The following is a 288,358-nucleotide window of genomic DNA, read 5'->3' on the forward strand; positions in this document are numbered from 1 at the left end:
GGACGCTGAACGGCACTTACTGGATATGCGGCTCTCGGGCCTATCCGTGGCTTCCAATGGGGTGGTACGGTTGCTGCTCTCCAGGATATGTGGTGCCTTTGATACATCACCTCAGTCATCTAGATGAACACCCTGCTTATGTTGGTCAGTGTAATAAGAGTGCTATTATGGAGGCAAAACCATTTTAGATGATAGCCTTTCCCATGTATGGTACCACTAAGCTGTCTCGGGAAATTATACACATGATCTCTGCAATAGAAATGTTGGTTGATGAAACAGATACTGAGGAAGCATTAACCCAGATATCTGCCGAGGAGGTAGCTATTCGAATGGTCGACTTGCAAAATCAGATGGCCTTAGATTACCTGCTTGCAGAGAAGGGTGGTACTTGTGCTGTTATTAGTCAAGATTGCTGCACTTACATTCCTGACGAGTCGGGGAACACCACTCAGCTGGCTGATCACTTTAAACAGTCGGTGAACAAAATTATGAAAGTAAGGGACCAGTTCCATAATTATTTCACTCTGGGAGTATGTTAGTGGCCTTTTGGGGCACTGGAAGGTTGGTGGACTACTATAATATACTAGAGGGTAACTATTGGGCTTATAATACTGGGTATTATACTTCTGTCTTGTATCTGTAGTTTATTAGCCTGAGGGGCAGATTGTCACAGTGTCACAACCTTTGAGGGATGATTTTCCTGTCAGGTCATGGCTTATTTTAGTTGAAAACCACTACCCTTGTGCTGATTGATTCACTTAAAGTCTGCAATGCTCTTTTCCCATTATGTACCATGACGCCCATTCCCATTTCAGGCACCTGGGGGGGGGGTGATATAAAAGGTAGCACATGTGAAGGGGTCACCCTCTTCTTTCCTTCCATCTATAGGACCCACTTCCTGCTCAGAGTCATGGCCAGCACTGAAGGAGCACTGAGAGAGAGCATTGCAGACGTAGATGGGCGATTGTTTAGTTAAGTATCCATTCACAGCATGCTTACTTCTTGGGTTTTATAAATTGGGGAGTTTTAGCCAAGTATCCATTCATTTAAAGGGTAACATTGTACAGTGTAGTGGTTTTGGGTAGCTTATTTATTCAGTTAAACACTTGTTTAGCTGGGCACCCTGTTTAGTGTTTCACTGTTCATTTTTAAATAAATACCGAATGTACCCATTTTAAATCTGTGTCTCCTGTTTCACTCATTGGATCCTCGAACCTGCTCTCCCACATTACAGAAAACTCTTGCACAGATAGACTGGGTGATGGTTGTCATTTATTAACTGTAAATACATTTTGAACTATATTTAACTGAACTGTTTTATTTGTCTTTTTAGTTGTTGCTACTACATCTCCTGGTCAGTATATCCTGACCAGTCTAAATAGACCTAATGCAATACAGAAGTTCCATACAGCTTTATTGTATGTTGTTACGTACCCCGTAACTGGGTTGCCAAACCAGCAGAAATGGACCACTTAGTTGGAGTCTGGTTTACTGGAACTAAGGAAGTTTTATTAAAGAAAGAAGTAACACAGTACTCTAATAGTAAGGATATAAATGCAACAGGTTAGCAATGAATAAACACATTTGTACACGGAACTATGATAATAGGATCAATCAAGCTCTATCGCAGTCTAGGGGTAAAATGATCAGTCACAAGTGACACAGAGTTCAGTTCAGTTTCAGTTCGCAGTAATCGCCGTCGTGCCGTTGGGGAGGGAGAGAGAGAATGAATGAATATGCAAATCGGATTCCAAACAGACCTTCGATATTCCTTGCAGTTAGTTTTTGGGCGAGCCCTTTGTAATGTCTTCTGAGGTCACCGACTGTGACCCCTCCGTTCCAGATACGATCGTTCTTCTGCGGTGAACCCGGCACCCAGGCAAGGGCGGACACACACACCGGGTTCCCGCCCGACCGCACCTTTCCACTCTGTGCGTCTATGGCTGTTCCTGCAACCAGACCTCCAAAACTGTCACCAACTTGTGGGGGCACAACGCTTCCAGGGTCTTGTTACCTCGTGGTGTCGTGTGTCTGTTGTCTTAGCGAACCCGTCCCTTTTTATCCCCCTGCCTGTCCATCAAACTTCAAACAGTTCAGGGTTCAAAGCAACCGGTCTCTGACAATACTCAGAACTGTGTCTCCTTTTCGTTAATCCCTCTCATCTCTCATTAACATTTCTGAATGTTCCCCCATTGTTCTCTTATCGGCATCAATCTTCTGATAATTTGGTCTGTCGTCACAATGTGTTTTCAGATCTGCTTGATATCAATAAACTTGAAACACAGCTACAACACAGCAATGACACTGTCATAAGGCTTTTCCTCCTGGAACAATTATGATGCATTTAGATCAATAACTGGTCCTTCATTCTCTGAATCAGTCTGGCCCAGGAATTGCAACAGGTAGGCTCCCATGTGGTTCTGTTCCCCATTGACAGCCCCAAGTGGTCAACTTCAATTGACTGCTGTTTAATTAAACACTGGTCCCTACCTGTATGCAGCCATGTAGAATGTACAGTGTGTTATTGCAGGGGTATGTACTGAGATCCCTGAGGTGTGGGATGGGGGTGTGGTGGGGCAGGGGAGGAATGGATAACAGTTCAAATCCAAAAGCATTGAACTTCCAAAGAGGTCTGGTAGTTTAGGCCACTAGAGGCACCACACTCAAAACTGAGTTCACAATGAATGGAACAAATAAAGTGTTCATTTCTTTTCCGTTACAATCTGGCAAACCTCTTGGTATCAATGACATAAGGAGGAAAATGGAGGAGGCCCTGGAGAGAGAATTTAGGTAGAAAGGTGAAAAGCAGGACTTCCAACGTAGTAATCTCTGGATTGCCATCTGTGCAACATGGCAGTGAGGGCAAGGATGATTTGGCCGATTAAAATGTATCTGACAAACTGGTTACACCTGAGCATGAAGAGGTCCAATGTTAGACCATAAGACACAGGAGCAGAATAGACTATTCAGCCCACTGAGTCTGCTCTGCCATGCCATCATGGCAAATCCCAGATCGCACTCAAACCCATACATCTGCCTTCTTGTCGTATCCTTTGATGCCCTGACCGATCAGGAAACGATCAACTTCCGCTTTAAAAATACCCTCTGTCTTGACCTCCACAGCAGTCTATGGCAGTGCATTCCACAGATTTACTACTCTCTGGCTTAAAAAATTCCTCCTTATCTCTGTTCTAAAGGGTCACCCCTCAATTTTGAGGCTGTACCCTCTAGTTCTGGATACCCACACCAAAGGAAACATCCTCTCCACATCCACCCTATCTAGTCTTTTCAACATTCGGTAGGTTTCAATGAGATCCCCCCACATTCTTCTAATTTCCAGTGAGTACAGGCCCAAAGCTGCCAGTGCTCCTCATATGTTAACCCCTTCATTGTATCAAATCTCCTCTCAATCTTCAATGTTCCAAGGAATAAAATCCTAACCTATTCACGTTTTCCATATAACTCAGGTCCCCCAGACCCGGCAACATCCTTGTAAATTTTCTCTGTACTCTTTCAACCTTATTTACATCTTTCCTGTAGGTAGGTGACCAAACCTGGACAGAGTACTTCAAAGTAGGCCTCACCAGTGACTTATACAACTTCATCATAACATCCCACCTGCTGTCCTCAATACTTCGACTTATGAAGGCCGATGAGCCAAAATCTTTCTTTACGACCCTATCTATCTGAGATGCCACTTTCAATAGGTTATGGATATGTATTCCCAGATCCCTTTGTTCTACCACACTCCTCAGTTCACTACCATTCACTGTGTAAGACTTGTCTGCATGAAATTTCATCTGCCATTTTTCAGCCCATTTTTCCAGCTGATCCAGATCCCACTGCAAGCCATGATAATCTTCTTTACTGTCCACAACATGTCCAATCTTGGTGTCATCTGCAAATCTGCTGATACATATTATGATCCAAATTATTGATACATATGGCAAACAGCAATGGACCCAGCACCATTCCCTGTGGCACTCCACTTGTCACAGGCCTTCAGTCAGAGAGGCAACCATTTGCTATCACTCTCTGGCTTCTGCCACAAAGCCAATGGCCAATCCAGCTTACAACCTCATCATGAATGCTGAGCAACTGAACCTTCTTGACCAACCTCCCACACGGGACCTTGTCAAATGCTTTCCTAAAGTCCATGTAGACAATATCAACTGCCTTGCTTACATCAACACTCCTGGTATCTTCCTCAAAAAACTCTCCAAGACTGGTTAGACACAACTTACCACGCATGAAGCCATGCTGACTATCCTGAAGCAGTCTATTTATCTAGTCAATTAAAGTATCTTCCAATAACTTCCCATTACTGATCGCAGGCTCACTGGCCCATGATTTCCTGATTTATTTCTGGAGCCTTTCTTGAACAGCGAAACAACATTGGCTCCAAACCTCTTCTTCATCATCTTTTGCTAAGGATAAATAAGTTAATTATCTCTGCTAGGGCCCCTGTAATTTCTGCATTAGCCTCCCACAGGGACAGAGGGAATCATCTTGTCAGGCCGTGGGGATTTATCCACCCTAATTTGCTTCAAGGCAGCAAACATCTCCTTCTGTAAAGCATCCATGATGTTGATGTAATTTTACTTCTATGGACTCTGTGTCTATCTCCTGAGTAAATACAAATGCAAAAACTGCATTTAAGATCTCTCCCATCTCTTTTGGCTCCATGCATGGATTACCATTCTGATCATCCAGAGGACCATTTTTGTCCCTTGCAATCTTTTTGTTCTTAACATATCTGTAAAATCCCTTAGGATTCTCAAAGGTTTCAAAGGTACATTTAATGTCAGAGAACTGTATACAATATACATCCTGAAATGCTTTTTCTTCACAACCATTCACAAAAATAGAGGAGTGCCACAAAGAATGAATGACAGTTAAATGCTAGAACCCCAAAGGCCCCGCCAGATCCCCTCCCTCCTGTGCGTAAGCGGAAGAAAGCAACAATCCCCGCCTCCCCGTCACCAGCAATAAAAAGCATCGGCACCCGCCACCAAGCACTCACGCGTGAGCAAAATAACAGTAAAGACACAGACTTGCAGTTACCTCAAAGACTACATTGTTCACCCAGCATTCGACATACCACAGGCTCTCTCTCTCCCTAATAAGGGAGCAAGAAGTATCTCCATTTCACAGTGAACGAGGAGACAAAACAAACAACTTGCTGGTTTACGATGTTAGAAGTCTGTAACGTCGCTTTTTTCAAGCTCTTTTCCCAAAGATCTCGAGTCTCTGGGCACACAGCCATACGTATCCACACAGGTCTCCAGCCATGATACTGACCTTCGATTCACCTGTCTCCAGAGCTCCGAGATCCTAGGGACTCTTAAGCCGAGCCCTTGGCGTGCTGAACAACGGCCAGTTATGAAACCTCGACAGCAGGTCCCATTCCTGCAAAGAACTGTAGTCAGCATGTAGCTCCAGGTCAGGGTCTTCAAAAGAACCCTGAAGGGGAAAAATAAAGATATTAGAGATGGAAATAGAGCTGTTTCCAAAGATGCAAGCAAAGGAGTCGCCATTTAGCGCCATCATCACTTCGCTCCTACACCTTGTCTGCTAAGACAACCTCATGCCTTCTTTTATCCTTTCTGATGTATTTCTTATGTGTTTTTTTGCATTTCCTGTACTCCATTAGCAGCTCATTTGTTCCAACCTACCCACTCCTGCTATGCACCTCCTTTTTATTCTTAACCATCACCTCAATATCTCTTGAAAACCAAGGTTCCCTACACCTGTTATCTTTACCTTTTATTCTGACAGGCACGTCCAAGCTTTGCACTCTCAAAATTTCACTGTTGAATGCTCCCACTTCGTCAGAAAACAGCCTGTCCCAATCGACACTTGCCAGCTCCTTTCTGATATCATCAAAATTGGCCTTTCTCCAATTTAGAATCTCAACTTGAGGACCAGATCTATCTTTTTGCAAACTTACTTTGAAACTAATGGCATTGTGATAAATGGATGTAAAGTGTTCACCTACACAAACTTCTATCACCTGCCCAATCCCATTCCCTAACAGCAGATCAAGTATCACACACTCTCTCATTGGGACTTCTATGTACTGATTAGAATCAGAATCAGAATCAAGTTTATTATCACCGGCATGTGCCGTGAAATTTGTTAACTTAGCAGCAGTAGGTCAATGCAACACATCATATAAAAGAATGAATAAATAAATAAATAAATAAATTACAATATATGTATATTGAATAGACTAAAAATCATGCAAAACCAGAAATAAAATATATTTTAAAAGTGATCTAGTGTTCATCTAGTGTTTAATGTCCATATAGGAATTGGATGGCAGAGGGGAAGAAGCTGTTCCTGAGTCACTGAGTGTGTGCCTTCAGGCTTCTGTACCTCCTACCTGATGGTAACAATGAGAAAAGGGAATGTCCTGGGTGCTGGAGGTCCATAATAATTGACGCTGCCTTTCTGAGACACTGCTTCTTGAAGATGTCCTGCGTACTTTGTAAGCTAGTGCTAAAGATGGAGCCGTCTAAACTTATGACCCTCTGCAGCGACTTTCGGTCCTGTGTAGTAGCCACTCCCCCACCCCTACCCTCCATAACAGACAGTGACGCAGCTTGTCAGAATGCTCTCCACAGTACATTGATAGAAGTTTCTGAGTGTTTTTGTTGACATATATAGTTATATAAGTATATAGTTGCTGTCTTGCCTTCTTTATAGCTGCATCAATATGCTGGGACGAGGTTAGGTCCTCAGAGATCTTGACAATCAGGAACCTGAAGCTGCTCACTCTCTCCAGTTCTAATCCCTCAATGAGGATTGGTATATGCTCCTTCATTGTACCTTTCCTGAAGTCCACAATCAGCTCTTTAGTCTTACTGATGTTGAGTGCAAGGTTGTTGCTATGAGACCACTCCACCAGCTGGTGTATCACACTCCTATATGCCCTCTCGTCTCCATCTGAGATTCTACTGAACACTATCCAAAACTCTTCTGAACCCCATATCACATATTCTATCCCATCTAGTCCTACTACAGTATCGGAGTCCCAGTCAATATGTGGAAAGATAAAATCCCCAACAAAAGCAAACTTATGTTTCTTGCAACTGCCTGTGATACGTTTACAAATTAGTTCCCCTAAATCCCTCAGAATGTTGGATGGTCTGTATGATAGCCCTATTAACATGGTCATACCTTTCTTATTCCTCAATTTCACCCATATATCCTCACTAGCTGAGCTCTCCAGTCTGTCCTGACTGAGCAATGCAGTGACATTTTCCTTGACTAGTAATGCCACCCCTCCTCCTTTAATTCTTCCCACTCTGTCACATCTAAACCAATGAAACCCCAGAATATCGAGCTGCCAGACCTGTCCCTCCTGTAAACCAAGTCTCACTAATGGCTACAATATCATAATCCCATGTGTTGATCCATGCGCTGAGCTCATCTGCCTTTCCTACAATTCTTGTTGCATTAAAATATATGCAGCACAGGACATTACTCACACCATGCTCAAACTTTTGATTCCTGACTTTGTATGAGGTCTGAACAATATCTGTCTCCACAACCTCTCCACTCTGGCACTCTGGTTCCCATCACACCGGAACTCAAGTTTAAATCCCCCTAAGCAGCATTAGCAAACTTTCCTGCAGGGATATTAGTCCCCTTCCAGATAAAGTGAAAACAGTCTCTTCTGTACAGGTCCCTCCTTCCCTGGAAGAGAGCCCAATTATCCAAAAATTTATGTCTGCCTCCTACCCCAACTCCTTAGCCACGAGTTAAACTGTATAATCTTCCTAGTTCTGGCGCATGGCATGGGTAGCAATCCTGAGATCACAACGTTGGAGCTCCTTCCCTTTAACTTAGCACCTAACTCTCCCTGAACCCAATTTGCAGAACCCTGTCACTTTACATACCATGTCATTGGTGCCTACATGGACCTCAACCTCTGGCTATTCACCTTTCCACTTAAGAATGCTGAGGCCGCCTCAATCCAAGATGTCTTTGACCCTGGCACCAGGGAGACAACATAACATCCAGGAATCTTGTCCTCAACCACAGAACCTATTTTCTGTTCTGTTAACTAATGGATCCGCATTATCACAGCTCGCTTCTTCGCCCTTCTGAGTCACAGAGCCAGATTCAGTTCTAAATTGATATGCTGAACCAGGAGGAGTCTAGAAAAATTATGAAGAAGTTTGCATAGACTGATCCTGCATAAAACGTGGTGATCTAATTTGAGATAGATAAAGCACAACTGAAGAGATAGAGAGAATCTGTTTCCTCTGGCAGGGAAGTTCAGAATAAGGGGCAATAACAAAAAAAATAGTTAAATCCACTCTTCACATGCTTCCAGTTGGGTACAGGTATTGATTTTAACTGATGTTTTGCTGACAAACTCTGGCACCTTCATCAGGGATGACGCCCAGGCATGTCTAGTCCGGTGGTATATAGATCTCCATCGTCTGTCCCTCCTGATTGGTTAGTCCTCATCCAATCAGATTTTGGTTGTGCTACCCTTACAATTGAATTCCAGTTCTTCAGAAACTCACTCACACAAACTTATATCTCAACAACAATGGCCACCATCACTCTTCCCAACATATAGCGGTTCTTTCTACTTTAATTTCTGTGATGTGCTGAGCTATGTCCACAACACACTGCAGTTTCTTGCAGTCATAGACAGAGCATTTTCTTTACCAAAGGGTAATGCATAAGATAAGACTGTTTTATATGGTTCATTGACAAAAACTGGCAAGAGTTAATGGGGAGGGCCAAAATTCTTCAGCTTCCTGAGGAAGTAGAGGCGGTAGTGAGCTTTCTTAGCTGTGGTGCCTGTGTTTGGACCAGGACAAGCTATTAGTAATGTTCACTCCTAGGAACTAGAATTATTAACCTCAGCACCATTGACGTAAACAGCAGCATGTACACTGCTCTCCCTACTCCTCTTTTGTTTTGCTGACATTGGGGGAAAGGTTTCTAAACTCTCAACCCTTTTCCTGTACTCTCACTCATCATTATTTAAGGTAAGGCTTACTGTGATGGTGTCATCTGCAAACTTGTAAATGCAGTTAAAGCAGAATATGACCATGTAGTTATGAGTGTACAAGGAGTAGATTCGAGAGATGAGGACACAGCCACGTGAAGCATTCGTGTTGAGAATAATTTTGGCAGAGGTGTTACTGCCCATCTTGATCATGGTGTGTTGGTCAGGAAGTCAAGTCAATATTCAATATATCATAAAAAGTAGAAATCCCAATATGGAAACCTACAGAACACCAATAGTCACTGACCTCCGGTCAGTATGAAGTCTATCAACCACACCATCTGTCTGCTATGGGTAAGCTAGCTCGGAATCGAAAGGGCAAAGTCACTGTGGATCCCCTACATCTTAATCTCCTGGATGAGCTACCATGTGAAAACTAAAAATACAAATTATAACTGTGAAGTCAAAAATATTTACCTTATTATTATGCACAAGATTATTTTTCAGTCATGGTACATCATGAAGTATCTTAATACTTACTTCTAAAGCACATGATTAAATATCCAGCTCTTCCCTTTTTCCAGTCAGAGACCAAAGTCATCTTTCTAGGTGAGGTAGAAAATTACTTCTCCCATTTCAACACCTTGCATGTGGTCATGAAATGATCTCCTCTACAATGACAACTCGAATGCAATGTTAGTGTCCATTTTGAAGAATGTTTCCATTCTATTCCCTAAAAGAACAACTCAGTGTTTCCTATTGTCTGTCATTTCATTTCACTATCCCATTTTTACTCTAACCTCTGTCTTTGGCACTGTTCCAATGAAACTCAATGTAATCCTGAGGAAAAGCACTTCATTCATCTTAGCACATTGCTGCTTTGGATCTCAAAATTGAATACAGCAATTTCAGATAATCAGCCTTTGTTATTTGTGCCGGACATCCTGTTTTGATGCAAGTGTCAACATGTAACATTAACACTGCTATAGACACAGTTCTTCAGACTCCCTTAATTTGCTGGATATTTTTAGTATTCTCTTGTTTCACATTTCCACCAAATTGCTGTGTCTTACATTCTAGCAGTAGTTCTTATTCCTTTTTTTCCCCTTATTTAACTTTAATTATAACTGTCACGTACCCCGTGACGGGAATAAAGAACCAGCAGAAATGGAAAACACTTTGGAGTCCAGTATTGCTATTAGCTAATAATATTTATTAGTAACTATGCAATACAGTAATATAAATGTAGATAAATCAAACAGGTTAGCAATAATTATATATATAAGTAAGTATATCCGTAAGTGTGGAAATATATGTATGAAAAAACCAAGCTTCTTTAAGTCTAGGGGTAAAAAGGGACAGTCTTACGATGATGGGTAAAGTTCAGTTCAGTTTGTGGTATTGAGTTGAGTAGTGATGGAGAGAGAGAGAGAGAGGGAGAGATTTGAGTCTCCAGGTGAGCTGACGCCGTAGATCTTCTTGTTGTCCTTCGAAATCCTTTACAAGTCACCGACTGTGACTTTAACAAAGGTTTTCTGTGTTGGAGCTATCCCCCAGGCGAGGGTGGACACATGGACAACTCCCCACCAGTCAACTCTTTTGCATCCTTCCACTGCAAGAGCGACTGATCGATCCACCTGATCGATCCTCCAAAACCCACTTTTTCTGCGGGCACAACAATGCTCATTCAGTGTCCAAACATGTGTCTGAGGTCTGTATCATCTGACCTCCTATTTTATCTTCCCGTGCTGAGCATCAACTGTCATTCAAATAATCCCTCCTTCATTTGTCTGTGAAAGAAATGCACAAGCAGGCGAACTGTCCTTGAAAAAGTATCAACAACCTGCCTTCTGTCACCATGGCAACTTACGAGCTGCTCGGTGCTGTCTCCAACTCCAGCAGAAATTCAGTAGAAATCCAAAGTCACTTCCAGTGCCTTAAAGTGACAGTCCAACTGTTAATCTCTGTCTCTCTCTCTCTCTTTTACAAACAAGCTGTTAAATAACTCTCTCTCTCTCTTTTCAAAAGCACAGTTCATAGGGGTAATTCAGGATCCCCTCACAATAACCATATAATCATATAACCATATAACAATTACAGCACGGAAACAGGCCATCTTGGCCCTTCTAGTCCATGCCAAATGCTTACTTTCACCTAGTCCCACCAACCTGCACTCAGCCCATAACCCTCCATTCCTTTCCTGTCCATATAGCTATCCAATTTTACTTTAAATAACAATATCGAGCCTCTACCACTTCTACTGGAAGCTCATTCCACACAGCTACCATTGTCTGAGTAAAGAAGTTCCCCCTCATGCTATCCCTAAACTTTTGCCCCCTAACTCTCAACTCATGTCCCCTTGTTTGAATCTCCCCTACTCTCAACGGAAAAAGCCTATCCACGTCAACTCTATCTATTCCCCTCATAATTTTAAATACCTCTATCAAGTCCCCCCGCAACCTTCTATGCTCCAAAGAATAAAGACCCAATTTGTTCAACCTTTCCCTCTGTTCTACTGCATTCTTTAATGCCCTACCATTTACCATGTATGTCCTATTTTAATTAGTCCTACCAAAATGTAGCACCTCACACTTATCAGCATTAAACTCCATTTGCCATCTTTCAGCCCACTCTTCTAACTGGCCGAAATCTCTCTGCAAGATTTGAAAGCCTACTTCATTATGCACAAAGCCACCTATCTTAGTATCATCTGCATACTTACTAATCCAATTTACCACCCCATCATCCAGATTATTAATGTATATGACAAACAATATTGGACCCAGTACAGGTCCCTGAGGCACACCACTAGTCACAAGCCTCCAACCTGACAAACAGTTATCCACCACTACTCTCTGGCATCTTCCATCCAGCCACTGTTGAATCCATTTTACTACTTCAATATTAATACTGTTATGTAAACAGCAACAATGTTTATCAATTGAGACAGGTTATATAAAAACAACCAAACATTTATTAAACATTGATAAACGATAAGGGAAAAAACAAACGAAAACTTTAACCAGAAGTTAACAGATATGCAGCCGTTCACCAACTCGCCACTTGGCTCTGGTTCTTAAAGCATTAAATTCGAAAACAGTTCTTAAAGCGATAAAGTCAAATATAGTTCTTAAAGCAATAACTTCGAAAGTCCAACAGATTTACATGTTCAATTGGGAGAGACTTTACTGCTGGTTCTGTCCACAGGATTCACGATGCCGAAAATAAACAGTTTAAATCAACTGACCTTAAATTCCTTTAGAGAGAGAGAGAGAGAGAGAGCACCTTTTTGCATGAACTCCTTGCCCTTTTTGGCAAGAGTTATCTCGATGCAGGTTGCTACTCCAACGAAGACTCAATAAGGTCGATCCTTTATTAAACTGCCAAACGATGCCGACTCGTTTGTCAACTTCGATAAATTCTTCACTCTCATTTCTAATGTTGGAATTAGGTAAATCAACACATCTAGCAAAAATTTCCAGTCCAAATAATAATGGTATCTTGCAACAGAATGCACACTCCGTTTTAAAAATGAAACTGCGTCATAATAACAAACACGCAACAGAAACGGAGATACAACACGTTCTACCTGGAAATCTACAAACTTAAAACCCACTGCGTCACTGGGTCGACCCTTATATAGTCATGGGTCGCATGTCATCACATGATCTCACATCGGCGGGAAAATCTCATCAGGTGACCTCCAAAAGACCATTACATTATTCTCACAAAAAAAAACACATCTCCTTGAGCATGTAACAATACCTAACGATTGAACCTTCCTAACTAACCTTCCATGTGGAACCTTGTCAAGGGCCTTACTGAAGTCCATATAGACAACATCCACCGCTTTACCCTCATCAACATTCCCAGTAACCTCTTCAAAAAATTCAATAAGATTTGTCACACATGACCTTCCAAGCACAAATCCATGTTGACTGTTCCTAATCAGATCCTGTCTATCCAGATAATTATATATACCATCTCTAAGAATACTTTCCATTAATTTACCCACCACTGACATCAAAGTTACAGGCCAATAATTGCTAGGTTTACTCTTAGAACCCTTTTTAAACAATGGAACAACATGAGCAATATGCCAATCCTCTGGCACCATCCCTGTTTCTAACAATATTTAAAATATTGCTGTCAGAGCCTCTGCTATTTCTACACTAACTTCCCTCAAGGTCCTAGGGAATATCTTGTCAGGACCAAGAGACTTAACCACTTTTATATTCTTTAAAAGCACCAATACTTCCTCTTCTTTTTTAAAAAAATCTTTTTATTAATTATTATTGAAAATGAGCAACAAAAACATACACTGAAGTGATCAAGTCAACATATCAATATGTACAATAAGAGTTAAACAATATATCAATAATAATAAGAAAAAACAAAATGTTAAAGCTTTTTTTTCGAAAAAAGAAAGAAGGAAAAAGAACCCCTACTAATTAAAACAAAAACCCCCTAACAAAAAAAAAACAAAAAAAAACCATTAGGAGCACAAACCCGGAGCTATACGCCATACAAACTTCCATAGAAGAAATACATCAATCCACCAGCCAAATCCATATACCCAAAAATCAGAAGGGGGACTATCTTAATTAACCAAAATCAAATGATAGTAGTGGGCAAAAGAGCCCCACCTTTTCTCAAAGTCAAATTGAGGATCAAAAGTTCGACTTCTGATTTTCTCCAAACTAAGAGATAACATCACCTGGGAAAACCACTGTATCAAAGTGGGAGCCGAAGCATCTTTCCATTTTAATGAAATAGCCCTTCTGGCCAATAGTGTGTCAAATGCAATTACATATTGGTCTGATATAGAACGTGACGACAAACCAAGTTATCAGACAATTGATGCTAATGAGAGGTAAGGGAGACAATGAAGAAATGTTCAAAATGTTAATGAGAGAGGAGAGAGAGATAACGGAAAAGAAACACAATTCAGAATATTGACAGTCCGGTTGCCTTGAACCTGAACTGTTTGAAGGTTGATGGACAGGCGATACCCCAGCAGGATAAAAAGAACAGGTTCGCTAAGGCACAGAACACCACGAGATCACGAGATAACAAGACCCTGGAAGAGCAGTGTGCCCCCACAAGTTGGTGGAAGTTTGGAGGTCCGGTTCACGAGAACAAACCGTAGACGCACAGGAGGCAAAGGTACGATTGGTGGGAACCTGGTGTGTGTGTCCGCCCTTGCCTGGGTGCCGGGTTCACCGCGGAAGAACGGTCGTATCCGGAACAGAGAGGTCACAGTCGGTGACCACAGCGGGATAGAAGACATAAAAGGGTCCGCCCGAAACCAACTGCAAAGAACATCAAAAGTCTGCCTGAATCAAATTTGCATTTCTCTCTCTCTCTCTTTCTCTCTCTCTTTCTCTCTCTCTCTCTCTCTAACAGCACAAAAGCGATTACTGCGAACTGTACTAAGCTAAACTGAACTCTGCGTCACTTGAGACTTATCATTTTACCCCTAGACTGCGATAGGGCTTGGTTTGATTCCTATTACCCTAGTTCTGTGTACACGTGTGTATTATCATTGCTAACCTGTTGCATATATATCCTTACGATTAGAGTACTGTGTTACTTGTTTCTTTAATAAAACTTTATTAATTCCTAGTAATCCAGACTCCAACTAGTGGTCCATTTCTGCTGGTTTGGCAACCCAGTTATGGGATACGTAACAAGAAACACCATGAATATATTGAGAGATTATACCAAATTAAACTGTCAATTTATTAGGTGGTAAATTAATTTAAAAGCTTTAGAAATTGTAGAGAAAATAGATTTCCAAAACTGTTTCAATACAGAACACGACCAAAACATATGTGTCAATTTAGTTGTCTCAGTTTTACATCTATCACACTGACTATTAACATTAGGAAATATTTTAGACAGTCTCTCCTTTGTCAAATAATAACGATGTACAATTTTAAATTGAATTACAGAGTGACTGGCACAAATCGAAGAAGAGTTAACCAACTTAAAAATTCGCAACCAATCCTCTGTTGTGGTGTGAGAGAGGAGTTGGCCAACATAAATTGGAAGGAAATGCTGGCAGGGATGACAGCAGAGCAGCAATGGCATGAATTTCTGGGAAAAAATGAGGAAGGTGCAGGATAGATGTTTTCCAAAAATGAAGAAATACTCAAATGGCAAAATAGTAAAACTGCGGCTAAAAAGGGAGGTCAAAGCAAAAGAGAGGGCATACAGCAAAGCAAAAAATTATGGGAAAGATAGAGGATTGGGAAGCTTTTAAAAACCTACAGAGAGCAACTAAAAGGATCCTGAGGAGGGAAAAGATGAAATATCAAAGTGAGCTAACAAACAATATCAAAGTGGATAGATAATAAAAGCTTTTTCCAGGTATGTGAAAAAATAAATGATAGGTGAGACCGCAAGAAAATGAGGCTGGCGAAATAATAATGGGGGACAAAGAGATGGCAGATGAACTAAATAAGTATTTTGCATCAACCTTCACTGTGTGGTGCGTGGCAAAGTGGTTAGGGCGTTGGTCTAGTGATCTGAATTTGGAGCCTCAGCTGAGGCAGTATGTGTGCCCTTGAGCAAGGCACTTAACCACACAGTGTTCCAGTCTACCTAGCTGAGAATGAGTACCAGCAAAAATGCTGGGGGTTAACCTCGCGATAGACTGGCGTCCTATCTGGGGGGTGGGGGGAGTCTCGTACTCTCAATCGCTTCATGCCACAGAAACCGGCATAAGCACTGGCCTGATGGGCCACAAGGCTCGTGACAGGCTTTAATCTAATTAATTTTTAGTCAACCCTCACTGTGGTAGACACTAGATGTGTGCCAGATGTTGAAGTGTGTGAGGGAAGAGAGAGAGTGCAGTTACTATTACAGGGGAGCAGGTGCTCAAAACACTGAAAGAAATGGACCAGATGAACTGCCCCCCAAGGTTCTGAAACAGCTAGTAGTAGAGATTGTGGAGGCTTGAGATATGATCTTTCAAAAGAATCACTGGACTCTGGCATGGTGCCAGAGGACTGGAAAATTGCAAATATCACCCCACTCTCTAAAAAAGGAGAAAGGCAGCAGAAAGGAAATTATAGACCTCAGTTGTTGGGAAGATGTTGGAGTTAATTCCTAAGGATGGGGTGACACAGGAAAAGATAGGACAAAGTCAGTGTGGTTTCCTTAAGGGAAAATCCTGCCTGACGAACCTCCTGGAATTCTTTGAGGAGATTACATGTAGGATAAACAAAGGGAATGAAGTGAATGTTCTATATTTGAATTTTCAGATGGCCCTTTGCAAGGTGCCACACAACTGCTTACCAAGTTAAGAGCCCATGGTATTGCAGGAAAGTTACTAGCATGGTTAGAGCATTAGCTGATTGGTAAGAGGCAGCCAGTGGGAATAAAAGGATCCTTTTCTGGTTGGCTGCCAGTGACTAATGGTGTTCCACAGGGGTCGTTGTTGGAACCGCTTCTTTTTATGTGATATATCAATGATTTAGATGGTGGAATGGATGACTTTGTTGCCAAGTTTGCAGATGATACAAAGATTGGTGGAGGGTCAGGTATTGTTGAGGAAACAAGTAGGCTGCAGAAGGACTTAGACAGATGAGGAAAATGGGCAAGAAAGTGGTAAATGAAATACATTGTTGGAAAATGCACGGTCATGTCCTTTCCTAGTAGAAATAAATGTGCAGTTCTTTTTCTAAACAGGGAGAAAGTCCAAAAATCTGACATGCAAAGCGACTTGGGAGTCCTTGTGCAGAACACTCTAAAGGTTGACTTGCAAGTGGAGTTGCTGGTTAGAAAGGTAAATGCAATGTTAGCATTCATTTCAAGAGGTCTAGAATACAAGAGCAGGGATATGATGCTGGGGCTTTATAATGTACATGTGAGGCCTCACCTTGAGTATTGGGCTCCTCATCTAAGAAAAGATGTACTGTCATTGAGGAGGGTTCAGAGGAGGTTCACAAGGATGATTCCAGGATTGAAAGGGTTATCATACGTTTGATGGCCCTGGGTCTGTACTTGCTGGAATTTAGTAGGATGAGGGGGATCTCATTGAAACCTTCCGAATGTTGAGAGGCCTAGACAGTGTAGATGTAGAAAGAATGTTTCCCATGGTAGGAGAAGCTAGGACAAGAGGGCACAGCCCCAGGATAAAGGGGTATCCATTTAAAACAGAGCAGCAGAGAAATTTCTGTAGCCAGAGGGTGGTGGATTTGTGGAATTTGTTACTACAGGCAGCTGTGGAGTCCAGGTCGTTGGGTGTATTTAAGGCAGAGCTTGATAGGTTCTTGATTGGACATGGCATCAAAGGTTACGGGGAGAAGGCCAGGAAGTGGGGCTGGGGAGGGGAAAAAAGGATCAGCCATGACTGAATGGTGGAGGTGACTTGATGGGCCAAGTGGCCTAATTCTGCTCCTAGGTCTTACAGAAATTCTGGATGTAATTAGTACCTCAGGCAACATCTATGGAGAGTAAAACAGAGTTAATAATAAAGGAGAATGACCCTTTGTCAGAATGGGAAACAAGAAAACAAGCAGACTTTAATTTGCAGAAAAGGGAAGGGAGAAAGAGCACGTTGTACCTCTGATAGAATGGAGATCACTGGCCAGGTGACACCATGATTTCAGAGTTGTCTAGTCCAGTATGCTTTTGGAATTTCCCAGAGATTAGATGTGTTCTGTGGAAAGAGAAAGAATGAGTTAAGTTGCTCTTTTGCACAACTTTGCTGTTCAATATGGAGAAGTAGTGATTTATCATTTCAAAAACTATTTCAGGTGGTGGTCAACAGCAGTCTTCCTTGTCCATGTTTCATCAGGTTTTATATGATTCCATGTGGTCTGGAGTTGATATTGAGTAATTTTGGGGCCACTACCTCCAACTATACCAACAAAAAATGCACAATTTAATATAATTTTTAAAAGTTAAAAGTTTAAAATAACCTCAAACTCTCTCAGAATAACAATAAATAATAACACTTTAAATCTTTACGTGGCTGCCAGTTGCATCTTTACTCTTTATATTGAGTCATTCAGCACAGTAAGAAATTTATTGGTGAACCATTGCCTATTTGGTCAGGACAGAACATTTATACACAAAACTCAGTGGTACTTTGCTGGAGAAATGCAGGAAGATCCACACAGAACTTACGAAGAGTGACTTCCAGTCAAGATGGCGCCAGCGAACAACAATTCCTTGGGCAGCATATTTCAGGCAGCCAATCTCTTCATTCATGAGAATAACTACAGGGTCCTGGCCAGCTGGTGGTGCAGTGACATCAGCGCCAGACTCCGAAGGTTCAGGAGTGCGAATCCAGTCCGGCCGCTCCCGGGCATGCTTTCTATCCGTGCTGGGTTGAGTGTCGAGCTCGCATCTCGGGCTCGTAAAAAATAAACAACTGTGCTGTGAGAAGGATGTGCGGGACCACTCACAGAATCTTTCCCCCAAGACAACTACTTGAAAAGAAGTGGTCGCCGAGGCTCTGGTAGAGTATGGCGCACAAAAAAAACCAGGGTCCTGGTGGAGGCCATTAGGTTTTATGAAGAGTCAATCTATAGCTGGGGAAGTGATTACCCCATTCTGTTAGACTGCTTGAATTAACTTATTTTTTATTCTTTTTATTTCTAATATTTATATTTGTGCACTTGTAATACTACTGTGACACTGTAATTTCCTGAATGGGAGTGGGAAGCAGAGTTGAAATGAAATAGGTGAAAACTGAAGAAGATTGGGGGACCGCTTCGTCGAGCACCTCCGCTCCGTCCGCTAAAACAGATAGGATCTCCCAGTAGCCACCCACTTCAACTCTGCTTCCCACTCCTATTCAGATATGTCCATACATGGCCTCCTTTACTGTCATGATGAGGCTAAACTCAGGTTGGAGGAGCAACACCTCATATACCGTCTAGGTAGTCTCCAGCCCCTTGGTATGAACATAGAATTCTCCAACTTCCAGTAATTCCCTCCCTCTCCCTTCCCCTATCCCTATTTCACTCTGTCCCCTCCCCCAGCTGCCTACCACCTCCCTCTTGGTTCCGCCTCCTTCTACTACCCATTGTGTTTTCCCCTATTCTTTCTTCACCTTTCCTGCCTATCCCCTCCCTGCTTCCCCTCTCCCACCCCTGTATCTTTCCCCTTACTGGTTTTTCACCTGGAACCTACCAGCCTTCTCCTTCCTACCCTCCCCCCTACTTCTTTTGTGCTCTCTAGAAATTAAGGTCAGTTGTTTTAAGCCATTTATTTCCTTCATCATGAATCCTTTGGACAGAACCAGCAGGAAAGCTGCCTCTATGAAGAAATCCTTCTCCAGAGAAGTCCCTCCCAATTGAATGTATAAATCTGTTGGACTTTCGAATTTACTATTTTAAGAACTGTGTTTGACTTAACCGCTTTAAGAACTGTTTTCGAATTTATCATTTTAAGAATCAGTACCGAGTGACGATTTGTTGAACGGCCGCATAGCGGTTAACTTCCGGTTAAGGTTTTCGTTTGTTTTTATTGTTTATCCATGTTTAATAAATGTTTGGTTGCTCCGATTTTGAGTTTAAGTGCTGGTAATTGCCATTCTGATTTGGAAAAGGGAAATACCCGATTTTTTTTTTAGTTTGATTGGTGTGTGAGTGGTATTTGGCAGCAATGAATGTTGACGACTTTATTGACACGCCTAACCCGGTGTTTTTAGAGAATGCGAGAAAACCTGTTGTATTGGAGATTGCTAGGAAGTTGGATATTAAGGGAATTACGAAGAATACCACAAAGGCTTTAATACAAAGAAAAATCGCTGAGTATTATATCAGTTTGAAAACGTTTGATGATGAGGTGTTAGGTAGGTTTCCAATGAGTAATCTGGAAATGCAGTTACATCTTGAACAGATAAAGTTTGAAAGATTTAAAGTGGAAATGGCCAAAAGAGAGGTTAATAAAAGAAGGGAATTTGATGAAAGAGAGGCAAATAAATTAAACGAATTTAAAGAAAGAGAGGAAAGTAAACTAAGGGAATTTAAAGAAAGAGAAGCTGAAAACCAGAGGATATTTGAGTTAGAGATGGAGAAATTAAGGATGGGTAACCAGTCTTCTGGTTCTAAGAAACAGTTTATTGCTAGTCGTGAGGTTATTTTGGTTCCTCCATTTAATGAAGCTGAAGTGGACAAATATTTCCAGCATTTCGAAACTATTGCTCTGAGTTTAGAATGGCCGAAAGAGCAATGGCCAGTGATGTTACAAAGTGTAACTAAAGGCAAGGCACAACAGGTTTATACAGCTTTAAATGCTGAGCAAGCACTGGATTATGATATTGTTAAACAGTATGTATTAAAGGCATATGAGTTAGTTCCGGAAGCGTATAGAGAAAGATTCAGAAATTTGAAGAAATCGGTGGAAAAAACTTATGTGGAATTTGCCTATGAGAAATCTGTGTGTTTGAGTGGTTTCCTCTAAAAATGTGAATGGGGAGTATAATAAATTAAAAGAGTTGATTTTACTGGAGGAATTTAAAAGAAGCATTCCTGTTGAAGTGAGAACATACTTAAATGAAAGGGACACTGCTACATTGCAGAAGACTGCTAAATTAGCTGATGAATATGCTTTAATTCATAAGAATAAATTTTTTGCAGGTAGAACTTTTGAAAGGAAAAATAGCACAGAGAGTCAAGGTAAACCAGAAATTAAATCTGAAGTTAGTGAGAAAAGTAAGGATGAAGGGAGACATCTGAAGGAAAGACATTTTGGTATTATTTGTAATTATTGTAAGAAACCTGGACTTGTAGTAGCTAACTGCTCTTGATTGAAAAAGAAAGAGAAAAGAGCCATCCCAGATGCTTGTGTGCAGCATACTGAAACACCTGTAAATTCACGGAGTTTGATAAATACTAATAAAGATTTGTCAGATTCTGACCAAGTTGAGGAGGGATATGAAACTTTTATAACAGAAGGATTTGTATCCTTGAAAGAAGGATCCAATTCAGTACCAATAAGAATACTTAGAGATTCTGGAGCTTCTCAATCACTAATATTAGACAGTGTACTAAAGTTTAGTGATGAGTGACATTGATGAAGTAAATTATATAAGAGGAGTTGGGAGTGCCCTTATGCCAGTACATTTACATAGAGTAAATTTAAGGTCAGGATTAGTTACAGGGGTTGTTAAAGTAGGACAACAATCCAGTTTACCTGTGAATGATGTTTCTCTTTTGTTAGGGAATGACTTAGCAGGCAGACAAGTTTTTCCTGATGTACATTTGACAATAAATCCTAATTCTGAGGAACCACAGAGGGATTCTAACACAGATTCTTCCTGTGTTGTAACAAGAACTATAGCTAAAATGACTGATGTAAGGGATGAGGTTGTTGCCCATGACTGTTCAATTCAAGATTCGAATTTTGAGGATGTAGCAGAAATTTTCTTACCTACGCTATTTGATCAGGATTTTGGTAGTAAGTCTGACAAGGAAGATTTATCTTTATCTCGTAAGGAGGTGATAGCAGAGAAGTGTAGAGATCCTGAGATAGTTAAAGGAGCAAGCTCTTCCAGATAGTGAAATTGAAAAAGTGCCAATAATGCACAATGTAGGCACTGTGTCAGGCCTGGAATCCTGTGAGTGTTTAGGTTGGTAATGGTTTCTGCAGAGCATCAGGCTGCTTTGTAATGCACAAGATAAAGTCTTTTCCAGTAGCTTAAAAGAGACTTATCATTATCTGCCTCTGGAGTAGTGGAGAATTTCTTTCTCAATACTGATCTTTGCTTTGTGGATAGTGGAAAGAATATGAAAGCAACTTCAGAAATAATCTTAGTCATTGTGTGCTTGGTCCAGATCATTTCTAGCCAGTGATGATTTCAGGACATGGATGGGGGAGGTCATGGGGAATGAGCAACATTTGCCACATTTCTGTCGTGCATTTTCCTTGACAACATCTGCTCCCAACTTACTGCCTAGTGGCATCATATTAAATGTTTTCCCAAATTGTCCGCTCCTATCCCTCTCCATCGCCGTGGTAAAGGAGATCGGGGTGAGTTGTAATCACTACCTCCAAAATGCTCTCCCACTGAGAGATCTGACACCTGACCAAGTTCATTTCCAAATACCAAATCAAGTACAGCCTCTCCTCTCGTTGGCTAATCTGCACATCGCATCAGGAAATCTTCCTGAACGTACCTAACAAACTCCATTCCATCTAAACCCCTTGCTCTAAGGAGATGCCAGTCATTATTAGGAAAGTTAAAATCGCCCATCACAACAGCTGTATTATTATTGCTCCAGTCCAGAATCTGCCTCCCTATATGCTTCTCGATGTATCTGTTACTATTGGGGTGGGATCTATAAAAAAACACCTAGTAGAGTTATTGCCCCCTTCCTGTTTCTGACTTCTGCCCACAGTGACTCAGTAGATAATCCCTCCATGACTTCCTCTGTTTCTGCAGCTGTGTCACTATCTGTGATTAGCAATGCCACGCCTCCACCTCTTTTGCCTCCCTCCCTGTCCTTTTCGAAACATCTATATCCTAGCACACTCAGCAGTTATTCCTGCCTCCGAGACATCCAAGTCTCTGTAATGACCACAGGATCATAGTTCCATGTATTGATCCTCGCTCTAAGTTCATCTGCCTTGTTTACGATACTCCTCGCATGAAAATAGACACATCTCAAACCATCAGGCTGAGTGCATCTTTGTTCTATCATCTGTCTATCCTTCCTCACAAACTCCCTACAAATTGTCTTCACTTGTGCGCCAACTGCCCACCTCTTCACTTCAGTTCCCACCACCCTGCAAATCTAGTTTAAACCTTCCCCGATTGCATTAGCAAACCTCCCCACCAGGATATTGGTCCCCTGAGATTCAAGTGCAACTTGTCTGTTTTGTACAGGTCACACCAACCCCAGAAGAGGTCCCAATGGTCCAGGAATCTGAATCCCTGTCCCTTACTCCAATCCTTCAGCCACGCATTCTTCTCCCACCTCATTCTATTCCTAGACTCACTGTCACGTGGCACAGGTAGCAATCCCGAGATTATTACCCTTGAGGTCCTGCTTCATCGCTTCCTTCCTAACTCATAGGAAGTTAGAAGGTGCTTTCAGGACCTCCCCCCTTTTTCTACCTAGGCTGTTGGTATCAATATGTACCATAACCTCTGACTGCTCACCCTCATATTTCAGGATATTGTGGATGCATTCAGAAACATCTCGAACTCTGGCAGCCAGGAGGCAAATTACCATCAGTTTCCTTTTCGCGCCACAGAATCGCGTATCTATCCCATTAACTGTAGAGTCCCCTATTACTGCTGCCACCCTTTTCCACAGAAAGGTAAGGGGGTAAGTTACTTTCATATCTCTTTTTTTTTCCTCTAACTTAAGAATAGTGAGTATGAAACATCTGAGCCATGGGGCCAAACTCAGTGCCAGAGGCACAGCCACTGTTGCTTCCCTCAGGTAGGTCATCCACCACAACAGTACACAAAATGGAGTAGTTATTGTTAAGGGGGATGGCCACAGAGGTGCTCTCCACTACTTGACGCTCATCCTTCCCTCTCCTGACAATCGCCCACTTATCTGTCTCCTGTGGCCACAGTGTGATTACCTGCCTGTAGCTCCTATCGATCACCTCCTCACTTGCCCTAACAAGCCAAAGGGTCGTCGAGCTGTAGCTCCAGTTCTCTAACTCTGTCTCTAAGGAGCTGCAGCTCAATGCACCTGGCACAGATGTGGCCATCAAAAAGACTGGAAGTCTCCTGGATATCCCACATCTGACACCCAAAGCAGAAACTGGCCTTGCAATCATACTCACTATTGTTAAGTTAGAGGAAAAAAAGAGATATGAAAGTAGCTTACCCCCTTACCTTGCCTACGTACACCCATCCTCACCGAAGCCCTGATGAGCCAAAGCCCGCAAGCTACTCCGTCAACTGCTCTACTAGGCAGTGTCTCCTTTTTATCCCGCAACCTTCTCAGCAGCCTTGCGTGATAACGAGCTACTGTGTCTGCGCACTTCTTGCAAACTCACCTATAATCATCTTCTATGGTTAACTCTAAAGGTTGGGCACTGGGGAATGAAAATCCCCAGGAGTTTAAAAAGTTTGAAGTGATTTCATTGACATTTTCATGAAGGGAAATTGATAGGTATATAGATAGAAATTATGTCCTCTGATTGGAGAGTCTGGACTAGGGTTGCAGCTAAATTAGTGCTAGTTTTGAAGTGTCGCAGAAGCTTGCAACTCCTTCATAAAACTGCAAGTTAATTGAGGCTTTGGATAACCAGAAATACTAAATAAGGGATAAGGAGTACAAGCACAAATATGAAGCAAGTCTCAAATCAACCTTTATCTCACTGAGTGGCTGAATGGACTTGTGTTTCTAAATGGCTAAATACTGTCCCTGACCTTCTAGCAACCTCTCAACCTTACCTGTGTGTTTCTTTGGCCTTTTCCTTCCTCAGTTTCACCCACTTTACCAAGAAAGCAGAGTGTAACATAATTAATTTACACTCTAGTTATAATAACATTGTCAAAATGACTTCTATCAATCAGTTACCAGAAACAAATACTCCAAAGCATAATGTTTAAAGTTTGAGTGGAAGCCGGTAACATTGCCTTCAGATGAACTGTTTTCCAGTCTAATATATGCTAGTGATTCCAAGTTTAGACACTGACATGTCAAAGGACAAATTAAAAGGAAACAATTTTGATAAAAGCTATCCTCTTAACCTGTTGAAACAAGCATTCTACAAGCCCAGAAAGGTGTGGTTCAGCTGTAACACAATTGGCGCTCACTGCTTTTATGTCTTTGAATTTCTACAGGATCTGCTTTGGCATTCAATGTCCTTCCCTTTCTCAATTACTCTGCCACTCCCATCTCACAGGTCGCTGCTCCTTTCCTTTAGGCTCATAATCTGTCCTTCCCTCTGACTAATTCTTGTTCTTCTGCTCCCTATCCTCAAGGCCAATCTGATGGTATGAACATTGACTTCTCTAACTTCCACTAATGCCCCAGCTCCCCTTCGTACCCCATCCCTTATTTATTTATATACACACATTCTTTCTCTCTCTCTCCTTTTTCTCCCTCTGTCCCTCTCACTATACCCCTTGCCCATCCTCTGGGTTTTTCCCCCCTCCCCCTTTTCCTTCTCCCTGAGCCTCCTGTCCCATGATCCTCTCATATCCCTTTTGCCAATCACCTGTCCAGCTTTTGGCTCCATCCCTCCCCCTCCTGTCTTCTCCTATCATTTTGGATCTCCCTCTCCCCCTCCCACTTTCAAATCTCTCACTAACTCTTCCTTCAGTTAGTCCTGACGAAGGGTCTCGGCCCGAAACGTCAACTGTACCTCTTCCTAGAGATGCTGCCTGGCCTGCTGCGTTCACCAGCAACTTTGATGTTGCTCAGTTCAATGTAGGTCAGTTTTGTTTGTTAACTTCAGGCCACAGAACCAGTCAGCCCTGATCAAAATGGCAACAAAAAAGGAGCAGCGAGCAACACATCATAGCGTGAACTACAGAGTCCAATCTACAAACTGCATCGATGAAACTCTGCTGAGTGAGTGAGGGAGGGAGGGACGGACCCCTACCTTGTGACAGTATCATGATCTTGCGGAGCTACATAACATAAGAACATAAGAAATACAAGCAGGAGTAGGACATCCAGCCTGTCGAGCCTACCCCACCATTCAATAAGATCATGGTTGATTTGTTCGTAAACTCAGCTCCATTAACCTGCCTGTTCCCCATAACCGTTAATTCCCTTACTATGTGAAAACCTATCTAACTGTATCTTAAATATATTCAGTGAAGAAGCCTCAACTGCTTCCCTGGGCAGAGAATTCCACAGATTCACCACTCTCTGGAAAAAGCAGTTTCTTCTCATCTCTGTCCTAAATCTTCTCCCCTGAATCTTGAGGCAATATCCCCTAGTTCTAGTCTCACCTACCAATGGAAACAACTTTCCTACTTCTATCTTTTCTATCCCTTTCAAAATTTTGTATGTTTCTATAAGATCCTATGACATCCCCTCTCAGCTATGATCATAGGAGGGGGAAGAGAAGTAGTAAAGTAGCTGCAGTGAATGTAGCTGTCGCAAAGATGTGGAGAAATTGCTTTGTGTGCCAGCAACCAGAGCACCTAGCAAAGAACTGCCAGAGTAAACAGTGTAAAGGAGGTGATTTGTTATAGCTGTGGCCTCTCAGGCCAAGATTGAAGGCAGTGTCCTAAAAAGGGAGGAAGGTGTGAGGAACACCCTCCAAAACAGACAGAAACCACAGCAGCACCTATCCATCTGATCTGCTGATGACAGTTTCCAGGTCAGCCACCATTGCTAGTACTGGTCACATGCAGATGTATACAAGAGGTTTAATGGGAGCAGCAATGCAATATGTTAACTTAATGTTTAAACATTCAAAGTGCATATACCGCGTCACCAAATTCAATCCCAAAATTGGTTTTCTTGCAGATGTAACGCCCTGGGAAAGGTTTTACTGCTAATGTAATGGTTTCTCTGTAGCTGTAGTGTTTGGGTTACGACTAGAGATGACGGGGGCTTTAGAATGTGTGCTGTCCAATGAGGGGAATGTTTTTTTTGTGTGCCCAAGAGCAAGGGATTCATGGTCTTTGTTCAGCAGAAGATGGAGATAGAAGATGCTAGAACGGAGAGTCTACAGACTGCAGGAGAGAGTGGACTTGGAATGAGCTGGGAGTCAACGACACTTGGAGGAAATCGATGGAAAACTAACGGATGGGAAAACCGTGAGCTCCAACCTGCACATTAGACTGTTTCATTAAAATGGGCCCTTTTTCTTTTTGTTTTCTTTACTAACTCTATAGTCAAATTACAAGGGGTGATTGATAAGTTTGTGGCCTAAGGTAGAAGGAAATGAGTTATACATCTCTTGTTACATGTACGTGCAGTTCAACTCTGAGTGATTATGCAGAAAGTTTGAAGTAAGGCTCCTTTTCATTGACTACAGCTCTGCCTTTAATACCATCATTCCAAATAAACTGATTCCTAAGCTCCAGAACCTGGGCCTTAGCACTCAGATCTGCAGCTGGATCTTCAACTTCCTCACAGACAGGATCCAGTCTGTAAAAATAGGGGACAAGCTCTCCTCTACAATCACTCTGAGCACCGGCGCCCCACAAGGCTGTGTAGTCAGCCCCCTGCTGTACTCACTGTATATCTATGATTGTGTAGCCAAGTTTCCATCGAACTCAACATATAAGTTTGTTGATGACACCACAGTTGTAGGCCGTATCTCGGCTAATGATCAGTTTGAGTACAGAGAGGAAATTAAGAACCTGGTGGCATGGTGCGAAGAGAACAACCTATCCCTCAACGTCAGCAAGATGAAGGAATTGGTTGTTGACTTCAGAAGGAGTAGTGGACCGCACGACCCCATTTACATCGGTGGTGCGCAAGTGGAACAGGACAAAATCTTTAAGTTCCTCGGGGTCAATATCATAAATGACCTGACTTGGTCCAACCAAGCAGAATCCACTGCCAAGAAGGCTCACCAGCGCCTTTACTTCCTGAGAAAGCTAAAGAAATTTGGCCTGTCCCCTAAAACCCTCACTAATTTTTATAGATGCACTGTAGAAAGCATTCTTCTAGGGTGCATCACAACCTGGTATGGAAGTTGTCCTGTCCAAGACCAGAAGAAGCTACAGAAGATCGTGAACACGGCGCAACACATCATACAAACCAATCTTCCGTCCTTAGCCTCACTTTACACCGCACGCTATCGGAGCAGTGCTGCCAGGTTAATCAAGGACACGATCCACCCAGCCAACACACTTTTCGTCCCTCTTCCCTCCAGGAGAAGGCTCAGGAGCTTGAAGACTTGTACGGCCAGATTTGGGAACAGCATCTTTCCAACTGTGATAAGACTGCTGAATGGATCCTGACCCGGATCTGGGCCATATCCTCCAAATGTCCAGACCCGCCTCTCAGTTCTTTTGCACTACCTTACTTTCCATTTTCTATTTTCTATTTATGATTTATAATTTAAATTTTTAATACTTACTATCTATTTGTACTCCAGGGAGCGCAGAATCAAATATCGCTGTGATAATTGTATGTTCTAGTATCAATTATTTGGCAACAATAAAGTATAAAGTTAATAACTCATCTCCTTCTACCTTAGGCCACGAACTTATCAATCACCCCTACTGTGGACCACTTACTGGAGGTCCAAGACGCCGACTTCTACAAAGAAGGGATCCATATGCTCCACGACCGCTGGACTAAGTGTGTAAATGTAGGAGGAGGCTGTGTTGAAAAATAAATGTGCTAGGTTTTCTAAAATTCACTCCTTCTACCATGAACTTATCAATCACCCCTCGTAAGAATTGTAAAGCTCAGTCATTTAATTGCATATGGTGTACTGTCTGCTATTTCATGGTACTGATTTGTAACAGGGTAACACATCACGCAGTGTCCACACGAATGAGATTTCACAAGTTTGGTGAGGCCAGAGACTACCCTCCCCTAGACTAATACCGCCAGCCAAACCTGAGAATTACAACTGTGGGGGCTCGTCTGGGATTGATTTTGTTGGATGTTGTGTGATTGCCCTGAGCATTGAAGCAGTGGGTTGGGTGTTTCAGTCTGTGCTGGTATGGATGCTGCCGGGGTGGAGCGGCGACGTGCCTCCAAGGGGTTACCAGTAATGAATGCGTGCGTGTTGGGTGGGGTAGATATTCGTACTCTGGATGAATTGTTAATTTGTCTGTTAAGTATTGTTAAAGTAGTCAGCAAAGGTACGATTGGGGGCGGAGGTTTAATAAAATGGCAGGCACAGACCTCGTTTTACTGCAGATTAGCACTGATATAACGGCAGTGGAGCTGCCTGCTACTCTCGGTTCCCCAGGTGAGGTGTGTCTGTGGACTGTCCATACTTACAGGGAGGAGGAGAGTGTAACAGAGCGTGCCCAATCACAAGTCGAGTTTCCCCATAGCTGGGAGAGGAAACTTCAAAGACAGGGTTCTATTGTTCCTAAAGAGTGAGGGGAAGGAGTGGTTGGATTTGGAATGTCTAATTAGTCCCCGTCCCACAGGGAAGAGTGAGAATTCTGAATTAGTATCTGCCCTTAACTCTCTGGTGAGTAATTGGAAAAAATGCCCAGGTCCAAAGTCCCAGCTTCGGTAGGTTCTGCTTATTCTCTGGAATAATGCCCACTGCTAAAGGGGAGGAGGAGTATGAGACTTGGGCGAAGCAGACCTCTCAGTTGTTAGATGAATGGCAGTGCTCTGATGACGTAAAGTGACAAGGGGATTGGTTGAAAGTTTGAGTGGGCGGGCTGCTGACGTTATGGGAGTCATGAAGACCTGGCACCCCCCAGCCAATGCAACATGGGAGCACTAGAAAATACATTTGGCATCAACCTTTGTTTTGGGACTGACAAGGACGACCTACCACCAAGGATTCATCTGAATTATGTGCCTGATACGAGAAGGGAGCTGAAAAAGGCTTCTAAGTTAGTTGAGGTGACAGCTGCCAAGCAGAATCAAGGAAACAAGAGGAGGTATGATCAAAAAGTTAGTTTCTCCCAACTCATGCTGGGAGATTGAGTCCTCATAAGGAATTTGGGGATACCTGGGAAGCATAAGTAGGCTGACCACTGGGCAGCTATGCCCTATGTAGTGGAGAGTCAGATGCCAAATGTACCAGTTTTCCAGGTGAAACCAGGGGATAGGAATGGGCCTGTCAAGATTCTCCATCAGAACCACCATCTGCCTCTGGGACAAGAGAGCCAGACCTGAAGCCTACAGCTAGTAAGAGGACTCTGCAGTGACGCAGGATGACAGCAGGACCAACAGCAGTAGAGATTAGACTGGCCTCTGCCCCTGAGTGGGATACTGATTTGGAGGATGAGGAAATGGGGGTGTGGTATCTGTTGCCTTTTGCTAACTCCCCACTGATTGAAGAAGAGATTTCAAACCCTTCTCCCATTGAGTTAGCTGAAGTCAGGGGGGCTATCTGTGGACACCTGGGGTTTCAGCAGGACTCTGCAAGGCAGGAAGTGGGTCTTGGCCAAGGGACAGAGGGGTCCGAGTTGCAGGAGGGCATGAATGATAGACCGGGAGGGGGGGCCTTGCCAGGTAGACCAGCAGTCTCCCCAGTAGTGTCGGAACATGAAGAGGAAGATGAGGAGGAATGGAGGTCTTGGAGAATTAGGAGACCACTGGATAGGCTGGACTATGTAGCACAGGGGGAACAGAGTGTGGCCCCATTGTGGGGAGCTATGTCACTGCCTTTTGCACCTGGATTGGACCTAGTGCTTTGCAGGAAGGGTTGGCAAATTATCTCAGAAGTCATGAGGACATGACTAAATTTGGTGGAAAAAAGTGTAACCTCCTGGGAAAGGTTTCACTGCGAATGTAATGGTTTAGCTGTAGCTGCAGTGTTTGGGTTATGACTAGAGATAACGGGAGCTTTGGAATGTGCGCTATCCCATGAGGGGAGTCTTTTTCTTTCTTATGTGCCCGAGAGCGAGGGATTTGCGGTCTTCTGTTCAGCGGAAGATGGCGAGAGAAGATGCCAGAACAGAGAGGTCGTAGACTGCAGGACGGGAGTCGATGCTCAGAGGAAATCAATGGAGAACTAACAGATGGGGAAACTGTGAGCTCCAATGTGCACAGTAGATTATTGCATTAAAATGGGCCCTTTTTCTTTTTGTTTTCTTTACTAACCCTCTAGTCAAATTAGGAATTATAAAGCTCTATTGTTTAATTGCATATGGTGTACTGTCTGCTGTTTCATGGTACTGATTTGTAACAGGGTAACACATCACGCAGCATCCACACAAGTGAGATTTCACAAAGTTGGCAGGGCTAGAGACTGCCTTCCCTTAGACTAACGCCGCCAGTCAAAACTGAGGGTTACACGGATACTTGGATTAGAACTAAGAAATACAGTAAACTCAATGATGAGCTACACACAAAGACTGACAATGAATGTGCAAAAGAAGGCAGACTGTGCAGATGTTAAACAAACAAATAAAACCAAAAACATGAGTCGTAGAGTCCTTGAATGTGAGTCATAGCTTGTGGAATCAGTTCAGAGTTGGGATGAGTGAAGTTACCCATGCTGGTTCAGGAGCCTGATAATTGAAGAGTGGTAACAGTTCTTGAACTTGGTGGATGTGGGACCTAAAGCTCTGTGCCCCTTCCCAATGACAGCAGTGAGAAGAGCACATGGCCTGGATGGTAGGGGTCCTTGATAATGGATGCTGCTTTCTTGTGGTAGTGCTCCTTCTAGATGTGCTCAATAGTGAGGAGTGTTTTTCTGTGATGGACACAGGGTCATTAGTATCAATAATTGAACTCTCCTTGCCCAAGACACCATCCCAAACCCTCCTGTTGTCATAGGGAGGTGGCTGGGAATGGACCTAAGTGCAAGACACAGACACTGAAGTACTAAGGACAGGACTAGGATACAGGGCGATGGCAAGGACATGGACAGGAAAACCAGGAACCTGGAACAGGACTGGGCAAGAGAGCTAGGAGCCCTGGCTTGGACTCCGAGCCAGAGACTGGACAAGGACCAAGTACCTGGGTCTTGCCTATGGCTTGGACCCCAGAACTAGGCAAGAACGAGACTAGGCTGGCAGGCAGGACGAGGCTGGAATCTTCAGGCTTGGGGCTAGGCAGGAGGCTGGAGTCTTCAGGCTTAAGGGTAGGCAGGAGTCTGGAGTCTTCAGGCTTGGGGCTAGGCAGGAGGCTGGAGTCTTCAAGCTAGAAGCTAGAGGCTAGAGACTTGAAGCGAGGCTTAGAAACGTAGAAACATAGAAAATAGGTGCAGGAGTAGGCTATTCGGCCCTTCGAGCCTGCACCGCCATTCAGTATGATCATGGCTGATCATCCAACTCAGAACCCTGTACCAGCCTTCCCTCCATACCCCCTGATCCCTTTAGCCACAAGGGCTTGGCAGGAGGCTGGAGACTTGAGACTTGAGGCAAGGCTTGGCAGGAGGCGGGAGACTTGAGATGAGGCGAGGCTTGGTAGGAGGCTGGAGGCAGGAGACTTGAGGCAAGGTGAGGCGAGGCTGGAGGCTGGAGGCAGGAGACTGGAAGCTCGTCCTGGGCAGGGTGCAGTACTCCAGGGCAGGGTGCAGATCTCCACCTGACGGAGACAAGGGACAGGAAGGGACAGAACCAACCGCAGGTAACGGCAAGACGGCCTGGCTTACCCGACGGAGGCAAGGGACAGGAAGGGAGCTAGGTACGGGGTGGCTTCAGGACAAGAGAGCAAGACAAGGCAAGGCTTCAGGCAATGCAAGGCAAAACAGAACTTCAGGCGAGGCGAGAGTTACCGGCAAGACAAGGCAAGGCTTCAGGCGAGGAAACAGAAGGCAGAGCAAGGGATACAAGGAGTAAGGACAAGAACAACTCAGCAGCCACGCCCTGGTCTCTGAAGGTATTTATGCAGCCAGACCCAATGAGTATCAGCTGCCTCAATTAGAGCTCAACAAGAACAGAAACAGGGTAGACAGGAAAACCTGGAGCAAGGGTCAATGGACCAGACTGTGAACCGGAATATAGACTTCACAGACCAGACCATGACAACACCTGTAGATTGATCAAAGGGTTTGGGAGTCTTGTCAGATTAGACTGTCAATCTTCTATCATGACAGGGAATGTGAACCTGAAACAAAATTCTCTTTCTGGTTGTTAACCCAAATGAGTTACTACTGTATGTTTCAATGTACATGTGACAAATTAAAATTAGAATTTATTTAAATCTTACATCCATCCACAATATGGGGGAGTAAAAATCTTTGCATTATGACTCTGTTGCAATGTACAGACCTATGAATTTAAAAGTCTAATGCCTTGCAGAAGGAAGCTGTCCCATAGCTTGTTGGTCCTGCTTTCATGCTGCGGTACTGTTTGCCAGACAGAAGCAGCTAAAACAGTTTATGATTGGGATGATTGGTGTCCCTGATGATCTTCCAGGCCTTATTTCTGCTCCTTCTGCTATAAATGTCCTCAATGGAGGAAAGCTCACATCTACAGATGCGCTGGGCTGTCTGTATCACTCTCTGCAGTGACAAGTGATCAAGGTTGGTGCAGTTACCATACCAGGCGGTGATAGAACCATACACAAGGAATTCTTCAGATGCTGGAATTTCAAGCAACACACATCAAAGTTGCTGGTGAACGCAGCAGGCCAGGCAGCATCTCTAGGAAGAAGTACAGTCGACGTTTCAGGCCGAGACCCTTCGTCAGGACTAACTGAAAGAAGAGCTAGTAAGTGATTTAAAAGTGGGAGGGGGAGAGGGAGATCCAAAATGATAGGAGAAGACAGGAGGGGGAGGGATGGAGCCAAGAGCTGGACAGGTGATGTGTGTTGGGTGATACAACCAGTCAGGATATTCTCAATGGTGCCCCTGAAGAAGGTCTTAAGGATTTGGAGACCCATGCTGAACTTCATCAGTTGCCTGAGGTGGAAGAGACGCTGTTGTGCTTTTTTGCCACAAAACCAGTGTGTAGAGTCCAGGTGAGAATATCGGTGATTTGTATACCAAGGAACTTGAAACTACTCACCCTCTCAAATGCAGACCTATTGATGTTGATCGGGTCGAGCCTGTCTCCATTCCTCCTGTAATCTACAATCAGCTGTTTTGTTTTTTGGACATTGTTATATTGGCACCACTGTGTCAGGGAGTCAACCTCTCTGTAGGCCGAACTAACTCGAATCTTGGTCCTACCTGCCTACAGAGTACCTATTGAGAGCCATATCTGATAAGTTTCAGTTATTAAAAATTGAAGAGGCAAAGATAGAATGTGATGTATACCACAGTGGGGCGGCAGGGAAGGGTTGACAAGGAAAGTGTCACAAACATCAAATCCCTATTAAAGACTGGTTGAAATCAAGAGTGTTAATGTATCCAAGAGGAGAACATCATCAATTGCCTGGAACATTTTATTGCCACCTTTACTTGCCAGTTAGTGATGACTGTTAGTGTAGAAGGAATAAAGGAGTAGGCTATTTTCTAAATGTGAAGAAAATTCAGAAATCAGAGATGCAAAGAAATGGAGTCCTTGTGCAGGATTCCCTAAAAGTTAACTTGCTGCTAAAATCACTGATAAGGAAGGAAATGCAGTGTTGGCATTCATTTCAATATCATCAATAAAGCGGATGAGCTTAGCGCGTGGATCAGCACTTGGAGCTATGATGTTGTGGCCATTATAGAGACTTGGATGGTGCAGGGCCAGGACAGGGAGGGAGACAAAAGAGGTGAGGGCGTGGCACTGCTGATCAGAGATAGTGTCACGGCTGCAGAAAAGAAGCCATGGAGTGGTTGTCTATGGAGTCTCTGGGTGAAAGTTAAAAACAGGACGGGGTTGATAACTCTACTAGGTGTTTTTTATAGACCAACTAATATTAACAGGGACATCAAAGAGCAGATTGGGAGACAGATTCTGGAAAAAAGTGATAATAACAGGGTTGTTGTGGTGGGAGATTTTAATTTCCCAAATATTGATTGGCATCTCCCTGGAGCAAGGGGTTTAGATGGGGTGGAGTTTGTTAGGTGTGTTTAGAAAGGTTTCTTGACACAATATGTAGATAAGCCTACAAGAGGAGAGGCTGTACTTGATCTGGTATTGGGAAATGAACCTGGTCAGGTGTCAGGTCTCTCAGTGGGAGAGCATTTTGGAGATAGTGATCACAATTCTATCTCCTTTACCACAGCATTGGAGAGGGATAGGAACAGACAAGTTAGGGAAACGTTAAATTGGAGTAAGGGAAACTATGAGGCTATCAGGCAGGAACTTGGAAGCATAACTCGGAAACAGATGTTCTCTGGGAAACGTACGGAAGAAATGTGGCAAATGTTCAGGGGATATTTGCATGGGGTTCTGAGCAGGTACGTTCCAATGAGACATGGAAAGGATGGTAGGGTACAAGATCCATGGTGTGCAAAGGCTGTTGCAAATTTAGTCAAGAAGAAAAGAAATGCTTATGAAATGTTCAAAAAATTAAGTAATGATAGGAATCTAGAAGATTATAAGGCTAGCAAGAAGGAGTGAAATTAGGAGAGGCAGAAGGGGCCATGAGAAGGCATTGGCGGACAGGATTAAGGAAAACCCCAAGGCATCCTACAAGAATGTGAAGAGCAAGAGGATAAGGTGTGAGAGGATAGGACCAATTAAGTGTGACAGTGGAAAAGTGTGTATGGAACCAGAGAAGATAGCAGAGGTACTTAATGAATACTTTGCTCTAGTATTCACTATGGAAAAGGATCTTGGCAATGGCTTGCAGTGGACTGAAAAGCTTCAGAATGTAGATATTAAGAAAGAGGACGTGCTGGAGATTTTGGAAAGCATCAAGTTGGATAAGTCCACCGGGACTGGGTGCATTGTACCCCAGGCTACTATGGGAAGTGAGGGAGGAGATTGCTGAGCATCTGGCAATGATCTTTGCCATCATCAATGAGAATGGGAGAGGTTCCGGAGGATTGCGGATGTTGTTCCCTTATTCAAGAAAGGGAGTAAGGGATAGCCCAGGAAATTGTAGGCAGGTGAGTCTTACTTCAGTGATCGGTAAGTTGATGGAGAAGATCCTGAGAAGCAGGATTGATGAACATTTGGAGAGGCATAATATGATTAGGAATAGTCAGCATGGCTTTGTCAAAGGCAGGTCGTGCCTTACAAGCCTAATGAATTTCTTGAGGATGTGACTGAACACATTAATGAAGGTAGAGTATATGGATTTTAGCAAGGCATTTGAGAAGGTATCCCATGCAAGGCTTATTGAGAAAGTAAGAAGGCATGGGATCCAAAGGGACATTGCTTTATGGATCCAGAACTGACTTGCCCACAGAAGGCAAAGAATGGTTGTAGATGGGTCATATTCTGCATGCAAGCCGGTGACCAGTGATGTGCCTCAGGGATCTGTTCTGGAACCCCTACTCTTTGTGATTTTTTGTAAATGACCTGGTTGAGGAAGTAGAGGGATGGGATAGTAAATTTCCTGATGACACACAGGTTGGGGGTGTTGTGGTTAGTGTGGAGGGCTGTCAGAGGTTACAGTGGTACATTGATTGGATGCAAAACTGGGCTGAGAAGTGGCAGATGGAGTTCAACCCAGATAAGTGTGAAGTGGTTCATTTTTTTAGGTCAAATATGATGGTAGTGTGGAGGATCAGAGGGATCTTGAGGTCCGAGTCCATAGGATACTCAAAGCAGCTTCGCAAGTTGACTCTGTGCTTAAGAAGGCATACGGTGCATTGGCCTTAATCAGTCGTGGGATTGAATTTAAGAGCCGAGAGGTAATGTTGCAGCTATATAGGACCTTGGTCAGACCCCACATGGAGTACTGTGCTCAATTCTGGTCGCCTCACTACAGGAAGGACGTGGAAACCATGGAATTGGTGCAGAGGAGATTTACAAGGATGTTGCCTGGACTGGGGAGCATGCCTTATGAGAATAGGTTGAGTGAGCTCAGTCTTTTTTCCATGGAGCGACGGAGGATGAGAGGTGACCTGAGGTGTACAAGATAACGAGAGGCATTGATCGTGTGGATATTCAGAGGCTTTTCCCCAGGGTTGAAATGGCTAGCACGAGAGGGCATAGTTTTAAGGTGCCTGGAAGTAGGTACAGAGGAGATGTCGGGTAAGTTTTTACACAGAGACTGGTGAGTGCGGGAATGGGCTGCTGGCGGCGGTAGTGGAGGCAGAAATGATAGGATCATTTAAGAGACCCTACATGGTCTGGATGGCTACATGGGGCTTAAAAAAATAGAGGGCTATGGGTAAAGCCTAGGTAGTTCTAAGGCAGGGACATGTCAGGGACATTTTTCTGGGATAAAAGCTATATTTATAAATTCAAGTCATCTGCTTTGAAAGCAGATCCATGATTTTATTTCCCAGGTTGACCTGCCTACTTCATTTGACAAGGTTCCCTGCACTGTGAAGCTTATGAAGATTTCTAAAGGTTTCAGAAGTTACCGAACGCAGTGACTCACTAAAATTCCACGAAGCAATTACCAGTCCTTTTAATGCGATTCAAAATTCTCAAAATAACCTGGTTTTAAAGGTGTGTACAATTGAATATCTTTGTTTCTCATACTGTAATTGTATATACTTTACCTCTGTCAAATCATCCCTCAGCCTGCTTGACTCCAGGAAAAACCAACCCAGATTAACCAGTCTTTTCCCATAACTAATGCCTCTAATCCAGGCAATCTCCGGATTAATTTCCTTTGCATTCTCCACTACTGTTACATCCTTTCAGTAGTGTGTGACTAGAATTGCAATCGGCACTTCCAAAGCGACTTATTAGTGTTTTGTAAAGTTGCAATATAATGTCAAAACTCTTATTTTCTATGCCACCACCACTGAAATCAGGTGTGCCATGTTCCTTCTTTACCACCCTATCTACCTGTTTGCTACTTTAAGGATGTTTATGATGTGTTGTAAAATGCACTTCTACATATCTGTAACTTTGGAGAGCTGTAAAGTAATGGGGCAAACAGAGGGAACCCAGCAACACAGGAGAGGAGCAGCAGCATCACATTCACTGCATCAGAAGGTCACCAATTTAGTGGTGGAAAACAGCTCCCACATCCTCACTGTGGCTCTGACCCTTCAACATAAACACTGGCAGGTGCTGACAGTTTTAGATGTAACTGCCAATGGGGCATTTAAAGATCTGCTCCTGTGTGTTTTGGGGATATTTATTCATCTTTTGCACTACTTTGGTCACTTACTGTATGTTATTAATCTCTGAAGTTTAGCAAAATGATAACTATTTTAATCACTTTCTACTAAATTGAACTTTACTTTTTTGTGGTTTAAATTGTGCTTTTGCTTGTAAAAATTGTGTATAATTTATTTTTCTTGTAAAATGCTGCTTATTTGATGCTACACACCTGTGATGATGTTGCAAGTAAGTTTTCCATTGTACTTGTGCATATGACAATAAACAACATGACTTTGACTTTGGCCATTTACCCTGGACTACACTGATGTTAGGGACATACAGTAAATAGGTAGAATTTCTACCTCATTGCCTTTTTCTCCACAAAGCCTTTCTATTTGACTGCATATTCAGTATATTTCATTTACTGGCATTGCTCTTAAAAAGGACTTCTACATCATAACTTTATTTAAGTATAACTGTAACATACAAAATACAATGTAACATTATTTAAGCATAAACTTATTTCCATTGAGGGAAAGTTTAAAGGAAATATGCATTGCAAGTTTTTACACAGATTATTTAACTTCATTGTCCTTTGAGTTTATGAAGAAAATTCATATTCATTAGAAGTTTTCTAGCTTACATTCATCTCCAAAGCAACATCAAAAATCCCAACAATTTACTGCACATCATTACAAATTGACTGTCATAATCGTACAATATATTAATGTATGAGGTGTCAAAAACAGAAAATGATGGAAATACTCAAGCTGTATCTGTGGAAAGAGGAACAGAGTTAATGTTTATGGTTGAGGAACATTCATCAGAACTGGGAAGGAGACAAAAGAAGTTTGTTAAGATCTAGAGACGGTAGGAAAGAGAAGGGGGTATAACTGGAGTGACCATGGAGAAAAGGTGTAAACAAGGTTATCTGGTCAGTGAATGAATATCTTCAGAATCAAGTTTATTATCACTGGCATGTGTCATGAAATTTGTTAACTTAGCAGCAGCAGTTCAATGCAATACATGATAAATTAGAAAGAAGAATAAGTAGATAAATTTCAGTAAGTGTATACATGTATATTGAATAGATTAAAAATAGTGCAAAAACAGAAGTAATATATATATATTTTTAAAAAGGTGAGGTAGTGTTCTCGGGTTCAATGTCCATTTAGGAATTGGGTGGCAGAGGGGAAGAAGCTGATTCTGAATCACTGAGTGTGTGCCTTCAGGCTTTGTACCTCCTTCCTGACAGTGACAATGAGAAGAGGACATTTCCTGGGTGATGCGAGTCCTTAATAATGGACGTTGCTTTCCTGAGGCACTGCTCCTTGAAGTTGTCTTGGCTACTACGGAGGCTAGTACCAAAGATGGAGCTGACTAATTCTATGACTCTCAGTAGCTTATTTCTATCCTGTTCAGTAGCACCCCCCCACCACATACCAGACAGTAATGCACCCTGTTAGAATGTTCTCCACAGTACATCAATAGAACTTTTCAAGTGTTTTAGTTGACAAACCAAATCTCTTCAAACTCCTAATGAAACATAGCTGCTGTCTTGCTTTCTTTATAGCTGCATCGATATGTTGGGACCAGGTTATATCCTTAGAGATCTTATCACTCAGGAACTGAAATTCCTCACTCTCTCCACTTCTGATCCCTTTGAGGATTGGTTCATGTTCCCTCATCTTACCCTTCCTGAAGTCCACAATCCGCTCTTCCGTCTTACTGACGTTTTGTGCAAGGTTGTTGCTGCGACATCACTCATCTAGCTGGTATATCTTGCTCCTGTACACCCTTTGATCTCAATCTGAGATTCTACCAACAAATGGTTGTATCATCAGCAAATTTATAGCTGGCATTCAAGCTATAACTAGCTGTTTGAATATGGTCAAAAGAACATGGCAGCTGCAAAATATAGAACAGGAAGATGTGCCTGATAGGTGAGGCTGGTTATGCCCTCTACTCTCAGGGAAAAAAAAGAAAAAGGTGAATATAGCAAGCAACAATGAGCAGATAGAAATCAAGTTACCTGAACTGTAGGCTTCAATATTGAGTTCAGGAGGCTGCAAAGTGCCCAGGGAGAAGCCAACAGCAACTCTTTTGATTGCATCTTCAGAAACAGCTTTATTTCCATCTTTAATATCTATTTTTCCTTTTCAAGTTTCTTTTGAAGACCCAGACCTGGAGTTACACGCTGACTTCAGATCTTTGCGAGAACGGGACCCGCTCTTGGGATCTCCCAACTGGCAGCTATTTGATATGCCAAGGACGCGGCCTAGAAGACTAGTGCACCTTTAGGGTTCCGGGATTTCAATGGCTCTGGAAGTGGGCGGACTTGAGGTCGGTGCCGCTGCAGGAAACTGGCATGTCGAGACGGAAGATCTAAAGCACCAAGCTGGTTGCAGACTGTGTGTTCAGAGACCCTAGTTCTTAGGGCATAGAGCTCTAAAGCAGCAACACAACGGACTTTAACATCATAAATCAGCAAGTTGTTTGTTATGTCTCCCCACTCGCTGTGAAAAAGGGACAACTCTTTTTTCCCTTATTAGGGAGAGAGAGAGCCTGTGGTATGTTGAATTACCCAGATGAATGAGCAGTCTTTGGGGTACTGCAAGTCTGTGTCTTTATTGATGATTTGCTGCACACTTGAGTGCTCGGTGGTGGGGGGACACTAATGCTTTTTTCCTGGTGGGGGGGGGTCATTACTTTGCTGCTGCTTACGCGTGGGTGGGGGGAGCTGGGGGGACTTTGGGTTTCTAACATTTAACTGTCATTCATTCTTTGGGTCACTCTTCTGTTTTTGTGAATGTTTGCACAAAAGAGAATTTCAGGATGTATATTGTACATGTTTCTCTGACATTAAGTGTACCTTTGAAACCTTTGAGATGCTGGTTTCTCAAACTTGGTTGGACCTCACTCTAACAGTATCTTAGTCTTAAGCTGTAAAGACTCAGATGTAACTTTTTTGGCCATTCATGTTGGGAGAACCCTCTCACTTCCTTTGTGGGGATGTTTGAAAGAGATGTGCAGAGTAGTTTATTCCACAGAGAATGGTAGGTTCCTGAAATGGACTGCCAAAGGTGAAGATGTAAGCAGATACAACAGAGATGTTTAAGGGGCTGGTAGGCACATTAATATGCAAGGAATGGAGGGATATGGATCAGATTCAGGTTGGAGAGATTCAGTTTGATTTGGCACTGTGTTTGGTGCAGACATTGTGTGCCGAAGCCCTTGATCCTATGCCATATTGTCCTGTATTCTATGTTCATTCTAGGAACAAGATGGGAAAATCTGCAGATGCTAAAGGTGCTAAAGCTGTATCTAAGTAAAGAGGAAGAAAGTTTTTTGTTGAAGAACATTCATCAGAACTGGAAAGGAGATAAAAGACGTTTAATAAGATCCTGAAATGGTAGGGAAGAGAAGGAACTCTTATGGAGTAGATACAGATGAAGGGACTCACCCCAAAACATCGACTATTCACTCTTTTCCATAGATGCTGCCTGGCCTGCTGAGTTCCTCCAGCATTTTGTGTGGGTTGCCAATGTATATCATCTCTGCTGCTGCTAATACATCATCTATTAAATAAGATCACCCTGCCTGGACCTCTTGGTCAATGCATTCATAGACAGGATGAACTTTCAGTCTGGCTGACAACTTACTAAGAATACTTACATGGTCAGTATATCTACATGTGGTGCACAAGGGTAGAGTGGGCACCCAGTTCCATCAGGTGTTCACTGGTACATGAGAGGCTTGCCAAGAACTGGTGGTGGATTTCAAGAAGCTGGTGATTACACCAGTCGTGTAGAGAACAAAAAAAGGGGTGCCAGCAGGTCTACTTGGTTAGGAGCTGAAAGAGATATGGTACATTACCAATAATTATTGTAAATTTCTATACATGTACAGTGGAGAGTATTCTGACCGGTTTCATATTCAGATTTATATCATAATTATCATGTACTTACCAAATGTGGTTAGCGTAATGCATAATGCTATTACAGTGCCAGCAACACAGGTTCAATTTCCACCACTATGTAAGGAATTTGCAGTGTAGTGCCCTGATAAAGGTTGTTGTAAGGTATTTTACGTATTTCTTTTTGTAGAAGCAGTGTGTTCTGCTGGCAGTGTTTGGGTTACCGTTAACGATAAGGGATGCCAAGGAATGTGTGTCGTCCAATCAAGAGAGTGGAACCGGCAGAAGGTTCCAGAGAACGGTGGAGGTGAAGTTTTTGTGATGAACACTGAGGTAGGTCAAGGATTTTTAAGGCAGGAGATGGAGAGAGAAGGAGCTCAAGAGAACTGGCTATAAGATTCGATCCAGTGGGAACGTGTGAACCAATAGAACCCAGGAGGGGAACTTTTACCAAGAAGCGCTGAATAGGAGTTGGTGCAGTGTGTACATCAAAAGCAACAGCTTCTGGATGATTTGAGTTCCGGTGTGCACATGTGACTGTTTAAGTATAATGGGCCCTTTTGGGTTTTTTACTTTCTTTCCTTTAATAATGGTTAAGTTGACATTCTTAAATATACTTCCTTTATAATTGTATGTAGTGTACAATCTGTTATTTCTTGCTGACAGGTAATTGCCAGTGGCAGTAAATCACACTACATTCACGGAGTTTGGGTGGGGAAGACATCCCAACCTCACAGATTTGGCAGGACCAAAGTCGTATACGCCCGAGATGTATGAAGCCTGAGAAAGCTGGGTTTCTCACCGTGGAGTCCAGTGGCTGTTAGTGAGGGACTAACGAGCTGCATTTCCACAGACGCCCAGTAGAAAGAGGTTTTATATGTTTTTCCGATAACCATATGGGTTTCTTCCAGGTGGTTCAGCTTCCTCCCACTTTCTAAATATATATGGGTTAGTAGGGTAATTGGTCAGTGTAGGCTCACTGGGCCAGAAGAGCTGTTGCTGTGCTATATCTCTGAATTTAAAAAATAAATAAAATAAAAATACACATGGAAACATACAGTGAAATGCATTGTTTGTGTTAACAACCAAAGGATGTGCTGGGATGAAAAGATTGTGGCACCAACGTAGGATTCCCACAACGCTGGAGTGAACACAACAAAACAAAACTCCACAAGCAACAAAATAACAGCAGCAAAACAAGCCCCTTTCTGTCCTTCCTCACACCCACACACACAGCCAGGTCACGGCTCCAGATCTCCGGCTTCCAGTGGACTTGCAGACTCACAGACCTAGGGCTTCAGCCATTGGGCTTCAACTTCTGAACTTCCAATCGACATTCACACTTTGATCTTCATTATTGACCCCGGTACCATCCAGTGATGGAACTCTGAACCCCAGGCCTCAAACTCTAGATTTGCTACCTGACACACGTAGGGGTCACCAGGACTCATGCCTCCTACTCGCTTGGGCATCCCATCCCAGGACCCATTGATTTAGTGGGACTTGCTGATCCAACAGGCAACCAGCCCTCTTCCTCACTGGTCCTTGTCCAGCCCAACGTGTTTTTTGTCACATGCCAATATCACTGGTCTTCCAGTGCAGACCAGATGTATAGACTCTGGATATCATTTGCCACCCATCCACGTCACTGGCTTTCAAATGTGAAGCATAGAATTGAGGCCCAGACTCTGACTTGACTTCGAAGTCATAGAAACATAAAAACCTACAGCACAATACAGACCCTTCGGCCCACAAAGCTGTGCCAAACATGTCCTTACTTTAGGAATTACCTTGGGTTATCCATAGCTCTCTATTTTTCTGACCTCCATGTACCTGTCCAGGAGTCTCTTAAAAGACCCTATCATATCCGCCTCCACCACCATCACCAGCAGCCCATTCCATGCACTCACCACTCTCTGCATAAAAAACTTACCCCTGACATCTCTGTACCTACGTACAAGCACCTTAAAACTGCCCTCTCGTGCTAGCCATTTCAGCCCTGGGAAAAAGCTTCTGACTATCCACATGATGACTGCCTCTCATCATCTTATACACCTTTATCGGATCATCTCTCATTCTCTGTCGCTCCAAGAAAAAAGGGCCGAGTTCACTCAAACTATTCTCATAAGGCATGTTCCCAAATCCAAGCAAAATCCTTGTAAATTCCCTCTGTTCTCTTTCTATGGTTTCCACATCTTTCTTATAGTGAGGCAACCAGAACTGAGCACAGTACTCCAAGTGGGGTCTGACCAAGGTCCTATATAGCTGCAACATTACCTCTCTGTTCCTAAACTCAATCCCATGATTGATGAAGGCCAAAGCACCATATGCTTTCTTAACCATAGAGTCAACCTGTGCAGTAGCTTTGAGTGTCCTATGGACTCAGACCCCAATATCCCTCTTATCCTTCACACTACCAAGAGTTTTACCATTAATACTATATTCTGCCATCATATTTGACCTACCAAAATGAACTACTGCACACTTATCTGGGTTGAACTCCATCTGCCAATTTTCAGCCCAGTTTTACATCCTATCGATGTCCTGCTGTAACCTCTGACAGCCCTCCACACTATCTGCCACACCTCCAACCTTTGTGTCATCATCAAATTTACTAACCCAGCCCTCCACTTCTTCATCCAGGTTATTTATAAAAATCACGTAGAGTAGGGGTCCCAGAACAGATCCCTGAGGCACACCACTAGTGACCGACCTCCATGCAGAATATAACCCATCTACAACCATTCTTTGCCTTCTGTGGGCAAACCAGTTCTGGATCCACAAAGCAATGTCCCTTTGGATCCCATTCCTACTTACTCTGTCAACAAGCTTTTCATGGGGTACCTTGTCAAATGCCTTGCTGAAATCCATATACACTACATCTACTGCTCTACTTTCATCAATGTGTTTAGTCACATCCTTAAAAAATTCAGTCAGGCTCATAAGGCACGACCTGCCTTTAAAGCCATGCTGACTATTCCTAATCATATTATGCCTCTCCAAATGTTCATAAATCCTGCTTCTCAGGGTCTTCACCATCAACTTACCAACCACTGAAGTAAGACTCACAGGTCTATAATTCCCTGGGCTTTCTCTGCTCCCTTTCTTGAATAAGGGAACAATATCTGCAACCCTCCAATCCTCCAGAACCTCTCCCGTCCCCATTGATGATGCAAAGATCATCACCAGAGGCTCAGCAATCTCCTCCCTCGCCTCCCACAGTAGCCTGGGGTATATCTCATCTGGTCCCGGTGACTTATCCAACTTGATGCTTTCCAAAAGCTCCAGCACATCCTCTTTGTTAATATCTACATGCTCAAGCTTTTCAGTCCGCTGTAAGTCATCCCTACAATTGCCAAGATCCTTTTCTGTAGTGAATACTGAAGCAAAGTACTCATTAAGTACCTCTGCTATCTCCTCCGGTTCCATACACACTTTTCCACTGTCACACTTGATTGGTCCTATTCTCTTATTTCTTATCCTCTTGTTCTTCACATACTTGTAGAATGCTGTGGGGTTTTCCTTAATCCTATTCATCAAGGCCTTCTCATGGTCCCTTCTGGCTCTCCTAATTTCTATCTTAAGCTCCTTCCTGCTAGCCTTATAATCTTCTGGATCTCTATCCTTACCTAGTTTTTCGAACCTTTCATAAGCTCTTCTTTTCTTCTTGACTAAATTTACAACAGGCTTTGAACACCACGGTTCCTGTACCGTCCATCCTTTCCCTGTCTCATTGGAACGTACCTCTACAGAACTCCACGGGAATATCCCCTAAACATTTGCCACACTTCTTCCGTACATTTCCTTGAGAACATCTGTTCCCAATTTATGCTTCCAAGTTCCTGCCTGATAGCCTTATGTTTCCCCTTACTCCAATTAAATGCATTCCTAAACTTGTCTGTTCCTATCCCTCTCCAATGCTATGGTAAAGGAGATAGAATTGTGATCACTATCTCCAAAATTCTCTCCCACTGAGAGATCTGACACCTGACCAGGTTCATTTCCCAATACCAGATCAAGTACAGCCTCTCCTCTTGTAGATTCATCTACATATTGTGTCAAGAAACCTTTTTGAACATACATAACAAACTTTACCCCATCTAAACCCCTCACTCTGGGGACATGCCAATCAATATTTGGGAAATTAAAATCACCCACCATGACAACCCTGTTATTATTAAACCTTTCCAGAATCTGTTTCCCTATCTGCTCCTTGATGTCCCTGTTACTATTGGGTGGGCTATAAAAAAACACCCAGTAGAGTTATTGACCCCCTTCCTATTCCTAACTTCCACCCACAAAGACTCCGTAGACAATCTCTCCATGTCTTCCTCCTTTTCTGCAGCCGTGACACTATCTCCGGTCAACAGTACCACGCCTCCACCTCTTTTGCCTCCCTCCCTGTCCTTTCTGAAAGTCCTCCACATTCCTGTCCCAAAACCTCAATCTGACTTCTAACTTCCCCATATCCCTGACCCAAAGCTGAAACCTGATCGCTCACTCCCCTCCTTGTCCCTAAAGCCATCCCCATCAAGTTGAAAAACAATTGAGTCCGAATCACGTTCTCCCTGGAGATCATAGCTTGATGCCATTTTGGTTGCATCACAACCTGGTATGAAGGGTCCGAAGCAAGAGGCTGTGGAGTGTGGTAGACTCAGCTCCATTACGGACACAAACCACCCCACCACAAGAGGCAGTGCCTCAACAAAGCAGAGTCCATTATTAAGGACTTTCACCACCTGAGACGTGACCTCTTCTCATTACTGCCATCAGAAGGTAAAGAAGACTGAAGACTCTCACTTACTGATTTTGGAACAGTTTCCTCCCATCTGCCATCAGATTACTGAACTGTCCATGAGCACTAACTCATTATTCTTTTTGCACTTTTTATTTATTTTAGTTTACATATTTTAACATCTTTGCACTAAACTGCTGCTGCAAAACAATAAATTTAACCTCACATGTCAGTGATAAATTAATTCTTAGTGTGATTACAATTGCAACTGCACATTCCTGGCTACTCCCTGAAACTGTAAGGTAAAAAGCCAGTGAACACCAAGCTGGATATTCTAGATTGATTAATCATAAGAACATCAGAAAGAGGAGCAGCAACAGGCCATGTGCCCTGTTGAGCTCTCGTCACCACTCAACAACATTATGCCTGATCAGGCCATGGGACTCAGGTCCAACTCCCTGCCTTTTCCCCATAACCCGTATAATTCCTCTGTTAAGAGAAAATCATAGGAACATAGAAAACTTACAGCACAATACTGTCCCTTCGGCCCACAAAGTTTTGCCGAACATTTCCCTACCTTAGAAATTACTATGGTTACCCATAGCCCTCTATTTTTCTAAGCTCCATGTACCTATCCAAAAGTCTCTTAAAAGACCCTATTGTATCCGCCTCCACCACAGTTGTCGGCAGCCCATTCCACGCACTCACCACTCTCTGCATAAAAAACTTACCCCTATCAACTCCTCTGTAACGACTCCCCAGCACCTTAAACCTGTGTCCTCTTGTGGCAGCCATTTTAGCCCTGAGAAAAAGCCTCTGACTATCGACACGAACAATGCCTCTCATCATCTAATACACCTCTATCAGGTCACCTCTCCTCTTCCGTCGCTCCAAGAAGAAAAGGTCAAGTTCACTCAACCTGTTTTCATAAGGCATGCTCCCTAATCCAGGCAAACATCCTTGTAAATCTCCTCTGCACCCTTTCTATGGTTTTCACATCCTTCCTGTAGTGAGGCAACCAGAAATGAGCACAGTACTCCAAGTGGGGTCTGACCAGGGTCCTATATAGCTGCAACATTATGCCTCGGTTCCTAAATTCAATTGCACGACTGATGAAGGCCAATACACCGTATGCCAGGGGTCTCAAACTACCAACCAGTGGGCTGCATCCGGCCCGCGGGATGATATGGGGAAAATAAAATATATTCCCGACCATTTATTATGTATCTGTACGGCAGCCACTCACTGTCCCACCGCTGTCTGTGCTGCCTGCTGTACCGGCAGCTTGTTGTGTGTGCTTAGAAAACAATAGGCGGCAGTTAACCACCCGCTGTGCGTAAGCACTTACCACCCGTCATTGAAGACCACTAGGGCCCCACTTGCGTCGTCAGACACAGTATAAACACACAGAGTACTCAGGTAAGTAACACCTGTAGTGAGGCTGAGACTGTTTGCTGCTGTGGTTCAAAATGCTTTCCAAGAAAAGAAAAGCTGACATTGAAGGTCGGATATTCAACGATATTTGGAAAGATTGTTTTTCCTTCTGTGAGGTCAAAGGCAAACCGGTGTGTCTGATATGTTCACAACAAGTGACTGTGGCAGAAGAGTACAATATCAAACGACACTATGAGACGTCACACGGAGAAAAATATGACAAGTACGCAGGATGACTCAGAACGCAAAAGGTAAATGAGCTTGAAGCAGCTCTGAAAAAACAGCAATCAGTGTTCACCAATAGTCGAGAGACTCATGATGGAGCTGTCAGGGCCAGCTATATTATTCCCATTAAAATAGCTGCTGCGTCGAAGCCATACTCAGAGGGGGAATTCATCAAAGCACGCATGCTGACGGCGGCTGAGCTGGTGTGCCCTGAGAAGAGACAGGCTTTTGGTAATATCGGCTTGTCAAGAAATGCTGTGGCAGAGAGAATCGGGGACCTTGCAGGAGATTTGAACCGTCAACTAAAAGACAAAGTGAAGCCATTTATTGCCTTCTCTATTGTAATTGATGAGAGCACCGACGTGACTGATGTAGCTCAATTGGGAATATTTATTCATGGTGTTGATGCATCTTTGACTGTCACCCAGGAGTTTGTGGAGATGGTGCCCATGACAAAGACCACAATGGCGAACAACTTTTTCTCCAGCCTCGTCGAGTCCTTGGACAGGCTGGGGGTTGACTGGAGTCACGCTGTCAGCGTGGCAACAGATGGCGCACCGACCATAGTCGGAAAAAAGGCAGGTGTTATTGGAAAACTCAGAGAGGACATTCAGACTGATGATCCAGAGCAGGAATTCTGGAATTTTCATTGTATTATACACCAAGAGGTGTTCCGTAGCAGGAGCCTGAAAATGGACAATGTCATGGATGTAGTAATCAAAATGGTTAATTTATTAGAGCCAAGGGACTCAACCATTGGCAATTTGACACTCTTTTGTCTGAATGTAATATTGGACACGGCCTACCCTACCACACTGAAATCTGCTGGTTGAGCAGAGGGGTTGTGCTCAAACGTTTTTTTCAGTTACGTACGGAAATTGGACTATTCATGAATGAGAAAGGGAAGCCAGTGACAGAGTTGGATGACCCAGACTGGCTTCATGATCTTGCACTTTTGGTGAATATAACAGAGCACTTAAATGTGCTTAATGTTAACATGCAAGGCAGCAACAAACTTGTTACGGAATACTACGACAGCATTCGTGTCTTTCAAATTAAATTAGGCCTGTGGGAGATGCAACTGTCCTGGAGCAACCCAGCTCATTTCCCCTCTTTGCAGTCTGTGTGTGTTGCTCATGGGAATAATGACAACTTGGACAGGTGCAAGGTCAAAATATCACAGCTGAAAAGTGAGTTTCAGAATCATTTTCACTCAGCTCAAGAAGGAATTCTCACTATTTTGCTCACTGGTTGCTGTCAACACAGCATCAGACGAGCCGGAGGAATTCCAAATGGAACTAATTGAAATTCAGTGTAACTCAGCTTTGAAATATAAACTTGAGACTGTGGGTCTGGACTCATTCTATCAATACCTGGACCGTTGTGCCCCAAGATGACAGACTTTGCCTCAAAGATCCTTTGCATGTTCGAGACAACAAATCTCTGTGAGCGGGCATTCTCCATAATGAACATTAATGAATCCAAACTGCACTCGCAGATGACACACGGACATCTAAATGACAGTATGAAAATCACAACTGCCCAGAAACTGGTCCCTGATGTTGACAGGCTGGTTAAAGCCAAGAGATGTCAGGTGTCTGGAAGCAGCAAGTGAAAAATGAGTGACACTGTTCAATGCACTGCGACATGTAAGCAAAATGCATTATGAAATATTAAGTATCATTCATTTTCTGACTATTCTATTATTGTAAATATGATCACTTCAATAAAAATTAGAGATTAACTGTGTTCATTGTCTGAGTTTGATTGCTGGAAGCAGGCTAATAAAAGTTAGGTGCAGTTGTGTAGCCTACATTTACAATTTGTTTCGTTAGGTCTACATTTGTGTCTGCTAATGTTCGATTTCAAATGGTTTATTAATGGAAAGGGTGTGGCTCCCAAAACACTTAGCCAAAATAGCATTGTTTTTTCTCTCTCTCATCACAACTTTCTTGTAGTCTACGACTGTAAGTTAATACCAATCATAAGAATAATGCTTGCTAGGCGATCTTCTTCATAAGAAACTAAACTCATAATGTGAAACACTTCGTAGTTATAGCAGAGACTGAGACACATAAGAACAGGTTGAAAAACCAAAGGCAACAAAAGCTGTGGGAGCACGCGCACGTGCACAACTGATCCAGCCCGCATGAAGTCGCATTTTACCCAATCTGGCCTGTGACCTAAAATGAGTTTGACATCCCTGCCATATGCCTTCTTAACCACAGAGTCAACCTGCGCAGCTGCTTTGAGTGTCCTATGGACTCGGACCCCAAGATCCCTCTGATCCTCCACATTGCCAAGAGTCTTACCATTAATACTATATTTTACCATCATATTTGACCTACCAAAATGAACCACTTCACAGTTACCTAGGTTGAACTCCATCTGCCACTTCTCAGCCCAGTTTTGCATCCTATCAATGTCCTGCTGTAACCCCTGACAGCCCTCCGCACTATCCACAACAACCCCAACCTTTGTGTCATCAGCAAACTTACTAACCTATCCCGCCACTTCCTCATCCAGGTCATTTATAAAAATCACGAAGAGTAGGGCTCCCGGAACAGATTCCTGAAGCACACCATTGGTGACCGACCTCCATGTAGAATATGACCCGTCTACAACCACTTTTTGTCTTGTGTGAGCAAGCCAGTTCTGGATTCACAAAGCAATGTCCCCTTGGATCCCAAGCCTCCTTACTTTCTCAATAAGCCTTGCATGGGGTACCTTATCAAATGCCTATCTAACTTTCTCCGCATAGCTTCAAAGCCAGTATATTTTTCAAGTAAGGACATCAGAGCTGGACACAGTATTCCAGGCGTGACCTTACTAGTACCCTGTATAATTGCAATCTTCAATCCCTCTTGTAATGAAGGCCAGTATTCCATTTGCATTCTTGATAACCTGTTGCTCCTTCAAACTGACATTCTGTGACTCATACACAAAAGTAGATACGCTACACTTGTCCCCTCTTCCAAATCGTTAATTTATTTTGTTTTTGACACAGCGCGGAGTAGGCCCTTCCGGCCATCCAAGCCATGCCATCCAGCAATCCCATGATTTAATCCTCACCTATTCATGGGATAATTAACCTGCAAACTGGTACGTTATTTGGACTGTGGGAGGAAACCCACGTGGTCACAGGGAGAATGTATAGGCTGCGGTGGGAAATGTATATGTCTACCTAGGTGCCTCATTATTTCTTCTTTAATGATAGCTGGAAGCATTTTCCTAATGAAAGATGTTAAGCTAACTGGCCTATAGTTACAAATAAGAGAAAACCTGCAGATGCTGGAAATCCAAGCAACAACTGAGTTCCTCCAGCATTTTGTGTGTATTGCTTGGCCTATAGTTAACTGCCTTTTGTCTACATCTTCTTTCAAATAGTGGCATGACATTTACTGTTATCCAATCCCCTGAGACCTACCCAGAGTCCAGAGAATTTTGGTAAATTATCAGAAATGCATCTACTATAATTTTTGCTATTTCTTTCAGTTCCCTGGGATGCATCCCATCAGCACCAGAGGAATTGTCTGCCTTTTGGACCACTAGCTTGCTCAACATTATCTTTTTAAATAGCAATTTTTTTGAAGCATGTTAGACTTCTTTGACATGTAAGACATGTCCTCCACCATGAATACCAACAAAAAATAGTTATTCAAGGTCTGAGGCATTTTTGCATTACCAAATATTACAGTCATTCACCACTGACCCCCCATCTACCAAGGGACCTATGTTAACTCTAGTCATCCTTTCCTCCTTTAGATAATTAGAAACTTTATATAATTATTCTCCATCTAATCTCAGGAGGAGAAGATGGCGGCACAACACAACTCGCAGCGGCCACTCCAGTGGCGATATCTGGTATCTGTCAAGTAGGGTGCCGTGCACAATCCTGATTTGATGGAGACGGATGTGAGAGCACGGAGGAACATCTGGTGAAACTTCTGAAATGCCTGTTTCGCTGCCGCTGCTGCTGGGTGATCCAGAATCTCCGGAGGGGAAGGCCCCAAGTCCTCGGCTTTGCTTGTTGCTCAGCGGCCGGGGCAGGGTTGAAGCGCTTGGCAGAGGATGAAGCTCGGTGTTCGGTGTCGGAGGGCTGGTCAGAGGCTCGAAGTTTTCAGACGGACTCAGAGTCCGCTGCGGTCGGGTGCTTCCAATGGTGCTGCAGAGGCAAGTTTGCGGCGCTTGGAGGTTCATGGCAGGGAGAGTTTCGCCCTTCTACCATCTGCGTGAGATGATGGGGCTATCAGGACTTGAGACTTTTGTACTGTGGCCATGGTCTGCTCTTTATCAAATTACGGTACTGCTTTGCACTGTTGTAACCATATGTTATAAATATGTGGTTTTTGTCAGTTTTAGTCTTGGTCTGTCTTGTGTTTCTGTGATATCAATCTGGAGGAACATTGTATCATTTTTTAATGCATACATTACTAAATGACAATAAACGAGGACTGAGTGTCCTCATAATCTAATCTAATCTCATCTCATCTCCTTCTCTATCTGCCATGGTTTTAGCCAAATTCAGATATTCATGCCTGTTTTGATCTGATAGCGATAAATATTTTGATGAAGGAAGCATAACACTGATAATAGGATTTCTGGTGTTATGTGATCCGGCAACAATGAATTATCTGTTCAGGCAGGTTTTATAAAAAACAAACTAACACTTATTAAACTCTGCTCAAAAAATAGCAAAAAGTATTCAAACGACTAACTTAATCGGAAGTTAACTGCTATAAGGCAACTCTGGAACAGTTCTTAAAATGGGTAAATGCGAAAACAGTTCTTAAAGTGGTAAATTCGAACCCGGTCTTAAAATGGTAAATTCGAAAGTCCAAATGATTTACACCGTCAATAAGGAGAGACTTCTCTGGAGATGGATTTCTTCGAAGACGTGACATTACTGCTGATTCTCCAAAGGATTCATGACGAAGGAAATAATAGGGCTTAAAGGAAAGGTCAGCTCCTGGCGAGTGAACACTGCACAACTTCCCCACTCTTGCAGGAGTTATCTCAGATACAGGTCACCATATTATGAACGAATGCTCAATAAGGTCGATCCTTTATAAAGCCACCGAACGACTCCAACTTTATTCCGATCCTTCAGGTTCCCATCCTTTAATAAAGTCTTCACTCTCCAATACTACTGCAAAGGAAAAATTATAGATGCAACTCACAAACCTGGTAGCAACTGGCGAAACTGCCAGCACCAGTCTTTGCACCTTACAATAGAAAGGAGAACTCTGTTTTAAAATGAAACTGCATCGTGACAAATACACAGCATAATGGAGTATCTGACGAACTAACACCAAACTAAACTGGAAAACTAACAGCGTCACACCAGGGGTCTCTTTTATACCTGTTGAGAACAGGTCATCATGTGACCTCACACTGGCGGGAAAATTACATCATGGGACCTCCGCAAGACCATTACATCATGCTCATAAGACAGTCACAAGAAACTCATGGGGTGTGTAACACCTCCCTCCAAAAAAGAAATTTTTGTTCTTTCAAGAGCAACATTTTAACAACTATTTACACAACGAAAAATACAAATGTATAAAATCTACAACATACACGATATACACAGTATTATCATACAGCATCTTGCAAACTAATATGCAGTATGAGTGTTAAACTTTAAAATACCACTCCATAAAAAAATTTACATTGTACATTCAACATCTAGATAGACAGTCAGTGATCACATTCACTTTATCTCTAATATGAGTTATCAAAATATTATACTCCTGTAACATCAAATTCCAATTTAGTAATCTTCTATTTTTGTTTTTCATCTTACTCAAAAACACTAACGGATTATGATCGGTATAAACTATGAGTGGTTTCTGAGTAGTACCAACATACACTTCAAAATGTTGCAAAGCCAAAACAAGAGATAATAATTCATTTTCTATAATTGAGTGATATCTTTGATGGGCATTGAATTTCTTAGAAAAGTAAGCTAACGGATGATCAATTTCATCACCCACATCCCTTTGAAGTAACACTGCTCCTGCAGCTTCATCACTAGCATCTACATCTAATGAAAATGGTTTTTCAAAGTCAGGGGGTTTCAGCACAGGTTGACAGCATAGTATAGTTTTCAATTTATCAAAGGCCTCTTGACAAGGCTCTGTCCAAACAAACCTTTCATTTTTCTTCAAGAAGTTAGTTAATGGAAGGGCAATGTTAGCAAAATTCTTACAAAATTTACGGTAATATCCTACCATTCCCAAGAATCTTCGGAGAATTTTTTTATCAGTTGGAGTAGGTACTTCTAAAATTGCCTGAACAGGAGCTAATTTTCCTTGACCCACAACAAAACCAAGGTAGGTCACCGTGGCATAGCCAAATTCATTTTCATGTGAAGCTACTGTGTTCTTTTAGGAATGTCTGGAAATAAATCCCTATATTTAAAAATTAACTGTTTCATCTGCTCTCTAAGCTTTGGCTGTAAATGAGCTAATTTCTCATCAATATTTTCCAGAATTGTTGAGTTTGGTAATCTGGCAGAAATAATGTTGAGTTTAAAATGAGTTTCAGATGAATCATCTATTAAGCTCCTAGTGGGATCAGACTCATTATTATTGACCACAACAGTCATAGTAGCAGACTGTTTCTCATAATGTGGTTTTATCACATTTATATGACACAGCTACGTTGGCTTTCTTCGATATGGGTGTTTTTATCACATAATCCACATCATTAACTTTAGATTTAATCTCATAAGGACCATGAAATTTAGCTTATAATGGGTTCATTTGCACTGAGAAAAGAACCAATACCTTATCTCCAGACTTAAATTACCTCATTCTAGCTTCCTTATCATTCCAAGTCTTCATTTTCTCCTGAGCCAATTATAAATTTTCCTTGGCTAAGCTACAAACTTCATGTAATCTTCCTTTAAATTTTAAAACATAATCCAACAAATTACTGTGTACCTCTTTATTAATCCACTGTTCTTTCAACAAGGCCAAAGGTCCTTGAACTCTATGCCCAAACACATAATCAAAAGGACTAAAAGCTAATGATTCCTGCACTGCCTCCCGTATTGCAAAAAGTAGTAAATGTACGCCCTCATCCCAGTCATTTTCATTTTCCACACAATACATCCTAATCATAGCTTTAAGGGTAGAATGGAAGCTCTCCAAGGCTCCTTGCAATTCTGGATGATATACAGATGAGGTAATCTGTTTTGCTCCCAGTTTATAAACTATCTGCTGAAACAATCCAGCCATAAAATTACTACCTTGATCTGATTGTATTTCCTTAGGCAACCCAAAATAAATAAGAATTTTATAAGAGCCTTTATTACAGTTTTAGCTGTTATATTCCTGAGTAGTATTGCCTCTGGAAACCTAGATGCTGTGCACAGCAAATATTGATGTCCAGTTTTGGTTTTTGGCAATGGCCTACACAATCTATAATAATTTTGGAATAGGTTGCAGTGGGGCCACTGGAGTAACTTGATTAGGCTTACCCACAATTTGACAAGTATGACATGCTCTGCAAAATGTCGCCACATCTTTTCTTAAACTAGGCCAGTAAAAATGTTTAAAAACCTTGTTCATAGTTTTCTTTACACCTTGATGGCCACCCAAAGGCATACTATGAGCCATAGTTAAAATCTCATTTCAATAAACTTTAGGAACTACTACCTGGTGATTAACTTCCCATTCCTCACCTGCAGGAATTGTACGTGATATCCATTTCCTCATTAATACTCCCTTTTCAAAATAATATCCTACAGGTACCTTCTCAATTTCACTATCTGGAAGAGCTTGGTCCTTTAATTTGATAATCCCAGGGTCTCTACTCTGCTTTGCTATCATCTCCTTCCGAGATAAAGACAAATCTTCATGGTCAGACTAACTACAATAATCTTGTTTAAATAATGAAGGTCAGAAAGTTTCTGACACATCCTCAAAGTTCGAATCCCGAGTTGAACAGTCATGGGAAACAACCTCATCGTGTACATTAATCTTTTTAGCCATAGCTCAGGTTACAACACGGGAGGAATCCACGTTAGAATCCACCTTTGGTTCATCAGAAAAAGGCTTAATTGTCAAATATCCTTCAGGAAAAACTTGTCCATCTGCTAAAGTTCCAGTATGCCTGAGTATTTTTATTGGCACAGGAGTGGATCCCTCATGTAAGGATACAAATCCCTCCATTATAAGATGTTCATATTCCCTCTTAAGTTGGTCAGACTCTGACAAAACTTCATTTGTATTTATCGAACTCTGTGGATTTACAGGTGTTTCAATATGTTGCACACAAGCATTTAGGACTGCCTCCTTCTCCTCCTTCTTCAATGGGAAACAGTTAGCTATTACCTGTCCAGGTTTCTTAATAATTACAAATAGGACAAAAATGTCTTTCCTTCACATGTCTCCCTTCATCCTCACCTTTCTCACTAACTTCAGATTTAATTTCTGGTTTACCTTGACCCTTCGTGCTATTTTTCCTTTTAAAAGTTCTACCTGGAGAAAATTTACTCTTATGAATTAAAGCATACTCATCAGCTAATTTAGCAGACTCCTGCAATGTAGCAGTGGTCCCTTTCATTTAAGTGTGTTCTCACTTTAACAGGAATGCTTCTTTTAAATTCCTCCAATAAAATCAACTCTTTTAATTTATTATACTCCCCATTCATATTTTTAGAGGAAACCAATCTCTTAAAACACACAGAATTTTCATAGGCAATTTCCACGTAAGTTTTTTTCCACGGATTTCTTCAAATTTCTGAATCTTTCTATATAAGCTTCTGAAACCAGTTTATACGCTTTCAGTATATGCTGCTTCACAATATCATAATCAAGTGCTTGTTCAGCAGTTAAAGCTGTATAAACCTGTTGTGCCTTACGTCTAATTATACTTTGTAACATCACTGGCCATTGATCTTTCGGCCACCCTAAACTCAGAGCACAGTTTCAAAATGTTGGAAATATTCGTCCACTTCTGTTTCATTAAATGGAGGAGCTAATATAATTTCTCGACTAGCAACAAACTGTTTCCTAGAACCAGAGGACTGACTCTCGGACTTTAATTCCTCCATCTTTAGCTCAAACTCCCTCTTTCTATATGCTCCTCTTTCTTCAAATTCCCTCTGTTTATTTGCAGCTTCTAACCGACATCATTCCAAGTCAACTTCCAATTGTTTCTGTTTTAAGTCAGCTTCTACTCTAAGCTTTTCTAACACTACCTGTTCCAGGTGTAACTAGATCGCTGCTTTACTTAACCTCTCTAACTCCACTTCATCAAAATCACCCGAATTTATAGAGTGTTCCGCGATTTTTCTCTGAATTGCTGGTTTTGTTGTCGCCTTCAAAATACCTTTAAGGTCCAAATTTCAAGCAATCTCAGATACATCACCCTTTTTCGCCTTTGCTAATACCTCCAGGTCAGGCGATGCCATAAACTCATCAATATTCATTGCTACCGAATACCTCCCACAGACCAATCAAACAAAAGAATTGGGTATTTCCCTTTTCTAAATCAGATTGTTAATTAAACAAGCACTTAAGCTCAAAATTGGAACAATCCCACGAGCCCCTAATTTATATCACATGATCTGGCAACAATGATTTATCTATTGAGACAGGTTTTATGAAAAAACAAACCAACATTTATTAAGCTCTGCTCAAAAAATAGCGAAAAGTATTCAAACGACTAACTTAATCGGAAGTTAACTGCTATACGGCAACTCTGGAACAGTTCTTAAAACAGGTAAATGTGAAAACAGATCTTAAAGTGGTAAATTCGAACCCAGTCTTAAAATGGTAAATTCGAAAGTCCAAATGATTTACACCGTCAATAAGGAGAGACTTCTCTGGAGATGGATTTCTTCGAAGACGTGACATTACTGCTGATTCTCCAAAGGATTCATGATGAAGGAAATAATAGGGTTTAAGGAAAGATCAGTTCCTGGCGAGTGAACACTGCACAACTTCCCCACTCTTGCAGGAGTTATCTCAGATACAGGTCACCATATTCTGAACGAATGCTCAATAAGGTCGATCCTTTATAAAGCCGCCGAACGACTCCAACTTTATTCCGATCCTTCAGGTTCCCATCCTTTAATAAAGTCTTCACTCTCCAATACTACTGTAAAGGACAAATTATAGATGCAACACACAAGCCTGGCAGCAATTGGCGAAACTGCCAGCACCAGTCTTTGCACCTTACAATAGAAAGGATAACTCCTTTTAAAACGAAACTGCATCGTGACAAATACACAGTATAATGAAGTAACTGACGAACTAACTCCAAACTAAACTGGAAAACTAACAGCGTCACACCAGAGGTCTCTTTTATACCTGTTGAGAACAGGTCATCATGTGATCTCACACTGGTGGGAAAATTACATCATGTGACCTCTGCAAGACCATTACATCATGCTCATAAGACAGTCACAAGATACCTACGGGGTATGTAACACTGGAGATTGCCGATTTGCTAATAATATCACTGCCTAAATTGATCAGTTTTCTTTGCACATTGGCATTAAATGAACTCCTCAGCTGAGTCCTCTGTGGCAAAACTCCTGAGCAACTCATTCTCTAACCATCTGGCACTTAGGGTACACTTGCTTCCTATTCCAGCTGCAGGGTCTCATAGAATCAGAATCAGGTTTAATATCATCGGTATGTCGTGAAATTTGTTAACTTTGCAGCAGCAGTACAATGCAACACATGATAATATAGAAAAATACTGTGAATTGCAGTAAATATATAGACTTACTATAGTTCCAACGCCTGTCCAACTTACCTGGGAGCGACAGTGGGATGGCTGTAAGTGCTGAGCCGATTTGGTGAGATCCGAAATGGTCTGAAGCGAATTGTTGGGTGGCGTGTCCTAGGCCCAGAGCAAATTATCGTGGCGAGGCCCGGGTCCTAATGCGAGATACAATACGCGTTTTGGGCAATCAAAACACCAGGCCAGCTAACTGGAAAGGCAGGGTGTTCAGAGTCGGGCGAGGGTGGATCACTCTAAGCGGCAAGCTGATCTGGAGAGGTCAAGAACAGCTTCTCTGGCAGTGAGATCTAGGCCCGGTTCCCTGTGCAAGGTTTGGACAATTTAAATACTGGCCCAGATAGTCTGGAGTACCTCCCTCTGCAACAGGAAGGATGTGAGACTGCTGTCGCCTGTCTGTACCTCCTTCTGAATGATAACAATGAGACAAGGGCATGTCCTGGGTGATGGATGCCATATTTTTGAGATACTACTTCTTGAAGATGTCTTGGATAGTACAGAGGCTAGTACCCATAATGGAGCTGACTATTTTACAATTCTCTGCAGCTTACTTTGACCCGGTGCAGTAGCTCCCACCCCGCCCCCCCCCCGCCATACCAGACAGTGATGCAGCCAGTTAGAATGCTTTCCACTGTACGAGGGGTGATTGATAAATTCGTAGCCTAAGGTAGAAGGCGTCAATTTTAGAAAACCTAGCACATTTTTCAACATAGTCCCTTCCTACATTTACACTCTTAGTCCAGCGGTTGTGGAGCATACAAATTCCTTCTTTGTAGAAGTCGGCATCTTGGACTTCCAGAAAGTTGTCCACAGCAGGGGTGATTGATAAGTTTGTGGCCAAAGGCAGAAGGAACAAGGAAAGGAAAGGTATGTTGCATCTGGAGTTTCTCCGGTTAGCAGATGATTTCCCTCCATGCAGCTCTGATGTAGTGCGGAACCGTGTACGAGGCAAGTTACAGCAGTGGTTTGCCATTGCCTTCTGCCATGTGAGTTTCCAAAGAGATCACCAGCTCATAACCCAGCACCAATGGGAAGCGTGCAGGGAGCTGGCTGGATTCGAATGCGGGACCTTCCGTCCCGAAGTCCGGCGCTGATGCCACTACGCCACCAGCCAGGTCGAAGGTAGAAGGAGACGAGTTATTAACTTCAAACTTTCTGCATAATCACTCAAAGAGTTGAACTGCACGTGCATGTAACGAGAGCTGTATAACTCATCTCCTTCTACCCTAGGCCACAAACTTATCAATCACCTCTGCTGTGGACCACTTTCTGGAGGTCCAAGACGCCGACTTCTGCAGAGAAAGGATCTGTATGCTCCACAACAGCTGGACTAAGTGTGTAAATGTCGGAGGGGACCATGTTCAAAAATAAATGTGATAGGTTTTCTAAAATTGGCTCCTTCTACCGTAGGCCACGAACTTATCAATCACCCCTCGTATATCTGTAGAATTTTTTGAGTGTTTTAGGTGACATACCAAATCTCCTCAAACTCACAATGAAATATAACCACTGTCTTACCTTCTTTATAGCTGCATCGTTATGTTGGGACCAGGTTAAGTCCTCAGAAATATTAACACCTAAGAACTTGAAACTGCTCACTATCTCCACTTCTGATCCCTCTATGAGGATTGGTGTGTGTTCTCTCATCTCACCCTCTCTGATCTTCATGAACAGCTCTTTGGTCTTACTGAAGTCGAGTGCAGGTTTGTTTCTGCAAAACCACTCACCTAGTTGGTTTATCTTGCTCCTTTAAGTCCTCTCATCGCCACCTGCAATTCTTCCAACAACGGTTGTATCATCAGCAAATTCATAGATAGTATTGGAGCTGTGCCTAGCTACACAGTCATGGGTGTAGAGAGAATAGAACAGTGGGCTTCATTCCTGAGGCACGCCAATGTTGATTGATCATGAAACATAATCCACCACCCTTGGCTTTAAAAGACTAGCAATCCTACCTTGGCTGTGTGTTGTGAACCCATCAATAGGATGGTTTCAGCACAAAAGGTACTCGTTTGTCCTACCATGGCCAGTTCTAGGTTATCCTATATTTACACAGAGACTCTTTCTGAGTTGATGGCAGCAAGTGAGAAAACCAGTGACATATAGTCTTCATTCTCCTTCTAAAGTCTGCATCTCCAAATGCCAAGTTAGTCATAGAGTGCAACATGCCATTCGGTCCATCTGGTCCATGTTGACCTGCTCTTCTGTATATTTTCATCTACCTGCACATGGACTAATCCGTCCAAGCTACTCTCATCCGTGTGCCTATATAAACTTCTCTTAAATGTTGCAATCGAACACTGCATTCACCACTTCAATTCATTCCATACTCACACCACCTTCGCACTGAAGAAATTCCCATTCAGATTTCACCTTTCACCCTTAACCTATGACCTTTAGTTCTAGTCTCACCCAACATCAGTGAATAAAGCCTGCTTGCAATAATTCTATCTAACCCCCTCATAATTATGTATACCTCTTTCTCCTATGATCCAGAGAATAAAGCCCTAAATTATTCCACCTTTCCCTATAATTCAATTCCTTAAGTCCTGACAACATCCTTGTAAATTTTCTCTGTTCTCTTTTAAATTTATTAATATATTTCTTGTAGGTAAGTGACTAGAATTGCACACAATACTCCAAATTTGGCTTCAACAACATCTTGTACAACTTCAATGAAACATACCAACTCCTGTATTCTTGAAGGCCATTGTGCTAAAATTCTCATTACTACTCTGTCTACCTGTTTTGCCATTTTCAAGAAATATTTGATCTGTGTTGTCTGGTGCCTTTGTTCTCATAGCCCTATCTTCCACGGTGTAGGTCTTACCCTGGTTTGTCCTTCTAACATGCAACACCTCACACTTGCCTGCATTAAATTCCATCTGCCATTTGTTCAGCCCCTTTTAACCAGCTGATCCAGATCATGCGGTATGCTTTAGTCATCTTCCTTACTGTGCACTATGCCTCCAAACTTGGTGACACGGCTTTATGGCTTTAGGCTTTACATAGTTTTCCAGTGAAAGGGGAAAAGTTTAGGGGGAACTTCTTCACTCAGAGTGTGCTGGGGTGTGAAACGAGCTGCTATCTGAAGTGGTAAATGCGGGCTCACTCTGAAGTTTTAAGAATAAATTGCATAGCTATATGGATGGGAAAGGTCTGGAGGGTTATGGACTGGATGCGGGTCAATGGGACTAGCAGAATAATGTTTCGGCACAGACTAGAAGGGCCAAATGGCCTGTTTTCTGTGCTGTAGTGTTCTATGGTTCTATGGTTCTATCTACAAGTTTGCTGATCCAGTTTTCATTCATAAAGCAGCAACAGACACAGCACTGATCCCTGTAACATGCCACCAGTCATAAGCCTTCAGTCAGAGAGACAACGTCAATGACCACTGTCTGGCTTCTCCAACTAAGCCAATGTTGGATCCAGATGACTGTGTTTAGCGTGAATGCCAAGTGACCTAATCTTCTGGATCAACCACCCATCTGGGAATTTGTCAAAGGCCTTGTTCAAGTCCATGTGCATAAAGCATAGAAATCTATAGCACATTATTGGCCCTTCAGCCCATAATGTGGTGTCGACCATGTAACCTGCTCTAGAAACTGCCTAGAATTTCCCTACTGCATAGACTTCTATTTTTCTAAGTTCCATGCTAAGAGTCTCTTAAAAGACCCTGTTGTATCCACCTCTGCCACCTTCACTGGCAGTGCATTCCACGCACCCACCACTCTCTGTGTGAAAAACTTACTTCTGGCATCCCCTTTGTACCTACTTCCAAGCACCTTAAAACGACGTCCCCTCGTGTTAGCCACTTCAACCCTGGGAAAAGGCCTCTGGCTAGCCACACGATCAATACCTCTCATTATCTCATATGCTTCTATCAGTCACCCCTCATTCTCCATCATTCCAAGGAGTTCACTCAACCTATTCTCATAAGGCATGCTCTCCAATCCAGGCAACATCCTTGTAAATCTCCTTTGCATTCTCTCTACAGTATCCACTGTAGAGATAGTGGAGATACAGTATTCCTGTATTGAGGTGACCAGATACTCCAAGTGGGGTCTAACTATGGTCTTATGTAGACAATATCCATCACTTTTCATTCATCATCTTCTTGGTAACCTTGAAAAACTCTATACTATTGGTTAGACATCACTTACAAGACACAAAACCATGTTGACTATCACTAATCAGGCCTGCCTATTCAAATACTTACATATACAATCCCTTAAAATACCTTCCAATAATTTACCCACTACTGACTTTAGGCTCTCAGATTTTTCTTGGAGCCTTTCTTGAAATTTTGTCCCTTGTAATTCTTTTGTTCTTAATATACCCACAGAAACCCTATTAGTATATAGGGTTTCTCTTCCACTTTGTCAGAGCAACCTCATGCCCTTTTTAAGCCCTTCTGATTTTTCTCTTAATAGTTCTGTATTTCTTATACTAAAACACTTCATTTGAGCTTATACCTGCTATGTACCCCCTTTTTCTTAACCAGAATGTCAACATCCCTCAATAACCAAGGTTCTCTTAAACTCATTACATTTCTCTTTTGTTCACTCAGCATTTCACTCTTGAAAGCCTTCCAATTACTTTCCAATCTCATTGTTAGGAAACAACCTCTCCCAGTCCACGCCTGCCTGTTCTTTTCTGATGCCATCAAAATTGGCTTTATTCCAATTCAAAGTTCAAAGTACATTTATTAGCAAAGTACGTATCATTATACAACCTTGAGATTTGTCTCCTAATAAACAGCCATGGAACAAAGAAACCCAAAAGACCCCATAAAAAAAACCCATCAAACACACATTGTGCAGAGAAGGCAAAAACAAATCATGCAAACAATAAGTGCAAGCACATAGTGTTCTGAACTGAAGTCCACAGAAAGTCTGTCCCCAGACACCTACTTCAGTGCAGAGTGGAGCAGCGAGCTGAACTGGCCAGTACCTCATTTCCATTCATAACACCTTGATCTTTTCAGCCTGGCCCGGTGCCTAAATCATTGTCCAGACATCAGGTTCAGTTGCCACAATGTGCTCTGGGGCCGGGACCCTGCTGCCACAATTTGGCCTGTATCCGAAATTTCTGATTCGGCACAGTGTTTAAATCAATTGATCTTCGGGTCTCCTTCGGTCTCGATGACAGGCCTGCTGCCTTGCCTCACCTCGGTTTTGCCACGTGGAATTGCCTCCAAGTCCAAGGAAGTTACAGACTATTGTTTGCGATGATCATTTACCAGAAAAGGAGTGATTAACAAAGTATTTAATTGTTTTCCTTGTTTCGTTGGGCACCAGCCAGAAGGTGCTGAGATTTACCAGCACTATATTAAACCGGATTAACAACTTACATTCCAGCCCAAGAAACAGTCCTATCCATTTCCATAATAATCTTGAAGCTAATGGAATTTTGACAGCTAGATCTGAAGTGTTCCACAACATATACTTCTGTCACCTGTTTTGTCTTGTTCCCAAAGCGGAGCTCCCATATCACACTCTCTCTCTCATTGGGACTCCTACATATTGATCAGAGAAACTTTCGTAAACACATTTGACAATACAAATGGTATTGGGGATAGGGTACTGACATGGATAGGAAATTGGTTGGCAGACAGGAAACAAAGAGTAGGGATTAATGGGTCCTTTTTAGAATGGCAGGCAGTGACTAGTGGGTTACCACAAGGCTCGATGCTGGGACTGCAGCTATTTACAATATATATTGATGATTTAGATGAAGGGATTAAAAGTAACATTAGCAAATTTGCAGACGGCGCAAAGCTGGGTGGCAGTGTGAAATGTGAGGAGGATGTTATGAGAATGCGGGGTGACTTGGACAGGTTGGGTGAGTAGGCAGATGCACGGCAGATGCAGTTTAATGTGGATAAATGTGAGGTTATCCACTTTGGTAACAAGAACAGGAAGGCAGATTACTATCTGAATGGTGTCAAGTTAGGAAAAGGGGAAGTACAACGAGATCTAGGTGTCCTTGTTCATCAGTCATCGAAAGTAAGCATGCAGGTACAGCAGGCAGTGAAGAAAGCTAATGACATGCTGGCCTTCATAACAAGGGGAATTGAGTATAGGAGCAAAGAGGTCCTTCTGCTGTCGTACAGGGCCCTGGTGAGACCACACCTGGAATATTGTGTACAGCTTTGGTCTCCAAATTTGAGGAAGGACATTCTAGCTATTGAGGGAGTGCAGCGTAGGTTCACGAGGTTAATTCCCGGGATGCAGAGACTGTCATATGTTGAAAGATTGGAGCGACTGGGGTTGTATACACTGGAATTTAGGAGGATGAGAGGGGATCTGATTGGAACATATAAGATTATTAAAGGATTGGACACACTAGAGGCAGGAAACATAGAAACATAGAAAATAGGTGCAGGAGTAGGCCATTCGGCCCTTCGAGCCTGCACCGCCATTTATTATGATCATGGCTGATCATCCAACTCAGAACCCCGCCCAAGCCTTCCCTCCATACCCCCTGACCCCCGTAGCCACAAGGGCCATATCTAACTCCCTCTTAAACATAGCCAATGAACTGGCCTCAACAGTTTCCTGTGGCAGAGAATTCCACAGATTCACCACTCTCTGTGTGAAGAAGTTTTTCCTAATCTCGGTCCTAAAAGGCTTCCCCTTTATCCTCAAACTGTGACCCCTCGTTCTGGACTTCCCCAACATCGGGAACAATCTTCCTGCATCTATCCTGTCCAATCCCTTTAGGATCTTATACGTTTCAATCAGATCCCCCCTCAATCTTCTAAATTCCAACGAGTACAAGCCCAGTTCATCCAGTCTTTCTTCATATGAAAGTCCTGCCATCCCAGGAATCAATCTGGTGAACCTTCTTTGTACTCCCTCTATGGCAAAGATGTCTTTCCTCAGATTAGGGGACCAAAACTGCACACAATACTCCAGGTGTGGTCTCACCAAGGCCTTGTACAACTGCAGTAGTACCTCCCTGCTCCTGTACTCGAATCCTCTCGCTATAAATGCCAGCATACCATTCGCCTTTTTCACCGCCTGCTGTACCTGCATGCCCACTTTCAATGACTGGTGTATAATGACACCCAGGTCTTGTTGCACCTCCCCTTTTCCTAATTGGCCACCATTCAGATAATAATCTGTTTTCCTATTTTTGCCACCAAAGTGGATAATTTCACATTTATCCACATTAAATTGCATCTGCCATGAGTTTGCCCACTCACCCAACCTATCCAAGTCACCCTGCATCCTCTTAGCATCTTCCTCACTGCTAACACTGCCGCCCAGCTTCGTGTCATCCGCAAACTTGGAGATGCTGCATTTAATTCCCTCATCCAAGTCATTAATATATATTGTAAACAACTGGGGTCCCAGCACTGAGCCTTGCGGTACCCCACTAGTCACCGCCTGCCATTCTGAAAACGTCCCGTTTATTCCCACTCTTTGCTTCCTGTCTGCTAACCAATTCTCCACCCACACCAATACCTTACCCCCAATACCGTGTGCTTTAAGTTTGCACACTAATCTCCTGTGTGGAACCTTGTCAAAAGCCTTTTGAAAATCCAAATATACCACATCCACTGGTTCTCCCCTATCCACTCTACTAGTTACATCCTCAAAAAATTCTATGAGAGTCGTCAGACATGATTTTCCTTTCACAAATCCATGCTGACTTTGTCCAATCATTTCACCGCTTTCCAAATGTGCTGTTATCACATCCTTGATAACTGACTCCAGCAGTTTTCCCACCACCGACGTTAGGCTAACCGGTCTATAATTCCCCGGTTTCTCTCTCCCTCCTTTTTTAAAAAGTGGGGTTACATTAGCCACCCTCCAATCCTCAGGAACTAGTCCAGAATCTAACAAGTTTTAAAAAATTATCACTAATGCATCCACTATTTCTTGGGCTACTTCCTTAAGCACTCTAGGATGCAGACCATCTGGCCCTGGGGATTTATCTGCCTTCAATCCCTTCAATTTACCTAACATGTTCCCAATGTTGGGCGAGTCCAGAACCAGAGGCCACAGTTTAAGAATAAGGAGTAGACAATTTAGAACCGAGTTGAGGAAAAACTTTTTCACACAGAGGGTTGTAGATCTATGGAATGCTCTGCCTCAGAAGGCAGTGGAGGCTAATTCTCTGGATTCTTTCAAGAAAGAGTTAGATAGCTTTTTACTTGCCAAGAGAGTTTACATCGGTTGTTATAGCAGCTGTTTACATACCACCGCAGGCTAGCGCTAAGCTAGCTATGGAGAAGTTACATCACTCCATTAGCCAGTGTCTATCAGCACAACCAGACAGCATTGTTATAGCAGCTAGGGACTTCAATCATACCAACTTGAAGTCTGTTTGACCTAAATTCCATCAGTATGTGAACTTCCCGACAAGGGAAAAGAACACCTTGGATCAAGTCTACTGCAATCTTCCTCATGCATATAAAGCCAGCCCTCTGCCACATTTGGGACTCTCAGACCATCTGTCTCTGTCCCTGACCCCGGCATATAAACCACTCAGCTGTAGACAAAGACCTTATATGAAGACAGTCAAAGTATGGACTAAGGAGGCTACCTCTGCCCTACAAGACTGTTTCGATAACAGAGACTGGGAAGTTTTTGATGAAGGGGGAGATCTGGAAGGGCACACATCTGCTGTTCTTTCATATATAAACTTTTGTGCTGAGAATGTCATGGACACAAAGTCTGTTAAGGTGTTCCCCAACCAAAACCTTGGTTTAATAGTATGGTGAGGATCTTGCTAAGAACACGGGATGCTGCTTTTAAATCTGGGGATCTACAGGCCTATGGGCAGGTAAGAAGAGCCCTGAAAAATGGCATCAGAGAGGCCAAGCGCAGATATAAACAGCGTATAGAGGAGCAATTTACCAATAACAACTCCAGATGTATGTGGCAGAGGATAAAGACTCTTACTGGCTACAAGGACAGATATACAGTCACAAACTCCTCAGATAGGACACTCAAGCAACACACATCAAAGTTGCTGGCGAACGCAACAGGCCAGGCAGCATCTGTAGGAAGAGGTGCAGTCGACGTCTCAGGCCGAGACCCTTCGTCAGGACCCTTCGTCCTGATGAAGGGTCTCGGCCTGAAACGTCGACTGCACCTCTTCCTACAGATGCTGCCTGGCCTGCTGCGTTCGCCAGCAACTTTGATGTGTGTTGCCTGAATTTCCAGCATCTGCAGAATTCCTGTTGTTTGCAGATAGGACACTGCCAGACACTCTGAACCAGTTCTTTTCTCGCTTTGACAGTCAGAATGGAGAAGTTGACATCCAGTCAGCACTAACAGAGAAGGATGACCCTATACAATTACACCAACACCAGGTCAGATCCGCCCTGCGCAGAGTCAATGCGAGGAAAGCAGCCGGCCCAGATGGAGTCACCGGAAGGATTCTTAAGGACTGCGCAGATCAACTAGCGGGAGTATTTACTACCATCTTCATCCTTTCGCTACTACAGTCTGTAGTCCCCACCTGCCTTAAGTCAGCCACAATAATACCCCTACCAAAGAAAAGTACAGCGAACTGCCTTAATGACTATCGCCCAGTTGCTCTAACTCCTATCATCATGAAATGTTTTGAGAGACTCATACTGTCTTATATTAAGTCTGTCATACCTGCTGACCTTGATAAATACCAGTTTGCGTATCATGCAAACAGATCGACAGAGGATGCAGTCATCACAGCTCCCCACACAGCCCTTACAAACCTGGATCAGGGTAACACCTATGTAAGAATGCTGTTTGTGGACGACAGCTCAGCTTTTAATACAGTCATCCCCTACAAACTGGTGCAGAAATTGAGCAACCTGGGCCTTGGCAGCTCACTGTGCTCATGGATACCGGATTTTCTGAGTAACAGACCCCAAAGTGTCAGGATGGGAGAACACACATCATCTACTCTCATCCTGAACACCGGTACACCACAGGGGTGTGTTCTCAGCCCCATCCTCTATTCTCTTTTCACCCATGACTGCTCTACCATTCACTCCACCAACACCATTGTCAAATTTGCTGACGATACCACCCTAATAGGTATCATATCAGACTGTGATGAGACAGCCTACAGGGAGGAGGTACAGCATTTGACAGAATGGTGTTGTCATAATAACCTGGACTTGAACATCACAAAAACCAAGGAGTTGATAGTAGACTTCAGGAAATCAAAGCGCGTCGAGCACTCTTCCTCTGCACATATACGGAAAGAGGTGGAGAGAGTAGAGAGTTTCAAGTTCCTGGGCGTCCACATCTCGGCTGACCTCACCTGGACTGCCAATATCTCTTATCAGCTGGGGAAGGCCCAACAGAGGCTCTACTTCCTAAGGAAGCTAAAGCACGCTCTCCTCCCTCATCACCTGCTGATCAACTTCTATCGGACAACTATAGAGAGCCTCCTGACGTATTGCTGTGCAGTGTGGTTTGCCAGCTGCACAGAACAGAACAGGAAGGACTTGCAGCTGGTGGTGAGGGTAGCAGAGCGGGTTATTGGCACAACATTACCCTCCCTCAGAGACATTTATACTGGCAGACTTCAAAAGAAGGCTACTTGTATTTCAAAGGATCCCACTCATCCTGGACATCACCTGTTTTCCCCTCTACCTTCTGGGAAGAGATACAAAGCATTAAGGATGAAAATAAAGAGACTCCTTAACAGCTTCTACCCACAAGCAGCGAAATGTATAACACCCGCTTCTCTTCTCCTGCCCCCCTCCTAAGACGGCGGCAGCTAAACGCATCACACTTCCAGGAATGGCAAGTGTGCAATAGTCCTACCCTGCCATCCATATATTATTAATTTTGGACTGCACTCCTGAGGTTTTAGAGTTTATTTTATGTATATATTCTTTGTCGTGCTGCTAAACTGTGTTTTATTGCTCCACAACAATGATAATAAAGATATTCTTCTTCTTCTTCTTCTTAGAGCTCTTAAAGATAGCGGAGTGAAGGGATATGGGGAAAAGACAAGAAAAGGGTACTGATTGTGGATGATCAGCCATGATCACAGTGAATGGTGGTGCTGGCTTGAAGGGCTGATTTGCCTACTCCTGCAACATCCACCTTATCTAATCCTTTCAACATTCAATGAGAGCCCCCCAGATTCTTCTAAATTCTAATGAGTACAGGCCCAAAGCTCCTCATATGTTAACCCCTTCATTCCTGGAATCATCCTCATGAACCTTTGTCCAATGTCCACACATCTTTTCTGATATATGGGGCTCAAAACTGTTGACAGTACTCCGACAGTTGACTAGAGTCTTATAAAGCCCCAAAATTATCTCCATGCTTTTATATTCTATCCCCCTTGAAATAAAGGCCAAGATTGCATTTGCCTTCTTTACTCGAGACTCAACCTGTAAATTAACTTTCCAGTCATCTTGCACGAGAACTCCCAAGTCCTTCTGCACCTCTGATGTATAAAACTTCTCCCCATTTAGATAATACTCCACACTATTGCTCCTTTTACGAAAGTGCATTATCGTATATTTTCCAACATTGTATTCTATCTGCCACTTCTTTGTCCATTCTTCCAAATTGTCTAAATCCTGCTGCAATCGTGTTTCCCTTTACAGAAACCATGCTGACTTTGACTTATCATTAGTCTCCAAGTACCCAAAACTTCATCCATAATAATAGACTCCAGCACTTTCCCAAACACTGAGGTTAGGCTAACTGGCCTACAGTTTTATTTCTTTTGCCTTCCTCCCTTCTTAAAGAGTGGAGTGACATATGCATTCTTTCAGTCCTCTGGAACCATGCCAGAATCAAGTGAGTTTTGAAAGATCATGACCTATGTATCTGTTATCTCTTCAGCAATCTCTGTGAGGACTCTGGGATGTAGTCCATCTAGTCCAGTTGACTTAACCACCTTCAGACCTTTGAGGTTGCCTGACACTTTTTCCTTTGTCATAACAATGGCACTCACTCCTGCTCACTGATACTCAAGGAACCTCTGGCACACTGTCAGTATCTTCCACAGTGAAGACTGATGCAAAGTACTTATAAAGTTCATTTGCCATTTCTTTGTCCTCCATTACTAACTCAACAGTATCATTTTCCAGTGCTCCAATATCAGCTCTCACCTCCCTTTTACTCTTTATATATATAAAACTGAAAAAACTTTCAGTATCCTGCTTTATATTGTTGGCTAGTTTGCCCTCATATTTCATCTTTTTTCCTTCTTATAGCTTTTTTAGTTGCATTTTGTTGGATTTGAAAAGCCTCCCAATCATCCAACTTCCCAATCACCTTTGCTACTTTATATGCCCTTTTCTTGGCTTTTATTCAGTCCTTAACTTCTCTTGTCGGCCACAGTTGGTTATCTCTGCTATTCGAGAACTTCTTCCTCTGTGGGACATATCTATCCTGTGCCTTGTGAGCTATTCCCAGAAACTTCAACCATCTCTACTCTGCCGTAATCACTGCCAGTGCCCTCCTCCAATCCATCTGGGCAAACTCCACTCTCATGCCTCTGTGAGTTATGTTTCTCCCTCTCAAATTGCAGCATGAATTCAACCATATTATGATCACTGCCTCCTAAGGGTTCCTTTATGTTAAGCTCCCTAATAAGCGCTGGGTTATTACACAGCACCCAATCTAAGATAGCCTTTCCCCAAGTAGGCTCAAGCACAAGCTGATCTAAAAAAACCATCTTGTAGGCATTAAACAAATTCAGTCTCTTACAATCCAACGCCAACCTGATTTTCTGAATCCTTTTGCATATTGAAGTCCCCTGTTAAAATTGTGTCATGACCCTTATTGCATGCCTTTTTCACCTCCCTTTGCAATCTCAACCCCACATCTTGGTTCTATTTGGAGGCCGATATATGATGTTACATACCTTATGGAGATCTTGTAACTTTTTTGTGAGAATGATGTAATGGTCTTTTGGAGGTCACCTGATGTAATTTTCCCGCCGATGTGAGGTCACGGGATGACATGTTCACTACGGGTATAAAATGAAGACCCCTGGTGACGCAATTAGTTTTCCAGTTAGAACATCAATGAGACACTCCGCTCCGCTGCGTATTTGCATTATGACGCATTTTTGATTTTGAACAGAGTTTTATGTTCTATTGTAAGGTACAGAAGTACTGGGCCAGCAGTTTGACCAATTGCTGCCAGGTTTGTTAATGTATCTTTTCAGTAACATTGAAAACTTGTAGCTTGGCCAAAGAAAATCTAAAATCAGCTCAAGAAAAGATGAAGACTTGGTATGATAAGGAAGCTAGGATGAGGTCATTTAAGCCTGGAGATAAAGTGTTGGTTCTTTTCTCGGTGCACACAAACCTATTACAAGCTAAATTTCATGGTCCTTATGAGATTAAATCCAAAGTAAATGATGTGGATTATGTGATTAAAAAATCCAGATCGAAGAAAGCCAACACAACTGTGTCATATAAATATGGTAAAACCATATTATGAGAAACAAAATGCTACTATGACTGTTAAGGAAAATGGTTAAGGAAATAAATCAAACTCCAATTTAGCCACAAAGTTTGATGTTACAGGAGTACAATATTTTGATCACTCATATTAAAGGTAAAGATAATGTGATTGCTGATTGTCTATCTAGATGTTAAATGTACAATGAAAATTTTTTATGGAGTGGTATTTTAAAATTTGTAACAGTCCTACTGTATATGAGTTTGTAAAGTGCTGAAAGATAATACTGTGTATATTGTGTATGTTGTAAATTTTATACCTTTGTATTTTTTTGTAAATTGTTAATTGTTTTAAATTTTGTTCCTTAAGAGACGAAAATTTTTTTTTTGGAGGGAGGTGTTACATACCTCATGGAGTCTTGTGACTTTCTTGTGAGAATGATGTAATGGTCCTTTGGAGGTCACCTGATGTAATTTTCCTGCCTATGTGAGGTCACGTGATGACATGTTCACCACGGGTATAAAAGGGAAGACCCCTGATGACGCAGTTATTTTTACAGTTAGAACGTCAACGAGACACTCCGCTCCGCTGCGTATTTGCATTATGACGCATTTTTGATTTTAAACGGAGTTTTATGTTCTATTGTAAGGTACAGAAGTACTGGGTCAGCAGTTTGACCAGTTGCTGCCAGGTTTGTTCAAGTATCTTTTCAGCAACATTGCAGAGTGAAGACGGGATCCTGAAGGAGACGTTCGACAGGTTTGGAAAGGGTCCACCATTATTGAATTCGTTCAAGAAAGAGTAATCTGTATGAGATAGCCTCTGCTAAAAGTGGCTGAAAAGGCTGTACAGGATCTATTCTATAGAGGAAGAGGTCAGTGCCTTTAAACGGTTTTATTTCCGTCGTCGTGAATCCTGCGGACAAGGCAGGACCCAGCTGGGAGCGGTAGTGACGTCGTGTCTTCGAGGAACTCGTTACTTCATAAAAGTCTCTCCTAATTGACCATATAAATCTTGGACTTTAAAATTTACCATTCGAAGAACTGTGTTTGAATTTATTGCTCTAAGAACTGGTTTTGCATTTATCGCTTTAAGAGCTAGTACTGAGTAGCAGTTTAATGAATGGCCGCATAGCCGTTTACTACCGGTTAGTGTTTTCGTTTGTTTTTTTTTTCACTGTTCATCAGGGTTTAATAAATGCTTGTTTGTTTATAAACCCTGACTCAATATATTCATTTTTGCCAAATATGTGACAATCATTCCCATAATTCTTTTTTTACCCTTGCTGTTTCTTAACTACACCCACAAAGATTCAACATTGTCAGACCCTATGTCATCTCTTTCTAAAGATGTAATTCCATCTCTTATCAACAGAGCCACACCACCACCTATGCCTTCCTGCCTGTCCTTCTGATACAAAGTATATCCTTTGATGTTCATCTCCCAACTATGGCTTTCTTTCAGCCCCTCAGATTCAAGTGCAACCCATTCCTTTTGTGTAGGTCCCACTTGCCCCGGAGGCAGCCCCAATTATCCAGAAATCTGAAACCCTGTCCCCTGCTCCAATTCTTCAGCAATACATTTATCTGCAACTTCACTCTATTCTTATCCTCACTGTTGCGTGGCATAGGCAGCAATCCGAGATTACTACCCTTGTGGTCTTGCTTCTCAGGTTTTCTTCCTAGCTCCCAGCATTCTTTTTCAGGACCTCCTCCCTTTTTCTACCTATATCGTTGGTACCAATATCTACCATGACTTCTGGCTGCTCATCTTCCCTTTTCAGGATATTGTGGACGCATTCAAAAAAATCGCGGACTCTGGCATCTGGGAGGCAAACTACCATCCGTGTTTCCTTTTCACATCCACGGAATTGCCTGTCTGTCCCCCTGACTGTCGAGTCCCCTATTACTACTGCGATCGTCCTCAGTTCCCTTCCCTTCTGAGCCACAGGGCCAGACTTATTGTCACTGTTGCTTCCCCCAGGGAGGCCGTAAACACCAACTTGGCGCTAATTCACATTTTCTGAGAAGAATCAAGGTGAAGAAAGTTAGGGTGGAATTGTTTCTAGAATATAAGGGAAAAGAATGCAAAATGGGATCTCTGAAATAACTTTCTTCTTAGGTTATTAATACCTAAGTGGATTTAATTTCACTTTTGTTTACATACTTTTCTCTGGTGAACCTGATGAGTTTAATGGAAGCAGGAAATGTACTAGTATTGCGGACACCAACTCCAGCTGACAGAGAAAACACTTTAGGGGTGTCTTCCTGCACTCATGCAAAATCCTGGGGCAGTGGCAGCCAAAATAAAGGAATACAGGAAAGTGCAGAGACACTGGAGGGCATACAGTGGGAGCATATGGAGTTCATGAGCAACAAATTTGCTCACCATCTGCTCCATAAAGCTCCACTCAACCCACCTGTGGAAGGCACTAAGGCAGAACGAATAAAACTTGAATGGAACCAAGTCATGACAGAAGGTAATGAAAAAATCAGTTTAATAGAAAAAATTGTTTCAGAGATTCCATTTTGCATTCCTTTCCCTTACATCGTAGAAAAAAATCTACCCTAATTTTCTTCACCTTAATTCTTCTCAGAAAATGTGAATTAGTGACATGTTGGTGTTAACAGCTAACCGCTATGGAATTAATTTTCATCAGAAAAGACTAAATCTATAATGCAAAAAATAAACTTAATATTGTTCTTGCTACCTTAACTAATTTTATCTCTGTTCTTCTTTTCCACATGCACCTCTTCATTTTGGATGCAACAATGTATTAATACTTATAATGATGTAGTTATGCCATTTAATGTAGCTTGATTTAATTTGGCTTTTGTGGCACTGATCAACAGAAAACTGACTCTTTTGTGTCAAGGTGAAAATAGATCTCTACAAACTGATCTAAATTAATTACAAATTTGAAGCACAAAGAATTGATTGCATAAGTATTCACCCCCTTCATGTCAGTATTTCGTAGATGCACCTTTGGCAGCAATTACAACCTTGAGTCTGTGTGGATAGGTCCTTTGCTTTGCTCATCTGGACACTGCAATTTTCCCCATTCTTCTTTACAAAACTGCTCAGGCTCTGTCAGACTGCATGGAGATTGTGAGTGAACAGCCCTTTTCAAGTCCATCCACAAATTCTGAATTGGATTGAAGTCTGGACTCTGCCTTGTCTGGATCCATTTGTGTCCACACCTTCGCTAGGTAGGTACAGCCGTCTGCTGTTGCCTTGTGTTGGGAACTGTCTCACTGTATTCTGTATTCTGTGTATGAGTCCCGGCCCTATGTCCCATTTCCAAGGAGGGGTCTGGGCTCTGTGTTCCATGTTCCTGTCTCTCCCTCGACCAAAGCTCTGCGTTCCTGTCTCGTCCAGTCCTAGCCTCATCCAAGAACCTTGTCCTGTCCTAGCCACGGCTTTGTGTTCTCGTCTCGTCCATGTGCCTCACCCAGCCCAGGTGTACCTTGCCCCGTCCGGTGCTGGAGTTCCCTCATCCTGTACTGGATTCTCTTGTCCTGTCCTGTAGCCATGCCACGTCCTGTAGCCTCATCATGTCCTCGCCTAGTTCTGAGGTCTGAACCTGAGTCAAGATCCAGGTTCTGGGTCTTTGTCCAGTCTCTGGCTCGGATTCCAAGCCCAGGCTGCTAATTCCCAGTTCCATTTCCTGGTTCCGCTATCCTAATCAAGTCCTAGCCCACGCCCTGAATCCTTGTCTCGTCCAGGGCCTGTGTCAATGTCCAGCTTCATTTCTTCTCTTCTTCCCTTGCTTCCTTGTCACGCTTAGTCCTGTTCCTAGTGCTTCAGTGTCTGTGTCTTGCTTTTGGGTCCACCTCCCAGCACCCCCGTATGACAGAACAGTCCAGCCAGACTTGGAACCAGCGACACAAACACTGTCGTGTAACTCTCCCTATCCTGGGTTCTGTCTGTTGAATTCCCCCTCACCCGCCCATGTCGTCCATAGTCTGGGGAAGCCTTTTGGGTCACCAGGAGGCTCCCATGGAGCGAGGGGTATTGTAATGGTCCAGTCAGTGAAATCCGCATTCCGGTTCACGGTCTGGTCCATGTTCCTTATTCCACGTTTTCCGGTTTTCCCAGTTTCTGTAGAGGCAGCTGATTCTCGTTTGTGCTGGCTTCATAAATAGCTTCAGGATTCAGCCTTGGGCTGCTGGACTGTTCCTGTAAATACCCCCTGTCTGAATCCCTTCCCTTCCCCTGCCTTCTGTTGCTTGCCTGGAGCCTTGCCTGGTCTGAAGCCTTGCCTTGCCTTGCCTCATCTGAAGCCTTGCATTGCCTTGCCTCGTCTTGCCTAAACCACTGTCAAGTTTCATCGCCGGAGCAAGATAAGGAACTGTCTATTGTTGTTTTGAACTATCTCTGTGTCCACGTCTTCACTAGATAGGTCTGGCCGTTTGCTGCTACCTAGTGTTGGGATCTGTCTTTGTGTCCTCGCCTTCGCTAGGTAGGTCCGGCCGTTTGCCGCTGCCTTGTGTTGAGAACCGTCTCGTTGTATTCTGCATTCTGTGTATGAGTCCTGGCCCTACATCCTGTTTCCAAGGAGGGGTCCCAGCTCTGTATTTCATGTTCCTGTCTCTCCCTCGACCAAGGTGTTGCATCCCTGACTCATCTCAGCCAAGAACCTTGTCTTGTCCTAGCCACAGCTTTGTGTTCTCATCTCGTCCATGGGCCTCATCCAGCCCAGGTGTACCTTGCCCAGTCCAGTGCTGGAGTTCCCTCATCCTGGGCTGGAGTTCCCTCTTGCTGTCCTGGAGTCTCTTGTCCCGTCCTGTAGCCATGCCATGTCCTGTAGCTTCGTCATGTCCTCACCTATTTCCGAGGTCCGAGCCCGAGTCAAGACCTAGGTTCTGGGTTCTTGTCCAGTCTCTGGCTCAGAGTCCAAGCCCAGGCTGCTAGTTCCCAGTTCCATTTCCTGGCTCCACTATCCTAGTCAAGTCCTAGCCCACGCCCTGAATCCTTGTCTCGTCCAGGGCCTGTGTCAATGTCCAGCGTCATTTCTTCTCTTCTTCCCTTGCTTCCTTGTCACACCTAGTCCTGTTCCTAGTGCTTCAGTGTCTGTGTCTTGTTTTTGGGTCCACCTCCCAACACCCCCTTATGACACTGTACCTTCACAATCCTTCTTGGACCTGCTGCAGTGAAGCATCCCCACAGCATGATGCAGCCACCATCATGCTTCACGGTAGGGATGGTGTGTTTTTGATGATGAGCAGGGTTTGGCTTAGACCAAACATAGCATTTAGTCTGATAGCCAAAAATCTCAATTTTGGTTTCAAAGGAACTTAGAAACTTCTTCCAGTTGACTTCAGAGTCTCCCAAATGGCTTCTAGCAAACTCTAGCCAAGAGTTTATTTGAGCTTTTTTCAACAAAGGTTCTCTCTTTGCCACTCTCCCATAAAGTTGCGAATGGTGAAGCACCCAGGCAACAGTTGTTGTATGTGCAGTTTCTCCCATCTCAGCCACTGAAGCTTGTAACTCCTCCAGAGCTGTCATAAGTTTCTTGGTGACCTCCCTCACTAGTCCCCTTCTTACATGTTCACTCAGTTTTTGAGGACAGCCTGCTCTAGGCATAACTACAACAGTGCCATATTCTTTCCATTTCTTGATGATTGACTTAACGGTACTTCAGTGACTTAGATATTTTCTTGTATCCATCTCCTGACTTGTGCTTTTCAATAACCTTTTTGCGGAGTTGATTGGAGTGTCCTTTTGTCCTCATAGTGTAGTTTTTCAAGGATACTGACTCACCAACAGTTGGACCTTCCAGATATAAGTGTATTTTTACTATGATCAATTGAAAGATCTTGACTATACACAAGTCTCCGAAAACAAATCTTCATTTAACCAGTTCTGTGATTCCTGAAACCAAGTGACTGCACCAGTGATGATTTGGTGTGTCATATTAAAGGGGGGGGGGGGGAGGTGAATACTTATGCAATCAATTATTTTGTGTTTTATATTTGTAATTAATTTAGATCACTTTGTAGAGATCTGTTTTCACTTTGACATGAAAGAGTCTTTTTTTCTGTTGATCAGAATCAAAAAGCCAAATTAAATCCACCATGATTCAATGTTGTAAAACAATAAAACATAAAACTTCCAATGGGGTGAATACTTTCTACAGACACTGTAGGCCATCGATAATTTCCTGTTTCCATTGTCCTTTGTTCTGAGCCAGTTTCTCAAGGATGGGCCAAGATTGTCCCTATCATCTAATTTCAGCCTCAATGTCTCTTCTCCATGTGTTCTTTGCATGTCCTTTTTCTCCCTCGGGGATTTTATTTTAATGCCTGCCTCGTGATATTGGTTGGTTTCCTCAAGCAGTGGACAATCCACCTCCATTTGTGTATTTTTATCGCTATGGATTGCTGATTAGTGTCTGCTTGGTTACTTTGTCAGTCCATCTGATGTTTAGGGTCCCTCTCAGGGACTGGTTGATGAAAGCCTCCAGTTTTTGTAGGGTCTTCTTTGTTGTTCTCCAGGTTTCACAGCCATATCAGAGCGCATCAGTTAACATCTGAGTTGAGGATTCCGATTTTGGATTTCCTTGATATGAATCTTGATATCCATTCTATGATGATGTTTTTTCCTGTCTAGTACATGGTTCTCACATTCCAGGTACCCAAAGCAAATATGGACTTTTGTGACAGAAGAGTTATCGGCTGTGCAGGATCCTGCTGACTTTCCCTGTGTTGTGTCATGTGCTTACTCGATGACGAGCCTCTTAGATTTCACAAGGCAACTCCTACACTTACTGGAAAATGGTTAGCTTTCCAAAGTGCCTAGGGTGCACGCAAAGTATAACACAGCACTTTTCAATTAATTTAGCTAATGAGTAAACTACTTAATGGCAGTAACTTTTTGCTGCAGGGCATTGATGAGAATATTATTGGTGAGACATTGCCACATGATATTACTTTCAAGGATGGTTTCTATCAATTTACTGTTGATTGAGAGAGGACTGTTGGGCCGTAATTAGCCAGATTGCATTTGTCTTTTTCTTCGTGCACAATTTTCACAATGCCAGGTAAACGCCAGTGTTGGAAGAGCTTGGCTGGAGCTGATTCGAGATGGTAGACCTCCAGTATTACAGGTAACCAGTCCTGACGAAGGGTTCCGGCCCGAAACGTCGACCGATCTTTTCCACAGATGCTGCCCGACCTGCTGAGTTCCTCCAGCGTGTTGTGAGTGTTCTTTGACCCCAGCATCTGCAGAGTATTTTGTGCTTACAGGTAACCTGCTGTTTGTTCCTATCACAAAAAGGAGGAAATCTGCAGATGCTGGAAATCCGAGTGTAATGTCTTGGTTCACATCTTTACTGTGATGCTGTAGGTATTTCATTTAGCAGTTCTGTAAGAGCAGTCTGTTCTGCTTTTAGCCTGTTTGGGTTTTGTTGAAGATGAGGGATGATAAGGAATGTGTGCCATCCAATTAGGTTGGGCTTGGGGCTTTTGTTCAGTGGGAGATGAAGAAAGAAGACGCTGTGGAGGACCAGTCGTAGGATACAACTTGATGGGAGATCCATTTGTTCGAGATAGATTGCGAGCGATATTCGGAAGGTGGTGTGTGCTTTCATGTTGACTGAGGGCCCAGCACATGAGTGACTGGGAAGTTCAAGATGAGCTCCACCTTGTGGACATTTGACTGTTTAATTAGAATGGGCCCTTTTCTTTTTGTATTTTGTTACTAACCCTTTAGTTAAGTTAAAATTCATGAATATAATTCCTTTAATCCAGGGGTCCCCAACCTTTTTTGCACTGCGGACCAGTTTAATATTGACAATATTCTTGCGGACCAGCTGACCTGGGGGGGTTGGGGTGGTGTGTTCCAAGTAGGGTTGCCAACTTTCTCACTCCCAAATAAGGGACAAAAGTAGCAGTCAAATACGGGACACTTGTGTTTACCCCGAGAAAGACTATCATAACCATGAAGCCTTGCGCAGGCACCTGCGTGCACATGCATGTACGTGCCGATTTTTTTTCTACAAATCGGTTTTGGCTTAATCTTCCCAATTCTGTTAACTGAAACTACACTGTACATACATAATTTCTACTTTAGGCTGTGTAATTATCATATCATTCCTGCTTTTACTATATGTTCGTGTTATTTTAAGTTTTATGTGTTATTTGGTATGACTTGGTAGATTATTTTTTTGGGTCTGGGAACACTCAAAAATTTTTCCCATATAAATTAATGGTAATTGCTTCTTTGCTTTACGCCATTTCCGCTTACAAACAGTTTCATAGGAATGCTCTACCTTAGCAGGGGAAATACGGGACAAGGGTGGTCCCGTATGGGACAAATCAATTTAGCCCAATATACGGGATGTCCCGACTAATATGGGACAATTGGCCCTATGTTCAAGTTCAACAGTGCGTGATAGGGAATAAAGAAAGTTGCAGCTGACTCATACCACCAAATCATATTGTTTCCTCGTGGCCCGGTGGCACATGCTTTGCAGCCTGGTGGCTGGGGACCGCTGCTTTAATCGTATGCCTTGTACTGCCTGTTATTTCATGGCACTAATTTGTAACAGGGGAGCAAATTACATGGCATCCACACAAACCAGGGTTTGGGGTGGGAGAGCCGTCTCAATCTCACGAGTTTGGCAGGACTGAAGAGTGTCTTCCCCAGACTTGCGCATCCAAGGAACCCAGGAGGGGTTTCACAAGCAACACACATGAAGAGTACAGTTGACGTTTCCGGCTGAAACCCTTCGGCAGGACTGAAACTTTGACTGTACTCTTTTCCTAGATGCTGCTTGGCCTGCTGAGTTCCTCCAACATTTTGTGTGTGTTGTTTGTTCCCAAATTCTTTCTGTATCCAGTGGTCTCAGCTGTTTCTAGTTATCATGTGTAATAAAGCAAATTGGTTGGAGACAGTCTTTTGTGATGTCAGTTATCTCATAGGGAGGTGAGATGGATCAGCTGTCCACATTCTGGTGGATCATGGTGGCAAATGTTTTAGCCACATGACCAGCACTCAGCAGAATCAGAATCAGACTGATTATCACTGACATATGTTGTGAAACCTGTTGTCTTGTGGCAACAGTACATTGCAAGACATAACAATACTGTAAGTTACAGTAAATTGTTAAATAATTAAGTAAATAGTACTAAAGAGGAATAGGGAAGTATGTTCACAGACTGTTTCAAAATCTGATGGCAGAGGGGACAAAACATTTACATCAGGCTCCTGTACCTCCTCCCTGGTGATAATAATGAGAAGAGGGCATATGATAAAACCCAGCATTATTCAGGATGTAACACACATAAAAGTTGCTGGTGAACGCAGCAGGCCAGGCAGCATCTCTAGGAAGAGGTGCAGTCGACGTTTCAGGCCGAGACCCTTCGTCAGGACTAACTGGCAGTTAGTCCTGACGAAGGGTCTCGGCCTGAAACGTCGACTGCACCTCTTCCTAGAGATTCTGCCTGGCCTGCTGCGTTCACCAGCAACTTTTATGTGTGTTGCTTGCATTTCCAGCATCTGCAGAATTCCTGTTGTTTGCTTTATTATTCAGGATGTGAATGTTTTTGGAATCACCTCTTCCCAACACCTGTTTATTTGTCCTTCTGTGAAGTATGTAGTGTGTTGTGTACAGGGTAGTAATGGTGAGTATAAGCTGCTGGAGAAAGTGGTTGAGATAAACACCATAGTATCAGTTAAGAAGCACTTGGACAGATACATAGAAGGACAGGGCTTCGAGGGGTTTGCCCCAAACACAGGAAATTGGGACTAGCTGGGTGAGCACTGTGGATAGCATGGACTGATTGGGCTGAAGATCTGAATCTGTGCTGTACTGGTCAATGGCTCAGTAAGTGCCTGGATTACAATTTGAACTCACAGCCTTTCGACATGGAGATCGGCTTATTCTCATTAAGCCCGGCTAGCACCTAGCTTGCTATACTTCTTAGTTACTCTGACCTAATCATCATATTTTAGACGGTTCATTCTTTTCAGTTTGGTTGCCAAGGTATTTCATCCATTTGGAGGCTGTCCACTTTTTCAGTCAAACTGTTTCTTTTGATATGGTGATGATATATGAATTATTTTGCCAATGGCAGAATGCCTGGACTGACATAAACAAATAATAGCTCACCTATAAAGAACTTACTATTCCCAGAAATGTGCTTATTACCATAACTTTGCTGAAGAAACCCTAAGAGTTAGCATTTGCAAAACAAACTTCAAAATAAAACACATTTTAAACATCTGTGCTTTCAAAGAATGCCCACAGTGATGTAGTTGTCAGAGGTGCTACCTCACAGCTCCAGAGAACTGAGTTCAGTCTGACTTTGGGTGCAGCCTGTGCGGAATGTAAGATGATAGAAGTCATAGGTAGTGTGGATATCCAGAGACTTTGTTCCCAGGGCAGAAATTACTAACCCAAGGGAGCCTAATTTTAAAGTGATTGGAGGAAAGTATAAAGGGAATGTCAGAGGTAAATTTTTTACACAGAGAGAGCTGGGTGCATGGAATGCCCTGCCAGGGTAATGGTAGAGGAAAATGCAGTAAGGACATTTCGAAAACTCTCAGATCTGCACATGAATAGTAGAAAAATGGGGGGTTATGTAGGAGGGAAGGGTTAGGATCGATCTTAAGAGCAGGTTAAAATGTTGGTACAACATCGGGAGCTAATGTTCTATGTTATATTGTAAAGACTTGAGGTTTCATAGGTTAATTTGCCCCTGTAAATTGGTTAGTAGTACTGTATCTTGGGGTGAATAAATAGAATTGTAGGTTTAATGTAAATCAGTGCTTAATAGCTGGCATCAACTTGATGGGCTGAAGGATTTCGATGCTATGAGTTAATGTGCACTCTTTTGAGCTGTTTTCAACGGCATTCCATCAAAATCTATTGTGACTAATTTGCTTTGAGGCAATAAAGACATCTGCACTCTTGCCTTACTTAAATAAATCTAAGTTCCTTTGTAAAACTAAACATCATTTTTCATTTTTCTTTTTTCCATCCTTTATATCTTTTCCTGAACGCAATAACTTCAGAAAAGATGTGACATTCATATTAGATGCAACATTGGACTATCGGATGATTTCCTACTCTTTTACTGATAATGAAAGTAAAGCTAAAATATTTTCATAATGACAAATTTTTGAACACCTCCTCTTTCCAACCATTGGTCCCTGAAAATATATAAAAAGGTAATAATGTGCCAACAGGTTGCACAACAACACTGCTCTCATGAAACTTTGGTCATAGGTGGCTCCTGCAGGTAATTATTTCTGAATTCACTTTTGTATTCTTTAGAATTGAGAAGCAGGAACTGTTGATGCACACAAGCAGGGAAAATTTAAAAGGTGAAAGGTATCTAAAAGTTTCCAGTTTAAGAAATATTCTTTTGTCTTATCAAGTCAGTCAGGATTGAAGATAACTTGCTGTCACAATAAATGCACGGAGACTTTATGCAGGAATTTAGAGACTACAAGACAGGGGTTCTAATTTATTTTATATTCATGTTTTAGGGTCTGGGCATCGCAGGCAAAACCAACATTTATTGTTCAGCTTAAAGCTTTGGTGGGCTTCCAGCTTGATTCAATGCATTCTCTTTAGGGAAGTTGCTCCTAAATGGGATTAGGGAGGGAGTTCCAGGATTTTGAGTGGGAAATTCAGGAGTTTATGACCAGTATTAAAGACCAAAATTTTATAAAATTTATAGCACTTTAAGATGGAAGCGGTTCTTGAGCTTGAAAAGAGAATTGAATCTTCCCAGGGATCAAACATTTTAATTCCGATTCTCATTCCCATTCTGACATGTCAGTGTATGGTCCCCTCTTGTGCCATGATCAGGCCACCTTCAGGATGGAGGAACAATACCTTATATTTCGTCTGGGTAACCTCCAACCTGATGGCATGAATATCGGTTTCTTCTGGTTAAAAAAAATCCTCCCCCACCCTGCTTCTTCTATTCCCACTCAGGGCTCTTACCTCTTACCTCTTCTTACCTGCCTATCAGCTTCCCCTGGTGACGCTCTTTCTTTCTTCCCTTTCTCCCATGGTCCACTCTCTTCTCCTATCAGGTTCCTCCTTCTCCATCCCTTTACCTATCCCCCCCCACCAGGCTTCACCTAACACCTTCTAGCTATCCTCCTTCCCCTCTCCCCAACTTTTTATTCTGGCATATTCCCCCCTTCTTTTCCAGTCCTGAAGAAGGGTGTCGGCCCAAAACGTTGACTGAGTTCATTTCCATGAGTGTTGCCTGACCTGCAGAGTTCCCCCAGCATTTTGTGTGTGCTACAAATGAATCTTCTGTTTCTTCTGTTTATAAATCTTACCAGGATTAGCATCTTTTGATGAATAGTGTAGGCAGAACCAATTCTGGAAACCATTTGAAACTTTACATTACATATATTGCTATAAAAAGCTGTAAACAGCATCTGTAGAAATTTAACAGAGATATTATTCAACATATTGAACAATATGTTGAAAACATTGTCCTGATCAAATGCTTTTATCTTGGTTTACAAAACAACACAATTACGTTTGCTGGTGTCAAAATCTATGGCAAACAATTGATATGATCCAGTGAGGTCCAGAAAGTTAAGACACTCGACATCCAAGACAAACTGGCTAATTGAATCTAAAACTGGATTGTTGGAAGGATGCTTTTCCCATTGAAAGTCTGAGACCAGAGGTGTACATCAGGGATCAGTGATGAGACCTTTGCAGTTTGTGACATGCAGTAATAACGTGGATGTGAAAGGTGGAGGTATGATTAATAAATTTGTGAATGACACAAACATTCCTGGTGTTGTTGATCCTGACAATTGTGAGGAGGTGCATTTTGAGAAGCTAAGTAAAGGCAGGACATACACAGTAAATAGTAGGTCATGGAGGAATTTTGACGAACAGAGAGGTCTTCGTGCCCAAGACCATAATTCACAGAAAGTGGCAACACTGGTGGTAACGAAGTTCAAAGTTTAAAGTAAATTTAATTATTAAAACTTGAAGTCATTGAAAAGATCCAGAGTGTGTGAAGTGTCATGGATGTAGGTAGGAAGGGACTGAACTGGGGGTATAAATCAGAGTTGAGTTATGCAGATATATGTTCGGTTGGCAGGAGAAAGTAGAAGCAAAGGATCCACCTGGACAGGCAGATTTGTTTTCTAGAAAGAAGCAGAGAGCTTAAAGGCTCTCCTGATGGGCAATGGAAGTGTACAAGCACTTTCACACTTTTTATTTTACAAGAGAACAATACTTAGGTTGCTCCATTCCTTAACGTTACGTTCCTCCATTATCTCATTCTCATGTTTATACTTTCTACTTTATTGTCGCCAAACAATTGATACTAGAATGTACAGTCATCACAGTGATATTTGATTCTGCACTTCCCGCTCCCTGGATTACAAATATTAAATATTAAAAATAGTGAAAATTAGTAAATATTAAAAATTTAAATTATAAATCATAAATAAATAGAAAAATGGAGATGCTTCAAACCATTGTAAGCACACATCAATAATGACTAATACATACTTATAACCTTCACATTAAGACAATTTAATAAAGTCTATCTGTAAGTGTACAAGGAAAGTGACACCTGAAGGCAGGATATGAACCTCTGTTATTTATACCAGCTTTCCTGGATTTTGTAAGGTACATCTCACATCTCACGCATTGTCTACAGATTTGTTCTGCAACTTGAGGTCCTCCAGGGGCATATCAAGTTTGGTTTATTAAATTAATCATTCTCCTCTTGCCCACATGTGTGAGCTACAATTGTTGGTAGAATCTCAGATGGTGACGAGAGAGCATACAGGAGCGAGATATGCCAATTAGTGGAGTGGTGTTGCAACAACAACAACCTGGCACTCAACGTCAGTGAGATGAAAGAGCTGATTGTGGACTTCAGGAAGAGTAAGATGAAGGAATACATACCAATCCTTATAGAGGGATCAGAAGTGGAGAGAGTGAGCAGTTTCAAGATTGGTAAAAGCGAAAAAAAGCATTCAAAAAAACCTGGATCATCTATATTTGGGGCATACAAATTAGCAAAAACCATTAATTTATTATTTAATTTCCCTGACACTCTAACAAAACGCCCATTAGTATCAGACACTACATTATGTTGAATGAAAGAAACTGAATTGTCTGTGTTACGAGAATACACATAAAATTAAGATGTTTGCTGGCCTGGGCTAGCATCAGTGGCATCAGCAGTTGGTCTGCCACCTGCCCTCAGGGGAAGGAGAGATAAGGAACAATGGAGCAGCGTCTGGAGATGTGTAATGAAGGGATGTGGGAGAGAGAGCTGTCTGGAGCGGCTCCCCCCTTTGAACCCTGAACTGTTTGAAGTGATGGACAGGCGATACCCCAGCAGGGGGATAAAAAGGGACAGGTTCGCTAAGACAGACACACATGCCACCCGAGGTAACGAGACCCTGGAAGCGGTGCGCCTCTCACGAGTGGGTGAGAAGCATCAGACAACGACAAGGGTGGAAAGGTACGATCAGCGGGAACCCGGTGTGTGTCCGCCCTTGCCTGGGTGCCGGGTTCACTGCAGAGGATCGACCGCATCTGGAGGAGGGGTCACAGTCGGTGACCTCAGGTGACATCACCAAGGACCCGCCCAAAAGCTGTTTGTGAGCCATCTCGCTGGTCTGTGAGTGAAGCCGTGTTCTGAATGATCAGTTGTTCCTATTCTGTCTCTCTTCCCCCACGCCATGGCAACGATTACTGCGAACTGAACTACTAACTGGACTGAACTTTGAGTCATTTTGAAATTGGTCATTTACCCCTAGACAACGATAGAGCTTGATTGATGCTGTTATCTTAATTCTGTGCACATGTGCGTTTATCATCGCTGAACTGTTGCATTTATTATCCTTTCGATTAATGTGTTGCTTGTTTCTTTAATAAAACTTTCTTAGTTCTAGTACTCCAGACTCCAACTGAGTGATCCATTTCTGCTGGTTTGGCAACCCAGTTACGGGGTACGTAACATCTGTAAGAATTGAAACTCCTCTAGCCTTGGCCTGAAAGGAGGAATGAAACAAGAAGCCCTTCCAATGGCTGAAAAGATGTAAATTATCACATTTATGAACATGTATTTCTTGTAAAAAAAATAATTGAGACATTCAATTTCTTAATAAAATTAAATATCATATTACGTTTCACAGGATGGTTTAATCCTTTCATATTAAAACTAAGTAAATTAATAGTATGGTCAATTTTAAATATTGCTTAAAAGAGAGATGAGAACAAAAACCACTAGAATGTATATTAAATCCAAACAATGAGCTTTAAGATAAAGTAACCAAGCAACAAATGAAGCTAAGAGAACCAAACAGCTGATAGAAAAGAAAAGAACCCACCCCCCACCCAAAGAGAGAAAGTTGACCAAAGGGCAGTCAACAGATAAACCTACCAACATTATCCTCCCGAAACAATCTGCTGGCTGAGCTCCAAAAAATTTCCAAGGCTAACTGCATTCCAGCAAGACACAACAAAAAACAGAGCAAAATTAAATTTATTAAAAAAAACCTCATGAAAAATTATATTATAAAATATGAATAAGAACTAAGGAAAATCAGAACATATTAATTTGGAAAGTGTTAACTCAATGAAAACTTACTAATGTTAAGTCCTTAATTTTCTAAGCAAAGAAATAAAAGTACAAAAAAAAATTAGATACGAAACATTACCAAAAGTGAAAAAAAACAATTGTTCATAACAGAAAGCAATGAACAGTTAGACTGCTAATTCTAAAGAAAAGGATCTATCAGGCAGACGCAACATAGATTTATGTAGGGAATTATTGAAGAGCTAAACTTCTGATACTGATTCAGAAATTAAGAAATTCTGCACCTCTTGAGTCGAACGGAACCATTTCTGAGAGCCAGTTTTCAAAATGATTCTAAGACAAGCAGAGTACAAGGAGGGGGGTTTAAAACCTTTATTATACAACTCTGACATAACCTTTTAAAACTTGAAGCATTTATTCAACACCTCAGGTGAAAAATCCTCCACAATTCTGCTCTTCTGGTCTTCATAATCAATCATACCTTTCCGACGAGATTCATGAATTTAAAGTTCCTTTGTTTGAAAGTCGTGAAGACAAATTATCACTGAACGGAGGTTTTGGTACTGGCGATCTATGGGCTCGGTCTATTTTAGGTGGAGATTTTAAAATATTCGGAAATAAATTAGCCAAGAGTTTTGCAAAAATTTCCAAAGGCTGATGTCCTTCCAATAACTCTTTAAAACCCAGAATACGTAAATTATTTATTCTGCTTCTATTTTCTAAGTCGATAATCTTCTGCCTTAATGTTTCATTAAGCTTTGACTGTTTGTCACAGATCTTTTCCACGTCATCAATCTTCGCATCCAACATCATCAAAGTGTCTTCATTCTCTTTTATCCGTTTATTGTGTTCACTTAAAGTTTTTTGAATAGAGTCCAACTTTACATCCATTCGTTTAAATTCTGTTGCTGGAATTTCTGCTGAAACTCCTCCAAAAGTTCATTTTTATGCTTCTGAAGTGTCTCCATAATACATTCCAAAGTTACAGGAGGGTCCTCTTCTTTTTTAGTAGCTTTGGCACAACTCATCGTAAAACAATATTGTGTTTACAAGTAAGTTTTCTGAACAAGTTGGAAACAGTAAATTAAGTACAGTAAGAGAAACTATAAAAATGCTGCTATTCCATCCAGTAGATTTCTCCACCTCACATTTTTAAATATATATTATTTCTGTTTTTTGCACAATTTTTAATCCATTATACAGTAAGTATACTGTTATTTATTTATTATTATTTTTTCTTTTTTCTATATTATGTATTGCATTGAACTTCTGCCACTTAGTTAACAGCAGACACATGCCAGTGATAGTCAGCTTGATTCTGCTTCTGAATTTTTGAACACATCAGGCAATCTACGATTTACCTGAGGACACAATGAGTCTGTTGGGGTGAAGACACATACTGTTGTGCTGCTTACATCCCTGCTTCTCCTACTTTCAATCGATGGAACAATGGACTGGGGTATGCTCCTAAGTACTCCACAGTGGGAGGTATCATTAGGGTCACTGGAGTATCAGTAAAGTCCACACAAGTTTTATTACTTCTCGTGAAATGGTTTCACAGCAGTGTAGATTGTCATTTTCCTCCATAGGGACAAGAGTGACAGTAGACAATAGGCAATAGACAATAGGTGCAGAAGTAGACCATTCGGCCCTTCGAGCCTGCACCGCCATTCTGAGATCATGGCTGATCATCTACTATCAATACCAGGTTCCTGCTTTGTCCCCATAATCCTTGATTCCCCTATCCATAAGATACCTATCTAGCTCCTTCTTGAAAGCATCCAGAGAATTGGCCTCCACTGCCTTTTGAGGCAGCGCATTCCACACTCCACAACTCTCTGGGAGAAGAAGTTCCTCCTCAACTCTGTCCTAAAGACCTACCCCTTATTCTTAAACCATGCCTTCTGGTACTGGACTCTCCCAGCATCTGGAGCATATTTCCTGCCTCTATCTTGTCCAATCCCTTAATAATCTTATATGTCTCAATCAGATCCCCCCTCAATCTCCTTAATTCCAGCATTGTACAAGCCCAGTCTGTCTAACTTCTCTGCATAAGACAGTCCGGATATCCCAGGAATTAACCTAGTGAACCTACGTTGCACCTCCTCCACAGCCAGGATGTCCTTCCTTAACCCTGGAGACCAAAACTGCACACAATACTCCAGGTGTGGTCTCACCAGGGCCCTGTACAAATGCAAAAGGATTTCCTTGCTCTTGTACTCAATTCCCTTTGTAATAAAGGCCAACATTCCATTAGCCTTCTTCACTGTCTGCTGCACTTGCTCATTCAACTTCAGAGACTGATGAACAAGTACTCCTAGATCTCTTTGTATTTCTCCCTTACCTAACTCCACACCGTTCAGATAATAATCTGCCTTCCTGTTCTTGCTCCCAGAGAATAACCTCACACTTATTCACATTAAACGCCATCTGCCAAGTTTCTGCCCACTCACCCAGCCTATCCAAGTCACCTTGAATTCTCCTAACATCCTCATCATATGTCACACTGCCACCCAGCTTAGTATCTGTTATTCACAATGCCTTCCTCTAAATCATTGATGTAAATCGTAAACAGCTGTGGTCCCAATACCAAGCCCTGTGGCACCCCACTAGTCACCACCTGCCGTTCCGAGAAACACCCATTCACTGCTACCCTTTGCTTTCCATCTGCCAACCAGTTTTCTATCCATGTCAATATCCTCACCCCAATGCCATGAGCTCTGATTTTACCCACCAGTCTCCTATGTGGTACCTTATCGAATGCCTTCTGAAAGCCGAGGTACACCACATCCCTTGTCTATCTTCCTGGTTGCATCCTCGAAAAACTCCAATAGATTAGTCAAGCACGATTTGCCCTTGGTAAATCCATGCAGGCTTGGCCCAATCCTATCACTGCTATCAAGATATGCTGCTATTTCATCTTTAATAATGGACTCTAGCATCTTCCCCACTACTGATGTTAGGCTAACAGGGCGATAGTTCTCTGTTTTCTCCCTCCCTCCTTTCTTAAAAAGTGGGATAACATTAGACATTCGCCAATCCTCAGGAACTGATCCTGAATCTAAGGAACATTGGAAAATGATCACCAATGCATCCGTAATTTCCAGAGCCACCTCCTTTATTACCCTAGGATGCAGACCATCTAGATCTTCTGGGGATTTGTTAGCCTTCAGTCCCATCAGTCTACTCATCACCGTTTCCTTCCTAATGTCAATCTGTTTCAGTTCCTCTGTTACCCTATGTCCTTGGCCCATCCATACATCTGGGAGATTGCTTGTGTCTTCCCTAGTGAAGACAGATCCAAAGTACTTATTAAATTCATCTGCCATTTCTCTGTTTCCCATAACAATTTCTCCCAATTCATTCTTCAAGGGCCCAACATTGTTCTTAACTATCTTCCTTCTCTTCACATACCTAAAAAAACTTTTGCTATCCTCCTTTATATTCCTAGCTAGCTTGCGTTCATACCTCATTTTTTTCTCCCCGTATTGCCTTTTTAGTTAAGTTCTGTTGCTCCTTAAAAATTTCCCAATCATCCGTCTTCCCACTCACCTTAGCTCGTTATACTTCTTCTTTTTTAATGCTATGATATCTCTGACTTCCTTTGTCAACCACTGTGGCCACTTTCCCCCCTTTGAATCCTTCCTTCTCCGGGGGATGAACTGATTTTGCACCTTGTGCATTATTCCCAAGAATACCTGCCATTGCTGTTCCACTGTCTTTTCTGCTAGGATATCCGACCAGTCAACTTTGGGCAGCTTCTCCCTCATGGCTCCATAGTCTCCTTTGTTCAACTGCAATACTGACACTTCTGATCTGCCCTTATCCCTCTCAACTTGCAGATAAAAACTTACCATATTATGGTCACTACCTCCTAATGGCTCCTTTACTTCAAGAATACTTATCAAATCCTGCTCATTGCACAACACTAAATCCAGAATAGCCTTATCCCTGGTCGGCTCTCGTACAAGCTGCTCCAAAAATGCATCCCGTAGGCACTCTACAAACTTCCTATCCTGGGGTCCATTCCCAACCTGATTTTCCCAGTTCAGCTGCATGTTGAAATCCCCCATAACTACTGCGACATTTCCTTTGCCACATGCCATTGTTAACTCCCTATTCAACTTGCACCCAATATCCATGCTACTGTTTGGAGGCCTGTAGATAACACCTATTAGGGTCTTTTTGCCCTTACTGTTCCTCAGTTCCATCCACACTGACTCTACTTCTCCTGATTCTATGTCCCCCCTTGCAAGGGACTGAATCTCATTCCTCACCAACAGGGCCACCCCACCCCCTCTGCCCACCTTTCTGTCCTTTCGATAGCACGTATACCCTTGTACATTCAATTCCCAGGTCTGATCCCCCTGCAGCCATGTCTCCGTTATCCCAACAACATCATAGTTACCCATTCGCACCTGAGCTTCAAGCTCATCCGCCTTATTTCTGACACTTCGTGCATTCAGATATAGAATTTTTAACCCATTTCTCCTCTCTCTGTTTAAATCACTGCCTATTGTGCATAACCCAGCTCCCCGAACTCTCACGGGGCTATACGCCCCTTGAATTTTGCTGTCCTTCTTAAATTTACTTACACTTTCTGCACATTTAACTCCCTGCTCCATCAGACCATCCCTCTGCACATGTATTAAGAGAAGCACACTGGGTAGTTTTAAAATTCAGGCTCATTAAAAAATCAATTTTATACTTAGTTTGTCTAGCAAGGGTAAGGCTTTACGTGGAACGAGTCAGCATGAACTAAACAGCAAGATAAGAGGCTTCCACTGCTGGAAGACGAACTGATAAACTTTTGTTTGTTGGGTCTGAGTACTAAAATAAACAATTGGCCTTTGTCTTTCCCTGTGATGATCCGAACAAACAGGTGAATCTTCTGGCCATAGACTAGGATGCCCAAAGCTGATGCAGATAGCATTGCTTCTTTTATACGTTCAAATGCTTCCTCTTCTTCTGGGATACAATAAATCTGGTTGACTGGGAAGAGCTATTTTCAGGAGGGACCTAACACTAGCAGCATAATCTAAAATTCACTGTCTACCCCAGTTATCCCCAGGAACTGCTTTATTTCCTTTTGAATCATTGGTTGTGTGGCTTCAACTATTGCTTCAATCCAAATCTTAATCAATGACCTTGTATCCTCAGACAGAGTACATCGCAGGTAAATAACTCCTAGTTGTGCAAACTATAATTTCCACTTTGATACGTTATGAATTTTCTTAGCTAGTTCATGTAAAAAGTAGAGGGTGTCTTCCGCTCAGGCTTTTTTGCTTGTGGAAGTCAGCAGGAGGTCATGCATGTACTGTATTAGAGTAGAGCTCCCTAGGCTCCTCACCTTCTTCCATTTTAAATTTACATTATAAAACACTGATTGCATCAAAACAATCTTCCAAGGAATCTTATTCTCAAAATCAATATGTCAAAGGTCATGGGAATATCTTTTATGTTCTATTAAAGAAACCAGTCATATTAGTAAAGCAACCTTTAGAATTGTTCTCAAAAATATTTTGAATCTTTCCAAACTTGTTAATTTCAAACTCCTAATTTAATTATCTACCAATGAGCAACTTCCCCCAATGCCCATTTCCTTCAGAAATGTGAGCAACTCTTGTCCCAAATACAGTTAGAGAAATTTCGACTTCAACCCAGATTACACCTGGCTCATATGGAATCTGAGTTTCTCAAAATCAATTCCATGATAAAAGAAGCACAACCCAAAAACACAGGTGGCAAATCAACAAACATGCTTGTACTATTCTTCCTTGAAGTAATTGCAAAGCTTAAAATTCTCACCATGAGAAGCTTTCACACATTTTTCAAAGGACGGGTAATGATGAGTTTGAATACAGAGAGGAAATTAAGAACCTCGTGGCATGGTGCGAAGACAATAACCTATCCTTCAACGTCAGCAAGATGAAGAAATTGGTTGTTGACTTCAGAAAGAGTAGCGGACCGCACGACCCAATTTACATCAGTGGTGCGCAAGTGGAACAGGTCAATATCACAAATGACCTGACTTGGTCCAACCAAGCAGATTCCACTGCCAAGAAAGCCCACCAGCACCTTTACTTCCTGAGGAAACTGAAGAAATTTGGCCTGTCCCCTAAAACCGTCACTAATTTTTATAGATGCACCGTAGAAAGCATTCTTCTAGTGTGCATCACAACCTGGTATAGAAGTTCTCCTGTCCAACACCAGAAGAAGCTGCAGAAGATCGTGAACATGGCGCAGCACATCACACAAATCAATCTTCCGTCCTTGGACTCACTTTACACCGCACGCTGTCGGAGCAGTGCTGCCAGGATAATCAAGGACATGACCCACCCAGCCAACAAACTTTTTGTCCCTCTTCCCTCCAGAAGAAGGCTCAGGAGCTTGAAGACTCGTACAGCCAGATTTGGGAACAGCTTCTTTCCAACTGTGATAAGACTGCTGAACGGATCCTGACCCGGATCTGGGCTGTACTCTCCAAATATCCAGACCTGCCTCTTGTTTTTTTTTTGCACTACCTTACTTTCCATTTTTCTATTTCTAGTTATGATTTATAATTTAAATTTTTAATATTTTCTATTGATTTGTAATCCAGGGAGTGGGAAGTGCAGAATCAAATATCGCTGTGATGATTGTACATTCTAGTATCAATTGTTTGGCGATAATGAAGTCTAAAGTCGAAAGAGAAGAAAAACTATTGGGTAGGGGGTTCACACATTAACACATTGATGCAACCTCTTAAAAGCATAGTCTCTTAAAACAGCACTCTCTCTCTCTCTCTCTCTCTCTCACACACACACACACACACACACACACACACACACACATTTTCTCTCAGCTCAAATGAATTCAGTGGTGGCCACACTTTACATGCAAAACCATTCATGCTTTAAACAATTTCAGAAAATCCCCTGTTGCTATGGGTTAAATCGTTACTATTATATTGAGTTACAATTCGACAACACTGAAGAAGTACGTTACTCTAAAACAAATAAATGCGGGAAATTTTTATCATGCACAAGTAAACAATATTCAATAAGCTTTTAGCATGAAATCCCCACATTAACCAAAATTCCGACATATTCCAAGCCGTCTGATTTTTGTTCGGATTTTAATTCCAAGCCTAATGACCCACATTACCACAGCTGAAGCAGCAGATTCGAGCACTGTACTGATAGAAGCTCTATCTAAAGGTTCAAAGGTTCATTTTATGATCAAAGTCTAAATACAGAATACAAATCTGAGATTTGTCTTCTCCAGATAGTCATAAAATACAGAAAACCATAGAAGTAGTTGAAAGAAAGATATTAATCCCCACCCCCGGCATGAAAGGAAAAATCAGCAGAAACTCACAAACTCCAATCTTCTCCAACCCCTCCCTCGTACATAAGCTAAAAGATCATGCAAACCCCAGCCTGTCTATCAGCAACAAGAAAGAATGGGTGAATACACAAACGAAGCACAGAACTGAAAGGGGCCAATATGAACCACAGTCCAATCCACAAATCTCAGAATTTTGATACCATCTCCGAGAGCATCAGGGGCCAGCGATCTCTTCGTGGGAGGCAACTCCAACCAGTGGCCCCTCCGAAGGCAGCACCATGAACTACTGGGTCCCCAAGGAGGGAAAGCGACATGAACCTGTGACCATCCAAAGGCAGTGACTTGAACCAGTAGCCTCTTCGAGGGCTGCAACACGAACAAACAGCCCATTTGAGGGTATCAACATGAACCAGCTGCTTACCTGGTGTCAAAACACCACCTGCGGCTATAAAAAAAAATCACCTGTCACAAAGAGAAACAGCTTCTTCCCATAGACTTGTCTAAGTATTTCTATACAAACCAGATAAAGCACTTTGGCGTTTCGTAGACTTCATTTTGTTCACATTGTATTTTACAAAAGTTATGAATTCAAAAAGACTTCAGGGTTACAGATATATTTCCACAATGCTAATTCATCACCACCTTTGAGTTGATCCAAAACAGTGGCGTCATCAACAAACATGAATATGACATTGGACCGATGCATAGCCACAGAGTTATAGGTGTAAAGCGAGTAGAGCTGAGGACTAAGCACACAGCTTTGTGGTGCATCTGGGTTGATGGAAATCATGGAGGAGATGTTGTTGCCATTCCGAACTGACTGGGGTCTTAAAGTAAGGATATCCAGGATCAAATTTCACAAGGAGATACTGATGCCAAGGTCTTGCAGCTTATTGATTAGTTTTGAGGGGATGAAGGTACAGAATGCAGAGCTGTAGTCGATAAAGAGCATCTTGATGTATGCATCTTTGCTGTCCAAGTGTTCCAGGATTGAGTGGGGAGCTAATAAGATGGCATCTGCTGTGGACCTGTTGTTCCCACAGGCAAGCTGAAGCAGATCTAAGTCACTTTTCAGGCAGGAGCTGATATATTTAATCACCAAACTCTCAAAACACTTCATCAGTGTGCTGTAAGTGCAACTGGATGATAGTCATTGAGGCAAGTCACCATGCTCTTCTTGGTCACTGGTATAATTGAAGTCTGCTTGAAACAGGTGAGTACCACACACTGCTGAAGCAAGAAGTGAAATATTTCAGTGAACACACCAGCCATTTGGTCAGAAAACGTCTTTGGTATGTGGCCAGGTACTCTATTCAGTCAAAATGCTTTCCATGGAAGGCAGCCTGCACATCAGCTTTGGAGACCAAGATCTATGATCATCAAGGGATGTGGGGGATCACAATGGTTTCTCCATGTTCTGACAGTCAAAGCAAGCATAGAAGGCATTAAGCTCATCTGGAAGCGAAGAGCTGCTGTTTGCCATGTCATTTGATTTAATTTTGTAGAGGTGATAGGGTTCAAGCTCTGCCACAGTTTTCAAGCCTCCCTCATTGACTCAAGTTTGGTCCAGAATTTCCACTTCACCTGTGAGATGGCTTTCTGGAGATTATACCTGTGTTGAGTGCAGCAATGGACGTCCTCCATCTCTGTCTGTCCCTGGCCATCTTCTCCATTGTGCCCCAGGTGTGGTTAAGGGTCGTCTTCTCTGTCTCTACAGCACGGTGTCAAGTTGCCTTTGGTTTCCCATGTTTCCTCCGTCCTTCAGTCTTGATGATGGAGTTGGCCTCTTTTCTCATCACATGCTCAATCCCTCCACAATGTTTCCTCATGATGATTGTGGCCATGTCCTCTGAGTGACACTGAAGGAGTAAAGCATCGACGGGGTTCTTTCTTGGCGAGAAAATACAGCAGATTTTCTGGAGGCTCGTAGTGTGGAATGATGACAGCTCAGCAAGGTTGCTCTATGTCACGTGCCAGCATTCTGAACTGTACAAGAGTACGGATAGAACATAGATCTGGTACAGATTCACCTTGGTGTGGATGCTGTACTTCTTTGATCACCATATGTTGCTCATTAATCTGAAGATATTTCCAGCTTTGGAGAGTCTGCACTGGATGCTGTACTCAGTCCCACCATCCTGCCAAATGATACTGCCCAGGTAAATGAATCTGCCCGTGCTGGGTAAGTCGATGCCATATGACTTGACGGGAGAAGGGGAGACTACATTGATGGTCATTGTCTCAGTCTTTCTCAGGCTGACTCTAAGTCCAACCTGTCCACCAAATGTACACAGGAACTACCCTGCATGTGCTGGTGTGTATGTGAAAATATTGTGAGGTCATCCTCAAAGTCAAGGCCTTCTAAAGTAGGGAGAAGAGTCCACCTAAGTTTTTTACACAGAGTGGTGAGTGCGTGGAATGGGCTGCTGGCGATGGTGGTGGAGGCAGATATGATAGGGCCTTTTAAGAGACTACTGGATAGGTACATGGATCTTAGAAAAATAGAGGGCTATGGGTAACCCTAGGTAATTTCTAAGGTAAGGACATGGTTGGCACAGCTTTATGGGCTGAAGGGCCTGTATTGTACTGTAGGTTTTCTATGTTTCTATGTTTTATTAACATTTCTCTGCTTATCTTTCATTGTTTGCCTCGTAACCCAGTCAGTCACCAGGTTAAGTAATATCACTGACATCACACAACCTTGTTTGATTCCTGTCTTGACTTCAAAGATAAAATTGCAGTCCTCAACTGTGCAGGTGAAGTTAGTATAGAAATTCTGGATAATTTTGGAAGAGATCCCATATGATCTGAGTATTCACGAGAGGCTCTCCCTGTGAGCAATGTTCCCTCTAATTTTTAGTAGTCAGTGTGCGCAAAAATCTTACGTTGTGCAAATTTTTTTCCTGTGACTAAAGTCTGTGCATACTGAATGCACGCATGGGACAGTTTATGTAGGTTTACAAAATATTTGATATAAAACTGCACAAAATAACATGCATACTTAAGTCACTCAGTTATTTTTTTCTCTCTCCTGTCTTTGGCATTTACCCATTCTTTGTAAACTCTATCTCGACTAATAGAACTTCCATCCAATTGATAGCTTTTGATTCTCATTAACATATCCAAATGAGATTCACCTAAACGGTTTCTCAGCTTGTTTTTGAATTGATTCATTAGGCTAAAGCCTCGCTCACAGTCTTCACCATCCGCAAGAAAGATTCCCCCAATGTCCATCAACTGTGCAAGGTGGCAAAACTGTTCATTTTGAAGTACAAATGCCACCATTTGAGCAAAGTTTGAAATCAGTTTGGATTTAATTTTTTCTTGCACGGAAATTTGAAATCATTAAACTAACTATTACAGCTAGAAAATTATGCTATTTTAGACATACGGCATTAACTTGTTCATCGCCAAATGTGAAGACACAATCTGCAATTGCGGAGAAATCAAAAGCTGACCATTCTTGTACCTCACCTTCAGGAAACCTTTCTTCTAAATGAACACAAAGACTATTTATAAAAGTCAACAGCGAACTTGTATCTACTGTGACGTTTTCTTCACGTTGTTGGCTTAGCAAAACTTTAACTTTGTCACTCCACGAAACATTGTCTCCCAGATAGTGCTTTCTTATCTTGTTAATTTTGCCTCGTGCAAAATGAAGTGAATCAATCAGTGACGTGCATTGTGGTATTTGAAAAACCGATTAACTAGCTAACAGAAACATTTAGCTAAAAGATTATTTTCAATAAGTATAATTATTAATTACTACGTTATTTTAGGTAAATAACCTTTTGCGCGCACATTAATTTCCTTTGTGCGCTGGTTGAAAAATGAGTCTGCGCACGCACACGCGCACAGCTCAGAGGTGATATCAAAAGCCTTTTTGATGTCCACAAAATTGACATACAGCTGACTCTGCCATTCTATGCACTGTTTGATGATGTTACATAGTGTGAAGATCTGGTTGACAGAGCCTCTGTTTCTTTATCCTCAAGCACATGTCGACTGCGTCTGTAATCCGTTAAGACAATGACTTTGGTGAGAACCCTGCTGAGCACTGACAGGAGTGTGATGCCATGCCAAGTGCTGCAATCACTGCACTCCTTTCTTGGGGATCCTACCGATAACTCTCTTTTGTCCAACTCCTGGGTACTCTCTCGATTCCCACATTATAGTAAACAGTGGTTGCAGGATGGCTGCTGCAGTTTTTGGTTAAGCTTTGGTTTCAACATTCAAATTGTCATGTCCTGGAGCTTTGCTGTTCTTTTGTGATTTAATCACAGCTACAATCTGTGAACTTCCCCTTCAAAAATAAGTACCCCATTGTGAGTACTGTTGGGCAGAATGACCCTCCTGGGGGAAGCAACAGTGGCCATGCCTCTGGCATTGAGTCTGGCCTGTGGCTCAGAAGGGTAGGGAACTGAAGAGGATGGTAGCAGTAACAGGGGACTTTATAATCAGGGTGACAGATAGGCGATTCTGTGGATGCAAAAAGGAAACACGGATGGTAGTTTCCCTCCCAGGTGCTGGGGGTCTGAGATGTTTCTGGACGCATTCACAATATCCTGAAAAGGGAGGGTAAGCAGTCAGAAGTCGTGGTACATATTGGTACCAACAACATAAGAAGAAAAAGGGAGGAGGTCCTGAAAAAAGAATATAGGGAGTAAGAAGGAAGTTGAGAAGCAGGACCTCAAGGGGAGTAATCTCGGGATTGCTGCCTGTTCCACCTGACAGTAAGGATAGGAACAGAATGAGGTGGCAGATAAATGCGTGGCTGGAATTGGAGCAGGGGGCAGGGATTCAAATTTTTGGATAATTGGGACCTCTTCTGGGACAGGTGGGACCTGTACAAAAGGGACAGGTTGCATTTGAATCCATGGGGGACCAATATCCTGGTGGGCAGATTTACTAGAGCTGTTGGGAGTGATTAGACTAATATGGCAGGGAGGTGGGAGCCATGGTAATAGAGCTGAGGATGAGCCAGCAGGTTAAGTAGATGATGAGTTTGACATACATGTAAGGAAGGACAAACCAATGATGGAAATAAATGCAGACAGACCAAAGAGTTAAATTGTGCTTCAGAGGCAAAATTCAAAAGGGCGAAAAGGTAACATGGGGTCAGAGAATATTGAACCTTCCTGGGTGGAGTTAAGAAATTGCAAGGGTTAAAAATACATTATGGGAATCTTATACAGGCCTCCAAATAGTAGCCAAGATGTGGCGTTGAGTCTGCAAAGGGACCTGGAAAAGGCATGTAATAGGGTAATGACACAATTGTAATGGGGGACTTCAATATGCAAAGGGATGGGAAAATCAGGTTTGTGTCAGATCACAAGAGAGGGAATATGTTCAATGCCTAAGAAATGGCTTTTTAAGCATCTTCTGCTTGAGATTACTTGGGGAAAGTCTATGGTGTAATAATCCAGATCTTATTAGGGAGCTTAACATAAAGGAAATTTTAGAAGGCAGTGATCATAATATGATTGAATTCAAACTGTAATTTGAGAGGGGGAAGCATAAATCACATGTATCAGTATTGCAATGGAATAAAGGGAATTACAGAGCCATGAGAGAGGAGCTTGCCCAGGATTGGAGGAAGATACTAGCAGGGATGACAGCAGTGCATCGATGGCTGAAGTTTCTTGGAATAGTTCTCTCAGCGCAGGCTAGATATGTCCCACAGAGGAACAAGTTCTCAAACAGCAGGGCTGACAAAGGAAGATAAGGACCTGCATAAAAGCCAAGGAAAGATCATATAAGGAAGCAAAAGTGAGTAGGAAGTTGGATGATTGGGAAGCTTTTAAAATCCAACAAAAGGCAACTAAAAAGCTATAAGAAGGGAACAGATGAAATATGAGGGCAGATAGCCAACAGTATAAAGCAAGGTACCAAAAGTTTTTTCCATTATATAAAGAGTAAAAGGGAGGTGAGAGTTGATACTGGACCACTGGAAAATGATGCTGGTGAGGTAACACTGGGGGATCAAGAAATAGGTACTTTGCACTGTGCCAGTAATCCGTGAGTGTCAGAGAGCAGGAGTGAGTGCCATTGTGATTACAAAGGAAAAACGGGCCAGATGGACTACATCCCAGAGTCCTGAGAGAGATTGCTGAACAGATAATGATGCATTGGACACGATCTTTTAAGAATCACTTGATTCTTGCATGATCCCGGAGGACTGGAAGATTGCAAATGTCACTCCACTCTTTAAGAAGGGAGGAAGGCACAAAAAAAGGAAATTATAGACCAGTTAGCTTAATCTCAGTAGTTGGGAAAGTGTTACAGTCTATTATTAAGGATGAGACTTTGAAGTACTTGGAGACTAATGATAAAATAAGTCAAAGTCAGCATGGTTTCTATGGTGCTACAGGAAAGATACTGGCCTGGATAGTGGAATGGCTGACAGGCAGGATGCAGTGAGTGGGAATAAAAACGGCCTTTTCTGGTTGGCTGCCATGGGCCATGGTGTTCCTCATGGGTCAATATTGGGACCACTGTTTTTCACATTGTTTGTCAACGATTTAGATAATGGAATTGATGGCTTTGTGGCAAAGTTTGTGGATGAATCAAATATAGGTGGAGGACAGAGGAAGCAATGCAATTGCAGCAGGACTTAGACAAATTGTAATAATGGGCAAAAAAAGTGGTAGATGGAATACAGTGTTGGGAAATGTATGATAATGCATTTTGGTAAAAGGAACAATGGTGCAGACTATTATCTAAATGAGGAGAAGGTTTAAAAATATCAGAGGTGCAAAGGGACTTAGGAGTCCTTGTACAAGTCTCCCAGAAGGTTAATTTACAGTTTGAGTCTGTGGTAAAGAAGGCAAATGCAATGTTGCCGTTTATTTCAAGTAGAATAGATACAAAAGCAAGGAGCTAATGCTGAGGCTCTATAAGACACTTGTCAGGCCGCACTTGGAGTATTGCCAACAGTTTTGGGCCCCATATCTCAAAACGGATGTGCTCTCATTGGAGAGAGTACACAGGAGGTTCACGAGGTTGATTCCAGGAATGAAGGGGCTAACATATCAGTAGTATTGGCAGCTTTGAACCTGTACTCACTGGAATTTAGAACAATGCAGGGGGATCTCATTGAAACCCACTAAATGTTGAAAGAACTAGATAGGGTAGATGTGGAGAGGATGATTCCTGTGGTGGGTGAATCCAGAACTAGAGGGCACAACCTCAAATTGAGGGGTGATCTTCAATTGAGGTAAGGTGGAATTTTTTTTTGCCGAAGAGTAGAGTAGTGAATCTGTGGAATGCTCTGCCACAGACTGCGGTAGAGGCCAAGTCCGTGGGTATATTTAAGGCAGAAGTTGATCGTTTCCTGATCGGTCAGGGCATCAAAGGATATGGCAAGAAGGCAAGTGTATGGGGTTGAGTGGGATCTGGGTGGAATGGTGGAGCAGACTCAGTAGGCTGAATAGCCAAATCTTGCTCCTATGTCTTATGGTCTTCATTCTTGGGTAGATTTGTGCTGATGTCTAGGTCCTCTGCTGCCTTTTCTATGTTAGATTTTTCATTTGGTGGTAATCTACTCAGTAATTCTCTGAAATGCACCGTCCGTTGTGCTTCTTTCTCCTTCTCAGTTGTCAAAAGCAGATCATTCTTAACTCTCATGGGGCCACTGGGCCTGGCCTGGAACTTTCCACATACCAGTTTGAAATCTTGTCCATATTTCCCTGATCACCTTGACAGGTTGTTTCTTCAGCCTGCTCTGTAAGGTCTTCTATGAGGACTCTCTTATCCTTTCTTACAAGTCTCTTCATGTTCTTGATAGCTTCTGTATATGCTAATTGAAATTTCACGTTAATTTGTGTTAACTTTGCATCAAACACTTCCTTTGTAATTTTCTGTTTCTTCTAAGACTGGCCATGTTTCCTGCTGTATCCATTCTTTGTTCGTCCTTCAAGCTCTGTAACCTAGACAAGCCTCGCTGCTCTCCTTGAAGATTGAGGCAATCCGTTTCTACATTGTGTCAATCCTGTCTACTGGTAGATGCTCGTCAATGTCTTCCAAGTCCTGGAATCTGTTCTTAAGCTGAAGGCAGATCTCACACTGGTACCCTTGAGCTTTTCAAGATCAAAATGTCTTTGTGCATGTGTTTCAGCTTGAGTTTCATCACTGCTACAATAAGGTGGTGATCACTTCCTGTCATGGTCTGGTCCGTGAAATCCACATTCCGGTTCACGGACCGGCCCATGTTCCCTATTCCAGGTTTTCTGGTTTTCCCCAGTTTCTGTTGAGGTAGCTGATTCTCGCTTAGGCTGACTTTGTAAGTACCTTCAGGATTCAGCCTCTGGATGCTGGATTGTTCCTGTCCGTACCCCCTGTCTGAATCCTTTCTCTTCCCCCTCCTTCTGTTGCCTCACCTGAAGCTTTGCCTTGCCTGGAGCCTTGCCTTGCCTGTAACCCTCGCCTGCACTGCTGACAAGTTCAATCGCCGGAGCAAGATAAGGAACTGTCTATTGTTGTTTTGAAATGTCTCTGTGTCCACACCTTCACCAGGTAGGTCTGGCTGTTTGCTGCTACCTGGTTTTGGGATCTGTCTTTGTGTCCTTGCCTTTGCTAGGTAGGTCTGGTGGTTTGCCATTATCTAGTGTTGGGAAGTGTCTGTGTCCACACCTTCACTTGGTAGGTCCGGCAGTTTGCCGCTACCTAGTGTTGGGAACTGTCTGTATCCACGCCTTTGCTAGGTAGGTCCAGCCATCTGCTGCTACCTTGTGTTGGAACTGTCGCATCATATTCTGCATTCTGTGTAATGAGTCCCGGCCCTATGTCCTGTGCTCAAGGAGGGGTCATGGCTCTGTGTTCTGTGTATGAGTCCCGGCCTTACGTCCTGTTTCCAAGGAGGGGTCCCAGCTCTGTGTGCCATGTTCCTGTCTCTCCCTCGACCAAGGCTCAGCATTTCCTGTCTCTCCCTTGACCAAGCCACAGCTTTGTGTTCTCGTCCAGCCCAGGAGTACCTTGCCTAGTCCTGTGCTGGGGTTCCCTTGTCCTGTCTTGGAGTCTCTTGTCCCATCCTGTAGCCTCGTCATGTCCTCGCCTAGTTCTAGGGTCCGAGTTGGAGTCAAGATCCAGGTTCTGGGTCCTTGTCCAGTCTTTGGCTCGGAGTCCAAGCCCAGGCTCCTAATTCCAAGTTCCATGTCCTGGTTCCACTATCCTAGTCAAGTCTTAGCCCAGGCCCTGTATCCTTGTCTCGTCCAGGGCCTATGTCATGTCCAGTGCCCTTTCTTCCCCCCTTCCCTTGCTTTCTTGACTAACCTAGACCTGTTCCTTGTACTTCAGTGTCCGTGCCTCGCATTTGGGTCCGCTCCCAGTGCACCCCCCCACCCCTTATGACACTTCCTGTACCTGCTCATCTGTCTACCTTTATATCCTGCAAGGATCATCTCCACGGACCATTGATCATTAAATGATCAAACTGGTTCTTGTCACGTCCATTGGGTGAGCACCATGTCAGCCTGTGAATTTCACAGTGTGGAAAGAGGGTCCCTCCTATAGCCAGATTGTTCATGGCACAGAATTCCACCTGTCTTTCACCATTGTTATTCATCATTCCACATCCATGCATGTCCATTGCCCCAGTGAAGAGTGAGTTGTTATTTCACAGGAGATGAGTTATACAGCTCTCATTACATGCATGTGCAGTTCAACTCCTTGAGTGATTATGCAGAAAGTTTGAAGTTAATAACTCATCCACTTCTACCTTAGGCCACAAACTTATCAATCACCCCTGCTGTGGACCACTTTCTGGAGGTCCAAGACGTCGACCTACAAAGAAGGGATCCGTATGCTCCACAACTGCTGGTTAAGTGTATAAATGTTGGAGGGGACTATGTTGGAAAATAAATGTGCTAGGTTTTCTAAAATTGACTCCTTCTACCTTAGACTACGAACTTATCAATCACCCCTTGTATATTTAAAGCGGAGGCTCACAGGTTCTTGATTAGTCAAGATGTCAAAGGTTATGGATAGAAGGTAGGAGAATGGGGTTCAGAGGTCTAATAAATCAATCATGATGAAATGGTGGAGCAGACTCGATGGACCAAATGGCCAGATTCTGCTCTTACGTCTTATGGTCTTATAGTTGGACTCGACTATCTGAAGAAAAGATTTTTGTACATGTAAAGTAACAGAAGAGGAAATTACTTGCTCTAAAATGATGATCTGTGGTTGAATGCCCAAGTTGAACAGTCTTTCATTGATTCTCTTACGGTTATTCTATAGAATAAAATGATTCTCAGGGCTGTATATGGTGACAGATATGTACTTAGATAATAAATTTACGTTGAACTTTGAAGCTGTTGGCCTCATTAGGAAGCATTAATTTTATTGCTGCATATCTGAGGAAACTAAATGTGGTTACAAGGGACTAAACTATGACTTTTCCATAGAAGCTTAAGCCCAGATTCAGACGTTTCACTATAGTGATCGTTTGGAGCACTAACCTATATAGCATCTGAAAATGGGCCAAGCATGCATGAACATCACATTGGTTCCCATATTAACAGTAGTTTTTTAACAGAGAAGTGGACAGTCTAACTTCTGGGCTGAAATGCCAGGAAACTTGAATCCTTGCGTAGAGCATTCATTAAATGTCCTCAGAACCCTGGAGAAGAAAGATTTGGTGGGGTCTGGTCTAGAATAGCAGGGTCAAGTATCTACATGCATATGGCAGTTCAGATAGACCCAGGAAGTTGTTCAGAGGGGAATAGTTACAATGATACCCAGTTTTCAATTGGTTAGTTATTATGAGGAACTGAGAAAGAGTTTGACTCTGCTGAGAAACTGTAGAAATTTTACTGATACGTTCAAAATCCTGAGACTGCATCCAGGGCCGATGGCAAATTACCAATGGGGCCTGTGTCCAGAGCACATTATTTACTTACACACTTGGTTGGTGGTTGGTGGCATCCGTTAGTCTCACAAGACCATGGATCTGTGCCTGGAAAGTCTTGCTTCAGTCTCTGTTGGTACAGCAGCATCTGTTGTGGCTGTAGAGGGCCACACGGGAGTGACAGTCTCGGCTGCAGCCACTGCACTTGAAGTTGCTGTCCTCCAGTGTTGTCTTGGTGCTGTTTTTCCAACTTACACACTTGGTAGCCACTTAATGAGGTACCTCCTGTACATAACAAGGTGGCCTCTGAGTCTATGCCTCTACCCATCCACTTCAGGGTTCAACGTGTTGTGCATTCAGATATGATTTTCTCCACACCAGTGTAGTAATGCATGTTTATCTGAGTGACTTTCGCCCCTTGTCAGCTTGAACCATTCTGACCATTTTTTACTGACCTGTAATTAACAGTATTTTTACCCACCAAACTGTCACTCTCTGGATTTTTTTTTTCATTTTTTGCACCGTTCCATGTAATTGTTACTGCTGCAAAACAAATCATTTATATCATGTGTTCATATGCCAATGACAATAAACTTAAACTAGAAAATATTGTATATTGCAAACTGTATTACTACAGGTTGTAAATTTTATGCAGTCATGTTATGTCATGCATTTTACAGGATGCTTACATTTAATAGTTCATAACTGAGAATTTTCTTTTCCACAGCTTGAAGAAAATGGTTAAAGTACTTTTGGTAAGTTGATCAACAGCATAGAGTAATGTGAAATGTTCATTTTCTGCCCACTGTTTACTCATTAACTATCTGTAAGTTTTAGAAAGAGTGATTATAGTGTGAGCTCATCAGGCTTCCAGGGGTAATGAACCCTCCTTGTGGGTCCTAAATACATCATGTTTATTATTGTTGTGGTGGGTAATGATGAAATTTGTACTTTGTGGCAGGCTCAAAGGGTTGAATGGCTTTTGCCTGACCCAATTTTCCTGGTAGAGCAATGTGGTATGAATTCATTGGTCAATTACAACAGAGATCTACGTTTCCACATTGGGATCCGGGTCCCTTGAACACTGCTGTTCAGAAGGTTGGCTGGTGTTTAGGAACATGTTCTACAGAGAGGGCCCCTCAGATTCCTCACAACTTCAGCAAAACAATTAATCATGTCTTAGATGTCACTGTTTCTTGACTTCCTTTGGGGTTGCAAACTATTTCATCCACTTGGAGGCTGTGAAATATGTTTAGGTAGATAAGGTAGTGAAAAGTACATAGGGGATATGTACTTTCATTAGCCAGGACGCAGACTTTAACAGCAGGGAAATTATTGTACAACTTCATAAAACATTGATTTGGCCACAGCTGGTGAATTGTGTGCATTACTCTGTGGGAGAGTATGAAACAGAAACGTACACATGCGCAGAGGAGGTTCATCAGGATGTTTATTGGGATGGAATGGTTCAGTTATGAAGGGAAATTGATTAGGACAAGTATAAGACGAAGAAAAAGCAGATACAAAGAAATGATTCCCCAAAGCAGAGAGTGCACAGACCGTGGGACAGGATGTAAGAAGGACTTTCTTGTACCAGAGAATGGTTGGAATCTGAAACATACTCCCCAAGAAAGTGGTGAAAGCAGAAACCCTCACAACATTTAAAAATTATTTGAATAAGCATTTGGATCTTCAAGGCCTAACAGGCTATGGACCAAATGCTGGTATTAATATAGATAAAGATAGATATTAACAATTAGCCTAATTTGTCACATTCAAATCAAAATATACAGGGAAATGAGTTGTTTGCACCAAATCAAATCTGCGAGGATTGTGCAGAGATGCAGAGCTAAACTGAGAAGTGACAGATGGAGTTCAACCCAGAGAAGTATGAAGTGATTCACTTTGGAAAGTTGAATTTGAAGGCATAATACAAGGTTAAAAGTGGGGATTTTAGCAGTTTTGATAGAATTGTTAAGAAGGCATATGTTGTGTTGGCCTTCATCAGTTGGAAGATTGAGTTCAAGAGCCACGGTGTATTCTTGCAGCCCTTAAAACCCTAGTTAGACTACACTTGGAATATTACATTCAGTTCTGGTCACCTCTTTAAGGAAAGAATGTGGTAGCTTTAGAGAGAGTACAGAGGAGATTCTTCAATATGCTGCATTGATTCTAGAAAATGTCTTATGAGGATAGGCTAAGTGAACTAGGGCTGTTCTCTTTGGAGAAAAGGAGAATGTGAGATGACTTGATAAAGGTGTACAAGATGTTTACCCATTTAGAAACATAGATACATAGAAACATAGAAAATAGGTGCAGGAGTAGGCCATTCAGCCCTTGGAGCCTGCACCGCCATTTATTATGATCATGGCTGATCATCCAACTCAGAACCCCGCCCCAGCGTTCCCTCCATACCCCCTGATCCCCGTAGCCGCAAGGGCCATATCTAACTCCCTCTTAAATATAGCCAATGAACTGGCCTCAACTGTTTCCTGTGGCAGAGAATTCCACAGATTCACCACTCTCTGTGTGAAGAAGTTTTTCCTAATCTCGGTCCTAAAAGGCTTCCCCTTTATCCTCAAACTGTGACCCCTTGTTCTGGACTTCCCCAACATCGGGAACAATCTTCCTGCATCTAGCCTGTCCAATCCCTTTAGGATTTTATACGTTTCAATCAGATCCCCCCTCAATCTTCTAAATTCCAACGAGTACAAGCCCAGTTCATCCAGTCTTTCTTCATATGAAAGTCCTGCCATCCCAGGAATCAATCTGGTGAACCTTCTTTGTACTCCCTCTATGGCAAGGATGTCCTTCCTCAGATTAGGGGACCAAAACTGCACACAATACTCCAGGTGTGGTCTCACCAAGGCCTTGTACAACTGCAGTAGTACCTCCCTGCTCCTGTACTCGAATCCTCTTGCGATAAATGCCAGCATACCATTTGCCTTTTTCACCGCCTGCTGTACCTGCATGCCCACTTTCAATGACTGGTGTATAATGACACCCAGGTCTTGTTGCACCTCCCCTTTTCCTAATCGGCCACATACAGATAATAATCTGTTTTCCTATTTTTGCCACCAAAGTGGATAACTTCACATTTATCCACATTAAATTGCATCTGCCATGAATTTGCCCACTCACCCAACCTATCCAAGTCACTCTGCATCCTCTTAGCATCCTCCTCACAGCTAACACAGCCGCCCAGCTTCGTGTCATCCGCAAACTTGGAGATGCTGCATTTAATTCCCTCATCCAAGTCATTAATATATATTGTAAACAACTGGGGTCCCAGCACTGAGCCTTGCGGTACCCCACTAGTCACCGCCTGCCATTCTGAAAACGTCCCGTTTATTCCCACTCTTTGCTTCCTGTCTGCTAACCAATTCTCCACCCACACAAATACCTTACCCCCAATACCGTCTGCTTTAAGTTTGCACACTAATCTCCTGTGTGGGACCTTGTCAAAAGCCTTTTGAAAATCCAAATATACCACATCCACTGGTTCTCCCCTATCCACTCTACTGGTTACATCCTCAAAAAATTCTATGAGATTCGTCAGACATGATTTTCCTTTCACAAATCCATGCTGACTTTGTCCGATGATTTCACCGCTTTCCAAATGTGCCGTTATCACATCTTTGATAACTGACTCCAGCAGTTTCCCCACCACCGATATTAGGCTAACTGGTCTATAATTCCCCTGTTTCTCTCTCCCTCCTTTTTTAAAAAGTGGGGTTACATTAGCCACCCTCCAATCCTCAGGAACTAGTCCAGAATCTAACAAGTTTTGAAAAATTATCACTAATGCATCCACTATTTCTTGGGCTACTTCCTTAAGCACTCTAGGATGCAGACCATCTGGCCCTGGGAATTTATCTGCCTTCAATCCCTTCAATTTACCTAACACCACTTCCCTACTAACAAGTATTTCGCTCAGTTCCTCCATCTCACTGGACCCTCTGTCCCCTACTATTTCTGGAAGATTATTTATGTCCTCCTTAGTGAAGACAGAACCAAAGTAATTATTCAATTGGTCTGCCATGTCCTTGCTCCCCATAATCAATTCACCTGTTTCTGTCTGTAGGGGACCTACATTTGTCTTTACCAGTCTTTTCCTTTTTACATATCTATAAAAGCTTTTACAGTCAGTTTTTATGTTCCCTGCCAGTTTTCTCTCATAATCTTTTTTCCCCTTCCTAATTAAGCCCTTTGTCCTCCTCTGCTGAACTCTGAATTTCTCCCAGTCCTCAGGTGAGCCACTTTCTCTGGCTAATTTGTATGCTTCTCCTTTGGAATTGATACTATCCCTAATTTCTCTTGTCAGCCACGGGTGCACTACCTTCCTTGATTTATTCTTTTGCCAAACTGGGATGAACAATTGTTGTAGTTCATCCATGCAACCTTTAAATGCTTGCCATTGCATATCCACTGTCAATCCTTTAAGTGTCATTTGCCAGTCTATCTTAGCTAATTCACGTCTCATACCTTCAAAGTTACCCCTCTTTAAGTTCAGAACCTTTGTTTCTGAATTAACTATGTCACTCTCCATCTTAATGAAGAATTCCACCATATTATGGTCACTCTTACCCAAGGGGCCTCTCACGACAAGATCGCTAATTAACCCTTCCTCATTGCTCAAAACCCAGTCCAGAATAGCCTGCTCTCTAGTTGGTTCCTTGACATGTTGGTTCAAAAAACCATCCCGCATACATTCCAAGAAATCCTCTTCCTCAGCACCTTTACCAATTTGGTTCATCCAATCTACATGTAGATTGAAGTCACCCATTATAACTGCTGTTGCTTTATTGCACACATTTCTAATTTCCTGTTTAATACCATCTCTGACCTCACTACTACTGTTAGGTGGCCTGTACACAACTCCCACCAGCGTCTTCTGCCCCTTAGTGTTACGCAGCTCTACCCATATCGATTCCACATCTTCCCGGCTTATGTCCTTCCTTTCTATTGCGTTAATCTCTTCTTTAACCAGCAACGTCACCCCACCTCCCCTTCCTTCATATCTATCCCTCCTGAATATTGAATATCCCTGAACGTTGAGCTCCCATCCTTGGTCACCCTGGAGCCATGTCTCTGTGATCCCAACTATATCATAACCATTAATAACAACCTGCACTTTCAATTCATCCACTTTATTACAAATGCTCCTTGCATTGACACACAAAGCCTTCAGGCGCTCTTTTACAACTCTCTTAGCCCTTATACAATTATGTTGAAAAGTGGCCCTTTTTAATGCTTGCCCTGGATTTGTCGGCCTGCCACTTTTACTTTTCTCCTTACTACTTTTTGCTTCTACCCTCACTTTACACCCCTCTGTCTCTCTGCACTGGTTCCCATCCCCCTGTTGTGAACTAACCTCCTCACGCCTAGCCTCTTTAATTTGATTCCCACCCCCCAACCATTCTAGTTTAAAGTCACCTCAGTAGCCCTCGCTAATCTCCCTGCCAGGATATTGGTCCCCCTAGGATTCAAGTGTAACCCGTCCTTTTTGTACAGGTCACGCCTGTGCCAAAAGAGGTCCCAATGATCCAAAAACTTGAATCCCTGCCCCCTGCTCCAATCCCTCAGCCACGCATTTATCCTCCACCTCATCGCATTCCTACTCTCACTGTCGCGTGGCACAGGCAGTAATCCCGAGATTACTACCTTTGTGGTCCTTTTTCTCAACTCCCTTCCTAGCTCCCTATATTCTCCTTTCAGGACCTCATCCCTTTTCCTACCTATGTCATTGGTACCTATATGTACCACGACCTCTGGCTTCTCACCCTCCCACTTCAGGATATCTTGGACATGATCAGAAATATCCCGGACCCTGGCACCAGGGAGGCAAACTACCATCCGGGTCTCTGGACTGCGTCCACAGAATCGCCTATCTGACCCCCTTACTATCGAGTCCCCTATCACAACTGCCCTCCTCTTCCTTGCCCTACCCTTCTGAGCTACAGGGCCAGACTCTGTGCCGGAGGCACGGCCACTGTCGCTTCCCCCGGGTAAGCTGTCCCCCCCAACAGTACTCAAACAGGAGTACCTATTGTTAAGGGGCACAGCCACCGGGGTACTCCCTATTACCTGACTCTTCCCCTTCCCCCTCCTAACTGTGACCCACTTGTCTGCCTCCCGTGGCCCCGGCGTGACCACCTGCCTTCCACTCCTCTCTATCACCTCCTCACTCTCCCTGACCAGACGAAGGTCATCGAGCTGCAGCTCCAGTTCCGTAACGCGGTCCCTTAGGAGCTGTATCTCGATGCACTTGGTGCAGATGTAGACGTCCGGGAGGCTTGGAGACTCCAGGGCCTCCCATATCCGACACCGAGAACAGCAAACTGCCCTCACACTCGTGCTGCCCCTCTCCTCAAATAACAACAGAAAATGAATGCCAAACCTTCCTCGCCTCGCTCGTTTCCGCCTAAGCCCGGTGAGCCGAAGCCCTTAGGTCTTCACTCTGCTCCCGGCTCACTCCGCCGCCCGCAAACTACGCTGCCCGCTGTATGAGGCTCTGTTTCTTTTAAATCTGCCGTGCTGCACAGCCCGACGTCACATGCCTGCGCAGTCCCGCCTCTCAGAACGCCGTTGGAGAAAAAAAAATAACGAAAATTTCAAAAATATCTTTCTCGGCACTCCCACTCAGACTCTCAGACTCCTCCTTCAAATCAAACCCGAAGCAGGATGGAAAAGGCTAATATGAGGGGTATAATTTTACTGCACAGGGGAGATGTCAGAGATACATTTTCTTTTTTTTGGTAATTTATTTTTTATTGAAGTTCATCATCAAACAAACATTTCCATAAAATGTATTTCAGATACTGCACATATATATCATATAATCATATTTGTCACAAATCTCCGCATAATATTTATCTGAGGTATACACTTATAGAAAGGAGAGGAAAGAAAGAACAATCGAAAGAAGAAAACTATGTACAAAGTAGGGAGTGTTTTTTTTTACAACATATTCATTGACTTGTGAGAATAAAATCAGGCCTATGAGGTGTTATGTAGTGTTACGTACCCCGTAACTGGGTTGCCAAACCAGCAGAAATGGAACGCTCGATGGAGTCTGGATTACTAGGAACTAATAAAGTTTTATTAAAGAATTAAGTAATACAGTACACTAATCGTAAGGATATACATGTAACAGGTTAGCAATGATAATGCACACATATACACAGAACTAGAGTAATAGGAATCAACCAAGCTCTACCGCAGTATAGGGGTAAAATGATCAGTCTTAAGTGAAGAAGAGTTCAGTTCAGTTTAGTGCAGTTCGCAGTAATCGCTGTTGTCGTACCGTTGGAGAGAGAGAGAGAGAGAGAGAGAGAGAAGCAATTTGGTTTCGGGCAGACCTTTTGGATGTCTTCGCAGTTGGTTTCGGGCAGACCTTTTGGATGTCTTCGCAGTTGGTTTCGGGCAGACCCTTTGATGTCTTCTATCCCGCTGTGGTCACCAACTGTGACCCCTCCATTCCGGATACGATCGTTCTTCCGCGGTGAACCCGGCAGCCAGGCAAGGGTGGACACACACGCCAGGTTCCCACCGATCGTACCTTTACACCCTGTGAGCCTCTGATCGGTTCCCGCAAACCGGACCTCCAAATTCCCACCACTTGTGGGGGCACACTACTCTTTCCAGGGTCTCGTGGCGTCGCGTGCCTTAGCAAACCTGCTCCTTTTATCCCCCTGCTGGGGTATCATTTGTCCATCAAACTTCAAACAGTTCGGGTTCAAAGCAACCGGTCTGTCAATAGCTGAATTGTGTTCCTTTCCCGTTAATCCTTCTCTTCTCTCTTATTAGCATTTTGAATGTTTCTCCATTGTCTTTCTTATCTCTCTCATTAGCATCATCAGTCCGGTACCTCTGCTGGGCGTCACATATGACAGTAGTTAAGCCATTTTTCCCAGTATGGATCAAATTCTTCCAATTTATGATTAACAGATGCTGTTATCTTCTCCATTTTGTAAATGTCTATTGTAATTTCCATTCATACATTTAAAGTAGGGCTCTCCTGTGATAACCATTTCCTGGTAAGGGTCTTTTTACCAGCCACCAACAGGATATTCTTTAAATATTTATCTCTTTTCAACCATTATAACCATATAACAATTACAGCACGGAAACAGGCCATCTCAGCCCTTCTAGTCCATGCCGAACTCTTACTCTCACCTAGTCCCACCGACCTGCACTCAGCCCCGAACCCGTTATTCCTTTCCTGTCCATATAGCTATCCAATTTAACTTTAAATGACAACATCGAACTTGCCTCAACCACTTCTGCTGGAAGCTCGTTCCACACAGCTACCACTCTCTGAGTAAAGAAATTCCCCCTCATGTTACCCCTAAACTTTTGCCCATTCTTGAGGTATATACCCAAAATATATGGTCTTATTCTCTAAGGGTATTTCACATTTAAATATGTCTTATAGGACATTATGTATCCCACTCCAATAGTCTTTGATAACGGGGCATTCCCAGAAAATATGATAATGGTTTGCATTTTGATTTCCACAATTTCTCCAGCAAACAGGGAGGTTACTACCATAATGGGATTTCTGAGAGAGTGTAATAAAATATCTTATCAAGTTTTTCCACCTGAACTCTCTCCATTTCTGTGAACTGGTACACTTCCATTGATACCTCCACATTATTGTCCGGTCTTCCTCAGATATTATTATCCCTCCTTCCTTCTCCCATTTTGTTTTAATGTATGAAGTCGAATGTGTTTTAAGATTTGACAAACCCCTATACATGCTTGAAATGATTCTACTACCATTGTCTGAATTATATGCTTTTCTAAATAGCTCTATCAGACATGTACTTGCCTTGGTTACGTTTTTAACCATCCTATTAACATACTGTCGCATCTGTAAATACCGGTAAAAGTCTTGTTTTTCTAATAAGTGTTTCTCTTTGAGCATTTCAAAACTGAACAGTGTTCCTTCTTTCATTATATTGCAAATAGCTGTTATTCCTTTAGCTGTCCAGTCCTTAAATCTAGCACCCAGTTTATTCGGCGTAAAATCCGGGTCATATGCACACCATTTAAGAATTGCAATGTCTCTCTCTAGTTTATATTCATTTATAACAGTTTTCCATATTTTAAGAGTCCATTTCACCCACGGGTTATCATTAGTACTTATGTAACTTTGTAGGTTGTTATCAGCCAAAATTGCCTGTGTGGGGGTGGAAAGTATTCTCTCCTCAATGTTTTTCCATTCAGTGTCATATGATAGGTTGCACCAGCATATCACAGCTCTCAACTGTGCTGTAAAATAATAATCTCTAAGAGAAGGTAGGCCCCATCCTCCCTTTTCCTTGGCTAATTGCAAAGTTTTGAGACGAACCCTAGGCCTTTTGCCTTGCCATATATATCTTGATAGCATCTTGTTCCATTCATTGAATTGATTTTGGTTAATCTCTATTGGTAGGGTCTGAAAGAGATATAGTAGTTTGGGCAGTATATTCATTTTAATAGATTCAGTCCTTGAACTGAGACCAAGAAAAGGTATTAGGTTCCATCTTGTTATATCTTCCTTAATTTTTTTTATACATAGGCTGATAAACGCTGAAGGTGAATGATTTGGAATGAAAATAAATGCTGCAAAGGCAAAGATGATGGTAGTATCACGGAAGAAAGAAGTCCCCAAAATCAGTATCAAAATTAACAGCATAGGCATAGAGCAAGTCAAAAAGTTTGTGTACTTGGGACAGGTGGTCACAGAGGATGGGAAATGTGATATAGAAATTAGACAAAGAATTGAGATTGCAAGATCAATGTTCTGGAGCCTGAATGATGTGTTGCGTGGCAAGAGGTTGGACTTTAGGCTGTGTTGTAGGATTTGGAAATGCCACATCTGGAGCAGTATGTTGTATGGAGTCGAATCGTGGACCTTATGCAAGGAAGCGCAACGACGACTGGAGGCATTTGAAATGTGGTGTTTAAGGAGAATGCAGAAAATTAGATGGGTGATGAAGGTCAGTAATATGGAAGTGTTGAAGAGAGCGAGGGGAGAAAAGGAGTTGCTGAAGAATGTGCAGAAAAGGAAGCTGGAATATGCCGGGCACTTGTTAAGAGGTGGTGGACTGCAGGAATTGTTATTGGAAGGGACGATAGAAGGAAAGAGGGAAAGAGGAAGGCAGCGAACCACTTGGTATGATAATGTGAGGCAATGGACTGGGTGGAGTTATGCTGAGGCCAGAGAAAGAGCGCAGAATCGAAGAAGGTGGAGGTGCATAGCCGCCAACCCTGGATTCGGGACGGCACCCACTGACTGACTGACTGATTGAGCTAATGGTTCCAGATATAATGCGAAGAGTAGCGGTGACCATGCACTACCCCGTCTCGTGCCGCTTTCTAGGATAAAACTATTAGATAAATATCCATTGATTTAAATCCTAGCAGTAGGATTGTCGTATAGTGTCTGTATAGTTTTAATAGTTGTGTCATGTAGACCAAATCTATGTAAAACTCCGTTAAGAAAATTCCAATTAACCGAATCAAATGCCTTTCCAGCGTCCACGCTTATCACTATTGCTTCAGTTTCAATTTTTTATATGATCTATAATGCGAAGTGTCCTTCAACACCTTATATTCCGTCTGGGTAGCCTTCAACCTGATGGCATGAACATTGACTTCTCTAACTTCCACTAATGCCCCACCTCCCCCTCATACCCCATCCGTTATTTATTTTTATACACACATTCTTTCTCTCACTCTCCTTTTTCTCCCTCTGTCCCTCTGACTATACCCCTTGCCCATCCTCTGTTCTTCTGTTCTCCCCCCCCCGGCTTTTCTTTCTCCTTGGGTCTCCTGTCCCATGATCGTCTTATATCCCTTTTGCCAATCACCTGTCCAGCTCTCGGCTCCATCCCTCCCCCTCCTGTCTTCTCCTATCAATTTGGATCTCCCTCTCCCACTCCCACTTTCAAATCTCTTACTAACTCTTCCTTCAGTTAGTCCTGACGAAGGGTCCCGGCCTGAAATGTCAACTGTACCTCTTGATAGAGATGCTGCCTGGCCTGCTGTGTTCACCAGCAACTTTGATGTGTGTTGCTTGAATTTCCAGCAACTGCAGAATTCCTCTTGTTTCATATTTTGTCTTGTGTTTGGCATTGTTGTGTAAAACCTGTCTGATCATTATCTAAATGTTTGACCATGATGGAGGTAAATATTCTATAATCCACAGTAAGAACAGATATTGGTCTAAATGACCCACATTCCATTTTATCCTTGCCTTCTTTCGGTATAGCTGAGATTATCGCCTCCTTCCAGCTTGGTGGCTTTTGCGCCTTTCTTAGAGCCCAGTTCAGTGTGGGGAGTAAAACAGGAACTAACCCACTTCTAAGTTCCTTATACCACTCTGCTGCATATCCATCTGATCCTGGTGACTTGTTTAATTTAAGCCAACTAATTGCAGTTTTTAGTTCAGCTTCAGTTATGTCAGAAGTCATCATTCTATTTTGTTCTTTGCTTGAAGTGGGTAACTCTAAAGAATTCAGGAAGGTGTCAATTTGGGTTTAGTTTCCCCCTGAAACTTTGGAATATAGAGTTTTGTAAAACATTTCAAAAGCTTCTTGAATTTCACTTGGCTTATTTTTTATCACTTTTGTTCTTGGATCCCTAATTCTATGAATTGTATTTTCTGCTATCATTTTTTTCCAGTTTCCACACCAGTATTTTCATGGATTAGATCCACTTTCATAGTGTCTCTGTTTCAGAAACATTAATTTTTTTCTAGTTTCTTGTGTAGCCAAATTATTAATTTCATTCCTACTTTTTTAAATTTCCTCTGGTGTATCCTGTGCCAAACTCAATTTGTGTTTTTTTTCTAGTTCCTTCAGCTTATTTTGTAATTCCCCTAATGTTTTATTCCTTATTTTTTCCTTACATAGAGATATCGCTATAATTTTCCCTCTTAAGACAATCTTCAGAGTATCTCATAGAATGGGAGGTGAAGCCTCTCCATTATCATTGAATTCTAAGTAAAGACCAATTTCTTTTCTAATTTGTTCCTTAAAATAAGGATCATTGAGTAGACTTGAATGTAGTTTCCGAATAGTATTCTTTGGTTGTAGGTCAAAATCAACAGATATATATATATATATATGAGTGTTAACTTTCTTATGTAAGGACTTTGTTTCATAAGTTTTTCTATTGGAAGAGTCTAACTTTGGTTGTAATTGTAAATTTAAGTCTCCCCCACATATCAAGAGACCTTTTGTTTCCATTACCATAATATTAGTAATTTTCTGGAAGAAACTAATATCATTTCCTGGGGGTGCATATATATTCAATTTCTTGTTACATACACCTGTTAGGGTGCATTCTCCAGTTACCTTATAAGGTAACCATAGCCTTCAGCCAGGAGCAGATGTCATCAGGTGGTTCCCAACTTTCACCGAGTGTTTTGATCCTTAACCACGACCCTCTCCACTTGGTGGGCCGACAGTGGTGGCCAAATCACTGCCCATCTGTTCCTGGCTTCCAGCTCCCCTCCTCTCACCTACTCCAAATCCAACAAGAGGCTCATTCTGCCTCTTCTCCCATCCTACGAGCTATTTGTTTTTTGCTCCTTTCGTCCAGGCCCAGATCTGACAACAACCGCCGCGCTGATTTGGCTGGGAAACCTCTGCAGCCGATCTCCACGGGGAACAACCATGCCTGCCATCCCTTGTCTTTACACTCCTGCAGTAAGGGCTGGTATTTCAAGGCCTTTCTCTTGTGGGCCTCTTCCCATCCTTCCTCCCACAGGACAGTCAGCTCAACCAGAATTATTTTCTTGTATTCGGTTGACCACAGTACAATGTCTGGGTGTAGGGTTGTGTGCACCACATCCGGGAACTGCAACGTCCTTCCCACATCAGCCCTCATCTCCCAGGACCTGGCCATTAGCAACAGACTGGGCTTTGGTTGTTTGGTTATGAAAGGCCTAGCTCCCTCTTTGATGAAGGTAATGTCCTTCCTCAAGTCTGTGCCAGCCGTCCTCTTCTTGCATCTCTCCCGCTCTAGTGTGTCAGCAAGAGCCAGAAGCACCTTATCATGGCGCCACCTATACCGTCCTTGAGTTGGAGCTGTTTTACACCTCTACAGTATATGAGCCAGTGACCCCTTTTGACCACAGAGCTTACAGTTCGGGTCCTCTCTCATTCCTCATGTGTACAGATGTAATGGTGAAGGAAGGGTGTCATACATGGATCGCAAGAGGAAGGAAATATGGAAGGGCTCCAATCTCCATAACTCTGCCCATGAGATCTTGCGGTTAGGCAGATCCCATTTTGTCCAGGCACCCTGGGACCCTTGTTCCACTGCCTTTGAAATCCTTCTCTTCCTCACAGATCCGTACTTCTGCCTGTATCATGTCTCGCCTGTTCCTTATGCTTGCGTTTCCCCACTTCTGGAAGTGAACTGAGCCGAGGCCTTGCGCCCAACGCAGGGGTTGCCGATGATATCTCGCAGCTTCAGAGAACACACTGCCTCCTCTACAGCTGCGTTGGCTGCCCAATTGCGCCCAGATCTGGTTGTAACGCCTGCTTGCTTTATCAAGACTTCATTAGAATCTCTCAAGCTTAATAAGGCTCTGCATTTTGCCACCTTGAATTCCTCCACAACAGATGACAGGGGAAGCTGCAGTAACTGGATTTCCGTCTATATTCCCCCTTACCAGAATATATCTGCCCTCCTTATCTTCCATTTCGAATACTTTTTCAAAATTTAGCTTGTTTGAGGTAAGAATAACAACTCTTCTTCTATGTCCTGATTTATATGAGGAGAAAAACTAATTAGTGAAGCCCATTCTCTTCAATTTTCCATGCTCATTATCACTTAAGAGAGTTTCCTGTAAATATACTACATGGGCTTGGTCTTTTTTCATTTTTGATAGAATTTTACTACATTTAATTGGATTCACCAGCCCATTGACATTAAAAGAAATGAATTTTACCTTGTTCTTAGCCATGTGTATTTATCTGTCAGTATATCATTGAAATTTACAGAATATAACTTAATTGATCTATTCCCTGAACAAATAAGAAGAGATACGTTTTCATACACAGAGAGCAGTGCCAAGTCTGGTGGCAGAGGCAGATACATTAGGAACATTAAATAAACGCTTAGGCATGTGAATGATAGAAAAGTGGAGGACAGGTTTAGATTGATTTTAGAGTAAGTTATAACGTTGAAACATCATCATGAAGGGTCTGTACTGTGGCATCGTGCTCTATTTTCTTTTTGCTTCAAATTATTTGTAGCCTGGGGAAAAGTACACGCTCAGGACAACAAAGACTTTTCGGGTTTTAATTCCTTTATTGGTTTTTGATGTTTAAGTGCCAGAAGAGGGTCGCGAAACGAAACGAATGATTTTACAACCAGTTCTTGCCGTTACAATCTCAGTTTAACTTCCGATCCACACCCTTGGGTATGAACAGAATTGCGTATGCAGTATAAAAAATACCAGAACTAATACGGTACAAATACGGTAGTGGCAATCCAGAAGGAACACAATACAAACATTAGAAACCCACCCACCCTACATCTTATACCTAACAGTGAAAAATGTAAGCGAATACATCTCATGTAAGACGTATACACGTGCTGAACTTCCGAATGGAGACTAAACATTCATGCTATGCGGTTACATGCACAATCAGTCCCGATACAATAAAGTTAGACAAAAGGTACACTTTGGCACAACTTTTACAAGGTATTGTCTGGTAGTTAAATTACAGTAAACCTGACCTACTTGGATGGTGAGGAACTTTGCCCAAGCCACGCGATCCAGCGTTGAGTCATTTACTCAAGAAAATCTAAAGCATCCACATGTAAAACATGCCAAACTACTGATATTCTCATTTCGCCAGCAAGAATAAATGAATTCACACTCTGGCAGAGACCAGACTCCAACGCCCCACCAGCATCCTCAGCAGAAAGCAAAATGGTCTCCCCACTATCCCGCACGTGCGTAATGACATCACCATCTCCCTTAAAGGCACAAACAACTATTCTAGCCTTACCCGGATGGATGTCTAAGTACACTTTTAACGATACTGAATAAGATCTGATGGTCACCCGGTTACATATTGTTGAAAAATAACAAGATGCAAGTTTCATTTGAGTGACTGAGCCAATATTTTCTGTACTTATTTACAAGGCAAAATTGAGATATTGTTTCACACAAGTGTTTGTTGAATTCCAGGTATTTCTAACTGTTATCATACACTGTACCACCAGTAAGTATTACCATTTTTATTTTAACATTTATAATCATTTTATTAATTCTGAATATTTTTCAAATGGTAATTAACTGAAATCTTTGTTTTTAGATTATGTTACTGGATTTTGCCGTGAGTATTTATCTCCCATTCTAAATAATGAAAATTTATTATTTCAATATCAATGCTCTTTAAAACCTCATGCAGTACATTCTAAAATTATGTTAATCAACTTAAAATTACAACTATAGTGGAATGAAATAGTCTTCGTAAAAGATTTAAGATGAATTTTGAAGAGTAACTGGGCTTTGGAAGAGGGAGAGAGGGAGATAGAGAGGTGGAGAGAGAGAGAGAGAGAGGGAGAGGGGCAGAGAGCAGGGAGAGAGAGATGGGGAGAGAGAGGGGGAGGGAGAGGGGGAGAAGAGGGAGGGGAGAGAGGGGAAGAGGGGATGGGGAGGGAGAGAGAGGGAGATGGGGAGAGGGAGAGAGAGGGAGATGGGGAGAGGGAGAGAGAGAGGGAGGGAGGGAGGGAAAGAGAAAGGGAGGGAGAGAGAGAGGGGTAGAGGGGGAGAGGGAGGGAGGGAGGGAGGGAGAGAGAGAGAGAACAATAACAATAACTATTTCTATAGTTGCAATGTCCTCATGATCCTCATTTTGAGTCAACCTGTAGTTTTCAAATACCTTGATCTTCCCACCAGCACACCCAAAATGAGTGTTAATCACTGTGGACTCCAAGGCTACCTTCTCACTACGCCGGATAACTTTGAAAACGAAGCTTTTTCTCTTCATTTTGACCCTCCATCCACATTGAAACGGCATTTTCATCCTCCAAAAACAGAGCTTTTCTAAAACACTCTCCAGAGTGTGTAAATTTGAAAATGATTGTTGCGCGTTGTGCGAACGGGGTAAACGGAGAGATTTAAAAATGCTGTCATGACAACACCACAACAAAAATTCTTTTTCTGCTTCTGCTTGGTACTGCACAAGCACTGCCGGACGGCTGTTATAACGCGCAGTCGGTGTGAACGGCGTGAGAGTTAGTGAGCTTTTTTGACTAGATCCCCTAAATTGATTTGATTGAGTGTATCCTTAAAAATAATAATGTCAGAAATACTGCGCAGGTCTGGCAACAGAAGATTCTATTCTCTTGTTGATCTTGGGTAGAGGACAGTGTTACATGCTCAAGGAGATCTGTTTTTTTTGTGAGAATGCTGTAATGGTCTTTTGGAGGTCACCTGATGTGATTTTCCCGCCGATGTGAGGTCACATGATGACATGTGCCCCCCCCTGACTATATAAGGGTCGACTCAGGTGACGCAGTAGCTTTTCGGAATTTGTAGATTTCCAGGTGGAACATGTTGTGCCTCCGTTTCTGTTGCGTGTTTGTTTTTGTGACACTGTTTCATTTTTAAAACGGAAGGTGTGTTCTCTTACAAGATAATGTATTTGGACTGGAAATTTGTGGCTGGAAGTGCCAATTTACTCAATTCCAACAGTTTTGAAGGGAGAGTGAGGAATTCATCGAAGTGAAGGATCGAGAGAAGTCGGCATCGGTTGGCAGTTTAATAAAGGATCGACCTTATTGAGTCTTCGTTGAAGAGAAGCTGTATTGAGATAACTCTTGTAAAAGCGCAATGAGTTCATGCACAAAGGCTCTCTCTCTCTAAACAATTTAAGGTCAGTCGATTTAAACTGTTTAATTTCGGCATCGGGAATCCTGTGGACAGAACCGGCAGTAAAGGTGCGTCGGTGAAGAAATCGTTCTCCAGAGAAGTCTCTCCCAATTGAATGCGTAAAACTGTTGGACTTTTGAAGTTATCGCTTTCAGAACTATATCTGACTGTATCGCTTTAAGAACTGTTTTCGCATTTAACGCTTTAAGAACCAGAGCCGAGTGGTGAGCTGGTGAACAACTGCGTACCTGTTAACCTCTGGTTAAAGTTTTCCTTTGTTTTTTTTTCCTTATTGTTTATATGTGTTTAATAAATGTTTGGTTGTTTTTATAAAACCTGTCTCGATTAATATTCATTGTTGCCGGTTACATAACATAATTTTGTTGGAGCTCGGGCGTGATAAGTTCCGATTTTGAGTTTAAGTGCTGGTAGTTGCCATTTTGATTTGGTAAAAGGGAATACTCGATTTTTTTTTTGGTTTGATTGGTGTGTGTGTTGTATTCGGCAACAATGGATATTGATGAGTTTTTGAGGACGCCTGACTCGGGATTTTTAGAGGATGCGAGAAAACCTGTGGTATTGGAGATTGCTAAGAAGTTGGATATTAAAGGGATTACTAGAAATTCCACTAAGGCTTTCATACAAAGGAAAATTGTTGAACATTATATTAATTTGAAATGTTTTGAGGAGGAGGTGTTAGAGCAGTTTCCAATGAGTAATCTGGAAATGCAGTTGCATCTTGAACAGTTAAAGTTTGAAAGATTTAAAGTGGAAATGAGAGAAAGAGAAGCTGAAAACCAGAGGAAATTTGAGCTAGAGATGGAGAAAATAAGGTCTGGGAATCAGTCTTCTGGTTCTACAAAACAATTTATTGCTAGTCGTGAGGTTGTTTTGGCTCCTCCATTTAATGAAGCTGATGTGGATACGTATTTTCAGCATTTCGAAACAGTTGCTCTGAGTTTAAAGTGGCCGAAGGACCAATGGCCAGTGATGGTACAAGGTGTAATTAAAGGCAAGGCACAACAAGTTTATACAGCTTTAAATGCTGAGCAAGCACTGGATTATGATATTGCTAAAGAGAATATATTAAAAGCATACGAGATGGTTCCGGAAGCGTATAGAGAAAGATTTAGAAGTTTAAAGAAATCGCTGGAAAAAACTTGTATGGAATTTGCCTATGAGAAATCTGTGTATTTTGAGAGATGGGTTTCCTCTAAAAATGTGAATGGGGAGTATAATAAATTGAAAGAGATGATTTTGCAGGAGGAATTTAAAAGAAGCATTCCTGTTGAAGTGAGAACATACTTAAATGAACAGGACACTGCTACATTGCAGGAGATTGCTAAATTGGCTGATGAGTATGTTTTAATTCACAAGAATAAATTTTCTCCAGGTAAATTTTTTAAAAGGAAAACCAACACAGGGAGTCAAGGTAAACCAGAAATTAAATCTGAAGTTAGTGAGAAAAGTAAGGATGATGGGAGACATGTGAAGGAAAGACATTTTGGTATTATTTGTAATTATTGTAAGAAACCTGGACATGTGGTGGCTAACTGCTTCTGATTGAAACGGAAAGAGAAAGAAGTGGCCCCAGATGCTTGTGTGCAGCATATTGGAAAACCTGTAAAACCACAGGGTTTAGAAAATATTACTGAAGATGTGTCAGAGTCTAACCAAGTTGAGAAGGGATATGAAGCTTTTATAACAGAAGGATTTGTATCCTTGAAAGAAGGATCCAATGCAGTACAGATAAGGATACTTAGAGATACTGGAGCTTCACAATCACTAATATTAGATAGTGTGTTAAGGTTTAATGATGAGTCTGACACTAGTGAGGTAAATTATATAAGAGGAGTAGGGAGTGCCCTTATGCCAGTACATTTACATAGAGTAAATTTAAGGTCAGGATTAGTTACAGGGGTTGTTAAAGTAGGACAACAATCCAGTTTACCTGTGAATGATGTTTCTCTTTTGTTAGGGAATGACTTAGCAGGCGGACAAGTTTTTCCTGAAGTGCATTTGACAATAAATCCTGATTCTGAGGAACCACAGAGGGATTCTAACACAGATTCTTCCTGTGTTGTAACAAGAGCTATGGCTAACAAGACTGATGTAAAGGATGTGGTTGTTACCCATGACAGTTCAAATCAAGATTTGAATTTTGAGGATGTATCAGAAACTTTCTTACCTACCTTATTTGATCAGGATTTTGATGATAAGTCTGACCAGGAAGATTTGTCTTTATCTCAGAAGGAGATGATGGCAGAGCAGGGTAGGGATCCTGAGATAGTTAAATTAAAAGAGCAAGCTCTTCCAGATAGTGAAATTGGAAAAATACCAGTTGAATATTATTTTGAAAAGAGGGTATTAATGAGAAAGTGGAGATCGCCTACAATTCTTGCTAGTGAGGAATGGGAAGTTAATCATCAGGTTGTTGATCCTAAAATTTACGGAAATGAGATTTTGACTATGGCTAATAGTATTCCTTTTGGTGTTCACTTAGGGGTAAAGAAAACTATGAACAAAGTTTCTAAACATTTTTATTGGCCTAGTTTAAGACAAGATGTGGCAACATTTTGTAGAACATGTCATACATGTCAAATTGTTGGTAAACCTAATCAGGTTACTCCAGTGGCCTCACTGCAACCAATTCCTGTATTTGGTGAGCCGTATTATGAAAGAGAAGTTGCTACTATGACTGTTGTGATTAATAATGAGTCTGATCTTGATGAAAACTTACTAGAGGATTCATCTGAAACTCATTTTAAACCCAACATTATTTCAGCCAGGTTGCCAAATTCAAAAATTCTGGAAAACATTGATGAAAAATTAGCTCATTTACAGCTGGAACAGAGAGAGCAGATGAAATAGTTAATTTTTAAGTACGGAGATTTATTTCCAGACGTCCCTAGAAGAACCACCGTAGCTACACATGATGCAGATGTGGGAGATGCAAAACCCATAAAACAACATCTATATCGAATGAACAGGGAAAAATGTGAATTGCCGAACAGGAAATTAAGTACATGTTAGAGAATGGTATTATTAGACATTCTAATTCGAATTGGAGTTTGCTGTGTGTTATGGTGCCTAAACCAGACAATAGTATTAGGTTTTGTACGGATTGCAGAAAAGTGAATGCTGTGACAAAGACCGATGCATATCCAATTCCTAGAGTAGATGATTGTGTGGATGAAGTTGGACAGGCCAAATTCCTTACAAAAATTGATTTGTTAAATTGTTATTGGTATGTTCCATTGACAGATAGAGGTAGAGAGATTTCAGCATTTGTAACCCCATCTGGGTTATATGAATATAATGTTCTTCCATTTGGGGTGAAGAATGCACCATACTTTTCAGAGGATGATTAATAGTGTGATTCATGGGTTAAAAGATACAGATGCCTATATTGATGATCTGGTTACAGGGAATAATACGTGGAAAGTACATATTGAGGCAGTGGAGAAATTATTTGAGAGACTTTCAAAAGCTAACTTAGCTATTAACTTATCCAAAAGTGAATTTGGTCATGCCACTGTGACTTACCTTGGTTATGTTGTGGGTCAGGGGAAATTAGCACCTGTTCAAGCAAAAGTTCAGGCAATTTTGGAAGTACCCACTCCCACTGGTAGAAAAACCCTCAGAAGATTCTTGGGTATGGTGGGATATTACAGAAAATTTTAGAGCATAAGACCATAAGACAAAGGAGCAGAAGTAGGCCATTCAGCCCATCGAGTCTGCTCCGCCATTTTATCATGAGCTGATCCATTTTCTCCTATTTAGTCCCACTCCCCTGCCTTCTCACCATAACCTTTGATGCCCTGGCTACTCATATACCTATCAATCTCTGCCTTAAATACACCCAATGACTTGGCCTCCACTGCTGCCCGTGGCAACAAATTCCATAGATTCACCACCCTCTGACTAAAAAAATTGCTTCGCATTTCTGTTCTGAAAGGACGCCCTTCAATCTTTAAGTCATGCCCTCTCGTACTAGACTCCCCCATCATGGGAAACAACTTTGCCACATCCACTCTGTCCATGCCTTTTAACATTCGAAATGTTTCTATAAGGTCTCCCCTCATTCTTCTAAACTCCAAGGAATACAGTCCAAGAGCGGACAAACGTTCCTCATATGTTAACCCTCTCATTCCCAGAATCATTCTAGTGAATCTTCTCTGTACCTTCTCCAACATCAGCACATCCTTTCTTAAATAAGGAGACCAAAACTGCCCACAGTACTCCAAGTGAGGTCTCACCAGCGCCTTATAGAGCCTCAACATCACATCCCTGTTCCTATACTCTATTCCTCTAGAAATGAATGCCAACATTGCATTCGCCTTCTTCACTACTGACTCAACCTGGAGGTTAACTTTAAGGGTATCCTGTACGAGGACTCCCAAGTTCCGTTGCATCTCAGAACTTTGAATTCTTTCCTCATTTAAATAATAGTCTGCCCGTTTATTTTTTCTGCCAAAGTGCATAACCATACACTTTCCAACATTGTACTTCATTTGCCACTTCTCTGCCCATTCTTCCAATCTATCCAAGTCTCTCTGCAGACTCTCCGTTTCCTCAGCACTACCGACCCCTCCACCTATCTTTAGTAAACTTAGCCACAAAGCCATCTATTCCATAATCTAAATCATTGATCTACAATGTAAAAAGAAGCGGCCCCAACACTGATCACTGTGGAAAACCACTGGTAACCGGCAGCCAACCAGAATAGGATCCCTTTATTCCCACTCTCTGTTTCCTGCCAATCAGCCAACGCCCTATCCACGTATGTAACTTTCCCATAATTCCATGGGCTCTTATCTTGTTAAGAAGCCTCATGTGTGGCACCTTGTCAAAGGCCTTCTGAAAATCCAAATATACAACATTTTTGTAAGGGTTTTGCAAACATTGCTCTTCCATTAACTAATCTCTTGAAGAAAAATTAGAAGTTTGTTTGGACAGAGTCTTGTCAGGAGGCATTTGATAAATTGAAAGCTATAATATGTAGTCAACCTGTACTTAAATCTTCTGACTTTGAAAAACCATTTTCATTCGCTGTAGATGCTAGTGATGAAGCTGCAGGAGCAGCGTTGCTTCAAAAAGATGATGGTGATGAAGTTGATCGTCCGGTTGCTTATTTTTCTAAGAAATCTAACGCCCATCAAAGAAATTATTCAACAATAGAAAAAGAATTGTTATCTCTTGTTTTAGCTTTGCAACATTTTGAAGTGTATGTTGGTTCTACGCATAAACCACTCACAGTTTATACCAATCACAATTCATTAGTGTTTTTAAGTAAGATGAAAAACAAAAATAGAAGATTGTTAAATTGGAGTCTAATGTTATAGGAGTACAATATTTTGATCACTCATATCAAGGGTAAAGATAATGTGATCGCTGACTGTTTGTCTACATGTTAAATGTACAATGAAAATTTGTTTTTTTTGGAGTGATATTTTATCATTTGTAACACTCCTACTGTACATTAGTTTGTAAAGGGGTGAAAGATAAGATTGTATATATTGTGTATTTTGTAAATTATATACCTTTGTATTTTTTTTGTATAAATTGTTAAATTTTTGTTCTTCAAGAGACCAAAAATTTTTTTTTAGAGGGAATCCTGTGGACAGAACCGGCAGTAAAGGTGCGTCGGTGAAGAAATCGTTCTCCAGAGAAGTCTCTCCCAATTGAATGCGTAAAACTGTTGGACTTTTGAAGTTATCGCTTTAAGAACTATATCTGACTATATCGCTTTAAGAACCAGAGCCGAGTGGCGAGCTGGTGAACAACTGCGTACCTGTAAACCTCCGGTTAAAGTTTTCCTTTGTTTTTTTTTTCCTTATCGTTTATATGTGTTTAATAAATGTTTGGTTGTTTTTATAAAACCTGTCTCGATTAATATTCATTGTTGCCGGTTACGAAACAACAGCTTCATGCATGTGTTGTTTACTTTATTGTCTACGTTAATAGCTTGTTTGGAGTTAAACATCTCCACGTTCTCCACTGCTTTGCTGGCTTTGCAGTCATTTGTAACTCGCAGAAACAGCTCGACTTCACTGTCTGTCTAAATGAAGAATTCCAGTCTGCTTTTTCCAATGGAGGTTTTCTTTGTATTCCTCGAAGACATTGTTGAAAACTTTCTTTCACTGCTGTTGTTGGTACGCTAGTTTCTGACCAATGGAAATAGCACAACACCGCCGCGGAAAAGTAAATATTATACCGTTTCCTCTTCGCTTGTTTTCTGTAGATGTGTCTGCGCATACCCAGTAGGAGTAGATTCGCCCAAACATCTGTTTTAATGAGGACAGAGATATTTTGAAAAGCGCCTCGTGTGGACGCCTGTCGTTTTTACTCGAAACCGGCGTTTTCAAAATTATCCGGTCTAGTGTGGACGTAAGTCCTATTCATGTAATGGGGTGTTAATCGCATTCATGGAAATGGAGACATATATCAGTTAAGTGAGTATTACTTGGTCTGCAATTTACTGTTCTGAGCTGTATTTTGAATTGATGATGGTTGACCTTTAAAACTTGTCAGTGAATTTCAAATTATAACTAAATGAATTGTTTTCTTTTTACTTTCCGGTCTGCAACTACTGAAGTTCCCGGTAAGTACCAACTTGCTATTCGAAATAGTGCAAACTTTGACACATATTATTATGACAATTTGTATTGCATTTCCCTTCCTGCATCATTTCAGCAAAGGAATCGAAATGATACAGTGGCTTATCCTGCTCTGTCCTAAAGCTATTGCATTGTGATAGCAAGAGCAACATACTTCATCTGGACATCTCGACAAAAGTCCTTTTGAGAGGGATGGATATCACTTAATATGCAAAAACACTGTAATGCCAAAGAGGACAGGTTGATCAGTATGCCAGATAGCACCACATTCAAAACTGAGTTCAGTGACAACTGAAGAGATGAAGAATTCAATCTCTTCATCAACAGTCTGTTAGAAGTGCCAGTGAAGCAGGTAATAACCGCAAGTCAACGTCAAGCAAAAGCCTAATGGTCTCAGATTCTGTCTATTGTCGCTGATAAATTCCGCGTCAGCTGTTCACAAATCTCATAGATTGGGATACTTCTGATAACAGGTTTCAGGGGAAGATTGATCTCGGGAGAAAATGAAAAACTAGGGACAGAAGCATGATGAAGAAGCTGGACATTAAAGAATAGCTATAGGTTAGTCCACATCAGAAGAGTAAATGCAAAAGTATCGTTGCTGCAGGCAGATCGTAATATTAACGAAGCAGAGTAAGAACATAATTGGGAGTCAGGAGGGTTGAAAGAAGCCAGGAAATATCCTTGATCAGAAGGTTTAAGGAAAATCCTAAGGGATGTTTTGCAAATCAGAAATTCAGAACAAAATTTTCCGGTGAGGAAGAAAGACAAGAATGGGAATTTTGTGGACCCTAGACGAATCATTGTACATTCAGTCAAAGAGCAGTGAGCACACTTAAAGGTTTCGATGCTGCAAACAGATCGGAATATGAAGGAAGCAGGGTAGAAACATAATTGGGAGTCAGCAAGTCTCAAAGTGCCCAGGAAATATTCTTGGTGAGAAGGATGAAGGAAAATCCGAAGCATTTCTTCCAAATGTTACAAAGAAGCGATTGGTGGACATTGTATAATGTCACTCAAGATTGAAAGGAGGTGGAACGTTAATGGAACTTTGGATGGATATTTACCAAACAGATGGACGTGGAGCATTGTGAGCGCAGAGACAGACTTCATGAATGCTGAGACACAAGACTATTACAATTGAGAAGGACTTAACAACTTTCAGCACCATAAGTCTGTTATGTTCATCCACGATCAATTACAAGTTCCTCAAAATCACAGCCCCAGCTGCAACCATGTAAAAAATACATTTTTCACAGTCCTTTTGGAGCAAGGATGTCTCACCACTCTATTGGTGAGAGGTTCCTGAGGGGACCGTTGAGCTCACTGTGGGATGTCTGGAATTCACTGCAGTTTGGCAGGATGATGCTGGATCTTCAATAATTGTCAGTGCATTTCAAGTTATGACTGAACGAATTGTTCTCTTTTTACTTTTAGGTACTGCACCTACTCCAGTTCCCGGTAAGTAACAACTTGCTATTCTAAATTATGCAACCTTTGATGACAGTCCAACCTCTTCTTAACACATCACGTCTGTTTTCAGTGCTACTTCATATTAATCAACAGGATACGCAGCTACATCACTACAAAACTACGGTCATTAGTCAAACTTTCTGAATGAAATAGACAAATATAAATCTTCCAATTCATATTCTCCTTCCCCTTCTAATTCATTCTGGCATAGGAATCGGAAAAGTGCACTAAATTCTCATGCTCTATTCTTAACCTATCCACCTCTGCAAGTGGACAACTTCAACAGACTGCTGAGTGAAATAATTGTCCGCATGGCATTGTGAAACCAAGTGCAACATGCTTCATGCAACACGCATAAAGATTGCTGGTGAACGCAGCAGGCCAGGCAGCATCTCTAGGAAGAGGTATAGTCGTTGGAACATGCTTCATTTGGACATAGCGACAATAGTCGTTTCACAGGTACAGATAACATTCAAAATGCAAAAAGATAGTAATAACAAAGATGGCAGGTTGATCAGTGCACCAGCTAGCACCACATTCCAAATTGAGTTTAGCATCACTCAAAGAGATGATGTACTAAACCTCTTGTGTTAGCAATCTTTTAAAAGTGCCAATGCAGCAGTCAAACAAATTAAGTAAACATGAACAAAAAGCCTTATGGTCTTAGATTGTATCAATTGTCTCTGATAAAATCTACCTCAGCTGTTAACGGATTTTGGTTACTTCTGACGACAGCTTTCAGGGGAAGATTGGTCTTGGGTGAAAGTGAGAAAATAGGTGAAGGCCGGTGCCAGAGGCACGAGAGAGCAGCTGAACATTGAAGATTTGCATGAGTTCTCTTTGGGTTAGTCCATATCTGAAGGATACAGGCTTTTTGAAGACAACTCATCAGAGATTAGGACCAAAATTTTCGAGTGAGGAAGAAAGACAAGAATGGGAACTTTGCGGACCTTCGATGAATCATTGTACTTTCAGTCAAATAACAGTGACCACACTTAAACGTTTCGATGCTGCAAACAGATGGGAATATGAAGGAAGCAGGGTAGAAATATAATTGGGAGACAGCAGGTCTCAAAGTGGCCAGGAAATATTCTTGGTGAGAGGATGAAGGAAAATCAAAAGCATTTCTTCCAAATGTTAAAAAGAAGTGATTCGTGGGCAATGTTTAAAGTCACTCAAGTTTAAAAGGAGGTGGAACGTTAATGGAACTTTGGATGGATATTTACCAAACAGATGGACGTGGAGCATTGTGAGCGCAGAGACAGACTTCATGAATGCTGAGACACAAGACTATTACAATTGAGAAGGACTTAACAACTTTCAGCACCATAAGTCTGTTATGTTCATCCACGATCAATTACAAGTTCCTCAAAATCACAGCCCCAGCTGCAACCATGTAAAAAATACATTTTTCAGGGGAAAAAATCCTTTACTTGCTACTACAATGCAAAAGACTGCAGGTCAAGTTTAGGTCCAAAGAAGATATAACTTGTCACCATTTACAGTGCACTTGCCACTGAGAGAGTTATGGATAACGGTTCAGCTCAAATGAAGGGAAAGCAGCAGAATTTGTACTTCTCACAAATACTGGTTGATGAGACACACTGTATACAGGGATATTCAGAAAGAAAAGATACCTGATTGCAGAAGCAGATAATGCTCGAAAGATTTGCAAAAACATATGGAGAAGAATTTGGGAGTCTCTGACAATCCTGATTCTGGTGATCTACTGGTAATTTCTAATGCTGGAGGTTTGTTGAGAGAAATGTAGGTGGTGGCCTTTGTGATGGGATAAGGAGGAGATCTGTTACAGACGGGTAATTCTTGTTGACATCAGCCAGAATGGGACATCAAGGGATAGCAAAGTGGTCAGCAGTCCGCAAATCAGTGACAACCGGAATCTCATATGCAGGGTGATGTCATACATTGTGATATGATATTTTGTTGCATGCTGTACTCGAGAAAGTCAAAAGATGAGTAGCACCAGAATTTCTGTTGATTATTTATGTTTTTTCTTGTTTCTCGTCTTCAGTCAGCACCTGCAAAACCCAGTGGTTTGACCGTGATAATCCATCCGGACAGGGAGATTACGAAGTTCTTAACCTTTTACGAAATGAATATCCCAACCGCATCTGTGTTCATCCAATCGCCTGTGAAGTGGAGACAACTTCAGGAGTTCCAGCCTCACAAACCGGACAGATTATTCAACCGTACGTAACAAAGCTGCTCATGCTGTTTCACAAATATCATTTCATTCTAGCCAACATGAATAGCTTGAGCAATGACTTCACCATTTCTTGCACTATGGTCTACAGGTGCAATGTTGCTTCTGGATTCTTTTGTGTGAACGGCTTACAACGTAATCAGAGCTGCCAAGATTACAGAATACGATTCACCTGCCCTGAATCATTCTGTAAGTATGGCATGAATTGATACCTGTTTTTTGACATATCTTTTGGACGGCCAGCAGATGTAATGTGTTCAGAGTCGATCATTCACTCTGCAACTTTCTTGCGACTGCAAGATACCCTGACGTCCTTTCTACAAAATTTCCCGTCAAACCAACCTTGAACATTCCTGATTTGACAGTCCTTTTGGAGCAAGGATGTCTCACCACTCTATTGGTGAGAGGTTCCTGAGGGGACCGTTGAGCTCACTGTGGGATGTCTGGAATTCACTGCAGTTTGGCAGGATGATGCTGGATCTTCAATAATTGTCAGTGCATTTCAAGTTATGACTGAACGAATTGTTCTCTTTTTACTTTTAGGTACTGCACCTACTCCAGTTCCCGGTAAGTAACAACTTGCTATTCTAAATTATGCAACCTTTGATGACAGTCCAACCTCTTCTTAACACATCACGTCTGTTTTCAGTGCTACTTCATATTAATCAACAGGATACGCAGCTACATCACTACAAAACTACGGTCATTAGTCAAACTTTCTGAATGAAATAGACAAATATAAATCTTCCAATTCATATTCTCCTTCCCCTTCTAATTCATTCTGGCATAGGAATCGGAAAAGTGCACTAAATTCTCATGCTCTATTCTTAACCTATCCACCTCTGCAAGTGGACAACTTCAACAGACTGCTGAGTGAAATAATTGTCCGCATGGCATTGTGAAACCAAGTGCAACATGCTTCATGCAACACGCATAAAGATTGCTGGTGAACGCAGCAGGCCAGGCAGCATCTCTAGGAAGAGGTATAGTCATTGGAACATGCTTCATTTGGACATAGCGACAATAGTCGTTTCACAGGTACAGATAACATTCAAAATGCAAAAAGATAGTAATAACAAAGATGGCAGGTTGATCAGTGCACCAGCTAGCACCACATTCCAAATTGAGTTTAGCATCACTCAAAGAGATGATGTACTAAACCTCTTGTGTTAGCAATCTTTTAAAAGTGCCAATGCAGCAGTCAAACAAATTAAGTAAACATGAACAAAAAGCCTTATGGTCTTAGATTGTATCAATTGTCTCTGATAAAATCTACCTCAGCTGTTAACGGATTTTGGTTACTTCTGACGACAGCTTTCAGGGGAAGATTGGTTTTGGGTGAAAGTGAGAAAATAGGTGAAGGCCGGTGCCAGAGGCACGAGAGAGCAGCTGAACATTGAAGATTTGCATGAGTTCTCTTTGGGTTAGTCCATATCTGAAGGATACAGGCTTTTTGAAGACAACTCATCAGAGATTAGGACCAAAATTTTCGAGTGAGGAAGAAAGACAAGAATGGGAACTTTGCGGACCTTCGATGAATCATTGTACTTTCAGTCAAATAACAGTGACCACACTTAAACGTTTCGATGCTGCAAACAGATGGGAATATGAAGGAAGCAGGGTAGAAATATAATTGGGAGACAGCAGGTCTCAAAGTGGCCAGGAAATATTCTTGGTGAGAGGATGAAGGAAAATCAAAAGCATTTCTTCCAAATGTTAAAAAGAAGTGATTCGTGGGCAATGTTTAAAGTCACTCAAGTTTAAAAGGAGGTGGAACGTTAATGGAACTTTGGATGGATATTTACCAAACAGATGGACGTGGAGCATTGTGAGCGCAGAGACAGACTTCATGAATGCTGAGACACAAGACTATTACAATTGAGAAGGACTTAACAACTTTCAGCACCATAAGTCTGTTATGTTCATCCACGATCAATTACAAGTTCCTCAAAATCACAGCCCCAGCTGCAACCATGTAAAAAATACATTTTTCAGGGGAAAAAATCCTTTACTTGCTACTACAATGCAAAAGACTGCAGGTCAAGTTTAGGTCCAAAGAAGATATAACTTGTCACCATTTACAGTGCACTTGCCACTGAGAGAGTTATGGATAACGGTTCAGCTCAAATGAAGGGAAAGCAGCAGAATTTGTACTTCTCACAAATACTGGTTGATGAGACACACTGTATACAGGGATATTCAGAAAGAAAAGATACCTGATTGCAGAAGCAGATAATGCTCGAAAGATTTGCAAAAACATATGGAGAAGAATTTGGGAGTCTCTGACAATCCTGATTCTGGTGATCTACTGGTAATTTCTAATGCTGGAGGTTTGTTGAGAGAAATGTAGGTGGTGGCCTTTGTGATGGGATAAGGAGGAGATCTGTTACAGACGGGTAATTCTTGTTGACATCAGCCAGAATGGGACATCAAGGGATAGCAAAGTGGTCAGCAGTCCGCAAATCAGTGACAACCGGAATCTCATATGCAGGGTGATGTCATACATTGTGATATGATATTTTGTTGCATGCTGTACTCGAGAAAGTCAAAAGATGAGTAGCACCAGAATTTCTGTTGATTATTTATGTTTTTTCTTGTTTCTCGTCTTCAGTCAGCACCTGCAAAACCCAGTGGTTTGACCGTGATAATCCATCCGGACAGGGAGATTACGAAGTTCTTAACCTTTTACGAAATGAATATCCCAACCGCATCTGTGTTCATCCAATCGCCTGTGAAGTGGAGACAACTTCAGGAGTTCCAGCCTCACAAACCGGACAGATTATTCAACCGTACGTAACAAAGCTGCTCATGCTGTTTCACAAATATCATTTCATTCTAGCCAACATGAATAGCTTGAGCAATGACTTCACCATTTCTTGCACTATGGTCTACAGGTGCAATGTTGCTTCTGGATTCTTTTGTGTGAACGGCTTACAACGTAATCAGAGCTGCCAAGATTACAGAATACGATTCACCTGCCCTGAATCATTCTGTAAGTATGGCATGAATTGATACCTGTTTTTTGACATATCTTTTGGACGGCCAGCAGATGTAATGTGTTCAGAGTCGATCATTCACTCTGCAACTTTCTTGCGACTGCAAGATACCCTGACGTCCTTTCTACAAAATTTCCCGTCAAACCAACCTTGAACATTCCTGATTTGACAGTCCTTTTGGAGCAAGGATGTCTCACCACTCTATTGGTGAGAGGTTCCTGAGGGGACCGTTGAGCTCACTGTGGGATGTCTGGAATTCACTGCAGTTTGGCAGGATGATGCTGGATCTTCAATAATTGTCAGTGCATTTCAAGTTATGACTGAACGAATTGTTCTCTTTTTACTTTTAGGTACTGCACCTACTCCAGTTCCCGGTAAGTAACAACTTGCTATTCTAAATTATGCAACCTTTGATGACAGTCCAACCTCTTCTTAACACATCACGTCTGTTTTCAGTGCTACTTCATATTAATCAACAGGATACGCAGCTACATCACTACAAAACTACGGTCATTAGTCAAACTTTCTGAATGAAATAGACAAATATAAATCTTCCAATTCATATTCTCCTTCCCCTTCTAATTCATTCTGGCATAGGAATCGGAAAAGTGCACTAAATTCTCATGCTCTATTCTTAACCTATCCACCTCTGCAAGTGGACAACTTCAACAGACTGCTGAGTGAAATAATTGTCCGCATGGCATTGTGAAACCAAGTGCAACATGCTTCATGCAACACGCATAAAGATTGCTGGTGAACGCAGCAGGCCAGGCAGCATCTCTAGGAAGAGGTATAGTCGTTGGAACATGCTTCATTTGGACATAGCGACAATAGTCGTTTCACAGGTACAGATAACATTCAAAATGCAAAAAGATAGTAATAACAAAGATGGCAGGTTGATCAGTGCACCAGCTAGCACCACATTCCAAATTGAGTTTAGCATCACTCAAAGAGATGATGTACTAAACCTCTTGTGTTAGCAATCTTTTAAAAGTGCCAATGCAGCAGTCAAACAAATTAAGTAAACATGAACAAAAAGCCTTATGGTCTTAGATTGTATCAATTGTCTCTGATAAAATCTACCTCAGCTGTTAACGGATTTTGGTTACTTCTGACGACAGCTTTCAGGGGAAGATTGGTCTTGGGTGAAAGTGAGAAAATAGGTGAAGGCCGGTGCCAGAGGCACGAGAAAGCAGCTGAACATTGAAGATTTGCATGAGTTCTCTTTGGGTTAGTCCATATCTGAAGGATACAGGCTTTTTGAAGACAACTCATCAGAGATTAGGACCAAAATTTTCGAGTGAGGAAGAAAGACAAGAATGGGAACTTTGCGGACCTTCGATGAATCATTGTACTTTCAGTCAAATAACAGTGACCACACTTAAACGTTTCGATGCTGCAAACAGATGGGAATATGAAGGAAGCAGGGTAGAAATATAATTGGGAGACAGCAGGTCTCAAAGTGGCCAGGAAATATTCTTGGTGAGAGGATGAAGGAAAATCAAAAGCATTTCTTCCAAATGTTAAAAAGAAGTGATTCGTGGGCAATGTTTAAAGTCACTCAAGTTTAAAAGGAGGTGGAACGTTAATGGAACTTTGGATGGATATTTACCAAACAGATGGACGTGGAGCATTGTGAGCGCAGAGACAGACTTCATGAATGCTGAGACACAAGACTATTACAATTGAGAAGGACTTAACAACTTTCAGCACCATAAGTCTGTTATGTTCATCCACGATCAATTACAAGTTCCTCAAAATCACAGCCCCAGCTGCAACCATGTAAAAAATACATTTTTCAGGGGAAAAAATCCTTTACTTGCTACTACAATGCAAAAGACTGCAGGTCAAGTTTAGGTCCAAAGAAGATATAACTTGTCACCATTTACAGTGCACTTGCCACTGAGAGAGTTATGGATAACGGTTCAGCTCAAATGAAGGGAAAGCAGCAGAATTTGTACTTCTCACAAATACTGGTTGATGAGACACACTGTATACAGGGATATTCAGAAAGAAAAGATACCTGATTGCAGAAGCAGATAATGCTCGAAAGATTTGCAAAAACATATGGAGAAGAATTTGGGAGTCTCTGACAATCCTGATTCTGGTGATCTACTGGTAATTTCTAATGCTGGAGGTTTGTTGAGAGAAATGTAGGTGGTGGCCTTTGTGATGGGATAAGGAGGAGATCTGTTACAGACGGGTAATTCTTGTTGACATCAGCCAGAATGGGACATCAAGGGATAGCAAAGTGGTCAGCAGTCCGCAAATCAGTGACAACCGGAATCTCATATGCAGGGTGATGTCATACATTGTGATATGATATTTTGTTGCATGCTGTACTCGAGAAAGTCAAAAGATGAGTAGCACCAGAATTTCTGTTGATTATTTATGTTTTTTCTTGTTTCTCATCTTCAGTCAGCACCTGCAAAACCCAGTGGTTTGACCGTGATAATCCATCCGGACAGGGAGATTACGAAGTTCTTAACCTTTTACGAAATGAATATCCCAACCGCATCTGTGTTCATCCAATCGCCTGTGAAGTGGAGACAACTTCAGGAGTTCCAGCCTCACAAACCGGACAGATTATTCAACCGTACGTAACAAAGCTGCTCATGCTGTTTCACAAATATCATTTCATTCTAGCCAACATGAATAGCTTGAGCAATGACTTCACCATTTCTTGCACTATGGTCTACAGGTGCAATGTTGCTTCTGGATTCTTTTGTGTGAACGGCTTACAACGTAATCAGAGCTGCCAAGATTACAGAATACGATTCACCTGCCCTGAATCATTCTGTAAGTATGGCATGAATTGATACCTGTTTTTTGACATATCTTTTGGACGGCCAGCAGATGTAATGTGTTCAGAGTCGATCATTCACTCTGCAACTTTCTTGCGACTGCAAGATACCCTGACGTCCTTTCTACAAAATTTCCCGTCAAACCAACCTTGAACATTCCTGATTTGACAGTCCTTTTGGAGCAAGGATGTCTCACCACTCTATTGGTGAGAGGTTCCTGAGGGGACCGTTGAGCTCACTGTGGGATGTCTGGAATTCACTGCAGTTTGGCAGGATGATGCTGGATCTTCAATAATTGTCAGTGCATTTCAAGTTATGACTGAACGAATTGTTCTCTTTTTACTTTTAGGTACTGCACCTACTCCAGTTCCCGGTAAGTAACAACTTGCTATTCTAAATTATGCAACCTTTGATGACAGTCCAACCTCTTCTTAACACATCACGTCTGTTTTCAGTGCTACTTCATATTAATCAACAGGATACGCAGCTACATCACTACAAAACTACGGTCATTAGTCAAACTTTCTGAATGAAATAGACAAATATAAATCTTCCAATTCATATTCTCCTTCCCCTTCTAATTCATTCTGGCATAGGAATCGGAAAAGTGCACTAAATTCTCATGCTCTATTCTTAACCTATCCACCTCTGCAAGTGGACAACTTCAACAGACTGCTGAGTGAAATAATTGTCCGCATGGCATTGTGAAACCAAGTGCAACATGCTTCATGCAACACGCATAAAGATTGCTGGTGAACGCAGCAGGCCAGGCAGCATCTCTAGGAAGAGGTATAGTCATTGGAACATGCTTCATTTGGACATAGCGACAATAGTCGTTTCACAGGTACAGATAACATTCAAAATGCAAAAAGATAGTAATAACAAAGATGGCAGGTTGATCAGTGCACCAGCTAGCACCACATTCCAAATTGAGTTTAGCATCACTCAAAGAGATGATGTACTAAACCTCTTGTGTTAGCAATCTTTTAAAAGTGCCAATGCAGCAGTCAAACAAATTAAGTAAACATGAACAAAAAGCCTTATGGTCTTAGATTGTATCAATTGTCTCTGATAAAATCTACCTCAGCTGTTAACGGATTTTGGTTACTTCTGACGACAGCTTTCAGGGGAAGATTGGTTTTGGGTGAAAGTGAGAAAATAGGTGAAGGCCGGTGCCAGAGGCACGAGAGAGCAGCTGAACATTGAAGATTTGCATGAGTTCTCTTTGGGTTAGTCCATATCTGAAGGATACAGGCTTTTTGAAGACAACTCATCAGAGATTAGGACCAAAATTTTCGAGTGAGGAAGAAAGACAAGAATGGGAACTTTGCGGACCTTCGATGAATCATTGTACTTTCAGTCAAATAACAGTGACCACACTTAAACGTTTCGATGCTGCAAACAGATGGGAATATGAAGGAAGCAGGGTAGAAATATAATTGGGAGACAGCAGGTCTCAAAGTGGCCAGGAAATATTCTTGGTGAGAGGATGAAGGAAAATCAAAAGCATTTCTTCCAAATGTTAAAAAGAAGTGATTCGTGGGCAATGTTTAAAGTCACTCAAGTTTAAAAGGAGGTGGAACGTTAATGGAACTTTGGATGGATATTTACCAAACAGATGGACGTGGAGCATTGTGAGCGCAGAGACAGACTTCATGAATGCTGAGACACAAGACTATTACAATTGAGAAGGACTTAACAACTTTCAGCACCATAAGTCTGTTATGTTCATCCACGATCAATTACAAGTTCCTCAAAATCACAGCCCCAGCTGCAACCATGTAAAAAATACATTTTTCAGGGGAAAAAATCCTTTACTTGCTACTACAATGCAAAAGACTGCAGGTCAAGTTTAGGTCCAAAGAAGATATAACTTGTCACCATTTACAGTGCACTTGCCACTGAGAGAGTTATGGATAACGGTTCAGCTCAAATGAAGGGAAAGCAGCAGAATTTGTACTTCTCACAAATACTGGTTGATGAGACACACTGTATACAGGGATATTCAGAAAGAAAAGATACCTGATTGCAGAAGCAGATAATGCTCGAAAGATTTGCAAAAACATATGGAGAAGAATTTGGGAGTCTCTGACAATCCTGATTCTGGTGATCTACTGGTAATTTCTAATGCTGGAGGTTTGTTGAGAGAAATGTAGGTGGTGGCCTTTGTGATGGGATAAGGAGGAGATCTGTTACAGACGGGTAATTCTTGTTGACATCAGCCAGAATGGGACATCAAGGGATAGCAAAGTGGTCAGCAGTCCGCAAATCAGTGACAACCGGAATCTCATATGCAGGGTGATGTCATACATTGTGATATGATATTTTGTTGCATGCTGTACTCGAGAAAGTCAAAAGATGAGTAGCACCAGAATTTCTGTTGATTATTTATGTTTTTTCTTGTTTCTCGTCTTCAGTCAGCACCTGCAAAACCCAGTGGTTTGACCGTGATAATCCATCCGGACAGGGAGATTACGAAGTTCTTAACCTTTTACGAAATGAATATCCCAACCGCATCTGTGTTCATCCAATCGCCTGTGAAGTGGAGACAACTTCAGGAGTTCCAGCCTCACAAACCGGACAGATTATTCAACCGTACGTAACAAAGCTGCTCATGCTGTTTCACAAATATCATTTCATTCTAGCCAACATGAATAGCTTGAGCAATGACTTCACCATTTCTTGCACTATGGTCTACAGGTGCAATGTTGCTTCTGGATTCTTTTGTGTGAACGGCTTACAACGTAATCAGAGCTGCCAAGATTACAGAATACGATTCACCTGCCCTGAATCATTCTGTAAGTATGGCATGAATTGATACCTGTTTTTTGACATATCTTTTGGACGGCCAGCAGATGTAATGTGTTCAGAGTCGATCATTCACTCTGCAACTTTCTTGCGACTGCAAGATACCCTGACGTCCTTTCTACAAAATTTCCCGTCAAACCAACCTTGAACATTCCTGATTTGACAGTCCTTTTGGAGCAAGGATGTCTCACCACTCTATTGGTGAGAGGTTCCTGAGGGGACCGTTGAGCTCACTGTGGGATGTCTGGAATTCACTGCAGTTTGGCAGGATGATGCTGGATCTTCAATAATTGTCAGTGCATTTCAAGTTATGACTGAACGAATTGTTCTCTTTTTACTTTTAGGTACTGCACCTACTCCAGTTCCCGGTAAGTAACAACTTGCTATTCTAAATTATGCAACCTTTGATGACAGTCCAACCTCTTCTTAACACATCACGTCTGTTTTCAGTGCTACTTGATACTAATCAACAGGATACGCAGCTACATCACTACAAAACTACGGTCATTAGTCAAACTTTCTGAATGAAATAGACAAATATAAATCTTCCAATTCATATTCTCCTTCCCCTTCTAATTCATTCTGGCATAGGAATCGGAAAAGTGCACTAAATTCTCATGCTCTATTCTTAACCTATCCACCTCTGCAAGTGGACAACTTCAACAGACTGCTGAGTGAAATAATTGTCCGCATGGCATTGTGAAACCAAGTGCAACATGCTTCATGCAACACGCATAAAGATTGCTGGTGAACGCAGCAGGCCAGGCAGCATCTCCAGGAAGAGGTATAGTCGTTGGAACATGCTTCATTTGGACATAGCGACAATAGTCGTTTCACAGGTACAGATAACATTCAAAATGCAAAAAGATAGTAATAACAAAGATGGCAGGTTGATCAGTGCACCAGCTAGCACCACATTCCAAATTGAGTTTAGCATCACTCAAAGAGATGATGTACTACACCTCTTGTGTTAGCAATCTTTTAAAAGTGCCAATGCAGCAGTCAAACAAATTAAGTAAACATGAACAAAAAGCCTTATGGTCTTAGATTGTATCAATTGTCTCTGATAAAATCTACCTCAGCTGTTAACGGATTTTGGTTACTTCTGACGACAGCTTTCAGGGGAAGATTGGTCTTGGGTGAAAGTGAGAAAATAGGTGAAGGCCGGTGCCAGAGGCACGAGAAAGCAGCTGAACATTGAAGATTTGCATAAGTTCTCTTTGGGTTAGTCCATATCTGAAGGATACAGTCTTTTTGAAGACAACTCATCAGAGATTAGGACCAAAATTTTCGAGTGAGGAAGAAAGACAAGAATGGGAACTTTGCGGACCTTCGATGAATCATTGTACTTTCAGTCAAATAACAGTGACCACACTTAAACGTTTCGATGCTGCAAACAGATGGGAATATGAAGGAAGCAGGGTAGAAATATAATTGGGAGACAGCAGGTCTCAAAGTGGCCAGGAAATATTCTTGGTGAGAGGATGAAGGAAAATCAAAAGCATTTCTTCCAAATGTTAAAAAGAAGTGATTCGTGGGCAATGTTTAAAGTCACTCAAGTTTAAAAGGAGGTGGAACGTTAATGGAACTTTGGATGGATATTTACCAAACAGATGGACGTGGAGCATTGTGAGCGCAGAGACAGACTTCATGAATGCTGAGACACAAGACTATTACAATTGAGAAGGACTTAACAACTTTCAGCACCATAAGTCTGTTATGTTCATCCACGATCAATTACAAGTTCCTCAAAATCACAGCCCCAGCTGCAACCATGTAAAAAATACATTTTTCAGGGGAAAAAATCCTTTACTTGCTACTACAATGCAAAAGACTGCAGGTCAAGTTTAGGTCCAAAGAAGATATAACTTGTCACCATTTACAGTGCACTTGCCACTGAGAGAGTTATGGATAACGGTTCAGCTCAAATGAAGGGAAAGCAGCAGAATTTGTACTTCTCACAAATACTGGTTGATGAGACACACTGTATACAGGGATATTCAGAAAGAAAAGATACCTGATTGCAGAAGCAGATAATGCTCGAAAGATTTGCAAAAACATATGGAGAAGAATTTGGGAGTCTCTGACAATCCTGATTCTGGTGATCTACTGGTAATTTCTAATGCTGGAGGTTTGTTGAGAGAAATGTAGGTGGTGGCCTTTGTGATGGGATAAGGAGGAGATCTGTTACAGACGGGTAATTCTTGTTGACATCAGCCAGAATGGGACATCAAGGGATAGCAAAGTGGTCAGCAGTCCGCAAATCAGTGACAACCGGAATCTCATATGCAGGGTGATGTCATACATTGTGATATGATATTTTGTTGCATGCTGTACTCGAGAAAGTCAAAAGATGAGTAGCACCAGAATTTCTGTTGATTATTTATGTTTTTTCTTGTTTCTCGTCTTCAGTCAGCACCTGCAAAACCCAGTGGTTTGACCGTGATAATCCATCCGGACAGGGAGATTACGAAGTTCTTAACCTTTTACGAAATGAATATCCCAACCGCATCTGTGTTCATCCAATCGCCTGTGAAGTGGAGACAACTTCAGGAGTTCCAGCCTCACAAACCGGACAGATTATTCAACCGTACGTAACAAAGCTGCTCATACTGTTTCACAAATATCATTTCATTCCAGCCAACATGAATAGCTTGAGCAATGACTTCACCATTTCTTGCACTATGGTCTACAGGTGCAATGTTGCTTCTGGATTCTTTTGTGTGAACGGCTTACAACGTAATCAGAGCTGCCAAGATTACAGAATACGATTCACCTGCCCTGAATCATTCTGTAAGTATGGCATGAATTGATACCTGTTTTTTGACATATCTTTTGGACGGCCAGCAGATGTAATGTGTTCAGAGTCGATCATTCACTCTGCAACTTTCTTGCGACTGCAAGATACCCTGACGTCCTTTCTACAAAATTTCCCGTCAAACCAACCTTGAACATTCCTGATTTGACAGTCCTTTTGGAGCAAGGATGTCTCACCACTCTATTGGTGAGAGGTTCCTGAGGGGACCGTTGAGCTCACTGTCGGATGTCTGGAATTCACTGCAGTTTGGCAGGATGATGCTGGATCTTCAATAATTGTCAGTGCATTTCAAGTTATGACTGAACGAATTGTTCTCTTTTTACTTTTAGGTACTGCACCTACTCCAGTTCCCGGTAAGTAACAACTTGCTATTCTAAATTATGCAACCTTCGATGACAGTCCAACCTCTTCTTAACACATCACGTCTGTTTTCAGTGCTACTTGATACTAATCAACAGGATACGCAGCTACATCACTACAAAACTACGGTCATTAGTCAAACTTTCTGAATGAAATAGACAAATATAAATCTTCCAATTCATATTCTCCTTCCCCTTCTAATTCATTCTGGCATAGGAATCGGAAAAGTGCACTAAATTCTCATGCTCTATTCTTAACCTATCCACCTCTGCAAGTGGACAACTTCAACAGACTGCTGAGTGAAATAATTGTCCGCATGGCATTGTGAAACCAAGTGCAACATGCTTCATGCAACACGCATAAAGATTGCTGGTGAACGCAGCAGGCCAGGCAGCATCTCCAGGAAGAGGTATAGTCGTTGGAACATGCTTCATTTGGACATAGCGACAATAGTCGTTTCACAGGTACAGATAACATGCAAAATGCAAAAAGATAGTAATAACAAAGATGGCAGGTTGATCAGTGCACCAGCTAGCACCACATTCCAAATTGAGTTTAGCATCACTCAAAGAGATGATGTACTACACCTCTTGTGTTAGCAATCTTTTAAAAGTGCCAATGCAGCAGTCAAACAAATTAAGTAAACATGAACAAAAAGCCTTATGGTCTTAGATTGTATCAATTGTCTCTGATAAAATCTACCTCAGCTGTTAACGGATTTTGGTTACTTCTGACGACAGCTTTCAGGGGAAGATTGGTCTTGGGTGAAAGTGAGAAAATAGGTGAAGGCCGGTGCCAGAGGCACGAGAAAGCAGCTGAACATTGAAGATTTGCATAAGTTCTCTTTGGGTTAGTCCATATCTGAAGGATACAGGCTTTTTGAAGACAACTCATCAGAGATTAGGACCAAAATTTTCGAGTGAGGAAGAAAGACAAGAATGGGAACTTTGCGGACCTTCGATGAATCATTGTACTTTCAGTCAAATAACAGTGACCACACTTAAACGTTTCGATGCTGCAAACAGATCGGAATATGAAGGAAGCAGGGTAGAAATATAATTGGGAGACAGCAGGTCTCAGTGGCCAGGAAATATTCTTGGTGAGAGGATGAAGGAAAATCAAAAGCATTTCTTCCAAATGTTAAAAAGAAGTGATTCGTGGGCAATGTTTAAAGTCACTCAAGTTTAAAAGGAGATGGAACGTTAATGGAACTTTGGATGGATATTTACCAAACAGATGGACGTGGAGCATTGTGTGCGCAGAGACAGACTTCATGAATGCTGAGACACAAGACTATTACAATTGAGAAGGACTTAACAACTTTCAGCATCATAAGTCTGTTATGTTCATCCACGATCAATTACAAGTTCCTCAAAATCACAGCCCCAGCTGCAACCATGTAAAAAATACATTTTTCAGGGGAAAAAATCCTTTACTTGCTACTACAATACAAAAGACTGCAGGTCAAATTTAGGTCCAAAGAAGATATAACTTGTCACCATTTACAGTGCACTTGCCACTGAGAGAGTTATGGATAACGGGTCAGCTCAAATGAAGGGAAAGCAGCAGAATTTATACTTCTCACAAATACTGGTTGATGAGACACACTGTATACAGGGATATTCAGAAAGAAAAGATACCTGATTGCAGAAGCAGATAATGCTCGAAAGATTTGCAAAAACATATGGAGAAGAATTTGGGAGTCTCTGACAATCCTGATTCTGGTGATCTACTGGTAATTTCTAATGCTGGAGGTTTGTTGAGAGAAATGTAGGTGGTGGCCTTTGTGATGGGATAAGGAGGAGATCTGTTACAGACGGGTAATTCTTGTTGACATCAGCCAGAATGGGACATCAAGGGATAGCAAAGTGGTCAGCAGTCCGCAAATCAGTGACAACCGGAATCTCATATGCAGGATGATGTCATACATTGTGATATGATATTTTGTTGCATGCTGTACTCGAGAAAGTCAAAAGATGAGTAGCACCAGAATTTCTGTTGATTATTTATGTTTTTTCTTGTTTCTCGTCTTCAGTCAGCACCTGCAAAACCCAGTGGTTTGACCGTGATAATCCATCCGGACAGGGAGATTACGAAGTTCTTAACCTTTTACGAAATGAATATCCCAACCGCATCTGTGTTCATCCAATCGCCTGTGAAGTGGAGACAACTTCAGGAGTTCCAGCCTCACAAACCGGACAGATTATTCAACCGTACGTAACAAAGCTGCTCATACTGTTTCACAAATATCATTTCATTCCAGCCAACATGAATAGCTTGAGCAATGACTTCACCATTTCTTGCACTATGGTCTACAGGTGCAATGTTGCTTCTGGATTCTTTTGTGTGAACGGCTTACAACGTAATCAGAGCTGCCAAGATTACAGAATACGATTCACCTGCCCTGAATCATTCTGTAAGTATGGCATGAATTGATACCTGTTTTTTGACATATCTTTTGGACGGCCAGCAGATGTAATGTGTTCAGAGTCGATCATTCACTCTGCAACTTTCTTGCGACTGCAAGATACCCTGACGTCCTTTCTACAAAATTTCCCGTCAAACCAACCTTGAACATTCCTGATTTGACAGTCCTTTTGGAGCAAGGATGTCTCACCACTCTATTGGTGAGAGGTTCCTGAGGGGACCGTTGAGCTCACTGTGGGATGTCTGGAATTCACTGCAGTTTGGCAGGATGATGCTGGATCTTCAATAATTGTCAGTGCATTTCAAGTTATGACTGAACGAATTGTTCTCTTTTTACTTTTAGGTACTGCACCTACTCCAGTTCCCGGTAAGTAACAACTTGCTATTCTAAATTATGCAACCTTTGATGACAGTCCAACCTCTTCTTAACACATCACGTCTGTTTTCAGTGCTACTTGATACTAATCAACAGGATACGCAGCTACATCACTACAAAACTACGGTCATTAGTCAAACTTTCTGAATGAAATAGACAAGTATAAATCTTCCAATTCATATTCTCCTTCCCCTTCTAATTCATTCTGGCATAGGAATCGGAAAAGTGCACTAAATTCTCATGCTCTATTCTTAACCTATCCACCTCTGCAAGTGGACAACTTCAACAGACTGCTGAGTGAAATAATTGTCCGCATGGCATTGTGAAACCAAGTGCAACATGCTTCATGCAACACGCATAAAGATTGCTGGTGAACGCAGCAGGCCAGGCAGCATCTCCAGGAAGAGGTATAGTGTTGGAACATGCTTCATTTGGACATAGCGACAATAGTCGTTTCACAGGTACAGATAACATGCAAAATGCAAAAAGATCGTAATAACAAAGATGGCAGGTTGATCAGTGCACCAGCTAGCACCACATTCCAAATTGAGTTTAGCATCACTCAAAGAGATGATGTACTACACCTCTTGTGTTAGCAATCTTTTAAAAGTGCCAATGCAGCAGTCAAACAAATTAAGTAAACATGAACAAAAAGCCTTATGGTCTTAGATTGTATCAATTGTCTCTGATAAAATCTACCTCAGCTGTTAACGGATTTTGGTTACTTCTGACGACAGCTTTCAGGGGAAGATTGGTCTTGGGTGAAAGTGAGAAAATAGGTGAAGGCCGGTGCCAGAGGCACGAGAAAGCAGCTGAACATTGAAGATTTGCATAAGTTCTCTTTGGGTTAGTCCATATCTGAAGGATACAGGCTTTTTGAAGACAACTCATCAGAGATTAGGACCAAAATTTTCGAGTGAGGAAGAAAGACAAGAATGGGAACTTTGCGGACCTTCGATGAATCATTGTACTTTCAGTCAAATAACAGTGACCACACTTAAACGTTTCGATGCTGCAAACAGATCGGAATATGAAGGAAGCAGGGTAGAAATATAATTGGGAGACAGCAGGTCTCAAAGTGGCCAGGAAATATTCTTGGTGAGAGGATGAAGGAAAATCAAAAGCATTTCTTCCAAATGTTAAAAAGAAGTGATTCGTGGGCAATGTTTAAAGTCACTCAAGTTTAAAAGGAGATGGAACGTTAATGGAACTTTGGATCGATATTTACCAAACAGATGGACGTGGAGCATTGTGAGCGCAGAGACAGACTTCATGAATGCTGAGACACAAGACTATTACAATTGAGAAGGACTTAACAACTTTCAGCATCATAAGTCTGTTATGTTCATCCACGATCAATTACAAGTTCCTCAAAATCACAGCCCCAGCTGCAACCATGTAAAAAATACATTTTTCAGGGGAAAAAATCCTTTACTTGCTACTACAATACAAAAGACTGCAGGTCAAATTTAGGTCCAAAGAAGATATAACTTGTCACCATTTACAGTGCACTTGCCACTGAGAGAGTTATGGATAACGGGTCAGCTCAAATGAAGGGAAAGCAGCAGAATTTATACTTCTCACAAATACTGGTTGATGAGACACACTGTATACAGGGATATTCAGAAAGAAAAGATACCTGATTGCAGAAGCAGATAATGCTCGAAAGATTTGCAAAAACATATGGAGAAGAATTTGGGAGTCTCTGACAATCCTGATTCTGGTGATCTACTGGTAATTTCTAATGCTGGAGGTTTGTTGAGAGAAATGTAGGTGGTGGCCTTTGTGATGGGATAAGGAGGAGATCTGTTACAGACGGGTAATTCTTGTTGACATCAGCCAGAATGGGACATCAAGGGATAGCAAAGTGGTCAGCAGTCCGCAAATCAGTGACAACCGGAATCTCATATGCAGGGTGATGTCATACATTGTGATATGATATTTTGTTGCATGCTGTACTCGAGAAAGTCAAAAGATGAGTAGCACCAGAATTTCTGTTGATTATTTATGTTTTTTCTTGTTTCTCGTCTTCAGTCAGCACCTGCAAAACCCAGTGGTTTGACCGTGATAATCCATCCGGACAGGGAGATTACGAAGTTCTTAACCTTTTACGAAATGAATATCCCAACCGCATCTGTGTTCATCCAATCGCCTGTGAAGTGGAGACAACTTCAGGAGTTCCAGCCTCACAAACCGGACAGATTATTCAACCGTACGTAACAAAGCTGCTCATACTGTTTCACAAATATCATTTCATTCCAGCCAACATGAATAGCTTGAGCAATGACTTCACCATTTCTTGCACTATGGTCTACAGGTGCAATGTTGCTTCTGGATTCTTTTGTGTGAACGGCTTACAACGTAATCAGAGCTGCCAAGATTACAGAATACGATTCACCTGCCCTGAATCATTCTGTAAGTATGGCATGAATTGATACCTGTTTTTTGACATATCTTTTGGACGGCCAGCAGATGTAATGTGTTCAGAGTCGATCATTCACTCAGCAACTTTCTTGCGACTGCAAGATACCCTGACGTCCTTTCTACAAAATTTCCCGTCAAACCAACCTTGAACATTCCTTATTTGACAGTCCTTTTGGAGCAAGGATGTCTCACCTCTCTATTGGTGAGAGGTTCCTGAGGGGACCGTTGAGCTCACTGTGGGATGTCTGGAATTCACTGCAGTTTGGCAGGATGATGCTGGATCTTCAATAATTGTCAGTGCATTTCAAGTTATGACTGAACGAATTGTTCTCTTTTTACTTTTAAGTACTGCACCTACTCCAGTTCCTGCTAAGTATCAACTTGCTATTCTAAATTATGCAACCTTTGATGACAGTCCAACCTCTTCTTAACACATAGCGTCTGTTTTAAGTGCTACTTGATATTAATAAACAGGAAACGCAGCTGCATCACTGCAAAATTACGGTCATTAGTCATAACTTTCTGAACGAAATAGACAAATATACATCTTCCAATTCATATTCTCCTTCCCCTTCTAAATCATTCTGGCATAGGAATCGGAAAAGTGCACTAAATTCTCATGCTCTATTCTTAACCTGTCCACCTCTGCAAGTGGACAACTTCAACGGACTGCTGAGTGAAATAAATGTCTGCATAGCATTTTGAAACCAAGGGCAACATGCTTCATTTGGATATAGCAACAAAAGTCCCTTTCAGAGGTATAGATAACATTCAATATGCATAAAGATAGTAATAACAAAGATGGCAGGTTGATCAGTGCACCAGCTAGCAACACTTTCAAAATTGAGTTTAGCATCACTCAAAGAGATGAAATACTAAACATCTTGTGTTAGCAATCTTTTAAAAGTGCTAATGCAGCAGTCAGTCAAATCAAGTAAACATCAACCAAATGTCTTATGGTCTTAGATTGTATCAATTCTCTGATAAAATCTACCTCAGCTGTTAACGGATTTTGGTTACTTCTGACGACAGCTTTCAGGGGAAGATTGGTCTTGGGTGAAAGTGAGAAAATAGGTGAAGGCCGGTGCCAGAGGCACGAGAAAGCAGCTGAACATTGAAGATTTGCATAAGTTCTCTTTGGGTTAGTCCATATCTGAAGGATACAGGCTTTTTGAAGACAACTCATCAGAGATTAGGACCAAAATTTTCTAGTGAGGAAGAAAGACAAGAATGGGAACTTTGCGGACCTTCGATGAATCATTGTACATTCAGTCAAAGAGCAGTGCGCACACTTAAACATTTCGATGCTGCAAACAGATCAGAATATGAAGGGAGCAGGGTAGAAACATAATTGGGAGTCAGCAGGTCTCAAAGTGCCCAGGAAATATTCTTGGTGAGAGGATGAAGGAAAATCCGAAGCATTTCTTCCAAATGTTAAAAAGAAGTGATTGGTGGGCAATGTTTAAAGTCACTCAAGTTTAAAAGGAGGTGGAACGTTAATGGAACTTTGGATCGATATTTACCAAACAGATGGACGTGGAACATTGTGAGCGCAGAGACAGACTTGATGAATGCTGAGACACAAGACTATTACAATTGAGAAAGACTTAACAACTTTCAGCATCATAAATCTGTTATGTTTGTCCACGATCAATTACAAGTTCCTCAAAATCACAGCCCCAACTGCAACCATGTAAAAAATACATTTTTCAGGAAAAAAATCCTTCACTGGCTACTACAATGCAAAAGACTGCAGGTCCATTTTAGGTCCAAAGAAGATATAACTTGTCACCATTTACAGTGCACTTGCCACTGACAGAATTATGGATAACGGTTCAACTCAAATGAAGGGAAAGCAGCAGAATTTATACTTCTCACAAATAATTGTTGCTAAGACCCACTGTATATGGGATATTCAGAAAGAGAAGATACCTGATTGTAGAAGGAGATAATGCTGGAAAGATTTACACAAAATATGGGCAAGAATTTCAGAGACACTGACAATTGCGTTACTGATGTTCCATTCGTAATGTCTAAATCTGGAGATTTATTGAGAAAAAGGTGGGTAATGGCATTTGTGATGGGGAAGTAGTAGATCTGTTACTGAGAGGTAACTCTTGTTGACATCAGCCAGAATGGGACATGAAGGGATAGGAAAGTGATCGGCAGACCACAAATCAGTGACTCACCAGAGTCTCATATGTAGGTTGATGTGATACATTCTGATATGATATTTTGTTGCATCTCGGGATTACTGCCTGTGCCACGCGTCAGTGAGAGTAGGAATGCGATGAGGTGGTGGATAAATGCGTGGCTGAGGGATTGGAGCAGGGGGCAGGGATTCAAGTTTTTGGATCATTGGGACCTCTTTTGGCGCAGGCGTGACCTGTACAAAAAGGACGGGTTACACTTGAATCCTAGGGGGACCAATATCCTGGCAGGGAGATTAGCGAGGGCTACTGAGATGACTTTAAACTAGAATGGTTGGGGGGTGGGAATCAAATTAAAGAGGCTAAGCGTGAGGAGGTTAGTTCACAACAGGGGGATGGGAACCAGTGCAGAGAGACAGAGGGGTGTAAAGTGAGGGTAGAAGCAAAAAGTACAAAGGAGAAAAGTAAAAGTGGCAGGCCGACAAATCCAGGGCAAGCATTAAAAAAGGCCACTTTTCAACATAATTGTTTCAGGGCTAAGAGAGTTGTAAAAGAGCGCCTGAAGGCTTTGTGTGTCAATGCAAGGAGCATTCGTAACAAAGTGGATGAATTGAAAGTGCAGATTGTTATTAATGATTATGATATAGTTGGGATCACAGAGACATGGCTCCAGGGTGACCAGGGATGGGAGCTCAACGTTCAGGGATATTCAATATTCAGGAGGGATAGACATGAAGGAAGGGGAGGTGGGGTGGCGTTGCTGGTTAAAGAAGAGATTAACGCAATAGAAAGGAAGGACATAAGCCGGGAAGATGTGGAATCGATATGGGTAGAGCTGCGTAACACTGAGGGGCAGAAGACGCTGGTGGGAGTTGTGTACAGGCCACCTAACAGTAGTAGTGAGGTCGGAGATGGTATTAAACGGGAAATTAGAAATGTGTGCGATAAAGGAACAGCAGTTATAATGGATGACTTCAATCTACATGTAGATTGGGTGAACCAAATTGGTAAAGGTGCTGAGGAAGAGGATTTCTTGGAATGTTTGCGGGATGGTTTTTTGAACCAACATGTCCAGGAACCAACTAGAGAGCAGGCTATTCTGGACTGGGTTTTGAGCAATGAGGAAGGGTTAATTAGCGATCTTGTCGTGAGAGGCCCCTTGGGTAAGAGTGACCATAATATGGCGGAATTCTTCATTAAGATGGAGAGTGACATAGTTAATTCAGAAACAAAGGTTCTGAACTTAAAGAGGGGTAACTTTGAAGGTATGAGACATGAATTAGCTAAGATAGACTGGCAAATGACACTTAAAGGATTGACGGTGGATATGCAATGGCAAGCATTTAAAGGTTGCATGGATGAACTACAACAATTGTTCATCCCAGTTTGGCAAAAGAATAAATCAAGGAAGGTAGTGCACCCGTGGCTGACAAGAGAAATTAGGGGTAGTATCAATTCCAAAGAAGAAGCATACAAATTAGCCAGAGAAAGTGGCTCACCCGAGGATTGGGAGAAATTCAGAGTTCAGCAGAGGAGGACAAAGGGCTTAATTAGGAAGGGGAAAAAAGATTATGAGAGAAAACTGGCAGGGAACATAAAAATGGACTGTAAAAGCTTTTATAGATATGTAAAAAGGAAAAGACTGGTAAAGACAAATGTAGGTCCCCTGCAGACAGAAACAGGTGAATTGATTATGGGGAGCAAGGACATGGCAGACCAATTGAATAATTACTTTGGTTCTGTCTTCACTAAGGAGGACATAAATCTTCAAGAAATAGTAGGGGACAGAGGGTCCAGTGAGATGGAGGAACTGAGCAAAATACATGTTAGTAGGGAAGTGGTGTTAGGTAAATTGAAGGGATTGAAGGCAGATAAATCCCCAGGGCCAGATGGTCTGCATCCCAGAGTGCTTAAGGAAGTAGCCCAAGAAATAGTGGATGCATTAGTGATAATTTTTCAAAACTCGTTAGATTCTGGACTAGTTCCTGAGGATTGGAGGGTGGCTAATGTAACTCCACTTTTTAAAAAAGGAGGGAGAGAGAAACCGGGGAATTATAGGCCGGTTAGCCTAACGTCGGTGGTGGGGAAACTGCTGGAGTTGGTTATCAAGGATGTGATAACAGCACATTTGGAAAGCGGTGAAATGATCGGACAAAGTCAACATGGATTTGTGAAAGGAAAATCATGTCTGATGAATCTCATAGAATTTTTTGAGGATGTAACTAGTAGAGTGGATAGGGGAGAACCAGTGGATGTGGTATATTTGGATTTTCAAAAGGCTTTTGACAAGGTTCCACACAGGAGATTAGTGTGCAAACTTAAAGCAGACGGTATTGGGGGTAAGGTATTGGTGTGGGTGGAGAATTGGTTAGCAGACAGGAAGCAAAGAGTGGAAATAAACGGGACCTTTTCAGAATGGCAGGCGGTGACTAGTGGGGTACTGCAAGGCTCAGTGCTGGGACCCCAGTTGTTTACAATATATATTAATGACTTGGATGAGGGAATTAAATGCAGCCTCTCCAAGTTTGCGGATGAGACGAAGCTGGGTGGCAGTGTTAGCTGTGAGGCGGATGCTAAGAGGATGCAGGGTGACTTGGATAGGTTGGGTGAGTGGGCAAATTCATGGCAGATGCAATTTAATGTGGATAAATGTGAAGTTATCCACTTTGGTGGCAAAAATAGGAAAACAGATTATTATCTGAATGGTGGCCGATTAGGAAAAGGGGAGGTGCAACAAGACCTGGGTGTCATTATACACCAGTCATTGAAAGTGGGCATGCAGGTACACCAGGCGGTGAAAAAGGCAAATGGTATGCTGGCATTTATAGCGAGAGGATTCGAGTACAGGAGCAGGGAGGTACTACTGCAGTTGTACAAGGCCTTGGTGAGACCACACCTGGAGTATTGTGTGCAGTTTTGGTCCCCTAATCTGAGGAAAGACATCCTTGCCATAGAGGGAGTACAAAGAAGGTTCACCAGATTGATTCCTGGGATGGCAGGACTTTCATATGAAGAAAGACTGGATGAACTGGGCTTGTACTCGTTGGAATTTAGAAGATTGAGGGGGGATCTGATTGAAACGTATGAAATCCTAAAGGGATTGGACAGGCTAGATGCAGGAAGATTGTTCCCGATGTTGGGGAAGTCCAGAACGAGGGGCCACAGTTTGAGGATGGAGGGGAAGCCTTTTAGGTCCGAGATTAGGAAGAACTTCTTCACACAGAGAGTGGTGAATCTGTGGAATTCTCTGCCACAGGAAACAGTTGAGGCCAGTTCATTGGCTATATTTAAGAGGGAGTTAGATATGGCCCTTGTGGCTACGGGGGTCAGGGGGTATGGAGGGAAGGCTGGGGCGGGGTTTGAGTTGGATGATCAGCCATGATCATAATAAATGGCGGTGCAGGTTCGAAGGGCCGAATGGCCTACTCCTGCACCTATTTTCTATGTTTCTATGTTGTGCTCCACAGTCAGAAGATGGGTAGCACCAGAATTTCTATTGATTTTTAATATTTTTCTTGTTTCTATCTTCAGTCAGTACCTGCAAAACCGAATGGTCTCGGCCTGAAACGTTGACTGTACCTCTTCCTATAGATGCTGCCTGGCCTGCTGCGTTCACCAGCATTTTTTATGTGTGTGGCTTGAATTTCCAGCATCTGCAGATTTCCTCGTGTTTGCGTTTTGGTCCATTTTGTTAGTAAATAGCCATAATTTGTCACCAGTAACATTGCACCTGCCGCTGGCGGTTTTGTGGATAGTGTTTCAGATCAAATGAAGGAAAAGCAACAGAGATTATCATTGGCACAAATAATTGCTGCTAAGACCCTTTGCACTATTCAGGAATGGAAGTTGTTTGATGACAGGAAGAGACAGTGTTAGAAGGATTTACAGAAAATATGGACAAGAATTTGGGAGACACTGACAATTGTGCTACTCATGAACCTCTGGTAATTTCCAAAGCTGGAAGTTTATTTAGAAAAGATTGGATGATAGCATTTGTGACAGTGTTAGGACCAGGCCTGTTACTGAATCTAAACAATTCTTGACATCAGCCACCATGGGACATACAGAGAACAATCTCATGATAGTGTGTTGAACTCATTTAGCTAATGACACCTAATCCCTTCTGTCTGCACGTGGTCCATATCCCACCATAGTGTGCATATGCATGTGCCTTTTAAATATCGGTATCATATCTACTTTCACTAACATCTCAGGTAGCACATTCTCTGTGAACTTATCCCCTCACTTTAAATGCATGCCCTCTAGCATCAGACATTTCAGCCCTGGGAAAAAGATGCCAGTTGTCTACTCTGTCTACACCCATCATAATAGTATGAATTTTATCAGGTCTCCCTTCATCTTCCCCGGGTTCAGAGAAAACAACTGTAGTTTGTGAGACCTGAAATCACATCCTATAATCCAGACAGCATCCTGGTAAACCTCTTATGCACCCTTTCCATAGCTTCCAGATCCTTCCTATAATGGGGTGACCAGAAAGCAATGCAATTCTCCAAATGCACCCTAACTAAATTTTCATAGAGCAGCAACATAATTTCCTAATGGTCAGTTCCTCAACTAATAAAGGCAGGCATGCCTTATGGCTTCCTTACCACCCTATCAACCTATGCAGTCACTTCCAGGGAGCCATGGATCTGGACCTCAAGATTCCTTTGTACATCAGCACAGCTAAGTGTTCTTCCATTAACAATGTACTTTACCTTTTACATTTGATTTCCCAAAGTGTTACACCTCACGCTTGCACAGATTAAACTCCACCTGCTATTTGTCCCACCTCCCCACTGCTAAATCTGCAACTGATCGATATCACACGATGGTATTCACAATGCCACTAACCTTGATACTTTGATATTATCTGTGAACTTATTAATCCACCCATCCAAATTTTCATTCAAGTCATTTATGAATATACATTGGAATTGGAACCAAAATTGGTTTATTAGTGTTACATGTACTGATGTACTGTGGAAAAACTTATCCAGCATACTATTCACACAGATTAATTCATTGCATAGTGCATTGAGGTCGTAAAGATAAATCAATAACAGAAGTCAGAATAAAATGCAATAGCCTCAGTGAAAGTACAATGCAGGTGCCATAGATAATCAACTGCAAGGTCATAACAAAGTAGACTGTAAGGTCAAGAGTCTATCTTATCATACTAGGGAACAATTCAAAAGTTTCATAACAGCAGGGTAGAAGCTGCCTTTAATCCTTGTAATATGTACTTTCAGGCTTTTGTATATTCCTTCCTATGGAAGAGGGAGAAGAGAGGATGTTAAGGTCACACTCGCTGTGCTATACTGAAGCAGTGAGAAGTATAGACAGAATCCATGGAGGGCAGGCTGGCTTCTGTGATGTGCTGAGCTGTGTCTACAACACTGAGTTTCTTGCAGTCACAGACAGAGCAGTTTCTTTACCAAAGAATAATGCATGAGATAGTATGTTTTATATGGTTCATTGATAAAAACTAGCTTCCTGAGGAAGTAGAGGCAGTAGTGAGCTTTCTGTGTTTGGACCAGGACAAGCTATTAGTAATGTTCAAACTAGGAACTAGAATTGTTAACCTCAGCACCATTGACGTAAACAGCAGCATGTACACTGCCCTCCCTACTCCTCTTTTGTTTTGCTGACATTGAGGGAAAGGTTACTAAACTCTCAACCCTTTTCCTGTACTCTCACTCATCATTATTTGAGGTAAGGCTTACTGTGATGGTGTCATCTGCAAACTTGTAAATGCAGTTAAAGCAGAATATGACCATGTAGTTATGAGTGTACAAGGAGTAGATTCGAGAGATGAGGACACAGCCATGTGAAGCATCCGTGTTGAGAATAATTTTGGCAGAGGTGTTACTGCCTATTTTGATCATGGTGTGTTGGTCAGAAAGTCAAGTCAATATTCAATATATCATAAAAAGTAGAAATCCCAATATGGAAACCTGCAGAACACCAATAGTCATTGACCTCCGGTCATATGAAGTCTATCAACCACACTGTCTGTCTGCTATGGGCAAGCTAGTTTGCAATCCAAAGGGCCAAGTCACTGTGGATCCCCGCATCTTAATCTCCTACCATGAGCTACCATGAAAAGACTAAAAACTCAAATTATAACTGTGAAATTAAAAATATTTACCTTATTATTATGCACTAGATTATTTTTCAGTCATGTTACATATTATGAGGTATCTTAATACTTCTAAAACACATAATTAAATATCCAGCTCTTCCCTTTTTCCAGTCGGAGACCAAAGTCATCTTTCCAGATGAAGTAGAAAATCACTTCTTCCATTTCAACACCTTGCATGGGTTCATGACATGATCTCCTCTACATTGGAGAACTCAATGCAACATCCTTTTGCAGAATGTTTCCATTCTATTCCCTAAAAGCACAACCCATTGTTTCCCATTATCTGTCATTTCACTTCCCTATCCCATCTGACCTCTGTTTGTGGCACTGTTCCAATGAAAATTAACGTAATCCTGAGGTAAAGCACCTCATCATCCATCTCAGCACATTGCTGCTTGGGATCTCAAAACTGAATACAGCAATTTCAAATACTTTTGGCTTGAATTCATGACCATAATGAAGCTAGAGAACAAGGTCTACATAATTTGGCTCATGTATGCTGAGTTGTTCCCTGCTCAAACTAAATCAGTGTGACATCACAGTAATTTGTTTTTTACTGCAGCAGAAGGGAGGTTGTTGATGTTCTTTATTCAAAGAGAACTCATCATGTGAGCGCACCAAGCAGAGGGACCAATGAGCATCACAGATGCTTTAGGATTCTCCATCTAGCGATGTCGACCACCAACATCTTGACTGCACGTATTTGACTTCGGGGGACTCTGAGATCTACCACAATCAAAATGTGTTCTGGTCCCTGTGTGTTTTGTTAGAAGTGACTACATTCTAGCAGAAAATTGATATCTTAATGTTCATTGCAATCACTGTGCCATCTGCATTTAATGAGGCAGGACATACCAAAGAATATTAGCCAGCAAGGACTATCTGGTTGATCTCTGGCACACTTTCCATACACTTGTCGACAATGAGCATAAAGAGAATGTGTATAAACGGACGACTGCTGTCTCTCAGGGAAGGAGACTACAGATAGCCCAAGCCAAGAAGATTGGCTTAAAACTACACCATCCTAATATGAGCAGCCACAGTTAGAATGGCTGGCTAATTTGCAGGTTGGGTCAGTGATGAGGAAGGCAAATACAATATTAACATTGATTTTAAGAGAACTAGAATATAAAAGCAAAGATATACTGTTGAGACTTTATAAATCACCATGAGGCCTCACTTGGAGTATTGTGAGCAGTTTTGGGCCCCTTGCCTAGGAAAGGATGTGCTGTCATTGGAGAGAGTTCAAAGGTGGTTCACGAAAATGATCCAAGGATTGAAAGGCTTATCGTATGAGGAGTGTTTGATGGCTCTAGGCCTCTACTTATTGGAATTCAGAAGAATGGGGAGGGGTGAACTTATTGAAACTTATCGAATGATGGAGTGGATGTGGAAAGGATGTTTCTTTAGCCAAAGAGTGGTGAATCTGTGGAATTTTTTGGCATAGGCAGCTGTGATGGCCAAGTCTTTGAGTGTATTTAAGGAAGAATTTGATAAGTTCTTGATTAGTCAGGATATGAAGGGTCAAAGGGAGAAGACCAGGACTGGGAGAGAAATGTATCAGCCATGATGAAATGCTGGAGCAGACTCGATGGGCAAAATAGCCTAACTCTGTTGCCTTATCTTGTGGTCCAATAGCCAACAAGAAGGGCACTGTCAGAGTGGCAGTGTTACAAAACTATATACTGCCATCCTAAAAGAGGCACTCAGATTTTTGATCCAGGAATCTATTTTCAAACTGAGAGGGCATCACCTCAGTAAATTTTGGAGACCCATCAAATGCATGAAGTTGCGAAAGCATCTATAAATACTGGCATCCACAACTATGCAGGCTGTGTCTTGCATCATGGTAAGGCTTAAATGAACAACCCAAAAGAAATACTTTTCATTATATATTTGCAGAGTTCAAAATAAACTTACCATTATGTGAGAGCATTAGTGGCAGTGGGTCAGAAGAGATTTACTGGACTTGATTTACTTAAATGTCAATCTAACATTTAGTTTAACCTGCAGAAAATAGCAGGTTTGGTGACATAAGACATTCCCTTTTCAGATTTCCAGAAACCAACTATCTGTTCAATACAATTATGCAAGCCACTTACTCACCTATAACCAAAACAGTCTACATAGTCTGAGTTTTTCCTTTCAATTTCTTGCCCAATACAGAATCTTCAACTTTATCTTGAAATGGTGCTTAAAGTTAACTTTCTGTTCATTCTTTTAACTAGGTGGAAAGAAAACTCGGTGGTTTGATCGTGATGACCCATCGGGTCACGGAGACTTTGAAACACTCACAGATCTTCGGAAAGAGCATCCCAATGAAATCTGCAGTAATCCAATTGCCTGTGAAGTACAGACAGTATTTGGAAAGCCAGCATCAAGCACTGATGACAACATTCCTGAGTATATGATTCCAGCACTCTATTTTGCTATTGTTACTCACTTCAATTAGTAGACCTGTTTTACCAGACATATCACACCGTCCTATTTTGCATTAACAGGTGCAGCATTTTAGCTGGATTTTTTTGTCTGAATAAGAATCAAACAAGTGGAATGTGTGAAGATTACAAAATACGATTCACCTGCCCTTAATCTTCTCGTAAGTATTAGATATTCACTAAAGTTGATGTTAGACATTTCCTTTTGGAATCAAATGTCAGGTAAAGGGAAAGGCTTTGCTGGAGTAGAAGGCATCAAGGTAGTAGACACCAAAAGAATCAACAAACTCATTCTTAAGGCCAGTGATGTTGTTGGGATGGAACTGGACTCTCTGACGGTGGTGTCTGAAAAGAGGATGCTGTCCAAGTTGCATGCCATCTTGGACAATGTCTCCCATCCACTACATAATGTACAGGTTAGGCACAGGAGTAGATTCAGCCAGAGACTCATTCCACCGAGATGCAACACTGAGCGTCATGGGAAGTCATTCCTGCCTGTGGCCATCAAATTATACAACTCCTCCCTTGGAGGGTCAGACACCCTGAGCCAATAGGCTGGTCATGGACTTATTTCCTGGCTTTTACATATCACTATTTAATTATTTATGGTTTATATTGCTTTATTTATACTCTATTCTTGGTTGGTGCAACTGTAACAAAAACCAATTTCCCTCAGGATCAATAAAGTATAACTATGACTATGACCATGAGTAAAGGTTAAAAAAAAGTCATAGTCTGAAGTGCAAAACAATAAAACAGGACAAATGAACCTGGTGAAAGAAATAAAATAGGAATACAAATCTTTTTTAAATTATAGAAATGAAATAGTATGGATGCTAGAAAACCAATGTAAGATCAGAAAAGGCCTGAAATTATCAAGTGCAATGTTGAGTCTGGGAAGCAATAATGTGCTCAGCAGGAACATAAGACAATAAGACACAGGAGCAGAATTAGCAGAATTAATCCATTTGGCCCTCGAGTCTGCTCATCCATTCAATCATGGCTTATCCTTTTTTCCCCTCCTCAGCCTCACTCCACAGCCTTCTCCCTGTGTCCAATCAAGAACCTCTCAAGCCCTGCCTTAAATATACCTAATGACCTGGTCTCCACCGCTGTCTGTGGTAATAAATTCCATAAATTCACCACCCTCTGGCTGAAGAAATTTCTCCGCATCTGTTTTAAATGGATGCCTCTCTATCCTGAGGCTGTGACCTCTTGTCCTAGATTCCCCCACCATGGGAAACATCCTTTCCACATCTATTATGCATAGGCCTTTCAACATTCAAAAAGTTTCAATGAGATCCACCCTCATCCTTCCAAATTCCATCAAATACAGACCCAGAGCTATCAAGCGTTCCTCATATGATAACCCTTTCATTCCCAGAATCATCCTTGTGAACTTCCTCTGAAACCTCTCCAATGCCAGCACATCTTTTCTTAGATGAAGAGCCCAAAACTGTTCATAATACTCAAGGTGAGATCTCACCAGTGCCTTATAAAGCCTCAACATCACATCCCTGCTCTTATATTCTAGACCTCTTGAAATGAATGCCAACATTGCATTTGCCTTCCTCACCACTGACTCTACTTGCAAGTTAACCTTTAGGTTCTTCTGCACAAGAACTCCCAAGTCCCTTTGCATCTCAGATTATTGGATTTTCTTCCCGGTTTGAAAATTCCACTACCATTTATTTCTACTACCAAAGTACGTAACCATGCATATTCCAACATTGTATTTCATTTGCCACTTTCTTACCCATTCTCCTAATCTGTCTAAGTCCTTCCGCAGCCCCAACCCTCCAGCAATCTTCATGTCATCTGGAAAGTTGGAAACAAAGCCATCTATTCCATCATCTAAAAAGAAGCAGGCCCAAAACCAAACACTCCGGAACTGCACTAGATATTGACAGCTAACAAGAAAAGGACAACTCGTTGTTTCCTACCAATCAGCCAATGCACTAACCATGCCAGTAACTTTCTTGTAATATCCTGGGCTCTTAACTTGGTAAGCACCTCATGTGGCACCTTGTCAAAGGCTTTCTGAAAGTCCAAATATACAACATCCACTGCATCTTCTTTATCTATCCTATGTGTAATCTCCTCGAAGAATTCCAACAGGTTTGTCAGGCAAGATTTGCCCTTAAGGAAACCATGCTGACATCAAAGTGGAATCACTGGCATGATCAGCATCAACTGGCCATCCACAATGGTCCTGGAGAAGATTATGGTGAACTTTGATCCACTTCTGTTTTGTGAGGGTCCTCCCACAGCATTTAAAAACTTAAAACTCAGATGCTTGAAATCATAACTAAAAGAAGAAAATCCAGGATATAATTAGCATGTCAGGCAGCATCTATGGAGAGTAAAACAGAGTTAACAATAAAGGAGAATGACCCTTTGTCAGAATGGGGAAACAAGAGTATCACAGATCACTGGCCAGGTGACACCATGATTTCAGAGTTCTCTGGTCCAGCATTCTTTTGGAATTTTCCAGAGATTAGATGTGTTCTGTCGTAAGAGAAAGAATGAGTTAAGTTGGATGATTCTGGATATTTCCAGCATTCTTTTTTGTTTCAGATTTCGAGCAAGTACTGTGTCCTATCTCTACTTGGTGACATGCTCTTTTTGTGGTTTTCTTATTCTCTCCTGATTTACCTATTAACTGGATGACTCTGACAGCACAGCTCCAATCTCCATTCCATTTTTACAGACATTCCCATATTTCTCCTTTTCTCTCTCTGCAGTTTAAGGCACACTCGTAGTATCACTTTTCTACTTCTGGTGAAAACTCACTGATCTGAGACATGAACTCTATTGCTCTCTCCATAGATGCAGCTTGACCTGATGAGTAGTTTCAGTATTTTCTGTTTCGTCTCCAAGTATGCTGGCTAGTAATCCAGGATTAAGTCTAAGTGCCAACAAAGTAACAGTGATATACTTCAACGTTAGAATGAAAGGAAACCTGAAGGTGCCTGCTTCCCTTATTCTTCTCTGAAGTTTGAGAGCTGCTATCAGCCATAGTGTTGATGGGACGCACTAACACCAATGCATGCTAACTCTGGGAGAAATTACAAGTAATTGGTTAGATAGGGCATTAATTAAGCAGGTTGTCCGAGATTCTGGAATAACACTCAAAGCAAACACATTGAAATCTGTCCACTTTTGACATGTCCCGTAGATGGTAGGAAGTATACCCAGCCTCCTGTTATCTCTTATAGCCACAATGTTAATGAGGCCAATCCAGAGGGGTGTATGGGAATCTAAACTCGATTGCTTCTGAAACAACACTATAAACAGAATCTACATTATGTACAAATGAACATAGTGTGCTTAGTAATTATGAAGCAATCAATGCCCTAGCTGCCATCTTCCCATGCTGATAGACTAACATAAACAGATTGGGCTTGGTGATGATAATGCAATGGAATGTCAAAGATGGGTGGCTGTGGACATAAATATTACCTTATACTGCCACTTATCAGCCCATTCCTAAATGGTGCCCACACCTTGCAGCATGTTGGTATGCGGTGTTTCAGATTCTCACAAATTGTGAATGCAATGAGCATTATATAATCATCAGCAAACATCCCCTACCTCTGATATTATTACAGAAGGAAAGTGACTAACGAAGCTACTGATGATCGTTGACCCTAGGGCACTGCCCTAATGAACTCCTGTTGTTGATATCTGAGTACGGAGTTGATTGTTGGCCATGAGATTACGGGTACTGGAGGAATATAAGCCATGATTCCACATTGCTGGGATTTGAACAGCTAGGTATATTCTGACGATACTGTAATTAGAATGATAGTAGTTTGGCACAATACAATCAAAACAATCCTCAGTATGAAAATAGGACATCATCCCCACAAGGACCATGTGGTGATCACACCTACAGCATACTAGTTGGTGATGAATGGATAACTACGTTTAATACTCATATTGGTTCACTTACCACTTACTACTGACCCAATGTCACCACTTTGCAGACAAGCATGCCTTCAGTATTCCGGGATTTCGTGGTTCTGGGATGTGCTGATTCTAGGCTAGTGCCCCTGATTGAAGCATCGTGGGAGAACACAGAACATTGGGAGCAGCGGATTATCTGCCGGGGGTTGTGTGCCCGGAGAGCTGCATCTTTTCGGTGCCGACTCTCAGGGCTCAGAGCTCAGAAAAAGCGATGCAGCGGACTTTTAACATCGTAAATCAGCGAGTTGTTTGTTATGTCTCCCCTCTCACTGTGAAATGGGGATACCTCTTTTTCCCTTATTAGGGACAGAGGGAGAGCCTGTGGTGCGTTGAATTATTGGGTAAACGAGTAGTTTTTGGGGTACTGCAAGTCTGTGTCTTTATGGATGCTTTGCTGCACACTTGAGTGCTCGGTGGAGAGTGCTGATGCTTTTTTGCTGGTGGGGGTGGGGGTCATTGCTTTGCTGTTGTTTGTGCATGGGAGGGGGAGCTGGGGGGGGGGCTTGGGGGTTTTAACATTTTTACTATCATTCATTCTTTGGGGCACTTTGTTTTCATGGATGTCTGTGAAGGAAAAGAATTCCAGCATGTATATTGTATACATTTCTCTGACATTAAATGTACCTAATAAATTTACATTGAACTTCAGTTTTACTGTGAAATCTGCATTGGTCTGGTGTGAATGAGCTGCTGCCACAATGGTAACACAATTTTTCAGCTAGGCCAGTTTATGTTTAGATGTTACAATTTTGTTCATACTCACTTTCATTCCTGACTACAATTCAATTGCATCTCTGTTTGTTGTTTCCATTGATATAGCAATTTCAACTCTTGTAAATGTGAGCTTTGCTTCAGTTAGGAGCTATCTTAAGATGATATTTTTTGTGAGATTCTACAAGTTAAACAATCTCTCAGTGAATTATTGATACTCAACACTGAAAATAATCTTCAGTGGTCTAAATTTTATTAGAGTGTAATTAGGTTTATTACCACGGACATATGTTATAAAATTTGTTTTGTAGCAGGGCAGTGCAATACATAAAAATATTATAAATTACAAAAAGAATATATAAGAAATAAATAGTACAAAAAGAGAACAAAATAGTGAGGTAGTGTTCAGGGGGTTCATGGGCCAGTCAGAAATCTGATAGCGGTGGGGAAGAAACTTTCTAAAACAGCTATGTCTTCAGACCGAAAGAGTAGGTGCCTTCAAGCTTATGTACCTACTCTATTACATAATGTACAATTATTCTAATGTTGGAATATATATTAGTTTATAAGAATGGAAATGAACGTTAACCTCTATTTTCTAAATATGCAAAATACTTATGATAATTACATTCCTTATATAAATATCATTACAATTTCTCATCATTACCTCTCTAGCATTAGTGTTGCAATTTTCTGCATTCAAAAATGTGCATAATTGGTCATAAAAAATTGTTGCTTCGATCTTAGATTCGTTCCTTTGCTGGACTGTTCTATTTAATAATACAACTATTATAACTCATGGATCTTCCATGGTTGCACAGTGGGGCACCTGTTGTTTACATACCCCCGAAGTGGTCAACATGGTTGCTGAAGTATAACAAAACATACCAGAAGACCAGAAGGCATAGTAATAGTACACTGTTAGTACAATATGGTATTTTTTAAAATCTAATTTTGCTCTCCTAATTGATTTTCTAATTTCTATGCATACTGTATATACCATGTATCGGTAAATAACATCATGCTCTCACAAAAATATCAAAAATTTGCAAGTATTGAGAAATACCTAACAAACAATTACTTCTACTGGCTGCAAAAATCTAAAAATTTAGGATTTAGGTATTATATGAAAAGGCTTCATTCTGTGTTCCAATATCTTTGAATGTGTGTCTTAGGTGTTCTGATGCTGAATGGTAAAAAAACATATAGCTTGGTAAGCTAAAACAATTCCATATATATTTCTGGGTGTTTTTGGACTAGTCACTATCATCAGATTCACTTCAGGACAAGATCTTGTTAATTATCACTTTCTTTTCAATGGCAAAAATAGTCTTAAATGATGTTAAGATCCAAAATTTACCAACATTGGTCTGAAAATCTCAGTTGCTATTAACTATCAAAAGAATTAGCTCCAACCAATGATGAAGACTCAGAAATAAAGCATAAAAGGCTGATCACACTAAACTTTAATTTACTGACAATTTCTGCACATCATTCTACACACTTACAATTTACAAACATGCTATTTTTTCCCATCTTCAACCATTTTGTTGCAATCAAAGATTAGTTAAACTGGCCATTTGTTTTGATCTAACACTTCATGGATGACAAGGGTATGCAAAACACACTTACAATGCACTAGAGGCTGTCTATGTGACAAGTCCTACAAGTCCAGGCATGCATAGAATTTACCATTACACCAGTTACTCAATGGCTCATGAAGTAAATCAAGGAAATCATATCCTATAATTCATTCTCTATCACGATCTTTCACAGTATTAGGGTTCCTTGACATCCTTGATTGTCATGGTCCAGTCTGTGAAGTCCACATTCCGGTTCACGGTCCGGTCCATCGACCCTTGCTCCAGGTTTTCCTGTCTATCCTGTTTCTGTTCCTGTTGAGCACTAATTGAGGCAGCTGATTCTCGTTGGAGCTGGCTACACAAATACCTCCAGAGCTCAGGGCGTGGCTGTTGGATTGCTCTTGTCCTTAGTCCTGGTATCCCTTCCCCTGCCTTCTGCTTCCTCACCTGAAGCCCTGCCTTGTCTTGCTGGTAACTCTCGCCTTGCATTGCCTGAAGCCTTGCCTTGTCTTGCTGGTAACTCTCGCCTCGTCTTGCCTGAAGTCTAGTCCTGGAGCACCCTGTACCTAGCTCCCTTCCTGTCCCTTGCCTCCGCAGGGTAAGTCAGGCCGCCTTGCTGTTACCCTGCGATTGGTTCTGTCCCTTCCTGTCCCTTGCCTCCGCGGGGTAAGTCAGGCCATCTTGCCATTACCCTGTGGTTGGTTCTGTCCCTTCCTGTCCCTTGCCTCCGCCGGTTAAGTCAGGCCGTCTTGCAGTTACCCTGCAGTTGGTTCTGTCCCTTCCTGTCCCTTGCCTCCGTTGGGTAAGCCAGGCCGTCTTGCTGTTACCCTACGGTTGGTTCTGTCCCTTCCTGTCCCTTGCCTCCGTCGGGTAAGCCAGGCCGTATTGCTGTTACCCTGCGGTTGGTTCTGTCCCTTCCTGTCTTTTGCCTCCATTGGGTGGAGATCCGCGCCCTGCCCAGGTGATCCACGCCCTGCCCAGGAGTACCGCGCTCTGCCCAAGAGTACCGTGCTCTGCCCAGGAGGAGCTTCAAGACCCCAAGCCTTGAGCCTTACCCAAGCCCAGCTTCAAGACCCCCAAGCCTCGAGCCTCGCCTCAAGTCCTTAGTCTTAAGCTTCACCTCAAGTCCCTAGCCTCAAGCCTCGCCTCAAGCCTTCAGCCTCGCCTCAAGTCTCCAGCTTCCTGCCTCCAGCCTCGCTTCAAGTGTGCAGCCTCAAGCCTCGCCCCTAGTCTCTAGTCTCAAGCCTCACTTCAAGTTTCCAGTCTCTAGTCTCAAACCTCCTCCTGCCTGCCAGCCAAGACTCATCCTTGCCTAGTTCTGGGGTCCGAGCCAGAGGCAAGATTCAGGTTCTGGGTCCTTGTCCAGTCTCTGGCTCGGAGTCCAAGCCCGGGCTCCTATCTCTCTTGTCTAGTCCTGTTCCGGGTTCCTGGTTTTCATGTCCATGTCCTAGCCCTCACCCTGTATCCTAGTCCTGTCCCTAGTACTTCAGTGTCTGTGTCTTGCACTTGGGTCCATTCCCAGCCACCACCTTATGACATTGGTATATAAAAATCTATAACTTTCATCCAGAACATATTCAGTGTGTGAGATTCCTTAACCTACTGTGTGCAAAATTCCATGGATAACAAACTCTTATTGGTAAACAAATTTGCATTTCAGTCCTATTTTGATGTGTTACGGGAAAGCAGGTTCACAAATTTGGAAAGTGCGATAGAAGGTATTGATTATGAATAAGCAATTATTTACAGGCAAACGGTAAAATATTTGACCCTAAGAAACAAAAAGCTACAATACTGAACATTGATAAGAGGTAGGAGCAGAATTAGACTGTTTGGCACATTGAGTCTGCTCCACCATTACATTATGGCTGATCCATTCTTCCTCTCAGCCCCAGTCTCCTGCCTTCCTCTATATCCCTTCAAGAATCTATCAACCTCTACCTGAAATATACATAAAGGCTTGGCCTCCACAGCTGCCTGATGCAATGAATTCTACAGATTCGCCGCTCTCTGGCTAAAGAAATTCCTCACCATCTCTGTTTTAAAAGGATGCCCCTCTATTCTGAGGTGGTGACCTCTGGCCTTACACTCTCCCACCACAGGAAACATCCTGTCCACATTCACTCTATCAAGGCCTTTCACCATTTGATAGGTTTCAATTACGTCATCCCTCATACTTCTGAGTTCATGTGAATACAGGCTCAGAGCCATCAAATGCTCTTCATAGGACAAGTCATTCAAACTTAGAATCATTTTCATGAAGCTCCTTTGAACCCTCTCCAGTTTCAGCACATCATTTCCAAGATAAGCACTTGTTCCACTTGCATGAATACGTCTGCCCTCACGCTGTCCTCCCGCCACCCCGCTAGGGATAGGGTTCATCTTATCCTCACCTATCACCAACCAGCCTCCAGGTCCAACACATAATTCTCTGTAGCTTCTGCCATCTCCAATGGTATACCATCGCCAACCACATCTTTCCCTCCTCCCCCAACTGTCTACTTTCCATGGGGATCACTTCTTATGCGACTCCTTTGTCCATTCATCCCTCCCCACTGATCTCCCTCCTGGCACTTATCCTTGCAAGCAGATCAAGTGTTACACCTGCCCCTACACCTCCTCCCTCACAGCCATTCAGGGCACCAAACCATCCTTCCAGGTGAGAAGACACTTCAGCTATGAGTCTGTTGGGATCATCTACTGTATCTAATGCTCCTAGTGTGGCGTCCTGTATATCAATGAGACCTGATGTAGATTGGGAGACCACTTCGCCGAGCACCTACACTCCATGTGCCAGAAAAAGCAAGGTCTCCCAATGGCCACTGATTTAATTCTGCTCCCCATTCCCATTCTGACCTAGTAGTCAAAAAGGAGAAGATGGCGTGACGCAACTGGCAACAGCCACTCCAGTGAATGATAATCTGTTATCTGTTAAGTAGGGTTCCGTCACAATCCTGATTTGATGGAGACAGACGTGAGAGCACGGAGGAACATCCGGTGAAACTTCTGAAATGCCTGATTCGCTGCCGCTGCTACTGTGTGATCCAGAATCTCCGGAGGGGAAGGCCCCGAGTCCTCGGCTTTGTGTGTTGCTCGGGGGCGGGATCGAAGTGCTCAGCAGAGGTGGTGCTCGGTGTCGGAGGGCTGGTCGGAGGCTCGAAGTTTTCAGACAGACTCAGAGTCGGCTGTGGTCTGGTGCTTCCAATGCATTGGCAAGTTTGCGGCACTTCCGTCTGCATGAGATGATGGGGCTATCAGGACTTGAGACTTTTTTTAGCATGCCCATGGTCTGCTCTTTATCAAATTACAGTATTGCTTTGCACTGTTGTAACTATATGTTATAATTATGTGGTTTTGTCAGTTTTAGTCTTGGTCTGTCCTGTGTTTCTGTGATATCTTTCTGGAGGAACACTGTATCATTTTTTAATGCATGCATTCTAAATGACAATAAATGAGGACTGAGTGTCCTCATAATCTAATCTAATCTAGTCCACGACCTCCTCTACTGCCACAATGAGGCCACACTCGGGTTGCAGGATCCTCACAGCTGATTGCATTAACATTGATTTTTTGAACTTCTAGTACTGCCCCACCCCTCTCATTCACCATTCCCCATTCCCCTTTCCCTCTCTCACCTTCTCTCCTTACCTGTCCATCACCTCCCTCTGGTGCTCTTCCCCCCTCCATTTCTTCCATGGCCTTCTGTCCTCTCCTGTCAGATTCTCCCTTTTCCAGCCCTTTATCTCTTACTCCAATCAATCTCCCAGCTCTTTACTTCACCCTCCACCTCTCCCAGTTTCACCTATCACCTACTATTTTGTATTTCTTCCTCCCCTCCCATCACCTTTTTATACTGACTTCTCATATCTTTTTTCTCCAGTTCTGATGAAGGGCCTCGGCCTGAAATGTTGACTGTTTAATCTTTTCTGTAGATAATGCCTGGCCTGTTGCATTCCTCCTGCATTTTGAGTGTGTTGCTTCACCTTCCTAATGATTTTCTTAGTTGTCTTCTGTTGGTATTTGAAAACTTCCCAATCCTCTAACTTCCCACTAATTTTTGCTGTATTATATGCGCTCTCCTTGGCTTTTATGTTGACTTTGACTTCTTTCATTAGCCATGGTTGTGTCGTCTTGCCTTTAGAATACTTCTTCCTTTTTGAGATGTAGATATCCTGTGCTTTCCAAATCACTTCCACAAATTCCAGCCATTGCTACTCTGACATTATTCCTGCCAGTGTTCTTTTCCAATCTTTTCTGGCCAACTCCTCTTTCATGCCTCTGTAATTCCCTTTACTCCACTGCAATACTGATACATCAGTCTTTAGTTTCTCCTTCTCAAATTTCAGGGTGAATTTGATCATACAATGATTGCTTTCCTCTAAGAGTTATTTTACCTGAAGCTTTTTAATCAATTCTAGTCATTGCACAACACCCTCTATTCTGAGGCTGTGTCATCTGGTCTTAGACTCCACCACCATAGGAAACATCCTCTCCACATCCACACTATTGAGGCCTTTGAATATTCCATAGGTTTCAATAATATCACCCCCCCCCCATTCTTCTGAATTCCAGTGAGTACAGGCCCACAGCAGTCAAACACTCTTAATATGGCAAGCTTGTCGATCCCAGAATCTTTTTTGAGAATCTCCTTTGAACCAACTCCAATGACAGCACATTCTTTCTTACATAAGGGGCCCAAAACTAGTCACAATACTCCAAGTAAGGCCTCACCAGTGCTTTATGAAGCCTTAACATTAGATTCTTGCCTTTATATTCTAGTCCTCTTGAATTGAATGCTTTTTTCCAATCTTTTTATTAAGTTTCAAGATTAATAAATGTAACAATTATAGTAATGATACATAGAGATCAGGATAATAATAATAACAGTTCACATGTACAAGCACAAATTCCAAGTAACAAATATAGTTTAACCTCCCAATCTCATAGTAACTGACCATGAAAAAGATATTTTAAAAAGAAAGAAAAAAGAAACTTCCTAAAACTAAAAAAAAAAGAAGCAAACTAAAAAAAAGAAACAAAGCTTGGGCTATCATATTACATCAGCTAAAATTATTATTAGTCATTAACTCCGCTCCTCTATACTTGAACAAAAAATTACTACAAAGGATTTAGAAAAGGTCAACTTACATCATATAAAAATATTGTATAAATGGCCTCCAAGTTTCTTCAAATTTAACCGAAGGATCCACAGTACCACTCCCAATTCTTCCTAAGTTTAGGCATGCTATCTTTTGGGAAAACCATTGAAATGTAGTGGGGGGATTAGAATCTTTCCATTTAAATAAAATGGATCTTCTGGCTATGAATGTAACAAATGCAATTAGACAACAAGCTGGCAAGGATAAACGACTAGAGTCTATCACTGTTAGTCCAAAAATTGCAGTAATAGGATGAGGTTGAAAATCAATACGCAGAACTACTGAAATAATATCAAAAATATCTTTCCAATATTTTTCTAGAAGAAGACAAGACCAGAACATATGTGTCAAGGAAGCTACCTCAGAATTACATCGATCACAAACAGAATTTATGTGGTAATAAAAACGAGCTAACTTATCCTTGGACATGTGAGCCCCATGAACCTCCTTAAACTGTATCAGGGCGTGTCTGGCACACATTGAGGAAGTATTGACTAATTGAATAATTTTTTCCCATTTCTCTGTAGGTAAAGGCATTTGAAGTTCTCTTTCCCACTCATACTTAACTTTATCAGATGTACCTAGACGTATTTTCGTAATCGTATCATGAATAATTGCTACTAAACTCTTCTGATAGGGGTTTAAACCTAAATTTTTTTCTGTAACTTCAATTTGATGCGATATCGGAAAGGTCGATAAAGTAGCATTCAAAAAGTTTCTAATCTGTAAATATCTGAAAAAGTGTGATCTAGGCAAATTATATTTATTAAACAATTGTTTAAAAGACATAAAACAATCATCCACAAATAAATCACAAAAACATGTTATTCCCTTTGTTTTCCTTAGAAGAAAAGCTTGATCAATTCTAGATGGTTGAAAGAAAAAATTAGATATAATAGAACTTGACAGGATAAATTGGTTCACTCCAAAGAATTTACAAAATTGAAACCATATTCGTATTGTATGTTTAATTATTGGATTTATCATTTGTTTATTCAATTTAGTAAGTGCAAAGGAAAGCGCAGCTCCTAGAACAGAAGCTAACGAAAAACCCTGTACAGACTCTCACTCAAGGTTCATCCATCGTGGACACTGAGTTTCATCCAATTCTTATATCCAAAACATTAAATTTCAAATGTTGATTGCCCAGTAGTAAAATCTAGGATCGGCAAAGCCAAACCGCCTTCTTTTTTTTGATTTCTGTAAATATTTCTTACTTAACCTGGGATTTCTATTCTGCCATAATTAGGAAGAAATTTTAGAATCAGTAATATCAAAAAAAGATTTAGGGATAAAAATTGACACTGCCTGAAATAGATACAGAAATTTAGGTAAAATAATCATCTTATAGTATTAATTTGACCAATCAAATATAAGGATAATGGGGACCATTTAGTAAACAGTTGTTTAACATGTTCAATTAAGGGTAAAAAATTAACTTTAAATAGATCCTTATGCTTCTTAATAATTTTAACACCCAAATAAGTAAAATAATCAGTAATTAATCTAAATGGTGATTGTCTATAAATTGGAACTTGCATATTTAATGGGAAAAGCACACTCTTATCAAGATTCAGTTTATAACCAGAAAAACTACTAAACTGAGCAAATAGTGTTATTACTGCAGGGATGGATTTCTCTGGGTTAGAGATGTATAGTAACAGGTTATCTGCATATAGTGATATTTTATGCGTCCGATTCCCACGAATAATGCCAGATATATTAGGTGAGTCACGAATAGCAATTGCCAAGGGCTCCAGGGCAGTACCAAAAGTCAAAGACTTAAAGGACAGCTCTGTCTAGTACCTCAAAAATGCCTGAAGAACGGGAATATCTGATTATTGGTAAATACAGCAGCCAGAGGTGTACGATATATCGGTCGAATCCAGAATATAAATATCGAGCTGAAATTAAGTTTTTCAAGTATATCAAATAAATATTCCCATTCAGGTCTGTCAAATGCCTTCTCGGCGTCAAGCAAAATAACACATTCCGGAGTTTTAACTAACGTAGTGTATACAATGTTCATTAGCCTCCTAACATTAAAATGTGAGTAACAATTTTTAATAAATCCTGTCTGATCTTTGGAGACAATTTGTGGTAGTACCTTCTCTATTCTAATTGCTAATATTTTGGAAAAGATTTTAGAACCCACATTCAACAAAGATATAGGTCTATATGATGCACATTCCATGGGATCTTTATCTCTTTTAGGAATTAATGAGATAGTTGCATTACAAAAGGATTGTGGTAATTACCTACAGATAAGGCAAAAATTCTACATAACCAGGGAGAAAGTACATTTGAAAAAGATTTATAAATTTCAACTGTATACCCATCCGGGCCAGGTGCTTTACCAGAATTCATCAAAAAAATTGCTTTCCTTATCTCCTCTTCAGTAATGGGTGCATCTAATGTTAAACATTCATCAGATGGTAATTTCAGAATATTTAGTTTCCTTAAAAACTCATGTATTATGGAAGGATCATCAGGAAATTCTGATTGATATAAATTGGTATAATATTCTTGAAAAGATTTAATAATTTCATCATGGTCAATCATCAAATTACCATCCCGTCCACAAACTTTATTAATCTGACGTTTCACCAAAGCAGCTTTCAATTGATTAGCCAGTAATTTACCCGATATATTACCATGTATGTAAAATTGACTCTTAGTTTTAAGTAATTGATTTTCATTCAGGGCTGTTAGTAACAAACTATGTTGCAGCTGAAGTTCAATTCTCTCTTTATAAAGCTCCAAATTAGGAGCAATAGAATATTTTTTATCAATTTCTTTAAGCGTATCAGCCAATGTACGTATTTCACTGTTAATACGTTTTTTCACTCCAGCAGAGTATGAAATAATTCGCCCATGAATATATACTTTAAAGATATCCCATAATATCCCACTGGAAATTTCTTCTGTTGAGTTAGATGAAAAGAAAAATGCAATCTGTTCTTTAATAAAATTATCAAAATTTAAATCCTGAAGCAAAATAGAATTGAACCATCATTGTCTAGTACTAAATATGGGATCCCAAAATTTAATTGATAATTTCAAAGGCGCATGGTCGGAAATGGCGATTGTATCATACTCACAAGTAGTGACAAATGAAACTAATCGAGAATCAATAAAAAAGTAATTGATTCTAGAGTAATTATGATATACATCAGAAAAGAAAGAGAACTCTTTATTATTAGGGTATAAAACCTCCAAACGCCTAAAATTCTGGAGTCAACTAAAAGGGAATTAATAAAAATAGCAGATTTGTTTCGAAGTGCCTGATTGGGTGAAATAGCAATTAAAATCACCGCCCATAATTAACATATATTCATTTAAATTAGGCGGAGGTACAAATAAATGCTTAAAGAATTCAGGATAATTAATATTTGGTGCATAATGTGACAAGAATACACATAGATTAAGATGTTAGCTGTCCTGTGTGATCAGCAGTTGGTCTGCCACCTGTCTTCAGGAGAGAGAGAGATAAGGAAAACAATGGAGCAGCATTTGGAGATGTGTAATGAAGGGACGGAGAGAGTAACAGAAGGAGGGAACTGTCAAGAGCGGCTCCCCCTTTGAACCCTGAACTGTTTGAAGTGATGGACAGGCGATACCCCAGCCGGGGGATAAAAAGGGACAGGTTCGCTAAGGCAGGACACACACGACACCCGAGGTAACAAGACCCTGGAAGCGGTGCGTCTCTCACAAGTCGGTGGGAAGTACTGGGCCATAAACGCACAGGTTGGAAAGGCAAGATCGGCGGGAACCTGGTGTGTGTCCACCCTTGCCTGGGTGCCAGGTTCAGTGCAGGGAAACGATCGTATCTGGAAACGGAGGGGTCACGGTTGGTGACCTTAGATGACATCACAAAGGATTCGCCCGACAGCTGACTGCGAAGGTCTGTGTGTGGAAGCCGTTTGAATATTCATTCGTTTTTGCTCTCTCTCTCTCCTTCCCCCACACTGTCCATCTCCCATGGCAGCGATTACTGCGAACTGAAATGAACTTTGCGTTGCTTTGAAACTGGTCATTTGCCCCTAGACAACGATAGAACTTGATTGATCCTGTTATCTGAATTCTGTGTACATGTATGTTTATCATTGCTGAACTGTTGCGTTCATTATCCTTTTGATTAGAGTACTGTGTTGCTTGTTTCTTTAATAAAACTTTCTTAGTTCTAGTAATCCAGACTCCAACTGAGTGATCCATTTCTGCTGGTTTGGCAACCCAGTTACGGGGTACGTAACAATAAATATTAACCAAAACTACTTTTTGGTTATAAAGTAAACCAGTAATTAATGGAAATCTACCATATGGGTCTGAGATTATATCATAATTAACAAATGAGATCGAAGAGTCTATAAAAATGGAAACACCTTTCACTTTGGTCGATGAGTTTGAATGACACTGTTATTCTTTCCAAAACCTAATAATCTGAGCGTTCAATCAATGAAAAACTTTAAAAATCTTCTTCCGTTTAATTGGATGATTCAAACCATTCATGTTCCATGAAACAAAGTTAATAATATTATCCATTTTCCTTAAATAAACCATCGGATAAGTAAAGGGTTAACCAAATTACACAGGAAACTCATGAATCAGGAAGAGGAACAAAAGTTCAAAGGGGAACCAGAAGTTATGACAATACAGACATTTTTGTAGTTTCAAGTCAGCCCAAGTGAAAAATACTAAAGTAAAAATAACCTCCTCTCCCTTCCACAAAGCCTCGAAACTTGGCCAATAGGCAGCCAGTAAACTAGCTAAGAACCACCCAATCCCCATCTCTCTTGACGGCAAATCTCCAATTCTAAAAAAAAATAAAAATCACCCATAGTCTAAACATTGCAAATGGAATGCCAAACACAGGTAGATGGAAAAAAAAACCCTTTACAGACTATTTTAAAAGACCTGGTCCTAAGAAATAAAACAGAGTACAATCTTAATAATATTTCAAGAAGAATCAAATGGTCACCAAGTCAGAGTCTGAATAATTTTCTAAAACAGACATTTAGAAATGAAAGAAAAATAAAATAATCAAAGAAAAGAAAAGGGATATTAACATAGAGCAGACATAAGCGAAAACAAAGTACCAGAAGACTCAGCCCAAGGCCAAAGCTCTACAAATGTAAAATGTCTGAATCTATATGCTGATTATTAACTAATAAACCAGGTATAAACAAACTCAAAAGAACAGTAAATTAATTAAACACCCAAGCTCAAAGAATGTTCTTCAAGAAATCGTTGTAAGTCATCTACGGAATTAAACCATTTAAACAAATTATCGGGTAAAACAACTCTTAAGTGGGCGGGGTATAACAGCACCGATTGAAAATTCCTTTGATATAGATCTGATATCACCAATTTAAAATGCAATCTTTCTTGGAATACCTCAGGGCAATAATCTTCAACCAAACGAAACTTAAGATTTTGATGAACAATAATTCCTTTCCGACGAGCAATTCGAACTAAGTGCTCCTTAGTACCCACATAATGAAACTGGAGAATTACAGGACGCAGACGTAACTCTTTCGAGGGTTTTGGTTTTAACAATCGATGCACGCGATCAAGTACTGGAGGAAAAGAGAAGACCTCTGTGCCAAAGACTTACACTAAGAATTGAGAAAAAAATTTAGTAAGGTCCCCGCTCTCAACGTCTTCAATGAGTCCTATTATTCACAAATTCTGTCTGCAACCACGACTCTCCAAATCAATAATCTTGGCTTTATACTGCTCCAATGTATGAGTAGTCAAATTTAATTTCTTTTCCAAGGAGTTCATTCTGGAATCCCTCTGTTTCTCCACTTCAGTAAGCTCTGAAATTTGCCGTTGCTGTTTTTTGCTCTATTTTCCAAGTGCTATCAATTTACTTCGATTCTCCTTCAACATTACTTCCAATGTAGCGAATCTCTTGTCGAGTTTTTCATCCAATAAATTCGAGATAGCTTGAAAAGTAAGTTGAGGCTGTTTAGGTTGTTCGAAAGTACCTTCCTTCTTCCCGTTTCCATTATCAGTTTCTTTGCCTTCGGCTAATGCCTTTCTTAGTCTAGACATTTCCGTCAATTAAAGTTCAAAATTCAAATATATAAAGATGTTAAAGATACTTTGATATATATAATAGAAGGGTGATAGAAAAATTGAAAAATGTCCGGAGCCCAGCCAAAAATAACCTACTCCATCTTGCGCTGCCAAGAGAGTCCCCGAGTCTTGAATTGAATGCTAACATTGCATTTGCCTTCCTCACCACTGACTCAGCCTGCAAATCAACTTCCAGGGAATCTTGCACAAGGACTCCAAAGCCCCATTGCATCTCAGCTTTTTGCATTTTCTCTCCATTTATAAAATAGTCAATCCTTTTACTTCTTCAACCAAAGTGCATGACCACACATTTCTTGACACCGTATTCCATCAGCCACTTACTTTCCCACTTGCGTAATCTGTCTAAATCCTTCTGTAGCCTCTTTACTTCCTCAAAACTACCTCCAACTCCACCTGTCTTCGTATCATCCATAAATTTGGTCAGAAAGCCATCAATTCCATCATCCATGTCATTCACATATAATGTAAAAAGAAGCGGTCCTAACACAGACCACTGTAGAACACCACTAGTCACCAGAGGCAACCAGAAAAGTCTCCCTTTATTCCCACTCTTTGCCTCCTGCCAATCAGCCACTGCTTTATCCATGCTAGTATCTTTCCTGTAACACCATGATCTCTTAACTTGTTAAGCAGCCTCATGTGTGGAACTTTGTCAAAGGCCTTTTGAAAATCCAGGTATACAATATTCACTAACTTTTCTTTATCTATCCTGCTTGTTATTTCTTCAAAGAATTCCAACAGATTTGTCAGGCAAGACTTTTCCTTAAAGAAACCATGCTGACTACAGCATATTTTGTCATGTGCCTCCAAGTACCCCAAAACTACATCCTTAACATTCAACTCCAACATCTTCCCAACCACTGAAGACAGATTAAGTGGCCTATAATTTCCTTTATTCTGCCTCTTTCCTGTCTTGAAGAGTGGAGCAACATTTGAAATTTTCCATTCCTCTGGAACAAATGAGCCAGAATCCATTGACTCTTGAAAGATCATTACTGATGCCTCCACAATCTCTTCAGCCACCTCCTTCAGAACCCTAGTGTTTCCCATCTGGTCCAGTTGACTTATTTACCTTCAGATCTTCCATTTTCCCAAGAACCTTCTCCCTAGTAATGGCAACTTCACACGCTTCTGCCCCTGATACTCTTGAACTTCCAGCATACTGTTACTGTCTTCCACAGTGAAGACTGATGCAAAATACATTTTTTAGTTTGTCCACCATTTCCTTGCCCCTCCCCATCATTGGCATCATTTTCCAGTGGTCCAATATCTACTCTTGCTTCTCTTTTACACTTTATGTATCTGAAGAAAATTTTGGTATCCCCTTTAATATTATTGGCTACCTTTGTATTCTATTTTTCCTTCTTAATTTTTAGTTGTCTATTAGTTTTTAGTAGCTTCCAATCGTCTAACTTCCCATTATATTTTACTCTATTATATGCCCTCTCTTTGGCTTTTATGTTGGCTGTGACTTCTCTTATCATCCTGCCTTTAGAACACTTCTTCCTCTTGTACCTTCTGCATTGTTTCCAGAATTTCCAACCTTTGCTGCTCTGTTATCATCCCTGCCTGTGTTCTTTTCCAATCAATTTTGGCCAGCTCCTCCATCATGTCTCTGTAATTCCCAGTACTCTTCTGTAATTCTGATACATCTGACTTTAGATTCTCCTTCTCAAATTGTAGGGTGAATTCTATCGTATTATGATCACTTGTCTCTCAGGGTTCCTTCACCTTAAGCTCACTAATCAATTCCAGTTCATTGCACAATACCAAATCAAGAATAGCTAGTCCCCATGAGCTGCTCTAGAAAGCCATCTTGTATGCATTCAGGAAATTCCCCTTCTTGGGAACAAGCACCAACCTGATTCTCCCAAACTACTTGCATATTGAAATCCCCCAATGACTAATGCAACATTGCCCTTTTGAGATGCATTTTCTATCTCCCATTATAACTTGACAACCACACGCATTCTATTGTATGTAAATCCCATCAGGGTCTTTTTACCCCTTACATTTCCTTAGCTCTACTCACAACGATTCAGCACTTTACGACCCCACGTCACCTCTTTCTATTGATTTGATTTCATTTTTTACCAACAGAGCCACGCCATCCCCTCTGCCTACCTGGTTGTCCTTTCGGTACAATGGGTATCCTTGGATGTTAAGCTCCCAGCTATAATCTTCTTTCAGCCACGATTCAGCGATGCCGACAAAGTTATACCTGCCAATCTGTATCTGTGCTACAAGTTCATCTCTCTTATTTCATTTATTGCACACATTCACTTATAACACTTCAGTCCTGTATTCACCTCTTACAATTTTTTTCCACCCTTTACATTTCAACTCATCCTGTTCACTGCAATTTTCCCCTATCATCAGCCTCTCCTTCCTAGTAGTTTCATGACACATTACCTCTGTTTGTAAACCATCTACCTCACCCTCAGCACAATCACTCTTGTTCCCATCCCCCTGCCAAATTACTTTACACCCTCCCAAACAACTTTAGGAAATCTGCCTGCAAGGATGTTGGTCCCCCTCAGATTCAGGTGTAACCTGTCCCTTTTGTACAGGTCATACTTTCCCCAGAAGTGATCCTTTGTTTTCTTGGTATGTCGCATCCGGAATTTTCCGGTTAGTGGGCAATTTCCTTCCACGCCGCTCTGACGTATTGGGAAATTGTGTACGAGGCAAGTTACAGCAGTGGTTTGCCATTGCCTTCAAGAGTTTTTTTTCAAGAGATCACCAGCTCTTAACCCAGCACGGATGGAGATTGTGCAAGGGTGCTGCTGGAATTGAACTTGGGACCTCCCGCCCCAAAGTCCAGTGCCGATGCCAGTACGCCACCAGCTGGCAAGAGATCCCAATGATCCATAAATCTGAACCCCTGCCTCCTGTACCAGTTCTTCAGCCACGTATTCACCTGCCAAATCATTCAATTCTTACCTTTACTGGCACCTGGCATGGGCAGCAATCCAGAGAATATTATCCTGGAGGTCCTGTTTTCAGTTTTCTATCTAACTATGTAAAATCTTTCTACAAGGCCTCCTCATCTGTTCTACATATGTCATTAGTGCCAATATGTACCAAGACTTCTGGCTGCTTACCCTTTAGAATGCCATGGACCTGATCCAAGACATCCCTGACCCTGGCACCTGGGAGGCAATGTACCATCCAGGTGTCCCTATCGCACCCACAGAATCTTGTCTCTGACTAAGGAATCCCCTATCAACACTGTAGTCCTCTTCATCTATCTGCTCTTCTGAACCACAGCACCAGACTCTGTGCCAGTGACCCGGTCACCGTGTCCCACCCAGTAGGTCGTCCCACTCAACTTCTAAAGTGATATACACATTATTGAAGTCAACAGCCACAAGGGTACTTTGCATTTCCCTGCCTTCTCCTGACAGTCACCCAGTTACCTGTCCCCTGCACCCGAGGAGTGACTACCTCACTCGAGCTACTATCTATCACCTTCCAAATGAATTGAACGTCATCGAGCTGAAGCCCCAGTTCTTTAATATATTCTTCAAGGTGCACCTAATGCAGATGAGTTTATCTGGGAGAGTGGAGATATCCCAGAACTCCCACAGTTCAAACAAAGTACAAAACACTGCCCCTGGATTTACTCTTACTGTGCTACTGTGCCCAAACAAATTAGGAATAAAGAATTAACAATAAAAAGGGATACTTACCAGATACTTTACATCGCCCAAGACAGATTTCGCTAGGCTGAATAAGCAAATACCTGGTCAAATGTGCCAATAAGCATGTTATCTTGAATTCTCAAGACAGAGCCTGTTTAATTACAGTTGAATAGTTGCTTAAAGCAGTCCCATTTACTATTTTAACCTGTTTCCAGACTGCATTTTCAGGTGTGCTGTCAATTCTTCATATTGCTAGCTTATGCAGGATGAAGATCAGAAAAGCCAAGTAATAAAGTCACAGAGAAATACAACACCAGAAACAGGGCCTTCACACCAACAATCAACTTATACCCATCCTACATTCAACTCTTCTTTACTTTGCCCAAATTTTTATAAATTCCTAATATTCTATCACTCACTTACACACGAAGGATAATTTACAGTGGCCAATTATTTACCACCTGAACAACTTTGGGAAGAATAAAGAAACCAGACTACCCTGAGGAAACCCACATAGTCACAGGGAGTACATCAAAACACCACACAGGTGATGCCCCGGGTCAAAGCTGAACCTGAGTATTGTGAGACAGCAGATCTACCTACTCTTCAGGCTGTTTAAATTTCTGTGCAATCCCACTTACAATTCAAAATTATGAAATTGCCAAAATTAAGCCAATTGAAAAATTGGCTGACTGGGTTTACAGAAATCTGTGTTTATCTTTCATAACAATTACCACAAATTATGCTTAAGTGTTCAACATTTAATGGTATTGGTGAAATGAATAGTATACTTATCAATTGCCACCCTTGTGCTATCTAATCCCATAGTTGGTTGACTCTAACAGAAATCCATCCACATACACCAAAACCACAATGGTGTGAAAAATCGCTCAAATCCTGCAAGACAGTTTCACCTCTATATACTTAATTACCACTCCAATCAGACATAATGATATTAAACTTTGAATTTGGTATGTCATTTACATGTCAGTAATTTGTTAACTACATGATTCAAAGATTCAAAATGCATTTATTATCAAAGTATTTATGCAGTATACAACCCTGAGATTAATCTTCCCACAAACAGCCACAAAATAAAGAAAACCATGAACCCAGAAAAATGGCAAAAAGTGAGCAGAAAACACAGTATATAAAACATCAACCTATAAAGTTCATTGAAAGAGTCCAGGCATGTTTTGGTCAGCTTAGTTCACTTCAATCTTCGCTGTGTTGTTCATTATCTGCAGGCTGCCCTGATCAAAGTCGCACAAAACGATCTATAAAGCAGTAATTGATAATTTAGCTCATCAATTAAATTCAACCACTCTTGTCCTGTATAGCATAAGCTGACAAGAAATGGACACTAAATGATTTCCATGACAGATGCTTTCCTGGTATTGGTGAATGCTCTCAATAAAAGCCTTACATTTAGAGCAACCATTCTGCATTGGACAAGGGGTTAATATTTTATTCATCTCATAATACGATCCCAGGGTTCTGGAAGAGATTGTGGGGGCATTAGTTATAATCTTTCATGAATCACCAGATTCTGTCATGATTCCGGAGGTCAGAAAAATTGCACGTCACGCCACTCTTCAGGAAGGGAGAGAGGCAGAAGAAAGAAAATTATAGGGCAGTTAGCCAGACCTCAGTGTTCGGGAAAATGTTAAGAGTTCATTGTTAAGGATAAGGACCATAACACATAGGAGCAGAATTAGGCCACTCAGAATCCACTCCGCCATTTCATCATGGCTAATCCCAGATCCCATTTAACCCCATGCACCTGCCCTCTCACCATAACCCTTGATCGTCAAACAATCAGGAATGTATCAATTTCCGCATTGAATATATCCATGGACTTGGACCCCACTGCGGTCTGTGGCAGAGCATTCCACAAAATTTGCCTCTTTTTGGCTAAAAAAAATCCTAATTACTTCTGTTCTAAAAGGTCGCCCCTCAATTTTGAGGCTGTGCCCTCTACTGGATACTCCCAGCAGAGAAAAAATCCTCTCCACATCTAAATTCCAGTAAGTACAGGCCCATAGCCTCCTCTGGACTCTCCAATGACAATACATCCTTTCTGAGATAAGGGGCCCAAAACTGTAGACAATACTCCAAGTGTGGCCTGACTAGTGTCTTATAAAGCTTCAGCATTATCTCCTTGTTTTTATATTCCATTCATCTTGAGTTAAATTCAACCTTGCATTTGCCTTCATTACCACAGACTTAACCTGTAAATTAACCTTCTGGGAGTCTTGCGTGAGAACTCCTAAATCCGTTTGCACCTCTGATGTTTGAATTTTCTCTCCATTTAGATAATATTCAGCACTATTGTTCCTTTTACCAAAATGCATTATCATATATTTTCCAACACTGTATTGCATCTGCCACTTTTTTGTCCATTCTTCCAACTTGTTGAGGTCCTGCTACAATCACATTGCTTCCTCAGCACAAACTACCCTTCCACCTATCTTTGTATCATCTGCAAACTTTGCCACAAGACCATCAATTCCACCATCCAAGTCATTGACGAACAATGTTAAAAGTAGCGGTCCCAATTCTGATCCCTGAGGAACACCATTAGTCACTGGCAGCCAACCAGAAAAGGCCCCTATTATTTCTACTAATTGCTTTTGCCTGTCAGCCATTCCTCTATCCATGCCAATATCTCCTCTGTGACACCATAGGCTCACGCGAAACACAAAATAATCTGCAGATGCTGGGATCAAAGCAACACTCACAACACCCTGGAGAAACTCAGCAGGTCGGGCAGTATCCGTGGAAACGATCAGTCGACGTTTCGGGCCGGAACCCTTCGTCAGGGCTGTAGAGGGAAGGGGCAGAGGCCCTATAAAGAAGGTGGGGGGAGGGTGGGAAGACTCCCCCCACCTTCCCCACCCTCCCCCCACCTTCTTTATAGGGCCTCTGCCCCTTCCCTCTACAGCCCTGACGAAGGGTTCCGGCCCGAAACGTCGACTGATCGTTTCCACGGATACTGCCCGACCTGCTGAGTTCCGCCAGCGTGTTGTGAGTATAGGCTCATGCGAGGCTTCTTATCAAATGCTTTCTGAAAATCTAAATCAATGACATCCACTACCTCTCCTTTATCTATCCTGCGTGTTACTTTCTTGAAGAATTCCAACAGATTTGTCAGGCAAGATTTCCCTTCACAGAAACCATACTGAGTTTGACTTATTTCATCATTAGTCTCCAACTACCCCGAAACTGTGTCCTTAATAATAGGCTGTAACACTTTTCCAGCCACTGAAGTTAGGCCAACTGGCTATAATTTCCACTCTTTCATCTTCCTCCTTTCTTCAAGAGTGGAGTGATATTTGCATTTTTTCCAGAATCAAGTGATTCTTGAAAGATCATGACCAATGCATCCATTATCTCTTCAGCAACCTTGTTCAGGACTCTGGGATGTAGTCCCTCTTGTCTAGGTGACTTATTCACTTTAAGACGTTTGAGTTTGCCTAGCACTTTTTCCGTTGTAGTAGCAATGGCACTCACTCCTGCTCCCTGACATTCACGGATCTCTGGCAGACAGCTCATGTCTTCCATAGTAAGGACTGAAGCAAAGAACTTATTAAATTCATCTGCCATTTCTTTGTCCCCCATTACTACCTCATCAGCATCATTTTTTGGTCGTCCAATATCAACTCTCTCCACCCTTTTAATCACTATATAACTGAAAAAAAACTTTTCGTGTCCTGTTCTATATTATCAGCTAGTTTGCCCTCATATTTCATCTTTTCCCTTCTTATAACATTTTTAGCTCCCAATTTTGGATTTTAAAAAGCTTCCCATCATCCAACTTCTCATTCACTTTTGCTACCTTATATGCCCTTTTCTTGGCTTTCATGCGGTCCTTAACTTCCCTTATCAGCCACGGTTGCCTAGCCTTGCCATTTCAGAACTTCTTCCTCTGTGGGGCATGTCTATTCTGTGCCTTGTGAACTATTCCAAGAAACTTCAGCCACCTCTGTTCACTAGGAGTACTTGGAGACATATGATAAAATAGACCAAAGTCGGCTTGGTTTTTTTAAGGGAAAATTTTGCTTGATAAATTTGTCGGACAAAGGAGAATCAGTAGATGTTCTGTACTTGAATTCTGTGAAGTCCTTTGACAAGATGCCACATATGAGGCTGCTTAACAAGATAAGTGCCCATGGTATTGCAGAAAAGATACTGGTGTAGCCCCCCTGGTAAGCCTCAGGCTCACTCAACTCGCTGTCATCCAGGGGAAGCAACCTTAAGCCCCGCAAAACTGGGTAATCAAGTTTGTGTGGATGCTGTGTGATGTACCCCACCCCACCAAATAACAGACAATACACCATATATGAGTAAATGATTATAATTTATAGATATTACTAGAACTATGTAATTAATAGAGATAAAATATAAAAGGAAGGTAAAAGGCGCCAAACTAATCAAAGTTCAACCTCTTCGTGCACAAACAGTTGGAGCTCTAGTAGCGATCCTCTTTTCACCATTCGATCCCCTCTGACCACCTCGACCCACCACCTGGGACCAACCACGGTGGTTGACCAGATGCTCCACATGAGTCTGTCTTTGTCTCCTTTCCTCGTCGAAGACCTTGGACCTCGGACTCCAGCTCGGGGTCCACCCCATCGGCTAGCTCTCAGCATCGCGTCCACCCTCTCTCTCCCCATCGCGCCTTCTGCCCAAAAACCCGCACATCAAAATAGCTTACAGACACAAAAGAAAGAATAACATCTATCCCAATTGGTTAGCAATTGAATACAACTCCCTCTATAACCCAAACAAGCTGCTAGTGAGAGAACTTCCTCAGCAGTTAACATAACAAGGAAGCCATTTTGATTAGCCTACGCAGTAACATAAAAGAAGAAACCCCTTACACTGGCATGGATAGAGGATTAGCTGATTGGCAGGAGGCAACGAGTGGAAAGAAAGAGAGCCTTTTCTGGTTGGCTGCCAGCAACTAGTGGTGTTCTGTAGGGTCGGTGTTGGGACCACTTCTTTTTACATTATACAACATTTGGAGGTCAATGATAAGAATGACAAAACTGGTGGTTTTGTAGTGAAGTTTGCAGATGATACGAAGATCGGTGGAGGGGTAAGTAGTTCTGGGGAAGTAGGGAGACTGCAGAAGGACTTAAACAATTTAGGGGAAGAGAACATAAATGGCAGACGGAATACAGTGTTAGGAAGTGTACTTTTGTAGAAGGGACAAAAGTGTGGTCTGTTTTCTAAATGGGCAGAAAATTCAAAAATCTGAGGTGGAAGGAGACTTTGGAGTCCGAGTGCTGGATTCCCTAAAGGCTAGGTTGCAGGTTGACTCAGTGGTGAGGAAAGCAAATGCAGTGTCAGCATTTCTTTCGAGTAGATAAGAATATAAAAGCAAGGATGTAACGTTGAGAGGGTTTATAAGGCACTGATGAGGCCTTGCTTGGAGTATTGTGAGTGGTTTTGGATTCCATATCTAAGAAAGGATGGCTTGACATTGGAGAAGGTTCAGAGGAGGTGCATGAGAATGATTCCAGGAATGAAAGGATTATCATATGACGAGTGTTGGATGGTTATCATTATCAAAATTTTGCTTTAATAATAAGACTCCAGTTGGAAAAACACTGAGGAGATGCTTGCTTTGTGTGCTTAAAGACGGTTTTGTACTTTGAGTTCAACATTTTCAGAAGCATTGAGGGCTTTTTTTGGTGGAGTGACTTAATCTCAGTAATCTTTGTACTGCCAAAATGAAGACACAGAACGCCACGTATATTATGGAGAAAGACTCGAAATGCTACTTACCATTGATATCTTTCTAGTCATTCTAAACTACCTTGTGCAAAACCTCCTGAATTTTTTTTTAGGCAGAGGGTGGTGAATCTGTGGAATTTATTGCCACAGATGGCTGTGGAGGCTAGGACATTGCGTGTGTTTAAGGCAGAGGTTAATAGGTTCTTGATAGGTCAGGGTGTTAAAATTTACAGAGAGAAGGCACAAAAATTGGGTTGTGAGGGAAACTGGATCAGCCATAATGAATTGGCGGAGCAGACTCAATGGGCCAATGACCTAAAGCTACTTCTATCTCTTGTGGTCTTAGTACAGCTTCCCATCCATCTCCCCCAAATACATATACAGATATACAATTGATATGAATGACTTCCTCTGAACCATACCAATTACAGGGACTGTCAGTTAGTGGAAGCTGCAGGATTATCCAGGGAAATGCAAACTAGATCAGGCATCTACTATTACCTAGAAGTAAACTATCTAGAGCAATAAGTGCTTATATCTACTAATCATAAAATCTTAAGATCCATATTTTCTAACAATGAATAAGGATTTTTAATTGTTGAGATGGGCTGTAATATGCTTTATGTATTTTAATTCAGCTTTACAGTCATATAACTCATTTGGAATTTTATTTGCTCTCAAATTGTGAGTGACTTTTATCATATCATGTCTGCAGAGGGTGCTATAGTTACTTCAGCCAGAGCTGTGTGAACCCTTCCCAGTTTACAGAGAAACTACAGGTCATAGAAGGATAATGAACACTGTACAAGTTAGACTGTAAACTTTAATCGGAGTAATTTTACATGCTTAATATTTTTCATCATTCAGCATTTTCAACAGTTCATAGAAACATAGAAAATCTACAGCACAATACAGGCCTTTGGCCCACAAAGCTGTGCCGAACATGTCCTTACCTTATCTAGGGTTACCAATAGCCTTCTATTTTTCTAAGCTCCATGTACCTGCCCAGGAGTCTCTTAAAAGACCTATAGTATCTACCTCCACCACCGTCGTCAACAGCCCATTCCACGCACTCATCACTCTCTGTGTAAAAAACTTACCAATGATATCTCCTCTGTACAAAGAGAGTCTGGGAGAACAAAAAGCTGACAACACACACCAAGGTTGCAGTCTTCAGGGCCTGTGTCCTCAGCACACTGGTTTATGGCAGCGAGACCTGGAGCCTCTACTCCAGACAAGAGCGGCGTCTCAACACCTTCCATCTTCGCAGCCTGAGATGCATCCTGGACATCAAGTGGATTGACTGAGTCACCAACAACGAGGTCCTGGCCCATGCCCAGATACCCAGCCTCTTCACCCTACTCCAACAACACCGTCTCCGCTGACTGGGCCACGTACACTGCATGTCAGATGGGAGGATCCCGAAAGACCTGCAGTATGGGGAACTGGCCTCCGGAAAGAGAGCACAAGGGCAGCCCCATCTTCATTTCAAATATGTCTGCAAGAGAGACATGAAGTCACTGAACATGAACGTCGAGAGGTGGGAGGACATTGCAAGCGATCACTCTCGCTGGAGACTGGAACTACGCAGAGGTCTAAAAAGAGGAGAAGAGAAGCTGAGGCTTGCTGCTGAAGAAAAGCACACTCGCTAAAAAAACAGCACCAAGACAACACTGGAGGACAGCGCCTTCAAGTGCAGTCGCTGCGGCTGAGACTGTCACTCCTGTGTGGGCCTCTACAGCCACAACAGTCGCTGCTCTACCAATACAGACTGAAGCAAGACTTTCCAGGCGCAGATCCACGGTCTCGTGAGACTAACAGACGCCACCTACTTCCAAGCACCTTAAAACTGTGCACTCTCGTGCTAGCCATCTCAGCCCTGGGCAAAAACCTCTGACTATCCACACAATCAATGCCTCTCATCATCTTATACACCTCTATCAGGTCACCTCTTATCCTTCATTGCTCCAAGGAAAAAAGGCCGAGTTCACTCAACCTATTCTCATAAGGCATGCTCCCCAATCCAGGGAACATCCTTGTAAATCTCCTCTGCACCCTTTGTATGGTTTAATCATCCTTCCTATAGTGAGGCAACCAGAACTGAGCACAGTACTCCAAGTGGGGTCTGACCGGGCTCCTATATAGCTGCAACATTACCTCTCGGCTCCTAAACTCAATCCCACGATTGATGAACGTCAATGCACTGTATGCTTTCATAACCAGAGTCAACCTGCCCAGCAGCTTTGAGTGTCCTATGGACTCAGACCCCAAGATCCCTCTGATCCTCCACACTGCCAAGAGTCTTATTAATTAATACTATATTTTGCCATCATATTTGACCCATCAAAATGAACATGTGAGTTGAACTCCATCTGCCACTTCTCAGCCCAGTTTTGCATCCGATTAATATCCCACTATAACCTCTGACAGCCCTCTACACTATCCACAACACCTCCAACCTTTGTGTCATCAGAAAATTTACTAACCCATCCCTCCACTTCTTCATCCAGGTCTTAGGTTGGTAGATAAGGACAAGGGGAACCCTGTTCCTATTATTACAGCAGGAGGACAGGGTGAGGGCCGCTGTGTGGGAAATGGAGGAGTTGTGGGTGCGGGCAACATCGATGATGGTGGTAGGAGAAAGAGCTCAGATGTTTTAAAAGAGAAAGCCTCTGTCTGAGAACAGACGCGGCAGAGACAGAGGAAGTGAGAGAAGGGAAAAGCATTTTTACAGGTGACAAGGTGGGGAGAAGTACAGTCAAGAAAGCTGCGAGAATAAATAGTTTTATAAAAGATGTCAATGGTTAGTCTGCCTCCAGGTGGAGATGGAGAGATTGAGAAGGGGAGAGAGGTGTCAGAGATGGACCAAGTAAATTTGTGGGCAGGGTGGAAGTTTGAAGCAAAGTTGATGAAATTGATGAAATCAGCATGGGGTGCAGGAAGCAGCACCAAAGCAGTCACAATGTAGCATAGAAAGAGATGGTGTAGGATTAGATCTCTGTTCTTTGAAAAAAGAGCTCCAATGTTTTAGACTGGGAAGCCTCATTCTGAAAACATATGTGGAAGAGACAGAGTAAGTTAGAGAAGGGAATAGCATTTTTACATTTGACAGGGTGGGAAAAAGTATGGTAAAGAAGGGAAGATCTGAAAGAGAAATTGTTGAGGGTAAGAAGCAGTTCTGTCAAATGAAGGAAGGTGGTGCAGGGAAACTGGTTAAGTCTGCTGTCCAGAAGGAAGTGGAGAACTTTAAGGCCTTCCTGATCGGGGATGGCAGGGCATAAGGATTGGACATCCACAGTGAAACAAGGTGAGCTGGGCAAGGGAACCCTGTTCTTTTAAACTTCACACTGAATTATCGTTTTGTTACTTCTCCAGAATAAATTCAGGCGACTCTGTATTATGGTAATTCACCAGCAAGAAAGCTTACCATGCCATCCCATGCCCACATCTTGACAAGTCAAATATAAGTAGATGTGAGTGATACAGCAACTCATCCTGATCTTCCTGGGCACCAGAATGATTGACGCCCATTTGAAGTAGATGGGAACCTCCAACTGCAGCAGTGAGAGATTGAAGATGTCTTTGAACGCTCCAAGCAGGTAATTGGTTTAGGTTTTCAGTGGCCTGGCCAGGTACACTGCCAGGGCCTGACACGTTGCAAGGGTTCACCCTCTTGATAGATGTTCTGTCATCAGCCTCTGAGACCTATATCACAGGTTCACCAGATGCTGCAGGTACTTGTACAAGTGTAGTTTTATTCTCCCTGTCAAAGCATGGATAAAAGGCATTGAGCTCATCTGGGAATGAAGCATCACAGCCACTTAAGATTTTAGGTTTTGCCTTTTAGGAAGTGATGGCTTGCAAACCCTGCTAGAGATGACATTCATCTGAGTCCATCTCAAACTTTGCTCAAAATTTCTTTATCCATAGGTTGTCTCTGGACCTGTTGTGGATTTCGGAATCACTGGTCTTGAATGCCACAGATCTAGCCCTCAACAAACTGTGAATCTCACAGTTCATCCATGGCTTCTGGATTTGGGTATAGTATAAGAGCATAAACTACAAGATGTAGTAGCAGAATTAGGCCAATTGGCCCATTGTGCCTGCTCTGCCATTTTATCATGGCTGATACATTTTCCCTCTCAGCCTCAATCTCCTGCCTTCTCTCCGCATCCCTTCACACCCTGACTAATCAAGAATCTATCAATCTCTGCTTTAAATAGGCCCAATGACTGGGCCTTCATAGTCACCTGTGGCAATGAATTCCACAGATTCATCACTCTCTGGCTAAAAAAAATCATCCCAATCTCTTTTCTAAAAGGGCGCTGCTCTATTTTGAGGCTGTGACCTCTGGTCTTTGACTCTTCCACCTTATGAAATATCCTCTCAATATCCACTCTATTGAGGGCTTTCAATATTCAATAGATTGCAATGAGGTCAAAGGTTCAAAGGTACAATTTAACGTCAGAGAAATGTGTACAATATACATCCTGAAATGCTTTTTCTTCGCAACCATCCAAGGAAACAGAGGAATGTCCTAAAGAATGAATGACAGTTAAATGTTCGAACCTCAAATTCCCCCCAGCTCTCCCCTCCCGCACATAAGCGGCAGTGAGCAACAATCCTCCCTCCCCCCACTGGCAAAAAAAAACATCAGCACTGCCACCAAGCACTCAAGTGTGAGCAAAGCAATAGCAAAGACACAGTCATGCAGTTACCCCAGAGATTTCGCGTTTCACCCGGTATTCAACATACCACAGGCTCTCTCTCTCCTTAATAAGGGAGAAAGAGGTGTCTCTATTTTCCCAGTGATCAGGGAGACATAACAAGCAACTCGCTGGCTTACGATGTTAGAAGTCCATTATGTCGCTTTTTTCGTGCTCTGTGCCTGAAGATCGCAAAGATCCCAGGTCTCCAAGCACACAGCAGATATCCCGACTCCCCCGACGACACATGGGTCTCCTGTTTGACACCGACCCTCAGTCCGTCTGTCTCCAGAGCCCCGAGATCCCAGGCTTCCAAATTCAAGCCAGTCTCTTAGGTCGAGCCTTTGGCGTGCCAAACAATGGCCAGCTATGGAACCCCGAGGGCGGGTCCCATTCTCGCAAAAAACCACAGTCAGCGTGTAACTCCAGGTCTTCAAAAGAACCCTGAAAGGGAAAAATAGAGATATTAAAGATGGCAATAGAGCTGTTTCTGAAGATGCAAGCAAAGGAGTCGCTGTTAGGCGTCATTAACCCTCCTAAGCTCCATCCCTCATTCTTCTGAACTGCAGTGATTAAAGGCCCAGAGCCATCAAACACTCCTCATATGACAAGATTGAATATACGGTACAAACTCAAAGGCACACAGTCATCCAAACAAGTCTCGATGAAGTCTGCTGGTCTTGGCATGGATGCTATGCAGCCTCCTCTCCAAACAGTCCATGACAGGGTGTGTGGAATCCTTCATGATGTTACTGAACTTTTTTTGGTACCTTCCTGTATATATACATCTGTCCCAAATGCTGGTATGCTGGTGCCAGTGATGTACTGGGCAACTTTGACTGCCCATTGTACAGCCTTCCTGTCCGCAACAGTGCAGTTTCCATACCATGCAGTGATATAGATTATTCAGATGCTCTCTGCAGTGCATCTGCAGAATGATGTAAGTATGGATGTGCAAAGTCCAGCTCCCTTCAGCATCCACAGAAAGTAGAGACACTTATGGGTTTTCTTAACTGTGTAGGATGTGTTCTAGAATCATGAGAGGTTGAGCGATGTGCACAACCAGGATTTTGAAACTGCTTGCAGTTTCCACTGCTGTACCACTCATATAAAGGGAGGGGGTAAGTGGTGTGAGTTCTTTTGAAGTCGATAACCATCTCCTTTGTTTTGTTGACATTAAGGAACAGATTATTTGCCTGGCACCAGGTGTTGAACTTTTCCACCTTCTCTCTTTAGACCATCTCATCATTGTTGGTGATGAGCCCCACCATTGTCATATCATTGGCGAACTTGGCAAAGTAATTCCTAATGTTTTTGGCCATGCAGTCATGTGTGAACAGTGTGTACAGCTTTAGGCTCAGCACACAGCCCTTGGGCTACCCTTATTGATGATGCTAGAGAGTGAGGGACAGTTGTGCAACCTAATTACATGAACATGATTTCTCAAACTTATGGTAATGCCCCCCACCGGCCTCCCCACTTTACCATTTCCCATCCCTTCTTCCCTCTCTGACCTTATCTCCTTACCTGCCCATTACCTCCCTCTGGTGTTCCTTCCCTCTTTTCTCTTATCCATGGTCTTCCGTCTCTTTCACCAATCAACTTACCAGCTCTTTACTTCATCCCTCCCCCTTCAGGTTTCACCTATCACCTTGTGTTTCCCATTCCCTTGCCCCCACCATTTAAATCTACTCTTCAGCTTTTTTCTTCCAGTCCTGTCGAAGGGTTTTGGCCTGAAACTTCGACTGTACTCTTTTCCATCAATGTTGCCTGGCTTAGTGAGTTCCTCCAGAATTTTGTGTGTGTTGCTTATGTTTCTTGCAACAGTCTACGATCTCTTTACAAATTTGTTCCTCCAAATTTCGAGGACTGTTGGGTGGTCTGTAATATAGCCCCACTAAAGTGATCTTACCTTTCTTGTTTCTCAGTTCCACCCATAATGCCTCACTAGAAAAGTTTTCCAGTCTGTCCTGATTGAGCACTGCTGTGACAATTTCTATGGCTAGTAACACCACCCGTACTCTTTAAATTCCTCCCATTTGATCAAGTTTAAAGCAATGGAACCCAGGAATGTTGAGCTGCCAGTCCTGCTCCTCCTGCCACTAAGTCTCCTACTAATGGCTACATGTGCTGATTCATGCTCTGAGCTCACCTGCCTTTCCTACGCTACCCGAATGGAATATAAGTTGTTGTTCCTCCAACCTAAGTGTGACCTCATCACAACAGTGGAGAAGGCCATGGATGGACATATCGGAATGGGAATGGAAAGTGGAATTAAAATGGGTGGCCACTGGGAGATCCTGCTTTTACTGGTGGAGCTACTGGAAGATCCTGCTTTTTTTCTGGTGAAGCCACCGGGAGATCCCACTTTTTCTGGGATGTGCGCGTTGCTCGGATTTCCAGCATCTGCAGTTTTTCTCTTGATTCTGCAAGAAATATAAGGTTGTTATAGTGGGTGATTTTAACTTTCCACGTATTGACTGGCACTCCCATACTGTAAAAGGACCAGATGGGATAGAGTTAGTCAACGTTTTTTGACTTCTCCGGTGCGTTCAACTCCATCCGCCCTGCTCTGCTGGGGGAGAAGCTGACAGCAATGCAGGTGGATGCTTTCCTGGTGTCGGATTCTTGATTACCTGACTGGCAGACCACAGTACGTGTGCTTGCAACACTGTGCGTCCGACAGAGTGATCAGCAGCTCCACAGGGGACTGTCTTGTCTCCCTTTCTTTTTACCATTTACACCTCGGACTTCAACTACTGGACAGAGTCTTGTCATCTTCTGAAGTTTTCTGATGACTCTGCCATAGTTGGATGCATCAGCAAGGAAGATGAGGCTGAGTACAGGGCTACGGTAGGAAACTCTGTCACACGGTATGAGCAGAATTATCTGCAGCCTAATGTGAAAAAGACTGAGGAGCTGGTGGAAGACCTGAGGAGAGCTAAGACACCGGTGACCCCTGCTTCCATCCAGGGAGTCAGTGTGGACATGGTGGAGGATTACAAATACCTGGGGATACGAATTGACAATAAACTGGACTGGTCAAAGAACACTGAGGCTGTCTACAAGAAGGGTCAGAGCCATCTCTATTTCCTGAGGAGACTGAGGTCCTTTAACATCTGTCGGACAATGATGAGGATGTTCTACGAGTCTGTGGTGGCCAGTGCGATCATATTTGCTGTTGAGGCCCTGGGTAAGAGAAAAACAACAGGTGCATAGCAGGAATAGGCAGGTAGGAGCAAATGAGGTGCTTATGGAGTGTAATAAATGCAAGAAAGCACTTAAGAAAGAAATCAGTTCTGATTAGTTCTGCTAATGGCTCTATCGCCAGTACAAATAAAGCAGGTGATAATGGACAACCTTGTCTAGTTGACCTTTTTAACTGGAATGGTGTTGAAATTTGAGAGTTTGTCACTACTTTAGCCTTAGGGTTAGAATTTAAAGTTTTAATCCAATTTATAAAAGATGTTCCTAACCCATATTTTTCTAATACTTTAAATAAAAAATCCCATTCTAATCTATCAAATGCTTTTTCTGCATCCAAGGTTACTACTATACTCTTCTCGTCCCTTTTTTGTGCCAAATGAATTATTCTGAGTAGCTGGGTTACATTATCTGCCAATTGTCTATTTTTAATAAATCCTGTTTGATCCATATGTATTAATTTTGGTAAATATTTAGATAATCTATTCGATAAAATTTTTGCTATTATTTTATAATCTATATTCAATAGAGAAATAATACTTTCTTTTGTTACCTTCAATTAAGGGCTTACTTAAAAGGTAAGCTGGGTCAAACAATGTTTTTGCCAAAACCTAATGAAATTGAAACTTTAATTCAAAAAGAGAAAATTAAAAAATTTATTTCTTGTATGTATAATTTGATTCAAGAACAGACAATTAAACAAGGAATCCATAAGTCAAAGCAAAAATGGGAAACAGATCTGAATATTAATATTGATGAAACAAATTGGTCAAGACTCTGTCTTGACAGTATGACAAACACAATAAATGTTCGACTTAGATTAGTACAATAAATTTTTACACCAATTATATATTACACCACAAAAAAAAATAGATTAAATTCAAATCTATCCGATAAATGCTTCCGGTGTAATCAAGAAATTGGTACTTTTTTACATTCTACTCGGTCTTGTTTTAAAATTCAACCCTTTTGGATAAATTTAAGAGTCTTATTGGAACAAATTACTGGAATTCAACTTCCACATAACCCTGTATTATTTCTATTAGGTGATATTGAAGGGATAAAGCCGAAACTTAAATTGAATAAATATCAGAAAGAATTTATAAAAATTGCATTGGCAGTAGCTAAGAAAACTATAGCAGTTACTTGGAAATCTGATTCGTATTTAAGTATGGATCGTTGGAATAATGAAATGGCGAGTTCTATTCCACTCGAAAAAATTACTTATAATTTAAGAGATAAATATGTAACATTTTTGAATATTTGGCACCCTTATTTACAAAAGATAGGATGGCATATTTAAGTGCTCCGATAAAGATCTTGGTCCCTTGGGGAAAGTAACGAATAATTATACCAAATTTATTTTGAATCCCATGGAGCATGTGGAAACCTTCCAATAACCAGGCGGCTCTTTTATTTTTTCTCTTCTTTCTTTTCAGGTAGGACTATATATGGGGGGGGGGGAGGGTTAAGGGGAGGGGGGAGGGTAGATTTTTCTTTTCATGTATTCTTTTTGAAAACTCAATAAAAATTATATTATAAAAGAAAGAAATCAGGAGGGCTAAAAGAAGGTATGAAGTTGCTCTAGCAGACAAGATTAAGGAGACTCTCAAGGGATTCTATCGATATGCTAAAAGCAAAATGATAGCACAGGACAAAATTGGTCCTCTAGAAGATCAGAATAGAAATTCATGTGCGGAGCCTAAACAGATGGGGGATATTTTAAATGATTTTTTTGGATCAGTATTTATGTAGGAGATGGGCAAAGAGTCTATAGAAGTGAGGCAATGTGGCACTAACTTCATGGACCTTGTACAAATTACAAAGAAGGAGGTGTTTGCTATTGTGAGACAAATCAGGCTGGATAAATCGGCAGGGCCTGACAAGGTGTTCATTTGGACCCTACCCTAAGTGCAGAAACTACCAGGGCCCCAGCAGAGATACTTAAATCATCTTTAGTAATAGGAGAAGTACCAGAGGACATGAGGACAGCTGATATTGTTTAAAAAAGGCTCTGAACATAAATCAGTAAATCTTAGGCTGGTGATTCTGACATCAGTTGTGGAAAAGTTATTTGGATGAACACTGGACGAATTAAGGATAGTCAATATGGCTTGGTGCATGGTAGATCAGGGGTCCCCAACCTTTTTTGCACTGCGGACGGTTTCATATTTACAATATTCTTGCAGACCGGCCGACCTGGGGTGGGGGGTAGGGTTGCCAACAGACAAGAATAGCAGTCAAATACGCTGTTTACCTCCTAGAGACTACAATGACCAGGAAGCCTTGAGCGGGCACCAGTGCGCATGTGTGATTTGCGTATGTGTGTACGTGCCGATTATTTCTACAAATCGTTTTTGGCGATTCTGTACGGGGGGGGGTGTTAATCACGTCCGGAATATTGGTGATAAGTGGCTAATACGCTCAATTTCATTTCTAAAAAGGTTTATCTAACGAATTTAATACGAAACATACAGCGCATATTTTCCTCACATGTATATAGCGATAAGTCAGTTATCAGGGGAGGACAGGGGAGCTTGAAGTAAGTGTTGAATGAATTTCCATTAGAAGTGGCAGAAACAGATTCGATATTATCATTTAAAGAAAAATTGGATAGGTATAATGGACAGGAAAGGAATGAAGGGTTATGTGCTGAGTGCAGGTCGGTGGGACTAGGTGAGAGTAGCGTTCAGCACGGACTAGAAGGGCAAAGATGGCCTGTTTCTGTGCTGTAATTGTTATTTGGTTATATAAGTAAGTCAATAGCATCATAACATTTTAAGTAATGCTTGGATATTAAACCCACAGCACATATTCTCCCTGTATGAACATATAAAATCATTGCAACACACCAATATCGCTAAATCAGTGGGAGCCCTGGGCTTGTTTCCCTGCAACAACACGGTCCTATCCAGGGGTGATGGGAGACGGCGATTCTCGAAGGGGGTTTCTTATGTCCAGTCTATTCCGCAATTTGGTTTTCCTTGCATTCATTGCAGAGATATGTTGGAAATGGAAGCAACGTTTTCAGTGCTTTCATGGCTATCTCAGGATATTTAGCCTTGACTTTGGATCCAGAATGACGGCAGAGATGTTATGTCAAACATACTTTTCAGCCCGCCGTCATTTGCAAGCTCGAGGAGTTGATCTTCTTCCCACGCTGACATGGATGACGCGCGGGTAATGACCTCGCGTGCGTTCAAGCTCAACAGTGGGCATGACAAGGAATGAGGAAATGTGCAGCTGACTCCTATCGCCAAATCATATCGTTTCCTCACGGCCCGGTAGTGCATGCTTTGCGGCCCGGTACCGGTCCACGGCCCAGTGGTTGGAGACTGCTGTGGTAGATCACAGCTAGCCAATCTTACTAATTAAATCAAGTTCAATGATCATACATGGATACAGCTAAAAAAGACAGCATTTCTCTGAGTCAAGGTGACAAGCATGCACGGCAATTTCAAAACAGCAAGAAAAAAATCATAGTCACCTAAGAAAATACCCTGAGTGACATGTCCCGCAATCCAGCCTGTCATTCCACCAGTCAGACACTGAAGGCAGCACCGATGGCTAGGCCAGACCCAAACCAAACACAGGCGCCATTCTACACTGCTTCCAACATCTCCTCACCTGCACTGCAGCAGCAGTCAAGCACACAGCTTGAGGCTAGTCCTCACAACAACCGAGGCCATGCTGCTCTCACCATCTGTTGCACCACCAAACGAAGGTAAAAGGCCTAAGACACCTTACAGTGTCAATATCCAACAGGGGTGTTGTGATTGTAAGAGAAACATCCAAGACAGTCACTCATAGTTCTGCACGCCGTGTTCACACAACAACTGTGATGCCTTTGAGCAGCTCCTCTGAACCTAATATGGCACCTCCGACCCACTGTCCGACTCCTTCTCAGACCAACAGATGACCTCTCCTTCTCTGGCCCATCCACCAGCTCCTCCTTCTCTGGTCTGCCGGCCAGCTTCTCCTTCTTAGAACCACTGGCCGGCATCTCTGAACAACAAGCAGCTCGCTGACATGGTAGATCCGGTGTACCTGTAGTGCTTGGAGTCTGTGTAGTCTTATGTATGTAAAAATGCATTTAACTAAGAAAAGAACACCTTTGGCTGGCCCCTGAGAGGCTGGCTGCTATGTCCAAATGTGCTGCCATCTTACCAGAAGTCTTTTTAGAGTTTTTTGAAGAAGTCTTTTTTTCCCAGGAAAATTGGATGAAGGCAAGGCAGGGATGTTGTCTACATGTACTTTAGCAGGGCATTTGACAAGGTCTCACATGGGAGATTAGTCAAGAAGATTCAGTCACTCAGCATTTAAGATGAGATAGTAAATTGGATTGGACATTGGCTTTGTGGGAGAAGCCAAAGAGTGGTGGTAGATGGTTGCTTCTCTGACTGGAGGCCAGTGACTAATGGTGTGTCACTGGGATTGGTGCTGGGTCCATTGTTGTTTGTCATTTATATCAATGGTATTGATGACAACATGGTTAACTGGATCAGCAAATTTGCAGATGAAACCAAAACTGGGGGTGTAGTGAACAGTGAGGAAGGTGATCATGGCTTACAGCAGGATCTCGATCAGCTGGAAAAATTGGCTGAAAACTTGGAGATGGATTTTAATGCAATCAAGATGAGATGTTGCACTTCAGTGGGACTAACCAGTGTAGGTCTTCCACAGTGAACAGCAGGGCATTGAGGAGCGTGATAGAACAAAAATCTGGGAATATAGGTCCATAATTAATTGAAAGTGGTGACACAGTTAGATAGGGTCGTTAAACAAAGCTTTTGCCACATTGGCCTTCACCAATCATCCGTCCTTGGACTCACTTCATACCACACGCTGTTGGAGCAGTGCTGCCAGGATAATCGAGGACACGACCCACCCAGCCAGCACACTTTTTGTCCCTCTTCCCTCCGGGAGAAGGCTCAGGAGCTTGAAGACTCGTATGGCCAGATTTGGGAACAGCTTCTTTCCAACTGTGATAAGACTGCTGAACGGATCCTGACCCGGATCTGGGCCGTACCCTCCAAATATCCAGACCTGCCTCTCGGTTTTTTTGCACTACCTTACTTTCCATTTTTCTATTTTCTATTTATGATTTATAATTTAAATGTTTAATATTTACTAATTTTTACTATTTTTAATATTTAATATTTGTAATCCAGGGAGCGGGAAGCGCAGAATCAAATATCGCTGTGATGATTGTACGTTCTAGTATCAATTGTTTGGCGACAATAAAGTATAAAGTACAAGTCAAAGTACTGAGTACAGGAGATGGGATATTATGTTCATAGTCATAGTCATACTTTATTGATCCCAGGGGAAATTGGGTTTCGTTACAGTTGCACCATAAATAATTAAATAGTAATAAACCATAAATAATTAAATAATAATATGTAAATTATGCCAGGAAATAAGTCCAGGACCAGCCTATTGGCTCAGGGTGTCTGACCCTCCAAGGGAGGAGTTGTAAAGTTTGATGGCCACAGGCAGGAATGACGCTCTGTGTTGCATCTCGGTGGAATGAGTCTCTGGCTGAATGTACTCCTGTGCCCAACCAGTACATTATGTAGTGGATGGGAGACATTGTCCAAGATGGCATGCAACTTAGACAGCATCCTCTTTTCAGACACCACCGTGAGAGAGTCCAGTTCCATCCCCACACCATCACTGGCCTTACAAATGAGTTTGTTGATTCTGTTGGTGTCTGCTACCCTCAGCCTGCTGCTCCAGCACACAACAACTTGTATAAGCCATTGGTGAGGCCTAATTTGGAGGGCAATGCTTTTAATGCAGGTCGATGGGAGTAGGCAGTTTAAACAGTTTCAGCATGGAAGAGATGTGCCGAAAGGCCTGTTCCTATGTAGTATTTTGCTCTGACTCCATTACTATATTTACATGTATAATTCTGGATATAGAACACTAATAATTTTTTCAAGGATTTTTGGTGAACTTGATGATTTTCTGATGGGTATACAAACAGATTTACACATTATGTAACATATAGCACAGCAAAAATTCTATATTTAGGTAATCCGTGAGCTAAACTTTACCTAAAAATGATCCTGCTCACTGGATTATAAATTGGCATATGAACATAAACACTGTTACATGAAGGTCAAACACTGACGTCCAAGAAGCAACATAATTCCTTCCTTCTGCATTGGCATGCCACTGTGCTCAAATACATACATACATAAAAAGATTGCCACATTCATGACATGACTTGTGACTCAGAGGCTTAATGTTTCTTAATGTGGGTAGCGTATGTTCAATAAAGGAGACACAGTCAGAAAGCAGGACATTGGTCGACTGGAATGGTGATACCTGGTTGAAAAACTCTCCAAAAATTCCCAGAGAATTGAATAACTACAATCAAGATTTTCGCATTTTGTACAGCAACTAGCTATGGAGTACAAGAATGAGAGGCAGGAAGTAATAAAATTAAAAAGTCAAATAGACCAGGGGTCCCCAACCTTTTTTGCATTGCGGACCGGTTTAACATTGACAATATTCTTACGGACCCGCCAACCTGGAGGGCGGGGGCACGGTAGGGTTGCCAATGGACAAGAATAGCAGTCAAATACGTTGGGTTTACCCCGAGAAAGACTACAATGACCATGAAGCCTTGCGCGGCCACCAGTGGGCATGCGTGTACGTGCCGGATTTTTTTCCCTACAAATTGTTTTTAGCAATTCTGTTCCGGGGGGGGGGGGTTAATCACGACCGGGATATCGGTGATAAGTGGCTAACACACTCAATTTCGATTCTAAAAGGGTTTATCTAACAAATTTAATATTAAACACACAGTGCATATTTTCCTCACATGAATATAGTGATAAGTTAATTATCAGGGGAGCTTGAAGTAAGTGTTGAACGAACTTCCAGTAGAAGTGTTAGAGGCAGGTTCGAATATCATTTAAAGAAAAATTGAATAGGTATATGGACAGGAAATGTATGCATTATGATCAGTGATTAAGGGGGGTAGGGCTTTACTCTTTGGAGAGAAGGAGGATGAGAGGAGACATGATAGAAGTGTGCAAGATAATAAGAGGAATAGATAGAGTGGATAGCCAGTGCCTCTTCCCCAGGGCACCACTGCTCAATACAAGAGGACATGGCTTTAAGGTAAGGGGTGGGAAGTTCAAGGGGGATATTAGAGGAAGGTTTTTCACTCAGAGAGTGGTTGGTGCGTGGAATGCACTGCCTGAGTCAGTGGTGGAGGCACTGTAGTGAAGTTTAAGAGACTACTAGACAGGTATACGGAGGAATCTAAGGTGGGGGCTTATATGGGAGGCAGGGTTTGAGGGTCGGCACAACATTGTGGGCCGAAGGGCCTGTACTGTGCTGTACTATTCTATGTAAAGGAATGGTGGGTTATGTGCTGAGTGCTGGTCGGTGGGACTAGGTGAGAGTAGCATTTGGCACAGACTAGAAGGGCAGAGATGGCCTGTTTCCGTGCTGTAATTGTTATATGGTTATATAAGTCAATAGCATCATAACATTTTAAGTAATGCTTGGATATTAAACACACAGCACATATTTTCCCTGTATGAACATATAAAATCATTGCAACACACCAATATCGCTGAATCAGTGGGAGCCCTGGGCTTGTTTTCCTGCAACAAGACGGTTCTATCGAGGGGTGATGGGAGACAGCGATACCTCGAAGGGGGTTCCTTATGTCCTGTCTATTCTGCAAATTAGTTTTCGTTGCATTCATTGCAGAAAACTCCGCTTCGCAGCGATATGATGTTGGAAATGGAAGCAACGTTTTCAGTGCTTTTGTGGCTATCTCAGGATATTTAGCCTTCACTTTGATCCAGAATACCGGCAGAGATGTTATGTCAAACATACTTTTCAGCCCGCCGTCACTTGCAAGCTCAAGGAGTTGATCTCATTCCCGCGCTGACATGGATGACGTGCGAGTAATGACCTCCCGTGCGTTCAAGCTCAACAGTGGCTGTGACAGGGAATGAGGAAAGGTGCAGCTGAATTATATCGCCAAATCATATCGTTTCGTCGCGGCCCGGTAGCACATGCTTTGCGGCCCGGTGGTTGGGGACCGCTGAAATAGACAACCCAGACATTTCTTTCTGGCCAGACTGTCTAAGAGCAATTGAGACTGTCAATGAGACTGTCTTTGAACCAAAATATAGCACAATTGCAAATCTAATTTAGCAACAGCCAACTCTGGATACAATGTAAAGAAAAATAGCAACACAAAATCAGTACATATATGACATCCCAGAGACTTGGCTGTCACAAGGGTAAGAACGGCTGCTGGACGTTCCTGGGATTTAGATGTTTTAAAAGGGACAAGGAGGTAAAAGAGATGGCAGAGTAGCATTGCTAATCAGAAATGGTATCATAACTGCAGAAAGGGAGGTCATTGTGGTTAGGAATTCGAGATTTGGTATATCACCAAAAACACTTGCAGATTTCTACAGCTGTACTGTGGTAAGCATTCTAACTGGCTGTATCACCGTGTGGTATGGGGGAAGGGGGCTATGCACAGGATCGAAGTAAGCTGCAGAGAGTTGAAAACTTAGTCAGCTTCATCATGGGCAGTAGCCTCTGTAGTATCCAGGATATCTTCAAGGAATGGTGCTTCAAAAAGGCAGCATCTATCATTGACCTCCATCACCCAGGTCATGCCTTGTTCTCATTGAAACAATCAGGAAGGAGGTACAGAAACCAAAAGGCACACATTCAACAACATTAAATTCCACAACATATACCACTGATATATTAAACCTGATTCTGATTTCCACTGAGTCAGTATGGCTGCAAATCAGAAATAGAAAGAGAACAATCACTCTATTGGGAGTATTCTTGGAAACCCCCAATAGCAACAGAGACACTGAGGGAGGAGGTAAGGTGCAAAAATAACAGGGTTGTTGTCATGGGTAACTTCAACTTCCTTAATATTGATTGGCATCTCCTTGCTACAAAAAGTTTAGATGCAATGGAATTTCTTCACTGTGTTCAGGAAGTATTTCTGATTCAATATGCAGACAGGCTTACTGAAAGAGAGGCCAGACTGAATCTGGTGCCAGGGAATAACCCATGCCAGAGGTCAGATCTCTCAGTGGATGAGAATTTCAAAGAAATTCCCTGACTTTTACCATAACCTTGGACAGAGATAGGAGTATGAGAAAGTATTTAATTGTCTGAGGGTGAATTATGATGCTATTAGACAGGAACTTGGGAGCATAAGATAGGAACAGATGTTCCCAGGATAATGCACAAATGCAAATGTGGACATTGTTTGGGGAGCACTTGGAGGAGGTTTCAGATAGGTTTGACCCACTGATTTGGGGAAAGAATAGAATGGTAGGGTGAAGGAACAATGTTTGCCAAAAAATGTGGAACATTTCGTCAAGGAGATGGAAGCTTAGTTAAGGTTTAAGGAAGCAAGAATTGGACAGGGCTCTAGAGAAATACAAGGTAGCTAGGCAGGAGCTGAAGAATGAACTTGAGTGCTAAAAACAGGGCCAGAGATGGCCTGATCAAGTAGGATGAAGGAAAACATCATGGTGTTCTACACATATCTGAAGAACAAGATTAGAGTGCAGTAGAGCCGATCAGGGATAGAAGAAGAAGCATGTGCCTGAAGACAGAGAACGCATAAAACAGACGTATATGCGATCATGTTGACATTAAAAAAGAGGATATCCTGCAACTTTTGAAAAATATTAGGATCGTTAAGTCCCTTCAGTTGGGTGGGATATAGCCGAGGTTACTACAGATGGGAGGGAAGAGATTGATGCACCTTTAGTGATGGTCTTTGCATCTTATTGACAATAGGAGTACTATCAAATGATTGGAAGGGGGACATAATTTTAAGGAGATTGGAGTAAAGTATAGGGGGTTGTCAGAATAAAGTTGTTTTAACACAGAGTGGTGAGTGCGTGGTGGTGGAGGCAGATTCATTTGATGCATATAAAAAAATCTTAGATAGGTACATGGATAATAGAAAAAATGAAGGGCTATGCAGGAGAGAAGCTTAGATTGATACTAGAGTAGGCTAAAGGACGGTACCACATAATGGGCAAGGAGCTTTATTGTGTTGTAGTGTTCCATGTTCTGTATATTAAAACCAAACCACCCCAAACTCCACTTGATATTTCCCATGAATGTTCACCATATTATGCTCCAAAGAAAAGTAAGTATATTAACGGAGCACTGGGCAATATTCTTGTATTAGTTGTGAGATATGGCTGTGCAACATCTATAAGTGACAAATGTGGTGGAACAGTGGAGCATACGATTGTGAGATATAATTACTCATCTGAGAGAATGGATGGAGATCTGAGGCAAGTGGTGAAGCGGATAAGGTAAGACTTTTAAAGTTCCATTTGCCTCAACTGATGAAGCACGAATGGTCACTGAACTTCGTATGTCGCCTCATCCCATTCCCACTTTCATCGACGAGTATCTCAGTCATTCACAACTAATTCCCCCACTGCCTTCTGTCGAGAACATTTTGCTGACCCTCTAACATCCCGTCCGGTGTAGTAGCGGGTCGTGGAAACCGGGAACGGCGACAACTCCTCAGCGGAGGAACGGACGGCCTTCGCTTCCCGCCACTCACGCGCTGGCCACGCCCCTCGCGGGAAGCGTCTGGACACGTGCGGACAGCTCGCGCTCGCGCTGGCGCTGGCGGGGCTGCTGTCAGTGCGACTGCTCTTCGTTCCTCAGACGAGAGGCTGCTCCGGTGTTTCTCGGAGGTTAGTCGCCCCCCCCCCACCCACCATTAGCGAACAATGGGTGGTGTGGAGCCGGGTCATTACAGGACGGCAGAGTCTATGCCGATGGGTCCCGTTTTGTGACGCGTGATGTTCCTTCGATCGGCCCGAGGTGGTGGGCAACCCCCGAACAGGTCCTCCGGTTCAGGGGATGCGGTCTGTTACGGAACCTGCGGCCGCCGCTGTGTATCGTCTTATTCTGACCATTGTCACAGCCGCCTAGCGCATCCCTCCCCCCTCCCCGTGCACCTTATATGCCGGACTCATTCCATTCTTCTCCCCTCAGCATCACCTCCCGCATCCGCCTCAGTCGCCTAAACCCCGTCCCACCGCCAGTATCTGTTACCGTCTGGTTTTCCTCCTTACTCCCTCCCCATCTCTTCGTTCCGAGTAACCCCCATCGCCCAGCCGTGTTTTGATCGGGCGCTGTTTACACTGAAGTGCGGGGTTATTTGTCTTCACTCACAGATGTATCTGTGCTTGCGGTGGTAACGGCACCTCTGAATGGATTTCTGTGTTCTTCGGGTTGTGTGGCTGGAACGGGGAATAGCTGAGCTCTGAGTGCATCGTCTTCACTTGCGGAATCAAGGGGACCTCTCTCTCCTTCGACAAATTAAAACCGCAACAGTGGTAAAACATTTGCATTCGATCTGTCTCGGGCAGATATTTGCTTTTGACTGGCCCTATACATTTTGTGATCAGTTAGAATCGATCATCAATCCAATGTAAGGTTGAAACTCTTGATCATAATTCCATATAAGATCATAAGTCTTAAGGGAAAAAGATGGGGATAGACCAGGAAATAATATATTAAAATGGGGAAGGCTTATTTCATTAAAATTAGAGGACCTGGCAAGGGTAGATGACAAACGTCTATTTTGCAGGTGGGAAACACGAAAAAAGGAGAAATAACAAGAGTTTAATGTCAGTATGTTCTGATAAGGATGGAAGTGAAGGATAATGTACAGGATATTCAAGGATAATTAAGGTGTATGGAGTTAGTGGCGTCTGGGATCAGCAGTGATGGAATGGTGGAACAGAGTCAATGGGCTGAATGGCCTAATTCTGTTCCTATATCTTATGTTTTAAATAAAGAGGAAAAAAAGGAAGCACATATGACAGGGAAGAGCCTAAAGACCAGGAAGTCCATCAAGTGCATAGCAAGAGTTTGCAGATTCTGAAAAGGGAAATCAGAAAGGCAAAGAGCTATCCTAAAATATCACCAGTAGACAAGATTAAGGTAAAACTGAAGTCATTTTACATGTGTACATTAAGGGGAAAATAATAATCAGAGAAAACAGGCAATGGTGGGGAAAGGAATAACATAGAACTAGAAGACAACACCCACAACACGCTGGAGGAACTCAGCAGGTCGGGCAGCATCCGTGGAAAAGATCGGTTGACATTTCGGGCCGGAACCCTTTGATCTTTTCCACGGATGCTGCCCGACCTGCTGAGTTCCTCCAGTGTGTTGTGAGTGTTGCTTTGACCCCAGCATCTGCAAATTATTTTGTGTTATAGAACAAGAAGATATAGGTGAGATTCTAAATGAAAATGTTTCTTTGATATTCACAAAGGGAATTGACTTGGTAGTTGGAGAGTTCATCACAAAATTTTAGTGTGGGCTTCAAGGTGGATGGATCTCAGTGCCAAGTTGAACATTAGAAGTTATTGGAAAAATAGAGGGGCTGGATTAATGATCAGTTGGAAAGGCAGGGACAGCTAGCATAACATTGTCAATGGCATATCTTATCTGACCAATCTGATTGAATATTTTAAAGGCAAATGTACTAATGAGGTCAGTGAAGTAGATGAAGCTTACAAAGACTTCAGTAGAGCCTTTACATTGTCCCACATGAATGGTAGTACATATCGTTAAGGGACATGGGATCTCATTCAATATTGTTATTAGTTTCTACATAAAATAATACAGGGTACAAGAAAGTATATATAAAGGTCAAAAAATCAACTACCAATTGCATTATATCTATTCATAATAACAATCTCATTACCCCGTATTCATGTTGGTCAGTCTAAGTTATATTGAAATATACTAATTTATTACAAAAAAAAATCTAACCCCTACCAAGACCAAAGCTGTTTATTAGGGAGAAAAAAAGGTAAAATACCTTCTCGTATAGTAAGGATTAATAATAGCCAACATCTAAATTTAAACAACGAATTGAGGGTTTTGAAAGTTTTGAAAATAATTCAGGAAGGGTCCCCACAATGTCTGAAAGTCTTGATGAGATTCAGAAATTGAATAACGAATCTTCACTAAATCTAAGCATGATGTAACATTGCATATCCATTAAGCATGAGTAGGAGGAGAAACATCTTTCCATTTAAACAAAAGCACCCTCCTAGCTATAAGAGAGCCAAAGGCCAAAATATGTAAATCTGATGTCTTCAACTTGATATCTTGTCCAGCAACAATACCGAATAGGACCATCAGAAGATTAGGCTAAAAATTGACTTTGAAAAGTAAAGGAAAAGTTTGAAAAACTTCCTTCCAATATTTTTTCAAGACATGGACAAGTCCAAAACATATGAATTAATGAAGCTTCTCTGTTATTGCATCTGTCACAGTAGGGAGATCTATCCAAATAAAAACGAGATATCCAAATAAAATCTTTAGTCATATGGACACCTTAAATTGTATGAAGGAATGGCGAGCACATAGCGATAGCATATTAACCAGTTTAAAAAAATTCATTCCAAGTTTCCTCAGGTATTGATGTCTGTAAATCTTGTTCCTAGAGATTCTTAATTTTGTCTAAAGGAACATTCCTCGTCTCCAGTAGCATACCATAAATATTAGATATTGAACCATTATAAAAGGGTGTCAAATTAAAAATTACATCTCGTAAGTTCTCATCTGAGCTTATAGGAAATGTACATAATTGAGATCTTAGGAAGTCTCTAATTTGTAGATATCTAAAAAAGTGAGTTTTATGAAAGTGAGGCTATAGTTGCTCAAATGAAAAAAGATTCCTCCAACAGACAGATCCCAAAAACATTTAATACCCAACCTGTCCCATTCTTTAAAAACTAAATCAGTCATGGAGCATTTAAAAAGAAAATTAGATTAAATGGGACAAGAAAGGGAAAATCCCAATAAACCAAAATGTTTTCTAAATTGTATCCAGATCCTCAGAGTATGTTTAACTATTAAATTATCAGTTAATTTACTTACAAATAAAGGAAGTGAGGATTCAAGAAGAGAAATAACAGAAAATTTATTAACATAGTCCAGAATCTAACGAGTTTTGAAAAATTATCACTAATGCATCCACTATTTCTTGGGCTACTTCCTTAAGCACTCTGGGATGCAGACCATCTGGCCCTGGGATTTATCTGCCTTTAATCCCTTCAATTTACCCAACACCACTTCCCTACTAACATGTATTTCGCTCAGTTCCTCCATCTCACTGGACCCTCTGTCCTCTACTATTTCTGGAAGATTATTTATGTCCTCCTTAGTGAAGACAGAACCAAAGTAATTATTCAATTGGTCTGCCATGTCCTTGCTCCCCATAATCAATTCACCTGTTTCTGTCTGTAGGGGACCTACATTTGTCTTTACCAGTCTTTTCCTTTTTACATATCTATAAAAGCTTTTACAGTCAGTTTTTATGTTCCTTGCCAGTTTTCTCTCATAATCTTTTTTCCCCTTCCTAATTAAGCCCTTTGCCCTCCTCTGCTGAACTCTGAATTTCTCCCAGTCCTCAGGTGAGCCACTTTTTCTGGCTAACTTGTATGCTTCTTCTTTGGAATTGATACTATCCCTAATTTCTCTTGTCAGCCATGGGTGCACTACCTTCCTTGATTTATTCTTTTGCCAAACTGGGATGAACAATTGTTGTAGTTCATCCATGCAATCCTTAAATGCTTGCCATTGCATATCCACCGTCAATCCTTTAAGTGTCATTTGCCAGTCTATCTTAGCTAATTCACATCTCATACCTTCAAAGTTACCCCTCTTTAAGTTCAGAACCTTTGTTTCTGAATTAACTATGTCACTCTCCATCTTAATGAAGAATTCCACCATATTATGGTCACTCTTACCCAAGGGGCCTCTCACGACAAGATTGCTAATTAACCCTTCCTCATTGCTCAAAACCCAGTCTAGAATAGCCTGCTCTCTAGTTGGTTCCTCGACATGTTGGTTCAAAAAACCATCCCGCATACATTCCAAGAAATCCTCTTTCTCAGCACCTTTACCAATTTGGTTCACACAATCTACATGTAGATTGAAGTCACCCATCCATACAGTTCTCATTTAGCGTCAGTTAGTCAAATGTTTCGAGCCTTTTCTTGCACTAAAGTAAGGCTAATAGGTGTATTATGCTGATTTTGATCGTCTAACCAAATTATCAATAGCCTTTCCGTTGCAATAATTAAACCACTGTGCTGCTTAGTAATAATTGTAGCTTTCCTTGGGGCAGGGCCTTTCACATGCTCCATTATTCTCACTTTATCCTTTAAAATTGTTCCGATTGTTGACCGACTCTAGCCTAACGCTTTTCCAATGACTGATGGTGTTTCACCTCTTTCAGATCGCTTTATTATTTCCACTTTATTTTCAATCGTGATCATTTTCCTTTTCTTTGATGCATCATCAGCAGTCTGTAAATACGCGTTGTCCATAAGTCGGACGTTCTTAACCCAGGGACTTACTGTATTGGAGCACTTGGTCCATTGCTCTTTGCCAAGTTTCTAGAGCTGATGCAGGCCAAATATGAGGCGATTATACTGGAACAGTCCCTTGCGAGTGTTGATTATGCAAAACTTCCCACTTGATTCCCAGAAGGTTAATTCCCAGGATGAATCTGTGGTAAAGAAGGCAAACGCATGTTGGCATTTATTTCAAGGGAAATAGAGTATAAAAATAAGATAATACTGAAGCTTTATAAGAAACTAGTCAGGCCACACGGAGTATTGTCAACAGTTTTGTGCTCCTTATCTCAGAAAGCGTGTATTGTCATTGGAGAGAATCCAGAGGAGGTTCACAAGGATGACAAGGATGATTCCAGGAGTGAAGGGATTAACATGTGAGGAGAGTTTGGCAGCTTTGGGCCTGTACTCACTAGAATTGAGAAAAATGCAGATGGGGTTTCTTTGAAACCTAGTGATTGTTGAAAAAACTAGATAAGTTGGTTGAGGAGAGGGTGGGGGTATCCAGAACTAGAGAGCACAGACTCTAAATTGAGGCTGACCTTTCAGAGCAGAAGTAAGAAGGAATTTTTTTAGCCAAAGAGTGGTGGATCTGTGGAATGTTCTGCCACAGACTGCGGTGGAAGCTAAGTCTGTGAGTATCTTTAAAGTGGAAGTTGATAGATTCCTGTTTGGTCAGGGCATCCAGGAATATAGTGGGAGGGCAGTTGTATGGGGATGAATGAGACCCAGGATCAGCCATGATGAAATGGTGGAGTGGATTTGATGGGCTGAATGGCCTAATATTGCTCCTATGTCTTATGATCGTATGTGGTTTTTCCTTTAGGTGCTTCACTTTCCTCCCGCATCCCAAAGAGATGCAAGTCAATAACTTAAATGCCCAGTGTAAATTGTCCATAGTGGGTAGATAAGTGGTAAAATATGAGGAAAAGTTGATGGAAATGTTGGGAGAATAAGGTGGGTTAGATTAGAATTAGTATAGATGATTGCTTCATAGAACTTCTTTAAAAATAACCACAAAATCTCACTTTTAAAGTCAGTATTTAAACATTGTCTCCTCCTAGTAAGGTTCCAGATTCATGATGCATGGAACATGATACTCCAGTTCCAGTATACTTATTAAGGAGTACTGCATGCATTATGTTTCTCTCTCATTATTGTCTCTCCAATGGCATAAACTTAGAAAAAAAATTCCTAACAACACACACAAAATGCTGGAGGAACTTAGCAGGTCTGGCAGCATCTATGGAAAAGAGTATAGTTGATATTTCGGGGCAAGACCCTTCCTCAGGGCTGGAGAAAAGAAGATGAGTCAGAGTTAGAAGTTTGGAGAGTGGAGTAAGAAACACAAGGTGCTAGGTGAAGCCGGGAGTGGGGGAGATGTGAAGTAAAGAGACAGGAAGTTGCTTGGTAAAACAGCTACAGGGATGGAAAAGGGCGAATCTAATAGGAGATGGCTACCGATGAAAGAAAAAGGGGAGGAGCACCACAGACTGCAAGCAAGCAGATAAAGTGAGGGGGGAAGGATATGGGGAATGGTGAAGGGGGGCTAGGGGTGGTTGCCATTACCAGAAGTTCAAGAAGTCGATGTTCATGCCATCATGCCATGTTAGAGGCGACCCAGATGGAATATAAGGTGTTGTTCCTCCAATCTGAGTGTGGCCTCATCGCCACAGTAGCCGAGGCCATGGATTGACATGTCAGAATGGGAATGAGAAGTAGAATTTAAATAGGTGGCCACTAGGAGATCGCGCTTTTTCTGGCAGATGAAGTGTAGGTGCTTGGTGATACGGTCTCCCAATCTATGTCGGGTCTCACCAATATACAGGAGACCACACCGTAGATACAGTAGAAGACCCCAGCAGACTCACAGGTGAAGTGTCTCACCTGCAAGGATTGACTGGGGCCCTGAATGGTAGTGAAGGAGGAGTAGTAGCACTTGTTCCACTTGCAAGCATTAAGTACCAGGAGGGAGATCGGTGGGAGGGACGAATAGACAAGGGGGTCCCTGTAGTAAGCACAAAGTGGGGAGGATGGAAAGATGTGATTGGTGGTGAGATCCTGTTGGAGATGGTGGAAGTTACAGAGAATTATGTACTTGACAGGGAGGCTGGTGGGGTAGTAGATGAGGACAAGAGGAACCCTATCTGTGGTAGGGTGGCAGGAGGATGGGGTGAGGGCAGATATGTGCGAAATGGAAGAGATGCAGTTGAGGGCAGTGTTGATGGTACAGGAAGGGAAGCCTCTTTCTTTGAAGAAGGGCACCTCCTTCGTTCTGGAATGAAAAGCCTCATCCTGAGAGCAGATGTGGTGGAGACGGAGTAATTGACAGAAGGTGTCGTACTCGATCGGACCCGATGCAATAGCAATTGTACCACAAATACACTGACACACGTAATTCTTTTCAAACCTTTATTCTCTACTCATAGCATGCTATGGGGGAAGTCACTGACTGATCTCCCAAAGGAGCCAGTCCGGAGACCGCCCCCGAATTATACAGTTCTCCACAATTTATAACATTGATCAGGTAGCAGGAAATCTTACGATTACAAGTTTAAACAATATTCGAATCATTTCAATCACATGCTAAGATACAATTAGATGTAAGATAATCATTGGTCAGTTTGTTATAATTATTTTAAGCCAAAGCTAGCCCATCAGTTCCTCATTCGGACCCTTCCCCTTTTCTCGAACATTCTAGCCCCTACACTAACTCTTCCCATATTTAGCTATACGCTGAGCTGCTTCTGCAAGATCAGATAGTTCCTTATTTGGGCCTTTGCCTATCTTTAGAGAACCAGGACTAGTATGTCACTGGCTGCTGGGTAAAGCTTCTTTCTGACTTGTCCAAACTTGTCCAAAGCAGTTAGCTAAGGGGCTTACAAGGTGATTGATTACAAGTTAATCATTGCCCTCTGTTTTTCCCCCTATTTATCTATCCCTTCATTCTATCATTCCCCCCTTTTATCACTTTATGATAAACAGGGACTGAGCAAAGCATCATCAGTCTCTCCGTGCAAAGTCGGCAGCCAGCATTCAGGCAGGTCATTATCACACAGCGAGCAATAATTATAACAATGAAGATAATCAGCCCATGCAACAAATAAGACCCCCATGATCCTCCCTGCAACCATCCAAACCAGCCATCCCTCTTCCCTGAATCTTGCCTGAAATCATCCAATTGTTTCTTAATAAAGTATGATTCGTCAGTGACATGAGTGGTACATGTGTCTCCAACTATTGCGCACACCCCTCCCTGTTGGGCCAACTGATAATCCACAGCATACCTGGCCTGCTGTGCGTAAAGTCACAACTCCACCAATTCTGTGTTAATAGCCTCCAGACCTTCCATCATACTGTTCCCCAATGCCGCCAGCCCACAAATGATGTAGTTGCGGTTTGTCGTGGCCACGGCTCCTGTCGTACTCCCTAGAGAGAGAGTGCTCAGGAACCCATAGCCCACAGAAGAGCCCAGAGCGATGGGACTCCTCCAGTCAGCACAAACTTCCTTACTCACAGCTCGAGCTGTCAGTCGCCGTTGAACGTGGGCAGCCTGGGGGCAGGGAACAGAAAGTGGTCCGATTGTTCCTACTACAAAGAGGCAAAGAGGTTAGGCAGAGTGGTGGTAGCTGTAGTATAGGTGCCATTAAACAATAACACATATCCTCTCTTGGCCCTGTAGCAAGTATTTTTTTAACTCACTATTTTGTCATACTACAAGTGCTTCTGTAGATATAGGGAGGTATATTCAAAAGTGTCTGAACCTGCCGACACATGAGTCCCATTGCAATATCCACACACATACTGAGTTCCCTTAGAGAGGGGCACGCATAGTTCGTGGATACATTCGCAAGAGAGTATTCGCTGGCTTATCTTACATCGGTGGTCCAGGCAAGTTTTCTTCAAGCAAGATATCTCCCGGGGTACCCTGGCAAGGACGCACCCCTCCCCTTCTCCCGCAAAACAGAAGGGATAATTCCCAATGCCCTTACCCACATTCTCATCTCCCACTCTCCAAAGACACTTTCCCCTGACCCCCCTTTTAAATTTTCCCCTTATCCCCTTACATCCTGCCCCTGATCTATCCTCCACTATTAAGTCATTTTATGCCCAATTTAGCCCTGATGGGTTAGCAACAAACAATGCTTCTACAGATTTTACCAAAGGATAACGTGCAGTACGGTTACCATGCAGACGCATGTGAGCTTTATAAAATAAATTGTCCTTCAGGCTTAATGCCACGGGGGCAATCATAATAGCGAAAAGTCCAATTACAGTCTTTAGTCCACCTGCAATCGTTTGCAATCACTCAGGTGGATCCAGCGGCTGTGCCCTTGAACCTTAACAGCTGTGGGTGTTTGCAGGAGTATCTGGAATGGCCCTTTCCACCGGGGTCCAAGCTTGGGATGCTCCCAATCCCGGATCAGTACCGAATCTCCAATTTTCAACTCTGGCCACTCCTTTTCCTGGCCTCCAGGTTCCTTTAGGGTATTAAGAGAGGATGTTAGTTGGCGAAAATAATTCTGCAATTCGTCCCCCATAACATTGAGATCAATTTAGGTGGGAGGCTGCATGTCAGCATCCCACGAGGTCCTTCCACAGCGCCCATGAACAATTTCAGCTGCGGATACCCCTGTAGTGGAATGTGGGGTAATTCTCATATGGTATAAAGCCAGCGGAAGGACCTTCAGCCAACTCAGTCCGGTTTCGGACATTAACCTAGACAGCTTGTTCTTAAGAGTACCGTTGGCCCGTTTCACTATTCCTGCAGCCTTTAGGTGGGTAAGCGCAATGAAACTACGGTTCGATGCGCAGCACCGCACATAGCTCTTTATTTATATTTCCTACAAAGTGGCGCCATTATCCGAACTTATTTGTCTGGGCAATCCGAATCTTGGTATAATCTCTGTAAGCGTCGGAAAGGCTTCAATCCATTTATTGAACACATCCACAATCACTAAACAATACTTATAACAGTACACGCGTGGTAGTTCGATAAAATCAAGCTGAATACATTCAAAAGGGCCACTTGGCAAGGGGGTTTTCCCTGGGGCACACTTTACTCCCTTTCCCACGTTTGTCTTTTGGCAAATCAAACAGTCTTGTATTTTTGCTGCAGCAGCCTCCTCCAGTCTGGGGTGCCACCATGTACGGAGCAAAATATTACTCATTCCCCCCTTGCAAAGGTGGGTGCCCGCATGCAAGCAATCGAGCAACATAGGCAGCAATGCATTAGGAATACAAACTTGGCCAACTGGTGTATGCCAGAGGCCTGCGGACACCGAATGCGCACATCCATGTGTTTTCCAAAGTTGTTTTTCTGAATCAAGGGCGTCCCCCTAAAGCTTTTGAACTGTAGCCCTGTCTGGAGTACCCGGCGCTCGTGGTGTTTTAGTCAGAGTGAAGGCCAATCGTTCCGCAGTTAAGACTATAGAGGTCGCCTCCTGCGTAGTCTGTTTAGTTGCCAAATCGGCCCTGTTATTTCTTTTATTCACTGCAGATTCATCTTTTAGATGAGCCGAACATTTAATAATGGCTGTTTTTTCGGGGAGGAGTATGGCTTGAAGGGGGTTCCTTACATACATGGCATTCTGGATAGGGGTCCCGGAGGAGCAAGGAAATGGTTCCGTAGCAGGCAGTCATGAGGAGGCTCAGTCACCTCAGCAGGTGCCGCCTCGAAAAAATGTAGCATGGTTGATGGTGTCACAGTATGCAAAGGTGAGGAGTGGGTTATTAAGTAATGCTATTTCATAACGGCTCAGTCTGGCCTGAGTCAGATGTTGGGTTTGGTAGATGGTCAGCAGCACTACAATAGTGTGGGACGAGTACACTGTAACTGGCTGTTGGAGGGTGATGTTGGAAGCAGCCGTAACTAGGGAGTAAATGGGAGCACTGCAGTGGCGTAGCCATCATTCACAAAAAGCTGGAACGGACGGTCGTAGAATGGGTGGCCGAGAGCAGGCGCTCTCGAGAGGGATTTCTTCAATCCCTCAAAGGCTTCTTTCTGTTGCTCAGTTAGCTCTAAGGGCCCCTTAAGTGCACTGGATGCCAGAGGGCTCAAATGCTTTGTATACAGAGCAACATTGGGAATCCACTGTCTGCAAAAGTTTACCAGCCCAAGGAAGGCACACATGGCTTTCGGCGTAGATGGCAGGGGCGTCGCAAGGATTGGGGTTACCCTTTCTGGGGTGAGCTGCCTCCTTATGGAGCTTTGCAGTCGATACAAAAGTGAGGCCCCTGTTATGGGAGAGGTTCACGACGGTCTCTCCAGTCGCAGACCCTGCCTCTCTAGTTTAAAGACTGCATCCACCTCTTGACTATGGTCAGGGCTGTGTTATCCAATGGATGTGGTCTGTGCCTACCTTAAACTGCCTCGCCGGGATTGCAGGGATATAATTCTTAGTTCTAATAACCTCGTTTAGTTGGCCCAGGGTTGCTTGTTCTGCCTCTGTTAAACTGTGGCTAAAGTTTAACTCTGGCACTCAGATACTGGCATGGGGAAATTTAATACTGGCCATTCTTAGTAGTTGCTGAAGCTGTTTAGTCGCTGTTGCTGGTTTATGTGACCTGTTGTTTATTCCAAAGAAAAGGATAACCTTAGTTTCTAGCTGTGGTTCTAACTTTTCCAGGATAGCAGTGGCATGGATGAATTTGGCTCCCGGAAAGCTGTCCAGCTGATCATCCTTATTAGGGCATCTTTTGATCCTGGGAATGTTAGAATCCCCTATAATTAGTATAGGATAAGGGGCCTTAGTTCCCAAGTTACATTCTTCTGTTCAGAGTTAAGGTGCCTAGTTATTTGACCCTCCTGACTATTGCAAGTGGGGATCCGTTCTGGTGTGGGATGGGGTGCTGATTCCCCAGAGTCCTGGGTCGGTGAAGCCGTGGGGGTGGCGGGCTGGGGCTCCCGTGCTCCCAGGTTGGATTGCGTCCTTTCCGAGGGGCTCGTGGGTGGGGAGGGGCGCACCCGGCGTCTTTTCTGTCTCTGTGGCAGGGGCAGTCTGAGACAATCTCGCAGCACAATTACTGGATGTAGGTTCGTTCTCGGGCGGCGCTCGAGGACCTTAGTGATGTCTATGGGACGCTGTAAAGCTTTCCGTAGAGCCTTTTTTTAAAATCTTATCTACCTGTTCTGCGGCGGGGTTGCAGTGGAAAAGCACTCCCAATTGGCATGACTCCCTATAGCTTCTTTCTATTTCTCCTGTTCACTGGTTGTAAGGGCCATGCAGCACAAGCTAAAAAGATCCTGGGGAGTTGCCTGAAACATTTAGATCGTGCCCACCATATAATTGATAAATCCCTCGGGATCAGTTTTCCTGTTCGGGGCCTGATTCATGATCATACACATTTCCTGCCGTTTCCAAGGAGTATAAACCTGCATGGTGGCCGTCTGGTCCGGTTGTCCTACCCTGGGATTGGGAACGGTTCTGTTGGGAAATTGCCCCGGGATTCCTCTCCCTCTGGGCTCAGGGACCCATTCTGGATTTTCATCGTCAGCACCTGAGTCGTAATCAGTATCGGTCTCGGGGTCTACCAGGGGCCTGTCCCCTACCAAAAGGTTTCGTCGTCTCCCAGTCTGGCACCTATTACTCCCCCTTCGCCAAAGGTGTCCCCTTGTTCGGGAGGCCACTGGGCTTGAGGAGGTTGTATGGGAAGGCGTGCTTGGGGGCACCCGAGGCTGGGCAGCGGTAACATTATAGCGGGGTGGCGGCACAGTGGGCTGGGGTCGAACGCGGGCAACGGGGATATGCCATACCTCCTCCTCCTCGGTCTCATTATCATTAAAGAGCATGGGCAGTCCAGACAGGTCAAGAGATACCTCAGTTTTACTTTTGCCGGCTGCATCATCTTTCTTTCATCTATCCTTAGCCCACCTATTTCCTTTTTCCCTATCCTGTTCTTCCTTATTCTTATCATGATCCTCACACAATCTCTTTAATATCTCCCACGGTTTCGAATTTCCTTCACTGTCGCATACACTAATTCCTCTGCGACATGCGTTATGCTCCCAGCTACTTTGCTTAGATATGTTATTTAATTCCTCGGCCGTGTTTCTCCAATTAGACCTTCCATTTTTGTCCGGTACATACTATGCTTCCAAGTTGCTTCTTCTGCCTTTAGACATTTATCCAAATCCCATGTCCCACCCAGGGGCCAAATTTCACTCCCCAGTTTCTTATTTAGGCATGCCGATAACCTTTGGTAATCATTCTCTCTCTTTGGGTCATCTTTACAAAGTTTAAACAATGGCGTGTTATTTACAGGCTTATCTAATGTTTGCCCCATACTTCCTAATCAGAGGTGTCAGCTGCCTCTTTTTCTCTCTCCCACTTCAAGATCTTGACCTTCGCGTGGGGGATTTCCCCTCTTAACAACCAGTCTAAGGCAGGGTGCTGAGACAGGCAAATTGTCACAAGTATACCCCAAAACGTATTTACAGCATCTGGATAAATTGCAGGGGAGAGCCACTTCCCCTGTGTTTGGCCAAACATCTGTTCTGCCCTGTGCTGATCAGTTTACTGCGTTTGCATGCACCCCACCCCCCAATGGAATGGTTACCAGCTCCAAATGTAATAGGTTACTGCCACTAACCCGCTGACCAATTTGCTGATACTCACTCAAAGAAACATGTAATAGACCACTACCAGTGATCTGCTGCCCAATTTGTTTAGCACCAGGAGGCTTTGAGATCTCAATACCTTATTGGGGACACTAATCCCTTACCTTGTCAGGGACTCTAACCCCTTTCCTTTGTCAGGGACTCTAACTCCTTTCCTTTGTCGGGGAGTCTAACCCCTTAGCTTGTCGGGGACTCTAACCCCTTAGCTTTGTCGGGGACTCTAACCCCTTTCCTTTGTCGGGGAGTCTAACCCCTTTCCTTTGTTGGGGAGTCTAACCCCTTTACTTTGTCGGGGATTCTAACCCCTTACCTTTGTCGGGGACTCTAACCCCTTTCCTTTGTCGGGGACTCTAACCCCTTACCTTTGTCGGGGACTCTAACCCCTTACCTTTGTCGGGTCTCTAACCCCTTTCCTTTGCCGGGGACTCTAATCCCTTTCCTTTGTCGGGGACTCTAATCCCTTTCCTTTGTCGGGTCTCTAACCCCTTTCCTTTGCCGGGGACTCTAATCCCTTTCCTTTGTCGGGTCTCTAACCCCTTTCCTTTGCCGGGGACTCTAATCCCTTTCCTTTGTCGGGTCTCTAACCCCTTTCCTTTGCCGGGGACTCTAATCCCTTTCCTTTGTCGGGGACTCTAACCCCTTTCCTTTGTCGGGGACTCTAACCCCTTACCTTTGTCGGGGATTCTAACCCCTTACCTTGTCGGGGACTCTAACCCCTTACCTTTGTCGGGGACTCTAACCCCTTTTCTAAACTGTGGTGCTCGGGTGATCCTTAACTCGGGTTTCGAAGGGGGTCCATCAGAGGCTTACCCGCCAGACAAGGGATCGTCAAGGTGGACAATTCGTGAGAGAGGTTTAAAGTGTCTCTTACCTTGTGGGCCCACCTGTCTCAGGTTCGCCCGCTTACACCGTCTAACGAAAATACCTCGTTTTGGACTCCCGGGCTGTGGCTGGCCATATTGTTGTACTCAATTAGACCTGATGCAACAGCAATTGTACCACAAATACATTGACACACGTAATTCTTTTCAAACCTTTATTCTCTACTCATAGCATGCTATGGGGGAAGTCACAGACTGATCTCCCAAAGGAGCCAGTCCGGAGACTGCCCCCAAATTACACAGTTCTCCACAATTTATAACATTGATCAGGTAGCAAGAAATCTTACAATTACAAGTTTAAACAATATTCGAATCATTTCAATCACATGCTAAGATACAATTAGATGTAAGATAATCATTGGTCAGTTAGTTATAATTATTTTAAGCCAAAGCTAGTCCATCAATTCCTCATTCGGACCCTTCCCCTTTTCTCGAACATTCTAGCCCCTACACTAACTCTTCCCGTATTTAGCTATACGCTGAGCTGCTTCTGCAAGATCAGATTGTTCCTTATTTGGGCCTTTGCCTATCTTTAGAGAACCATGACTAGTATGTCACTGGCTGCTGGGTAAAGCTTCTTTCTGACTTGTCCAAACTTGTCCAAAGCAGTTAGCTAAGGGGCTTACAAGGTGATTGATTACAAGTTAATCATTGCCCTCTGTTTTTCCCCCTATTTACCTATCCCTTCATTCTATCAAATGGATAGCATTTTTACAAGAAATGGTGGGAAGAGGTATTTCAGAGGTAGCTGTGAGAGTCAGTGGGTTTATAATAGACATCAGTTGATCAGCTGTCTCCAGAGATAGAGACAGAGAAATTGAGAAAGGGGAAGGGACTGTCGGAAATGAACCAAGTAAATTTGAGGGAAGGGTGGAAGTTGGAGGCAAAGTTAATGAAGTCGACCAGCTCCACATAGGTGCAGGAAGAGCACCACTGCAGTTGTTAATGTAGCATAGGAAAAGTTGGGGAGTGACACCAGTGTAGGCTTAGAACATTGACTGTTCCACATAGCCAACAAAAAGGCAGGCACAGCTGGGACCCATGCGAGTACCCATGGCTACACTTCTTGTTTGAAGGAAGTAGGAGGTGCCAAAGGAGAAATTATTGAGAGTGCCAGGTGGAGGAGAGTGGTGGTGGAGGGGAACTGGTTGGATCAGGTGTCCAGAAAGAAACAGAGAGCTTTGAGGCCTTGCATCTCTTCCATTTCGCACGCATCTACCCTCACCCCGTCCTTCTGCCACCCCACCAAGGATAGGGTTCCTCTTGTCCTCATCTACCATCCCACCAGCCTCCATGTTAAGCATGGGGGACAGAGGTGTATAGGGCTGGACATCCATGGTGAGAATAAGATGCTTGGGGCCAGCGAACTTGAAATCATTAAAAAGATCCAGAGCATGTCGTGTCATGGATGTAGTTAGGAAAGGACTGAACCGGGGGGATAAAACAGTTGAGGTATGCAGTTATGAGTTCAGTGGGGCAGAACCGAGCTGAAACAATGGATCTACATGGACAAGAGGGTTTCTGGTTCTTGGGTAGGAGGTAGAAACAGAGGGTGCAGGGTGAGGGAACTATGAGGCTGGTGGCAGAGGATGGGAGAGTCAATAATGTGGGAGACAGTAGCCTGGTGCTCCTTGGTGGGGTCCTGTGCAAGGGGCAAATAAATAGAGGTATATGGCAGTTGTCGCCAGGCCTCAGCAAGATACAGGTCAGTCACCAGACTATGACAGCACCCCCTTTATCTTCAGGTTTGATGGTGAAGTTAGTATTAGTGTGAAGTGAGTGGAGTGTTCTAATGGAGTAAGGATAGAATTGGAGAGAGAAGTGGTGAAATTGAGATGGTTGATTTCCTTTTGGCAGTTGGCAATGAAAAGATCCAGAACAGGCAGAAGACCAGAGCGGGGTGTCCAGGAAGAGGAGGACGGTTAGATTAGGAAGAAGGGGTCATCGGTGTTGGGTGGAGAGTCCTTGCCAAAGAAGTGGGCTCAGAGATGGAGGTCATGGAAGAACAGCTCAGTGTCACGGCGGGCATGGATCTCACTGAGGTGTGGGCGCAGGGAGACAAAGATGAGGCCTTTACTGAGGACAGAACTTTCTGTCTCAGAGGCAGGATGGTGAAGACCTAAACTGAGGTATGGGTGCAGGGGGGTATTTTATTTTTTGACCATTAGGAGGAAAACTTTTAGAATTAAAACCATAGAAACCATAGAAACTGCAGCACAGAAACAGGCCTTTTGGCCCTTCTTGGCTGTGCCGAACCATTTTCTGCCTAGTCCCACTGACCTGCACATGGACCATATCCCTCCGTACACCTCCCATCCATGTATCTGTCCAATTTATTCTTAAATGTTAAATAAGAACCCGCATTTACCACCTCGTCTGGCAGCTCATTCCATACTCCCACCACTCTCTGTGTGAAGAAGCCCCCCCAATGTTCCCTTTAAACTTTTCCCCCCTCACCCTTAACCCATGTCCTCTGGTTTTTTTCTCCCCTTGCCTCAGTGGAAAAAGCCTGCTTGTATTCACTCTATCTATACCCATCATAATTTTATATACCTCTATCAAATCTCCCCTCATTCTTCTACACTCCAGGGAATAAAGTCCTAACCTATTCAACCTTTCTCTGTAACTGAGTTTCTCAAGTTCTGGCAACATCCTTTTAAACCTTCTCTGCACTCTTTCAACCTTATTTATATCCTTCCTGTAATTTGGTGACCAAAACTGAACACAATACTCCAGATTTGGCCTCACCAATGCCTTATACAACCTCATCATAACATTCCAGCTCTTGTACTCAATACTTTGGGCCAATGTACCAAAAGCTCTCTTTACGACCCTATCTAGCTGTGGCGCCACTTTTAGGGAATTTTGTATCTGTATTCCCAGATCCCTCTGTTCCACTGCACTCCTCAGTGCCTCACCATTAACCCTGTATGTTCTACCTTGGTTTGTCCTTCCAACGTGCAATACCTAACACTTGTCAGTATTAAACTCCATCTGCCATTTTTCAGCCCATTTTTCCAGCTGGTCCAAGTCTCTCTGCAGGCTCTGAAAACCTTCCTCACTGTCTACTACACCTCCAATCTTTGCTGATCCAATTTACTACATTATCATCCAGATCATTGATATAGATGACAAATAACAATGGACCCAGCACTGATCCCTGTGGCACACCACTAGTCACAGGCCTCCATTCGGAGAAGCAATTCTCTAATACCACTCTTCGGCTTCTTCCATTGAGCCAATGTCTAATCCAATTTACCACTTCTCCATGTATACCTAGCGACTGAATTTTCCTAACTAACCTCCCATGCGGGACCTTGTCAAAGGCCTTACTGAAGTCCATGTAGACAATATCCACTGTCTTCCCTTCATCCACTTTCCTGGTAACCTCCTCGAAAAACTCCAATAGATGGTCAAACATGACCTACCATGCACAAAGCCATGTTGACTCTCCCTAATGAGTCCCTGTCTATCCAAATGCTTGTAGATTCTGTCTCTTAGTACTCCCTCCAATAACTTACCTACTACCAACGTTAAACTGATTGGCCTATAATTTCCCGGATTACTTTTCGATTCTTTTTTAAACAACGGAACAACATGAGCCACTCTCCAATCCTCCGGCACCTCACCTGTAGACAGCGACATTTTAAATATTTCTGCCAGGGCCCCTGCAATTTCAACACTAGTCTCCTTTAAGGTCCGAGAGAACACCCTGTCAGGTCCCGGGGATTTATCCACTTTAATTTTCCTCAAGACAGCAAGGACCTCCTCCTTTTCGATCTGTACAGTTTCCATGATCTCACTACTTGTTTCCCTTAATTCCATGGACTTCATGCCAGTTTCCTTCGTAAATACAGACCTACTTAAGATCTCCCCCATTTCCTTTGGTTCCGCACATAGGCGACCACTCTAATCTTCAAGAGGACCAATTTTATCCCTTACAATCCTTTTGCTCTTAATATACCTGTAAAAGCTCTTTGGATTATCCTTCACTTTGACTGCCAAGGCAACCTCATGTCTTCTTTTTCAACGTTCAGGAATATTCAATATTCAGGAGGGATAGACATGAAGGAAGGGGAGGTGGGATGGCGTTGCTGGTTAAAGAAGAGATTAACGCAATAGAAAGGAAGGACATAAGCCGGGAAGATGTGGAATCGATATGGGTAGAGCTGCGTAACACTAAGGGGCAGAAGACGCTGGTGGGAGTTGTGTACAGGCCACCTAACAGTAGTAGTGAGGTCGGAGATGGTATTAAACAGGAAATTAGAAATGTGTGCAATAAAGGAACAGCAGTTATAATGGGTGACTTCAATCTACATGTAGACTGGGTGAACCAAATTGGTAAAGGTGCTGAGGAAGAGGATTTCTTGGAATGTATGCGGGATGGTTTTTTGAACCAACATGTCAAGGAACCGACTAGAGAGCAGGCTATTCTAGACTGGGTTTTGAGCAATGAGGAAGGGTTAATTAGCGATCTTGTCGTGAGAGGCCCCTTGGGTAAGAGTGACCATAATATGGTGGAATTCTTCATTAATATGGAGAGTGACATAGTTAATTCAGAAACAAAGGTTCTGAACTTAAAGAGGGGTAACTTTGAAGGTATGAGACGTGAATTAGCTAAGATAGACTGGCAAATGACACTTAAAGGATTGACGGTGGATATGCAATGGCAAGCATTTATAGGTTGCATGGATGAACTACAACAATTGTTCATCCCAGTTTGGCAAAAGAATAAATCAAGGAAGGTAGTGCACCCGTGGCTGACAAGAGAAATTAGGGATAGTATCAATTCCAAAGAAGTAGCATACAAATTAGCCAGAGAAAGTGGCTCACCTGAGGACTGGGAGAAATTCAGAGTTCAGCAGAGGAGGACAAAGGGCTTAATTAGGAAGGGGAAAAAAGATTATGAGAGAAAACTGGCAGAGAACATAAAAACGGACTGTAAAAGCTTTTATAGATATGTAAAAAGGAAAAGACTGGTAAAGACAAATGTAGGTCCCCTGCAGACAGAAACAGGTGAATTGATTATGGGGAGCAAGGACATGGCAGACCAATTGAATAATTACTTTGGTTCTGTCTTCACTAAGGAGGATATAAATAATCTTCCAGAAATAGTAAGGGACAGAGGGTCCAGTGAGATGGAGGAACTGAGTGAAATACATGTTAGTAGGGAAGTGGTGTTAGGTAAATTGAAGGGATTGAAGGCAGATAAATCCCCAGGGCCAGATGGTCTGCATCCTAGAGTGCTTAAGGAAGTAGCCCAAGAAATAGTGGATGCATTAGTGATAATTTTTCAAAACTCGTTAGATTCTGGACTAGTTCCTGAGGATTGGAGGGTGGCTAATGTAACCCCAATTTTTAAAAAAGGAGGGAGAGAGAAACTGGGGAATTATAGACCGGTTAGCCTAACGTCGGTGCTGGGGAAACTGCTGGAGTCAGTTATCAAGGATGTGATAACAGCACATTTGGAAAGCGGAGAAATGATCGGACAAAGTCAGCATGGATTTGTGAAAGGAAAATCATGTCTGACGAATCTCATAGAATTTTTTGAGGATGTAACTAGTAGAGTGGATAGGGGAGAACCAGTGGATGTGGTATATTTGGATTTTCAAAAGGCTTTTGACAAGGTCCCACACAGGAGATTAGTGTGCAAACTTAAAGCACATGGTATTGGGGGTAAGGTATTGGTGTGGGTGGAGAATTGGTTAGCAGACAGGAAGCAAAGAGTGGGAATAAACGGGACCTTTTCAGAATGGCAGGCGGTGACTAGTGGGGTACCGCAAGGCTCAGTGCTGGGACCCCAGTTGTTTACAATATATATTAATGACTTGGATGAGGGAATTAAATGCAGCATCTCCAAGTTTGCGGATGACACGAAGCTGGGTGGCAGTGTTAGCAGTGAGGAGGATGCTAAGAGGATGCAGGGTGACTTGGATAGGTTGGGTGAGTGGTCAAACTCATGGCAGATGCAATTTAATGTGGATAAATGTGAAGTTATCCACTTTGGTGGCAAAAATAGGAAAACAGATTATTATCTGAATGGTGGCCGATTAGGAAAAGGGGAGGTGCAACGAGACCTGGGTGTCATTATACACCAGTCATTGAAAGTGGGCATGCAGGTACAGCAGGCGGTGAAAAAGGCGAATGGTATGCTGGCATTTATAGCGAGAGGATTCGAGTACAGGAGCAGGGAGGTACTACTGCAGTTGTACAAGGCCTTGGTGAGACCACACCTGGAGTATTGTGTGCAGTTTTGGTCCTCTAATCTGAGGAAAGACATCTTTGCCATAGAGGGAGTACAAAGAAGGTTCACCAGATTGATTCCTGGGATGGCAGGACTTTCATATGAAGAAAGACTGGATGAACTGGGCTTGTACTTGTTGGAATTTAGAAGATTGAGGGGGGATCTGATTGAAACGTATAAAATCCTAAAGGGATTGGCCAGGCTAGATGCAGGAAGATTGTTCCCGATGTTGGGGAAGTCCAGAACGAGGGGTCACAGTTTGAGGATAGAGGGGAAGCCTTTTAGGACCGAGATTAGGAAAAACTTCTTCACACAGAGAGTGGTGAATCTGTGGAATTCTCTGCCACAGCAAACTGTTGAGGCCAGTTCATTGGCTATGTTTAAGAGGGAGTTAGATATGGCCCTTGTGGCTACAGGGGTCAGGGGGTATGGAGGGAAGGCTGGGGCGGGGTTCTGAGTTGGATGATCAGCCACGATCATAATAAATGGCGGTGCAGGCTCGAAGGGCCGAATGGCCTACTCCTGCACCTATTTTCTATGTTTCTATGTTTCTTTTTGCCCTCCTGATTTCTTTCTTAAGTATTTTCTTGCACTTCTTATACTCCTCAAGCACCTTATTTACTCCCTGCTTCCTATACACGTCATACTTCCTTAACCAGAGTTGCAATATCCCTAGAGAACCAAGGTTCCTTATTCCTATTCACTTTGTCTTTAATCCTGACAGGAACATGCAAATTCTGCACTCTCAAAATTTCCCCTTTGAAGGCTTCCCACCTACCGATCACATCTTTGCCAGAGAACAACCTGTCCCAATCCACGCTTTTTAGATCCTTTCTCATTTCTTCAGATTTGGCCTTCTTCCAGTTCAGAACCTCAACCCTAGGACCAGATCTACCCTTGTCCATGATCAAGTTGAAACTAATGGTGTTATGATCACTGGAACCAAAGTGCTCCCCTATACTGACTTCTGACATTTGTCCTAACTCGTTTCCTAACAGGAGATCCAATATTGCATCCCCCCTTGTTGGTTCCTCTATATATTGATTTCGAAAACTTTCCTGAACACATTTTACAAACTGTAAACCATCTAGACCCCTAACAGTATGGGAGTCCCAATCAATATATGGAAAATTAAAATCCCTTGCCACCACAACTTTATGTTTCCTGCAGTTGCCTGCTATCTCTCTGCAGATTTGCTCTTCCAATTCTCGTTGACTATTGGGTGGTCTGTAATACAATCCCACTAATGTGGCCATACCTTTCCTGTTTCTCAGCTCCACCCATAAGGACTCAGTAAACAAGCCCTCTAATCTGTCATGCCCGAGCACTGCTGTAATATTTTCCCTAACAAGCAATGCTACTCCCCCACCTTTCATTCCTCTGCCTCGATCACATCTGAAACATCGGAACCCTGGAATATTAAGCTACCAGTCCTGCCCCTCCTGTAGCCAAGTTTCACTAATTGCTATAACGTCATAATTCCATGTGTCAATTCACACCCTCAACTCATCCACCTTCCCCGCAATACTCCTAGCATTGAAATATATACACCTCAGAAGATTTTTACCACCACTCACAACCTTCCTATTAGTGGATTTGCTTGAACTTTTAACATCATTTATTTTCACCCCAGCCACACTGTCAGCTCTGGCACTCTGGTTCCCATCCCCCTGCAAATCTAGTTTAAAGCTTCCCCAATAGCACTAACAAACCTCCCTGAAAGGATATTTGTCCCCCTGTAGTTCAAGTGTAACCCGTCTCTCTTGTACAGGTCCCACCTGCCCCAGAAGAGGTCCCAATGATCCTGAAATCTGAAACCCTGCCCCCTACACCAGTTCCTCAGCCATTTGTTCAGAAAGTGCTTGAAAAGTAATAGAGGATTAAACAGTTAACTGGGATTTATGGAAGTTAAATTGTTTTTAACAGATCAGAGTTATATAGGGTCATACTGCACAAAATAGCCCTCTAACCTCATGATTCAGCACTAACCAAGAAGCCTCCATTTACACCAATTCTATATTAATCTGATTAAATTTTCCCAACATTCCCCAATGTTTCTACCTCTAGCCTGCATATTCAGGACAATTTACAATGACCAATGACCCCTTCAATCTATCGTTGGAAAGTGTGAGGAAACCACAGCAACTACATGGTCTCAAGGAGAACATGCAATCTCCAGGTGAGGATTGAATTTGGGTTGCTGATATTGTGAGGCAGTGGCATTCTTAATTGGAGTTGTTTCGAGGCTATACCTAGTGGAAATTGATAAGATATATACTTAATATATGGTTTTAATTTTCAGGAGGCTTCTAAAACATTATTAAACAAAATTAGAGATTAGTGTTATACTGGTGACCAATGGTCAACAGAGAGAAAACAGAGATTGGGTTTAATATTTTAGGGTTGGGAGGCTATAACCAGCGGGTGCTGTGGTCTTGATATTGACAATTTACACTGAGTAGCAACTTTATTAGGTATCTCCTGTACCTAATAAAAAGGCCACAGTGTATGTTTGTGTTCCTCTGCTATTGTAGGCTATCCACTTCAAGGTTCACGGTTGTGCATTCAGAGATACTCTGCTGCATACCACTGTTGTAATGCATGGTTTTTTGAGTTATTGTCACCTTCCTGTCAGTTTGAACGGGTTTGGCCATTCTCCTCTGACCTCTCATTAAACAATGCATTTTCACCCACAGAGCTGCTGCTCACTGGATGTTTTTGTTTTTCGCACCATTCCCTGTAAACTAGACCAGGGATTCCCAAACTGGGACTCACAGACCCTTTGGTCCATGGCATAAAAAAGGTTGGGGACCCCTGCTCTAACGGTTGTGTGTGAAAATCCCAGGAGATTAGCATTGTTGGATTAGATACTTGGATCACATATCTGATCTGAACAACAGTTGAACCTCATCATTAAACCAAAACAGCAGCAGTGAATTGTCCAACATGCCAACAGGTAAAGGCCATTCTCAGAGGGCGTTGCTGTACCTCTGGACCACTTGGAGGCTGATGAGTTCCGTAGTGCGCTGAAGGGTTACTTTTGATATTTTGCTTTTATGCTTAGTAGTTTTGCAGTTTGCTTGTAATGTGATGCAGGCACACGGGGGTTGTATTAAAGCTTGCAGATTGGATGTAAAGGATATAAAGCGGTTGTGACATTCAAGGAGGGAGAGAGGCAGAAGAAAGGAAAGTTTGACCTCAGTGGTTGGAAAGATGTTGGAGTGAATTATCAAGGATGAGGTCTCAGGCTACTTGCAGGCACATGATAAAATAGGCCATAGTCAACATGGTTTCCTCAAGGGAAAATATAGCCTGACAAATCCCATTTTTCCTCTCTCACCTTATCTCCTTCTCTGCCCATTGACTCCCTCCGTTGCTTCTTCTCCCTTTCATTTCTTCCATAGCCTTCTGTCTCTTTCTCCTATCAACTTCAAAGCTCTTTACTTCATCCCTCTCCCTTCGGTTTTCAACTATCACCTTGTGCTTCTCTCTCCCCTCCCCCTGCCTTTTAAATATACTCCTCATCATTTTTTCTCCAGTCCTACCAAAGGGTTTTGGCCCAAAACATTGACAATGCTCTTTTCCGTAGATGTTGCTTGGCCAGCTGAGTTCCTCCAGCAGTTTGTGTGTGTTGCTTGGACTTACAACATCTGCAGATTTTCTCTTGTTTGTGATGTCATATACTTAGATTTTCAGAAGGCCTTTGACAAGGTGCCACACGAGGCTGCTTAACAAACTACGAGCCCATAGCATTTCGGGAAAGATTTTAGCATGGATAAAGCAATGGTTGATTGGCAGGAGGCAAAGAGTTGGAATAAGGGGAGTATTTTCTGGTTGGCTGCTGGTGACGAGTGTTGTTCCACAAGGGCCTCTGTGGGGACAGATTGTTTTTACGTTACACGTTAATGATTTGGATGATGCAACTAAAGGCTTTGTTGCGAAGTTTGCAGACGATATGATGATAGGTGGAGGGGCAGGTAGTTTTGAGGAAGTAGAGAAGCTACAGTGAGCTGGATTAGGAGAATGGGCAAATAAATGCCAGATGGAATTTAGTGTCCGGAAATGTATGATCATACACTCTGGTAGAAAAATGAAAAGGTTGACTATTTTCTAAATGGAGAGAAATTTCAAAAAACTGAGGGACAAAAGTAATTGAGAATTCTTGTGTAGGTTTTGTAAAGGATAAACTGCAGGTTTTGTCTGTGGTACGGAAGACAAATGAGATGTTAGCATTCATTTCAAGAGAACTAGAATATAAAAGCAAGGATGTAGTGTTCAGACTTTATAAATCACTGGTGAGGCCTCACTTGAAATATTGTGAGTAGTTTTGTGCTCCTTATGGAGGTGTTGAAACCGGTGAGGGTTCAAAGGAGGTTCACAAAAATGATTCCAGGATTGAACGACTTGTCATATGAAGAGTGTTTGATGGCTTCGGGCCTGTATTCACTAGAGTTCAGAAGAATGAGAGGTGACCTCATTGAAACCTATCAAATGGTGAAAGGCCTTGACAGAGTGGATGTGGAGAAGATGTTTTCTGGTGGGAGAGTCTTAAAACCAGAGGACACAGTCTCAGAATAGAGGGTTGTCCTTTTAGAACAGAGGTGAGGGATTTCTTTAGCTAGAGCATGGTGAATCTGTGGAATTCTTAGCCACAAGCAACTGTGGAGGCCAAGACTTTGTATATTTAAGGCAGAGGTTGATAGATTCTTAATTGGTCAGGGCATGAAAGGATACAAGGAGGAGGTAGCAGATTGTGAGTGAGAGGATAATTGTATTAGCCATGATGAGATGATGGAGCAGATTCGATGAGCCAAATGGCCTAATCTGTTCCCATATCTTATGGAACCTTAGTTTTCAAGAGATTTAGAAAATGGTTAAGAAAAAAATGGAGGTAGATAGAAATTAATTAGGTGCTTATAGAGTATAGGCAATGCAAGAGAACGCTTTAGGAAGAAATCAGGAGGGCTAAAAGAAGGCATGAGGTTGCCTGAGCAGACTGGTGAAAGAGAATCCTGAGGGATTCTACAAATATGTTAAGAGCAAAAGGATTGCAAGAGACAGAATTGTCCTCTGAAATATCAAAATGGTAATCCATGTGTGGAGCCAAGAGCTGGGGATGGACGCAGAGTCTATAAAAGCAGCATCAACTTTATAAACCCTTTAAAGAATACAGAGGTGGAGGTGTTTGCTCCCTTGAAGCAAATTAGGGTAGATAAATCCCCAGGGCCTAACAAGATGTTCCCTCAGTTCCTGTGGGAGGCAAGTGCAGAAATTTCCGGGTCTCTAGCAGAGATATTTAAATCATCCTTTGGGACTGTTGAGGTACCAAAGGATTGGAGGATAGCTAATGTTGTCCCACTGTTTAAAGAAGGCTCTAAAAATTAACCAGGAAATTATCAGCCGGTGAATGTGACATCATTAGTGGGAAAGTTTTTGGAAGGTATTCTAAGGGACTGGATATATGTGTATTTGGATAGACATGGAATGATGAAGAATAGTCAGCATGGCTTTGTCCATGATAGGCCATGTCTAGCAAATATATAACAGAGTTTTTTGAGAAAGTTTCCGGGAAAGTTGATGAAGGCAAGATAGTGGATGTTGTTTACATGGACAAGGCATTTCACAAGGTCCCGCGTGGAGGTAGGTGAAGAAGGTTCATTCACTCAGCATTCAAGATGAGCTACTAAAATGGATTAGACATTGGCTTTGTGGGAAAAACCAGAGAGTGGCAGTAGATGGTTGCCTGTCTGACTTGATGCCTGTGACTAGTGGAGTGCCAAAGGGATCGGTACTGCGTCCGTTGTTGTTTGTCTTCTGTATCAATGATCTAGATAATGTGGTTAACTGAATCAGCAAGTTTGCAGATGACTCTAAGATTGGGGTGTAGTGGACAGCAAGAAGGCTATGATGATTTGCAGCGGGATCTGGATCAGCTGGAAAAATGAGAAATGGAATTTAATGCAGTTAAGTGCGAGGTGTTGTACTTTGGTAGGACCAACCAGAGAAGGTCTTACACAGTAAATGGTAGGGCACTGAGGAGTGCAATAGAACAAAGGGATCTGGAAATGCAGCTCCATAATTCATTGAAAGTGGTGTCACAGGTTTATAGGGTTGTAAAGAAAGCTTTTGACACATTGGCAGGAGGTGGGATGTTATGTTGAAGTTGTATAAGATATTGGTGAGGCCTAATTTGGAGTATGGTGTGCAGTTTTGGTCACCTACCTACAGTAAGTATGTAAATACATTTGAAAGGGTACAGAGAAAATTTACAATGATGTTGCTGGGTCTGAAAGGCCTGAGTTATAAGGAAAGATTGAATAGGTTACGACTTTATTTCTTGGAACGTAGAAGATTGAGAGGATATTTGATCAAAGTATACAGAATTATGAGGGATAGAGATAGGGTAATGCAATTAGGCTTTTTCTACTAAAGTTGGTGGGACTACAGTTAGAGTTCATGGGTTATTGGTGAAAGGTGAATAGTTTAAGGGGAATGTGAGGGTAAACTTCTTCACTCAGAGGGCCATGAGAAGTTTGGATAGGTACCTGGATGGTAGGGATATGGAGGGCCCTGCTCCCAGTGCAGCTTGATAGGAGTAAGCAGTTTAAATGGTTAGAATGAACTAAATGGACTGAAAAGCGTGTTTCTCTGCTGTATGTTTTTGTGACTCTATGACTGTATTTGTAGTAATATTACTTTGTGTTGTTTGCGTGAATTAAATGTACTGTTGTGCACCTTGGTCCACAGGAATGCTTCGTTTGGTGGTACATGTCTATGGTAGAATGACAAGAAACTGAACTTGAACATGTATGAAGCAGGCTGCTTTGCCATGTGCTGTATCTCCTAGAGTGACATTCTATACTTTGATACATTTTTATGGTACTTGTAAAGTCAAGGTCAAAGTTGAGTTTATTGTCTTAGGTGCTAAAGTACATGTATGCACAGATACAATGAAAAACTGATTTGCAGAAACATCATAGGCACATGGTATCGGATTAGCAGCATTTGCAAGACAACTATAAAGCATGTACAACCTTTACAAGAAAAAACACAGGTCACAAAGAAACAAAATCCATGTCAGGGCAAAGTGATCATAGTGTTACTAAATTGTAGTGATTTCGCTTATGTTTCGTGGTTTATGGGCCAATCAGATGAATGGAAATCAGAAAGATTGTGTGAAAAGAGCAATCACATTTGATTTACAGACTGCTGGAAACAGCAGATCAGGCTATGGAGAGAGAGTAGAATGTGATTACTCTGGAGAGGTGAGGATGAATTTATTGGGTAAAGGGAAGGGGAGCATTTCAGTTATGTGGAGAGACTGGATAAGTAAGTTTAATTTTCCTTGGATGAAGGAAGCTAAGGTATTTATACCACCTGCCAGAAGTATACAAAATTATTTAGAGGTACAGGTTGAGTAGACAGTAGAAAACTTCTCACATTGTATAGGCTATCTGGAGTTCACAGGTTTGGAGTGAAGGGTAAGAGGGGTTCCAAGGAAGAAATTTTTTTAGGTTAAGTAAAGATGGCTAGAAAACAGGTACTAAAAGAATATCAATTGTTTGGGCTTGTACAAGGTTCTCCAATGTGTTTACTTAGATTGGGTTTCCATGATCTATAAAGGAAGAAACAGCAACAGCGTGATGCAGCACAGAAGTAATGTCACAGTGGGGTTCATGGTTCACTGTCGTGGGTAGGTGCAACACTGGGAGGTCAGCTTTGCTTATTCATCATGAACCCCCTTTCTTCCCAGGCATCTCAGGAAATGGCTCGTTAGCCTTCACTGGCAGTCTCCCAACTTAGTGCTGAGAAACACACTGTTCTCCGGCCTCATATTTCTGGGGTATACGCACTCCAGTCCCGCCAAATCTGTAAGATTGGGATGTCTCTCCCACCCAAGCCCTGGCTTGTGTGAATGTTGTGTGATTTGCTGCCCTGTTACAGCTTGTTGGCAGGGAATAACAGACCACACCATATAAATGAAGGAAGTATATTTATGAATATTAACTTACTGAAGAGTTAGTTAAAAAAAAACAAAAAGGGCCTATTATAATTAAACAGTCAAATGTGCACAGGATGGAGCTCAAATCTTCCAAAAGTCATATTCACCGACCCTCAGTAGACTCCCGCACCTTGCTACATCGAATCAACTCCTACTACCAGTTCTTTCCAGAGACTTCTCCCTTCATCTCCCACTGAACAAAAGACCAAGGCTCACACCAATGTCAGGCACAAAATAACCCTGCTCCCCCAGCCTTTTCTCCTAATTGGATGGCCCATATTCCTACGCATTCGTTATCTCTAACAATAACCCAAATACGGTGACTACAGAAAGACCATTACATGAAATACACTACAATGGTAGCAGTAAAAATTTATCAGGGCGTTACATTCACCCCCCACCAAAAATAGTCATGTCCTCATGACCTAGATATAATTTATCACCCCTTGAATAACACAGTTTCAAAGCACTTTCTTGATATCATGACCTCTAATCCATGTGTAAATGGCAGTGACATATCTCACTAAGGAGACAGACACAACACTGTTCCTTTGGAGTGACATAGGCCAGCCTATTTGGGAGTTTCCATAACTCTTCATCTACTTCTTCAGTTTCAGAGACTCCCTGGGATCTTTCCTGTCTACATGGAGAAGTCTCTCCCTATCCATTACTCGTGCTTTCGACAACTCGGGTTCCCTTGTCACTTGGCTGAGCTTGACTTCATGTCAAGTTACTTAAGAGTCCAGTCTCCTGACGTTGTCCAACCGCAAATCTGCCTGCCCTCTGCCAGTTTCCCCCCCCCCCCACATTTGACCTGTATCAGCGTGAGGAGGGTTGGGAATCTCTTCATTAATTATTGGAGAGTTTTGTAAAGGGTAGCGTATACCACACCCTTATTTCCTCATCCTCTGAGTCTATACCCCATTCTGTGGTTAGGTCCTGTACAGTCCTTTCCGCTGCTTGTCCTTCTGTTCTGCCACATTGCCGCAGAGTCCTCTTACTAGGTGGAGGATCCATATCAGGCTCTGGGTCAGCAAGTACCTCTTGGCCCAGAGTTAGAAGGTGGTTCCGATAGAGAATCTTGGCAGGTCTATTCACATCCTCTGGTTTCACCCCAAAAACTGGTATATTTGGCATCTGATTCTCCACTACATAAGGCGTAGCTGCCCAGCTTCCCTGGTAGTCCCAAATTCTTTATGAGAATTGTCTCTAGGCCTCAGTTAGGAGAACCTAACATTTTGATCCTCTTTCCTCTTATTTCCTTGATTTTGCTTGGTAGCAGAGTCCATAAGTTCATAAGCCCTTTGCAGTTCCTTCCTCATATCAGACATGTACTTCAGATAAGTCTTCTGTGTCAAATTTTCCCTGCCAGTCCCAAAACACAGGTCAACGTGCAACCTCACTTTGCGACCAAACATCAGATAATATGGCAAGTAGCTTCATTTTGTGTACAATTGTAGCAGTAGACTAGATGCCCTATATGTTGACTCCACTTGTTCCTCTTACTGATCTCCCAAGGTTTCGAGCATACCTAGCAGTGTCCGGTTGAACTTCTTGGACTGGGGATCACCCTACAGGGTGATAAGGCATAGTCCTCAACTTCTCAACTCCAAGCATGCTCGGTAACTCATGTTTGAGCCTATTATCGAAATTTCTTCCCTGATCACTGTGTATTCTTCTGGGGAGGCCATAATGAATGAAATGGTTTTCCCATTACATCTTCACCACGGTGGATGCCTTCTGATCCTTTGTAGGGAAGGCTTGTATATATCTGGTGTAGTGATCCGTAATAACCAAGATAATCGCTGTGTTGTTGAAATCGGGCTGTATGGATAGGAAATTGATACACACCAGATCAAGTGGCCCTGCGCTCTGCAAATGGGATAATGGAGTGGCCTTCGGAACGGCCCGCGTCTTCCTCCATATATATGGAATGCACAACTTGCAGTACTCTTCGATCTATGGCTTCATTCGGGACCAGTAGAACTGATCTCTGACAAATCCATAGGTCTTGTCAGCCCCCAAATGACCCGAATCATCATGAAGTGACTTCAACACAATCCTCTGATACCTCTCAGGCAGAACCATCTAAGAACGCCGAGGCCTGTCTGGAGGAGATGTGAGCCAGTATAGAATATGGTTCTTCAACTCTATTCTGTGCCATTCTCTCAGCGGTAGAGGTACAGCAGGGTGTTGACCGCCTGTGCTATATCCCCTTTCACAATCCCTGACCAAATGGTACCTTTGCAAGGGTCATCTCGCTGAGTGGTGGCCACTTCCCCTGGACTCACCTCAGGCAACTGCTTTGTATTCAGAGTGGAATAGCACAACCAGAAACTCTCAAATATTCCACTGCTCAATTCTGCTCTTGCCTTCCCTGTGATGGAAAACTGGCACATTGCCTTAACTCCAGGCCCAGGAATGCTCTCCCACTCTCCATATATTTCCAGCCCTTTTGGAGAGGTATAATGTGATTAGGAATAGTCAGCATGACTTTGTCAAGGGCAGGTCTTGCCTTACGAGCCTGATTGAATTTTTTGAGGATGTGACTAAACACATTGATGAAGGAAGAGCAGTAGATGTAGTGTATATGGATTTCAGCAAGGCATTTGATAAGGTACCCCATGCAGGGCTTATTGAGAAATTAAGGAGGCATGGGATCCAAGGGGATATTGCTTTGTGGATCCAGAACTGGCTTGCCCACAGAAGGCAAAGAGTGGTTGTAGACAGGTCATAGAAACATAGAAAATAGGTACAGGAGTAGGCCATTCGGCCCTTCGAGCCTGCATGGAGTTCGGTGACGAGTGGTATGCCTCAGGGATCTGTTCTGGGACCCCTACTCTTTGTGATTTTTATAAATAACCTGGATGAGGAAGTGGAGGGATGGGTTAGTAAATTTGCTGATGACACAAATATTGGGGGTGTTGTGGATAGTGTGGAGGGCTGTCAGAGGTTACAGAGGGTTATTGATCAGATGCAAAACTGGGCTGAGAAGTGGCAGATGGAGTTCAACCCAGATAAGTGTGAGGTGGTTCATTTTAGTAGGTCAAATATAATGGCAGAATATAGTATTAATGGTAAGACTCTTAGCAGTGTGAAGGATTAGAGGGATCTTGGTGTTCAAGTCCATAGGACACTCAAAGCTGCTACGCAGGTTGACTCTGTAGTTAAGAAAGCATATGGTGTATTGGCCTTCATCAACTGTGGGGTTGAGTTTAAGAGCCGAGAGGTAATGTTGCAGCTATATAGGACCCTGGTCAGACCCCACTCAGAGTACTGTGTTCAATTCTGGTCGCCTCACTATAGGAAGTATGTGGAAATCATAGAAAGGGTGCAGAGGAGATGTACAAGGATGTTGCCTGGATTGGGGAGCATGCCTTATGAGAATAGGTTGAGTGAACTCTGCCTTTTCTCCTTGGAGCGACGGAGGATGAGAGGTGACTTGATAGAGGTGTACAAGATAATGAGAAGCATTGATCGTGTGGATAGTTAGAGGCTTTTCCCCAGGGCTGAAATGGCTAGCACAAGAGTGCATAGTTTTAAATTGCTTGGAAGTAGGTACAGAGGAGATGTCAGGGGTAGGTTTTTTACAGAGAGTGGTGAGTGCGGGAATGGGCTGCCGGCGGCGGTGGTGGAGGCAGAAACGATAGGGTCTTTTATGAGGCTCATGGAGCTTAGAAAAATAGAGGACTATGGGTAAAGCCTAGGTAGTTCTAAGGTAAGGACATGTCCGGCACAGTTTTGTGGGCCGAAGGGCCTGTATTGTGCTGTATGTTTTCTATGTTTCTATGTTCTTATTGGATGCTATGTGCCTCTTTTGCTGCTACAACTGACTTTTTCATTGCAATTGTGCATACATGTACTTGTACATCTGACAATAAATTCAACTTTGACTTTGATGGATGCCTTGTAGTCACATCATACAGACTTCAGTCTCACTCTCTGCTAAACTATTCATGCTGCATGGGTGTAGGTACTCTCTGATGTCCCCAGAGCCGAGATGGTGGTGACTGTCCAAGAATGGGAAGGATAGCAGGTACACCCAAGAGTCTACTACATACATCGAAATGAGTTGACTGAGTCACGGGATATATTGAAGCATATACGATTCTGAGAAAATGGTTTCCGAAGATTGTGTCCCTAGAGTGGAAATTTGTATCTCGAAGATGAAGTTTTAAGAATTCAGGTTTGCTTTTTAGTCTGAAAAGTTAGCCAGATTCTGAATCTTTTCTCCCTCCAAGAGGTTTCAGTCAGTGAATGAGTAAACCGAAGGCAAGGATTTGATAGAGAAGTTCGCTGTCAGTAGTAAGAATCAGTGGCACAGTTATGGTTAGAGGATGGAACTAAATTTTGGAGATAATCTACAATGTGCTCTCGCCATCACGTGGCACATTAACTATAAATCAGGGATACATATTTAAGGAATTGATTTTCAGTTATTAAAATAATAAACAGATATGGGAATGGCAGGAAAGAGGAATTCAGTAGATGTAATATTTTGTGGCCAGCTGGAGCCCACTTCACCATCTATACCATCTGTAAATCTTCTATTGTTAACTTAAAAGGTTGGGCACTGGGAGATGAAATTCCCCAGAATTTAAAAAGTTCCGAGTGATTTCATTGACATTTTCATGAAGGGAAATTGATAGGTATATAGATAGAAATTATGTCCTCTGGTTGGAGATTAAGGACTAGGGTTAAAGCTTGAAATTAGTGCCAGATTCAAGTGTCACAGAAGCTTCCAACTCCTCCATAAAGCTGCTAGGTCAGCTGATAGACTTTGGATAACCAGAAATACTAATTAAGGGATAAGAAGCAGAAGCACAAATATGAAGCAAGTCTCAGATGTGTCGCAGTGAGTGGCTGAATGGACTTGTGGGTCTAAATGGCTAGTTACTGTCCCTGACCTCCTTGCAACCTCTTAACCTTACCTGCGTGTTTCTTTTTTTCCTTTGCCTTCCTCAATTCCAGCCACTAGATGCCCTCACTTTACAAAGAGAGCAAACAGCGTGTAACGTAATTACTTTACACTCTAGCAATAATAACATGGTCAAAATGACTTGTATCAATCAGTTGCCAGAAACAAATACTCCAGAGCATAATGTTTAAAATTTGAGTGGAAGCCTGTAACATTGCCTTCAAGTGAACTGTTTTCCAGTCTAATATATGCTAGTAATTCTACACTGAGATACTGACACATGAAAGGGCAATTAGAAAGGAAACAAATTTTGGTAAAAGCTATCCTCTTAATCTATTGAAGCAAGCATTCTACAGCCCCAGAAAGGAGTGGTTCAGTTGTAACACAACTGTTGACAGTCAAATATTGCTCACTCTTTTTACGTCTTTGAATTTCCGCATGATCTGCTCTGGCATTCAATGTCCTTTCCTTTCTCAATTATTCTGCCACTCCCATCTCACAGGCTCCTGCTCCCTTCCCTTGGGCTCATAATCTGCCCTTCCCTCTGACTAATTCTTTTTCCTCTGCTCCCCATCCTCAAGCCCAATTTGAAATAATTACGCAGTAACGTAATGCATCCTACGCATGTATTTCTTCCTACCAGGTTTGTCAACACCTTCCTCTTAAAATTATTTAAAATGTCACCTGGGTTGCACATTCTAACTATTAATTGGGTGGAGAAGTTCCTGAATTTCTGCTTGGATTTATTGATGAATATAACATCCATGGTGTCAGGGATCATTCTAGAGTTACGAAATGATGGATAACATATTTATGGGTTAACTAAAATGAAAACCAGGCTTGAGGGGAAAAAAAACTGTTAAAAAAATATTAATTTCCAACTGATACTTTGTGACCAATGATATCAATGATGGATGTGGGACTTTCTAGTTCTGTCCCATTGAAACTACATGGGGGAAGACAATAGATGAATGTTCCTGCTACCAGTATATTGTTAAAGACGTATCTCTGCACTTAATGTACAGTTCAGGATAGGTCTGTTTTGTCATTTAACCTTCTGGTTATTTGTATATTCATGGTTCCATCCTTCAACACTGTACTGAAAGGGGACTATTTTTGGTGTCTGGCTTTTAGAACAGACGCCAGTATTGAATTTGCAAAGGGGTTCTGCTGGTTGGTATGCACTGGCATTGTATATGTATTTTTGTAAGCTCACCTGACTATATTTAAAATGTTAAAATTAAGTCACAACATTTGAGGGGTTCATCCAGGATACACCCGTGCCCTATTATGTGGGGGCAGTGACCTCAAAAATCTAATGACTTGTTGCATAAAGGAAATCACCAGGGAGAAGTCCTGATAGATATGAAGAAGTCTCTTTAATCGACAAAATGAGACACAGCAGGCATCATATTGAGATCCCTTTTGAAGGGAAACGCCCTGCTTGACCCAATACTACACGACATTTTATATGCTAAAGATCAAAGGACAATTCCATACTTACAATGCTTCCTTTGAGCTACACACAAACCTCTTCGCACCCACACTACAGACACCCAAATAATGAATTTTAATTAGCATTATCTGGTCTTCCAAATAACTGTACTTCACGGTTCTTAGGAACCCATTGTTCAGAACTGCATTTTAAACTTAATCTAGAGACTATATTCAGTTGGGGTGGTCTCTATTTGAATGACTGCAGGGACCTCTTGCTGGTGGCACTCCCTTCTGAACTGTCCAGTTAATTGCTGGCCCAACCGCTGAAAGGGCCCAGCTCATTTGTTTTCACTCCCCATTCAGGCTGTGGATTACTGCCTTCAGATGCTGTGTGCAATTTCTTCTCTTGCTCAGACTGCCATGCCATTGAAGTTGTGGGACCTGATGTTTCTGCTTTAACTTATATCTCTTCTGATCTAAATTCCTCAATATTTTTCTATTCTATTCTATACAACTAACCATGTATCTTCAACAACCAGCCTTCTTTACAGAGTACCATTACTGTTACACTTGAGCATGCTATTCTTGGCTTTCCGTCACACTCTCTCGGTATCCTCTGCCTTCACATTTGCTGTGGGTTTGCTTCTATCAATTGTGCTCATGTCTAGTATGCTGGATGGTGTTCATCTCTTAGGTTTTCTGTAATTACATGGTCCCGCTCTGCCTGTGGGGGCAAGAAGAAGGTGAGTTGTACAGTTAAACCTGAGTCCAGTGTTTCCACTGGCTGCCACAGCAAGTCTGCACAGACACAAGTGTCATTTGTTTAAAGTACCATCTGTAGTCCTATCCAAACGGAAGGAAACTCTGACTTTTCAGGCAGCACCGTCAACATAACTTGGGTCACTCGAATGCGGGACAACTATTTCTTTTCCCTCCAGCTCTCCCTGATCAGCAGTGTTTTGCTATTGTTTACAGTGGTCCTTCCCATCTCCATGTAATCTTACTAAATTGGCAGTTGTAGTTGCTTGCTGTACATTTGTAATTTCTATTGCTTGTTCTTCTGCTTCCCTCCTCACACTGATGTCTGCCCACTCATTCTCTTTCTGCACCTGACTATCCCCTTTCTGATGAGCCTTCACTGTAAGCACCTCAAACAGCTTCACTACTTCTAACAGCTGTTGACTGCTTGACCCCTCCCCTTGGGACTTCCTGACATGATCCCTGCACATCGTCCTGTCTCTCCTCCCTCTGTGGGCCATGTTAGCTATTTTGCAAGTCACATGTTCGCTGTTCGTCTTCTCCATGTAGCTTCTCCTTTTCCCGAGATTATGATCGCACCTGGCTTACTCAGTGTGTCTATTCCCAGGATATTACCTTCATTGTTTTGGCACATCTAGAAATCTACAGGAAGCTGTACTCGCCCAATTTCAAGTAGCTGGGGCTGACTTCTCTCCATCCTCATTGTTTCACTTCCTGCATTGGTGTAATGAAAATTGCCTCTCCAGTTGTGGGCAACAGTAGATCAGTTATCGATACTGACAATCCCATGTCCACTAACATTTTGTACTGCTGGCCCCCTAATAAATCTTTTGTGTATGTTCCGACAGGACGGGTTGCACTAGAGGGGAACTAACATCCTTGCGGGAATGTTTGCTAATGCTGCTCCGGGGGGGGTTTAAACTAGATTTGCTAGGGGAGGGGAACCAGAGTGTTAGAGCAGATAGTGAGGTGGAGGAGGATAAAGGTCATGAGAGAACTGCAAGTATAGTACATGGAGTAAAGCCAGATCTAACATATAAACGCAAACAATGCAAATATAAACGAAGGGTCTCGGCCTGAAACGTCAACTGCACCTCTTCCTACAGATGCTGCCTGGCCTGCTGCGTTCACCAGCAACTTTGATGTGTGTTGTTCTAACATATAAAGAGGCTTTGAGGAAAGGGAAGCAGAATAAAGGGTGTAAAGGTAGTAAGGTAGAAGGGCTAAAGTGCGTGTACTTCAATGCAACAAGCATCAGGAACAAAGCTGATGAACTGAGAGCTTGGATACGTACATGGAATTATGATGTAGTGGCCATTACAGAGACTTGGTTGGCACCAGGGCAGGAATAGATTCTTAATATTCCTGGATTTCAGTGCTTTAAAAGGGATGGGGGGAGGGGGGAGGGGTGGCATTACTGGTCAGGGATACTATTACAGCTACAGAAAGGGTGGGTAATGTAGCAGGATCCTCTTTTGAGTCAGTATGGGTGGAAGTCAGGAACAGGAAGGGAGCAGTTACTCCATTGGGGGTATTCTGTAGGCCCCCTGGCAGCAGCAGAGATACCAAGGAGCGGATTGGAAGGCAGATTTTGGAAAGGTGCAAAAATAACAGAGTTGTTATCATAGGTGACTTTAACTTCCCTAATATTGATTGGCACCTGATTAATTCCAATGGTTTAGATGGTGCAGAGTTTGTTAAGTGTGTCCAGGAAGGATTCTGGTCGCAGTATGTTGACAGGCCGACTAGGGAATGCCATACTAATATTAAGTAACGAACCGGGTCAGGTCACAGATCTCTCAGTGGGTGAGCATCTGGGGGATAGTGATCACCACTGTCTGGCCTTTACCATTTATCATGGAAAAGGATAAAATCAGAGAGGACAGGAAAATCTTTAATTGGGGAAGGGCAAATTATGAGGCTATAAGGCTAGAACTTGCAGGTATGAATTGGGATGATGTTTTTGCAGGGAAATGTACTATGGACATATGGTCGATGTTTAGAGATCTCTTGCAGGATGTTAGGGATAAATTTGTCCTGGTGAGGAAGATAAAGAATGGTAGGGTGAAGGAACCATGGGTGACAAGTGAGGTGGAGAATCTAGTCAGGTGGAAGAAGGCAGCATACATGAGGTTTAGGAAGCAAGGATCAGCCGGGTCTATTGAGGAATATAGGGTAGCAAAAAAGAAGCTTAAGAGGGGGCTGAGGAGAGCAAGAAGGGGGCATGAAAAGGCCTTGGCGAGTGGGGTAAAGGAAAATCCCAAGGCATTCTTCAATTATATAAAGAACAAAAGGATGACAGGAGTGAAGATAGGACCGATTAGAGATAAAGATGGGAAGATGTGCCTGCAAGGTCCTCAATGAATACTTCTCTTCGGTATTCACCAATGATAGAGAACTTGATGATGGTGAGGACAGTATGAGTGAGGTTGATGATCTGGAGCATGTTGATATTAAGGGAGGGGAGGTGTTGGAGTTGTTAAAATACATTAGGACAGGTAAGTCCCCTGGGCCTGATGGAATATTGCACAGGCTGCTTCACAAGGCTAGCGAAGAGATTGCTGAGCCTCTGGCTAGGATCTTTATGTCCTTGTTGTCCACGGCAATGGTACCGGAGGATTGGAGGGAGGCGAATGTTGTCCCTTTGTTCAAAAAAGGTAGTAGGGATAGTCCGGGTAATTATAGACCAGTGAGCCTTACATCTGTGGTGGGAAAGCTGTTGGAAAAGATTCTTAGAGATAGGATCTATGGGCATTTAGAGAATCATGGTCTGATCAGGGACAGTCAGCATGGCTTTGTGAAGGGCAAATTGTGTCTAACAAGCCTGATAAGAGTTCTTTGAGGAAGTGACCAGGCATATAGATGAAGGTACTGCAGTGGAGGTAATCTACATGGATTTTAGTAAGGCATTTGACAAGGTTCCACACAGTAGGCTTATTCAGAAAGTCAGAAGGTATGGGATCCAGGGAAGTTTGGCCAGGTAGATTCAGAATTGGCTTGCCTGCAGAAAGCAGGGGGTCGTAGTGGAGGGAGTACATTCTGATTGGAGGGTTGTGACTAGTGGTGTCCCACAAGGATCGGTTCTGGGACCTCTACTTTTCATGATTCTTATTAACGTGGATGTGGGGGTAGAAGGGTGGATTGGCAAGTTTGCAGATGGCACAAAGGTTGGTGGTGGTGTGGATAGTGTAGAGGATTGTCGAAGATTGCAGAGAGACATTGATAAGATGTAGAAGTGGGCTGAGAAGTGGCAGATGGAGTTCAACTGGGAGAACTGTGAGGTGGTACACTTAGGAAGGACAAACTCCAAGGCAGAGTACAAGGTAAATGGCAGGATATTTGGAAGTGTGGAGGAGCAGAGGGATCTGGAGGTAAATGTCCACAGATCCCTGAAAGTTGCCTCACAGATAGATAGGGTAGTTAAGAAAGCTTATGGAGTGTTAGCTTTCATAAGTCGAGTGATAGAGTTTAAGAGTCGCGGGGTAATGATGCAGCTCTATAAAACTGGCTAGGCCCACACTTGGAGTACTGTGTCCAGTTCTGGTCGCCTCACTATAGGAAAGATGTGGAAGCATTGGAAAGGGTACAGAGGAGATTTACCAGGATGCTGCCTGGTTTAGAAAGTATGCATTATGATCAGAGATTAAGGGAGCTAGGGCTTTACTCTCTGGAGAGAACGAGGATGAGAGGAGACATGATAGAGTTATACAAGATATTAAGAGGAATAGATAGAGTGGATAGCCTGCACCTCTTCCCCAGGGCACCACTACTCAATACAAGAGGACATGACTTTAAGGTAAGGGGTGGGAAGTTCAAGGGGGATATTAGAGGAAGGTTTTTTACTCAGAGAGTGGTTGGTGTGTGGAATACACTGCGTGAGTCAGTGGTGGAGGCAGATACACTAGTGAAATTTAAGAGACTACTAGACAGGTATATGGAGGAATTTAAGGTGGGGTGTTATATGGGAGGCAGGGTTTGAGGGTCGGCACAGCATTGTGGGCCGAAAGGCCTGTACTGTGCTGTATTGTTCTATGTTCTATGATATATTGTATCAAAAGGAGAGACAGGAAGGCAGAAGGAGTGGCATGGCTCTCCTGGTAAAAAAAAATGACATAAAATCGGTGGAGAGGTGACATAGCATCAGAAGACGTAGAATGCCTATGGGCAGAGTTTAGAAAGTGCAATGGTAAAAAGACCTCGATGGGAGTTAAATTCAGGTCTCTAAGCATTAAGCAGGATGTGGCCTACAAATTACAACAGGAGATAAAAAATGCATGCCAAAAGGGCAATATCATGGTAGTCATGGGTAATTTCATTAGCAAGTAGATTGGGAAAATCAGGTCGCTGCTGATTTTGAATCCCAAGAGGCAGAGTTTGTAGAATGCCCAGAAGATGGCTTTTGGTTGAGCCCACTGGAGAATGAGATATTCTCAATTGGGTGTTGTGTAATGAACTGGATTTGATTTAGGGAGCTCAAGATAAAGGAACCCTTAGGAAACAGTGATCATTTTATGATAGAATTCACCCTGCAATTTGAGAGAAAGAAGCTAAAGTCAGAAGTATCAGTATCACAGTGAGGTGCAGGGAATTACAGGGGCATGAGACAGGAACTGGCTAAAGTTGATTGAAAGGGGCCAATCGCAGGGATGGTGGCAGAGCAACAATAGCTAGAGTTTCTGGAAGTTATTTGGAAAGCACGGGATAGATACATCCCAAAGAAGAAATATTCTAAAGGCAGAATGACACATCCGTGGTTGACAAGGGAAGTCAAAGCCAACATAAATGCAAAAGAGAGGGCATATAACAGAGGCAAAATTAATGGGAAGTTAGAGGATTGGGGAGCTTTTAAAAACCAACAGCAAGCAACTAAAAAGTCATAAGCCAGGGAAAGATGTAATATGAAGGTAAGCTAGGCAATAATATGCGGATACCTGAGGTTTTTTTTTCCAGATAGATACAAAACAAAAGAGATGTGAAAGTAGATATAGGACTGCTGGAAAATGATGCTACAGAGATAGTAATCAGGGAGAAGGTAATGGCAGCTGAGCTGAATAAGTATTTTGCATCAGTCTTCACTGTGAAAGACACTAACAATATGCCAGAACTTCGTAAGTGTCAGGGGGGAAGAAGTGAATGCAGTTGCTATTAGGGAGAAGATGCTTGGGAAGCTGAAAGGCCTGAAGGTAGATAAGTCACCTAGACCAGATGGACTACACCCTCGGATTTTGAAATTGTGGAGGCATTTGTAATGATCTTTTAAGAAACAAAAGATTCTGGCATGGTTCCAGAGGACTGGAAACATGCAAAAGTAACTCCACTCTTCAAAAAGGGAGAGAAGCAGAAGAATGGAAATTCCAAGCCTGTTAGTCTGATCTCAGTGGTTGGAAAAATGGTGGAGTCATTTATTAATGATGTGGTTTCGTAGTACTTGGAGGCAAATGATAAAATAGGCCAAAGTCAGCACAGTTTCCTTGAGGGAAATCTTGTTTGACAATTCTTTTAGAATTCTTTGAGAAAATAACAAGCAGGATAAACAAAGGAGAATCGGTGGATATTATGTACTTGGATCTTTGGAAAACCTTTGACAAGGCGCTATACATGAGTCTGCTGAGCAAGATAAGAGCACATGGTATTACAAGAAAGATATTTAGAGCATCGGCTTGGGAGATGGAGTGGGAATAAAGGGAGCCTTTTTCTGTTTGGCTGCTGGTAACTAGTGGTATTCTGCAGGGATTGCTGTTGGGACCAATTGTTTTTACGTTGAATGCCAATGATTTGGAAGACGGAGTTGATGGCTTTGTGGCCAAATTTGCCGACAATATAGTGATAGTTGGAGGGGCAGGTAGTGTTGAGGAAGCAGGCTGCACATTAGGGAAATGGGTAAAGAAGTGGCAGATGGAATACAGTCCTGGAAGTATACGGTCATGCACTTTGGTAGAAGGAATAAAACATAGATTATTTTCAACTTGAGGTGCTGAGAGACTGGGGAGTTCTCATGCAGGATTCCTAATGGTTAACTTACAGGTTGATTCAGTGGTGAGGAAGACAAATGCAATGTTAGCATTCATTTCAAGAGAACTGGAATGTTAAAAACAAGGAGGTACTGCTGAGGGTTTATAAGGCACTGGTGAGGCCTCACTTGGAGTGTTGTGAGCAGTTTTGGGCCCCTTTATCTAAGAAAGGATGTGCTGACATTGGGAAGGGCTCAAAAGACGTTTGCAAAAAGGACTCTGAGAATGAAAGACTTGTCACATTAGGTGTGGTTGAAGGCTCTGGAGCTATACTCACTAGGATTTAGAGGAAAGTCGGGTGATCTCATGGAAACCTCTTGAATGTTGAAAGGCCTAGATAGAGTGGATGTGCAGAAGCTGTTTCCTATTATGGGGGAGTCTAGGGCCAGAGGGCACAACCTCAGAATAGAGGAACATCTATTTAGAACAGAGGTGAGTGATTAGTTAAAAAGTATAGTGAACCTGTGGAATTTGTTTCCACAGGCCAGGTCATCGAGTTCCATTGCACGATAGGTTATGGGAAGAAGTCAGGAGAATGAGATTGACAGGAAAATGGATCGTCTGTGGTGGCAGAGCAGACTCCATGTGCTGAAGGGTCTAATCCTCCTACGTCTTATGGTCTATGGTTTTACGGAATCAAAGTATTGATGGGGTAAATATTCCAGAGCTTGAATCTTCAAAGCAAGTTAACTGTTCAGTCATAACTGAAAATTAAAAAAAAATAGTAACTTGTAACTCAAACAGTAAATGATGGAATCACATTGCAAATCAAAGTCAAAGTTGACTTTATGTTGTATATTCGAGTGCAGTGAAAAACTTGAAGCTGTCTCACAAGCGCATTGCAATTGAGACATAACATTCACAAGGAAATAGAGACTGAAAAATTATACAAGATAATTTTGTGTAATTATAGAAAAATGAGCAAAACTAGAACAAAAAGACAAAGTCAATTTTGGTGCAAGGTGGTCATACTGAGGTAATATTAGGGCTGCACAGGTTGGTTCACAAACTGAAAGGATGGAAGGGAGTAGCTGTTTTTGAATCTGGTGGTGTGGGATTTCAGGCTCCTGTGTTTGGCCACAGTGGATTTAAAATATGGAAGAAAATGTTGAACTCAAATGGGTCAAGTATAGTGACAGCTAAAAGATCAATTGTCTTTGGTCCTGCTATGTGCTTGGAGATGGAGGGTGCCATTTTGTGGAACTGTTTTATATCCTCCATTTTGTGAGATGAAGTTGCTTTGCTTTCTGTGTTTTATAGTAGACACAATAATGTTTCAGGTAATCTGCTGAGCTAGAGATCATTTCCAAGTAAGAAGTTATTTGTGCAGTGTTCTTTTTTTAAAGATAACATAACATGCAGGTTTGTGAATGTTAGGGTTGGTGCCTGCCAGGAGTAATTTGAGCTCATTGCTGATTGAGAACAAAGAGCCATAAATTACCAATTGTCACTTGCTGGGAAGAGGGCAATAAATGGATGCTGTCCTGGAGCAGAGCCAATAAAAAGGTATCAAAGGTCAGTCAGATGACCTACATTCAATGACATTGGAATGCTACATTTGAATTGATAGGAAATGGATATAAAAGTGAACACTTTTGAGTATGCTATCAGCGATAACCCTCTCAAGAGACCCACCATCGCAAATAAAAATCCCCATGCCAGGGACTGGGCAAAGAAAGAATCGATCTGGCCAACAGAGATCCCCTATTGTGGTGTTATAAATTGGAAAAGTTGTCTGAGTGAATATTGGCACAGAGGAACAGTAGAATTCATGTTCTAAGTTGATGGTTCGAGGACAACATTTTTATTTTGTTGTTTGTACAGAGATATTAAAGTGAGAGTTTGATTAATTATGAGTTGAGTAGTGAATTTCCTAACCAAGTTCCGTGGATCAACAGTCAACACCTGTATTGTACCTCTTATCTTTTGGTAACTGAAAAAAGATGGCATAGCCCAAATTGTGGAGGTCTTTGATTTTTGCCAGGCAGCATCTATGGAGAGTTATCATTTAGGTTGATGGTACTTCATTAGAATTGGAAAAGAGAGAAAACAAGTTAGTAAGCCTCTAAGACTGAATGAGAGACAGATGGCAATTACATCAGAGGGAGGAATGGAATGCCATGAACTGAATATCTATTCTTTGTCTCAATCATCCATCCATTAAGTCTTTGTAACTAAAACCCAACTTGTTTTCTCTTTTTCCCAGTTCTGTTGAAGAATATTCAACATGAAACATATACTTGCTCCAGATGATGCTGGATATACTGAGTATTTCCAGCATTATAAATACAAGGAAATCTGAAGATGCTGGAAATGCAAATCAACACACACAATGTTGGAGGAAATTCTGACCTCCTCTTTCTTTCCAGTCCCAATGAAGGTTCTCGGCAAATGTCGACTGTTTGCTCTTTTCCATAGATGCTGCCTGATGTGCTCAGTTCCTCCTGCATTTTATGTGTATTTCCAACATTAGCTGTATTTATCTCAAATTACAACATCTCATTTTTATTTACTCTCCTACCCATTTTGTATAAATCTTCATCCTAATTTAATTTTCATGGTATCTAAGTTAGATTATGAGAACACTCAGTCCTCTTTTATTGTCATTTAGAAATGCATACATGCATTAAGAAATGATACAATGTTTCTCCAGAGTGATATCACAGAAAACAGGACAGATCAAAGACTAACACTGACAGAACCACATAATTATAACATATACTTATATACTTTATACTTTATTGTCGCCAAACAATTGATACTAGAACGTACAATCATCACAGCGATATTTGATTCTGCGCTTCCCACTCCCTGGATTACAAATATTAAATATTAAAAATAGTAAAAATTAGTAAATATTAAAAATTTAAATCATAAATCATAAATAGAAAATAGAAAAGTGGAAAGTAAGGTAGTGCAAAAAAAAACCAAGAGGCAGGTCTGGATATTTGGAGGGTACGAACCAGATCCGGGTCAGGATCTGTTCAGCAGTCTTATCACAGTTGGAAAGAAGCTATTCCCAAATCTGGCCGTAGGAGTCTTCAAGCTCCTGAGCCTTCTCCCGGAGGGAAGAGGGACGAAAAGTGTGTTGGCTGGGTGGGTCGTGTCCTTGATTATCTTGGCAGCACTGCTCTGACAGCGTGCGGTGTAATGTGAGTCTACAGACGGAAGACTGGTTTGTGTGATGTGCTGCGTCGTGTTCATGATCTTCTGCAGCTTCTTTCAGTCTTGGACAGGACAACTTCCATACCAGATTGTGATGCACCCTAGAAGAATGCTTTCTACGGTGCAACTATAAAAGTTAGTGAGGGTTTTAGGGGACAGGCCAAATTTCTTTAGTTTTCTCAGGAAGTAAAGGCGCTGGTGGGCCTTCTTGGCAGTGGACTCTGCTTGGTAGAACCAAGTCAGGTCATTTGTGATATTGACCCCGAGGAAATTAAAGCTTTTGACCTGTTCCACTTGCACACCACCGATGTAAATTGGGTCGTGAGGTCCGCTACTCCTTCTGAAGTCAACAACCAATTCCTTTGTCTTGTTGACATTGAGAGATAGCTTGTTGTCTTCGCACCATGCCACCAGGTTCTTAATTTCCTCTCTGTACTCAAACTCATCATTACCCGAGATATGGCCTACAATTGTTGTGTCATCAGCAAACTTATATATTGAGTTTGATGGAAACTTGGCTACACAATCATGGGTGTACAGTGAGTAGAGCAGGGGGCTGAGTACACAGCCTTGTGGGGCACCGGTGCTCAGAGTGATTGTAGAGGAGAGCTTGTCCCCTATTTTTACAGCCTGGGTCCTGTCTGTGAGGAAGTTGAAGATCCAGCTGCAGATCTGAGTGCTAAGGTCCAGGTTCCAGAGCTTAGGAATCAGTTTATTTGGAATGATGGTATTAAAGGCAGAGCTGTAGTCAATGAAAAGGAGCCTTACGTATGCATCTATATTCTTCAGGTGTTCTAAGGAGGAATGTAGGGCCAGAGAGATGGCACCTGTTGCTCGGGTAGGCGAATTGCAAAAGCGTCAAGGTTGACTGGTAGGCTGTGGTTGATGTGTGACATAACCAATCTCTCGAAGTACTTCATAGCAATTGATGTCAGAGCCACATGTCGATAGTCATTCAGGCATGCCACCTTCCTCTTCTTCGGCACTGGGATTATCATTGCCTTCTTAAAACACGAGGGAATCTTAGACTGAAGCAAGGGGCAGTTGAAGATGTCAGCAAACACTCCAGCTAGCTCACTTGCACAGGCCCGAGAACCCATCCTGGGACGCCATCTGGGCCCGTCGCCTTCCTCGGATTTATCTTCAGGAAAGCCCTTCTGTCGTCCCCATCGGTGACGATGAATCTCGATGCCACCAGGTCCGGTTCATCTGGAGGGAGCGTGATGCTCCTCTTCTGTTAGAATTTTGTGTAGAATACTTTAAGTTAGTCAGGAAGAGAAGCGCCACAGTTATTGATATTCCCAGCCTTTTCTTTGTCGCCCAGTGATCTCATTTAGACCCTGCCATAGTCTACTGGCATCCCTCTGGTTAGCCAGGGCTTCCAAATTGGCTCGATATTGCCTCTTGGTGCCCTTAATGGCTTTCCGGAGTTCATGCCTGGATTCTGTGTAGCTTCTGGTATCCCCGGACCTAAAAGCCGCAGCTCTAGCCTTTAAAAGGGACTTGACCTCATAATTCATCCAAGGTTTCCAGTTAGGGAATACCCGGATTGTCTTGCGAGACACACAGTCCTCCGTGCATTTCCAAATAAAGTCCATGAGAGCTGAGGCATACTCATCGAGGTTAGCTGCCGAGTCCTTGAATACTAACCAGTCCACCGATTCAAAGCAGTCATGGAGGACCTCATCCGTTTCCTCCGTCCAACGTGACACTACTTTTGACACCCTGACCTCCCGCTTCAGTTTCTGTTTGTACACCGGGAGGAGGAGTATGGCCTGATGGTTTGATTTTCCGAAGTGAGGTCATAGGATGGAACGGTAGGCATCCTTGACTGCTGTGTAGCAGTGGTCAAGTATATTCGGGCCTCTAAGTGGGGCAGGAGACATGTTGGTATAACTTTGGCAGCGCCTTTTTGAGGTTGGCCTGCTTAAAGTCCCCGACTGTAATGATTAAAGCCTCCGGATACCTGGTCTCAAATTCACTGATGTTGGCATACAGTATGTTCAGAGCACACTCCATGTCCGCCTGGAGGGGAATGTAGACCGCTGTCAGAATGACCAAGGTGAATTCCTGTGGCAGATAGTAGGGACGACACTTCACCGACAGGCATTCCAGGTCCGGGCTGCAGGAGCTTGTCAGTGCTACTGTGTCCGAGCACCACGCAGTGTTGATCAGTAGGCAGACACTACCTCCCCTCGTCTTGCCCGAAGACGCCGTGCAGTCCATCTGATGGATCGAAAATCCCTCCGGTCGGATGGCACAGTCAGGGGTGGCAGGGGAGAGCCAGGTCTCGGTGAAACAGAATACATAGCAGTTCTGCATCTCCCTGCAGTAGGTGAGTCTCCCTTTAAGATCATCCACCTTGTTCTCTATGGCTTGCACATTAGCTAGTAGGATGGTGGGCATAGGGACCCCGAAGCCCCTCAGCTTCAATCTGACCAGCAGCCCAGCTCTTTTCCCACGCTTGCTTGGTGAGTAACATAGAAACATAGAAAATAGGTGCAGGAGTAGGCCATTCGGCCCTTCGAGCCTCCACCGCCATTCAGTATGATCACGGCTGATCATCCAACTCAGAACCCTGTACCAGCCTTCCCTCCATACCCCCGATCTCTTTAGCCGCAAGGGCCATATCTAACTCCCTCTTAAATATAGCTAATGAACTGGCCTCAACTCTTTCCTGTGGCAGAGAATTCCACAGATTCACCATTCTCTGTGTGAAGAGGTTTTTCCTAATCTCGGTCCTAAAAGGCTTCCCCTTTATCCTCAGACTGTTACCCCTCGTTCTGGACTTCCCCAACATCGGGAACAATCTTCCTGCATCTAGCGTGTCCAATCTCTTTAGGATTTTATACATTTCAATAAGATCCACCCTCAATCTTCTAAATTCCAACGAGTATAAGCCTAGTCGATCCAGTCTTTCATCATATGAAAGTCCTGCCATCCCAGGAATCAATCTGGTGAACCTTCTTTGTACTCCCTCTGTGGCAAGAATGTCTTTCCTCAGATTAGGTGACCAAAACTGCACACAATACTCCAGGTGTGGTCTCACCAAGGCCTTGTGGTGCATCTTTTCCAGGTTTTCATCGATGCAGTGTGTTGTTGTCAGCTCTTTGTGGTTGGTGGACGCATCCCGCGGGGATCGATCGGCGGGTCCCGTCATCAGATGCTCCGGGTTGGGCCGAGTAACGAGGGAGGCTCCGCTGCCACTTCCAGCTGCCGGGGGCCCGGGCTGTCGATTGGGTCGGGCCCCGAAGCCGACACTTAATCCCGGATGGCCAGGCTCCTGGCTGAAACAAGTCCTGGAGCCAAGTCACGGTTGCGGAGGCCTCCGCTCCAGCCGAGCCTCGGGCTCGATTTCCGAGGTCGGTGGCGGAGGCTTCACTTCCAGCAGCTGTGGATGGCCACCAACAGGGCTTTATGGCAGTCGCTCCGGGGAAGCGTCTGGGGCAGCTTGAGGTCTCCGCCGTCACTTCTGTGTGGTCGTCTGCTCCGGAGAGGTGCTGGTCGGAATGGGCCGTGTCTCCAAGCGCTCCGGCACGGTAGCAGACCACGGGTCTCCGGGAACGTGGTGGGCCTCATTGGTCGGGTCCAGATGCAGTCCGGAGTTTAAGAAGCAGTTCTGGCGCTGTGGTCTCCAACTGGGTCAGTAGCTTCGCCAAGGTGTTGTTGATCTTGATCTTGGTAGATTGGAGGTTCAGAAGGATTTCTCGGGTATAGGATAGTGGAAAGGGCAGTTTGCTCTGGAGAGCACGTGCAAAGTCGCCAGTTACCAGCGCCATCTTTAACGGGTATAGTTACAGCAGCGCAAAGCAATACCATCATTTGATGAAGAACAGACCATGGGCACAGTAAAAACAAAGTCTCAAAGTCTGGAGTCAATCGACTCCCGAGTCCCCGATAGCAGGCGGCAAAGGGAGAAACTCCCTGCCATAAACCTCCAGGCGCCGTCAACTTGCTGATACCTTGGAAGCAACCAACCACAGCTGACACTGAGTCCATCTGTCCGAAAACTTCGAGCTTCCGACCAGCCTCTCCAGTACAGCCTTCCAAGTGCCACCCTCTGCTGAGCGCCTTCGACCTCTCCCTGGCCACTGAAACACGCAAAGCCAAGGATTTTGGGGCCTTCATCTCCAGAGATTCCGGTTACTACACAGTAGCAGCGGCAGCGAAGTGGGCATTTCAGAAGTTTTCCAGATGTTCTCACCTGTCTCCATCAAATCAGAATTGTGCACGGTCCCCTACTTGACAGATAACAGATATCATCACCGAAGTGGCTGCACGCACTGCTGTCGCGCCCTTCTCCCCCGTCCTGGGAGGATATTTACACTCCCTTGTTCTCGAATTTCCCACAGGAAGACTCCATCTCATTTTCAATAGTGTATCTGAAACATCATAAGAATAATTCGGATGGAGTCATAGAGGAGAACAGCACAGAAACAGGCCCTTTGACTCATCTAGTCCATGCCAGAATTATTTCAACTACACCAGGACCTCCATATTCCTACCATCCAGGTACCAATCCAAACTTATCTTAAATGTTGAAATTGAGTTTGCATGTACCATTTGTGTTGGCAGCTCATTCCACACTCTCGCGACCCTCTGACTGAAGAAGTTTCCCCTCATGTCTCCCTTAAACTTCTCACCTTTCACCATTATCCCATGACCTCTGGTTGTAGTTCCACCCAACCTCAGTGGAAAAAGCCTGCTGGCATTTACCTGATCTATAGCCTGCATAATTTTGTACAGTTACATCAACTCTCTTCTCAATCTTCCATGTATCTTTCCTTATAACTCAGGTCCTCCAGAACCAGCAAAATCATTGTGAAGTTTCTCTGTACTCGCTCAACCTTGTTTACATCTTTCCTGTAGGCAGGTGAGTAAAACTGCACACAATACTCAAAATTAGGCCTCACCAACATTTTATACAAGTTCAGCATAACATTCCAACTCTTATACTCAGTATATTGATTTACATACGTGGAATTATGATGTAGTGGCCATTACAGAGACTTGGCTGGCACCAGGGCAGGAATGGATTCTCAATATTCCTGGATGTCAGTGCTTTAAAAGGGATAGAGAGGGCAGAAAAAAGGGGAGGAGGGGTGGCATTACTGGTCAGGGATACTATTACAGCTACAGAAAGGGTGGGTAATGTAGCAGGATCCTCTTTGAAGTCAATATGGGTGGAAGTCAGGAACAGAAAGGGAGCATTTACTCTACTGGGGGTATTCTATAGGCCCCATGATAGCAGCAGAGATACAGAGGAGCAGATTGGGAGGCAGATTTTGGAAAGGTGCAAAAATAACAGGGTTGTTATCATGGGTGACTTTAACTTCCCTAATATTGATTGGCACCTGATTAGATCCAAGGGTTTAGATGGGGCAGAGTTTGTTAAGTGTGTCCAGGATGGATTCCTGTCACAGTATGTGGACAGGCCGACCAGGGGAAAGGCCATACTAGATCTAATACTAGGTAATGAACCGGGTCAGGTCACAGATCTCTCAGTGGGTGAGCATCTGGGGGACAGTGACCACCACTTCCTGGCCTTTATAATTATCATGGAAAAGGGTAGAATCAAAGAGGACAGGAAAATTTTTAATTGGGGAAAGGCAAATTATGAGGCTATAAGGCTACAACTTGTGGGTGTGAATTGGGATGATGTTTTTGCAGGGAAATGTACTATGGACATGTGGTCAGTGTTTAGAGATCTCTTGCGGGATGTAAGGGATAAATTTGTCCCGGTGAGGAAGATAAAGAATGAAGGAACCATGGGTGACAAGTGAGGTGGAAAATCTAGTCAGGAGGAAGAAGGCAGCATACATGAGGTTTAGGAAGCAAGGATCAGATGGGTCTATAGAATATAGGGAAGCAAGAAAGGAGCTTAAGAAGGGGCTGAGAAGAGCAAGAAGGGGGCATGAGAAGGCCTTGGCGAGTAGGGTAAAGGAAAACCCCAAGGCATTCTTCAATTATGTGAAGAAAAAAAGGATGACAGGAGTGAAGGTAGGACCGATTAGAGATAAAGGTGGGAAGATGTGCCTGGAGGCTGTGGAAGTAAGCGAGGTCCTCAATGAATACTTCTCTTCGGTATTCACCAATGAGAGGGAACTTGATGATGGTGAGGACAATATGAGTGAGGTTGATGTTCTGGAGCATGTTGATATTAAGGGAGAAGAGGTGTTGGAGGTGTTAAAATACATTAGGACAGATAAGTCCCCGGGGCCTGATGGAATATTCCCCAAGCTGCTCCACGAGGCGAGAGAAGTGATTGCTGAGCCTCTGGCTAGGATCTTCATGTCCTCATTGTCCATGGGAATGGTACCGGAGGATTGGAGGGAGGCGAATATTGTTCCCTTGTTCAAAAAAGGTAGTAGGGATAGTCCAGGTAATTATAGACCAGTGAGCCTTACGTCTGTGGTGGGAAAGCTGTTGGAAAAGATTCTTAGAGATAGGATCTATGGGCATTTAGAGAATCATGGTCTTATCAGGGACAGTCAGCATGGCTTTGTGAAGGGCAGATCGTGTCTAACAAGCCTGATAGAGTTCTTTGAGGAGGTGACCAGGCATATAGATGAGGGTAGTGCAGTGGATGTGATCTATATGGATTTTATTAAGGCATTTGACAAGGTTCCAAATGGTAGGCTTATTCAGAAAGTTAGAAGGCATGGGATCCAGGGAAGTTTGGCCAGGTGGATTCAGAAGTGGCTTGCCTGCAGAAGGCAGAGGGTGGTGGTGGAGGGAGTACATTCAGATTGGAGGGTTGTGACTAGTGGTGTCCCACAAGGATCTGTTCTGGGACCTCTACTTTTCGTGATTTTTATTAACGACCTGGGTGTGGGGGTAGAAGGGTGGGTTGGCAAGTTTGCAAGACGACACAAAGATTGGTGATGTTGTAGATAGTGTAGAGGATTGTCAAAGATTGCAGAGAGACATTGATAGGATGCAGAAGTGGGCTGAGAAGTGGCAGATGGAGTTCAACCCGGAGAAGTGTGAGGTGGTACACTTTGGAAGGACAAGCTCCAAGGCAGAGTACAAAGTAAATGGCAGGATACTTGGTAGTGTGGAGGAGCAGAGGGATCTCGGGGTATATGTCCACAGATCCCTGAAAGTTGTCTCACAGGTGGATAGGGTAGTTAAGAAAGCTTATGGGGTGTTAGCTTTCATAAGTCAAGGGATAGTGTTTAAGAGTCGCGATGTAATGATGCAGCTGTATAAAACTCTGGTTAGGCCACACTTGGAGTACTGTGTCCAGTTCTGGTCACCTCACCATAGTAAGGATGTGGAAGCACTGGAAAGGGTACAGAGGAGATTTACCAGGATGCTGCCTGGTTTAGAACTATGCATTATGATCAGAGATTAAGGGAGCTAGGGCTTTATTCTTTGGAGAGAAGGAGGATGAGAGGAGACATGATAGAGGTGTACAAGATAATAAGAGGAATAGATAGAGTGGGTAGCCAGCGCCTCTTCCCCAGGGCACCACTGCTCAATACAAGAGGACATGGCTTTAAGGTAAGGGGTGGGAAGTTCAAGGGGGATATTCGAGGAAGGGTTTTTACTCACAGTGGTTGGTGCGTAGAATGCACTGCCTGAGTCAGCGGTGGAGGCAGATACACTAGTGAAGTTTAAGAGACTACTAGACAGGTATATGGAGGAATCTAAGGTGGGGGCTTATATGGGAGGCAGGGTTTGAGGGTTGGCACAACATTGTGGGCTGAAGGGCCTGTACTGTGCTGTACTATTCTGTGTTCTATGTTCTATGAAGGCCAATGTGCCAAAAGCTTTCTTTTCAACCCCATCTAACTGTGGTGCCACTTTTATGTACCTGTAATCCCAGATCCCTTTGTTCTACCACACTCCACAGTGCCTGATGACTGTTCACTGTGTAAGACCTACCCTGGTTGGTCCTACCGAAGTTGCAGAACCTCACACTTGTCTGCATTAAATTCCACCTGCCATTTTTCAGCCCATTTTTTTTTTAGCTGATGCAGATCCCTTTGCAAGCCATAATTGCCTTCCTCACTGTCCATCACACCCCAGATCTTTGTGTCATCCAAAAATTTGCTGTTCCTGTTAACCACATTATCATCCAGATCATTGATATTGATGACAAACAGCAATGGACCCAGCAACAATCCTTGTGGAACACCACTCATCACAGGCCTCCACTCAGAGTGGCAACCCACTACAACCTCTCCCTGGTTTCTCCCACAAAGCCAATGTCTAATCCAATTTACTACCTCATCCTGAATGCTGAGTGGCTGAACTTTAGTGACCCTGAATGCTGAGCGACTTCCTGACCTGCCTCCTATGCATGACCTTTTGAAGTGCCTTACTAAAGTTCATAAAAATAACATCCAGTGCCTTCCTTCATCCATTTTCCTGGTAACTTCCTCGAAAACCTATAAGGTTAGACGTGACCTACCATGCATGAAACCATGATGAGTATTCTTTATCAGTCCATGTCTATCTAAATATCTTAAATATCTGGATCCATAGAATACTTCCAATAACTTTCCTGGAACTGATGTCAGACTCACTAGCCTATAATTTCCTGGTTTTATATTTAGAGACTTTTTTGAAACAGTGGAACAACATCGGCTATATTCCAATGCTCTGGCATCACTGTTGCCCCTAAGGATGCTTCTAGTATCCCTGCTAGGGCCCCGGCAATTTCTGTACTTGTCTCCAGTAGGATCTGAGGGAACACCCTTGTTAGGCCCTGGGGATTTATCCACTCTGATTTGCCTCAGGAAGCAAACACTTCCTCCTCTGTAATCTGCACGAGGTCCTTGAAGTTGATGCAGCTTAGCCTCACTTCTATAGGTCCCTCCACATGTTCTACCAGTCTGTTGTTGCCAGTACACTCTTCTATTCAGAAGTGTGCTGAGGCAATGGCATCAACATGGATGATGCCAGCAGGCTCAATAAATTGATTAGAAAGGCTCATTCTGTTATAGGAGCCAAGTTGGATACATTGGAGGCTGTGGTAGAACAAAGGACCCTACAGAAAATCCTGGCGTGTTTCTCATCCTCTGCGTGCCACCGTGGCTGAACAGAGGAGCACTTTTAGTGATAGACTTGGACAACTCTGCTACTCCAAGAAGCACTATTGAGGTCATTCTTATCCTTGGCCATTAGGCTCTATAATGAGTCAACCTGTAGCCAGGGAAGTGATGCAATCCTCCTATTAGACTGGTTGTGGTAATTTTTTTTATTCTTGCTACTTCTCTGTGCACTTGTAATAATGCTACTGTGACACTGTAATTTTCTTTGAGATCAATAAAGGATCTATCTATAGACTCTGTATCTGTCTCCTCAATTCATTTAAGATCTCCCACATCTGTTTTGGCTCCACATCGATTACTCTTCTGGTTTTCCACAGGAACAATTTTGTCCTTTGCAATCCTTTTGCTCTTAACATATCTGTAGAATCCTTTAGAATTCTCCTTCACCTTGTTTGCTAGAGCAACCTCATACCTTCTTTTAGCCTTCCTGATTTAAGTGTTCTCTTGCATTTCTTATACTCCATAGGTACCTCGTTTGTTCCTACTTGCTTATACCTGCTATGGAGTGAAGACTTTCCTGGCGCAGATCCATGGTCTCGCAAGACTAATGGATGCCTAAAATTAAAATAATACCTGCTATGCACCTACTTTTTTCTCTTAACTAGGGCCTCAATTGCCCTTGAAAAACAAGGTTCCTGCAGCAATGTTCCCTCTAGAGTGTGCACACAAGCACATCATTTGCTATTTGCAAACAAAAGAATTTAAACTGCACACAAAAGGTTGTCACCTTCTACCTCATTGGCATATGAAGTATATTTCACGATCATACACAACTACATTTCCATTTCTGGTCTCTGATGCGGACAATGTTGACAACGTGGAGTTTGCGATGATTTGAAGAAATATACACAACTCAAGACACTAGTTGCATCATGGTCAACCTTTTGATTCCTGACTTTGTCTGAGGTCTTACCAATATCTGCCTCCACAACCTTGCCACTAAGTGTTCTGGCACTCTGGTTCCAATTGCCCTGCAACTGTAACTCAAACCCCAGCATGTGGCATTCACAAACCTTCCTGCAAGGATATTAGTCCCCCTCCAGTTCAGGTGCAAACTGTCCCTTCTGTACAGGTCCCACTTTCCCTGGTAGAGAGCCTAATGATCTAAAACCCTTATGCCCTCCCTCCTACACCAAGTCCTTAGCTATGTGTTAAACTTTATAATCTTTCGAGTTCTGGCCTCATTAGCACATGGCACAGGTAGCAATCCTGAGACAACAACCCTGGATGTTGTGCCCTTTAACTTGGCACCTAACTCTCTGAGCTTCCTTTGCAGAACCTTATCACTCATCCTCCCCATGTCATTGGTATCTACATGGATCATGACCTCTGGCTGTTCAACCTTCCACTTAAGAATGGTGAGGACTTGGTCTGAGATGTCCCAGAAACTGGCACCCGGAAGGCAACATACCATCTGGGAATCTCATTCTCTCCCATAGAACCTCCTGTCCGTTCCTGTAACTAACTAATCCCCTATCACCACAGTTCACCTCTTCTCCCCCCTTCCCTTCTGAGTCACAGAGGCAGACTCAGTGCCAGCGACCCAACCACAGTGACTTTCCTGTGTTTAGTTAAACCCCCCACCCCAACAGTATCCAAAGTGATATAACTTTTGTTGTGGGGAATGGCCGTAGGGTACTCTGCACTGTCTCCTTAGCCCCTTTGCCCTCCTGATTGTCACCCAGTTTTCTGTCTCCTGCACCTTGGGTGTAACTACTGGAATGTATGGATCTATTTCTTTTAGAGCAATGACCCCCCCCCGCCCCTTAGCATTACATATTTATCTGTTGTCTAGGCATGTGCTGTTGTCTATGCTTGTGCATTTTTCTCTTGTTCTCACTGCAATGTGAATACACAGCTTAAGTGTCCATGGCTTTTTATTTAATCAATATGTAGTTGTACACAGACACAACAAATTGGTGACGAATATGAACTTAAAACAGAAAATATCATGAACTGCACTGATAGTTATGTGAGGAAATAGTGGTGGTTGTCTCTCGGTCTGAGGAAGACTGAACATTGTGCAGTCATCTGTGGATACGCATGTGGCTTTGAAGGCTGAAGCACACATGCGGTTGCAGGTTGAAGGAAATAGCGAGAGTTAAACTGCATAAGAAGGTCCTCACAGACATTAACAAACATGTGAGTACAGTGCATAGCAACAGTAAAAGACACACTGAATTTAAAGTGAAAGTAACGTGGCGATGCCTTCAGTTGGGAAAGGTAACGAACTTGATAATGCTAATGAAGGCTGTGAGTTATATATCGAGAAGGTTGAACTGTATTGTAACACGAACAATGTGGAATAGTCAAAGAAAGCTGCTACGCTTCTTAGCTTAATGGGTGCAAAAGCATACAGTCTCTTACGCAACCTAGTAACTCCTGAAAAGCCAGCAAGCATGACGTTTGACAAAATTGTTACAAATTTATAAAATCATTTAAGCCATAAACCGTTGGTAATAGCTGAGAGACTTTGATTTTACAAAAGGAACCAGTCAAAAGATGAAAGCATTTCTGAGTACATTGCAGAACTCTGCAAACTTTCTCTGTACTGTGACTTTTGAGATGGACTTCCTGATGCTTTATGGGACAGGTTTGTATGTGGCATGCATAGTCAAAGCACTCAGAAGAATCTACTGTCCAAAAGAGACCTAACTTTAGAACAGGCATTGACCATTGCAATATCACAGCAAAGGATATAGCAGAACTACAGAAAAGGAGGTTAGAATGTGAAATGCACAAAATGTTCCTGAATGATGCAAAAAGCCAAAAATGTTATTGATGTTGTAGATCCTCCCATAATGCAAATAACTGTTGTTTCAAAGAAAAAGTTTTTAGAATATGTCGCAGATAAGGCCACATACTGAGATTGTGCAAGGTAGACAAAAAGCACAACCGAGTGAAAAGTCTCAAACACAAAACTAAGCAAATCCATAAAGTTATCAAATGCAAAACAGAACCAAACAACATAAGAGTCTGAGAAAGGTGAATTGTCATGCCTAGAACTGCATCGTATAACTGAAGTAAATCACAAAATCATCTGGATCACAATATATGCGTCTGGTGTAAAACTGAAAATGGAGCTGGATACAGGGTCAGCTTTGTCCATAATTCCAGAGGCTGACTACAAACAGACTGTTTTCTAAGATACAGTAGAGAAAACTCAATGATGCTAAAGACTTACGCAGGTGAAAAATTGTCTCCCAAAGGCAAATTGAAAGTAAATGTGACGTATGGAGGCCAAACACAACATTTAGGCTTTATGTATTGAAAAGTGGAGGGCCAGCACTTTTCGGATGTGAATGGTTGAGAAAAATCCAATGAGACTGGCACTTAATCAAAGCTGTCAGTGTGGCATCAACAGACAATGGCAGCGCAAATGGTAGCACTAACCAGAGGCAGGCACAGCTGCTTAATGCTAATGAGGAGGTGTTTGAGAAGGGATTTGGTCATTTCAAAGGCACGAACGTCAGAATTGAACTGGGTGAAGAAGCAGCAACAAGATTCCATAAAACAATCCAGTACCTTGTGCACTATGCCCTAAAGTGGATACTGAACTGCAGAGCTTGGAGGTGTCAGGAATTCTCTCCAAGATTGAGTGGAGTGATTGGGCCATGCCCATTGCCCCAGTGGTCAAGAAAGAGAAGGCTGAAGCCATATGCATACAAGGATTACAAGGTGAGCATCAGTCTGGTGCTGCGCACCGTACAGTATCCCTGCTATGAATACAAGACATTTTTGCATCTTTAGCAGGCGGGGAGAGGTTTTCAAAATTGATTTGTCACATGCCTATCTGCAAATGGAGATTGAAGAGTCAAGCAGGAAGTTCCTCACAATCAACACTCACGAGGGACTGTTCTAGCATAATTGTTTGTCTTTGTCATCACATCAGTAGCAATTTGGCAAAAAGCAATAGACTAAGTGCTCCAAGATATCCCAGGAATACATTGTTGATGTCATCGTGACTGGCAGAAATGATAAATAGTTCCTCTAGAACCTTGGTCAAGTGCTTACCAGGCTGTGTGAGTATGGTCTGCGTGCAAAGAGAGGGGAATATGAGTTTTTCAAGAATTAAATCTCATTTTGTGGACATGTTATTGATGAGTATGGCTTCCATATGTTACAAGAAAAGACTGAGGCAGTGCTACAGGCACCTGAACTGGAAAATGTGTCACAGACTCAGGTCATACTTGGACCTTGTAAACTACTACCACCAGTTTCTCCCAAACATTAGTACAGTACTGCACCATTGAAAACACTGTTATAGACAGGAGCAAAGTGGGAATGATCAGAAGGATGTGAAAAAGCATTCAAGGAAACAAAGAGACTAATAATATTCATGAACTGCTCAGCCATTATGACCCATCCCTGCCCATCAGACTGGCTTGCGATGTGTTACCTTATGGCATTGGAGCCATTTTGTCACACATTATGTAAGGTGCATCTGAAAGCCCGATTGCATTTGTTTTAAGATCACTGACAAGTGCAGAATACAACAATGCACAGATCGACTAAGAGGCCCTTAGTCTAGTATAGGGAACAAAGAAGTTCCACCATTGCCTCTACGGATGAAAGTTTACGCTAGTGACTGATCACCAGTCCCTTGTGTCCATTTTCAATCCCAGAAAGAGAATTCCAGTGATGACTGCTACCCGGCCACCATGTTGGGCACTATTCTAGGAGCGAACTCTTATGACATAGAATTCAAAGGAACCAAACAACACAGCAACACTGATGGCTTGTCATTTCTCCCAGTATTGGCAACTGAAGAAGAAAAGTCTTCATACGGTGACCCAGAAGAAGTGTTCCACACCGCATTGGTGGACTAGTTACCAGTAACAAGTTCTGAAATACAAAGGGAAACGAGGAATAACCCAACATTTTCAAAAGTCTATGAAATCACCATGCAAGTATAGACAGCTGTGTTTCCAGAGTTGTCAGCGAGATGAGACCAAAGTCAAAGAATGCTGATGTATGATGTATGTTGTGGATCCCTCTAAACTGCGCACCAGAATCTGCATGAAGGACACCTGAGTACAGCCTAGAGCTACATGTGGTGGCCGGGAGTTGATAAATAGATTGAAGGCTTGGTGAAAAGTTGTTTGAGCTGCCAAAAAATTCAAAATGCACCCCCATAACCACTATTACATCCTTGGGAGTGGCCATCATCACCATGACAAAGATTACATATTGACTTAGCTGGGCCTTTCCTGGACTCCATGTTTCTGATTGCTGTGGGATGCTCATTCAAACTGGTTGGAGGTTATACCAATGAAGTCAACCACCTCAGCAAAGACCATCTCCACTCTGAGGACTATCCATGAGAAATGGCTTAACAGAACAAATCGTGAGTGACAACAGACTGCAATACATGTTAGAAGAATTCCAACTGTTCATGAAGAAAGATAACATCAGACAGTTCAAATCAGCTCCTGACCACGCAACAACAAATGGGTTAACTGAAAGGTTTATCCAAACCTTCAGGCAGTCCGTTAAAGCAATGGACAAGGAGGACATTTCTCTACAGCACAAGATGGACAACTTATAATTTTGTATCGGAACTCTGTTCATGTGACGATAACTCAAACACCTGCAATGCTGTTCATGAGTAGGAAACTGATTTCTCGCGTAGACCTCCTGAAACCAGACTGAAGTGAGGGAAGTGCAGAATAAACAGTTCAGACAGTTGCCAAGTGGAGCAGCAAAGAGCTTTGAGATTGAAAAGGAAGCCCGAGCATGTGATTACCGAGAAGACAAGTGGACTCCCAGTAAGATTGCTGCAAGAACTGGACCACTGATGTAGACAATGGATGTTGAAGATCTGACATGTAGATGTCATGTGGACCAGATACTGGATGCTCAACTGAAGAACAGACCTGAGTCGACTGCATCCATCAAGACAGACACGTTACTATCACCAGACTGGCCTCTCAGGTGTCAGATGTCACTGACAGCAAGGTGACATCAGAATCGAATACGTTGTCTTAGACAAGACACCTACCAAACCTGATGGCACTCCACAGGTCCAGAGGCACTATCCTGAAAGAAACAAAGCGCCATCCAAAAGACTGACCCTTTAGAACTGTGAAGTTCTTATGGACAGTTATTGTGAAAACATGTTTATTTGGAATACGGGTTTATGAAAGGAAAATTGAATTTTATGTTGCATTTGTCTAAAGGGGAAGGAAGTGTAATGTATGGACCTGTTTCTTTTAAAGAAATTACCCCCACACCGCTAAGCATTGTCTATTTATCTGTTGTCTACGCATGCACATTGTTCTTCCTCCCTCTCTCTGCAATGTGACTCCCTGAGTTAAACCCATCTCCTGTTTGCATTTCATTATTTAATCAATATGCAATTGTACACCGACACAACTACTTTTTTATACGTCTTTTTATCACCCTTCCATCCTCCTGAATGATCTGGAGTTCTTCCAGTTCCAGCTCCAACTCCTTAACGTGGGTTGTTAGAAGCTGCAACCGGATGCACTTCTCGCAGTTGTGGTCATCAGGGACACTAGACCCTGCCTTCCCACATCCTGCAAGAGGAGCATTCAACTATCCTGCCTGGCATTTCTACTGTCCTAACTGAGCAGATATAAAGAAATGAAGGAAAAAAAAACTTTACCCAGAGCTTTTCTGTTTTTTTTGCTTTCTCTGACTGAAGCCTTGAAGAGCTGAAGCCTCAAGATCACCACTCTACTTCTGTTCTCTCAGTGAATTGCTGCAGTGCTTGCTTCAGTGTGCTTGCTGGTCAGATCCGAATTATAGTGCTGCAATCCTCAGATACTTTCTTCTACTCGGTCAGTGGACCTCAGTGATGTCCCTTCCTCTCAAACATCTAATATCTGGATTCGTCGCTGGTCAGAACTGAAAAGATGTATTGGGATTTGAAATTTGAAATTAAATCAGAAAATGCTAGAAATGTTCGGCAGGACAGGCAGTATCTGTGTAGAGAACTAGTTAATCTTTCAGTTTTTCTTTGAGATGAGAAGTTAATGTTCTTTTCCCACAGATGCTGCCTGACTTGATTGATAGATTGTTACTTTTGAAAAATCCTGAGAAAAATGAATTAATGCGAAGAAGTAATATGGTCAGTGTGTTCCTAAGTTCCTTCAAAAACCAAGTACGTCAAATCAAAAATTAATTTTTCTGGGATAAAAGATATATTTACAAACTCAAGTCATCTGCTTTGAAAGCAGATCCATGATTTTACTTCCCAGATTGACCTGCCTACTTCATTTGACAAGGTTCCCTGCACTGTGAAGCTTATGAAGGTTTCTAAAGGTTACAGAAGTTACTGAACACAGTGACTCACTAAAATTCCACGAAGCAATTACCAGTCCTTTTAATGTGATTCAAAATTCTCAAAATAACCTGGTTTTAAAGGTGTGTACAATTGAATATCTTTGTTTCTCATACTGTAATTGTATATACTGTACCTCTATCAAATCATCTCTCAGCCTCCTTCACTCCAGGGAAAACCAACCCAGCTTAAACTATCTTTTCCCATAACTAATGCGCTCTAATCCAAGCAATCTCCGGATTAAGCAACACACATCAGAGTTGCTGGTGAACGCAGCAGGCCAGGCAGCATCTCTAGGAAGAGGTACGGTCGACATTTCAGGCCGAGACCCTTCGTGAGGGTCCTGACGAAGGGTTTCGGCCTGAAACGTTGACCGTACGTCTTCCTAAAGATGCTGCCTGGCCTGCTGCGTTCACCAGCAACTTTGATGTGTGTTGCTTGAATTTCCAGCATCTGCAGAACTCCTGTTGTTTGCGTTTTAAAATCTCCGGATTAATTTCCTTTGCATTCACCACTACTGTTATATCCTTTCAGTAGTGTGTGACCAGAATTGCAATCAGCACTTCTAAAGGAACTTATCAAGGGTGATGTTTTGTAAAGTTGCAATATAATGTCAAAACTCTTACATTCCATGCCCCCACCAATGAAATCAAGTAGGCATGTCCCTTCTTTACCACCCTTATCTTTCTGGGCACCCTGCATGGCAGTACTTAGTAACACCCCCTTTGGCAAATATCACAGCTTGTAAACGCTTTCTGTAGCCAGCTAAGAGTCTTTCAATTCTTGTTTGGAGGATTTTCACCCATTCTTCCTTGCAAAAGGCTTCTAGTTCTGTGGATTCTTGGGTCGTCTTGCATGCACTGCTCTTTTGAGGTCTATCCACAGATTCTCGATGATGTTTAGGTCAGGAGACTGTGAGGGCCATGGCAAAACCTTCAGCTTGCTCCTCTTGAGGTAGTCCATTGTGGATTTTGAGGTGTGTTTAGGTTCATTATCCTGTTGTAGAAGCCATCCTCTTTTCATCTTCATCTTTTATACAGACGGTGTGATGTTTGCTTCCAGAATTTGCTGGTATTTAATTGAATTCATTTTTCCCTCTACCAGTAAATGTTCCCTGTGCCACTGGCTGCAACTCAAGCCCAAAGCATGATCGATCCACTCCCGTGGTTAACAGTTGGAGAGAGTTCTTTTCATGAAATTCTGCACCCTTTTTTCTCCAAACATACCTTTTCTCATTGCGGCCAAAAAGCTCTACTAATTTCAGCAGTCACAGGACTTGTTTCCAGAATGCATCTGGCATGTTTAGGTGTTCCTTTGAACCTTTTGAATAGAACCTATTGGCTGCAATGAGCAAAGGTATGTTTGGAGAAAAAAAGGTGCAGAATTTCATGAAAAGAACACCTCTCCAACTGTTAAGCATGGGGGTGGATCGATCATGCTTTGGGCTTGAGTTGCAGCCAGTGGCACGGGGGAACACTTACTGGTAGAGGGATGAATGAATTCAATTAAATACCAGCAAATTCTGGAAGCAAACTTCACACCGTCTGTATAAAAGCCGAAGATGAAAAGCGGATGGCTTCTACAACAGGATAATGAACCTAAATACACTTCAAAATCCACAATGGACTAACTCAAGAGGCACAAGCTGAAGGTTTTGCCATGGCCCGCACAGTTCCCTGACCTAAATATCATCAAAAATTTGTGGATGGACCTCAAAAAGAGCAGTGCATGCAAAACGACCCAAGAATCTCACAGAACTAGAAGCCTTTTGCAAGGGAGAATGGGTGAAAATCCCCCAACAGTTTCCTCCCATCTTCCATCAGATTACTGAACTGTCCATGAGCACTAACTCATTATTCTTTTTTGCACTTTTTATTTATTTTGGTTTATATATTTTAATGTCTTTGCACTAAACTCCTGCAAAACAACAAATTTAACCTCACATCTCAGTCATAAATTAATTCTTAGTGTGATTACAACTGCAACTGCACATTCCTGGCTGCTCCCTGAAACTGTAAGGTAAAAAGCCAGTGAACACCAAGCTGGATATTCTAGATTGACTAATCATAAGAACATCAGAAAGAGGAGCAGCAACAGGCCATGTGCCCTGTTGAGCTCTCGTCACCACTCAACAACATTATGCCTGATCAGGCCATGGGACTCAGGTCCAACTCCCTGCCTTTTCCCCATAACCCGTATAATTCCTCTGTTAAGTAAAAATCTATCTAACTTTCTGTGCATAGCCTCAAAGCCAGTATATTTTTCAAGTAAGGACATCAGAGCTGGACACAGTATTCCAGGCATGACCTTACTGGTACCCTGTATAATTCCAGTCTTCAGTCTCTCTTGTAATGAAGACCAGTATTCCATTTGCATTCTTTATAACCTGTTGCACCTTCAAACTAACATTCTGTGACTCATACACAAAAGTAGATACGCTACACTTGTCCCCTCTTCCAAATCGTTAATTTATTTTGTTTTTGACACAGCGCGGAGTAGTCCCTTCTGGCCCTCCAGCAATCCCCCAATTTAATCCTCACCTATTCACGGGATAATTTACAATGACCAATTAACCTGTGAACCGGTACGTTATTTGGACTGTGGGAGGAAACCCACGTGGTCAAAGGGAGAATGTATAGGCTGCGGTGGGAAATGTATATCATGTTACTATATATCATGAACAGTATCATAAACAGTTGTGGACCCAGCGCCGACCCTGCTGCTGCACCCAGCTCACCTCTGGCTGGCAACCAGAGAATCGCCCATTTATCCCAACTCTTTGTCTTCTATTTGTAAAACAATCCTCCATCCATGCTCATACATTACCCCCAACTCTATGCATCTTTATCTTCTGGATGAGTTTTTTGTGACAATTTACACGCCTTCTGGAAATCCAAGTATACAAATCTACATGCTCCGCTCAATCCGTTGCACCCATTCATCCAGACTGTGGTTGGATCAAGAAGTATCCTGGGTGTGGTCAGGTTTTCAAACAGGACCTGTCCTTTCTGAATCCATGCTGTTTCTGCCTGATGGAATCATTTCTACCTAGATGTCTCAAACAAGAAAATCTGCAGATGTTGGAAACCTGAGCAACACACACAAAATACTGGAAGAACTCAGCAGGACAGACAGCATCTATGGAAACCGTCCACATTTTGGGCTGAAACCCTTCAGCAGGACTGGACAATAATAGTTGAGGAGTAGATCTGAAAGGTGAGGGGAGGAGAAAGAGAAACACCAGACGATAGGTGAAACTTGGAGGGGGAGGGATGAAGCAAAGAGCTAGGAAGTTGATTGGTGAAAGAGACAGTAGGCCATGGAAGAAAGGAAAAACAGGGCACCAGAAGGAGGTGAAGGGCAGGCAAGGAAATAACATTGGAGAGGGAAAAGGATGGGAAATGGTGAGGGGGGCATTCCTGGAAGTTTGAGAAATCCCTTCCTTTCTGTACATCCATGACTCTGTCGCCACCCACAGCTCCAATCTGCTAATTAAATTTGCTGATGATACTACATTGATTGGCCTAATCTCAAATAATAATGAGGCAGCCTACAAAAAAGTCATCACCCTGACACAGTGTCAAGAAAACAACCTCTCCCTCAATGTTGCAAAAACAAAGGAGCTGGTTTTGGATTACAGGAGGAATGGAGACAGGCAAACCTTTGTTGACATCAATGGATCTGAGGTTGAGAGGGTGAACACCTTTAAGTTCCTTGGCATAAACATCACCGAGGATCTCACATGGTCTGTACATACCGTCTGAGGTGGAAGAGGCACTGTTGTGAAGAAGTTTGGAATGAGCTCCCAAAACAGGGGCACAATTGAGAGCATCCTGACTGGCTGCATCACTGCCTGGTACGGGAACTGTACTTCCCTCAATTGCAGGACTCTGCAGAGAGTGGTGTGGACAGCCCAGCGCATCGGTAGATATGAGCTTCCCACTGTTCAGGACATTTACAGAGACAGGTGTGTAAAAAGGTCCTGAAGGATTATTGGGAAACCGAGTCACCTCAACCACAAACTGTTCCAGCTGCTACCATTTGGGAAACAGTACCGCAACATTAAAGCCAGGACCAACAGGCTACGGGACAGCTTCTTCCACCAGGCCATCAGACTGATTAATTCATGTTGATACTATTGTAATTCTATGTTATATTGACTGTCCAGTTGTATATACTATTTATTATAAATTACTATAAATTGCAGATTGCACATTTAGATTAAGATGTAATGTAAAGATTTTTACTCCTCATGTATATGAAAAATGTAAGTAATAAAGTCAATTCAATTCGATGTTTATGCAATCAGGTTAGAGGCTACCCAAGTGGAATATAAGGTGTTGTTCCTCCAACCTAAGTGTGGGCTTATCACGACAGGAGGCCATGGATGGACATAGAGGAATGGGCATAGGAAGTGGAATTAAAATTAAAATCGGTGGTCACTGGGAGATCTTGCTTGTTCTAGTGGACAGAGCACAGATGCTCGGTGAAGCAACCTCCCAATCTACGTCGGGTCTCACTGATATACAGGAGACCACACCGGGAGCACCGAACACAGTATGTGACCCAACAGACTCACAGGTGAAGTGTCGCCTCACCTGGAAGCCCTGAATGATAGTGAGGGAGGAGGTGCAGGGACAGGTGTAGAACTTGTTGTGCTTGCAAACTAAGTGCTAGGAGGGAGATCAGTGGGAAGGGATGAATTGACAAGGGGGTCTCACAGCCACCTGGACTATACCTCGTCCCACCCTGCTACCTGTAAAAACATCAACCCCTTCTCTGAATTCCAATGTCTTCACTGCATCTGCTCTCGGGATGAGGCTTTTCTTTCGAGAACAAAGGAGATGTCCTCTTTTTTCAAAGGAAGGAGATTCCCGTCCTCCACCATCAACATTGCCCTCAACCACATCTCTTCCATTTCATGCACATCTGCTCTTACCCCATCCTCCTGCCACCCTACCAGGGTTAGGATTCCTCTTGTCCTCACGACAACCCCACCAACCTCAGCATGCAGAACATAATACCCACCCCCCCAACTTTCTGCAGGGACTGCTTCCTACGCAACTTCATCAGCAAATTTATAGATGGTATTTCAGCTATGTCTAGCCATGCAGTCATGGATATAAAGAGAGTAAAGCAGTGGCCTAAGCACTTACCCCTGAGGTGCACCAGTGTTGATTGTCAGCGAGGAGGAGATATTATTACCAATCTGCACAGATTGTAGTCTTCCGGTTAGGAAGTCAAGGATCCAATTGCAGAGGTGGGTACAGAAGCCCAGATTCTGTAATTTATCAATCAGGATTGTGGAAATGATGGTGTTAAATGCTGAGCTATAGTTGAAGAACAACATCCTGACATAGGTGTTTGTATTGTCCAGGTAGTCTAAGGATTGCACCTATTGTGGCAATAGGCAAATTGCCTTGTGGGTCCGGGTCCTTGCTGAGGGATGATTTCAGTCTCGCCATGACCAACCTCTCAAAGCATTTCATCACTAGATGTGAGTGTTATTGGGTGGTAGTCATTAAGGCAGCTCACACTATTCTTCTTAGGCACCGGCATAATTATTACCTTTTTGAAGCAAGTGGGAACTTCCGCCCATAGAAGTGAGTGGTTGAAAATATTCTTGAGTACTCCCACCAGCTGGTTGCCACAAGTTTTCAGAGCCTTACCAGGTACTCCATCAGGGCCTTCCGCCTCTTTAAAGACAGCCTAACATCGGCCTCCAAGATAGAGATCGCAGGATCACTGGGTGCAGCAGGGATCTTCACAGCTGTAGTTATATTCTTCCTTTCAAAGCAACACAGAAGACATTGAGTTGTTCTGGTAGTGAGACATCGCTGCCATTCATGCTATTGGACTTTGCTTTGTAAGAAGTAATGTCTTGCAAACCCTGCCAGAGTTTATGTGCATCCGAAGTCGCCTGCAACCTCTTTGGAAACTGTCTCTTCGCCCTTGAAATAGCCCTCCGCAAGTCATACCTTGTTTTCTGGTACAGTCCTGGGTTGTCAGACTTGAATGCCATAATTCTAGCCTTCAGCAATTGACGTACCTCCTGGTTCATCCTCAACTTTTGGTTTGGGAATATACAGCAAGTCTTTGTAGGCATGCACTCATCCACACAGGTTTTAATGAAGTTGGTAACAATTGCAGCATACTCATCCAGATTCAAAGATGAATCTCTGACCACCGATTTAAAGCAGTCCTGTAGGCACTCCTGTGCTTCCCTTGTCCATACCTTCTTGGTCCTCACTATTGGCGCTATAGTCTTCAGTCTCTGCCTATACTCAGGGAGTAGAAGTACAGCGAGGTGATCAGACTTCCCAATATGTGTTTCGGACAATCTCAAGGCCAGCTCAGATAACTGGAAAGGCAGGGTGTCGGGAGTCGGGCGAAGGTGTATCACTCTAAGCACCGAGCCGATTTGGAGAGGTTGAAAACAGCTTCTCCAGCAGCGAAATCTACGTCTGGAGAGATTCACCGTGGCAGGGCCCGGTTCCTAGTGCGAGATTTGGACAATTAAAATGCCGGCCCAGATAGTCTAGAGTTCTTCTCTCCGCATCACTAAGGATGTGAGACTGCCGCCGGCTGATGTGCTTCATGTCTGTGAACTTTGCGGTGACTTGGCCCGCTAATATGATAAGCTGAATATTGAGGCTTTAGGCCTACTCTGAGCTGCTCCAGGGATTTGGATCTAAGGACACAATTTGGTTCAGAATGCTGGTGTTGTTGCTCGCTTCTGTTGTTTTTATTTCTCTTTCTCTATGGGCACTGGGCATTGGTCTTATTTTTTTAATTGAGCTTTTTCAGGTTCCTTGCTTTGCGACTGCCTTTTGGGCAAACAGATCTCAAGGTTGTATAGTTTATACATTCATTGATAATAAATGCTCTTTGAATCATTGAATATATATATGTGTATATTAAATAGTTAAATAAATAGTGCAGAAACAGAAATAAAAAAGTAGTGAGGCAGTCTTCATGGGTTCAATATCCATTCAGAAATCAGATGGCAGAGAGGAAGAAGCTGTTCCTGAATCACTGAGTGTGTGCCTTCAGACTTCTGTACCTCTTTCCTGATGGTAACAATGAGACGAGGGCATGTCTTGGGTGATGGATGCCACCTTTTTGAGGTACCACTGCTTGAAGATGTCTTGGATAGTATGGAGGCTAGTATTCATGATGGAGCTAACTAATTTTACAACTCTCTGCAGCTTACTTCGATCCTGTGCAGTAGCCCCTCCATACCAGACAGTGATACAGCCGGTCAAAATGCTTTCCACCATATATCTGTGGAATCTTTTGAGTATTTTAGACATACCAAATCTCCTCAAGCTCGTAATGAAATATAACCATGGTCTTGCCTTCTTTATAGCTGCATCGTTATGTTGGGACCAGGTTAAGTCCTCAGAGGTATTAACACCAAGAACTTGAAACTGCTCACTCTCTCCACTTCTGATCCCGCTATGAAGATTAGATTAGATTAGATTATGGGGACACGCAGTCCTCTTTTATTGTCATTTAGTAATGCATGCATTAAGAAATGATACAATTTGTTCCTCTGGAATGATATCACAGAAACACAAGATAAACCAAGAGTAAGAAAACTGACAAAAACCACATAATTATAACATGTAGTTACAACAGTGCAAGCAATACCGTAATTTGATAGAAGAACAGACCATAGGCACGGTAAAAAAAAGTCTCAAAGTCTCTCAAAAGTCCCATCATCTCATGCAGACGGTTGAAGGAAGAAAACTCTTTCTGCCATGAGCTTCCAGCACCGCAAACTTGCCAATGCAGCATCCTGGAAGCACCCGACCACAGTCCGACTCCGAGTCCATCCGAAAACTTCGAGCCTCTGACCAGCTCTCCAACACCAAGCACCGAGCACCATCTCTGCCGAGCGCTTCGACCCCAGCCCCAGCAACAGGCAATAGGCAAAGCCGAGGATTTGGGGCCTTCCCCTCTGGAGATTCTCCATCACACAGTCGCAGCGGCAGCGAAGCAGGCATTTCAGAAGTTTCTCCAGATGTCCCTTCATGCTTCTTACAGCTGTCTCCATCAAATCAGGATTGTGCAAGGCATCCTACTTCACAAATACAACATCAAATCGGGGCGGCCACGCGCACTGCGTCGCGCTGCCATCTTCTCCTCCCCTCCCCTTGGATTGGTGTGTGTTCTGTCATTTTACCCTTTCTGATCTTCATGAACAGCTCTTTGGTCTTACTGAAGTTGAGTGCAGGTTTGTTTCTGCAAAACCACTCACCTAGCTGGTTTATCTTGCTCCTTTAAGTCCTCTCATCACCATCTGCAATTCTTCCAACAACGGTTGTATCATTAGCAAATTCATTGATGGTATTGGAACTGTGCCTAGCTACACAGTCATGGGTGTAGAGAGAATAGAACAGTGGGCTCCATTCCTGAGGCACGCCAATGTTGATTGATCATGAAACATAATCCACCACCTTTGGCTTTAAAAGACTAGCAATCCTATCGTGGCTGTGCGTTGTGAACCCATCAATAGGATGGTTTCAGCACAAAAAGTGCTCGTTTGTCCTACCATGCCCAGTTCTAGGTTATCCGATATTTACACAGAGACACTTTCTGAGTTGATGGCAGCAAGTGTGAGAACAAGTGCCATATGGTCTTCATTCTCCTTCTAAAGTCTGCATCTCCAAATGCCAAGTTAGTCATAGAGTGCAGCATGCCATTCAGTCCATCGGGTCCCTGTTGACCTGCTCTTCTGTATATTTTCATCTACCTGCACATGGACTATATCCCTCCAAGCTACTCTCATCCGTGTGCCTATATAAACTTCTCTTAAATGTTGCAATCGAACACTGCATTCACCACTTCAATTCATTCCATACTCACACCACCTTCGCACTGAAGAAATTCCCATTCAGATTTCACCTTTCACCCTTAACCTATGACCTTTAGTTCTAGTCTTACCCAACATCAGTGAATAAAGCCTGCTTGCAATAATTCTATCTAACCCCCTCATAATTATGTATACCTCTTTCTCCTATGATCTGGAGAATAAAGCCCTAAATTATTCCACCTTTGCCTATAATTCAATTCTTTAAGTCCTGACAACATCCTTGTAAATTTTCTCTGTACTCTTTTAAATTTATTAATATATTTCCTGTAGGTAGGTGACTAGAATTGCACACAATACTCCAAATTTGGCCTCAACAACATCTTGTACAACTTCAATGAAACATACCAATTCCTGTACTCTTGAAGGCCATTGTGCTAAAATTCTCATTACTACTCTGTCTACCTGTTTTGCCATTTTCAAGAAATATTTGATCTGTATTGTCTGGTGCCTTTGTTCTCATAGCCCTATCTTCCACGGTGTAGGTCTTACCCTGGTTTGTCCTTCTAACATGCAACACCTCACACTTGCCTGCATTAAATTCCATCTGCCATTTGTTCAGCCCCTTTTAACCAGCTGATCCAGATCATGCGGTATGCTTTAGTCATCTTCCTTACTGTGCACTATGCCTCTAAATTTGGTGACATCTAGAAATTCACTGATGCAGTTTATCATTCATAAAACAACAACAGACCCAGCACTGTTCCCTGTAGCACACCACTAGTCACAAACCTCCAGTCAGAGAGACAACCATCAATGATCACTCTTTGGCTTCTTCCACTCAATCAGTATTGGATCCAAATGACTACATTTAATTTGAGGATCCTAATGACTGCATGAATGCCAAGAGACCCATGTGGGTCTTTGTCAGAGGTCTTGTTCAAGTCCATGTAGACAATTCCAATCACTTTTCACTCAGCACCTTCTTGGTTACCTTGAAAAACTATACTATTGGTTAGACATAACCTACAAGACACAAAACCATGTTGATCATCACCAATCAGGAATGCCTATTCAAATACTTACATATACGAAAAATAGAGGGCTATGCAGTGGGGAAGTTTTAGGTAGTGTCTAGAGTAAGTTACATGGTTGGCACAACATTGTGGGCCGAAGTGCTTGTAATGTGCTGTAGAATTCTATATTCTATATGATCCCTTAGAATACTTACTAATAATTTACCCACTACTGACATTAGGCTCCCAGCTTATTCTTGGAGCCTTTCTTAAAATTTTGTCCCTTGCTATTCTTTTGCTCTTAGTATACCCATAGAAATCCTATTGGTGTATAGGGTTTCTCTTTCACTTTGTCAGAGCAACTTCATGTCCTTTTTTACCGCTTCTGATTTCTCTCTTGATAGTTCTGCATTTCTTTTACTAAAGTGCTTCATTAGAGCTTATACCTGCTAATACCTCCTTGTTCTTAACCAGGACGTCAATATCTCTTAATAACCAAGGTTCTCTAAACATATTAGTCTTGCCTTTTATTCTAATAGGAACATACAGATTTTGTACTCTCAGTATTTCACTTTTGAATATAATCCAATTACCTTCCAATATCTTTGTCGGAAAACAACCTGTCCCAATCCACACCTACCGGTTCCTTTCTGATGCCTTTAAAATTGGCTTTATTCCAATTCAAAGTTCAAAAGTTCAAAGTACATTTATTAGCGAAGTTTATATACATCATACAACCTTGAGATTTGTCTCCTAATGAGCAGCCACAAAAAAGAAATCCAAAAGAACCCATTAAAAAGACTATCAAACACTCAATAAGCAAAGAAGAAAAAAAACAAATTATGCAAACAATAAATGCAAGTAAATAGTGTTCTGAACTGAAGTCCACAGAGAGTCTGTCTCCAGATCTTTAGTTCAGTGCAGAGTGGAGAAGTGAACTGAACTGGTCAGTTCCTCATTTCTGGTCCTGACACCTTGATCTTTTCAGTCTGGCCCGGTGCCTAAATTATTGTCCAAGCATCGGGTTCAGGTTGCCACAATGTGCTCTGGGGCCAGGACCCTGATGCCACAATTTGGTCTGTATCCAAAATTTTTGATTCAGCACAGTGTTTAAGTTGATTGATCTCCGGGTCTCCTTCGGTCTCGACGGGCCTGCTGCCTTGCTTCACCTCGGTTTTGCCATGTGGAATTGCCTCCATGTCCAATGGAAAGTTACAGACTATTGTTTGTGATGATCATTTAACAGAAAAGGAGTGATTAACTAAGTATTTAGTTGTTTTCCTTGTTTCATCGGCCCCCAGCCAGAAGGTGCTGAGATTCACCACCACCATCTTAAACAATTAACAATTTACATTCTAACACAAGAGCTAGTCCTATCCTTCTCCATAATAATCTTGAAACTAATAGAATTTTGATAATTAGATCCAAAGTGCACCATTCAAAATATACCTCTGTCACCAGTTTTGTCTTGTTCCCAAAGAGGAGCTCCTGTATCACACTCTTTCTCCTGTTGGGACTCCTACATATTGATTAGGGAAACTTTCGTAAACACATTTGACAAACCCTATGTCATCCAGTCCTTTTACAGAATGGGAGCCGTAGTCAATATGTTGGAAGTTCAAATCACCTACTGTCAAACCATATATTTTGTGCAACTGATTGCTATCTCTAAAACCGATTTGTTCTAAATCCATTGACTAGTAAGAGGTCCGTAATGTAGACCTGATCATATCTGATCTTTATCTTTTTTATTTCCCATTTCCATTCCTATTGCCTCAGTAGACAAGCTCTCCGCTTTGTCCTCTCTGAGCACTGCCGTGACATTTTCCCTGACGAGTAATGGCACCCCTCAACCTTTAATACCTCCGGCTCTATCACGTCTAAAAAACTGAACCCTGGAACATTAGCTGCCATTCCGCAACTAAGCCTTGCTAATGGCTACAACATCATAATTCCAACACTGATCCATGCTCTAACTTCATCTGCGTGACCTACAATACTTGCACTGAAAAAGATTGCATGTACTGGATATCTGAAGTGAAATGAAGAGGTGTTAGAGCTGCATGCTTTCTCTGTTTTCAGAGTGGAAGTCTTTGTCAAGTGGTAGTTGGAATGTGAGACGAGGGGGAGGTGTGATCGTCTCACCATCCTCGATGTTCCCAGCTGCAGCACTCATCATTAAAAAGCAGAAATCAGCCAATGCTACAGATTTAAAATACAGCTAAAGTATCCAGGTTAGGTTTGTTCTGATGGGAAGTTAACAGTGCCAAACACTGACTCTGATCTGCTCCATGGATGACACTTGATCTGCAGTGTACCTCAAGCAGTTTTTATTTTTATCTCTGTAGGAGTCATTGTTTACATCCTCCTCAGGTTGTTAGGAAACAGACGTGCATGACTACCTTGAGCCGGGTCTGGATTCTATTGAACACCAACCTGTTCAGCAAGGGATAGGGAATTACATTAGTATGCCCTGTACAACCTGTTTGGGCATGAGAGGTCAGCATGAAGAAGGAAAGAATCAGCCTGTAGCTTTCAGTGGTATTAATTATGTAAAAGTGCGGTTCAGCATAAAAAAAGTAAGATGTCATTACAGTATTATTGAGCACCACAGCACAGAAGCAAGCCCTTCAGACCAACTAGTCTGTGTCAAGCTGTTATTCTGCATAGTCACACCTGGACCATAGACTTTCATACCCTTCCTATCCATGTACTTATCCAAACTTCCTTTAAACGTTGAATTCAAACCCACATCAACCACTTTTGCTGGCAGCTTGTTCCACACTCTCACTGACCTCCGAGTGAAGAAGTTCTCCTTAAATATTTCACTTTTCACCTTCAACCTATGACCTCTAGTTTTAGCCTCACCCAACCTAAGTGGAAAAAGCTTGCTTGCCTTTACTCTATACCCTCGTAATTTTGTATACTTCTGTCAAATCTCTCCTCATTCTCCTACACTCCAGGGAATAAAATCCTAACCTATTCGACCTTTCCCTATAACTCAGGTCCTCAAGTCCCAACAACATCCTTGTACATTCTGCCTGTACTCTTTCATTTAAATCTTTCCTGTAAGAACTGCACACAGTATACCAACTTAGGTCTCACCAACATCTTACTGTGCTTCAACATAACATCCCAACACCTGCACTTCATACTTAGATTTACAAAGGCCAATGTTGCGGAAGTTCTGTTTATGACCCTATCTACCTGTGGCAGATACCACCAGGGTCAGGTCAAATCCTAGTTCTCTGGAGATGTGAAGTAGAACCTCTACTGGCTGCATCATTCTGCCATTGATAATTGCCCCAATTTCGCTCCACTGATGTCTCTGACTCATTTTTTCCTTTGCCTTTAACCTTTCTCTGTGTGAACCATTCTATGATAACTTTCCTTTTTGAATGAATGCAACTCAAGATTAAACCCACTTTCAGCACTTAGCAGCCAAATACAATGAAGAACATCATTTTTTGTGTATTTTCTGTGTCCAAATTTCTGCAGCTTGTTCTCCAGATTGTATGGCAGTAGATAAGCAGGTGGGAGTATTTTTTGCAGCGGCAGGATTTAACAAAACTGATGCTAGGTGAAAGCTGAGTGACTGACGGAAATGACCATTTCCAATACCAGCTGGTTGATGTAAAAGGTCTTCATTCATCACAACAGACACTCTCCTGGCAACCCTCACAGCACAATCTTCCCAAACTCAAAGTAAATCAAGTTTTAGACTCTTAAGAACAAAGGTATCACGTGATTCAATATAATTTTAATAGTTATGACCTTGTAAGCTTGATATTTTATGTCTGATAAACAGTATCACTGAGTCACATACCTGCAGTGGCAGAACACTGTAAATGATGAGACACTTCTGAATGTTCAAATGCCTTTCATCATCATCATCATCAATGGCCATGCCCAGTTTGAGCTTTGACTGCCATGGCCCACACACTCCTGTTTCGGGTCAAGTGGATCAATTCATTGGTATTCATTTCCAGTTCTCTGGCTGCCATCTCCCAGTGCCTTTACTGGGACAAATTAATTCACAAGGATGGAAGCTTCTGAAGACGGAGAACCCAGACACCCAAAATTGTGTTATAAAGTCTGATTCTTTGAGTACACAAATATATGCAATTAATTGATAGTGTAAATATGCCCGTGACCACGTCTGATGTGCTAAATGACAAAATCAGTCTGGTCTGCAAGCTTCCCTGAGCTTGATTACAATGGTGCGAAATAAGGCAGCCTTGCTGTTGGCCATTTAACATAATCCCATTGCATTCACTTTGGATGTTTCATATAACAATGTCTCATGGTCACATCACCTTGCAAACCACATATCTTGAGCAGGTTGGTGTAGTCTTATTTTCAAACTGATGAGTGCTGACAATTTACATTCAGAATTGAGGAATGATTCTTGTTTAAATTATTATCTGCTATATTCACTTAACTCCCTAACTCTTGAACAAACACAAGCTGGAGGAACATATTTATCTACCTCTACCTCTATCCATCTATGTATCTATCTATCTTTCTCTTTCCCTCTCCCCCTCCCCCTCCCTCTCCATCTCTTCCTCTCTTTCTCTCTTTCCCTCCCTTCTCTCTCTTTCTCTCATTCTCTGTCCCTCTCCCTCCCTCCTTTCCTCTTCCTCTCTCCCTCTCTTTCCCACCCCCTTTCTCTCCCCCTCTCCTCCTCTCTTCCTCTCTCACTCTCATACCCACACACACACAGCCATATCTGCTTGTTACCTTTCTGTGATTTTTCTCTTAATGGAATTGTTAAAATAACGTACACCAGAATGAAGGAGCCTGAGGATATCTTAGCCTCAGCAGCCACCTCACAATCGCAAACTGGACTGTCAACAAGTTACCCTCATTCCCCAGGGACAGCTTTTGAAGGAGAAACCATCAGATATCAGATGGAGGAGCAGAAATGAAGCATAAAAAATCCTTAATATCCTACTTTCCAGGTTCACTTCCCTACTCTTCATTTTGAGTCAACACCTCAGTTATCATAGATCACCGAGTAAATTAGATTTTTCTGTTAGTATCTCCACTATGTGTAGAACAAGTGTGAGATGAAATTTCTTTCAAGGTTACTCCTTCAGGCAGTGGTTACCACTGCTGGAAGAGACCAATTTAGCCAATTCCTCAGACGATGCTTAGAGTGGACAGGGTAGGTCTCCTGGCTGCCTTATACAAAGAACATCTCTCCTGGAATGTATTTCTTTGCATGGGACTTAGATATCCCTTTGAGTGAATGTGGGATCTCCTCTCTCCTCATTCATCCTTATCTCTGCCGTAGCAGCAAAATTAGGTGTTATTTCTGTCTGGAAGCTATGGGTATATGTCTTCTTAGAAAGTGCTGTACGTTGTACTCAGTTGAGGAAGGTCCCTTTGAGAATTCTCCACATCCTTTTTAATTGCTTGTTCCTGGGAATAAACTAGCATATTGCCATTTCATGCTAAACTTTGGTCAATTTTGCAATTATTTGCAGGGTTTGTGATTTGGAATTAACTGACCAGAAGTCAGTGACGCTGGACTACTCAGCACATTTAATTGACACTGCTCTGTATTTGGTTAATTTGCTGAAAGGGTGTTGTTCACCTGACTTAATTAACCAATTCAGTGATAATGTGGAAATGTTGAAGAGAGGAGAGATATATATAGGACAGAAAACAAACATTGTATGGATAGGAGGGGCAAAGCTCTTCCTACAATAAGCACATCTACAAGGAACATTGTCACAAGAAAGCAGCATCCATCATCAAGGATCTCCATCATCCAAACCATGCTCTTTTCTCACTGTTGCCATTGGGAAGAAGGTTTAGTAGCCTTGAGACCCATACCACAAGGTTCAGGGATGGTTGTTACCCTTCAACCATCAGATCCCTGAATGAGTGTGGATAACTTCACGTCTGAACTGACTGCACCACATATGCACTATCACCTCCACTATCCACTTTCAAAGACTTTACAACTCATGTTAGATTTATTTATTACTTACCTACATATTTGTCTGTCTATCTATCTATTGTATTTGCACAGTTTGTCTTCATTGGTTGCTTGTAAGTCTATGTGTGATTCTATTCTATTTCATTGTTCGGTGAGTGCCTGCAAGAAAATGAATCTCAAAGGTGACACATATGTACTTTGATAATAAATTTAATTTAAGCTTTTGACCTTTGAACTATTATTGTATTTTAAAGGCAATCCTCATTGTAATACCAGCTGAGATCAAGCAGTTACAAAACTAATGTTAAAAGCACTGAGACTGGAGTAGCCAAACAATCTGTGAATATACTGAGGAACAAAGAAAAATAAAGAGCACCCAGTCAAGTATGGCTTAATTTCTTTTTAGAAATTTCAGATTTTCAAAATAATTTCTGCAAAGTAAAATCACTATGGAATTTCTATAGAATAACAATTTTTAGATATTTCAGAAGTAGGTTTCCAGTTCTATCCACCAGCTACCAGCAGAATGAGATAATAATAGAGAGTATAAAAGAGATTCACTGGACTGTGACTTGGAATGGAGAGCTGCAATTCGAAAGAGGGAGTGAATAGAGTCATACAGTCATAAAGAGCATTACAGCACAGAAACAAACTCTTTGGTCAATTTAGTCTGTGCAGACAGGTCTTCTGCCTGATCTTCTGCCATCCACAGGAACCCCAGCTGGATGACTGGCAGCTTAATATTCCAGGGTTCCGATGTTTCAGATGTGATAGAGGCAGAGGAATGAAAGGTGGGGGGGGGGTAGCATTGCTTGTCAGGGAAAATGTTACAGCAGTGCTCAGGCAGGACAGATTAGAGGGGTTGTCTACTGAGTCCTTATGGGTGGAGCTGTGAAACAGGAAAGGTATGGTCACATTAGTGGGGTTGTATTATAGACCACCCAATAGTCAGCGAGAATTGGAGGAGCAAATCTGCAGAGAGATAGCAGGCAACTGCAGGAAACATAAAGTTGTGGTGGTAGGGGATTTTAATTTTCCATATATTGATTGGGATTCCCATACTGTTAGGGGTCTAGATGGTTTAGAGTTTGTAAAATGTGTTCAGGGAAGTTTTCTAAATCAATATATAGAGGTACCAACCAGAGGGATGCAATATTGGATCTCCTGTTAGGAAATGAGTTAGGACAAGTGACGGAAGTGTGTGTAGGGGAGCATTTTGGTTCCAGTGATCATAACACCATTAGTTTCAACTTGATCATGGACAAGGATCGATCTGGTCCTAGGGTTGAGGTTCTGAACTGGAAGAAGGCCAAATCTGAAGAAATGAGAAAGGATCTAAAAAGCGTGGATTGGGACAGGTTGTTCTCTGGCAAGAATGTGATTGGTAAGTGGGAAGCCTTCAAAGGAGAAATTTTGAGAGTGCAGAGCTTGTATGTTCCTGTCAGGATTAAAGGCAAAGTGAATAAGAATAAGGAACCTTGGTTCTCAAGGGATGTTGCAACTCTGATAAAGAAGAAGAGACAGTTGTATGACATGTATAGGAAACAGGGAGTAAATAAGGTGCTTGAGGAGTATAAAAAGTGCAAGAAAATACTTAAGAAAGAAATCAGTCGGGCTAAAAGAAGACATGAGTTTGCCTTGGCAGTCAAAGTGAAGGATAATCCAAAGAGCTTTTACAGGTAAAAGAATTGTAAGGGATAAAATTGGTCCTCTTGAAGATCAGAGTGGTCGGCTCTGTGCGGAACCAAAAGAAATGGGGGAGATCTTAAATGGGTTTTTTGCGTCTGTATTTACTAAGGAAACTGGCATGAAGTCTATGGAATTAAGGGAAACAAGTAGTGAGACCATGGAAACTGTACAAATTGAAAAGGAGGAGGTACTTGCTATCTTGAGGCAAATTAAAGTGGATAAAACCCCAGGTCCTGACAGAGTATTCCCTCGGACCTTGAATGAGACTAGTGTTGAACTTGCAGGGGCCCTGGCAGATATATTTAAAATGTCGGTGTCTACGGGTGAGGTGCCGGAGGATTGGAGAGTAGCTCATGTTGTTCCGTTGTTTAAAAAAGGATCGAAAAGTAATCCGGGAAATTATAGGCCAGTAAGTTTGACGTCGGTAGTGGGTAAGTTATTGGAGGGAGTACTAAGAAACAGAATCTACTGGCATTTGGATAGACAGGGACTCATTAGGGAGAGTCAACATGGCTTTGTGCGTGGTAGGTCATGATTGACCAATCTATTGGAGTTTTTCGAGGAGGTTAGCAGGAAAGTGGATGAAGGGAAAGCAGTGGATATTGTCTACATGGACTTCAATAAGGCCTTTGACAAGGTCCCGCATAGGAGGTTAGTTAGGAAAATTCAGTCGCTAGGTATACATGGGAGAGGTAGTAAATTGGATTAGACATTGGCTCAATGGAAGAAGCCAAAGAGCGGTAGTAGAGCATTGCTTCTCAGAGTGGAGGCCTGTGACTAGTGGTGTGCCACAGGGATCAGTGCTGGGTCCATTGTTATTTGTCATCTACAAATGTTTGTATATCAATGATCTGGATGATAATGTGCTAAATTGGATCAGCAAATTTGCTGATGATACAAAGATTGGAGGTGTAGTGGACAGTGAGGAAGGTTTTCAGAGCCTGCAGAGAGACTTAGACCAGCTGGAAAAATGGGCTGAAAAATAGCAGATGGAGTTTAATACAGACAAGTGTGAGGTATTGCACTTTGGAAGGACAAACCAAGGTAGAACATACAGGGTAAATGGTAAGGCACTGAGGAGCACAGTAGAACAGAGGGATCTGGGAATACAGATACAAAATTCCTTAAAAGTGACGTCACAGGTAGATAGGGTCGTGAAGAGAGCTTTTGGTACATTGGCCTTTATTAATCAAAGTATTGAGTATGAGAGCTGGAATGATATGATGAGGTTGTATAAGGCATTGGTGAGGCCGAATCTCGAGTATTGTGTTCAGTTTTGTTCACCAAATTACAGGAAGGATATTAATAAGGTTGAAAGAATGCAGGGAAGATTTACAAGGATGTTGCTGGGACTTGAGAAACTCAGTTACAGAGAAAGGTTGAATAGGTTAGGACTTTATTCCCTGGACCATAGAAGAATGATGGGAGATTTGATAGAGGTATATAAAATTATGATGGGTATAGATAGAATGAATACAAGCAGGATTTTTCCACTGAGGCAAGGGGAGAAAAAAACCAGAGGACATGGGTTAAGGGTGAGGGGGGGGGAAGTTTAAAGGGAACATTAGGCGGGGCTTCTTCACACAGAGAGTGGTGGGAGTATGGAATGAGCTGCCAGACGAGGTGGGAAATGTGGGTTCTTTTTTAACATTTAAGAATAAATTGGACAGGTACATGGATGGGAGGTGTATGGAGGGATATGGTCTGTGTGCAGGTCAGTGGGACTAGGCAGAAAATAGATTGACACAACCAAGAAGGGCCAAAAGGCCTGTTTCTGTGCTGTAGTTTTTCTCTGGTTTCTATGATAGCCCTCCATGCTTTTCTCATGCATATTTCTACACAAAATTCTCTTAAGTGTTACAATTGAATCTGCATCTTCCACTTCCACTGGCTACTTGCCACAATCGCAGCAACATCTGAGTGAAGAAGTTTCTTCTCAAGTTCACCTTAAATATTAATCTTTCACCCTAACCTAGGACCTCTAGTTCTAGTCTCACCAGCCTGAGGAGAAATGGCCTGGCTTAAGTCTCATGCTTAGAGCAACATCCCCCTTGTTTAGACTATAACACCATAAGTTCTAGGAGCAGAATTAGGCCATTTCTGAACAATTTCTTTTCTTCGATATTCACTAAGGAGAACAGGTAGGGAAGTTATGGAAACTATGATGATTAAAGAAGAGGAAGTACTGGAGCTTTTAAGGAATATAAAAGTGGATAAGTGTCTGGGTCCTGACAGGATATTCCCTAGGACATTGAGGGAAGTTAGTGTGGAAATAGCAGGGGCTCTGACAGAAATATTTCAAACGTCATTAGAAACAGGAATGGTGCCGGAGGATTGGCGTATTCCTCATACTGTTCCATTGTTTAAAAAGGGTTCTAAGAGTAAACCTAGCAATTATCGGCTTGTGAGTTTGACGTCAGTGGTGGGTAAATTGATGGAAAGTATTCTTAGGGATGGTATACAGGTTTCCCCTGCCATCTGAAGGTAGAGCGTTCCTATGAAACGGTTCGTAAACCGAAATGTCATAAAGCGAAGAAGCAATTACCATTTATTTATATGGGAAAGTTTTGTGAGCATTCGCAGACCCAAAAATAACCTACCAAATCATGCCAAATAACACATAAAACCTAAAATAACAGTAACATATAGTAAAAGCAGGAATGATATGATAAATACACAGCCTATGTAAAGTAGAAATACTTTTCCACAATCATTACTGAACTGTTCGCTGAAGCGAAAGTCTCACGCAAGCGCCATCGGCAGAAAATCTCACACAAGCGCTGTTAGCAAGAATACTGTCTCCAGTAACCTGTGAGCTATGAAGCTGCCAAATCATACCAAATAACACGTAAAAATACACAGCCGATATAAAGTAGAAATAATGTATGTACAGTGTAGTATCACTTATTGGAATCTGGAAGACAGCGCCGAGCACACAATGGTGTATTAGACTTTTTGGAGTTTGGGTGGTGCAGTGGCCCCCAACCTCCAGGCCGCTGAGCGATACATTGCCCTAAAGAACGCAGGGGTCTAGTGGTAGCCGGGAGGTACACAGCACATCTTTAAGAAAAAAGCCGAAACAAACATGCTAATTAATTAGGTGCCGCCCATAATTGTTCGCCCAGATCAGTGCCGATTTCCGATTGCGTCGTCTCTGATCTGGGCCGACAATTATGTGTCGGCGGCACCTAATTAGCATGTTTATTTCGGCTTTTTTCTTAAAGATGTGTTGTGTGCCTCCCGGCTACCTTTGCATTCTCCGCGAATCGGTATCTGTCCGTGGCCTGGGGGTTGGGGTGGTGGGACACTACGGTGTCATCTTGTCGCCTGTTTCCATTAGAGCAGGCAGCTCATCTTCTTCTTTCTCTGCCCACCTCGATGTCGAAGGTCGAGGTTCGTCGTCTGCTGTGACTGATGTGGAAGGCTTGCTTGACTGCTGAGCCTCGCGCATTTTTCTATCACACAGTTCTTCAATAAGGACTCAAACTATCCTGCAAATATCTCCTAAAC

The 288,358-nt window shown here is 42.4% G+C and overlaps 2 protein-coding genes and 1 long non-coding RNA gene across 4 annotated transcripts in view; 2 read left to right on the forward strand and 1 right to left on the reverse strand.

Moving 5' to 3' along the window:
* Positions 1-1,275: 1,275 nt before the first annotated feature.
* LOC134337839 (uncharacterized) lies at positions 1,276-120,700 on the reverse strand. 2 transcript variants are annotated; one of them, XR_010016084.1, is made up of 4 exons: positions 120,518-120,700; positions 17,547-17,642; positions 5,302-5,463; positions 1,276-3,906 (listed from the first exon to the last, which is right to left on the reverse strand). It is a non-coding gene; the product is annotated as an uncharacterized LOC134337839 (long non-coding RNA). The 2 variants fall into 2 exon arrangements; XR_010016083.1 differs by lacking the exon at positions 1,276-3,906 and having other exon boundaries at positions 5,013-5,463.
* Positions 120,701-130,682: 9,982 nt separating this feature from the next.
* Positions 130,683-165,122, forward strand: LOC134337691 (uncharacterized). The gene is made up of 24 exons (XM_063032883.1): positions 130,683-130,740; positions 132,785-132,962; positions 133,068-133,165; positions 133,520-133,543; positions 135,588-135,765; positions 135,871-135,968; positions 136,323-136,346; positions 138,391-138,568; positions 138,674-138,771; positions 139,126-139,149; positions 141,194-141,371; positions 141,477-141,574; positions 141,929-141,952; positions 143,997-144,174; positions 144,280-144,377; positions 144,732-144,755; positions 146,798-146,975; positions 147,081-147,178; positions 147,533-147,556; positions 149,600-149,777; positions 149,883-149,980; positions 160,513-160,687; positions 160,786-160,883; positions 164,712-165,122. The coding sequence occupies exons 1-23, from the start codon at positions 130,683-130,685 to the stop codon at positions 160,874-160,876; spliced, it is 2,400 nt and encodes a 799-aa protein (XP_062888953.1). The 3' UTR covers positions 160,877-160,883; positions 164,712-165,122.
* Positions 165,123-192,585: 27,463 nt separating this feature from the next.
* The window catches only part of LOC134337692 (uncharacterized), a 194,524-nt gene continuing 98,751 nt past the window's right edge, over positions 192,586-288,358 (forward strand). Inside the window, exons 1-2 of the mRNA XM_063032884.1 lie at positions 192,586-192,757; positions 206,070-206,281. Coding sequence (XP_062888954.1) covers positions 192,586-192,757; positions 206,070-206,281 — 384 coding nt within the window. The remainder of the gene's footprint in view (positions 192,758-206,069; positions 206,282-288,358) is intronic.

The sequence above is a fragment of the Mobula hypostoma genome, chromosome 25 (genome assembly GCF_963921235.1).
Source record: "Mobula hypostoma chromosome 25, sMobHyp1.1, whole genome shotgun sequence".
Taxonomy (NCBI): Eukaryota; Metazoa; Chordata; class Chondrichthyes; order Myliobatiformes; family Myliobatidae; genus Mobula; species Mobula hypostoma.

What these genes read in the sequence shown, in the direction of transcription:
- LOC134337691 (XM_063032883.1), top strand. Translation starts at nt 130,683, where the DNA reads ATGACTGAACGAATTGTTCTCTTTTTACTTTTAGGTACTGCACCTACT. An exon ending in CACCTGCCCTGAATCATTCT is followed by an intron (nt 133,166 to 133,519) that starts GTAAGTATGGCA and finishes TTTTACTTTTAG; the next exon opens with GTACTGCACCTACTCCAGTT. An exon ending in ACCGGACAGATTATTCAACC is followed by an intron (nt 149,778 to 149,882) that starts GTACGTAACAAA and finishes TATGGTCTACAG; the next exon opens with GTGCAATGTTGCTTCTGGAT.